The sequence below is a fragment of the Balearica regulorum genome, chromosome 12 (assembly GCF_011004875.1).
Source record: "Balearica regulorum gibbericeps isolate bBalReg1 chromosome 12, bBalReg1.pri, whole genome shotgun sequence".
NCBI classification, from domain to species: domain Eukaryota; kingdom Metazoa; phylum Chordata; class Aves; order Gruiformes; family Gruidae; genus Balearica; species Balearica regulorum.
Genome location: NC_046195.1, coordinates 6,133,236 through 6,409,793, shown reverse-complemented (window position 1 = coordinate 6,409,793; position 276,558 = coordinate 6,133,236). Strand labels below are relative to the sequence as shown.

Sequence of the window (276,558 nt, the reverse complement as noted above, 5' to 3'; positions counted from 1 at the left end):
CATTCCTGCTCCTTACCTCTTGCCTTTGCTCTGTTACATTTACTCTCAGTTCTTCATTCACCTTCTCCTCCTCCCAGAAGGCCCTTCACTGAACAGTAACCTGGCAAGTTGCACTCACACTGGCCTGTCTGCACTCAAACTGACTACAAAAGCCAAACCTACTGCTAGTGAAGCATGTCACAGATGACGAAAGCACAGCTCTTCATGATCAGGTGGCCCAAAATGCATTGCACAAAGCTGCTATACTAGTCTGACTGCCAGCCCCTCTCGACGTCTCATCCTCCTTTCTCTTCTCACTGCATATGCCGCTTGTCAGATACTGATAAAGATTACTTATTTTCACTTGTAGCAAGGGAAATAAAATGCATCACAACCTGTAGGTAAGAAGTTGCTCAGAGATAACTGTTCTTAGCTTTATTGTTTCTCTGAAGTCTATGAATCCTAGAAAGAATGTTTTCCTTTCGTTAGACAAATGGCTAGCTGCAAGCATTCCCCGTCTACAACTGCCTAGGCACTACCCAAACATTTGGGCAGAAATGGAGTCACCAGGTTGTAAGGAGGGACCACAGGAGGGATGTGTGAGCACAAATCCTGTCCTAAGGTGACAGGCTTCCTTCCCCCCTCCAGAAAGGGGTTAACATTTTTATCTCTCTATACTGAAGTTACAGAGACCCACACGATCAGCTGTCAGGTACAGTCAGCAGAGTAGGTCCTCAGTTTCCTCCAGGGCCCTAAAATATGACAGAATAACCACAGGTTCTAGATTTTAACCCTGCCATAAAATACAGACGTGCCCTTTCTATCACCTATAGCTGGGAACTGTCATGGGCAGGAAGGGAAAGAAGGGGGGAAAAAAAAAAAAAGAAAATTCTTCACCTCAAGTTGTTGGTTCGTGGAAATTTTGTAGGTAGTTTCATATATTACAGAAGAATACTTATTTGCATCTATAGCAATAGAAAACGACCCTTTACTGTTCACACAGAAGACCAAAACATACGAATATTTTCAGTATATGGACAGAACAGCGCCTTAGGAAAAAGAGCAAAGGTATTCTGCTATGCAGCACCATTGCCCTGGCATCTCCAGCAATACTGTACATAAATTCATTTACAAGAAGTTGCTCTTTTACCTTAAGTTTATGTGCAGCCTCAGGATCACCAATTGTGCCTATGCCCTTTTTGCTCTAAGGGAGAAAGTAAGTTTGCAAAAAAGTATCATTCCTTGTAACCCTCTATTAGTCTAGAATAGAAATAATTTGTGAAAATAACTGACAACTTGAGGGTTCAAGTTTGTGGAAAGTGCTAAAACACTTACACCTCAGTGGAAGTCCCAAGATCTTATGTCACTTCTGTAAAGGCAAAGTAAATATTTAAATTACTTGGATGTTTTTGAAACCTGTACCCTACATACAAAGAGAAAAAAGGCCCAATAATATAGGCCTTGTGCTTCCAGCCTTCCTAAAGGGCAAAGAATGCAGGCCCTGTAGAGACAAGCACAAAATAATTGGGAAGACCACACTTTTTAGCAAGGTGCATCAATTATGTAAGATGTGGATGTAAAGCGGCTGGCCAGTTTTCCAGCTACGCTGACTCATTTCAACATCACATTCCAAGGCTATTTCACTGTAGACACATTCTACACAATAACAGTGACCTCCTGAAGGGGCATTTCTTCACTCTAGGAAAAATATTCAGAACTATATACAAACTAAAGGAGCACAGTGGTCTTACCTCTACCTACTTGCCTCAGTAACAGTCATTTGTTTTAATCTGTACTTACTACGCCAGGTACTGTTACACATTTGACTAGGACCCCAGATTCTAAGGCTCTGCATTCACACATCTTACAGCAGGAACAAGGGCTCAACTGGTTGTCATTATTGAATTTTAATTTCTAGCAAACATATTCAAAACCAGCTCAAGACTACACAACAATTCACATGATTTAGTAAAGGGAAGCAGCAAGCTTCTACCTAAATATGGTAAGTTTTGCCGCTCACCACTCAGTTCTTAATTCATTTCAACATTTTAATGTTTGTTTCCTAAAATACTTTGGGGGGAGGTGTCATGGCAACAAGCACTCACAAAACGTGATTTCCCCTTCCCCTGCCCTGAGAAATGGCCATTTTCCCCTCACTGACAGAGCTACCAGCTAAATTAGTTGACAGGCAACTTCCAGAGGGTTGATAAAAATCAGACATTTGTTCAGCCTTTCTTAGCCCTTGACTCACCCCCACCTCTCACTGTAGATAAGCAAAGTACCACATGCTCTCCCTTCTCTCTTTGCCAAGAGCCCTGTTCTGAAAGCAGCAAACCTTCTTCCATTCCAACACTCACACAGCCAAACTACTTCACTTGCCTCAATGGAAAGCTAACTCCTTCTAGTACTACTACTACTTCCTGCTGCTGCTGCTCCTCCTCCTCACCCACCACAGTCACACACAGCTCTTTATGAAAGAAATGTTTTCCACTATGTTCTCTCCTGTCTGTGTCTCTGCCTTAGCACCTGCTGAACTGGGAAATGCCTGTCTCTCCTGCTCATTTTAATATCAAGATTTTTAGCAAGTGGGACTTTCCCCTAGACCACAAAAACTACCAGCATTGCACTGCTTCCAGCCTCAGAAGTCCCATACTTCCTGAGAGACAATAGATCTTGCAGAGCCAGACTCTTGAAGTGTCTGCAAAGAGCCTCCAATCAGTCCAAAAAAGCCCAGAATCTTATGAAGTAGAGCAATACTGTAAAGGGATAGCAATGAATTGGCTACTTCCATTAGGCACGAGTATGTTAACTAAACGCAGAAGAAAAATGAACCATCTCTTGAAAGAGACTATACTACCATATAACAGCATAACTTGAAATGAGCTCACAAAGACCTAAATGCAGGGGAAGCATTAACTCATGACAGTTGCAAAGACCCAGAGACACCAAGTCATATGGCATAGTAGAGAAAGGAGAGACACACAATTGTTAAATGGGTCCTTGATGGGACATAACTGAAATGTTTTCTCAACATCTTTATCAGAGAATTAAATAGGCAGTCTTAGTTGAGGAGTTATTTGTGGATATCCTATATAACAGATGCAACCAAATGATAAAACTGCACTGTGCTAAGTGTTCCTCTTCTGTCTCTGACCCACAGCCCTGGGTTTTGCACTAGCTTGCTGGAAAGATGGACTCCTGCAAACATTTATCAGACCTAAATTAAACAGAGTTATGGCAGATGGGAAAGGGGAGCGTTAAAAAATAGATTGGAGAATTAAGGAAAGATGACATGGTGAGCCTATCCTAGATGGCAGGAAATGACAGAGAAGAGACTCTTGTAACAGTTTTGCCTCTGAATGCAAAACTGTAGGACTTCCCTATTCTCAATACTGCATAAACTATACACAGGAAATATTCCTACAAGGTAAACTGCAGTATTTGCTTAAGCAAATTTACAGTCAAGCTTTCACAGCCCCCCCTCTCTTCAGCCTCAAAGCATTTTTATTTATAACACAGAACATGCTAGTTACCAGTGTGATGTTTTGTTGCTTAAACCCTCTCTAAGACATATTCCATAGGCTTTGTCTGTAACTGTGCCATTTACTTACTACAGTGCATTACATCTGTTGAAATATACATTAACAGTACGTGTGCAGAATACAATGGGCACTTTGTACACTGGAGCTTAATCCTTTGGGCTACGAGCATTGAGCTCAAGGTTTGGGAAAAGGCCCCCTTAGAACCCTGTATCCTTGCCCCATGGTTCACATACATTAAAAATGCTTATTGTGTTTTTAATTGTGTCATTCACTACTTGCAGAAAGTCCTTCTAGTAATCTCCATAAGAGATGGAGCAAAGTCCATAAAATATATGATGTATCCCCTGAAGACAGCTTTGGGAAATTCAGAGATCTGGGATAAAAGAGGGTTCTCCAAACTCAAGACAGTGCTTGGACTGACTATCTCAAAGTGACTCTTTGCTGCTACTATTTTTTTTTTTTTTTTTTTTTACATACTTAGCCTTCTCCTCTCCCTTTGTTTCCTTGTATTTTCTCCCTATTTGAATTTATTTGCCTCGGTTTTTCTTATTAAACATTTTTGTTCTCTGGATGTTGTCTGTGCATATATGAGGCTTACTATTTAAGCCGCACCTGTGCAATGCAGAGTCATGTCATTGACTCTACTCCCTGCTTGGGTGAAAGACTCCAAGGTACTAGTTCAGAAAAACACTGCTGATTTTGGTGGACCTTAAGGACACAATCATGGAGCCCTTACTGAATACAGCTGTCTTTCCAAACCAGGAAACACTGCTATGAGAACAGCTTCAAGGAACAAAGCCAGACACGAGGAGTAAAAAAAACCTCACCGATGGCAGGCAGAAGGGTTGGAAAGCAGGGCCTCATTTAAGACAAGCACCTAGTGGCAAAGGATAGACCAGAATGAAAAGAAGAAATCCAGTTGCTTGGGTTTTTTTTTTTCCTTACTTCCTTGGTAAAAACAGATGTAGGTTGTCTCTGCCAACTAGCAAAATTAGTTTCCCACTGAAAGAGAAATCAAGGATGCAGCTCGACTCTTTCCTTACTCTGAAGGCATCTATGTCCTGTTGTCTGATCAGAAGCTGTGAGATGCTGAACCTTGACTCCTTCCTGCACAGAGAAAACCACAGCTCACCTGCCCTTTCGCTAAGGGTCAACTGCTGTTATCCGCCTCTGCATCATCATGTTTGTTGCTTCCTGATCTGCAGGGTCTCTCAGCTGGGAAATGCCTTAGCCCAAAGAAAATCTGTTGTTCAAAGATGAGCTAGGGAGTCAACCCTCTCTTTATGCAGGTACTTTCAAATACAAAGGCATCTTCACTTTGTGGGTGCTGTGAGCTCCAGCTAGAGGATGTGTGCTCTGACTCATAAGACACACATTAACATTTTTCACCCAAACAATGGCATTGGGTGTCTTATCTTTTTGTCATATAATCACTAAAACATTTCCATGTGTAATTAAGTATCACCACATTCTAATCTGAATTGCCTGTATGGGATTATTTCTCAAAGGTAGTACAAGTTACAACATTCAAACCCACAGAATGAAAATAAAATCTTAGTTATTAAATACAGATTTCTAATTTACAAACAAATGCTGTCATGGCAGCATACTAGTTAGTGCAACAAGTAATTAAGCCTGGATCCTTATTTTGCCTGTACAAGATTTCTGTTGCAAGCATTAGCCTTTGTAATGCAACTGAAAAACCAGGCAGTTATGGGAGAAGGACAGAAACACATCATAAATGACCGAGTGCAATTATATAATGACATTATTTCTCTTATTCTGAGACACAGCATGGCAGTTCTGCACTATGGAATAAGTATACCGTTTCAGAAAGGCAGCACCCTTGCGGCTGGAAGCTGCAGAGTACAGCCCACTTAGTTCCCCCAAAAGCATCCCAGTCACTGAAGAGATTTATTATGATTTTCTTTTATCTAGGTTTCTTGGAAAATGCATTACATTATGTCATTCATTCACTGTGCTTCGTTCAGCACTTGTGCTATGCAAAATCATCAAAAACTGTTAAACAGCCAACACTACCCTGTGGTATTTTGCTGTCACCACAGTGGGACAAGCAGTCCCTTGTTCTGGGCCGTTGTTGACCACGGTTGTGGTTCAGATGAACCCTCATGTGCTCAGCTGGACAGAACACTGGCAGCTGTGAGACACACACATGCAATTAGCCAGCACCTGCCATGCAGAGCACTCGCAGGCCTCATTCATAACACTAAGCTATCCTCTGATAAATAAGAAGGCTACTAAAGAGAGAATAACCACACTGGAGAGAACATTTTAAATTAGACAAACAACTGTTGCAGTGTCTAGGTATTGTTAGTCAAGCACACTAAAACCCAGAAAATAAATGTAAACGCTACTAAGGGAAAAATCTCTCTTTCCTGACAGGTACAGACAGAACTAACTGAAGAGACACTGGGGGGTTCAACTGCAGGCGTTTTGCAGGGGAAGACAAGAGGAGGTTTGGAGAAGAGCTACTCACAGATTGTACCTAAAACCTAAGGTGCTTGCTATTATATAAACCATTAAACCTTTCACCCCTTCTGGCTCCAGCAGGGATCCTAATTTCATTGTCCGCTTGGCATTTACAGGTAAGGCTTTGTCCTGACTATCAGCATGTTACATATATACTCTGCTGAATGTCACTGAACTCGTCTTCTTACTGACCAAGGTTTTTCCTTTTTTTAACACACAAACGACCAAAAAGGAAACCAAGCTTCTCAGGCAGGCAATGAATATTCCCACTCTAGAATGTACTCAACCACTTAACTGCAGAGAACACAAGCTGATCGGCTAGCAGATCTAGCCAGACCACATTTCCCACTACATTTTTATTCTTGAAAACAGATGAATGCACACAAAAAAAAAAGGTCAGTTTCATTACCCGAGTAAATAATCTGAGCTAAGAGTAAATCAACTAATGCATTTAGAAAACTATCAGTATCTGTACTCTAAACACATTCCAGTTAGCGCTATTTGAGCCCTTTTATGTTTGGTTTCCTTGAATCTGAGTGAATGCATTTGATTCTAATGAACGATAAATCCTCTGAAGAGCTAATTTTAAGTCCACATTTATTTTTTTAACATTTGCTAAAAGTAAATTCTGGATTACACACTTACTCTGCAACAATGCAATTTGTGCATTGGAAATCCATGTTGCCAATGCTTTCCTACTGCGGCTACATTCAGGAAACGGAACTATGGCATGAACTCAGAAACTAACCAATAAAACAAACTGCAAATTTTCAGTCACCTGTCTGTAAGACATCTGCACACCAAGAATTCCCTAGTATAATGTGTGAATATCAGCAAACTATATTTTGTGATAAATCCACAGGCAGCCCAACAATAAGCAAATAGTTCCACAGGCAGACGAATTAAAGAAAAACAATTTTCTAGGGACATCAGTGTGGGGTCACTGATGCCCAAAAAGGGGAAAGTTTTGCTGCAGCTTCCCATCAGAGTGGACAGGGACCAGGCACTTACCTGTTTTCAAAAGATATCTATGAAATTACTTGGTTTTATTGCTAGAACTCACAGAACAAGCTGAAAATGGGCTCTCTATACATCCTTCCTTGAGCAAAATTTGTGTGGTGACTACACTGGTTCCTGTGTCTTCTAACGAGGTCCAGATTTTCTTTCCTTTTATTCAAAAACATGTCCTCAAATACCTGATGCAAACAGCATGGTAAACTAAGGATACTAAAGATTTACGAGAACTATAGCACAATCTCACTAATCATTTAAGGAAACAGAGGAAGAAGTTTTAGGGTTCACCTCTACTGTAAATTTCCATTTTTACCAAGCAGCTAATTGGTAAATCTTCTTCACAAAGAGATGGCACATGCTCCTCCTCAAAGGTGGGATGATCACCTTGAATGACAAATGCTGGAAACTCAGAGTAACTCCTAGGGGAAACCATTACTGTGAAAAGTCACTCCCTGATCCTGGCAAAGTTTATTTAAAGCCTGATCCAGTGAGATAACTGGATACGGTAAGCATTTCCTGAAGGATATTATGTGATTTCAGCTTTCCTTTCCTGAAGGATATTATGTGATTTAGGGACCAGTAAGTGTGCAAGGAAGTCATAGAATCATAGAATCATTTAGGTTGGAAAAGACTTTTAAGATCATAGAGTCCAACTGTAAACATAACACTGTCAAGTCCACCACTAAATCACGTCCCAAAATCACACTGACCCATTTTTTTAAATACCTCCAGGGATGGTGACTCTACTTCCCTGGGCAGCCTGTTCCAATGCTCAATAACCCTTTCAGTGAAGAAATTTTTTCCTAATATGCAATCTAAACCGCCCCTAGTGCAACTTGAAGCCATTTCCTCTTGTCCTGTCGCTTGTTACTTGGGAGAAGAGATGGACACCCACTTCGCTACAACCTCCTTTCAGGCAGTTGTAGAGAGCAATAAGGTCTCATCCTCTCTCAGTCAAAATAATCTGGGTTTTGAGCATCTGTAGGGCTGGTACTCAAGCTTCACCAGGGTTATTGTAAAGATGAAGAGAAGTCATAACACTGTCATGAAAGTAAGAGATGCCAGCACAGTAGCTGAGGAGCAGGAGACATGGACCAGATGCAGGTCTTGTACTGATAGTCTGGATATAGTGCAAACATGGGCAATAAACAATAAGGAAAGAAAAGCAGAACACAGCTTCATAAATGGTTTCTGTTCATAAGGAATCACACAAACACTGCATTTAAGAGAGTACGTGTGAAATACATGTACTCTCATGAGACAACGAATCACAGAGTTTACAGTAATATAAGGCAGAGAAGCAGCATACAATCAGAGATGAGAAAGAAAGATTGGCTTAGCTTCTCAGGCTCTGTTTCAGGCAGCAGACTTATCTGTTGGATAAATCTCCTTTGCAGAAGTGGCAATAAAGTTCTTGGCTGCAGAAGAACTGATAGTTGTGCCAAAGGGAAAAAAAAATAAAATAAAATCAAATCTCAAAGTCAGGCAAATCTCCCTCTGCTGCCAAGAAATCCACAACAGAGCAGGAGTCACCAAAAACCCTGGGCTGGACTAGCCAAAACAGAGCATCAGGACACTGCCCAGTGGAGACGGTGAGAAAAAGGGAACGGTTTTGGTTAACGCCAGTAGACAACTAAGTCCCACACAGACACTCTCTCACTCCCCTGCAGTGCGATGGGGGAGGCAACTGGAAGGGCAAAAGTGAGAAAACTTGTGGGTTGAGATAAAGACAGTTCAATAAGGAGGAGGGAAAACAAAACAAAACAAAGAAAAACAAGTGATACAACAGCAATCACTCAATAGCAGCTACACCAATACTGAGCCAGCCCCCAAGCAACAGCAACCCCTAGAAAACTCACCCCAGTCTTATTGCTGAACATGATGTAGTACAGTATAGAATATCACTTTGGTCTGCTGGGGTCAAGCTGCCCTGGCTGTGTCCCCTCCCAGCCTACTCACTGTGGGGCCAGACTGAGAAACAGAGAAAGCCTTGACACTGTGTCAGCACTGTTCAGGAATAGCCAAAACATCTACATGGTATCAACAGTTTTGTTCACAAATCCAAAGCAGAGCACTATACAGCTGCTCTGACGTAAATTAACCTCATCTCAGGCAGATCCAGTACAGGGACACACTTGCAGACCATTAAAGCCGACTGAACTCTGTCAACAGTCACTATCCCACAGCATGTTCAGCCCCCAGCTGCACTTGAGTAATGGTTTCCAGTGGAGGGAAATTCAGGCTTGGGTGCTTCATTCTGCTTTAATGAATCAGTAAGAGACAGGTTTACTTATTTTACACAAAACTCAGGGAGCTGACTTACATAGAAGGCTCTGTGAATGATGGATAGACCACGTACCTGGTATAGTGACCTTGATACGAATGCAGCCTAAGGATAAAAATCAGAGGAAGATTCACTGCACAAAGGCCATAAAGCTGAAATCTGTGCTAATGAACTTTTTAACACAGAGCACCTACTTAAACGCTCTGTGTTTCTGCCATAGCCCTGGGTAGCGCTCCCTCAGTTGGACACTTTGCAAACTCTGCTGGGTTTTGATTTTGCCACACTGGTACCACGTGCTCTTGACGGCTACAGGTGTCCAGGGCTCTCCTACCCTTGGGAAAAAACTTCGCACAGGTGAGATCTCACAACCCCATTACTTTCAGACTCTCAAAATGGGTCAAAGTTTCCCAGTAAGTGGACATTCTGGGTTAACAGTTTATTTCTTCAATGGCAGTCTTTAGAGAAAGCAAGTAAATATACAGGCCACATGAGACTGCTGAAAACCGATTAGTTTTACTTTCGATATCACAAGTTATAGGCGTATATAGACATGATTAACAACCACCCACGTGGATTTGGTCACTTTTTCAGCAACCTCACAACAGCTCTCTAACATCAGAGGTATCTGAGCAATCTAGCTCAGCATCATTCAGTCTCTCTCAATCTCTCTTTAGTTAACCTTTGAATCAAGCAGCAACAAAATGGATTTCTTTCTCTCCCGCCCCATCCTATCTTTCCTCTACCAGTAGTACACGCTGGAAAGAAAAAGGCTATTCAGAGATGCTTTTATGTATTAGAACTTGCAGTTACTTTGCTAAGCAATTCTCTGGTCAGTCTCATCATGTGATCACCTCTCTTACATCACCATTACACCCTCACCTTTCTGTCCAGGTTCACATTTTAAATAACAGATTGCCATGGAAAGCAGCCATTTTCTTACCCCTACATGCTCCACTGGGGTGCACAGCTACCAACATGTTACCATCTCATTATGCTATCTGAAATAATTTCTTTTGTTCCTTGCAGTTGCTCAAATCAGAGGCAGAAGAAAATCGATAAACCCCCCTTCTCCAAATTTAGTTTGCAGTCTAACACAAACTTACATACCAACTGCCCAATAGCAAGCATTATACATCAACTGTACCCAAATATCTCATCTTTTCATAACAATTTTATAAATAAAAAATACTAATTTTTGAGCATTGACCAGTTCAGTAGGCCCAACGTATTACTGATCTGACATTATAATATCTGCTTCAGATAGTACATTGCAAAAATATTCAGCTAAATATTTTGCAATGGTGTTCACACCTGCAATTCATTGCTGGCTTGCAAGCATGAACGTGAATAAATGCTACAAAACGTTTATTGAATAAGCTACTAGATCAATTCACTCATTGGAGAGCTTCCTGGTCAGGAATCATGTCAGGATTTTCTGTGCTTTTGAATGAAAAGAAGCATAGTAGAAGTGGCAACATGCAATATTCACACATTGTAAAAAGCACATATTAAGCGAAGAATTAGAAATTATAAGTGGGTAAATCATAGAAGACCAAAACTAGCACTAAAATGAGTTAACCAGAGCTCGAAATAATGATTCTGTGGATCAAATCCAATGGAAATGATTATTCTCAATGCATGGCTTCTAACTTCATCACTTTCTGCTTAATAGCTGGGAAAATCTGACAGAAGTCTCAGGCTCCTGTTACAGAGACCAAAAATAGAGAAATTAATTATTTTAGGTTTTACCTTCCCATGTTTGCTGTACCTTAACCTGAACACCCTCCTTTTCTCTGGTAAGCATTATTCAACTTGCTGTTGCATTTAAAAGAAATTACTTTCTTCTTTTTTTGACCCAATTCCTTGCAAATATGCACCAGACAGAGAACTGGATTTTATCATTTCAAGTTCTATGATTTTTTTTATGGCAGGCAAGTTCCACTTTCAAATATTCTTAAGTTTTTACATCAACAATTAAAAGGCCCTTTACTGGTGCAGCTGCCGACTTGTTACGTTTGGATGTCTCAGTACCACTGGCCACCAGATATTACTCCTTCACTTAGAAGTTTTTTCATAGCATGTTACAGACCACTGACCTACAGCTTTGCTATCATTGTATTGCTTTCCTGTAATGTATGATGAACAGCAACCTTATAAAAATTAGGAGACAGAAAGGTAAAAGGAAGATGAAAAAGGAAATTAAAAGCAAAAATCCCAAATGTTTACTTGTGGGACACCAGTTCAGAGGTCTGACCACAGCAAAAAGCCATGCCTGTACCTGGAAACACACCAAGATTCTCATGCCTCAACTGCAGAGGTCAGGCACACTATGGAACAGGCCTGCTTGGTGTATTCAGTGATGTTGATCACTGTGAAACCTTTTAGGATGCTCTGCAGATCATTATTGCAAGAAACAGCACTACCATCTTAAAAGCTTCTTTGCCTGCTTCACAGCTGAAAGAAACCAGATAAATAGCCCTATACAGCCTTAGGTATGACATTCCTTTGGTCACAGCTTTCTCAGAGATTGTGCATAAAAAAGAATGCCATGAGCACAACAACTGCAGATGTCTTCTGTGATTTGCCCAGTACCTGACGTCTGACAGCTGAAGCAGAAACTGAATTTCATGATTCACTTTGCTGCTCACAAAGAAGTGCTTTATTTCTGCCCCTGGGCTTTCCAGTATGAAAAGGGCAGCACCCAGAAGCCACAGAACCTTACAAGCATATAAGCCCTGCACAACTAGGAGGCGCCTGGATGCTGGCAGTGATGCCAGCCCCCATGTGCAGAGGTGAGGACAGCTGTGCTATGGAGAGAGAAGCTGGAGGAGTTCACATGCACCACTCTAGGTCTGTCCAGAAAAGTCAGAGGCAAGTGTAGCTTTGCTATACAACCAGTCCTATATGGAGCATCAAGAAAGGCTAATAAAGGGAAAAAGGAAAAAAAAATGTGGCAAAAAAAGCCCCTCACATTTCAAAACACACCTATCTGCTTACTAAACATTGTGCTAAGTGGTATCTGAGAAATAACAATTGAGAAAATTATTGAGGAAAAGAACCAGGGCTGGATTCCAAAATAAAAGCATTGGAATAAAACATTTCCCTGTACAAGCAGCAATGGTTTCACTGAGCCTTCCTCCCATCTTTCTCAAGAGAATGTAAAAATATATAAATAAATAAAATAAATCAAGCCCTTCTCCCCATCCCACAGCTCCCAAACAATCTTGCTGCTTAGAAATGCAAAGGCATTATCTGCACACACAGTGGCTACAACCGTTACGTGGATAGCCTCACTAAGAGTCCTCCCAAGAAATCCACTAAAATGGATGGTTTGCATACAATATCATTTATGCTCATTTCTAACATCTAAACTATTATTTCTTGCTGTTACAGAAAAGGACTAAGTATTGAACAACAACTGTGCTTCCTTTTGCTTCTCAGCTTTTATCATTTTCCACAAACACACAACAATACAATAAATAACACTTCACTCAGACCAGTGGGACGGAGTCCAGTTAAGACTCACCATTTCCCTATCCCTTACGTTACCATACTGGTCACCTCAGTCTCCTACTGTAGAAGTAAACAGATGAAAATAAAATAAGCATTTAAATCACTATGTTTAATGTAAGAACATTTTTACATCTATATTGCACTCTCTTTTCTATAGCACACATGACTGCACAAACTGCTATCTTACTGTATAGAGAACACAGTCTTTTTTGTGTCCTATGTTCTGGAAGTATCAAAATGCTTCTTAAGAGTGAGGGTTTTTCCCTTCAGAATTTATTTTCAAAATTATTCATTTATCTCTACCACACCTATAATGCCTTCTGCCATTTTGTGTGCAATCATTAATTACATTAACAGTTCTCTAATTTTAGCATGGAGGAAGAACAATGCTCAAGAATTCACTCTCTGTCCATCAACAGAAACCATCAAAATCACACTGAAAATAAAACGGGATAGTTTGCAAAAGCAATTTAATGACATTTCCAAAATGCCTGGATTCCACTGAGCTAGAAAGATGGCAAGACCATTGTTTGGGGCATTATTCTGGCATTTTTGATTCCTGCCACATCCAGTCCAGGAAGCTCAGTGACACAGCACACTGCTGTCACTATAGCTTACAGTGCTTTCTCAGCCCTCCAAAGCAGCTTGCAGTGTTTCTGAAATGTCAAAGTCTGCTGACTGCAGACTCCCAGACACAATATAGAAATAAATAATGTAGAAATAATGTATAAACAAATGTATTCTTTTAATAATCAAGTCTTACCTTCACCATTAGCAAAAGTACTGTCAAATTTAAGCCACTAAGAGCCTTTTTATTTTTTTCCTTTTTTTTCTTTTGTTTACAGTCCAAGACTTTAACCACTGGAAACTTACTGGTGATATTGATATGAATTCCAGCAATTACTTGTTATAACACAGTGATTTGTCTGAAGTAAAATGAGCTAAAGGGATTCTGAAAATGAAGGTGAACGTCTGATACTCACTCTTTTATTAAGTCACTGGGAGCTGTGGCGAAAAGAGCACTGTGCAAACATTCCAAGCAGAGCGTAGCTCATCTCTGGCAGAAATCTTTTCATTTCCTCTGTCTCTTCCTATCTTCTACCAGTTCTGCCTTATTATTACTTTGATATCAACAAAAAAAGACATAATTAGGCATGCTTATCTTTGAGAGCGCTACAGGCTTTACAATTCTGTCCCATTTATTCTCATGGCTATGAACTCAATCAATCACTATTACACAGCTCTTTCCAGAGCCCCCGTCAAACCATGGAACCACTAAGGAGCAACCACAGGAAAGCATCAGTAAAGACTAATATTCTATCAAAATATAGGATTGTGAATACAGGTACAACAACCACGCAGGCAGAGATATCTGCTGTTTTCCCTGTTTCCTTTTTTGCCCTTGTTTCTTCAGTTTTATTGGACAGGGAGCTATTTATACAGACAAAATAAAACAAAACTCAATCTTTTCATCTTATAGCTGCTGTGTTGGAACTAAATCACAGGGAGAGGGACTAAATGGTCTTTTACTTTTTCCGTTCTCAAAAGAGCTTCATGAGGTGATGTAAAATAATGTAACTTCACTGAAGTCCATAGAACTCTGGTGGTTTCACTTTTTGTGTGTCTCACTCACTGGATCTAAAGCAGAAGTACATGAAAATAGAAGAAATTATTGAGCAAACTCATGCAGGAAAAGTGCTGATGAAATGTCTGCTAATATAAAACTCCATGTTTAGATCTTATCATGTTCTTGGGAATAGTAAACTCATGCCATCCAGAAGGACCTTGACAGGCTGGAGAGGCGGGCCCGTGTGAACTGCACGAAGTTCAACAAGGCCAAGTGCAAGGTCCTGCACGTGGGTCGGCGCAATCCCAAGCACAGCTATAGGCTGGGCGAGGAATGGATTGAAAGCAGCCCCGAGGAGAAGGTCTTGGGGGTATGGATTGATGAGAAGCTCAACATGAGCCGGCAGTGCGCGCTTGCAGCCCAGAAAGCCAACCGTGTCCTGGGCTGCATCAAAAGAAGAGTGTGACCAGCAGGTCGAGGGAGGTGATCCTGCCCCTCTACTCTGCTCTTGTGAGACCCCACCTGGAGTACTGCGTCCAGCTCCGGGGGCCCCAGTACAGGAGAGACATGGAGCTGTTGGAGCGAGTCCAGAGGAGGGCCACGAAGCTGATCAGAGGGCTGGAGCACCTCTCCTACGAGGACAGGCTGAGAGAGTTGGGGTCGTTCAGCCTGGAGAAAAGGGGGCTCTGGGGAGATCTAATTGCGGCTTACCAGTACCTGAAGGGGGGCGACAGGAAAGATGGAGAGGGACTGTTTATCAGGGAGTGTAGGGACAGGACAAGGGGTAATGGGTTCAAGCTGAAGGAGGGTCGATTCAGATTAGATGTTAGAAAGAAATTCTTTACTGTGAGGGTGGTGAGGTACTGGAACAGGTTGCCCAGAGAGGTTGTGGAGGCCCCATGCCGGGAAGTTTTTAAGACCAGGCTGGATGAGGCTTTGGGCAACGTGGTCTAGTGGAGGGTGCCCCTGCCCGCAGCAGGGGGGTTGGAACTAGATGATCTTTAAGGTCCTTTCCAACCCAAACCATTCTATGATTTTTCTCAAATAATATTCCTCATATATCCCACTCATAAAATTTCCACTTCAGACTGTCCAATTTTGCATGTTGCAGACTTCCACTATCATTTGTTTCATAAGGACATGATACTAAAGCATACTGTTAACTGAAAGTGATTTTTACACCAGTTATGAAAAAATGTTGCTATAGCTCTTTTTTTTTTTTTCCCCTCTAATTTTGGCCATGCAAAACAAAACATCAGCTGATTTTGAAGCAAGTCTGGCATTTGTATAAGGACTTTGTTCTACTCAGCTTAAACTTGTTGTTAATAGAATTCATAAAACTATTTTCATTTCACAAAGCATTTCAGAGCTTCTTATTCCTGTAATTTAAAACATTGAGCTATTCTGGGAGGGACAGAACAGGGTGGATTCAATTTAAAATTATTCCACTGCTATGCATTTATAGCTAAACAAAACTCTAAATTATGTATTAAGAAAGCACTAAATATTAAAAAACCCTGCCAAAACCCAGGCTGTATTAGTTGAGTGCAGGGAAAAACAGTGCCATAACAGAGGGAAAAATTCTCACCTCAGTCTGTGGGATAAACACCTGCAAGTGAGACTGTCACCAAAATCCAGGAATAAAAGAAAACTCCTTAACACCAATTTAGCATTAAGAAGCAGGCATTTCCTTTTATTGCAGCGCTGGGTGGCAGGAGGATAGTTCCTCTAATCAGGCACACCTAATGCTGGTTCTCTTGTCATAATTATACACAAATATTACGAAGATTACAAAGAGGTGCACTCTTTGTTACAATAATTGGTTCATATTTCTTTGCCTAGTATGCAAACTAGAACGCATGCTCAGTTCCTTTCTCCTCCTCTATCTTTTGAGTAGGTCGTATAATTTGGGTAGGGGGCTTATGGGTCAGTGGTTGTGGGGACCCTGGCCCAAGTTACCTTTGCCCTAGTTTCTCAATACTTCAGTCCCACTAATTGTTCACTATATGCCTCAGGAAGATAAGGATGCTCCTGGAAGCAATTAGCGTCCTCCCTTTCTGAAAAGTACGTACATAAGGACCTTTAAGTGTCTTGTAGCTCCTCCTTTTCATGATGATGTATAACAGATGCTCATTCTAAGAATCATTAGCCTTCTACCTAAAGTAACAACAAATAGTTTCTTATCACCTACAAGTAGGCCTTCGTTACAGGCCTATCTTTTTGGCTACAAGATCACATCAACAACAGAATAAAATAAAGGAAATTAAATAGGGATGTAGGATCTATTTTTATTAAATGTTTTTGGTAATCTCAGCTTCAAAATTCAGCTCATTTGGTGAGAATAAGTCAACAGTTGCAGGATATTCAGCAGAGATGAATTCAAGATTTACTGTGTACTTACGGAAATTCACTTTTCCACTTGCTCAGAGAAAATAAATATGCAATCAATAGTAACAATTAACAAATAGGCAGGTAAATATATTATCATTACAAGAAAGAGCTGATAAATGGGCACAGTATTTTGGCTAGTGATTTTCCATAAAATCTTTTTGTACTACTGATCTAATGTAATGACTGAAATTTCTTACAAAGGAGACTCTTCACCTCTGCTGCTTGCAGGGAGGGTATTTGCTACTGTTAGTCCACACAGAAGCATTTAATATTTGCAATCCTGCACTAAAAGCCAAAGGTGGTTCCACTGGCCAGCTAGAATTTTCACGTCCAGATGACAAACACACTTACTACACCCTGCTCTTGTACATGCAATGAGATAGTGACTCTTTCATACTGATAGGGTGCAAGACAGGACAATTTTTTACTCCTAGTCAGCTATTAGAAAGTCAGACACGTTTTCATTCATAGTCATGATTTAAAAGACAGTAATACATTGGCTACATACACATCTGCCAAATATGATTAACTTCTCTTTCTCATTAAAAGCCTGTCACAAGTAACCTTCACAACATTGCTCTTTCCCAAATTAAAGTTACACGCAAAGGGGTTCATCCAACCAAAAAAGGAGTAAGTTCTCATCAAAAGAAATCGCCTCCTCTCTGCCCCCAGCAGCCTGCCCTTAACCACACAGAGCATAGCCAGTGTCACATTTCCAGGCTGATATCAAAATAAGCTCTCAAACACAAAATTGCAGAAGTAATAGACAGTTCATGAAGTTCACTGGGGACTTGGTTATGGTCATCAATTTTACATGAAAGGCACTCCTATATAACAGGAGCTGCTATCAGGACAAAGCTTTAACCTACCAGATCTATTGAAAAAGTTAGGACTTCTCCCTGCTATCAGCTATAGCCAACCATTACCTCCTCACAGTCAACCCGCTGCAAACAGGTCCAGCTGCGCACACAATGCAGTGCCTCTCTCCTCTGGCCAAAGACTCTAGCAACATGATGAGCTGTGCCCTGCCTGCTCATGCAATGAAGGCAAAACATAAACCACATTAGATTATCACCCAAATAACCCCCCTGAAAATACAGACACCTCCACACCAACACAACACTTGGAAAACCCTTCACTGAGGAAAACCTCACACACCACATCAGGTCCTTTCCTGATTGGCTGGCCTTCTCTGGAAGGTTCCAGAAGGGGGTAGAGCAGCCAATCACATTGCTTGGCTCCCCTGAGGGATGGATCTCTCCTCATGCCTGGCATATTGTGAGCCCTGCTGAGGTGGGGAACTTCTGAGGACTTGCCAAACTCACTGTCAGCCTCTGCCAGCATCTCTCCTCTGGCTGGCACCAGGCCATACCAGCCCTTCTGAGCCACAGGAAGCTCTGGAGAAGCTGCTGCTACACAGTGGGGCTGGCAGCATGGCCAGGACAGGCTATGGAGGAACACTGCAGGATGAGACAGCGGTAGGAGAAGGGCGTCGCAGTGCTGAGGGAGGGCTGTGTGGGGTGGGGGCACAGAGATATCAGGGTGCGTCTGGAACCCCCTTGTCAGTACTGGGGCAATGCCTGCTGGTGGTTGGCAACCAGGCTAGTCCAGATCTCCCCTTTTCCTCTCTGTTTACTGATAATGGTCCTTGATGTTGGGGTAGGGACTGGGAACTTGTGCCTAAGCTCTGCCCTTTCCTCACTTCCCTGAAAATGGCCCATGTGTCTCCTCAAACTGGGAGAGCTGCACGGAATCTACTATGAATTCTAAAGAACTGCCAGGTAGGTCTATTTAAGTAATCATCCTCCCTCAAGGAGGAGGTTGAGCTTGAACTCAACTAAAATTTCTTAAATGTTTTCCCCAGAATTCCTTTTTCATCTAGGAACAAATAGGTAAGTCCCAAACTCAGCCTTTTTATTTGGAAATGTGTAAATATTTCCTGTAGATATGGGCAGCAGAACAAATGGTATGATATGCTTGCATCAAAATGCTCTGGCTTCATTCAGCATTAAACCACATCCTCCTGTCCCTGGTCATGTGCCTTATTTCTCCCTTTGCTGCAGTGACTGAAGTCCCACACAGCACTATTAGGAGAGCAGACATGGAGCACTGTGGTAGACATAGGTTACCAATGAGGGGAAGTGTTGCATGAGAACCTAAAGCATGTTTTTCCATAAAGTGCAGCGGTAGCATAAGCAGATGTTGCTCCTGAATAAGACATTTTCATGTGTACAAAACCAACTTTTTACGCAACCTAACACCAAAACTATTTGGATTTCTGCAACAGATGTTCGCTTCCTCTCACACCCCCTCAAACTCCAAAACTTTCCATCCATAAAGAAAGGCTTCCAAAGAAGCCCTCCTGCTTTCTGACCATCTCAGTCTCAGAGGAAATGTCCTACTAAAAACAGTACTTTCACAGGAAGTAGTCTGGAGAAACATGTTCCAACCAAAGGTGAGAAGCACTACAGACAAACCACTTTCAGATCTGAATTCAGGTGCATTTCTTTACTTTTGCTTGGTAAGTTAGTCGTGCATGTAACCCTTTTGTTTGTTCAGATGTTAATCTCTATGAAACTGGCCAAGCTGTATCTTTTGCAATCTGAGAAGAATAATAAAGTTATTTTCATTTGTTCTTTTAAATAATTTAGAGGCAGTGGAGTGCTATAGCAAGGAGAGTTCTGACAGAAAAGGTGGCAATTTCAAGCGTATTCCCTGGCAGTTAGTTAAACCTGGCACAACCTATTACAATCCACACATGAATTCCATCTGTATAGCTGTAGACCAAACGGTGTAGTCTCGCTCTTTCCTGTCAGTTGTATCAGTTACCACTTTACAGCTTTTTTTTTAATCTCTCCCTTTTAACAGTTCAGCGCCGGTTAGACTGTCCCTAGCAGTACAGGCTCTGATGTGGCACGCCCCGAATCGTTAACATCCGTCAGAGGGAACGGCCTGGGAAAAGGGCCGGGAGCTTCACGCTAGCACGGCCGCCCCGACCGCTGCCGGGAGAGGCTACGTGTGCTTCTCCCCGGCGGAGGGGTCCGCGGCCGCTCTGCGCGCTGCGGTCCTGTGGCGCGGACCGGCTTTGGGACACGGCGGGGGCGGAGGGTGCGACACACTCCCGCGGCGGGCGATTTGGGCGCGCGGCGTTCCCCGCCCCCGGCAGCCAATTGGCCGCTTCCTTTCATTTGCAAACGGCCGCTCCGCGCGCAGACCGCACTGGCGGGCACAGCTCTGCGCGCGCTCCCAGCCTCGCGCGCCGCCAACCTGATCGGCGCAGGATGTGGCCTCGCGGTGACGTCAGGGCCAGATGTTTTCCCAGGCCACGCCCCCGCAGGGGTCCGGGCGACTCCGAGGAACGATAACGGGGAACGCTTATTCTACTGTCACAACGCAATGGAAGGGCTGGGGAAACCGCATCGTTATTTTATTGCGTTGTCGAAAAACCAGCATTAATTCATACTCCAAGCAACAAGCTGCCAGTGCCAGGATCTATCTGCTCTTCTTTTTCTCTTCCATTGGACTTCCAACGCTTTTTTGATTTAGGGACAAGCTGGGTGTGATCGTCACGAACAAAGTGTGTTTTTGATGGCTGCTAGATCAGCCTTTACTTCTACAAAGAGATCCTAAGAAATAAGAGAGGGAAAAGTCTGCTCACATAATCTTTTTAAAAAGGAAAAGAGCAGTGCTGTTGGGTTTTTTCCTCTTCTGTTTGGATTTCTTTTTAAACTTACGAAAAATGGCAACAGCAGCATATGTGGATCATTTTGCAGCAGAGTGCCTTGTTTCTATGTCCAGTCGTGCTATTATCCATAGTCCCAAAGGGGACCCTGATCCCCAACCTGATGCAGCAATACCTCCTTCATCAAATGGAGAAGATAAGCGAGAAGTCAGAGAAATCGGGAAAGACAATGGATCATCATTACTTGTGGTAGCTAGCATTTTAGCAGATCTGAACCAGCATGTCCCAAACTCACCCGCTCTAAGGATGGAAGAAACAGAGACCTTTGATATCACAGAACAAATACACATTTCTATTGCTCCTCAGGAGTTTGGGGAAGAAAGTGTGTCTTCGGCTGGTAAGCGTGGAGGAGGAAGAGCAGCCACACCTACTAGCCTGGCTGCAGTAACTGAGCCAAGCCCCAGACAAAAGAACAAACGCACGAGAAGCTGGACTGACCCTGGATCACCCCAGAAAAAGCACAAATGCCACTATGTGGGGTGTGAAAAAGTTTATGGCAAATCTTCCCATCTTAAAGCTCATCTAAGGACCCACACAGGTTAGTTACAATCCAGCCAGAGATTTATTTGTTACAGCTTGGTAATTAAAATGAATGTTGAAAAAACAAAACCAAACAAACTTATATTTGGCCACCATTATGGTTTCACCTCTCAGAACTCAAGCTTGGGAAAACCAAACAACAACAACAAAAAAACCCCTCTGGGAATAAACCCTTAGTGGGCATTGATTCAAAGCTAATGTTGCCCTTTTCTATTACTTAATGTCACAGGGAATGGTGTGTGGGTCATCTGTATGGGTTGTACCAGGCTGTAATTTTTAGCTGCTAGCCTTCTCATTTGGTGTGCCTTCTACTTCCCTTTCCAATGCCTCTTACCCTCCCCCATCTACTTTTTCCTACCCTATGCTCCTGTTACTACCTTTATACCAGCTTACCACGTTCCATGCAAGCAGCAGTACTTTTGATATTTTAAAATTAAATGTTCTAGAGGCACCTGAATAACTGTGTCTGTTTCTTTCTTTAGCAGACACTTGTGTGAAAGCTAGAGTAGGCAGGAAGGCAGTTGAGAGGCTGAACATGAGTCACAAGGAGACATTTATCGTAACTGTAGAGAGAGGGGGACATGGGTAGTCTCAAAAAATGCTTTTGGCAGCTAGGTAAAACGAATTTCAAAATACATTTGAATGGAAACACTAATTTGTTCTGATCATTGTTCAGTGTTTACTTGTTGGTGATGACTTATCTGATCACTTTTTTGTTGCTATTGTAATTAGAGACACATAGAAAAAGTGGAAGTCCTGCAAGCACTGTGAAAGTTATGCACTGAACGTTCTAAGAGGGCCATCTTGAAATAAGGCCCCATGACTTGCCAGACCTCGTGCCTCTGCCTGGTGCTGTGGAACGGGATGACTTCCAGTCAGACAGGGAGCACCACAAACTGAGGAGACGGATCTCTGCTGAAGGCAGTGATCGTAACACATATGAAGAGGCACCACACCGACTAGAGCAGGCTTGTGCAAGCTGTTCCACTGAGTAATTTCAGTCAACTAATTAGTTTACTAAGATCTACGGTCAGTTCACTCATAAAGAACATCAAGAAAAATAGCCTCAGAACTAAACGTGACTTAATGACTCTTGAACAGTTTTAGCTCAGAGGTGGCAGCCTCACCCACACCGGCCATACCTCTTCACTGTGCCTTCAGCTTTTCTTGCTGCCTTCCCGAGATAAAGCAGGAACCCTTCTAAATTCAGGGTATGCTTTGCTCACCGTGAGAAAGAAGAAAGCCCCATCGAGTATAGGGATGGACAATTCCCTGTGCCGTACAGCCAAAGGAACAGTGTGTTCCTGGCACCCCAGGCAGTCTGCCCTGCTTTGCGCTGTGTAACTAATTTTTGCCTCCTTGGGAGTTTTGCAGAAAAGGTGCTTCCACTTGGCTTGCTCCATTAATTTTCAGTTCTTTTGCTTCTTATTTCTGGCATTTGCCATTGTCCTAAAAGTGAAAGATAAGTTTAGCTATGTTTCTGGGCTCCCAAATCAACTAGAGACTAGGAAGGGGAACTCCTGTCCCCGATAAAGAGAGGAGGGCTGGGCCATGCCCGCCCTGCGGGGAGAGGAGGGAGGGGACAGCAGGGCCGGGGGGGGGGGGGAGTGTCGCTCCGCGCTGCCGGTTGAGCCGAGTCATTCGGGGACGCTGGCTTGCCTCCAAGTTCTCTGGTTTTTTTTTCCCTTGTCCCCCCCCCCCTTTTTTTTAACTCTTCATTTCCCGTATTTTTTCCAGGTCTGTAGGGCTTAATTGGTTATGGCTGTAGCTAGTGGCACTGAGAGAAGACAGCGTGTGCGTGTCTGTGAGAGCGAGAGGAAAAGCAGGGAAGGGACTGGTTTTGCCCTGGGAGTGGCCAGACCCTCGGGGACTACAGCTTCTTTGTTTTCTTGTGTCTCCAGTGTCTGTGTGGGAAGCTTTAAAGAAAGCTGCCAAGTTTCCCTCCTCACTGGCAACAGGTCTGTCTCTGTTTGGATTGAGTTTTAAACAGGCTTAAATGCCTCTTACTCCTCTTGCAGAATGTTTTCTAAGGTGTTTGAATTTTTTTTCTTTCTTTAAAAGAAGTTGCAACAGGATTGGAAAAACTTTATATGACACTAGGAGTTAAGCTAACAGGACAAGCGATGACTTCCAGAACTAGCAAATATCCAGTAATGGGTTTTAGTGAACCCACATAATAGGTTTTACTGGTGTAGAACAAGGGGGTTGGGTCTCCTCTGCTTTCCAGTGGTCCTGAACTAGTTAAGTACCATGCACACATCAGTCTGCCCCTCTGTCAAATGGATAGGGTGATGGCAGTCCACCTCACCAAGCAGTGGTGAAAGTACTCCTAGTACACATGTAAGGTGCTTAAAACAACTACCCCAGTAACTCCCAAACCTGTTTACTAAGAAAAAATCAAAAACTTCTTCCATGTGCTGTATGACTAGATGAGCTGGTATTTAGGGGTGAACAGAAAGCTAAGGACAGCACTGCAGGCTAGAAGATACTGATGATAGTGCTAGAGATTTGAATAGTGCAGTTTATGACTTTAGAAACTTACTTGTCCTTGTCTGCTACTGTGCTTAGAAACTAAAGGCTTTGCTTTTCAAGCTTGGAGGAAGGATAGACTACATCATTTGGCTTATGGTCTAGCAAAGAGATACAGAGCCTTCCAAGTACTATTGGGTCAAACCCAGCCCACATTGGTAGGGAATGAAAGCTGGTACTATTTTTCCAGCTGTTTGGTGCCCTGTGTGAAATCCTTCTGATAGTTACAGCCAGATTTCAGTGCTCAAATGTCCAAAGCAAAAACCATAGTGCAGAGGATGCTAATTATGCTATTTAAAGCAGAAGAAACAAGATGCAACAGCCAAGGAAGCAGCATCTGCCTTTTGTCCTTAGGCCCTTGCTCCTAGTACAGTGTTTTAGAATAACGTTCTCTATTAGACCATGATGTGCTAGAGCAATCCATAGTTTCTCATATTTGGTACACAAGCAGTTAAGCTATCTCAACCTTATGAATGTTTCATCTTTATTAAATCGACAAACCCTTGAACCACACAGAAAACATTAGTCACCAAAATCTTTGCTGTTCTCTCCACCAGCTTTCAAACCCTTCCCCTCCCCCTATGTTTCTTTTCATGTTTATGTTTTCCACCCTGCTCTCTCACTGGATGTTCTGGAGTTCAACATGATCATCAGCCACAAAGCTCTTGAAGTTTTAATGTTTACCAGAAGCTTATATTTAGTGTCAGTGGGTAGATGTCAAGTCCAAATTCTTTTCCACTGAGGTTCCTGTGGACCTCAGAAGCTGTGTTGTGATCCACAGATGCAGCACCATTTGTCTCAGGCTACACTGATCCCATTGATAGAAAAATTTCACTGGCATACCAGTTTTAAAAATCCTCTCCACTCCTGAGAAAATTCCTAAACACAAAGGACTTTCAGATATGTGACAAAGTTCTGCTTCCTCTAAGCAGGTTTTCAGCATGAGGTCACTAGGAAGGTTTGATTATTCTCTGGAGTCACTATAAACCAGTTTGTCTCTTTTGATACACCAATGGGAAAAGACAGTGCAGAGCGTAATAGCCATCTACAGGCTACAACCTCATAAAGCAGTCCAGGATTGCTATGTTCTGAGAGGGTGTAGGGAGCCCCAACTTACTGTATTCTACTACATGTTTATATGTAGAGAAAAACTGACTGGATTTTGGGCAGGGATCACAAGAATCTTACGTATCATGGCCCCCACCCCCTGCCCCAAATCACTGTGACCTCTCAAGCTTTTAGCCATCTTCATTAGCATGCCATCATGAGCACAGGGAAAGCACAAAATAAACCTTCATTTGATACCATTGAAATGTGCTTCTAAACTTACTAGTTCTACTCACTAAGCAGTACCTCATAGCACAGAAACAGCTCTTCAATCATCAGAACTAAATGTCTTTGCACAAATTCGCATAAGCTAAGGAGATGTGGGCACCAGTCTCAGTCTGGAGCCTTACTATAATACAGTCTCGCAGTGAAACAAACTTAGGGGCCAGCTGGCTTAACAGTAGCTCCTCTGTACTGTTGCTAAACTAACAAATTTGTATGTGGCTGTCAGGGCACAGGAAGAAGAGAAGGCCATCCTAACTACGTTGTCCTTACTCGTAGATGTCAGGTTAGGACTCTTCCAAGAGAAAGTAGTCAAGACTTCTGTTGGTCTCTAGCTAGCAGAGTGAGCTTGGGCAGCTACATATTCAGCCTGCTTAACCTTGCAGTTATGTAAGATATGTTATTTGGTACCTGTTGTTCTATTTAGTCTAACTCTTACTCATTAAATATTAGTTGAGCTGAAACAGGTAGAAAAGACTGACTCATTTCCATTCACCTGTAAAGAAATTTCAATTTCTTTACATTAAATCTCTCCAACCACATTTTTGATGACAACCCTAATGAACCCATATGAATAAAAGTTAAAAACATCAGTTTATAACTGGGGTATGTTAAGATGAAGATATTCATAATGTATTTGGTATTTGAAAGCAATCTGAGAAATAAAGCAATCAGACCTCACTGTGACAAGTATGAGAACAGCAAAGAATTAGGCTGGACAAGCTGGAGTAGTATTTGGCCTGAGTTTAGGTTGGTAAAGAGGCCTTTGTATAAAGTACAGCTAATATATTTTAAACAGTAGGTTGGTTTTCACTTTCATTTCTAGTACGATTTCCTCCAACTACATTAATTCAGAACGCAGCACTAAGCACAACTTCTTTGAGTTGGTCTGAATCAAGGCGCTGCCTGTGTGTGTGAAGAAATGGACTAACCAATGCAACCAGAAGCAAGTTCACATATCAGTGAAATAAAATTTATCTTCCATTTTAGCACCTGGCAATTACCAGAAACTTAGCCAGTTTGCTAGAAAGTGAGGACTAGACTTGGCTCAGGTTTCCTTTAGGTTGCCTGTAGGCACACAGTGACTCTAGAAGGGATATACACACGTATGTGTGGCAAGCGGGCAGTGTTTGGGAAGATGAAGACCCAAGCCTTTGCAGGAAAAGATGACAAGAGGAGAAACTTAATATAATGCCTCCTGTGTCACTCAAGAGAACAGAGGAAAACAAGGCTGCCAATTCCTCTTGTGTAGAGCAGGATGAAATGAGTTGGTGCTACTGGTTCAATCCTCTGAGCTTCCAGTTGGGCTACTCTGGATGCCAGGACCTAATGAGAGGCTGTGCTCCCTCTGAACAGGATGCCAGAGGAAATTGGAAAGGTCTTTCCCCAATGCTGATTTCCCACAGATGAGTACAGATAAAAGAGAATTTGACCCACTGCACATTGTTAAGCAGTTTCAGTTTTTGTGGCTGGGCCTCTTGTTTTTGACTTCTTGAGTTCAAAGTTAGAAACAGCTAGCTGGCTCTGCACGCCTCACTCACTATCATTAGCATACACCCAGATTATTGAAAAGCTCCAGGGTGCCTCTAGGCTGTTGTGTCCCATAATACTCTTCTACTGCCTTCCGCCTCCTCTCTTTGCTGAGTGCATCAAAATATTTTCTCTAAGATTTTTCTCTGAGACAGGCTAAATGGTAGCTTTAGGACAGCTTCAAATGCCAGCCTCATGAAACTGTTGTCTTTCCAGCCTGAGCCATGAGCATTCTTTATCAGTGTTAAATAGTTCAGAAAAATGCAGGAGCAGGCTGCTGAAAACTGATGGTTTAAGTGTCTTTTAATAAGGCTGTATTTTTAAAAACAATACAAAATTGCAAAGCATTGTTTCTGTTTGCCCTGAAAGAGCTCTGCAACTCCTTTCTTACTTCCTCTAAGAATGTCTCAACACATTAAAAAAAAATGAGTCAGTTGAAAACATAAACCAACTTCATTACAGCCCTGCCTAAGTCTTCACCCTAACATGCAATTCCAAAGAATAAAGTCATTAGTTAAATTATTTATCCTAAGCCTGTATCAAACAGTCTATATTCATTGAAGATTACAAATAAGCAGTATTTATGCTGTAAGTTTCTTAATGTTAAAATCTTTGAAATAAGCACAGGGCATAAACTTCATTAAAGAGTAAGCAAGTTTTAAAACTTACATTTCTCAAAAGGAGCTCAAGTCAGGAAGAAAGGCAGAACTACTCACTCCTTTTATCTGACTGGTTCAGGATTGAATAATAGGATTCAGTTAATTCAGCTGCAAAAGAGTTAGGGTTAAATTGGTTGCATGGAGAATCCAATTGGCTGATAACAGTATTTACCACACACTTGAGTAGTATTAGCTACAAGAGAGAACTAAATCTCCTGATTGTTACAGGTTTTTCTGTAAAAAGGCTTCCTTTCCCTCCTTTTTCTCCCCAGTCTTCATGGAGATATTAATCATGAGGAGGTCACAAAAATAAAGCTTCTGGTAACAGTTAACAGAGTTTAGGTATTATAGCTAAGAAGCCTTAAAGCAACACTACTTATCATCATAACTGTGATGGAGAGAGGGTCTGCTATGAAAAATACTCTGTCTTCTTTTTCTTTCTTCACCATTGTCTTTGAAACAGGTATAATCAACATATTTAAGTATTCTTTCTCCACGATTTCCCCCCACTTTTCCTCCATTTGCTTTTATGAGTGAGTAAGGAAGAGGAGGATGACAATCAGTTTAAAAGACAAATGAGTATTGCTTTCAATCTGAGACAACACACATGGTTGGATTGTGAGGCACTGCAACATCCTCGATAAACTAGGAAAAAAAATTTGTACAGAAAGAAAATGAATCAATTTGTGACTTCCACAATTCTTTGGAAATCACATTTTGCTGAGACCAAAACAGTTACTGAGACAAGTCTAGCTCAGGCAGTGAGTTGCTAGCTTGTGCAACCTGTGATCTTACTGTAGTCATGCAGAGGGTAATTAACAAAAAATATCCCAACTACAGCATAGCTGTTCCAGTCAACATCATTCACAGAATTCACTGTTCAGGGACTGCCTTTTCTACAGGGTGAAAACTTTGGGAATCTAGTGGACAATGAGAAACTTCACAGAACTCTCTTTCCACAAGCCATCTTCCTTTTAGCATGGAGGTGGTACTCTGGTCCAGTGTAATGAGACCTATTTCTATTGGAAATGGTGAGGATGGATCATCTTCCAGTTGTTTTCCTCATCCTAGACACCAGTAGTAGCACTTTCCTTCTCAGTAGCAAGACCTGAGTCTTACAGATAGCCTGGAGTAAACAGTCTCTTTAATGAATGGACAATTGCAATTGATAGCTGTGTTTGGTTTAGAAATTAATCACAGTCTTATGGAAAAAGTGTTCTGAATGATCTGTAGCAGATTTTTCTGCAGTAGTACATACTTCTCTGCAGGACACTAGAAAGTATTTGTATGTATGTGACATGAGTTGTGCATAAACAAATCTTTTGCTAAACTGGAGTTCTTTATGAAACAAACTCACAATTGGATTTCATCTGAAAAGAAGGCACCTTTAACAATTCAAAATACAACTGTTGCATTGTGTTATGTCTGGCTGAACATGGTTATGGCATGTGCAAGAGCAGAAACCTGGAACTTGTTTATATTGGACATGTGGTTTCTAGTTCTGTTTTATAAGTTAAACATGTTCCAACATCCCCCCTGCCCCCTTCCAATCTTGGATCAGCTGTTTGGAAGTCAGTGCTGGCAGAGCCAAAAAAATACTCTACTGTTCAAATGCAGGACAACCTTTGAAGGGTCCTTTCTGTAGAATTTCTATAGGTATACTTCTTTTCCTTTGTTAACCACTTGGCTTTTATTAGGTAGATTCGAATGGGCAGTGAGATCATTATCTTGCTGTGTTCAGTTTAATAATAGCTAGACAATGTGGGTTATTTAAGTGCAGGCACTGAAGTCAAACACATATCCTGTATTTTTCAGGTCTTGCAGATTCAGCAGATCTTACAAGGCCTCCACTCAATATAAAAGAAAAGTTTTTAAAAGTTCAGAGTGCCACCGTTGTAGTTACTGGTAGAAAAACGACCTCAGAAGCTTTTTTGCAGCCCTAACATAAAAAGCATTTACTAACCAGGAACTTGGCACAAGTCAAATGGTATTAAAGCAAGCATATCCTGAAATGACCTCTAGTGCAAGGAAAAGATTTTCTGTAATCAGTTACAGCACTTTTGTAGTGCTCTCAGGAATTATAGGCAAAATATTTGTGACTGGGTGTCTGTTGACATTGCAGTCAATGGATCAATAAGCTGTCTTAGATTTATTGCACACTATATTTCTACCAGACTGCTCTCTATTATTCAATTATAAGTTATATGAGTTTTTGGAATAGAGGCACCTGAAAAATTCACCTGAGAGCGCATTGCGTTGCTGCTATGTGTTTTGCAGCTTTCGGTCTGCTTTGGTCCTGTAGCCAGCTAGGGTATACCTGGACAGCAAATTCACAAACAGAATGGGTATGCTGGTTATGTAGCCTGTACTGTCTTCAACAGTAGCTTTTAAAACTGGTCAAGGAGAGAGGCAGAAATGCTAACCACTTAGTTCCAGAGTAAGACCAGTTGAGGTACAGCAGCCAAAAAAGGATGTATTGAGCTTTTTAAACTAAGCAGCTGTCAGTATTTCCACTAGAGGAACTTGCAACGGAGCTGGCTGTAAAGGGTTAGAACATGACAGCCTAGTCCATCTTTACGTTTCCTGCAAAATTTTGCTGAAATGGTGAGCTGTTTGTTAATAGATCAGAGAAATATTGTGTTGCAATTTGGGGGTAAATAAATGAAATTACATTGGTACAAATTTACATGCTAGACTGGGGCTTTATAGATTCTTGTAAAACCTCACAGTGCATATGGGGCTTTCCTGTGTTTTTAATCTGGTAGTTTAGGATTCTGCTATAACAAATATGAACAGGAATGTGCTAAAATCTCACTGAACCACAGATTAATTCTTCTTATATATTCTAGGGGCTTACTGAATTTAAATTTGCAATTTCTTTTACATGGCAGCAGCAGGACTGCAGACTAGCATTAATACGTGATTGTCTTGGCAGTTTTTGATTGTTCTGGTGATTGATACGTTTTCCAAGACCACTGTGAATTGTACGTAGCTTTCTTATGCCTGCATGTGAAACTCTTAACAGAGCGCTGAAAGCCCCTCCAAGTCAATAGAAATTTCCATTTGGTATATATATGTCCATACAAGCAGTACGAATAGAGTGTTGGCAGATGGCTAGTCTTATTGTATAATAAATCCAGGGTGTATTTGCAAAGTATGTTTTTGAAATTCTCAGAACATGGCCAAAACAAAACTGATTTTTTTTTTAGATACCGCAAAGGATTACATCTCTGCCAAGATTCTTATTGATAGATTTTTTTTTCCCCTTTCTGCAGAGATGTACAGTATTTGCACCTTCCATTTCGCCCAACTTTAATCATTCTTGGAAACAACTAAATTCTTCTCACGTTTTAGAAATAGTCTTTCTCAGATTGGCAATAGGTGCACTTTTAGCTTAAATAGAAATATATGAGCCAAATTCTGAGCAACCAGAAAAGCAAATGCTTTGGAATTTATAGATGCCCCTACGTAGTACTATTAACATAAATACACCTATAAGAAATGGATTAAAAAGCTCATTTTTTTCAACAAATGGCTGAAAGGATGTACAATTTGCTCATGGGACAAAGTAATTCTATACCAGAGGTTTAATAGATGCTATGGTGTGGATTTAATAGGATCAGTTTTACTTCAAGCTGTATGATATGAGAGGTGAGGCTAGTTAATCACCTACCCCTTGTCTCAAAAAAAAAACCCCAAACTGTCACTGTCCCTAATAAGGAAACTTTTTTTTTTTAAGCACAGAATTTTATGTTTCATTTGGAAATAAGCCACTTCGTCTCCCCACCACCTGCACATACAGTAAGCATTGCATTATAGTAAGCATATACATAGAAATGTTTTTGCACACAGTAAAGATCACTTATTGTGAACCCTACTCTGATTCTGTCCCTCCTTCATGTTCTGGTAAGGCTTTGAAGGGGGAACAGGGCTGTTGCAGCTAGGTAGATTAACTCAGCATTGCTCAAATAGTGGGACATGTTGCCTGGAGGGAGGATTCTTCTATCTCCCCACTATCTCCAGCTCTTACCTGCTCTGCAGAATAGCTGATACTGTTGAAAAGATAAGTTTTCAAATGGCAGACAGGTACGATAACTGCCAGAGTTTGTAGAGGGCCTGAAACAGTAACTTTAAGAGGAGAAATGTCTCAATTCATAACAGTGAGTTTTAACAGATGCTACTGAAGGTATTTTAGAGGTTTGGCATCTATCTATAGTATTCAGACCTGTTACTTACCAGCCAGCTTCATCTATGGTATAGATCCCACATAATCTGCAAACTCTTAAGCCCAGAGAACAACTTAAGAGAATTGTGATATTTACACCATAAAAATCTGCTTAAAACTGTTAAAGGAAACTGTACACGTGTGTTGCAAGTCCTCTGTAATCCTGATACAATGACTTATGAAAGACCTCTAGAAGCACGGATATACTGTTGGGAGTGTATAATCCCACTGAATGTGGTGGGAACACAATGCTATTCACGATTCATTCTACTATGGTTCTATTCCACAGTTTTCTTAACAGCTCATCTGCAAGAGAGTTCAGATGTGACGCAAGGTTGGGGTAATTATCCATGCTGAAAGATTCTTTCACCATTTTCCTATGTTTTCCTTCCAGCTTGAGTGAATTTCGTTGTGTTGGCATCTCCTCTCAGTCAGTGGGACAGTATCATTAATGGCACCACCTCATTGACCAAAGCAGATAGGATTTAAGCCAGCAGGTGTTGGAGCTTGGAGTTTAAATGTAGAAGTCTAGCTTCTGGGGAGCTACTTTAATTAAGAAGCTTTCAGAGGATGAGATGGTTGGGCAGGTTACAATGTCATCTTTGCTGTGCTCATTGAAGTAAGCAAATATTGTACAATAGCTAGCACAAATGCTTTACCATGAACCTTGTCCCAGACTTCTACAACTGGGAAAGGTACAGATGAAATGTGTTTAAGAACATGATTGTCAGATACCTTATACTGTCTAAGGTGATAGTTTATGAAGCTCTCATTATATAATGCAGAGACAAAGCTGTAATGAGAAACAGCTTTTAAACACTACTTGTCAAAGTACAGATAGATGTTCAGCACCAGCATCTTCTAAGCAAAGTCTCAAGCAGTCCCCAAAGGGGTGTTCTTTTTGCTGAAAACAAAAAGAAACAGAACATTTTGTCATTCTGTTTCTTACCCTAGCTTCAGTATATGGAATTGACAGATGGTTCTGGTGAGCAGTGTGGACTAAGCAAACATATCTTTCCTCTCCAAGTGTAAACTCTCACCTGACTCATGGTGACTGACTAGATGGTGAAGGGCTATTCATTTTTAGACTTTTTTACTAACATTGCTTACTGGTGAAAAGCCATGTAGACCTCACCTGTTTTCTCTGCATTTCTGCATGTGATTCTTTTGAGCAGTGTTGACTCTGGAGAAAACAATATCACCTTATCAAACCAAAATCATACACTATTTTAACCCTACATCTTTGACTTGATACTTACTTTTGTCTTCCCCTTGATTTAAAATGAGATTGTTTAATAGGCTGCTGTTAATTCCTTGAAGTTTTAGGACTCTGTAACATTAAAAAAGATAAGTCATAGTTCAGCTCTTTCGCTGTGCTTGATAGGATAACAATAAGGATTTGAGTACTTCCCCCTCCCGCCCCTCAGTCTAACACCAGATTTCTCAGTGAAAGAATCCTTCTCTTCTTTTATTCTTATCTGGACTAATTCTTGTAGACTGTTTACAGGAACATAATTAAATTTTTGTATGCAACGGACTATTCCCTTTTGAATGTACAAATCACTAGATTATTTTTTGTCACTAAGGCAAGAATTACTCAAATTTATTTTATGTCATTAAGAATCTAATAGGTTACCAAAAAGGTCTGAGATAACGATATCTGGCTGGTGCTTTGCTTTTGTAATAAATTCTTGTAAAGCAGCTATACCTTCTGAGGATGTATCATCAATACCCTGGTTTGTGCTGCAAAGGTTAGCACTTGTGGGTGAGTTACAGACTAATTATTTTGGAAAAGCATGACACCTGTGCTGAACTTGTGTGCATATGTTTGCTTAAAGCTTCTTTCCATGAGCCAACTCTGGTCTTGTGTAAAGTTGTACCCTTGGACACATCCAAGTTACACTTTACATTTCTGTATTATACATGTACACTGTAAACTGGATATGACCACTGTTGTTTGCAAGAGACTCAAAGCCATTCGGTATAAGCTACATTTTTCTGGTGTTAGCAAGAAAATTGCTTTCTCAGATGTTTAGATTAATTTCTTGCAGAAAGGCAAGGAACTGATGCGATTGATACACTTGATAGTTTTTCCTCTTTGAATGATTTGGAGGAACTGAGCTTCACTCCCATTTGCGAAGAAATCCAAGTTAGCATGTAACTTTTTTCAACTAAGTAGTTGTAAAGAGGCTGTAACATTCTCATGGGTGCTCTGCAAGTTCTGTGGTGTTCCATTTATGAAGAAGCGATCGTGCTAGCACACTTTTCATTTGAGTACATTCATTCTAGTTTCAAGGACAAACACAGTAAGAACAACAGTAACTTCCACTACACAACTGTTTTTCACTTGGAAATCAGAACAACTTCGGGGTTTTTAATATCTAATGTTTTTTAAAATTGATGAACAGTCCTAAGTTACGAAGTCAAGCTTGTGTTTAACTCTTCTGATTATAAAACACAGTTGCAGCTCCTTACCATCTGTACAGAACTCCACTGACAGAGTAGTGGTCAGTGAATAATCAACTCTAATCCTTCCAGCTTCTGTTATGTTCTGTGTGGACATTCCTTGTGTCCGCTTCCTCCTCCCATATATTAAGGCATGGGAACAGGCCTTAGCTGCCTCACCCAGAGTGCTGAATTTATTCTCTTAACAGCATTTACAGCCTTGAGTAATAGAACAAAGGGGTTATACTGAAAAGGTGATTTACAAATGTGCATCCATGAGCATGCAGACAGCATTGTGTACACAACTTTATAGTGCTGAGGTTATTTATCTTCTACAAAAATCGTAAACACATACCTGTTTGTGTGCAGTGTAACGATGTACCATTTTTCCTAAGACTAAGATTTTCTCTTATTTGTCTGTTATTCACAAAGAGTAACAATCCTAAACTTGAGTTGTAAAAACTTTTCTTTTCAAAAGAAAGTAGAAACCAGTATCAAAGAACTGGCTGAAATTCAAGGTCAAATTACTTTGTGCGTCACGTCTTTTGTGGAAATAATAAACCGTCCTGTTAAGCACTGTCAAGCTGCAACCACAATAGTCAGATCATCTCAATCTCCCAAAGCTAAGACAGAATACAAGCACAACTCATGAAGTTGCAATTCCTATTTTCTTTGGTTTTATTTACAGTCTGTTGTAACAGAACCTCCTCAAGTTTATGAACCTTGCACCTCTGCCATACTGCAATTCCTGAATCCCAGCCTGAGACCCCTCATGGCTGCCAGAGTTGTACTCAGCAGGAGCTAGGAATATGGATATGAAGTCAGATTCAAATAATTTTGTAGTTCCCAGATTTAGGACGAGATTGACCAAGAGTCCAAATGGAAGTAAGAACAGCTGGGAACTTCTATGATCTTTTTCAAAGTAAAAATTACATCCGCTGTATAGGGTTTTGGAGCTAGCTTGCAGACTTACATGGCAGGGATATCTTTTAGAATTTCACAGTAATAGTTTAAAATAATGTGCATTTCCTATTATATTTCACAGAACTTTTCCATCATAGGAAGCTTCTCCTGAAAAAATCTTCAGCCACAGTAAAATCCTGTATTTTGCAGAGTATTTCATTAGCCCCTCTGCTTTGGGCATGCAGATTGTGGTCAACTAATTTCCTGCATATGCAAGGAGCAGGTGTACCGTCTCAAAAAGCTAGAAAGGCCAGCAGGTTTCCTCTCCTCACCTAAAAGAGCAGGCCTATTAGAGAGTAAACCTGCTTACTTAAACAAAGTAGTGTAGCAGAGCATTAATAAATGTACCTGAGGCACAAGTAATTTATGTTTTGACAAGTAATATGGATCCTTCTACTACAACTTGTCTACCTTTACAGCAACTGCATTTTTACATGGTATGTATGACATGGTATGCAGAATTCCGAATCTCTGCTAAGGAATCACTCACACAGTAAAATGGTTTACATGTCAAGCAGCTTTTAAAGTGCTTAGAGAGAAAATGGTGGCTGCTAGGCAGCCCTTCTAGCATGATTCATATGTATAAACCACATTCTGTAGTGAGACATAACTGGTTTTAATGCTAGACTGTTCTGTAAAGGCAAGCAATGAAGACATGGGCGTGGCATGCAAGGGAAAACAGCTATAGTTGATAAAGAGGCCATGTTTGTATATATGTATAATTTGGTAAATTTCAAAATAGTGAAGATGTTCCTTTCAATACTACTTTGAAAAAGGAAAGTACTGAAAGTATTATTTCCTTTTGAAAAAAGGAGTCCAGTTGATTTCTGTATGTGGGTATGAGATAGTTGCTTCAAAAGTAGAGAGGTGTCTTCGAAGTTATATATACCAAGATGCCCCTGACAAAGCTGTCTTTGAAATATCTCTGTGTTCTACCTAAGATCTTAGCTTTTCAGTTATGTTTCACATCCAGAGCCGTACTCAGACAATTGGCTCCTGACTTGTACTCCTCCACCACATACTGCATTCATTCATTTCCAGCACTCACCATGCCCTCTCTCCTACGCCATGACCCCACACATCAGACACAGCTGGTGAGGCTGGTCTCCCTAGTGACCCTGCAACCAGCTGTCCTGCAAAATGATCATGAAACACAGAGAGATCACAGGAGCTGAGCCGCACCTAGGGTGTGTTATACTGTGGTTGTTAATCCTCAGCAAAATGGTGCTCTGGCAGTGGTGCTCCTCAACGACAGTCTAATAATAAACAGCCTCTCTTCTGTCACCTGATGTACCCCCCTCCATGTGACTTGATGCCTGAAGTCTTGCAGGCTTAGGGAGAAGTTGCTTGGCAGATCTAAGGAGTAATGCTAAGGGAATCTCATTGCAACATCTCATTAATAACCGTGTATGTCTGTTTTGTATAGAATGTTGAATTGCAAATAGTGTCTTTTCTAAAAAGTTGACCTGCTTTAAAAGTGAGCACATTAGAATGTAACTGTTATCATAGAATCTGATTCCTTCCTTAAAAACAAAAACGTGAATCCTGCTTTAAATAGGGAGTGTGGCTTTACAATCTGGGCAGAAGATTTTCTGAAGTCTGTGCAACGGGTTTATGCATGCCTTGAATGGTAGCTGCCTCGTGTCAAGCAACAGACTTACTGTTTGATTATCAGCCCATAAAACTACTTTCCAGAGCTGCCTGTTCCCTGAAGCTGGATGCTCCATATGGTCATTGGCTGACGCTGCTCATAAACTACTTCAGCACCACCTTGCTCTCTGGCACAGCAATCCATCCAGAATGAGAATAAAAATAAAAGGAAATTCCCACTCCCTCTCTCCTCCGTACAGTTGCAATAAACTCTCAGTATCAGATTTTTTCACTCAACTTTACAGCTTTAGCTGTACTTAAAAATGCTGAAGTCCCATGTTTCATGCATGCTGTGTTACTGTGAGGTTATTGATTAAACAGTTCAAAAGTTCACAAAGAGACATTTCACAGTTACAGCCAAAGGCAACTTTACTAACTTCTGTTTGTTTGGCTTCTAGCAAAATGAAATCTCATCCTGTCCCCAAATCCTGGGAGATGCTGTGCACCTAAAATGTCATAACTTACCCACAATGTCTATTCATGCCAAAATCTGTGGACTTCAGTTGGAGATAGATGATGTTCAACATCTTCCAGAATTCAGATAAATAAAGTACAGGTTTCAGTTTAAATGAATAATCCTTTAGTCTGTTATTTTGCATAGCAGGACAACCTCTCATTAATTTGGTAAGCTTTGCTTTTACAAGCACTTTTCTGTTTTTAGTAGAATAGAATAATAAAAAAAAATGGATATGTCAACAGAAAAAAGACTTATTTATGGGGTCATATGATTCATTCTTTGCGGTTATTCACGCAAGTGCTGGGTAAGCTCATGGAGCCCGTTTCACAATTTCAGCATGAATTCACCCACAATTCACACCAGATGAATATAATTTGTTATGACCTATTGCTCTCCCGCTTAAAACATTTTAATTGTCATACCAGAGAATCAGGAACGTTACCATGCAATTTTTTTATGGAAGCCACCACAGAAATTATTTGTGAGGTAGACTTTCACTGAAAGCAGTCTAAACCACTACTGAGGTAATTTCTGTGTTCATCAAACAGACAGCGCTGGCTTGTGATGTTTCAGTTTGATTTCAGACATTCTTGTAATACACGCACCTTCAGGTTCAAGTTTTTAGGTTTGATCTAAACTCAGATAAGGTAAAACTTAAGACCATCTAAGTAAGCTAACTAGAATTTTTGAACAGGGACTAGATAACAGCATTTTCAGGTAGAGAGAGAAGACCCTTGTGTTGTTAGAATAACAAGGAATAACCTGTGTCCCACACTGAAAGCTGAGGAAAGATAGGTCATCACATTGATCAAAAAAGGAGCATAGTTATCTGTGGAGACATGTTTGCCAGAGAATCTCCAAAGAAGCAGTTACGACATTTAGAAGTCACTACATTGCATTTTTGGTTCCTGCTATTTGACCCATGAGTCAATTAACCCACTGGTTAATTCTGCTACGTGTATGATTTCTCTTGGTAAAGACCACACCATTGAGAATGAATGGCTTGACAATTAGCCCGTCAGCTCTGTTGGGACATAATGCTAGGTTTCAAGAAGAGGTAGCACAGATAGGAAGAAGAGGGGAGGTGTCCTACAGTGAGCATGTGATCTTTTTTTCCCACTGTAAGAGTGGGCTGGAGAAAGACAGGATGCCAAAGAGTATAATACTCTTTAGTGCTCCCATGGAGCTGCTAACAGTCAGATGTCTGATCTGGAGCTGTTTTGAGTTTGCAGAGTGGGCTGAGTAACAGAGTGAGCAATTCTGAGGTAGCACAGGAGAGATCCAGACAGCAGTTTGTAATGGAAACCTTGTGTTTCTGTCAGTACCTTAACTACACATTCCCTGTAGATGCATTTGGTTCAGTTGTGTCAGCTATGGGTAAGATTTTTTTCCCTCCTGGAGGACAGAGAATCAAGTCTGGGGAGTTTTCTTTCTTGGCTTCAGTTGCTGTCTGCATAACATTTTCCTTAATCACTGTGTTTGCTCTAACAGAGTGTGAGTGCAGCTGAAATCATCAGCTTGTAGCAGACAACAAATTGGCATGCTAGAACAGAAGTAACTGCAAGTGTCTAAACAAGATCTCAGTCCAGCATATATATCCATCAAGGTCCATATTATTACTTTCAAGTTTTAACTGGACTCATTTGATAAAAACACTGTGTTTACTATTACATACATTTGGAGAGCCCTCCTCTAGTCCCTTATCGCTTTAAAAGGTTTGAATTGGCTCGTCGACATGACAGAAAAAGAACAAAGTCCCACATACCTTCATTGATGTTAGTCTCTGTTATGTTTTGGGAGGCCAAAACATGACCTGTACTGAAGACACAAGCTTTGTATGTAAGGAATGAAGAAAGCCCCTGAAACAACAAGTTTTGGGCTCCAGGCAAGAATTCTAGGCTGAAATTCCTTTGCTGGGGTGACGCAATAGGTCAGATTTGCTGATTAGCACTTACATTTTTTTGGTTTTGCAACCCCAGTGTTCTCTTGGAATATATTTATTAAAAAGTATAATTGACCAATGGAAAAGGGAAAAAATCCCTCATCTTTTAATTTTGTCATTCAGTAACACCAAGATCTGTTCAGAGGTTCTATTTACACTGTTTCTTTCATTTATTTTCTATTCACAAGAGAGGTTTTAATAATCATCCTCCTTTCTTACATTCGTACACCTGAGTAGAACAAATTAGAGAAATATAGTAATTAAAGGGCTACTGTACTAAGCCCCAGAATCCTCCTCTTTGCAAAGAGTCTGATACTTCACTGTGGTTTGGGAATGACACATGGCTAAGACACATCTTCCTCTCCCCAGAATTCGTCACTTCATCATTTCAGCATAACACAATTTAATTATCTTGCATCTAAGTGCAAAGTCAAAGGGTCAGTTATTGATCTCCATTCTTGAAACAAGCCACAGGAGAGACAAAATCAAGTGGAAGTTGCTGGTCTTTTAAGTTAGTGGCATTGCAGCCGTTTTACTGAGCCTTAATCTAGGATTTAATGCCTCAGAGATAAGACAACCCAGTAAGAGTTTTAGGTTTACTGAACAGAAATTACATACAGCAATTGCCGGTGCTTAACTTTGACAGAAACCCCAACATTTAGTTTGCATTATTTTAGAACATAAACTCTTCGACACTGAGGCTGTTGCCTTTTGTTTTTCAAGAGTTAAGCCTGTCATTGGTACTCAGTAAAAGAGCATTGTTTACTCATAGATTCCAGCAGCAGAGGGGAAAAAAAATGCTGCTTTTATAATAGGATGTGGGAAAAGTCCATGTAAACAAAGGCATTGCACTTAATGGAAGCCCAGTCGATAGAAGTTACTCCTGTGAAACAGACAGGGTCCATTCTGGTCTCCACACTCACCTAGACGTGGAAGTTGTCCCTGCTAGGTACGATAAGTTTCTGACCTCATGGGTATCTTAATGGCTCAGATGTTCCTTTTTTCTTAGATGGGAGGTCTCCATTTTGGTTGTGCATCCAAACTTTTGGGAAAGAGTGAGATGGTGAACATTAAGCTTTAGAATTAAGGCAGAATCAACAAAAGAGCAGCAATGTGTAGCTGATAAATCCATATAGAACTGTAAGGAGATTTATACCTTATCTTTGAAATTGCATGCATTGTAAATGCCATCTCATACAATCATGTAACATTACCATTTTTCTGGTTAAAGGATTCCTACCTTTGTAAGAGGTTGCTGAAGTTTTGATTACTCACAGTTTTACAGATGAAGAGATACCGCTGTACTCATAGTGCATTTAAAGTGTACATGCTGTCAGTGCAGTCACATAGCAAGACTACAGCAAATACAACAGAAAAGAGTCAAGAGAACTACTATGTATGTAAATTTTGAGGAGAGCATCTAGAAGATACAGCAGTAACACCGTTGCTACCACAAAGTTGTGCATTGTTTTTTCTAGCCATCAAAAGAAAACTTTACCTGTCTTCTGAGACATGGGGAACATCTTTCATGCTCATTATGCTTCTGTGAGGAGAAAACATACATATGCATCTCTTTCTTACCTGACATTGCTAACCTGAATGCCCAAGGTATAAATGAGCAAATTTACATCCAAAATTGATTGCTCTTACTGCATTTGTCTATGATCAGTAACTCCCCTAGAAACACTTTGCTAAGAACATCACAAAAAAGTGAAGAGGAAAATACCACACCCAATGTCCAGGCTTCATGAGGCATCTTGGCCTTCAAGTGTACAACATACAGCACTATGTAGGGTCAGGAAATGGAAGAGATGGAGGCCAGGTTCGTTCACTGACCTACGCTAGAGAGGACTCCTCCTTCCTTTCATCTCTCCAGTAAGAGCTGTGAAGCCAAGTGGTATTTACAACTACTAATCAATGCATACTAAAGACATGGTATAAATGGTACAAATGATACCGAGTTCCTAATTTAAACTTACAGTATTTGCTCTAGGAGCGTTTTCATTGCAACTGCTATGATTTATAGTTCTAGAAGTGGCCAGGGGCACGCTTTGCAACCTCATGGGCTGACTTTACTGTAAGGCCACAGAATTTCACCCACAAGCTCTTTCCTATTGTCTCTTTCACTCTTCTTTGTTACTCTCCTGTTCCTTTTAACTATGCCACATTTCAGACTAGTAAGAAAAAAAAAAGATTACTAGAATAATGACATTTGTCTGACACCATACTTTACGGCGATCCTCTCTAGTTTGCAACTAACCTTATCTACAACCTCAAACACAACACAGCTCTGACTAAAGAAAGCAATACATTAATAACTATTTTTTAAATGAGAGCATTCTCTACAAGCTTAGGCACAAAGCAAATGAAGATGTATGGGATTATACTGTCATTAGTTGCTTGGAGAACATAACCCACTATATGTGAAAGCAACAGTTTGGAGTTTTAGGCAAGAAAGACTGGCATGGAGCAGAGGTAGCCTTGCTGTGAAACCCCATCATGCAGAGTGCTGTGCTGAATAGGTCACGTAATAGGTGTTTTTCAAATAGGCAAACAATGCTGACATACAGCCTTGCTGTTTGACAGATAATTAGCATATTCAAAGGTATCACCTGTGTCTTACTGTTAGAAATAACTTACAAAGAAGAGAAAGGAGAGAATCGGGTATGATGTATTAAATATTTTCATGGAATCTCAGCAGTATACGTATAAAGACAATATTTAGAGCTGTTTTTCTAAATTTCAGTGCTTTAGATACCAACAAGAATATTGTTTCTCTACCTTCTTGTCATGGCTACTAGCAGGACAGCAAAGACAAGGATTGCCCCCATCTCCTTCACTAAATGAACTCCCTTCATTTTGCTAGTAGTTACAGATAGCCTGTGACCCTTGCTTAGAATAAGAATGAGGAATCTCTAAGCCATAGGAGTGTTTTACAAATTACATGTATCTCTGTTCCCTCACTTTCGCTTTCTCAGCCTTTAGTTTCAGAGTTGTCTTTCTGCTGGCTTTTCTGTTCCACTGGATTTTACTAATGCATCAAATTGAGTCGTCAGATGGACACATTCTTACTTAAGTGGTGAGTGTATGACTAGGTTAATTAATTATTCAGAAAGTTAGAAAAGTGCCTTTAGTTCAATGCTTTATTTAGCTCATTCAGTCTCTTTGCTAAAATAGCTTTAAATACTTCTGTTACTTCTAATAGAGAGGATGTATTTTAGAGATTTGCATCTATGTATCTAGTCCTATCATAAAAGGAAGGAGCCTTGAGGGCTAAACTCACCTTAGCGATTTTATATCTAATTGTGTTTCAAGAGAAAAACTCTAACATATTTAACACACAAATGTAACTAGGTTTACACAGTCCCAGTTTTGATGTAGACTCTGTAATTGACTGCAGAACTTCACAAGCCCCTGGCCTAGTGCAACTGATTTTTTGTAATTTCAAAAGAGGAAGGAACATACAAGACAGGGAGGGGTTGTGTAAAGAAGGGAGAAGAGATAAAGTGTGAACTGCTCAGAAACCAGGAAGTGACAAAGTGCAGAGGAGAAAGCCTAATAGTAGTGATGACTAGTGTTATGTATCTTAGTACAATAGTACAATAAAACAAGTAGCATCAGAGTCTCAGTGCTCAGGTCTACAGACACAGACGTGAATTTTGAACTATGGAATTGCTGAAGGGTTTTTTATGGTCTTCAATCAATGGGAAAGAATTTAATTTCTCAATTGCCCAGCAGGATTACCTAATTTTTGGAGTACTCGAGCAGAGAAAGAGAGAGAGACAACAACATAAACATAGCTAGAGAGAAGAAAATCAAATACAATTCACTATGTATCTGTGGAACTGTAACACTCTATTTCAGTCCAGGGAAGATCATAAAAATATATGTTTGGAAAATGTGCTTGGTCTTTCTGGCATGGACTTTGGGTTGGTTGCTTCTTTGCCATGCCAGTAGTGCATCTTTGTACTTTTTGAAGGGAGAACTCAAAACAGATACAGTGCTTTGAATGGCTGCATCACTTACCAACAGTTTGCAAAATGACTCAGGAGGGCAAATGTACAAGAAAACCAAAGCAACTTAGCATAACACTGGAAAATAAGTTTTTTGTACTTAAGATGCTGGAGGGAATCACCTAAGACTCCTTGGGCCACACTGCAATGCTAGAGGGCATATTCTCAGTCACATTCTCAGCATAGATCTAGATCTATTCCAGGATTTCTCTGTGAAGGGGAGGATAGACTTTGATGGTACTTACACTTGGCTGGTTAGCCTACCCTTGTTGACTGTCTTTGAAAACCCCTTGTGCTTATAAACACGGGGAGTACAGTGGAAGTTGAAAACACAAATGAAATTGTTCTCAGAAGATCAGAACTCCAGTTAGTCACCTAATAAAAATGTTAGGCATTTAATCTTCATGGAGGGAAAGCTGCCAAGAAATGTTAATGAAGAATATTAATAACTTTGCATTTCTTTATTAGCGAGAACTATAGAAACTGTATTTTTGGTGAACAGTTGTTCATTGACAAGTAGTCTTATGAAGAACAGAACTGTATGTCAGTTAAACTCAGCACATAGTTTAGGCTGATTTTTTTTATTTCAGAAAAGTTGTGATAGTGTGTTTCATTGAATCATTTCAGATTAACATCATCACTGTGTTGAAAATTGTCCCAAAAGCCAAAGGAATTAAAACAGTGTTACAAAAAAACACCCCAAAAGAACTAAAACATTTTAGTCAACCAAAAATAAAATTACTATGGGCTTCTTGGTTTGCTGAATTCTTCTGCAGTTTGAAGTTTTTTTTAATTTTTCAGTTGAGCAGAAAATAAGTTATCCACATAGCTCTAGCCTTTATTTCAGTCTTTCATTCAAAACCTCAGCAAAGGATGTAGTAATATTTCTCTTTATTAAATTTATGGCCATTTAATGTTAAAGCCAATTTGCTTTAAGATTTATTTTCCAGATCCTGGAACATAACTTTCACCTACTTACTGATTGTTTGTGTGAAGTGGTCTGGAACTCCGAGCTTTAGCTGGGAGTGGAACACAGAGCTTAATGTACTGAACACACAGTGATGCACTTCAGCAGAGATAAAGTGAGCCCTAAACAGGAGTCAAACAAGAGTTAGCATGGTAGGCAGAAAATGACTTGGTAAAGATAACAGGTTAAAATTTCAGATTCTTAATTCACTGTGCAAAAATGGGGGGGGGGGGGGGGCGGGGGGAGAAGCAGCCTGAAAAGGTTAGAATGATTCTATCTTGACAAAAAGAGAAGGAAATGTGGCTGATAAAAATACAGTAAAGTAGCTGAAATTATTATAAACTGAGATTTAAGATATAAAGACCTAGAATATAACTGATAGAACATAATCTGTTTAAAAAAAAAGAAAAAAAGATTGTTTTCATTTTGGTGAAAGCGAGTGGTAATATTTTTAAGGACCAGATAGCTACACAGAACATACCAAATCAGTTACTTTTTTGAGGGGCAGGCCTGACTGTGGTTAAGGCTAGGGGAAGAATTTTGCACTACTTCTCTGGTATTGTAGCCATTATCATTATAGTATCTGAACGTGTGTTCATCATTTGCTATTTGAGTTGCTCTAGTTAGCTGTGGTTATACAGATAAATCACATGGTGTAATCTGTGCTCCCAGATGGAGCAATACAATCACTTCCAGAGCAAACAGTAACGCACATTTACTTAAAATGTAAACTTGCTGCTTGGAAATTCCCCTTTCAAGAAATACTCATATGTGTCTAAATAACTCAATGAAAATGTTAAGGTACAGAAAATAAACCAAGGATTTAAGTAATGGATATTATGGTAGCTGTTGCAGCTCCTGCCCAGTTGTGGTTTCCTGTGCATACAGAAAACATAAGATCCAATAATTTATCAATGTAACGGCTGGATTTAAGATAAAAATAAAGATGCATACGCTTTAAACTGAGGCTGTACTTGATGCCTGGGTCCGTGCCTGCTGGAAATCTGAGAACTCCAGTTCCTAAAAAAAAGATCACATCATAGATAATGGAAATAGCAGGAACACGCATGCTTCTGTCAGTAGGTACTAATGCAACCTAGCTCCTTGTTGCTGTGTGTCCTTGGGGCTTGGGGGAGCGTCCAATAACGTGAACTCTGACTGAAGCTTTTCTTGGATTTGGGCATTCGTACCACACTCATATATTGGGTTTCTGGTTGCGTAGTGACAGTCAAATACACCCTATAACTTTTCTTTTCACTGAGAGCATTACTAAGTCTTCCTCTTTTGCCTGGAACGAGTCAAGCTTAATATTGCTGAATTCACTACCTCTATTAGATATGGTTGAAGGTAGCAGAGACATTCAAAAGCCATTGGACAGACAAAAGCAGATGCAAAAAACATGATTGCATTTAGCTTGTTTGGTTATGAAATGTCACCCACAAAATCATTTATTCAAAACTAACTGGTTTCAATTCATAGGAATTCCGAATTGTGAGGCTTTGTAATTTTTTGATTCGTTTTTAAATACTTGATAAAGAAACCACCATTCGTCTTTAACATCAAAGCTATGCATTATTCTCTCTCTTGCATTAAGAAGGTTAAGGGCTTGTTCTTTGGCTATACAAAAGGACTCATTTATAAACAAGAGAAAAATTAAAATATTCACAAATACGTATCAGTACTATTGAAGGATGACCTTTTCTCTCTCTCTCTCTTTTTTTTTTTTTTTTTTTTTTTTAATAACAGCCAGTCTCAAGCAACATAGTCTGCTTGGCTGAATGATTTTTTCCCAGGATAGCATTTCCTCTCTTGAAGGAAGGCTGCTTCAGTCACATCTGCATTTAACTGTCTCCTCCTCATCCTCCCCACCCAGCCTGCTGATACGTGTTTCCAAATATACCCTTAATTATGTATATGAAAATGTAGAAATATAAGAATAGTACATAGTGGCATATTCAGGTTTCTAATCTGTTTTCATAACAACATACAATGCTGTTCTGCGAAGCAGCAGAACAGATTAAAGATTACAGAAAATTGTTTCTGGCTTACCATTTCTGGTTTTGCAGGCACTCATGGAATTCCCAGGATACAAATTCCTTTGTTACTGCATGGCTTTGGCATATGCTTGAAGATACTAACACAACGTACAGAGCTACTACATGAGTTAAATTGAAAAAAATAGCCCCCAATACGTAGTTTGACTTAGTAATACTCTAATCTGTAGGGCAGTGTATATCATATTTCAAATTGTTCAGATATGATTACCTAATCTTCACAATGTAATTCTGAATATGATTGGTATCACAGGTGTCTCAACCTGGTTTTGGCATTTCAGTCATTAGTAGGTTTTTAAGCATGTTTAGGCCTACACAGTACTTAGTATAATTTTTAATTGCTATTCAAATGCTGGATATCATACAGATGAGTTGGTGAAACAGGAAGCAGATTACAGGAGGTTTGTACAGGAGTGTCACTATATAGGAAAGGATTCCTTAAAACTATATGTGGATTGGGGTAAAGTCAAGAGTGCACTAAAAGCATGGTACACATCAAGCTCAGCAGACATCAGATCTGGTTCCACCATCTCTGTAGTTTGTTTCCCATAATCCCTCAGTGCACCTGCAAATCTCATGTACTTTTATTCTGTGAACTCCGCAGGTTTCTTAATGCAGCTTTACACATTTATTTTTTTTTTCCTTTGGACTGGGTGGAGTTCAGGAAGAAGCCAAAAATGTTCTTGCTTGTGTAACTGTCAGTTAAGATCAGTTGAATTTAATTCTCAAATGTGATGTTTTTCCATCAGCTTGTGTAACTTTAAACACAAGTTATGTGATGTCATGTGCTCTGGCAGAGGAACTAGAAAAGTTACAGTTTAGTGGGATTTGGAACACAGAAATCCAAACCTATTTAAAATTGTAAAAAAAAAGAATAAATTACAATATTCCTTATCTTTTAAAGGCATCTCTTGCCTGCCTCTCTGAAGAGTAAAGAGACTGAGCTGCATTTTGATTCCTTTATTTTCAAGAATCTTTCTCTTTTGGAGACTTACCTCTCTGAGACCTGCTAGTAATGTTCATAATACACAAAAATACTGCCACTGCCAAGGCATAGTGTTAAGACTCTCGGTATACACATTCACATGCTTGACATGTTTCCTGCTGTATTTAACATATTTGATAACATTCCCACATTAACTTACAGAAACAAATTCTGCAGTCATTGTATAAAGGTAAAATTCTAACTTCAGCATTGCCTAAGATGGAGATCAAAATCTTCATTGTGTTGCATACAGCCACTGTAATGGTGAAAGCTGTTTGTTGAGTACAACATGTCCATGGTTACTGCTTATGCAAGAAAGTTGTACTGTGGCTGCATGTTCCCTAATGAGATTAGGCAATCAATTCATATAATCTCTCATTCTGTTGATTGCTTTACTGCTGGTAAAAGGACATTTATATAACTTACCTGCACGGAAAACCACATCCCTTCTGTTTGAGAGATGAGACTGATGACAGACTGAATTTCCACGTGTGGTTTTGGAGCAGCAGCTAGGTCTTGTCTTAATTAATACCCCGCAGCAACTTTGTTCCAGACTGTGTACTAATTTTTTATGAACAATAATGATGCTCGTATCTTCACACAAGGCATCCAGCATTTCCTCACAATACAGCTTTTCTTTGAGGAGGTATTGCTAAACCTCAAAGCTGGGAAGCACTCTAGAGAACTTACTACCACTACTAGAGTGATGCCAGCTGTCAGAGAGTGCATGGAGGGGAAAACCACTTGGCCAAGAAACTTAAGGGCAGCTACCAAGAAGATATCAAATCAAGACTAGAGAGGGCTGTGGGGAAAAAAAATAGTTCCTAGGAAGGAGAACAGGGGACAGTAGAGAAATAGTGGAAGAAAGGCCACATTTGCTTTGGCTTAGCACCCAAATCATCACCACTGTCATCAACATCATCAGTTCAGGCAGGTGAGTAGGAACCTGGACGTTCTCATCTAGATCTGATGTGCAGTGAGGAGAGGGGGAGATAATTTCATCACCTTCCTTTTAGTGCTGGATAATACTACAGATCTTACACAATCTGGCTCCAGAACCTCTTCTCTCATTAGGAACTGGACTGTCCTGCCTAATTCTGGCTACCAAATGCTAGACATAGAAAAGAGCAACTGATGCCATGCTAACTAATCAGCAGAAAGGTATAATTTTCTTTGTGCTGCATGGTGTTGTCAACAGCAGAAGCAAAACATTGCGTGCTAACTCTTGCCTTCCTTGTCTGAAAGCAGTAATTTCATGGAGCAGTCCTTCTAGTGAGGAACATTTGCTGGCACCATTTGTAATGAAAACAAACACAGAGAATATTAACTTGGGCAACAGAAACATCCAAAGGCCATTGCCTTACCAAAAAATGATGCCATAGCTCAGGGATGAGAAACTTTGATTCTGCAGGCCAGATCCAGCTGTCAGACCATATCTCATTGCTCTTCTTCCCAAGGGCCCCAAAGTCCTCCTAGAAGTACATCTGTTGTATGACTAAAACATACGGCGAAGACTAACGAATCTGGTCACCCAACAAGGATGACCGGCTTGCCCCACCATAGGCAGGAGCATATCTAACAACAGGTGACTGGACACATGACAAACACAGCCAAAATGTATTTGTCTCCCATTTGTTTCACATTTCTGTCAGCAGACTGACAGTTTGCAGGAGAATGCTGAGGAGGACATTGGATTTGCATGGAGTGTTCTAAGCTACAAAACTGTATCCATTAAACCAGTTGTTGTTGGTTTTACTCTTAAAAAAGTTTGTGAGGCCCTAAGTTTTTTAGGCTTTAGTTCAGGGGAAACCAACTGAAAGAAGTCCTGTTCATCTTAGCATATCACTTAGCAGGTGGTGGTGTTCGTGGTTCTCCATGTGAGAATCTCAGCTGTGTACAGATAGAACCATTGCATTATGCATTGTAGTTGTAGGTGTAATTAATGAAATCCACAAAACGTGCTTGAGAACAATTGGTCTAATGAGCCTTGGTCTTTTTCCTAAATCATCAAGGAAACATCAGGGACACTTGCTTTCTCCACGTTATTGAACCAAATTCTATTTAAAAAAAGAATTGCCTGTGTGTTCATTGAGACACTATTTGAGATTTGGCTGAAGTATATTGGAGGCTTCATAAACAGGGAAAAAGAACCTACAAATCTCTTTTTCTGAGCAGGAGCCTCCTAAGTAGACCCTGGAGAGAAATGTTATGGCCAAATCTGTGAATTTCAAACAGAATGTTGGCTGCTTAGATTGAAGGCTGGCTGAGGTCAATTTTGCTATCAGACAATTTTAATTAAGGTGTATTACATTTTGTCAGGAGGCAAATTTATTTATTTATTTATTTCCTATTTGGTGTAGTGCATGGAGAACTTCTATTTCTTAATTTGGCACAGAATTTTTATAGCTCTCTGGGCCTCTTGAACTGGCTATTCAGCATTACAAAGATTAAGATTAATGCAAATGGGAAGTTATAAAAATTACAACTACAAAAAATGCTAAGTCCATGTATCCACAAAAGAATAAGATGTTCTAGATTAATAACAAATAAAGAAAATGTGATGTTTAGACTCAGGAACAGTAAGAACCAAACCAATATACAGAAGTAGTAGACAGCTCATTTTATGATTTGGTGTTTTCATTTTTAACAAACAGAGAAACTAAGGATGGAAATAAATAGTACAAGTTGCCCAAAGCTGTGCAGCACATCAGTGATGAAGTTGGGAATATATTCCAGATACTCATCAACCCAACAACGCTACTTCTGCCTGCAGCCTGTGCTCGCCTCCAGTGCTCGAGCTTCTCAGGCTGCACATCTACCGCAGTGCCCAGGTGCAGACCTCCAGCACAGCTGGAGATATTTCTTATGTCTGAAATGGGAAGTTGAGAAGTGCAGCAGGTCACCGGACTGCTATTTCTCTGAGATCACTGCTCCTACCTTAAGCATAACAAGTCATGGGGTTTAGGTTAGCTGTTGACAGAAGGCTGCTACCTCCAACATTTACCTAGTTGAAATACTGTGCTCCCTGCACAGTAATATATAGTATATAATAAAATAAGACCTAAGGCAGTGAACAAGAGAAACCGTAGTACCTTGTAGCAAATGCAGAATACACAGGCACGGCTGTGGAGAATACATCCAGTGCCTCAAAATTGCCATTTTGCATTTTCACCATAATTGTTTTTTTAGTAGCCGAAGAGAGAGACTTCATCACACCTTCTGAACTTCAACATTGAGTCAGACAGACATAGGGATGGCTTGGAGGAATAAGTGAATATTTTGTAGAACTCAGTACAGATATTATCAAAGTCCAGAAGTAAAGTCCAGTGGACTACAAGAGATATGAAGCGTGAAATTCATGAAAAGATCAGGAGCCTAGCATCCCTGAAGATCCAGTTATCAAATAAGGTATCATTAGTTTGATTTACAGAACTTTTTAATGGGTTGGAATACTGCAGCGACCTCCTCTCGGCACAGAGGAACACTTTCCCCATCCAATTAGTGCCAAGTGACATCTGCCTTGCTCCCAACCTTTTTATTGTAACTTTTGCCTACAAAAAAACCCGCGGAAGACATTGCTATGCTTTCTAATCATGCCATGTACGCTTCCTGCAGGTGAACGGCCTTTTGAATGCAACTGGCAAGGATGTAACAAGAAGTTTGCTCGCTCTGATGAGCTGGCCCGCCATTACCGCACTCACACTGGAGAAAAGAAGTTCAGCTGTCCTCTCTGTGAGAAACGGTTCATGCGCAGCGACCATCTGACAAAGCATGCCCGTCGCCATGCCAATTTCCACCCAAGCATGCTCAAGAGGCGAAGTGGAAGCAGCTCAAGAACAGGATCTGTCAGTGACTACAGCCGCTCAGATGCCTCAAGTCCGACGATTAGCCCTGCTAGTTCCCCATAGACCTACCTGCACTGGATGTCAGCACTTTGCCTCTAATACCTAACGTGGAGTTTTGTTTGTGTTGCACACATTTAAAAAACTCTGTTGCTTCCCCTCCTCAGTTCCCCACCCTCCCTTTTTTATTTTTTTTTTTAAATCAGTAAATAGCTGCCTCCCACTGCAATTTCCAGTCAAATTTTCTTTACCCAACCACACAAGTGGCTATTCTAACCTCATGGACAGACTTACACGTTCCACTTAGTGACTCCTGCTGTCTCAATATTTCATACATTTTGCCACCATTTACAGATCCTCTTGATTATTCTTTATAAGAAAATGAGAAAATCTAAAGAAAAAACCCCTAGTTAATTCACCTCAGGTGTCAAAATAGTTTTGTAAGTCTGGATTGCACAACATGAGCATACATACACTTACAAATCAACTGTGTTGGATTGTGTCCCCCTTCTCCTTTCTCAGGGATGGATATTTATGTTACACGATAATTACAATGAAGACACACCCTAACTGCAGCCTTACTCTGTAAATATATTTGCACTCAGAAGCTTTTTGTTAGGTTCTTTTACACACTGGGGAAAAAAACACAAACAATACAAAACCCAAACCAGTACTGGAATGTAGTACCAGACTCTTCCATTGTTTGTTTTCCTGATTATATACCTACATTGGGGAGCGTCCACACAGGAGTCTTGTTTTTCTTCAAGCTGCCCTCTGCTTTTGGTAGCAAGCTGTCTTTCACTTCATGCTGAAGATGCTCCAAAACCAACTTCCTATTGCAAAAATCTCTGTGAGGTTGATAAACTTGATTGTTTCATGCTAGATAAAATTCTGAGAAAAAATTCTAAACAAGATGCCTTAAGTAAATAATCTAAATCACAAGGAAACATATTTACACTGGGTAATATTTTATTGCAAGGTGGCACAGAATCTCGGAGGCATTCTGTCGTCACTCTCTCCAAGTTGTTAAGCTCTCTGCACTGCCTGTTCAGTATGGGACCAACAGAATATTCAAACCAAACCACACTGACTTGAAGAATTTTCTTTATTCTTTTTTCCTTTTTTTTTTTTAATGAACTATGGAAATAGCATAGCTAAACCAATGCCTACCAAAACTTTTATTGAGGTACTTACCTACTGTATAGCTGTATCTTAGCAAGACAAATTGACTAAGACATAGTTTCTGTATCCTGTTGCATCACAATCGTGGTCGCTGATAAAAGGAAGTGAAAATTATAAGGTATCTTCTAACTGGAAAAATAAAATACGCATTTTTAAGTTTTGAAATAAAATGAAATTTTAGCTCAGCACTACGACAAGTTTCTCAAAAATACACATACCAGCATAAAGGTGCTTTCATTTCTGAATAACTGATAACAAAAAGGGAATCTTGGCTAGTTTTCAATAACTTTAAAATATTTGACACTAGACAGAGCACTAGGAGGTAGATTTTTATGATTATATGTTAGAAAATATAACAAAAGACCATGAGCATTGCGATGTACTGGAGACCTCATTGGCAGCAAATACATCTTCCTTGGTTTGGCTGTGTCTGATGGTGAATATTAGTGATTCTGGAAGTTTGGGGGGTTTCTTGTTTTTACTGTAGGGTATAAATGCTGTTAAGTGTAGCATAGTGAAAAGAAGGTCTCTACACCAAACTTGCCCTTTGATGTCAAGTGTATGCCTCCACATTCCAAATGAACCTGTATCTTACTTGCTGCTTTGCATTGATCCAATTTTGCAAGTCTTTATTGTACTGTATATTAACTGTGAGAGGCTAGTACAGATTTCCAAGCGGTTTCATAGGTACTTCCATAACATTTACATTATTCCTAATACTACGCACTCTATTAGTTGTATGGATAAATACTTAAAGACAGTTCAAAGTATTTTCAGTATTTTTTTTGATGTTCATTTGATTCAGATTTCACCTTTATAAAATCACAATTTTCCCCTTTTGAATTGGAAGTCATGCAAGGCACAGTTATGCTGTTTCATTTCACAGAAAATGAAAGACCATCATAAGGTTTTTTTTGCAAGATGACAAATATTGCTCACTTTGTATGATGAGTTGCCTAACCACTGTGAGTTAGGGGAAAGCCAGATCTGTTTGCCTCCATAGATTTCCTCTTTACTTTTTTTAAAAAGATCTCATCTACTGAGATACACACTTTTAACAACTTGATATAATTCAGGTAACGGCAATTCACATTCCAATCATTTCTACGACTGCTAAAAGTGCTCTTGTGCTGTGGTTAGTAAAGAGGCATTTAAGATACCTAGCTAAAGGAATTCTGCAGGTCAGCTGTGTCTTGTGCACATACTTCTAAACAAGTCATAAACACATTTCTCGTTATCGTTATACCTTAATAGAGGGATATGGGGGAACACCCTCTCCTCCCCAAAATCAAAAGGAGAACTAAGTATTAGGAAAAATCATAGGCTTCACGTTCTAAGTTCAGTTTGTTGTAAAATCATCTTTTCTAATGGGAGCATCATTTAATCTCTAGCAAAGGAAGAACCACTCCAGTCCATTTATTTAGGGCATAATAATTCAGCATGAATTGGTAGGTGCATTACAAACAAGCTGTTTTAATAGCCTGGAGAAAGAATATTTGCTCCAGGTTTTATTAATAGGGAGATTATGGGATATAAAGATTATGGGACAGCCTATTCTGAGTGCCATAAGAACTATGTAATCCTTAACTCAAACTGTAAACTAAGCATTTCATGTATATTCCTCATAGACATTATTAATAATTCTCCAAGGTTAAGCAGGAAAAAAAAAATGGTTCAAAGTTGAATTTCCAGTTCAGCCAGTTCATCTAATAAGAAGGCAATGAGACTGCTTATGGCCAACATATCTGTGCTTTCAGGAAATTATCTGAAATTTGTCATTGATTTTTTTTTTTTTTTAACATCTTAGCTGTAAATACCTCAGAGTGTTTTAGGCTGACAGTCAAATTACTGTGTTTTAAAATCCTAGCTGGAGTTTCAAGTATCTCCATTAAATGTTTAATACATGATAGCTTTAGGATAAAATTATGAATTCCAAACCACTTGTTTCCAAAACTGAATGTGAACAAAACTTAATATTTTGATACAGAAGGAGAGTGTTTGGGGTTTTCTAGCACCTAGCAGGTGTTATAAAAGAAGCAGAAGCACCAGCAAGATCATAAGACTGCATTCTCATGATTGTTCCTCCTGAGTTTTGCAGATATGAGAAGTCTCAACAGTTCAAATTATGTTTTGAAATCTGGGTCCTTATCCAAACTAACCTCAGATTTTTACCCTTTTGTTGTTTCACCCAGCAGTATAACCTAAAACAGTCTCTTGACATAGCAACAAACATCGCATGCTCAGGAAATACTGCTGTGGCAAGGTGCAGATTTCTTTACAGTCCTCCATTCGGAGGAGCGTGCGCTCTCCTTCTGCCTCCTCCTTTCCCCATGCAATCTATTGAGGTAAATTCCCACAGACTACAAAATTACCCTATTTGCAGACTATAGTAACAGGTTTATTATTATTAAGAAAGCCCTGAAAGTTTGCTTGTTTTTCTCCAGCCATGATTCTAGCTTCCTCTCTAAGAGTTGAGCTTAACTGCCTTGCTATAGGAAACGGGTGCAAGTTAAAATCATCACTTCACTACCACCACTCAACCGAAACTAAAGACGCTCTTAGAAACTCATTCACCCCTTTCATTAACCTCATCCTGTGCAGAGGCCTGAAGTGCATTATGAATTTGGTTTTCATCTGCTTCTTAGAAAGCAATTCTGGTAAACTCCTGGCAGCTAGATTTTATTGTGAGAATTGTTTATATCTGCAAATTGCTTGTTCCTTGCTTGTATAATATATGCATAGTATCTGTTTACATTACATAACTGCAAAGACATATATTTATAACAAGTCATCAGAAGCCTCTGTTTGATGGTAACACCCAATTCCTGTATGTATCCTACCCTCTTTACTGCATTAACCCTTGCAATAACTTGTAGCTATGAAAGCCTTTGTATACCTTTAAAACCTCATTACCTTCTCTCCAGATGTTCAGCGCTTTCCGTGTTTCATGCAGCCAGGCAGTAAAAGGCTGTGTGAGGAGCTTACCTGTTTCTAGCTATGCACATTCACAACTGGCTTTCTCCAGTTCTTTGCCATGAGTTCTAGAAGTTGTACTGAGTGAAGTGCATTGTTGTTTTGGGGAACATGGTTTGTGAAGAAAGAATAAGGAAAATGAACTCTGCATACTTAAAGCTTGCCTTTTCATTGCCATTTTATTTACTAATTTCATCAGGTGATGCCTACAAACCAACTTTCAGGTGCTCTTTTACTCCATCACACCATCTGTTTGTGCATTGGGTGCTAACATATAGTCTATGTCAGTGAATGGTATGATGAACATCTGTGTTTTTAACTCTTTTGGGGATAAAGCTATAGCCTTAAGAAAAAAGAAAATAACTGAGTTATACTTGTTTACCCCATAAGCCAGAATATAGAATGCAAAAGCCCATCCACTGGTATAGGTTTTTTAATGTATATATAAGTATTTATATATGAATTTATCTAAGCATATGCACATATATATAAATACGTATATATGTGTATATTGTACAGTACTTGTGTGTATACATAAATACACAGCAGTGTGTATATACTACACACTGAATAATGAAGGGATGTCTACAGAGCAAAAATAGGTATCCATTTCATTATAACTAGTGATGGGTCTGAACCAAAATCCTAGATCCAAATGCCACTGCATTTGGAAAGTTTAAACCTTTTTTTTTTTTTTTTTTTTGAGATTTGTGGTTGAGTTTCATCTCTGGTTACAGCTGCAGTTACTTGTGTATATATGCATTTTGGGGGACGTGTGTACGTGCACATGTGCTTTTTTTACAAGCGCATGCCTGTGTGGGTGACAGGGAATACGTGTGCCAGTAAGTGTGCACATGTTTACATATATACTTCCAGCTTCGGTGAACTGTAACGTTACCGGTGTCATCTTCACTTGTACAGTTTTGTCAGCAGCACATGAATGCTTCCATGGGTCACTTTTCAACTCTTTAAATCACTACATTGAAGTATTACAGTTGTACAGTTATATGTTCAGCTATTCTTGCTCTGCTGTAACTTTTTATGTATTTTGTACTGCATAGATTATATATTGTGATAATGTCCTATGCAACAACAATAAAAAAGGAAAAAGGAAGAAAATTAACAGCTGTAAAAATATCGTCTTAACTTGTATGCATGGTTAGTGACGTTTACATTTTCCAAAATAAAACTTATAACTATGAAATACTGGTTTTCTCTTAATTTCCTTCTCTATGTATCAGTTAAAAAGCATCAGTTGTTAATATTTCTGCTGTTCATTTGAGACTGGATATCTTGTTTGGTATCTTTGTTTAAATTTCACCCAGTGCTATTGTTTAAAATAGGATGCTTTTTTAAATCATTGACAGAAAGTTTCTGTGATGTTTGTTTTGTACTCTCCTCTGCTTGAACCAGTATTTTATAAGTGCGTAGTGAAATTTCTTTCTCAAAGCTGGTATATACTGTGGTTTTCTTTACAAGATGGTTATGGGATTAATATGCATGACTTAAGGTCAGAGAGTCAACCATCCTTTCTTTTAAAGCGCAGTTCTTTGCAAATTTCTGATAACATCTCCACAAGTGGCGATGTCCTATCAAAACAGTAGTAATTTAATCTCAGAGCACCCTTGAAATGTTCTTTCCTAATTTAAAGGTGACAAAATTGAAACACAAAAGATTTGAGGGACTTTCTCCAAGACACGAGGCAATGGCAGATGTATGACTTTATCCTCCTTTGAAAGTAACACCACACCCCCAGGAGAACAATTTTGTGCCCTATAATGAATATCTATCTATAGAACACTATAACTGATTGCAAAAATAACAGTAGACTACTGTTGAAAGATGAAAGCTAAAAGACTGTTACTAAGCTGGGGCAATTGTGGGGATTACTTTAAAATTAGCACATTTTCTTGTGCAAGGGTCATGAAAACTGTTCAGAGCAAATAACTTGGAGAGCCATTATCTTTAATAGCAGGTTTCACCATGTATTTATTATAGTGTTGTACTGTCAGTGCTATTCATTATCTCTGACCATGCGCCAGTTAGTTTGTACATCTGTGTCTATGATCAACTGCTATTTTATAACTTACACAGAAGAACTAGCTAAATCACATAAATGCTTAACTATGTTAATGCAGTATTTAAGGGCTTGTTATCTGAGAATAACATACTTTTGGGGCACGCAGTAGATAGACCTGACTCTTCATTAGTGAACCCTCACTGGAACAGAAGACAAAATGCTTCTGTCCAGCAGAAAACCACAGGTTTGTTTCATTCTCTTCTACTAACGTTAGCATGATGTGGTCTCTCACTGCTTATTCTCAATGTCTGTGTTACAACTGGGAAATCTCAGGCAGAGGACTCTCTGAAGCATTCAGGTTATGAGAATCCTCAGGCAGGTGTCCTGGTAAATTATCTAATACCTGAGTGCATTGAAATTCCCTTGTAGACCTTGTGTATCTGTCTATTTCATAGAATGGTTTGGGTTGGAAGGGACCTTAAAGATCATCTAGTTCCAACCCCCCTGCCATGGGCAGGGACACCCTCCACTAGACCACGTTGCCCACAGCCCCATCCAACCTGGTCTTAAACACTTCCAGGGATGGGGCCTCCACAACCTCTCTGGGCAACCTGTTCCAGTACCTCACCACCCTCACAGTAAAGAATTTCTTTCTAACATCTAATCTAAATCGACCCTCCTTCAGCTTGAACCCATTACCCCTTGTCCTGTCCCTACACTCCCTGACAAACAGTCCCTCTCCATCTTTCCTGTCGCCCCCCTTCAGGTACTGGTAAGCTGCAATTAGATCTCCCCGGAGCCCCCTTTTCTCCAGGCTGAACAACCCCAACTCTCTCAGCCTGTCCTCATAGGAACATTTGTTGAACTTTTTTCATTTCAGATCCACTGAAGTAACTAACATCACTCTACCTCTGGCAGTCTTTCCCTTAATGCTTCCTCAGATGTCCCATCACCCCATTCAGAATTCGTAGTTCAATTTTTGCCCTTGAACAGACAGGCTAGGCAGCTGCTTTAGAAGTCCAGTTCCTTTTTGCTAGTTTGTTCCTATGGAAAGGGTGTGACATGTCTTATCTCTGCTGCTACCCAGATTTTCGGCCACCCTCTCTATCTGAATTCACTGTTTGTACTAGGGGGGAAGGTGGTGAAGACTTTTTTCACTGATGCAGGAGAAGGTTGATACAGTCTCTTGCTCCTCTTTTCTGTGAAGGAATGAGTGTGAAGTTTCTTGAAAATACAGGTTACACAAAACTTCTAGGCACTGTTTGTGAAAATAGGCCCTGAAAAGTAGCATTTCTGAAGTCTTTCTATGTGAAGGATCTGCCTCATGTTTGATAACAGAAAAGCAGTCAAAGATTGCTTTCTAAACTTTTTAGAAGAATGAAAAGAGAAACAAATCCTTCTAAAAGGCTATGCCTTTTCAGTTTGCGTATGGAGTTGGAGCCTTGGTACTGTAATGTTACGTGCCTCCCATGCCCCACCCAGATACCCACACTGTGAAACGCGTGTTAACACATTCTCATCTGCAAAAGAAACTTCTCCTCTTGGGCTGCTAAATGTGTGGGGTTTCTGTCTTGGCCTGTGACTCAGGATTTGCCATTAAATGCTCGTAGACTTGGCAGTAGTCCATCAGTTCAGAAGAGAAGTGATAATACTGCTAGAATTAGGATGGGATTTTCCTATGTACGTGTACCTGTGTGTCATTTCTGGCTTCAAAGTAGTCCACCTTAAGGTTCATTGCCCCAGGTTCAAGGAACCACACCCATGGCATGCTTTGCTAGGTGACTGCAAGAGATTAAAGTGACATAAATTCACAGTCAATAGAGAGAAAAGTGAGAGAAGATGGAGATTGACATAAAAAGAAGTGAGGACAATGAGACAAGCCAAGTGTTTCTAGCAGCTGACCAGAAAGGCTCATACAGCACCAGAATACATGTGGGCTTCCTAAAGAATTTCAGAGCAAGCAAGCTAGGCAGCATCTCCAAATACCAGAGACCACATCATCTTTTCTAAGAGCAGTAGAGGAGGGAGCTAAGTCAAACTAATTCAAGCAGGCACGCACACACGTCTAGCTAGCTACAATGCATTGCTGGCACAGCTAAGAGTATAAAGAGAGAGGGAAGGATTATTTTAATAGATTTCTTAACCCACGCACCAGACAAGGGAGGGGAGTCTGGATGCCCAGGCATCTGAGCAGCAAGAGGGAAACATGAATGAACACTGGCTTTGGAAGCCAGATTCATGCTTTGGACAACTCAGAAAATGAGATGAAGGAAAAAAAAAAAAGTTAAGAAAAAAATAGGAGAAAACCTGAGTGGGGGTTTTAGGCAAGAACAGGTCCCCCAAAAACCTAAACACTGAGCTAAGTAGTAACTCTACCTCACCAAGAGAAAACAGCTCTAGAGTATAATTGCTGCCTCATCATACTTGTAAATAAAGGACCAACCTGTCCTGCCTGGTTGGCACTGGCAGGAGTTAGATTTAATCTTTGGCTCCCACTGGCTGGAACAAATGTTCCACAGGAAAAGAAGGGCTGGCATCAGGGGCTGGGCTAAGAGAGGCTCTGAGACGCTGTTGCCGGCAGGTCTCTGCGGAGCTGATGCGTCTTCTCTGCGTCACTGGTGTGCCTGCCTGAGCACGCCGCAGCAGGTCTGAGCCTGCTGCACTATACTTGTAAGGTACGCTCTGAAGGGTCGCAAAGGCTTACAATACCCAAGCTGGCTTGTTCAGAGCTAGCCCAAGTGTTCTGCCCAAGTCCTACCCAGCATGACGGGGACCCCTCCCAGAGGGAGGGTGCAATATGGCAAGGGGGTGGATGAGAGCGCACCATTGAGAAAAAAGGCCAAGTCGAAGGACAAGAGAGACGGTGCTGGTTAGAGAGAGTTTCAGGTGTATGGCAGCATAGTAAGAGGAATGAGACGAAAAAAATGTGGGAAACAGATGAACGATGCAATAAATGGGGAAGATAAGTATAGAAAAATGAGAAAGGAATATAGGACAGGGCAATTTTATGTCATTTTCTAGAGCGAAAAAGACAAGCCTAAGGTGCAAAATCCAAAAGGGGGTCTAAGAGGAAGGAGTAAGATAGCTTATGTGGTAGCATTTCCAACAGACTAGAAGTCAAGACATGTCAGTGTGTAATAAACGGGACTGTGCATCTTTAAGAGACCAATGTTTGTGTTTTCCCATGCTCTCCTATTGTGGAAATAACTTTCTGAGTCATTTCTCTGATCCTGGAGACAAACTGAACAGACACAAAACATAGCAAAACACAATAGCAACGGGAAGAGAGAAATTCCTCCCTCCCCCTTCCACCACACACACGTTTTACGTCAGCGATCTGAATGCGCTCAAAGCCTCTGAGTAGAAGAGAAACAAGGCGCAGACCGACAATGTTGTTTGGTACATACTTTTTGAATCAAGTTCACTTTCTCCACCACTGCATAAACAGTTAAAACATGAAAGCCACACTTCTCCAGTCTGTTACTTTTACATATTTTATCCAGTCTCTTTGGTTTAAAAGTCCAACCTTCCAGATTTTCCGCAGACAGTAAACTGCAAAAGGAATTTGCTAGGTTTTTTAAACTTCAAAGCTTTGCACTTCAAAGACCCTGCAATTTTTCCCTCTAGCCTCATGCCCCACCCTCTGCAAAAAAGATGTCAGTTTGGGACTCTCTCTCAAAATGCCACATTCAGCAGCTCACATACATCTAAAAATCAGCATCACAACTATAATCTTCCCAGAGGGGAGTAATGAGATGGGCACCCCCACAAGTGACTGCCCCAAACCCAGGCTTTATCAAGACTTCCTACACCAAAATGCAGAATCACCACTGATCAGACCGGAGATGAGTCCATTTTCTCCATTTCTTCCTTTATCCTCTATTACTTTGCTGAGAACTCTCTCAAACCCTTTGATATTACAGACAATAAAGTCCCATGAAGTTGCAAGGCCTTACAGGTCTGGTTTGACATGGAAACTTTTTGTCGATTTTGGAAGTCGTAAAACAAATCCCAAGCTTTCCCACTCTGAGGCTGCCGTACAAACTGCTGTTTGCAGCCTGCTGGGAGGAATGGGATGACTCGACAGGAAGAAGGCAGAAGAAAGTTTTGTTCAGGATTGCCAATCCCTCCCCTGCTGCTGCCGCGAGCCCTGCCCCCAGCTCGCCGGGCCGGGGCCGAAGGAGATGCCCGTGCTCCCGGGCAGCCGGCGTAGGCTGGCTGCAGAGGGCAGAGCGGGTTGACAGGTCCCTCAAAAGAAGTGACCTACATCCACCTTCCTCCCCACAGGAGAGGAGTCACTCTCAGGGGCTGAGGGTTTGAAAGCAGCCACAGCACTCCCCAGCTTTTGCAACTTTCCCTAAAGACTGGGTAAGGGATGGTTTCCCTTTAACGTGCCCTCGCAAGCAGCTCTACTGAATAACCTGGGTGAGCAAACAAGAGGCAAGCCCAGAGAAGGAACTTTGTGGAGGGTGGGACTGCACAAACAACAGGACTGGATGAATAAATCGGGCCTGGCTGTTGGCTTCCCTGTAACAAGCCTTCCATTAAGGCTCCACTAGATATTTCTGGACTCCACCTGTCTATTTTTAGGAGAGATAATTCATGCCAAAGGAAATAAGGAAAAAAATCAAGCTGTAAGTCCAAGAATGGAAAATTTGATATTCTCTGCAAAATCACTATGATTAAGGAGCACTAAAAAGGAAGGGTTATATTTCAGAAGTAAAAATATGCTACAAGTCACTGTAAAAATTGTATGTTACATGGTGTTTGCTAAGAGAGAGGAAACATTTCTAGAAGACAGCACTTCACCACTTAACTGTTATTAAATAGGAGTGAAGGCACAGCTGAATGCCCAGCTTTAAAATGCAGCTGTACTCTGGCTATGTTTTTGTATAGCACTCAGCTGTGCTGAGGCTCCCAGCTTCTCTGCATGTTGTGATCTGGCTTTGGGAGGGGCTGGCTGGGACCTGAAGAACAACTGTCACAGACTCTGCCCAGTTCTGTGCATGAAGTTATGCAGTAAGAGAAAAATCACAGCCAAGTTGCGTAGCATCCTCACCAGGTCCTTAAAATAATCTGCCTAAAGTACAGTGCTATTATAAGGTTAGAAAATCTGTTTCATGAACTAAGATGGGAGGTTCTCAGAAGAAAAATAATACCCTCTTGGATATGGGAGCTGAAACGTGATGGAATGATGTGTGCAATGCTTTCAAAACTCAGCTATTATTTTACTGATAGCAATGGTTTAGATTCACATCCCTCAGACTTACAACAGTCTTCTATCAGTGTTAATGTTGCCATTGCCTGTAAAAGAAAAAAGCCTTTCCTTAGTCATCTTCTGTTTCTGTGTTCCCATCCCATCTCTGAACAGCAACTGCTTCAGAGCATGGCCTCCTTGCTTACCTGCTCAGCATCTTCTGCACAGTACCTCACAATCAACACAGACATGAGCAGCATCTTCACCCTCCTCCAAGGAAAAACACTCTGCCTCCCTACCGTCCAACCACAATCCACATTCGCTGTTACACACATGAATTTTTATACTGTAAGGGTCGCCTCATCTTAGACCAAACCCAGCTTGTAAATTCCTGACACCACAGGGAACATTTGTGCGAAATATCTAACAGAAGTGGAACATATCGGGGGCAGCAGCCAATATCTAAACCAGTACCTCCCTTTTAGGTGCCTCTACAAAGAGTTGCCTCTCTACTTTGAGTAGTATTACACAAAAATAATCTTTTTAACTTAGAACTGCCGTTTCCTGTAAGCATCACTGTGGTCTGGGAATGGGTTTTGCTAGGAAAAACGCCAGGGAATTATTCAGTACAATTTCCTAATCATACCTTTCCTGCCTGATAAACACTTCCCTCCACGTCTCTAATTACACAACCTCTTTGCAATCCTGCTGGATGAGGATCCGTTTATTTCTAAGCTCAGGGAGGTAAATGTCATCTCCCATGAATGATAAAACAATTGGAAGAATAAGGACATGCTACAGAGTGTGTTTTCTAATGAATAGTATTTTTAATTTTAAAAAGGTTTGCAGATGTGGCAGGGTAATGAGCATTTGAAGTACTTGGTGCTAGCCACATTTTAATGACATGAAGCACTATACACTAAAAGTGATGCTGAAGCATTTTTATCTTGTATTTGCTTTCAATTACTTTTGATAATAAAATATTACAGCAGTATTGTCCACAAACCTTAGAAGCCCAGATTCATGAGATATTTACGCTATAGCTGATGAGCTCCTGGCTTCTCCAATAATTTCCTCAAAAAATATAAGTCATTGTATGAACAGCATTGGCTGCAGTACAGGTTTTATATTATTTTTTTAATACAAGTTTTTACAGGTTTGTAACTGCAGTACAGTTACAAAGATACATAACCCCCTCTTGACTGTCCAAATCTAAGCCAGAGGCACAGCGAATACCTCAAAGGCCATCAGACAGCAATAGACTTAATTGCCACATGGGAAATGAGCTCAACGAGTTCATCCATCCGTCCAGTGACAGGTACCTAACAACAGCTACTGCCATCGACATCTGTGGGTACCTCACAGAGACACGCGTGGAGCCGACATGAACACAGGATGGTCACTTTCCTCCTTAGCCAGATTCCGCTCTGGATAAAAGATCTGGACCTGGAGCAGAATTAGCGCCGTCTGCCTATAAGCACAGCCCTGCCTTCATGGGTGTGTCCCACTCTCTCAACCTTACAAATTCTTTAGTTGTGATGGCAAATTTATAACATGCTTGGTAACATATTAACCAGCCTTCTGCAAAGTGTTGGTTACTATATTAAATCCCAGTTAGAACCCAGAAATTCTGGAAAATTATCAACACAAGTGATGTGTCAGCTTTTTGAAAAGAAAGGGCTATGGAGCTGTTTAAACTTTGTTGAAAAAGTCAGGGAGTAGCTGGTTATTTTATGTAGTCACACATTCAGAATTTGAGTTCATGTCTGGAAACAACTTCCTTTTTTCTTTGTAATTTCTTAAGTTATAAAACTGTCTTTAAAGAAGAAAAGCAACATTTTTTTACACAAACCTGCTGCCAACAGTTAAAATCCCCTAGATGGTACATTTGCCAGTTTTATATTTTCCTGGTTTACTGCGCAGAAGACAACTCAATAACTGATACCAAATTAAATTCATTATTCTTTTCTGTTCACATAAATTAGGTCATTTGGAGAACGTTACCCATAAGCACTGCAGAGATAGAGGAAATTTCCCCTGCAGTTACATTCCCATCCCTTACTAATTCCAATGTTTTGTATTTACCTTCAAATCAAGTTCAGTTCTAGAGCAGAGAAATCGAAACTCCTCCTGATTGGGCAGAAAATTGGCCTTCAAGTCTAACGGGACTCTCTTGTACCATGTTTTACATCATTATGCCGAAACTACTGTGCTGGGGACACGTACAAGCCACAGAAAGTGTATATAAAATGGCAGTTGTGAAGATCAATCTTCCTGTGCTGTCAGCATTCGCTGTGGGGCAGGAGCACCTGGGGACCTTCTGGGACAGCTCACAACTGAAGAGCCAGCCGGGACAGAGCAGATGACAGATCCTGAGCCAACAGCAGCCTCTGCCTCTAGAGGAATGAGGTTTGATCTAAGGCAATCTCAAATGGCACGGACACTGACTTGTGGAAGTAAGGATCCTCTGTGAGGTTCAACAACAGATTCCATGGGGCCAGACTGTATGCTTGGTCTCTCTGTGACTGTGCCAGAGAGCTACTTGCTGCTCCTACTCATCTTACATAGGCAGGGGCTTATGTAGGCAGCTTTCTCTGGCCTACCTATGGTAAATATATTCACGTACTAATGAAAATGTATTAATAACTGAGTCCTACACTCGCCACTGCCATTTGCTTCACTCTCTTCTTACTCACTTCAATGATGAGGCTTTGGGCAACGTGGTCTAGTGGAGGGTGTCCTTGCCCGCAGCAGGGGGGTTGGAACTAGATGATCTTTTAAGGTCCCTTCCAACCCAAACCATTCTACGATTCTATGATCAGTGGTTGTTTTTTTTTTTTTTCATTATAATTGGCAGATGAAACCTAACGTGTGGTATTTTACATTTAAAAAAAACTTGAATATACCATGACTTACATGCTGTTGAATTTTGCATAAGAGGTATGGATGCTCGGGTCTGCCTTGCTTTCATTCCAGTGACTCCAACAGTTTTCAGCCTTTGTGGGCATCTTGAAGATAATTTGCTGTAGAATGAAGAAAGTAAATTCAGTATTATTCTGCACAGCACCAAGACATGCGTCTTTTCTATTCAGATGGTTCTGTGACCTTCTTGAGTGAACAGAGTGACTTCGCATTTTTCTGTGCAGAAAGACAGTATTTTCATCTTGCAAATGTAAAATGGGGCACAACAAAGGGAGGCCAGGAATCCTTTAGGAGTCTCTTCAGCCCCAGGAGCTCAGGTAACTGCCTTGGCCTTTATCAATCAGGTTTCTCTTAGTTCTTATGCTGCATGTAGCTAGACATTTGGGCAAACGCTACGGTCACGGTAATAATAATCATATTTTTGTTCTTTTTTTTTTCTTAGATTCACAACCCTTTGTGAGTTTAGATTAGCTGCTTAGCAGTCTTGTAAACTGTTATCAGCTCCCAGTGTAGCCACATAAAGTCTGCTTTCTCCTTAAAGTCTTCATTGTCCTTCCTAGGAGACCTGCAGCTGGCATTTCAGCCATAGTTTCTACTTTGGTTTTAGGATCCTTATGCATCTCTGAGTTCTCCACTCAGAGAGTGGAGAAGTGCCTCCGGCCTTGTCTTTTGTTTTTAGATTATTGACCCTGAGGGGCAACACCTGCAATGCACTCTCCTTTCAAAGTATGTTCCTGATCTGTGTAGAAGTTGTCAGTATTATCTTATAAAAAGATAGGCTCTTTCAAACCTTTTTTAGATTTTTTTTGAAAATATTAGAAGTTTAACTGATAAATAATTAATCACCAATCCAGTCTCAAGAGAAGGCCAGTCCTACACTAACTAATAGTTTTATCAATCACCAGGGGAAAGTGCTTAAAAGAATTACTAATAATATTAGGAGATAAATGATTGGATGCTAATATAGAGTAATTTGGATTGCTCTGTAAACTGGGTACAAACCAACCAAGTGTGTTTGATACAATCAAAATGAACCCAGACGTTTAGAAAAAAGCCCACCAACTTGGCTATACTCACCAGATGGAGGACTCTGGCTCAGGAAGCAAGGACTCTGAAAAATACTAGGTCAAAGAGCAGCTGAATGAGAGTTCCTTGTACATCTTCTGGCCAGAAAGACTAAAGACATTCTTTGTGAATAAATGTACAATAATTTCAGTTAGGAAATAAAGTTGTACTGAAATGTAGACACGATCAATTCTTATATAGAATCAGAGACTAACTGGGAAGACAGACTGTCTAAAACTGTCTGCAGCAGAGGCCACCTGAATTATTTGTTGGAGCTGGCGTGTATTTCACAAAAAGCTTTCTGTCTAATTCAGGTATCCACAGGCCAAGGGAGATGTTAAAAGGCTGGAGGAGACTCAAAGCACAGGCATGAGAAAGATTACATTCCAGGAACTGGAGATACGCCTTTGCAGCAGCCTTGGAAAGCACGATCTGCTTAGCCTGACATGGAGAAGGTTAAGGGATGGCCCCATCAGAAGGTACAAGCAATTCAAGGGCAACAGATAACTCCTCAATCAGACAGAAGTGAAATAAGACCCAAAGGCAGAAATTGGAGTTAGGCAAATTCAGGTTAGAAACAGAAGGTTTTTTAAAAAATTGATAGTTAACTGTTGGAACAACTTACCACATGCTAATATGACTTCTTCAGCACTTGGATCTCTCTAAAGAAACACTGTAGTTCAAAAATAGCTGTTTGACAAATATCCTGTCTGCTGCTGATTACACAGGCATAGATTTCCTGAGGATGGTAACAGCGACAGTCACAGCCCAACCTGTCCTACAACAGCGCAGCGGCACGGCAGCACTGCGCCTCCTTGCACGGAGGGGCCCTGTGCCTTGGGAGCCTACAGTGCTCTGTAAAAACGAAAGCTGAACAGGCCTGGCAGTGCTCGATTTCTGGCTTTTGCCTCAGATTGTCAGTTACCCAATTTATGCAAATTCATCTTGAAATCAAACTGAGTGAATTTATGGCAGCAGAAAGCAAGCTTGTGATGAGCCAATTAACCCCCTCTGTTTTGCAGCATGCCCCTTGCCCCTCGTTTCTTTTCTATGCTTCGGTGTTTCCCCAGCATAACGCTGAGGAGAGCATACAAAAAGCACAAACAAGAATTCAAGCAAATGGATACTTTAGAAATAAGTTAATTTTATTGAGTAGGCATTATAGCTTCTCTCAGTTTCAAGTAATGGAGAAGCCAATTCACACAGATTACAGAGCTATCAGTTACTTTGAGTAATCTTTCATAAAAGAAAGAAATTAAATACAGTTCTGCTATAAAAAGTGCGACAGTTATAACTGGAAGTTTTTCAAAACAAAAGCAAGTTGTACTACCTATTGCAAAAACTTGTTTAGTGCTTTAATACTTTACAAAGTAACAATCCAACTGCTAAAAACAGCTCTTACACATCATCTTTGTCAAAGTATGGATCAGATTAAAAATGACATTTCAATTGAATTTGAATGAAAACTGCATGTAGAAAAGGTTCTCAAGAACTCACACTTTTCACAACAAAAAATATTCATTATGCTTTAACATTAATTAATACTCCTGTTTCTTTTGAACAATGGATTTCAACATGATATGGCAGTCAGCTTAAAAACCATCAGCTGCTTTGTTTGCAGACAAAAGTGACTGCAACCAATTGCATCTTTAACTTATGAATAGGGAAGGGAATGGGAAAAGATAAATTCACTCCTTTCATATGGGATAAAAGTATGGCATGAAAATGGTCAAACACTGAGAAACCTGAAAAGTCACTTCAGCTTTAAATAAATTTCTGATATATCTATTATATTGGTTATTGAAATCCTAAATCAATCTTTGCTAAAATAGTATAAATTTATAGAAGACAACCAGAAAGTCAAACTCAGACTTTGAAAAATGAGAAGGATGGTATGACTATGAAGAAGTTGAATTCTTAGCCAACAAAAATCAGGGAGACTTGCTTTAGTCCTTATTAACATTTACTTAAGCACTGGTGGGAGCCAACTACTATCTTTCTTTGAAATACGAACTTCAAGTACAAATACATTTATTGTACATTTTTATGGTTTTAAAAATGCTGAGTTTGCTAGGTTATTAGAAAGAGTCACATTACCTGTCCTGATTTTTTACACTTTATATAATTAGCTTTGGTTATAATTGAACAGAGACTCTCAGTTAAATGGGTAAATGAACTTCGATAAACTAAGGGTGTGACATCTGTGTTATTTTGATTCTTGTTTGGGGAGACAAGCCACTCTATACACAAACTGAACTGAGAAAGTCAAATCTTTATTGGAAAATCTACCACAGGCTTTAAGGACAAAGAGCTTTAGAAGCTGTCTAAAGAAATTGAAGATGAAAGGAAAAATAAAAGAGATGTACAAACAATTTGGGGAGGCCATATTATACACAGTAATAGCAAAGTTATGATGAATTAGCTACATATGCCTTTTGTGTATAATAATTCAGACTGTCCTTCAAGATTTGCCTGTATCTGAGAGGCATTGGGGTTTAACAACAAAGAACTGCGTAACCAAAAAGATGAAGTCTATGAAATGGCAGAAATACATGTAAACAGCACTGGTATTTTCAATGTTTCATTCAGCTTTTTCCATACAAAAATGTTAGTCACAACAATCAATGAGGAAGAATGAGGCCTTCCAAGGAGAACAAAGCCTTTCAGCCACGCAAGTCAACTTTGAGGCATTATGAGTTTATAACAGTATTTTACGTCTTAAAATTGAATGCAAAATAAGGCTCTAGACAGATTCAAAAAAGAAAACGAGCTCTACACAGATTTGAAAAACTGCTTCATAGCTGAATCGTGATGAGACGGGCACATTACAAATGCAACAAGGCGTTTGCAGGGTAAGAACAATAGGCTTGGGAAAGACATAGAAGTAATTGCTCCTCCCCAGGAAAGAGCACAAACCTAATCTAGATCATTGGGATAGAGTTTGATACAAAACTGTCGAAGCTGGCCTGGAATACTGTGGTTGGGAACTCCTAGCTGCTTAGGTCTATGTGGCTAATTCCATTCGTTATCTAATCCTGGCTTAAATCCTGTTTGCTCTCCTTGGCTTATGGTGAAAGAACAGAGATTGATATGTGCATGCAAAGCTCTCTGAGTGGCTCAAGGGAAAATAATTTTTTGTATTGTACACAATGTGCATTATAGAAAGACTGTATTTACAGTACTCAGAATCTTGAGCAAATAAACAATAAAATCATTGCTTAATTTCTGTTAGTATTAAAACATAAGTGCATACAATTTGCAAAGTTTAGAGATGGGAGCGCTTCTATCACGCCCACATGGCTATGTTTCAATTCATACCTGATTGCAAGCCCATTATAAGGAGACATAGGGCATTCTCTCAGCCTGAGATGCCACGTTTTGCTGCTACATCTCCTGCATATTTTAACCAAAAGCATGGGGAAGCAGCTTTGTGTTACTTAAACCTGGAGGCAAACGACAACAAGGCAGTATTCCACTTCATCCTTACTGCAAAGACACTGTTCAGACACAATGGGCCAGAAGGAACTGTCGGTTCTAAAGGCAGGAATGACCAGACGTGCTCTGATTTGGCCAGGTTGGCCGTGGCCCTCAGGCTCCCGACACACTGTCGGGCTTTGTCAGGCAAAGTTTCTGTGCCAAAGGGTTCTAATTTTATTTCGTGGCAAAGCAGTTCATGGGATTTACCTAAAGGTGGCTTTTACCTCTCAGCTTGCCTGAGGGGAAAGTGCAACTCCAGTGTAACTCCATTTTCATGTGTATATTGATTTTGCACGTGAACAAAGGAAGAACTGGGTCACTGTCATACAAGCTTATTTTTTTAACTTCCCTCCTCCCCCTTTTAAAAAAAAAACCCTCAGCATTTGAAAGGGGCGAAATGAAAATGAAATACACAACTTATGCACAGGAGTTAGGCACTGTTTAGTTCTAACACTGGATTGTACTTTTGCAATCTCATATGATTCTGCCACTAGAGTAGAATTGGCTTTGTTTAAGAAGGGAAGAAAGCTTGCCATTTTTCTCTCCCTTCTTCCCCAAGAGCAAACCTCTGCAACAAAGTAAGAGACATTAGATGCAGAAGTGACTGGCAAAACAACATTTCTCTGTTTTCCCAGAATACAGGAAGACCTAAAAACATCCAGTCTTAACAGGAAATAGATACATCTTAACCATTTTCCCTCTTTGTAGTATTTTGGTGTCGTGGTTACTCCCCTAGCTGCCATTATCTCTCTATTTTTACCCCCCTCTCTTGACTGAGGTTTCCTGACACACTGACACTTATCAAGGAATTACAACTTTTTAAAGAAAAATTTCCTGTAAGATTACAGGTTATTCAGATGAATACAGTTACATAGACTAGAGCAGGCTAGAGTGTTTTACAGTCATGATTAAACGAGGAAGTGGGACAGAGGCTGCATCCAGTTAAGTGACTCTCAGTCCCCAGAGAGTCATAATTTTAAGGCTGTTTGGAACATGGTGGCTTTTACCCATATTGCGTGTTCCACAGTGCAAATGTGCATCAGCCATTTCAATTCTCTTGGTACAGTACATGCATTCAGGTAATGGGAGATAAAACAGCAATCAGACCAGCATAGTCACTCGAGAGGGAAAAAAACCCCAAACAAACAAACCAGAGTGAACATGACATCCAAGAAACAAAGGCCTTATATTCCCTCCCCAAAATCAGTGGAATACACTAGCCCCATAAAAAATGCAACAGTTAAATGGACAAATACATGGTGTTTTGGTACAAGGCAAGTCTCTCCACATTCAAGTAATCACTTTATGAATAAGCCCAATTATTTGTTCACACATGGAAAATCGCTAAAGAGAAAATGTAAGTTCCATTGACTGAAGCATAGATTAATAAAGAAAAGACTTGAATATGTGTTGGAGTAATGCTCACCTGATTTTCTGAAACCAAGAAAGAGCTTTTGCTCCCACTGAAATTGATGCTCCATACGTTTTAAAACCAGTCTATTTATTAGGAGAAACCTAGATGCAGAATCTTAATGTTAGGCATCCAGATTTGAAAATTTTGGTTGCAGTACATACCTTAATAGTAATTCTTAAACAAACCCCAACAAATCACAAAAGTTACTGAATTTTTAAAACTACACTGACTCCCAACTTAACTATGCAGTAGTTTGCGAAGACTTTTTTGCACAGTTCATCAGTAATTGATATGTACAGAACAAGGAACTATGAAGAAATAAAATCTGAACACTTTAATCTGCAAGAAGCTAATGCATATTTGATATATATTAAGATACAATGTATCTGTGAGGATAACACCATTATGCTCTAGAGTGATTTTCTTCCCACAGATGCTGAATGATTGCACTAGTTATTAATTCCTGATTTTCATTTTGAAAGAATAATAAATCTCCGTTTTTTTAAAAAAGCAAAGTAATCCTACTCCAATGGATTCAGAGTGCATTATGAATGTCCCAAGTCAATATCTGTGCAGAAATGTTTCATTTGCTAAGAAAACTTTCCAGATGAATGTTTATTCAGAAGCTGCTTATAAAAGTGGCTATTGGTACGGACTGGAAGGAAGAGTACAATTAAATAGGGAGGGATAGTGTTGTACCAAAATATATAAAGAAAAATTTAAAGCTTTTCAATTAAAAAAAATTTGTATATTCAACTCCCATTAGATATAGATGTGCACAAGAGACAGAGCAGTTAGAAAGAACAAGTACATTTACAAAGCTTTCTTTTCATGGTTAATTTCTACCAGCATTTCTGAAGGTAACCTACTAAAATGATGACCCTGTTTATAATAAAGGCGCAAAATATTGCTCTGTAGCATATTTTGAAAATAATATAAAAATAATTTCTATATTACAATTTAAACTTGGCTTGTAAAATTCCAACATAATACAGCCTTACGTCTACAAACAGAACATACTTAAAACACCTTTGTGTTGTTTTCCTCTCATTTTTAACAATATAGTATTTTAGTCATATACACTGGAAATTAATGTGCAAATTAAAATAGATGGTAGTGTCCGTTGCTGGAATAATTTAAATTCTATGCTAGATACAGTTTGGTGATCCTCTATGTAAGCTGCCATACCCTAGAACAAATACTCTTCAAGTAACACTGACAGACACTTAAAATACATTAAGCTGAAAAGCCATCTACTATCAGCATCAGTTATTTTGCTTCTCTGGACCTATGTTTATTTGAGATTATTTAGGTTTCTATTAACATAAGGGTTTTTACCTGTGCAAAACATTCCCACTGTTATGAAGACCTTACTCTCTTACTAGCTCATACTTTACTTTCACAGCTTGCAAGTATTGTGTGTGTCCATGAAGCACCTGATTTAAGGCCCCCACTACTAACAGGATTCTGTCCCGGGATTTCAGAGGACAGCAGGTTTAGCCCAAAGAGGCCTAAGACTTTCTTCTAACTCAGGCAACATTCGCATCAAGCCTCTCGCTGGGAGAGGCAGCCTGAGGGGAGCAAACACTGGCTAAAGGCTCAGGCCTTGATACCACAAACATTTATGCTTTTTCTTAACAGTTATGTTAAGTTTGTATAAATAAGCAGTCTCCTGGATGTCAGGGAGACTATTCATATCAGTGAAGGTGAGCACCAGTGTAACTGTTTGCAGAATTAGAGAGTTAGAGGGCAGTATTTTGTCAGATCTGTGCTGTGCATTTTTTGATATCTACACATTCATCACACGAGAAGTAGATTACCCTGAATATGCCTGTATGTACAAGGACTGATATTGCCTCAGCAGACTGCTTTGATCTGCAGTCAAATGGTGCGCGAATCCACATTATGCGTCTCTCCTCAATGCTTTAATACTGCTCACATCATGAGCTTTGCAATTTTAGAAAAGATGACTCTGAAGACTTCACCTGGCCTATTTAGACTTCTTAAGAAATAAGCAACAGAAAAACTTCCAAGCACAGCATTTTTCTTTCACTGATCCCTTTAACGTTACCTTTGAGTTAAGAAGAAGGAACTAATTGCTAAAGAAAGCTGGGTCACACGCTATATTTCCATTGCATTTATAAAGCTTAATGAACCATACCAACAAGAGGTTAATCAATTGTTTTAAAACCCAAAATATCTTAAGTTACTTTGGATAATCTACACCACCTTCTTCTGAATGAGCTGCTTGTTAGCCATATGCTACAACTGATACCCACATCCAAAAAAAAATCCTTGTGAAGTCTAGCAATAGCTTATTAACTCTTTATAAAGTGTTTTAAGTGGAACTTTAATATAAAGTGTGACTGAAACCCATTATGTATTACAGGCCTCCTCTGGTACGAACAGACCTTTGTATCGGAGTTTATGAACAAAGTAAAAAAATTGCCTAATAGGTTTAAGCCTTTTTTAAACTAGAAAAAAAATCACACATTAGAAAAGTCCCAGCTTTCTCCAACCTAAATATCTCTCAGTGATTTTGGATCTATTCTGGGAAGGTGTAGCCTACCCAGGATTTAGTCTGTACTTTTGAAACCTGGACAACAGTGGTAATTGCTGAATCACTATCAAGGAGAGAGGGAGGAAAAAGCACACACGAATGCAAAAATATGCATGTGTATTGCAGCCACTTGAGCTGACAGAAGAAATGAATAGGACATCCACACCCAAAACTGATTTCTGTACAGCTGGGACCAACTGGTAACTCTAACAAGCTCTGGAAGGTACAGAGAGGGCAGATCAGGCACAAAAGGCCTGTGGGCTATGTATGCTTTCAATGTAAGGGAAAAATAAACCAAAAGAGCAGTCAAAGGTTAGCCATTTAGCGCAACAGAAAAATACATTTGAAGAATATTCCCTCTCACACCTAGCAAAGGAATGACGCCGTTTCTTTCAGTGCTGGTGAACGCAACTCATGACAGTTGGGAATTCTTTCTGGAAAAAAATAGGTAGAAGATTTCCTCTCATAGCTAGACTCTGTTAATGGGACAATCACTTCTTTAGGGGGCGGCACTGTTTCTCCATGTTTGGACTGTTTAATACCAACTATGGTATCCCCTTTAGACAATTGCCAAAATAGTTCAGAAATAAAAAAAGGTGGGGGGGGATCACAGTATTACTTATTACAGAAAAAAAGGACAACTACTAGGAAAAGATGGGTAGATTTTAGCTGGCAAATTGCCTTGTAGGCATGCAACTTCTTTTCAGTATCAGATGTTAAGGGACAAGAAAATAGTGGGATATTTGAGGAGAGTTCTAAAAGAAAAATATTGGACAAATGATTCAAAGAGTTACGAAGAAAAGGATTATGAGGAAACAGGCACAACTAAAAAGTGTTCTGTCAGTATTTCATCTAACAGGTATTTTAAAATGAGCAATCCAGCAGTGGTAAATATTTATGGAAATATCTGAGTGTCTTGAGGACAACAGTGAACACTAAAGTCTGGTATCCTACACAGATGAGCCTATTATTATTCAGAAGACCAATTAATTTTTCAAAATAATCTAAAATACAGGTACAATCTTTTCAGTAATTTAGAAGAGTAATTTATCTAAACATTGACCAGCTGTAAACCTCTTTCTTTTGTGAGTAGTAGATCTTAAAAACATAGAAAGAACTCCTTTGAAAAATGGGAAACAGCAAATTCTCATGGTAATTGCTTATTTTTACATATGTGCTGTTACCTTTTTCCTCATTCAGAAAAGATACAACTGACTTAAATATATGGGCTGGTGTAGTTTGCTGCTAATGTAGTATTTCTTAAGCACAACTTTACACAGAAGCAATTCTCAGAGCATCAAATGCTACCACTACTCTAATGCTCTAAGAATTCTTAAAATTTTTCTTTTCCATGAAGTTTTATCCTGTCAGTTTTCTCAATCTCAGCAACAAATACAATCAAGTATGACATTTGATTTAACACGATCTGGCTTGTTTTAGCATAATCTGCAATCACAGATTTCTTTGGCAATGAGAACTTACATGTAATTACAACAGTTAACAAAAAAAAGGACACTGCTTACCAGTGTACACAACTGGAGACATGAGGTTTAGAACGTGCTTACCTGAAGGACAGAAGTCACATGGAGTTTTAACCTCTCATTACACATGCCAATATTTCCCTTTTAGGAAGGAAGGCAAATTCAGTAATGCTCGGTGTATGCTCAGTATACGGCAAGAAATACGAAGTACAGGTCTGGATTCATGGAACAGCTAACATGGCAAAGACCACGACTTTTTAGGAGTGGCTAATGGACTTATTTTGAAACTATTCTTTAAACCTCCCATTCAGCAGAAAACCTAAAGATGCGGTCAACTTTAAGTACCTACTCAGTTCCACAAATTTCAGTGGGACATTAGTAAAAGCTGATGTGCTTTGCCTGAAAGCCAGTACACATCAACATAAGTTTGTGTATCTTGTTTCGCAGACTACTTTAAGCTTGGTTTCAAGGCTAACTAGGATTAACTGTCTGCAAGTGAAATGGTGCCACCCACATCAAGAGTAAAAGTTGGGGTACAGCAGAAAAGAATCAGAAACACAGACTCTTTGGCAAAGAATCTTTCCTGTGCGTGCCAGACAAGTGCTATTCCATAATGAGTAAGGCAGAACTCATGTTCTGCACCTTTAGGTGGCACAGTAAGCAGTCTTTAGGGCAGTACTTCACCTACTTGTGAAAAATAATCTCTTTTAAAAAAAAACGTAGGTAGACAGTAAATGAGCCATTGCTTACAAGTGTAACAACACTAAAGATCTATTCTTATTACATTATGCTAGTTGATGGTGGAGGGGGACAAAACCAGCAAGTTCAAGAAAACTTCCTAATGTCATACATCTATTTTAGCAGTATTTGCAGTGTCTGCTTTATGGCAATGTTTCTATAAGCCAAGTTTTATTTTCAACAGTATTGCAAATACTACTGTAAATATTTGGATATCAGACTCTGTAAATCTGTGCTAGGAGGTGCCACTCATACATGGGACCTCCTGACTGGTACGTAACTCACTCTAGGAGAAGACTCAAAAATAGGTGGGGCCAACACTCTGCTAGAAAGGCTGAGAAGTAGTTACCTTTGCAATAAGTAGGAATAAGGAAGGAATATATAAATAATGATTAAATTGACGCAGTGACTAAGGGAATCAATTGATGCAATACATTTGTTTTGACAAGCAGTTCATTCAGCGCTAAAATGATCTTAAATTTCCTAGCTGGTCATCAAATTTCCCAAATGTAATAATTTTTTAATTTTTATTTAACTTTTCTCTCAATTTTAAAAGCAATGAAAATACTACTGAAATTCAGGTGCCCAAAACTATACTATGTGTGTGTGTGGGGGGGTTGTGATGTGAAGTCTTGCAAGTCATAATGCATCTTTTTATAAAACCTGTTTAAAAATTCAGTACAAATAAAAGTGGCTCAAATCTACTTTTTTTGTGGAAATGTAGAAATAACTGGTAAGAACTTAAAATTAGGAAGAGCTACAGCCCTCATGAATTCAGACCTTTCACTCCCATTTCCCCGGAATCATTCAATTTCATACTAAAGTATGAAGTACTGAGTACAAACATTAGTAGTAATGCAATATGCTGTCATGTTAAAAGTGTGCAGTATGCAAAATCACTACCCTCCTGAAAAAAAAGGCTATGAAAAATTTAGGTTTTACTGAGGAAAAAATACTCTCATAGTAGCTATAGAATTTCAAATGTCTGCAAGGCAGATACTACCCTACTACAACACCACATCTCCGGTATTATGACTTTCCCCTATCATTCTACTACCTGAGTGATGTCAGTGTAAATTCAGGCACCATTAGTAAATTTTTGACCAAACATATACACAGCACTGACAAAGGAGTAAACAACCCTTCAGCTTACCAGTATATGTAAAAAAGACACTGACAAAATGGAAAATAATATTTTTTTTTATGATAAATTAATCCTATTATTTCCTCATTACCCCGGAAAAGCGAAAAGCTAGACACTATTTAGTCATCAATCCTTTATTCTTTTTTTTAAGGATTCCTTTTACTGCAATTCAACACTGTTTACTTTGTAAGTAAGAAAATGGTAAAACTAAGTAGTCACGGAAGAATCCTCAATGCCTGTGTCCCTTGCTTTCTCTCTCCCTGCGCTTTAACTCTTCTTTGTAGCAGTATGAACAGTAACTTTCAGTCTCAGGACGACCATAAAAGGAACAGTTCTCCTTCTTACAGTGGTTCTGCTGGGTGGAGTATATTGGGCAAACTGTGCTTCTGCCTTGATTTTTATCATTGTTCAACCAGGTCTGAGGAGCATCCTCATCAGCATATTCTAAGCAGTCTCTAATATCACCAGTATTGAATCCATTTGTGTACGTCTGAGACTTGTGTTCAGTGGGCATGGCATAGCTCAGCGATTCCACTGTGTTCACTGTACGGATACCGGATATCCGGGCTGGGCTATAGCTTTGAGAAGACAGCGATCTGTTTTGTTGGGGATAGGTGGCACAGGATTTTAAGGTGCCAACCACTGGCTTGTAGGTATCGTCTTGGAAGCTCGATGGCTTGGGGTTGACATCATGCAAATGAATGACACTTTGCCTTTGAACAGGTGGCGTATGGCTATAGTGGGCAGATACCGGAATGGGTCCACTTTTCTTAGCACCATTACTAGGTGAAGAAAATGACCCAGGAGTGGGACTAGTGCGATCTTTAAATTTTAAAACCAGTTGAGTTGTATGGCTTTGAGGCAAGACGGGTGATGCCCTATCCTGAGGAGATGTTTCTAGTTTTTCTTTTGAATATGCTTCTGGCTCCAGTTTCCTACTAGATGACCCATTCAGTGCAGCCTTCTTCTCAGCATCCTTTCTTTTCTGTTCCTGCTCTGCATTGAAACGCTCCTGTGCACTGGTCAGGTAATAGCCTATCATCTCCTCGTGGAACTGATGCCTATGACTGGTCAAAAGAAGGCCAGCAAAAATAAACTTTCGTTCACCCTGCATGGCAGCTCTCAAAATATTGAGGCTGAGTTTCACATCAGTGCTGTACTTCCACGGGTCAGACTGCTTGTCAGAGAAGGATTTAGTGTTCATCTTTTCAACGGGTGAGTTGCTAGCTCTGTCAGTCGGAGATGGAGTGGTCTTTTCAGATGGAGAAGTGCTTGCAGACTGTCCAGATTCCTCTTTGCTTCCTTTTCGAGACTTGGACTTTTTCTCTTTGACCTTCTCTACTGCGTCACCGTTTTTGCCATTCCCTGAATTGGCTCTGCTCATTTTGCCGTGCACCAGGCCTCCAAGACCACCCATATTCTTTTTCAGTTTAATTCCCAGGGTTTTACTGAGGCTTCCTATTTTATTGGCGACTGAATCCGTCCTGGTTTTGTCTTTATCTTTCCTCTGTTTGTCCTTTTCTTTTTCTTTACTGTTTTTGCCATTATTGCCGTTGGAATTACTACAGATGGAATCTCGGTCCGAGTCCATTGAGTCAGCCAGAGACTGAACGTCTTCCCCGGCTGAAGCTGTAGGGGATTCTGGTTGAGCCAAAGGGGCCTGCTATGGAAAAGTAATTATAATTAGATACAGCAAAATCAGTTTCATACAGGGACATGGTGCAAAAAAACCCCAATATGGATTTTGACATTGATTTTAAATGCATTTTTTGATTTATGCACTGACATTTTAGATGGGTTTCTACAACAAATAAAGCTTATTTGGCTGTGCTGACTATTATCTTGCTTGTTTCTACAGTAGCTTTTGGCTCATTTCAAGCACATTTGCAGAAGAGAGGTCAGTCATTCAGAGGTTCTGTGAAAAATCAATGTCTGAATAATGGAGAGATGTGAGTTAGAGCTCCTATGGAGGGAAGGCTGCAGCACAAGCTCCCTGCTCATGTTGTCCAGCTGAGCAGCTGGCCAGCACAGTGCTCGGCCCTTCAGTAGGAAGCAGCTACAATACAGGCTGCCTCTCAGCCATGGGGGAGATAGAGAGCATGGAAAGGAATTGGTAATACTGTGATGGAAGGGAAATGAGGTTCTGCTGAAAGCTGTGAGGGGCATGCAGCACACAAACATGGATGTAGTAAGATTTCAAAAGTCAATATGTTCAAAACCCGCTTAAATAGATTTATTTTCTTCATTGTTCAGGTCTGGTGCATGAAAATCAAAGGTACGATGCACCAGAGCTAAACATCTTGCCTGAAATATTATACATTAAAGTTAAGCAAGTAGACTGAGTAATACAATGAGGTGTAGTCATTCTTATTAGAAATACAATGCAGATAAAACTGGTGTCAGAAGTCTGAGTTCCAATTTATATTTTAGGCACGGTAATAAAATGTCTTTCTTGACAAATGCAATAACAAGGATTCTAGGGTACTTTAAAATGTGTCTCTGTTCATTTACTCTTGCAAAACTCAGTCTTGCTTTCAGGCACCGTGAAGCTAAAATCTGCTAGAGAGAAATATGAAACATTTAACAAACCATAATGATTCAGAGAGAAAAAAGAAAAGCAGCTCTGATGATTTATATACTTCCAGTATAGAATTGCACACCTGCTTCTGAGCCTGGGTACTTAAATGTGTTCTCTCTCTCTCTGGAATCCTTGAGCATCCCACCACCCAGGTGGGAGCAGAGCTGTTGTCCCCACTTGGCAAAGGAGGAAATGAGTGCTAAAGTGACCTGACCATGCTCATGTGGCAAGTGTGAAGCAGGGAGAGGTAGCCTAGGTCCCACAAGTTTCAGGCTCACAGCTTACAACTATAGGACCATTTTGCCTCTCCTTTTTCTGATGTGGCAGCTACCACTGTAGAAACTTCAGAAAAATGGATTTTTCCCCTCCTGCAGCTTGTTAAACACTTTTTCCTTTTGTGTTCTGTTTCTCCTTTCAAATTCTGTCTGTGTAGGCTGCCCAAATCACCTCCGTCCTCTCCTAGCAACATTTTGCCTCCAGACTAACCCCACAATCTATTCAATGTAATTTGCAGAGAAATTTGCAGCTGACTAGGTGCCAGCTGAGCATGGTTCTAAAATAGCTTTCAGAAAAAGAACCAGGCTCCGGTTCAGCGCCAGTCTGTGGCCTTCTGTCAGCCACTCTAAACTGGGAGCTGTCCAGGGGTGCAACTGTATTCTCAGAAGGAGAAAGGACTTGGGATTGGTGACCTAACAGTGGCGTTACGAGAGCAAGCCAAAGTTCTGAGAAAACAATGGTGAGAAAAGGTCTATTTTAAGCTTTTTCTGAAATACACTGACTACTGAAATAAGTAACAGAATGATTATGCTAGAAAATACATTTCAGAAGAGAGTATGAGTTGCGAAAATATACAAGCAACTGCATTATTAAATAACTAGAAGAAAAAAAAATATCTATAAGCCTGATAGCAATGATAATGAGCCATGAGTGACTTGTCCTGCTGCAAGGACACTTAGGTCTTTCCAGTCAGCTGGCCAGTCCAGGCAGCCTACCCTGCACAACACCCTGCCATGCCTTGTATCTCTCATCTTGTTTAGACCAAGGGGGAAGTTTACCTTACCCGTGTCTCAGATGGTATGCGTATCCATGTTACATTCATATAGCTGTGTAGAAGATTAAGCTTTGCCTCAAGAGACAGAATCAAACTAAAGATGAAAAAAGAGAGGAACAAACAGTCAACACCAGCCTGAAAGAAAAAGCAGTACATCTTAATGGAGAGAGATGTAAGAGCAGCCTGAATTGTGGCGGGCATTTGGAGACCCACCCATGTCTTCTCCCATGTAACCAGCGAACACGAACAAAGCCCTCTCTGTTAGCAGTTCTCCCAATACTTCCATCAGGTACAGCTCAAGACATTTTACCGCTTAACACTAAAGTCACAGAAAGGTCTTACTTGGCCAGTCTGGTGTTATCATTGTCATCTTTTCCCCACTCCCAGTCTTTCCCAGGATCAACCGCAAAGTGCAAAGGCAGTAACTTGTGTTCAGAGTCAGTCAGGGGGATCACCGCTGAAGTAGAGAAGAAACAAGGATGGGTGGGGATGACAAAAGAAAAAAATATTTAGCTGTGAGGAAAAAAAATGATTCAGCTGTGAAAAGCAGCATAACTGGTTGAAGAAGAGCAGAATTTGAGTCTGCTGCAGCATTGTCTCATCGACAGCACCACAAATGATTTATACCAGGCTCCATTTCCCTATTTTGATATTTGTGCAATAGAAGAGGACAGGGAGAGGTTAAGAACCTGATTGCTCCTGGAGTGAAAGGAGGAGGGGAGACTTCTGGGAGAACAACACTGCCATTTTGTAATGCAGAATAAACATTTCCTGGATAACCATTAGAATAGCAGAAAGCAATAAAAAGTTGAAATACTCCTGCCTGTCTCTCACACAGATGCACATACTTGTTAATTATTGTCTTTTCAGTTTAGTACCTTTTTGTTTTCCACTGTCAAAGAAACAAAAACATATTGCTAACAGCATTTAGAAAGAAAGCAAAATGCAGTTACAGCGATTTTGAACTCAAAGAGTGGATCAACATAATTGAGAAGCATAGATCAACATATATATGGGCTAACAGGTCAGTGCGAGGTCTGCCTTGAGCATAGTGAAAAGACCATTACTGCTGTTCTATCCCAGCATTACTGTCTAGCTGGTTTGGCTCTTCTGTCCTTTCCCCTCTCTGCTAGGGCTCTGCCTTCTGACACATACCTTAGTGACTCTGCTTGGTACTCAGCATGCAGGGACCGCACTCTGATTTTACAGAGTGTCTATCATTCATCACCAGCAAGAAACTAAGAGAAAAACACTGTCAACTTTAATTAAAAGCTAGCAATTTTCTTCCATTTCATTAGAAAAAAAAGTTGAGGGACCGGGTGGGATCCTCAGCATGGTGCAGATCACTGCTGCTCCTCTGACAACCAATCAAGGAATTTAATTTTCTATACTAGAACCCTTCAGGACTTTGCCTAGGTATTCATTCCAGCAAGACCAAGGGGCAAAGAAATCTGGAGAAATCACCCAAACATCACGGCACTGAATTACTGAAAACTGATTACACTTACTGGTTATATGCTGTTTATAATCTGTTCTGCAGTTCAGAAAACATATGTTGTCAAAACAAAGGTACATCATTTTTGGTTAAATATTGTTCCTCACCTGGCAGAATGCAGGAAATTTAAGCTGCATTTTAGATTAACACAGTTCAGACAGTTTGACAACTGCAGAAAGTATATATATGTATTTTCAGCTTTGCAGACTGGAAATAAAAAGGTCAAACCTCTACAAATTTGATGGAAATGTTGCCCCCTACTGCTTATAGTAGGTAATTCTTGAAATATTTTCCCCATATTAACTGTAAGTATAGTATAGAACAGTTGGAAGATTAATCAACTTCAGTTGCAGATAGCGCTGTAAGATGCAAGCACAGAAAATAATATTGTAAGAGAATGTAGCTCTTTGAAGAAACTCAATGTGAGTAAGTGGCAGAGAACTCTGCAGTTCAAAATACACTGTAAAGTGAGCCCCTGTAGCACAAGAACGTTAGAAACGCACAGCAGAGGTGACAACTGCACAGACTTTTTAACACGCACTGGCGTAACATGAGGGCTTACCCTGCTGCATTCAATGAAATTATTGCAACAAAGAGGCTGGAATAACTGAGAACACAATTAACTGATTGTGTTTCCCAAGGAAAACACATACTTTGCCAGTTAACTGAAGTACTAGCAGGTACTGACTGGACTTAAAACTGACCTTACAATGCAATATACCAGTCATTTAAAGGAAGAAGGCAACTTAGAAAAGAGCAGCAATGTAAGTTCACAACACAACACTTCCACTTGCTGGTAGCTCCGGGCCTTACAGGTACAGCCTGGCAGAGAACTGGGAGTGTCATCCTGAGGGAGGTGATGTTGGGAAGCCTGGACCAAAGAACTGTCAGAGACATGAATCGGCCTCTTTGGGATGTAAACTCAAAGAGTAAATTCGAGTTTCTTTTCTAAGGACAGCTTGAAACTAACTAGTTTTCACATAGTTCAATAAAGAATCATTTTTATAAACAAATTTTAAAGCAATCCTTTTTAAAGCTGGCTGTTTCTAATGATACTGAAAATACAGCTATTAAAAATGGTTAGTGATACTCAATTTATTAAAATCTTAATATTTAAGTACAAAACAAAGTTTATAGCTGTCTACAGCATGTCACTGTTGTCTTAACTAACGTACACATTATGACACATTCTGTCTCCATCTTCACACAGAAATTTGTTAACTATTATTTTTCAAACTCTGAGCTGAACAGAAACTGTCTACTCATTCTAAAGGCTAGTCTGAGGCTGCTATGAAGCACTACCATCTTCATGCAAAAAGAGTCTGTTAAAGTAATGGAGTTTTAAAATTCTATATTCACTGCAACAGGTTTCTTCTCTCTCAGGGAGTTTTGTTTGATAGCTGGGGTTTCTTGTAGGAGGAGCTCCCCATGTTCCTGACAGAAAAGTATTTTAGTGTTAGGACTGCAAGCAGGACCCATCGCGTTCATTTCTAAAGCAAACCCAACAGATTGTAGCATCTTCCTGATGCCCAGCCACATCACAGAGTTTGCAACTTTGGTGCGGTAGTTTGGTTACACTTGGGTTGGGATGTTCTCTAGGTGAAACCCCATTGTTTGAAACGGTCCTAATGCCAAGAGATGGCATACATCAAAAGTAACAGCAATTATTTTGTCCATGGCAGTTTTAAGACACACTGAGGACTTTCATGCAGTTCCCCAGGTGGGTGTATTGCCTTCTGTGCTGTCAAGTCACAGTGTTTCTCAGCACTCATCTTCATGCCTCAAGTGTTATTACTAATCTCCTATAAAGAAGAACATGTTATTTCTGAAAATACTAGTAAAATACAATGCTGACACAGATACTGACATACTGCTGTTAAAAACCACTGTCAGACCTCTCACACTTGTTATTGCAAACTGATTGTGTGCAGGCATTTCACTGCTGGCTGGCTGGCCAAGCATGGGAGTGTGGGAAGCTCTCAGTTCAACGAAGCAGTCTTAGGGGCAGTTGAGAACTGGTCTTTATTTTCCATAAACAAAGATACAAAACACCTGCATAAACATAGCCTGCATGAATACAAAAGTATTTATAGGTTTTTAATGAGATGTTGTGGATTTTGAAACAGGAGGGCCTTTGGTGACCATCAGAATACTAGCTATGTGCTAGTAAAAAGACACCGTGTCAAAATGTGTTTTAATCCTCTCCAGAAAAGAGGATGTTAGCATGTTTTCTCTCTTTATTTACATTCACAGTAGTGCTCAAAATGATCTGATAAACAACTAGACGCCAACTTCAGGCATTCGCATCAGCAGTTATTTAACCACACATATTTCACAAATATAGGGCATACTTTCTCCTCCGCAAGACAGCTTCTCAGCAGCTTAAACATGCATGTATGTACATGCAGTAGTTCAGACAGCTTCAGGTGCTGCTCCTGACATCCGCTTACATAGTCAGAGTATAAATACTACGACTTTAAGTTAGGATCGGCCTGGCTATCAGAGATGCTCCTTTAAGAAGTTGTAGCTCTGAGCTGCATTCTGCTAGTTCAAAATCTGGCCACGCACCTGTGCCATTGTTTTCTGACTCTTAACAATTGCAGCTCTCCCTTCCTCTGTGCCACAGCTCCCAACATCCCTATGCTGACAAGGTACAAAACACCAGGCATTATTAGAGCATCCTTGTGCTAATCTATTTCCTGTTACAGCATTTGAAGAACAATACCAACGCTGTGTTAGCTGTTGGACTGCTGCAGTCTCTAACAGCAACCAGCTTGGCAGCTGAAAGCTAAAGCATTCCCTTCATCCCAGACAATGCCAAGTACTCTCTGCTGCTCCACAGAACTGAAGCCTGGGTATTCAAGGCCCTGCAGTAAAAATATAAAATCGGATCATATAAAACAAATACTATTTTGATTCAACAGCCCTTGTAATTAACCTGGATGAATTTATACATGAACAAAGCCAACATTTAACGTTACTGATGCTATGCTGGATATTTGGTAGCTTTTTCTCTCCCAGCACCTTTCCTGGGCAATTATAGGTGTAGGAAAATCCTACAGAAAGACAGTTTCTAACCACAAGAAGTATGTTTAACGTTATTGCTAGCACTTGTGGGAGAAATCAAATATGTGACCTTGTTATCAAACCCAAGGTCTTGCTGTATGTAATTAACAGGACTATATGGCTTGTAATACTAGGAATATTTCAGTAGGTGGCACCAAGGTGTATCACTGAATACTTTAAGACATACTGAGAAGTAGGGTCAGAGCAGCTGAGTAGTTTCCCTCACTACCTTTCGTCAATCCTGTCACTTAGAGGATGCCACAATAGCAAGAGGTTTGCTGGGTGGTGGTGATCTGCAAGGTTATTGCAGAGAGAGTTAAGTTCTATGTATTCAATCAAATTATTTATACACATAGGCTCCTGTAAGGCCTGTGATAATGAAGTACTGTATGAAGGCAGATAGATGTGCCTGAAATAAGTGAGGTTACTGTCAGTCTACTGATATTATTCCAATTCCAATTGTTAGAAAGAAGAAATGAACTCCACCTGCTCCAGAAATTTCGTCTTTCACCACCAACAGAACTCAGACCTAAAAATGATCAGGACCAAAGACAGGGAGGCATGTTCTACAAGGAGACAACTCCACAATTTCTAACACAGACATATATGCAGGAGCTGCTAACTTAATGGCATGTTGACACTACAGTCCTGGCTCCAGCATATCATCAGCAACCATCAACAGTGAAACAGTATCCTTAAAAAGGCTCTCCAAACTCTATCTTCATTTATATTACATTATTGCATTAAAATGGTATGAATTTGCTTTGCAGATTTTCATTTCTCACAAGGTGATTCGCATTGTACCTCAGTGTACTGCTTTGGAAATGGTTCCTATGTGAAAAGCATTTTCCTAAGGGCTGCTCTTCTACAGATTGAGGGCTGGAAGGCAGCTGCAATGTCCCAGTGCATAATGCAAAGGCCAGACGTACTGCCAAGTACCCACTTACAAATTCCTGAAATAGCTATGTGCCACTGAAGGCTGAAGAGTTGGACTGGATTGATTTTCACATTGAGTATCTGACATCTAGATCAACCTTTTCTCCATTAGTGTCTTATGATTCAGTCTCCTCTTCACCAACATCACATGCAACCCTTTGTAGAGTGTTTCCCATCTCACACAACCTTGCGTAAAAAAACTCCCCCCTCCTTCCAATAAGGATGACTTAGCTAGATGTGAAATTCTTGCATGAAGATGTCTACAACAAAATTTGCTGTTGTAGAGAACAAGAGTTTCTCTCCTCCTTTGCATCATTTTAATGAGTGTACTTTGCATGGCTGCAGCATGCTGACTGTCTCATAAGCATGGAAAATGCCTAATACATCCAAAATCAGATTAAATGCACATAGGGTTAGGGAATTAAATTAAGGATATTTAGTTGCCTTTAAACTACTTTCTAGGAAGGAGGACTAAATGAAATGCACTCAGGAGATTCTCAACAATCAGCACACATTCCATGTTTACTTTAGAGGTTTATGCATTTATAAGGGATTTAAAACCTCTGCAGTGTCATTAGGAAAAAAAAAACCAAAACAAACGACTCCTACCTAACAGGAAAACTCCACTGAGTTTTTCTAGAGCCTTGCCATGTTTTTGGCAAAACACTTTTCCCTTCCCCACGAAAGGGAGCAAAGACAGACAGGAGTTCATCTGACAGCTTTCTGTTATTAAGTAAACAGGTCTTCCAAATAAGGACAGTTATAGCTAGCTCCTATGCTGTTGATGCAGGAACAAATCCAGTCCTGAAGCTCTTGTCACTCCCAATCCCATATCCAGGAAGCTCAAACTTGACACAGAAATATCTGGTCAGACTTTGTTGTCACTGTTCCAAAGTAAAACAGAAGACAGCAAGATGATAAGATGGCAACTAAATGTTTTTAAATGAGAAAAGTGCATTTAGCACGCTAGAAGAGAGATGTTTCCATGACGGGAGCTTTCCGTAGTAATGACTCACAATCTTCTAAGCACTTTACTAATCCAAATTAACCAAGGCCTTCAAGAACCCAGAAGCACAGTAGGTAACTATGAATATACCTATTTACAGATATGGAACTGACAGAAAAGGTTTCAGTGCCTAAGACAGACAGTGACAGCACAAGGACCAGGACTGAAGAGTTCTTGGCTCCTAGTCTTGCAAACAGACCACTCAGACTCCTAAGAATGCAGAATAACATTTAGTGGATATTGTTTCCTTTCCGACAGACACACACACCTACAGGTAGAAGAAAGCACTTTGTGCGCTGTATTCACTATATACTCTTGGGTTGCTGTGGTTATAGCATACCTTGTTCTCTCTGTTGATCTTTTTGTTCCATGGAAACAAGAGCAGAGAAATGAGCCTGATCATAGGCTAGGACAAGAGGTGAGCAATGGCATCTGTTTGGTAAAACTTCAAGTGGCAAATAAATTCCTCCAAACGGTATAGGTGCAAATGCTGCAAAGAAAAATGAGATTTTAACTACGTCAAAGAACAGAGGTTCTACTGTATATAACAATTGTGCTACAACATTTTCAGAGCTTCAGGAGAGCAGCCTGAAGTGGAGTAATTGATGCAGAAAACAGTCATAATGACAGGTAAAATTTCATTATAAAACAGTCAAGAAATAGACTAAGAACAATAATGAAAACATTCTGCTCTTGTATGTATTTTCCTTACTCTAATTGTTTACTAGTAAAGATACTAAGCTCTTATAACAAAATCTTGATGACTGTAACACTCGTATGCAGATTTGTACCTTCCTGTAATACTTCTAGGTAGAAGGATATTTTCTAGTAATCAGCAATAAATACACTATCAGTTCTCTTGGTAACATACTCTGCTTATGCCTTGCATTAACAGATTTCTAAAGGAAACATTACGCACATGTTTATAGTCCACATGTCATCACACACATCATATATGTATATGTACGTATATATAATAACGATAAGGAAAGATTAAAAAAATTCTACAAGTAGAATTTGAATGGGATGCTGCATCTCTAAGGGCAAAGCTCTTTCCTTTGAAAGATTCTACACCTGTTTATATATAATCATGGGAAACAGCAAGTTTGGGCAGGAAAATTCTCTCATGGTGTTTGCTTCTGACCAATTATTTTTCCATCTGCTCTGAAAATATGAATCCTTATTGCTGAAATATTTCCAAAATGAGCATAAGGAAAAAGTAAACCCAAACAATGCACTGTTTTTATTAGAGACTTTTTCTTTGAAGAGGTCTGCCATGTCCAGACTTTGGGATGGAGAACAGTATTGGTTTTGAGGCATTAAACCTACATTTTGGTAAGTCTACCCAAATTTGACCAAGTTATTAGTCTTTTTGAAAACCTGTATTTTGTACATACAACAGTTAAACTTGATCATGCTGGTCCATGAGGCCAGCAGTAAGAAAAACATTGTGACAGAATCAGATTGGGTCAAGCAGAAGAAAATGCAGAGGGAGGACAATTTGGGATAGGAAAAGTTATGAGGAAGTGAAGCAATAATGATCGAGTCTGTCAGAGGAGATAGCGATCATACAACCATTACTTGTAGCTCACAATTTGAACAGAAACTGAAATTACCCAGCATTTTCCTGTGGAAGTAAATTTCTGTGAACTCCATCACATGTTTAACGTCCCCCTTTAATCAACCAAACACTCTCCTTTAGTTAAGCAACATGCTGTCATTAATTGGTATTCTATTAGTTTGTGGTAAAAAGTGAGAGTGATTAATTTAATCATTCAAGTCCTGCTCAGACAGCTGTCCCGCTGGCTCCACATATGGATCTAACATTTGTATGTTCACGTGTGCAAACTGAATAAAACGTTCAGGAAACTTTTGAATGAGAGGCTGCAAAGGAGTTAGTAAAAACAAAACCAAGATACATACATTCAAAATCCAATTTTTCAAAGTCAGATGAGATTGATTTATGCAAAGTTTTAAGAGGCACCAAAATAACACAGTAAAATTAGAACCTTGTTAACCTAGACCAGTAAGAAATGTATTGTTCTGTAATTTGGTCATTATTAAGTAAACAGTAAATAACTAGGATAAACAGATTTTCAGTGAGACTTACATAATTATCCTGTATTTTTTACTTGTACGTAACAGAAATGGATTGGGTATCATTCTGCTATTCCCTCCCCCCCCCCCCCCAAAAAAAAAGCAGCAGCTACCCCATAAACACTCTAGATATGTTACAGCTGGGTCTTTCTTTGTGATAGTTTATGATTGATTCAATTTACATAGGTGCATAAATTTCTAATTAAAAACCTCTTACCTTCTCCCCCCGAGTCTCGTAACATTGTGTCTGCTACTACAACAATAGGTCTTCTCAAAATATGGGCTAAGACAAAAACATGGAACTCTTCTAAGCTCTCATACACTGGATCTTCTGAGTTATCAACTCTGGAAAATATGTTTTTGGAAATAAAATAACAGCAACAGAGAAAATGTTTTCATTTGCAGACTGCACACTAGTTCAGTAGTCAGCAAAACTCATTATTTTCTGGTAGCCTAATGGGACTAAAAAAAGTAATTCTTAGCCAAGCTCCTGGTGTAAATCTGCTTTTGTCACAAAAATAATTTCATGTGACACCCTTGGCACATAGACTCTGCAATGAAAGGTAAGGGGGTTTCTAGTTTCTCCAAACAGAATACAGGTGATTTACTTGTATTTACTTTGGCAATATAAGAAACATTGATGTCAGCTGGAGTAGGATGAATTTAACTTACATATTGGTAATAATAAAAGAAAACAACTTTGTATTTTTTTTAAGATGAGGAGGGGGTACCTGTGTAAGGAACTAGAGATTCATTTTCCTATTAGATTCTCCAATAAGATTAATTTCACCTACTTTCAGACATCTAAAATCAGAAGTTTAAGCATGTCACCTTGACAGCCTCTATGGATAATAAAAAAACATAGGCACATCTGGAAGTAGGATCATCCATCTCTTCTTAAGCATCTTCCCAAAGATGAGATGAAAATTTTCATTTCTTTTTACAGAATACAGAAGGATTCTAGATCATGATATAGTCAGGTGAGAGAAGGCTAAGCATTTTTGCCAGTGGAGCTTTGTGTTTCAGAAAACACACAGAAAGAATCAACACAAGTGTCTTATATGGTAGGAGAGCAGAACATAACGTTCAAACAGTAAGACAACACTATGGAGAAACCCACATCTTTTCTTCACACTGGCCTTCCACAGGTCTGATCCAAATACCACAGGAACTAATGAAAGTCTGTCCGTTCTCTTCATCTAGCTGGAGCAGATACAGAGTACTTCAAAAAGTGGAGAGATAAATTTCATTTTTAGATTAAAATAAATGTGTTATTGAGGAGTATTCCATAGGTCTAAGCAGAGTTAATCCTCAACCAGCTTCACAATGAGCAGGTAATTTAAGATAAAGACAAAAAAGTGTTGTCCTTGGAAGGAATTAAAAAAAACCCAAACCCCAAACAAAAAAAACCTGCTGTAAAATATAACTGGAAGACAATTTGAGCACTTGAGTCTTCTGCACTCTGGAGAGTTGTTTCTTCCTTTCTAAATGTTGATACCATTATGGAATATATATCTTGGGAAAAAAAATAATTATTAAATTCATTATCCTTACTTGGTGAAAATGCCTTTCAACATCTCGTTCTCCAAAACACAGGTATTAAGTGGTAATATGCTGACAGTATGGTGTTTTGTGTCAAAATTGTGATAATTAATCCTAAATTTCAAAGGTGGCCAAAATGAATAAATTACATACCAGGTGACAAGTACACACAATATGTTTTAACAAAAAAATGAGGCTGGGATGGTTTGGGCAGTTTCTGTTCTATTCGCAATCTGATGTCTGAAAGGCATAAGCAATTACAGAAGACAAAGAAAAACTGAGTAACAGGATGTCTATTAGAAAAGATATCTGGTTGCTACAGGAATATCAGAGAAAGCTCGTGCTAGATTACATCATTATTACTACCTAGAAGAACATAGAGATAAGACATTTAGGAAAGCCAAAAACGTGTACAGCACAGATTCATGATTTTCTCATGTCAGTACTAAAATTTTATAAAAGCCTCCAGGGAATCAGTCCCTGTCAGATTCATCTACAGCCTATACATCTATTCTCAATAGCATCAAGTGTCAGAAATTCAAATTTAACAACACAAATCAATAGCGTCAAACCCCCACACAGAGGGACAAATCCTTAGAATATGATTTATGGACTAAAATCCTTAAATTCAGTAAAATATACCTGTGCTATCCTATTCACCTGAATACATTAGTCTTATTTTTCTGACCGATACCAATTTCAAACCCCCTTTTTCTTCATATATGAACGAACACAATTGCTAAGTATGTTTTAAATGTTCTCTTTTACTGAAAAGCTTACAAAACATGTAGTTACATGCTTCCTGGCTCAAAAATTTGACAGCAAGAAGAGAGAAATTTTATGTTAAAGAACATGTGCTACTAACTTCTAGGGACATGCTACTAATCACTAAATGCAATGGGGTACTTTTCCCCCAAAAAGGTAAGACTGAAAACCTGACTTAAAATTGAGTGACAATATTTAAAAAAAAAAAAAAAAAAAAAAAAAAAGTGTGTTTCCAACCAGCATCAGTATGATCAGGTATGATCAGTATGCTTTGGATTAGCTCCACAATCTTCCAGAAAAGGGAAACACCCAGCACCTTTGGAAAGCTAACCTATAAAGTCAATCATTTACGAAACAGATCTTTCTTTTATCTGGACTGCAAGAATAATTCTGTTAAATTCCCCATTTCTCTAGCTGAACATTTCCAAGCCCTTCTATGACTTCATAAGCATTTTATAAAATTTTTGGGTTCAGTTATCCTCTTTCCTATTTTTCTAGTTTAATGTCATTAATGCCGGTATCACATTTTAAAGCTTTGCCTCTGCCTAGAAGACAGAAATAAACACACTAGATGGAAGACAACTGAAAAATGGCACAGTTGTGGGAGGCAGACCAAAGTGAGGATGCTAATTCACAGCTGAGTGCCACTTAAAAATAGAATACAAAGCTTCCGTGAGACATGACAAGTAAAGGTGGACAATGTAACCTAGGCACACTCTCAAATGAAGGCAGCAATTCTCCTCTTATTGTTAGATGTGCACAGAACTTCCATAATTAACTGTCAATTTTCATTATATGTGAAAAATAGTAACTGAACATAACCATATGGGCACTGCTCTAGAATGTATGGGACAAATGCAGTAGCCTTCTCTGAGGTCTGATGGCATCCAGCCCATCCCTGGAACTTTACATTAAAATCTTTCATCCCAACCTGGGAGCACAGCAGGATGGAAATTCTTGATAGTAGGCTGATGCAGGATACAAATTCTCTGATCAAGCAGCGAGACACTTCTCCTTCCCTGGATCCCTCTTCCTGTTACCCAAACTGGTGAGGAAATTTTTCCCGATGTTCAAAGTAAATTCCCGGTTTTGTAATTTCCTCTCATATTCCTTACGTAATTCTTCTCCACTGCTGGCTGTGACAGCTTTTCAGCATTTGCAGTCCATTATGTCACCCTCAGAGTAATTTGTTAGCCAAAAGGAAGTTAGAAGAATCACGTTTTTGGCAAGACAATATGCTACAAAGATCTCCAGCTATTTTCTCACATTAGTATTTCCAGACTATCAGTCCTAAAGTTTTTCTTCAAATCCTCTAATTATTCGTCAAGTCCCAGTTAAGGAGGTTTCTAGAAGTGACAGGCATATTCCAGATGCAGCTATATCAGAACCTTTCTCTCTTTGGTCAGCTGATGTCAATCCTGGCCGCACAGAAGTTCAAAATTCCACTGGGCTTTTTTAGTTTTCAATATCACATCACCAAGTTGCTTGATTCACTATTTATGATCATACTGATGTATTTCAAATCCTTCTCTTCTGTTACACATCTGTTTTCCATTGCTCATTTTCACAAAATCACAGAGTGGTTGAGGTTGGCAGGAGCTCTGGAGGTCACCCTGTCCAAGCCGCCTAGAGCCAGCTGCCCAGGACCCTGTCTGGACAACTTTTGAAGCTCCTTCCAAGGAGGAAGACTTCACAGCCTCTCTGGGAAACCTTTTCAATGTTCAATTTTATTTCATCATTGCCAGTGATTCATGGGGGCCACCTTATATTATTTCAGTGCCACTGCTGAGGATTCAGTATGAATTTTCCAACAGATTAATGAGAATGAAAAATCATCATTAACGAGTATCCATAGCAACCTGCCACATCCTTTGATCCACTTTTCATTCCATTTTTTTCCTGGCTCTTTTATTTATTCTAACTACATGGACATGAAAATTTTGGACAAAATAATTTTGTCAGTATAACATGGAGGCAAAGGAAATTTAAAAAACTGAAATTAATTCCTTTGTTCAGGTAAAGTTAATTTTTAAATAATGAAATCTGCATACATAAGAGCATATAAATCTGTATTGCAGAATCCTGCTCAACCAGGGCACTCTGACTAAAAAATTTCTCATGATTGTAAGAACAAATTAACAAAAAAGGAAAAAAAACCCAAACCAAAACAAAACCAAAAAACAACCTCTCGGTCTGTCCTACAGGACCACTGATACCTCAAATCCAAACAGGGTGGACTCAGCACTCCAAAGAAATTCTCTCTCCTATGGAAAAATCCAATTTCTACTGCAGCTAGTAATGAAAAAAAACCTCAAAAAGCTGGAATGGGAAAGTCACCTACCCAGCTGTTCCACATGGCTGTCTGCTTGTAAACTCTGAGCAAGACCTGTTTTCACGTTCTTGGATTTCCTTCTGAACAGCTCCCTATGGTAACCTTGCTTTTCTTTCCCACTCATACGCTCCAGATTCTCAGTTGGTCTAACAGACTCGTAACAGCTATTCCAAGTTTAGATTAAGTTTCAGGATTCATGCAGAGCAAGAGACCAATGCCTGCAGACAGTTGAGATGTACTGAAACAACATGACAAGTATCAAGTTCTTCAACCTGGTGATTAGGTAGAAGCATGAGACCAGAATGAAATCTGAGTTCATGTCTCAATTTGCCACCACCCCTTTTCTGAAACCGCTTCTTCCCCTGCTTAAGAATCCCAAAATTCAAACCAGCATACACCACAGCCACACTTTACTAGCAAGTACAAATTTCTGCTGTAGGTAGGTGTAGGAACCTATCTGTTGATTTCCTTACACAGTATTTCAGCAATGAGCTTCAAGTCAGACAAAAAAATTGCACAGTAGCGAGACATTTTCCTTCTTCAGAGGGGAAAGAAAAAAGGTATACTGCATTGACTAAAGGAGATACAGAATGTGAATGTTTCGAGTTACAATTTTCATTTCTTAGTCTTTAAAAATATGAACACTTTTTTCTCAGGCAAACCAATATATAGGAAGCAGTTTTCAAGGCGTATAATAAAAGAGAAAACACAAATCAACTTTCCCTCAATTATTCTGGTTTGAATGCTATTTTGTATTTAATTGTGTGGGAATGCATGCTTTTGTGTAGAACATCATCTGTGGCATGTGAGATGCCACCATCTGTCAAATAGGAAATAGCTTGAATTCAACAAAAACTTGTTCAATAAGGTAAACCCCAATCACTATGTAGGTCCAAGTACTTAATTTTATCATGACATAATTCTGATCCCTCCTTTGCCTTGAATTTTATCTCTTTCTAGAGTCTGTAGGATAGCCACTGTTTTCAGATCCAGAAGGGCTGTCTGAACTAGTGTATTTGAATCACCACGGCAATTTGATTATTTCCAGGCTGCGTTTTGCTTAAGTACTACTTACATCAACTGAAAATAGGCCAGATGAAAAGATTTATTAGCCATCAGAAACTTCAGCTAATAAGGAAAAAATATACTGTTACAATGAACCTTTTTCTATCTGCACCCTATAATGGCTGCACGTACCGAACAGTTAAAAAGGAATAGCACTCCTATAATAGACAACCAGATCAAATAAAATAGTTTTAAAGCAACGTCTGTGTTAATTGATCTAAACTAAATTCTCCACAAGATGAGGGTCTTTGATGGACGCAGTGGTTTGTATCAAGAATTGTACGTTGATTTACTCTGAATAGCTAGCCAAGTCCAACACCTCAGAGATTACAGGCATTTGAGAGATACTTCCCGTTTGGATGTTCTGGTTTTCTGCCTTAAATAAAACTCTAATGACACATGGGAAGATTACAGCAATATTCCCCCTCTTCTTCCCCATTTAAAGTCACTTTAGCAATAGATAGTGCCAACAGCATATGAAACAGCTAGCGAGAAGGTGACAGTTAATACTAAATAAGAATACAATCCACGTTCAAAATCTGTATTGGGTCACACCACGACATCTAGCTTTCAGCTCTACTAGGTTTTCAAGAAGTGAAAAACAGCAGCGATATTCCATCTAGCACTAGAACAGGCTTTGAAATCTCTGACTGACAATAGTCTGCAAATGAAGGAATGGGCTGGAAGTTTCTCTTTAGCAGGACTGCAATAGTTAGGTTCTTAAAAACAGAGGGTACAAGTAATTTTCCTTTTTTCAAAGCAGTTGCTTCAATTCAGTACCTCGGTTTTGCTTGTAAATGTAGATAAATGAAACAGTTATATTAACCTGAAACTTATTTTTTTACATTTACAGAAAGATGTGCAAACCTGTTTCAAACCACAAATCTGCTTCATAGTTAATTAGTTTGCTCAGCTTTAGTGCTTGAAGGATTTTACATGTTGGAAACAAGAACTTAAGAACCAAGTTTTTATGTATTCCCTTTATTTTTTCTTTTTTCCTAACTTCCAAGCCTCAGAACAAGAGTGCTCTCAAAGAAGAAATCTTTGAAGATTTACCAACAATTGCTGATCTCCTTTCCATGTAGTTTACTCTGAAAAATAACTAAAAGGAACTTGCAGGTGAATGAGGCAGCATAATTCCAGACTTAGGCTTGTCACTGAATTCTTTTGAAGCAGATACAACTTCTGAGCTCTAGGTAATTCTGACACCAAAGGAGAATGGCTTCATCTACAATTCAAAGACTAATTTGCAAGCTTTCTTAAGGCAGTACCTAACTAGAGAACAGAATATACCGCATCTCAGAAATACTATTTTGATATTCCTTTTCCTTCTCAAGGGCTCTATTTTGAACATGGGTACATTAAACTGAGAAAATAATTCATTCTGTCACGTTCATGCTGTCTTTGAAATGATTGTAAAAAGAATTACATATTTAATAGGCTACATTTCTTGCCTGATTCCTCTTTCACTATTTTAAAGGAAAAACTAACTGTTGTCTATTTTGATTCGCAAAAAGATAAATGCAAACCATGATGCAATCATTAAAAACAATTTAGATTAATTCTTTATGTAATAGTGATAGTCCCTGTTTAAGTATCTGGGAACTAAAGCTAAAGATGGTTGGTTGAGTGGCAAATGCAAGATTTGAGGACATCTCTAACTGGTATATACTGAAACTACACAGTGCATGAAACGTACAGAATGAAACAGAATAAAAACAGAGAACATTGGTGGTGAATGGCCAAATGTAACAGAAATAGGACTTGAACTGCATTAGAAGACTAAAGCATATCAACAGGAAAATATCTACATAGGAAACAAAACTAGAGAGTAAAATGAAAACCAATCTGTATTTTTAGCCCCAAAATAAAAGAAAAAGGCTGACAATTTTCTAAACAATGTCCTCCTGCATTAGTAGAATTACCTGTCCTAGGCATCACAGGGTTAAAAGGAAAATATAATATTCTTTCAAAGCCCAGAGAATATATTCTAAAGATTTTATTACTCTCATTGTATTGTATGCCTTATTTTGTCAGTTTACTTATCACCACATGATTTTTTCTCGGGGAAACCGTAGCTAGAGAAAAACATGCACTGAGTAAACAAACACTAAATATTTTTAGTGATAAACATGAGATACCAAAACTAAAGCTTCTGCACTCTTAAGGCTGGACAAAAATCCTATACTTTGGGAACAATTGCACTGAAAGGGAGGGATGTTTTATCATACCAACTATTTAAAGCAGATACTGCATGTACATCGGGGTATTTAACTGTTGTAGATACTATTTCATCCCAAACTTTTTCACCAGTATGTTTCTATCCATTTTTTCCAGTAGGTTCTAAACATCTAAACTAAATGCATGCTGGCAGTAGACAGTACTAGGTTTTTCCCTGCAACCATCACATTTTCTGGTACTGTTTATAAGCTAATTGACTAAAATGCTACTAAATTGAGTATTAAACATGCATATTAAGCAGGTCTTCAAAGAAAACACTCTTTCCTTGTTTGCCTGTTAGTACTGGGTAGTAACCGGCAAACGTTGCAGCTTTGCACAGTGTAATCAAAGTACCTGCAGTCAGCCATAGTCTTATGGAATCAATCTAGATAAACAGAGATGAGATTAGGTAAGAAAAGAATCTGATGTGGTTCTTCAAAATACAGACATACCCTATGCAGAACATTCCAACATCAACAAACTTCACTAGGCTGATAGTGAATCAGTTTAATTCAGAAAACAAACAAACAAACAAACAAACCCCTACAATCTTTAAATCTTGTGTTTGAGTGCACTATTTATGTTAACTGGGTTTAATAAAAGCTTGAATAGTCAAAGAAAGGGCAACTGTTCCTATCAGTGCAGTATTAATTACGTAATTCTTAAAGTTTTTTATAATTGTTCAAAGATTGAAGTAGCATATTGATTTTCAGAAGGGTTTCATGAAACTACAAAGTATAACTTGATACTCTACTTTCTTTTTAAAAAGACACTGCATCCAAATACATAATCTTTAGCTTTAATACCAAAAATACTACTTTTTTCCCCTGTATGTTTAGGGTTAACAGCATTTGGAAAGTAGAAAATGTGAGAGTTACTTGGTGACTTGCCCTCAAAAAAGATCTCTCTGAAGATTTTCTGTTTGAACTACAAAGCAAAAAAGGGACTGAAATAAATGTATGACTATGAGAAGATGGCATTAAAGCTGTGCTAAAGCACAGAACAAGTAATATCTGGGCACAAACTACTTTCTTCTAGAATGCTATTAGAAGATGTAATATTATTCTGTCATTCCACGTTTTAGTGAAAATACCTGAGCAGTGGCTATCTTTCTGCTAAGTCTTCCTCAAACCAAAAGCTACATATCTTCAGCAAGACGAGGCACTTCATCTCCTTGAAGCTAAATGCTACTGCCAACATGCTTGTTCCAGAAACCAAGAAATTTGTATTTGTGACATCCAGACTCTCTTGGATGCAAAGTAACCTCAAGTTAGTGTGGTAACTGTACAAGGAAACTTAATCAAAGTGCTAAATATTATAATGGGATGTTTAGATAATTATATTCTACCATGGAAAAAAATCACAACCAGCTGAAAAGGCAGTTTGACGGTCCTGTAAACATCTTAATTCACTTGTACTGTATCGTTTTCCCCGTGAGAACAGAAACTAAAAGATTTTGTCGTACTCCAAACTTACCCACCACCAGTGCCTCCATTTTTGCTGAAATGTGTACGAGGCTCACTTGATGCCAGTTTAAGCAGTTCATTCCACTCCCGTTCCCATTCTTCTTCTGTATACACTAAACCTGACTATGGGAGAGAATGAAACACCTTTACAATTATGCTGGTATAAAAGGTAAAGAGAGTTCTGTAGTAGTATTTATGACTAACTTATTTTGAGCTTCATACATGATATGGTTTAACATCTTGGACCATTAACGTTTCCACATTTCTATTCAGGTGAAAGAATATCAACTTATTCAAAAAGACCTAAACCACTAACTGTACGCTGGATTACATGCCCAGATGTGGGGCTGCTGCTGCTAATGCAGTGCTCCAGTTATTCATACCCACGTGAACTCCTGGCAACCATGGTCAGCATGCTTTACTGCCCATTTCTGGAGGTCTTTCTTCCCCAATATATGGAACTACTACGAATGCCCTCCTGGGCAGACAGGTGATGCTTTCTCCCTCTGTTCAAAAGCAGAAAGGGTATATAAGTGCTTCTGTGCCCCTGTGCTTTCAGGTAGCCTGAAGTAGCTGAGTCAGTCACAGCTCAGCTGTATTCTCACTGACTGCTGCCAACAAAAGGCAGATTACAAGTAAGTCACAAACATTTAAGCATATTCACTTGACTGCATTCAGGATTACTCATGAAATTGGAGCTTTTAGGCACAGACATCTTCAGAAAATACTACATGCTGAAGTACAGTTTTTAATTAAGTCAAGCCAAATCTACAGTTGATTTTATAGTTAAGAAACATCAACTCAGTATTTGAGTTCTAAGAATTCTAGTTCACCATTCTGGGGAATCATTCCTAAATGGCGTTTTCTTTTTCCTTTTCTTTTCTCATTTTATAATGCTTGTGATAGCTACATTGTACATTTAATTTTGCAGTCCAAAATTTTCTACAGGTTCCAAACTCATCCTAGACCTCTGTAGGCACAAAACTGTGTGGGTTTATGCACACAAAACTACAAATGCATTTGCATTCTGATACAAAAATTCTAAATACAAGTATCTCTTTTCCCATGCAAAATGGAAGCACAAGAGATTTGATAGCAATTAAAACTTTCACACCAAACTTCAGAAGAATGCTTTTGACCCTAAATGATATCAACAAGACTGACTTTAGGCCATACAGACCTCCTTATTCTGCTGGGTCTGTTGCCATCTCCATCTTCTTTTCAGTGCTTCCTTTTCAGCTCCACTTCTCATCATAGTATAGAGTGCTTTACGTAAAACAAGGTCTCGGTCATGAAATCCCCACATCCCTAAAGTGGCACAAGATTCAGTTTTAAAGTAGCTACAGTGAAATAGAAACAGTAAGTACTAATACAATGAATACTGCTCTATTAACAAAAGAAGCATAGCTTTTACCGTATTTAAAATTCTCCTTGGCAAATAATTCACTCATTATTTTTAAGGTTTCCTAAAGAAACAATCAATATAGATAAGCTAATGACAAACAAGAGGGAATTCTAACAGAGTTTAAACTTTGATTAAGGGATGACTAAGGATATGAGTTGTTTCAGTGTTTTCTTCCAGGCAACTTCAACTTTGCTGCAAGCAATGGAATATTCAGTGCACAGGTTGGTTTTAGCTGTAGTTGCCAAGAGAGCTTGCAGACACAAGAATGCTATTGACAACTGCAGGCACTTTTGTGAATCACAGATGATACCGACACCCAAAGGCCTCCAACTCTCACACAACATGATGGCAAATTTCCTTTGGCTTCAACATCCAAATAAAGAGATGAGCATTCAAGATGACTGGAAGTCTAAAAATACAACCAGCCACAGGCTTTCAACCTCATTTTAAGATAATAAAACGTCTTCATGTAGTTGAGAATGGTAACCTAAATGAAAAGAGAGCAGAGCTCTCACCAAGACACATGCCCATAGACAGCCCTATTTCAATTACCATATTGTCAGCTGCTGGCATTAAATATGTTTATTTAAGACTTTGCAGGTCAAAATACTCTGAACATTTGCTGTAAATAATATACAATTCCTCCTAATTAAAAATGAAGTGGACAAAGATAAAAGGATCCTTAGAAACAGCAAAAGCTCTTTTCTTACTACTACTTTCAAAAAGAAAAGTCTCTTCAAAATACTAAAAATCCCAGTGTTTTTTTAAAAATCACCTTTTGGAGTGCCAGTGGTAGAAGATTTTAGCAACTGCAACCAAAAAAAAAAGTTTCCTCATAATAGGTTAGGACATAGAAGGTGTATCAAAGACTTTCAGTGTCACAGGTTTCTATTTATTTGATATGAAGAAAGGCTTCAAGGATCTTGTATTAACAATTACTAATAATTTGGAAACTATTTTAATTCACCCCAAACTCTGTTTCCCATATAGTTAAACTCTGCAAGGAACCAAGAGAGGTGACAGCCAGAGAACTATTTAACAAAAGCCAGGGAATGAATGCAATTCCTCACTCACAAGGAGTACAATCCTGCAGAAGTATCTGGAATGTGCCTGTTCCAGAGCTGTTAGATTGGGGTCTGTAAGGAAAATGCAAATCACTCCTGTTTATGATATATGGGTTTTGATATTGTTCCAACTATACTTCTTTTATAACCTGATAAAATTTTACCTTCATCCCTCAAGCACGCCTAAAGCAAACGATACTTAAGTGAAACTGGAAGCATATATTGCTCAGAACCAGGCTTTTCATGAAAGTCTTTGTATCCCATGGGTTTTTATGAGCTTTTGCTGGGGACAGAGAAAAGCGGTAAATATTTTTGGCAGGTTTCACGTACAGACTCTCCCTTACCTAAGGATGCAGCATGCAAGAGGCAGTTTCCATCACCTGTTGTAGCCAAAGGAAGAAGACGTTTACAGCTTGTACACACTGTGGACCACCAATTTAGTCGTCCTGAAAAGAAAGCATCTATTAAAATGGTGGAGTGGACACTACAATAGGATGTGTACTGTGCACAGGCACACAGCGATGATGTGTGATGTTGAAGGTTAATCATGAACATCCTTTCTGCCAAATAAACTTAAATGCAATGTCAGAAGTGAAAACTGAAAAGATTAGAAATAAGAGGCAGATAAACTTTAACTATTCTCTACATGTATTTGGAATAAGAAGAAAGCATCTTTAAATAATTTGCATCTTCCATTCTCATATGCTGCATTCAGGGATGGATTTCCAAAGAGTTCATTGCCTGAATACCATCATGAGTCTTGGTATCAGTTTCCAAACATAATTGACATTGGCCTCCCATGCACAGATGACAGATTATGTTACAGTAATAAAGTCTCAAAGGACAAAAGTAACATGTATGTGTTAATCAAAATACTTTATTGTTAGTGAAGTTTATTAAGTAAACTACTATTGTTTCAAACAGATGGATTGTTTCAACAGCTGATTCTCCTCTCATTTACCATAGTAAATCATGATTAGACCTACTAAAATCAACAGCTGCACTACCAAAGAACTGAAATGAGACCAGACACATAGCCCAAGGTCTAGGATAGCATGTGGCTTTTCTCTTTGAGAACATGTAAAGAACCACTTATCCATCATTGCTAGATGAAGCATGTTTTAGATTATAAAAAAACAGATGGATTATGAAAAAGGCAAGATGAGAGGACAGATATTTGATATATCTAGATGAAGCAAATAAACCCCCAAAAAGTATCCGTGGCAAAGCCAACACTGGAAGTTCATAATTCCTGGCATGCAGGGTGCTGTGTGGTAGCTTACTGCAGTGTTAAGTCTTGGTTAAACAGTCATGTGAACATTTCTAATATAAAGTAAGAGAATGTGACCAATTGTCTACCATCTTTGGGGATAAGGAAGAGCTGATGATTAACAATGATGAGTAGAGCTGGTATATTTCACAAGATTTCTGGAAAGTGTGTGGGTTAATGCACAATTAAATAATTGAGTGAATAATGCAACAGGCAGCCTGTAGTGACTCCATTTCTTTCTTTGTCCGCTTCTGCAGACTTTTTCTCCCCCGATTCCTTTACCTGCAAGCTAAGAGGAAATAGAATGTCTGTATTCGTACAGTCAGTCTTCCATTTAAGGTTAAATCCCCAAATCAGAAGTAAGTTCAAACAATGAAAAAAACCTTTTCTCCATTAATATGTTTTCATTACAAAATTATACTGAAGTTTATTTATAATGACAGGTAATACATATTGTGCAAAAAATTAGTATAAAGATATTTTAACACGTGACTCCAATTACTTGTGCCGGTACTAAGAATGACATAATTAAATTTCAATTAGTCAGTATAGGTTGAGAGTTACTATACTCTAAAGATGCATAGCAGATCAATAACTAAGTACATTTGGTAATCCTCACATGATTTTAGCAGCTAGTTTGCAAATGCCCAACATTAGAGTGTTCCAAATTAACTATGCATTAAAGAAGCTTAAATTAAAGTGCTATTGGACAGCCTTTGGGAAAGATAAATTTGAAATAACAAGTTGTTATTTTTAGCAACTCCTGTCTCTGCAGGCTGTGAAGTAACAACTTGCCACCTGTTTTTTGCAGAATGTTTTGGCAGTATTATATTCAGTAATAAGTTATAGCAAGGTGCTGCTTAAAGCACAGTTACAAGACCTAAAACAGACAGACCTTGGGACTTAAGGGAATAACGAATGGCATTGTTTTGCAGATTAACTAGCAGCTATTGGTAATAAATGTCAAAGTCTGGTGTTTATGAATCTTTTGAATAACAAGCAGTTTCTATAAAAGTGATCTGCTTTCAAGTAGATTATGCAAAAAATGTTTGTGGGCTTGGTTAACATCACAAAGCTTATGGCTGACTAAAAAAAAATAGCAGAAATGCATTGCATTATAACAAAAATAAAAAGCAGTGCATTTTCATTTTTCACATCTAGTAGTTGCAGTGGATCCCTTTAGGGAAACAACAGGAAAGTGGAGCTTAAATAAAAACTGGAAACAGTTCTACCTCAGGCTTATTTCTGTCTGCTTTGATAAGACAATATTTATGGGCAAACTAGACCCATTTCTCACTCTCCCTCCCTCTGTTGGTCTCCTACCTGATCTTGCTTCTTACTTACTTACAAAGTCTATTTAATCTTAAATAACACAATTTCAAGAAATTGATCTGTTGTTTTACAGCAAAAATACTCTGATAATGAATATAGCCATTTTCTAGTACTCTAAAATTTGACCTTAATTTTAGATGAAGATTAAAAGTCCTATCCAAGTCTATGATCTAGCAACGTACAATCAGAAGCCCACCATATTGCCGTTTCTTTGCATGATATTTAAGACTTCAGCTGTAAACTCAAAAGAAATGTTAACAGATTCTACCATCCTCTGTGGCTGAAGATTGCCAACTATTTCTGTATTCTGGTATTATCCTAGTCATTCACTACATAGTGTGCATCAGACTTACAATACAAAGCAGGTACTGGCTCCCCCTGCTCCCTTATTTGCAGGGCCTAACAAGAATCAATCATTCTGATACAGAACCAGATATAGATCTTGTATTCCCTGAAAAAATAGTGAACTGAATCTCAGAGAACATTTTGCAAATTTTAGAAAACAGACAATATTGCTACTTAAAAATCTAGTATCGGCTCCCAGGACAAGGTGCAAACATCAAAAGCTACCCTATTGTAAACCCACTACAACTGTTGGCATGAATACAAGCTGGCCTTATGCAACTGTTAGGTTGAAAGAGTCGGTATCTGAGGAAAAGGAAATAGGACATATTTTAAAGCATGGGTTTTACCCAACAATATTCATAATATTGGAGTATTACTAACAGACACTAGAAAAGTTTAAGTGTTATTTTCATAAGCATCCATACTGTATGACAAGCTACAGGTGTATTGTTTCTTGCCGCAGGATTTATGGGAGGAAATGATCAAAGAGGATTCTAGATTGTTATATGACCTGAATGGCTCAAAAAGAAGGCAGCAGAGACCAGAGAATGCATTTCAAACGTTAACAGGGGCCAGGCTTGGCTTTCCGTATCAGCCCCTGATGCCTTATGTACTGGTACTACAGAAGGTGAGAAAGCACGCAGCGTGATGTCCTCTATGCAAAACTCAATTAACAGTATAAACAAGAAGATAAAAATATGCAACAGCAATTATTGTAATTTATGACTATCCCATAAAGGTGCTCATACAGAGCTGCCTTCCAGTTTACTAAGGTCCATTATAAAGTATTCGCTGCCCAAACATGCACAAGGTTGGTGGTACACATACAAACCAACCAAATTCAAAACCAACATGAGGTTAAACAATACTGAAGAACCTGTGTTGAAACTCTGCATAAATCCTTTCCTTCCTCTTCATTTTCTCCAGTCTGTATTTTCTTTTTTCTGGTTTAAGCTACTAATAAACTAAATGGCTTGGGATTTTTCTGGTAGAATTAACCATCAGAAAGTTACAATGACTTTGTCAACAGCAACTTAATTCTAACTCTCTCTTGACAGGTGAAAGGAGATGCTACAAAGGATGTGTCCCCTCTCAAGCTCTATATCATTCAGTGTGGTTGCAGTTTCACTGCAAAGCTGGATTGCACATCACTACCTCCAAGGCACAGCTGGTTTCTTGCCTGCAACACCACTGTGCATTTATTGTACCAAAAATAAGTCAGAATTCTTACAGGAAAAAATGGAATAGACATTAAGAGAAAAACAAGGACGGTTATAGATGGGAAAAAGTGTGAAGTGTCGTGTGAGCTTCTACAATTTTACCTTAGATTGAGTGTGATTGTCTTGCAACACGTTTCACTGTGCTCTTAACAGTGCTCTTTCATACAGCTATGTAAATCAGTCGTAGGCCAACTCCTCAGAAACACTGACAGAGTAGACATCTCACTGAGGAAAACAAGTCCATCTGTGCACAGTGGGACTTAATGTCTGGCCTCCCGCGCTTGTTGTACGTGTGGCTAAAGGTGAGACTTCTGATGGCTTTTCTTTTATTTGTGGTTGGGCATTCTTGCCCATGTGGCTTCTGTAGCGTTTAATAAACAATATTCACATTGCAATTTTTTCTTCTATGGAAATACTAAAAATAAGCTAGTTGCTTATTTCCATGAAACTTGTAAAAGCTTACTCACAAATATGTTTGAAATGGGCAGAGTTAAATTTTACAAATACAATCTTAAGAGACAGCTTGCTGACACAATCTCAGTTTCCTTAAGAAATTAGGCTAAACCCAGCCTTTCATTCATTTCTCCAGCACATTGTGTTTCCACAAATCCACACCTGGATAACGTTTTCAACTTCCAAAGCAAGTCTAATTCTGGACACTCCATATATTCTCAAAAGCAATGGTTCACCCTAAACACTCACCAACTCCCCTCTGGAATCCAACAGTAGCAACTGCTCTGGGGTGTGCACAACTGACTGGCTAAGTCAACAGAGGATTACTCAGCCCACTCAGAATAGTCAGGCGATTAGCAATGGGTGTAGGAACCTCAAGTCCAGATTTCAGCAGAGCTATTTCCATGCTTTATGTGTTTCTTATATGACTGGCTAAGAGGATTTGTTTGTTTATTTTTACTTTTAGTCCTTCCATACAATAAATGTGTACTTGCAAGTATTGACGTGAAGAAAATTACAAGAACAGATTGTCTACATGGGCTTATATTAATCATTCACTGCTTACTCTTTAAAATAAGTGAATAAATAAAGCATTTACCAATACATTTTCTGTACCTCAAAAAAAGGACCTTCTCGTAGGAGCACTCTCTTTTAGTCTAGATGATGAAATCAGCTTCGCAGTAGCATCTGCAAGGCTATTCATATTTACTGATGCCCTTGAAATGGCATGTTGAGCTGTGCATGTAGAAATAAGTAAAACTGAGCAATCAAGTAAATGCTTCTCTTTTAGCTTGATGCATAAGCAACACAGACTCTGTCACAGAAGCTACTGACCAGAATGCAAATCAAAGATCATAAAATAAGACGGCACAGAAATATATAACTAGGCCTAACTGGCTGCAGATAACTGCAGACCCAGTAGTACTGGTTTTCTTCATTTGTTTCTTTCATAACCTGAGACAGACAGTTTTCTATGACATTATTGCATTTCATCCTACTCTGTGATACAACATTTGTCATTCATATAGAACTGAATTACACAACCATGCATTTCAAAGCTTGGAAATCAGGAAATTAACACAGTTCTCTTGTAATTACAATGGTTCCTATCCCAGCACCCTGCATATACTGTGTGAAAATCTATTAAAAATCCTGGGATAAGAATTGTACAACCTGAAATGGCATCATTTTTTCTTTAACGAAGCTTAGTTTTTAACAGTTTGAAATCAAACATTTCCAGAATTTTGGTGGATTTGCTTTTGGGGATGTGAAACCCAGGCTTAACAATGTTTACTGTTTATTCTGCCTGTAGCTGTATAATACGCTTCAAAGAAAACACCTGAGCACAGAAAGAAAAGTGTAGGAAAGCAATGTTCTTGAAGGTTCAGAGAGTTTAATTTTTGTACTGAATTATATTTCAGCACTACAACAGAAACTTTTTTCTTTTTGTTAAAACACTGTGTTAGACCAGCCATTCTTCTGCCTCTACTATGGGTTTTTTAACTCATCAGTACAGCGGAAGAAGTTTTCATAATATCTCTGTGTCAGCCTACACATTAACACCACACAGGGGAACACGTGTATATAATGAAAATCAACTTGCTGCAACAAAATATTTAAAATAATATTTAGAATAAAATTCCTTTCACACAGACTTCATTTCACATCATCACCATCTGAGCCATCCTCTGTTGAAGAACCACAGTGATTACTGCAAGAGCGCTCAGAGATCAGTTGGCACATTACTCACAAGCTGACCCTCCTTCCAAGTCAGGCAATAACAAACAGCTGAGTTTTAAGACGCACAAAACCCCAAAATGCTTTTATGAATGTAGTGAATTCTATCCTCTAAGAGAAACATTCAGAAAGCAGTCACACAAAGAATAGAGGACACACTGCAGCAGCAGAGAATGAGTAAATCATACTGCCTTCATCTGGGCCTTTCCTTTATTATCTCTCTCAGTATTTCTGAGTAAATCAGGAATTTTCCTCTGAGTTTCTGTACAGGTAGGATGTAACCTGAACATCCTTTCACACAGAGGTGAAATGGTAGCAAGCGCCTCAGCATATAAAAAGAGAATATAAAATCTTTACAGGCTTTTATAGACATCATATGGTCACTTCAGACAACACGTGACAGTTTGTTAATGGTAATTTTGCTCTCCCAATCTATGCTTTGTGAGTAGGAAGCTGCTCTATGTTCCTAATAAAGTTCCTCCTCCTTTTGCCTAATCAGCTTTTTTTTTCTCTTTCTCTTGCAAGTCATGCCTTCAAACTCAAGCACACACACCTCTCTTTTCCTTTAACAGTATCGCCAATGCCCGCTACAGAAGCTACTGTCCTTCATGGGGTTTGTTCTGAAATAGATTTTAGGCCCTTTGCAGGGAATGCACATTACCTGTTATTTTTTTTATGTCATTGACCAAACCATAGTCAAACTGGGCCCTGTTGGTAGGATACAATAAAATGTCTAATGCTAAGTCGCTTTCTTATTCTTTCTCTTCATATCAGACAACAATATGTCTAAAATAGGCAGGAAACAAAAGGAAACTGAATATATTTACATTTTAAATAGAGACAAAAGGTCACTTTACATGAAGTCATACATGATTTTCTTAAACATTCACTGTTTGATCTGTTTAACGTGAACTGAAGAAGTGTTTCCCAGGAAGTTCCAGTTTATCTAAATGAAATGCTCACATAAGTAAACTAAGTCTATGTGGACAACAAGAATACCTGCAGTCAAAACCACAAGCACTTCAAACGGTCAAAACACCCTTCTTTCCAGATGCAAGAGGCTCTGAGGAGGAAGGGACATTTCCAGTGTGAGTCAAGTTATTGCCCTAATTAAAGTAATGTGAAGAAAAGACTAAATGATTTAGTCTATTTTCAGAAAGATTTGAGAGAGGAATGCTAAGAGGCAGAAAACTTGGTAGTTTCTGCAGCCCTATCTCACATTCATAGCCAGCCAGCTCTGTATGAATTAGAAGATGTCAGCTCTAAATTCAGATAGTCCCTGATTTTAAGATCAGAAAACCACTGTGATTCTCTAGTTTGTACTCCTGTATTAACTGACTCTAAAGGCTGTAATTCCACTGAAGCAGACAGGTCAACAATGATACTGCAGCGAGGTCTTTTCTGATAGCCCTATGGAATTTGGAGCGTTTGGCAGAGCTACCAGAGGAAGAGCCATCTTGTTTTTTTCCTGTCCTTGTGTAAGCTGGCTCCTCGTGAAACTAGATATATTTTCTTGATAGGTGACTGACAGTTTTCATACTTCATAGTTGCCTGGTAGCATTCCGGCATTATTTTATACTGCTATTTTTCCCTGATCTTCTGAATACTGTTTGGATGTGGCTTGGTTGGTTTGTTTGTGTTTGGGGTTTTTTTTTTCCTTAAGTATTTACTGTTTGATGCTATTACCTATCTTGCTTTTCAAATACCAAAGCCAAAAAAAAGAGCATACAATGATACTTGATAAGTACTCAATGTGACACCAGATTAGCAGAGGTCCTGCCTAAATACTACGATGCAGTGCCCTGATCAATAGCAAGCAATAGTTTATCAGTTTCAACACACAGAGTATGACTATGCACTCTGTTTCGAGAATGAACTCTCAGATGAGTACGTAGTGTCACACAAGCTAGTCCAGCAATCAACAGAAAAAAGCAACTGTTATTTGATATTCCACAGGCAGCCATGAAATCTGATTTTATTACTCCTTTGTATCACCAGAGTTTGGCATTTCACTATATAGATGTGTTCATTTCATAGTTCATTAATACATTTGCTATATCATAAGGCACAGATACTAATTTTAAATACATTTCTCTACATCTTTCAAAACTGATTTAAAACTTTAAACTACTAATAAATCTGAATTCAAATAAATTTTAAAATTTCTTCAATTATTTTCCATGGCAATAATGAAGTATTAAATTATTAAGTTTCTTATTAGAAAAATAATAATCAATACATAAAATATATATTTAAAAACTATTTTCTCAAGCTGCAGCAGAACTTGCAGATGTTTCCTTTGTTAGTCATTGCAATGTAACTTCCTCACAAGAACTGGAAGTACCAATCCCCTCTGACCATCCAGACTCACGTCCTTCTCTACTGCATGACTTTCCCATCAGTCCTCCTTTCCTTCCTCCTCAATTTCTTTGCTTTATTAAGTATATTTGACAGCTTTTTCTATAATGTTTTAAAAGAAATAGAGAATCAGGGTACGTGTCATTTTGTAGAGAGCCACAAAAAGCCATTTCCTTTTTACTCTCTGGCATTTACTTCCCATGCAGGATGCGCAAACTCCAGAAATGAAGCGTGATTAGAAATGTCAACCAAAATGTCAGACTGCCCAGCTGCTGACATCTGCAGCATTTACCCACCTGCTTGCTCCAAAGCAACCATTGTTGCCTGCTCAATTAAGTCACGTTCAATGAAGCTTCTGAAATCTTCACTGTACACACTAAGGTCTGGTAGTTGGAATGTGTAGATGGGCATCTCCAAAGGAAACTGTTCATTGCTGCACTCATTTGCTACATGTGAACGAGCAAGGGAGACTATGGCTGAGCTGGCATGAGAAATACCTCTGGAAAGACGCTTTTCTGTAGAGAAACCAAAGAGATATTATAGCCTGTAAGACTGCATAAAAGACCAGTCAACACCAAGTTTGGCAAAAACCCGTTCATTTAACTTAGGAATTCATCCCACTCCTTGTTTGTTACCTTTTTTGGGTTATTTCCCTACCGTAAAAGATTGCTTAGTTCTTACCATGGATCCTATGGCAAGACACAAGAACTTCACTCTCCTTCTAGCGAAACAGATGAACAGCAAAAGTAATGAGATATGAAAGACAAGTATTTCTATCAATTTCTTTTTAGGTATATAAAGTTTCCAAAGATGCATCCAAAGAAACATTTACTGGCAGACAGATGATAATCAGTTCCTGTTTTGAACTTTTAAATTGACCTCTCAGGAATCAAACATTCTACAATCACTTCATATCAAACTTGTCATACTGTTTTAATCTCAGAACGATCTACCTGAAAGCAGTTTCAACAAACTCAGTTTTTATGCATATGTGTTTTCTAAAATACTGATCCAAGAAACAATACATACTTCAAAAAGAATAATGAAATTAACAAGCTTGGTACAAAAGAACGCATTATTTTATCAAAACAACTATGAGCTACTATCTTATAATTTATTGAATTTCTCCAAAGAAAAATGCTATATAAGGAACAGTGAAGGGTCACTAAAGCAAAATAAGCATTAGAATGTTAAAAAAGGGACAAAATATCACTTTTAAACAGAGGAACTGAAGTATAGGATAGCATTTCCATTTGACATCCCCTTGCTACCACTTCTTCACCCCTTTGCACCACAGTCCAGCCCTCACCTGTTGGCTGCATCCTCCACTCCAAGCACCTGGCCCATAACAAGAACCTCCTTTCCCTTCTCTGCTCCTCCCTGAACATCCTCCTCGCTCCAGTTTCACATTTCAGTCAGAGATGGCTCTCTGATCATGAAGAAGCCAGTTATGCATTGAATTGGTAGCAAACTTACTGTCAGTCCAGGCATTTAAAGCCAGACTTAGCCCACACTACCTAGTACACCCACTAAAATATCAAATGGCCATTTCAGGGTAAACTGGGCAGTTTAACAATATGGAATTTTAGAGTGAGCAATATCCTGAAGAGGATGAAGGGACACAGTTTTATCAACTACAGCATGCTAGTCTTCCTCCCTTTGTTTGTATTCATTGCTTTTAAGGAGTCATAAGAAGCACTACAGTTCCTTTTCTACCGACGGAAGTTATCAATTTTAAGAAAGCTTTACTATCACTCCTAAGTACTGATGCCATCTCCTGTTTAGTAAGAGGGAAGAGCCAGCAGGAGAAGGGAAGACTTTCTGTTCCTTCTAATGATTGCATAGAAAGCCATCACCAAGCTAGTGGTATTACCTCCCTACATGACAAGCTGTCAGACCTGTAGATATATTTTGGTGTAAAATAGAGTTCTTTGATAAATTAATTTAAAAACCAAAACAAACCAAACATTCCAACAGTCAGAGAGAGAGATCTGACATAAAACCTATAAAAGGTTTGCAAACAAAAAAGTAAATTCTAATGCTTGTCATCCTGTACTGGAAATCATCTGCTAGAGGTAGCTGACTCATTTTTCTTAAGGTTTCAGTTTCTATTTGGCAGGGGACAGGAGGTTGACCTTTCTTCTGTGGAACCATAAAAGAACAAAATTTTAAAGCTGAAAGTTATTCATAGATTTCATAGACCCTAATCACATACTGTGAGTAAGAATGCAAAGATTGAAACATGGAAATTTTTTTAACCTTTTTTGGTCTCAATAAATATAGAAAACTACATACAATAGTGGTCTGTGATGCTCTCTAATTCCTTTCATACGTACCACAGGACTGCTTGGGGACAACGTATTTTTGTATTTTAATCACACATTAAAAGAATAACTTGCAGAACGGAGGCAAAGCTCATGACAACTGAAACACGTGAAACACAGGGTCCAGCAGCAGCTCTGTGAATCCCATCACAATGACAGTTCACAGGCTGATGGCAAATGACTTCCAAGCCCTTGCAGAGAAGCACAACTCGCAAGCAGGCAAGCTGGAAAGCTTCTTGTCCACAAAAGCCCTGGAGAAGAGCTCTTACCTTGAGCAATGTCATCCTGCCTTTGCAGGCAGGGCCGCTCAGCCTTCGTCACCTGGGGAGGCTGCTCTGGCTCCTGCTGCTTGTAGTATTTGCCCTCATTGAACACCTGTGGCAGGTTGGCGGTGTGTACCTGCCGGAGCTGCTCATAGTCACTCAAAGCTGCTGTCAAGTCCCAATTTTTGCCTGCCAAACAGCAAAAGGACATTCTGCTCACATCTGCATGTGACCAGATTGATAACCTGAAAACCATCTTCATATGTACTTAAAATATAAACTTAAATAGAAAAATCATTCTTACTTAAAGCATCAGCAAGGCAGCAGAGGTTCTTTGGATAAAACATTTTACCACCACTCCTCCCTCAACAAAAATGCATGGTTGATGAACACCTTGAAAGTACACAGGAAATGGACAAAGATAGAAATATTTTTATTTTTTTTAAATTTATGTTTTAGTTTTCTTTGTATCATAACTGGAGAAGACCTCAGGAAAGGTCTTGTCCAACCTCCTGCTCAAAGCGGGGTTAGCTGTAAGATCAGACTAGACTGCTCAGGGCTTTATTCAATTTGGTCTTTAAAACACCAAGAATGGAGACTGCACAACCTCTCTGGGCAAACTGTTGCTGCATTTGACTGTCTTCATGGGACCTGTGTCCAGTCTGAACATCTCTTGTTTCAACTTAGACCCATTGCCCCTTCTCTTCCTGCCACACACCGCTGTGAAGTGCCCAGCTCCAATTCCTTGGTAAGCTCCTTACTGGCACTGGAAAGCTGCTTTTAGATCCCCTCAAAGCCTTCCCATTTTCAGTCTGAACAAGCCTCAGTCTCTCTTCACAGCACTTGTGCTCCAGCCCCCAACAATCTTTGCAGGCTGCCTCTGAACTCAATCCAATTTATAGCTGTCTTCTTTGGACTGGGGATAGGGGGAAAATTAGACATAGTATTACAGGTGTCTAAGGACTGCTGAGTAGAGAGGTATAAATCACTTCCCTCAAGCCACAGGCTATGGTCCCATTGATATAACTCAGCATATTGCTGGTTTTCCTAGCTGTCAGAGCACATGGCTGGTTCATGTGCAGCTTGCTGGCTACAAGACCTCCAGGTATTTTTCTGCCAAGCTGCCTCCCAGCCTGTACCATTGCAGGGGGTTCTTCCTTTCCAGGTGCAGAACTCGGTGTTCATCCTTGTTAAATTTTTTCAGGTTCCTGTTGGTCAATTCCCTTATTCTGTGTAGGTTCCCCTGAATGGCAGCTCTGCCCTTGAAGACATCAACCGGTCGCCCCAGTTGGTGTCATCGGCAAATGTGACGTTGCTTCACGGATAAAGGCTTTAAACAGGTATAGACCCCTGAGGTACAGCATTTGTTACCTGCTTCCAGCTACAAAGCTATTCATTAACCACTACCCTCTGAGCCTGACCATCAAAACAGTTATTGGCCCATTCAGTCGTCTACCCATCCAGACTGTAACATCCTAACTTGAATATAGCAATTCTGTGGGAATATCAAAAGCCTGAGGTAAAAGGTATCCACTGCTCTCCCCTCATCCACAGACCCAGACATTTTATCATAGAAGGCAATCAGTGTCAGGACTTCCCTTGCTCTGATTCCAATCAAATGGCTCCAGAAACTAGCCATTTAAGATGAACACTAAATCCCACAGAATTAACATGAAATAATGAGAGGCAGCAATAATTCACATCTGTACAGCTGTATTAATAATAAATAATAATTAGCAGCAACGATGGAAAGACATGACTGTTAGCGTTGTAGCACAGGAAAGTGAGAAACCTTATCTATTTGCAGAGCAGCTAGAATGCAAATGCAAAATATTTGAGGTCCCTTTATATGATTCATCGGAGAGAACTCATTCAGATTTTAAAAGTCTTTTAGAATGCAGATAATATAGGACAGTGTTTTCTAATAAAACATGCAATGAGACAATTCCATCAATATGGTTCCATGTCTGTGTGAGCTGCTCATGGAACCTGTCAACACAGAATCCTCTAAAAGATTTGCTTCCAAGCTCCACATCATCATATTGCTATGACCAGCAATAACAGAATGCAGGCTAATATCTGGAGATAAAGAAGTCTCTTTAGTACAGGGGGTGAAATGGTACTTGTTACTCTCAAAAAATAACGATGAAAAAAATATTGAGATGTTTGTATGTTATTTTCAAGACAATCCTGCTCAGTTAAAATACACAGATGTCCTAGCATTCTCCAAGTACTTGCTTTTAATTGGAAAACTACAAATCTTTAATAGCAAGAAAAAGACCTCACCAATTATATGAGACTTTCACAGCATTCCATAAGCACTTTTTCTGCGAATTCAAAAGTAACCTGATTCTGACTAATACAGGATTTATTACACCATAAAATGTTGTCACTTTCTGTACTTTGAGAAGCTACATTACTTGAGTAGCAGTTAAATATAACTTATTTGCTTACACAAAGGAGAATAAGCTAAAAATAGTACAAAGTAGCTCTATACAGATAAAAGAAAGTCTTTTAACAGTCATTTCTGTGAAGAACAAAAGCCTAATTGAAGTAGGAAAAAACCAGCACAAAACAGCTGTTACCTAAAGGGTTGAGCTAAACTATCTCAGGTTTTGAAGTACTAAACAATATTGTGAAAAGAGAATTAATATCACCAAGCAAAAATATTATATATATCCTGAGTAGTCCATAATATAAACCATCATGTCAGTGATAGGGAATCTTTATATATGTTATGCTGTAACCTTCTATTATAAAGCCTGTAGGACAAAACGTATATTCAGTGAAAATTGTCAGAGATATTAGAACAAGCCCTTGAGTTTTTGCTGCCATTATTTTTCCTAAAAATTCAATGGCTATAATCTAGTCAGGGCTCTGCTGTAACTATATATATCATCTGAATCAAGTTGCCCAACACAAACATTGAATAATCATGAGTGTGTTCCCAAGATTGATGTGATCACATATCACTGCTTGGGGTAGGGATTACTTTTCTTCCATCCTGTTTTTAGGAGGCACTTACAATGTTTTTTAAATCTTCTTCTCAACCATGAGGACAATAAAGTAAAACTTTTTTTAAAGAGTGAAAGTGACAATAAATGTAACTCTAGGAAACGTAGGTTTAAACAAAACAGTATTATCTAAGTATTGGCAATGCTACATGTCCAGTGCTATGTGACTCCCAGCAGCAACGTGGGTTTATTCAGTACAGATCATTCCGTAACAGATCTATATTAATGGAACACAGAGAGCATTTCTCTAGTGCCTGGGCATTCCTTACAGGTCACCTACTCAAGGTATTTTCATGTTTAAGTTCTGAAATCTAACAAAAATCACTGTGCACGTGCTGTAAGTGACTGTTGTGTGGATGGGGTTTTGATGTATGTAATAGGAAAGCAGAGAATCAGCAGACTAACAGAAACCCCATTGCCCTAGTTTTAAGCCAAATGCAATCATCTTGTATAAAAGCTCTATCATAAAAATTACAGTCAGCCTTCATAAACTAGGCTCACAGTGTGTTGCATTTAAATTCTAAATTGCATAGTGACCCTTGAGTTACCTTCCATGGTACAATGTAGCATCTGAACTTCTAATACAGACTTGAAACTATACATAAAATAAAATTTCTATATCTAAATGTATCTTACATAGAAATATCTTATTTTCAAACCTCCCCATCACCCTGGAGTTGTCCCCATCCCCTGAACAAAAGCACCAATCAGCATCAAACCCTTAAACTTCAGAGAACCAACACAGGAAATTATTATTGGACTCACTTTCCACTTTCCCCAAATTTGCTGGAGCCGCCAAGCATTGGAATGCACGAAAAAGATTCAACTGAATTAGAGAACATATTAAGCACCTTTCCATCTCCATGAAATAGTGTTTTTGAATATTAGCCACTCTGACTGACTCTTAGCTCTTTCAGCTACTCTCTGTACTGGAAACATGTAAGCTTGCCCCCTTTGACAAAGCTTCCTCTTCTTTTTGTTTATATTTTCACAAGTAAATACAAATGACAGACCTTTTGTTTTGCCCATTGCCCATAAAAAAAGAGAATTCATCAGTTTGGGAGGGTTAAAGAACAAAATTCATAAATCAAAGTAGAGGAAACTGGAGGCAGCAAAAAGAATTAGGGGGAAGGATGAGACAAAAAAAGCACAGAGGCATTTATGAAAGACACTGTGTGAAGAAATACAAGTAAATACAAAAATTTAATGCAGTGTAAAATAAAACAGAAAGTAAACAGATCTAAAAAAAAAGCGTGATGTGATTTGAACCACAGAAACAGACCATGGAAGCAATGCATAAGCTGGAAACAAATCAGAAAGGTTATTAAATTCAGAGATGTCCAGAGCAGATGATCTAAACAAGGATTTCTAGCATTGTGACATGTGAGAAAGTTTAAGCTGGAAGTTACTCAAGAAACTAGCGGGGTTTACAATTGTGGAGATGAATAGAGCAAACTCGGCCTAGCTCTCCTCCTTTAAACTTGGCATATCGAAAGCTTTTGAATTTCTAAAGCTGTATCTTATCACATTCCCAACTAAGTTTTGAAAGAAGAAAAAACCTGAGATCTGCTGGGTCAGAAAGGACAAAAATAAACTCATAGAACAGTGAAATCAAACATATTCCCCTGACACACACACACTGCCTCCTGGGGTAGGTCCCTCCTTCCAGTCTCGCTACTTGTCCAACAAATTTCAGCAGCATTCTGGTTTGGAGCAGACTGCATACAGTCCCTCTGGGTCCCCAGGAAAAGACTTTCTAAGTTCTGTTCGTATGTCTGTTCCCTGGCCTTTGCTGAAATCTCCTAGGCCCTGCTCCTCACACAAGACCCTGCTCTGTCAATTCTTCCTTATTTTCTTCAATTGTCATCTCCCACACGGGCCCTCAACAGAAAGGAACATTCTATCCTACAGAGGTTACACCTGACATAGGCACCGACGTGCCCTCCATCACAAGGCTCAAGGAGAAGCAACAGGTAATTCATCTATTTTGCATAGTTTCATCAACTAAATGAAGTCAAGTCAGACTTTTTTGTTGCAATGTGAAGGACAAAAAAACCCACAATATTTTTCGGATTGTCTAGTTTGGGGGTTTTTTTACTGGTACTTATCTGATGCACCCTACTGTTCACTGACTGCTGACTTCTTTGTTTATATGTCACATTATTGTATTTAAAAAGGTATTTCACAGGAATAACAACGTTATTTCAGTACACACAATCACATCAGGTGACCAGTCACTGGTAGCACCATATCAGTTAGCAGCAATTGAATTGCTCCAAAGCAGCACGGACACAGTGGCTTTACATGAAAGGCTTTTGAGTTTCTAACGATCAGAGAACATCAGTCAGAAAAAAGCTGGAGCTGCGCAAAGCTGGTTAGAAAACACATATAATGAATCATGATCAGGATGCTAGAATCAAATAAATTCATTAACTCAACAGAGAGAATACTCTTAACTGAACAATTATTTCCTGAACAGCTGCATGTGCTCTGAGAGTCAACAGGTACAAAATTTAACAGGACTGAAAATTAAACAGGACTTAAAAGCAAGCGTTTCTAGTGTGGAGGAAAAACAACAAAACAAAAAAAAGGTGCAGCTAAGTAAGGAATGGAAGATGCACTCTGACTGAGGGCTGGTACTGACGTTTTCACGTCAGAGACAGCAGGCACCTACATGAAAGGGAAATTAAAAAATAAACTCACTTACACTGTGAAGTTTGTCCTAAATAATACTTGCCAGAATAACAAGAGGAGGCATTATCAGCCTGAAGAAAAAACAAAGACTTAGATAAAACAATATAGAAATTAAGAAGCCACTTATCCATTTTTGTCTTACCACCTCTTACTGGATTATACAATCATAGAATGGTTTGGGTTGGAAGGGACCTTAAGATCATCTAGTTCCAACCCCCCTGCCATGGGCAGGGACACCCTCCACTAGACCACGTTGCCCAAAGCCCCATCCAGCCTGGTCTTAAACAGTTCCAGGGATGGGGCCTCCACAACCTCTCTGGGCAACCTGTTCCAGTACCTCACCACCCTCACAGTAAAGAATTTCTTTCTAACATCTAATCTAAATCGACCCTCCTTCAGCTTGAACCCATTACCCCTTGTCCTGTCCCTACACTCCCTGACAAACAGTCCCTCACCATCTTTCCTGTCGCCCCCCTTCAGGTACTGGTAAGCTGCAATTAGATCTCCCCAGAGCTGCCTTTTCTCCAGGCTGAACGACCCCAACTCTCTCAGCCTGTCCTCGTAGGAGAGGTGCTCCAGCCCTCTGATCAGCTTTGTGGCCCTCCTCTGGACTCTCTCCAACAGCTCCATGTCTCTCCTGTACTGGGGCCCCCAGAGCTGGACGCAGTACTCCAGGTGGGGTCTGACAAGAGCAGAGTAGAGGGGCAGGATCACCTCCCTCAACCTGCTGGTCACACTCTTCTTTTGATGCAGCCCAGAAAGCCAACCGTGTCCTGGGCTGCAAGCGCGCACTGATGGCTCATGTTGAGCTTCTCATCAATCAATACCCCCAAGACTTTCTCCTCGGGGCTGCTTTCAATCCATTCCTCGCCCAGCCTATAGCTGTGCTTGGGATTGCGCCGACCCACGTGCAGGACCTTGCACTTGGCCTTGTTGAACTTCATGCGGTTCATACGGGCCCGCCTCTCCAGCCTGTCATGGTCCCTCTGGATGGCATCCTTTCCCTCCAGTGTGTCGACAATACCACACAGCTTGGTGTCGTCGGCAAACTTGCTGAGGGTGCGCTCGACCCCACTGTCCATGTCACCGACAAAGATGTTAAACAGTACTGGTGCCAGTACCGACCTCTGAGGAATGCCACTTGTCATTAGTTGAGGGTTTAAAAAAAAAAAAAAAAAAAAAAAGATGCTAAAGAACAGCAAGAGTAGGACTCACCTCAGAAGCATTCCGGATAATTCATTTTTTTCCTGATCAGAGAGGACTGCTTCCCCCACCGCCACCTCTGCCCTATTTAGACAACTTGAAGGGTCCAAGAAGTGTTCAGAAGTGGGTTTCCCAGTGATCTGATCCTCTGAGACCAAGCTGACACACACAAAATTTTCCCAGGCCTTGGTACTGGATGAAAAAATCCTAGCTTTCCTTAGGGCGCCTCGACCAAGGATGACATAAAAGCAACGACAGTAGAAGAAAAGGGGCAAGGGATGAGAGCTGAGTGTCCAGTGCCAGGGAATTTCTGGCTAATTCCAGGCTAGAAAGAAATTGAAAAGGAGGCAGCAATTCTCTATGCAAGAGTACTACTGCAAGCTACACAGAGAGTGTGTCCTTACCTTGGCATACTGCTCTTCAGACACCACATCTTTAGTGAATGGGGGGGGAAAAGCTGTTTGATATTAAATCTAGCTTTTGAGGGAGGGAAAGATTGAGGTCACTTTATTAGGACTGACCACATTGTGATCAGAGAAGACATCTCATTCCTTCATCTTCCCCAGCCTTTCCACCTCACCTTCTTGTCCTTCTCAACCTGTGGACACCATCCTCTCCTTATACAACATTTCATAAAAGAAACCAAAGACCAAGATCTAAATTTTTATATTTAGTCTCGACTACTACCATTTTCCTTGTAAGGCACACCGACAAGAAAACCAGCTCAGGGACAAGACAGGGAATTAGATGGACAAACTACTGAGCCAATAAGTTAGTCCAAAATTTAGAATAAACCACTGTGACTTTCCTCACACTCTGCAGCAAGGAAATTGGGTGCATACCAGTGAAGAGGTCAAACCAAACCAGAGCAAACTTCACAGGACAAGAAATATTCCTGTAGCTGGTTTTTTGCATATCTAGTTCTGCCCCAAGCTGCATGTAGGCTGCAACATCCACCACACTGGATCCATGCACATGGTAGAGCACTATAACAAATGTAAAACATTTACATAATTACTTTTTCCTGAGTGGAACTAGAAATTTGTATTATCAGACAGCCAAGGGTTTGTTTGCCCAAGTATTATTTTAAAATACCACCACTTTGTTGAGTTTTAAATAAAATAATATATTGCAGGTTTTTTTAAAAAACCTCCCAAACAATACAACTATATAGTGCTCTCTATTGGAAGCTCTCTTGGAAAAGCTTCAGAGTGACCTCCTGACAAAGTCCTCATTCCCTTCTTTTAATAGATATATTTCCAATTCATCCCACATTTTAATAAGCTGATCTGCTTGAAAGCTGGAATCTGAAAGCAGTAGAGTACTAGGAACTTTGGACTTTTGCTTTAAACTGTTTGCTTCAAGACTATCACATACTGTAATTTTCTGGATGAGAAATAGACTCTGCCTTCATAAAGGTAGTATGGGTAGCACCATTCAGGTTTTACAATAGTTTTCACAGTGCTTAGAGAGCTGCGTTCATCCTTGTTTTTCTGGAGAATGAGGGCCCATCTTTTTTTTTAACCTAGTCTTTCTCTAGTGAAGTCTTCAACTTGATTGTGCTGTGAGGAGAAAGTGACTTCTTAATGCTCTGCAGCACATGAGTAATCCTTGCTTGCTCAATGTTAAGCACATGGTTTGTCAGATCACAACTCATACTTGCTAATAATAAAAATCAGGCACCCATTAAGCTGCCTACGCTAGTTGTACCGATACCAGATTTTATGTTTTTCAGGCAGATAATATTTAGGCAGCAAGACCCAAATGACATGCTATCATTTAGTCTTTGGGTTTTGTGGTTTTTATTGTTTTGGGGTTGTAACAGTTAATAAATCTATTATCTTTCACTTCTTAAACCAGATATATAAAACTAGAGGACATTTATCATTAATTAGTAGGAATAACAAGCATGCAACTATAAAGCACTCCCCCACCACCAACCTTTCAAATATCCACCTACTCCAATATGTTAGAAAGAACATTTGAAAGGTCACCAGCAATTCTAGATTTAACGATAAACAAAATGCTAGAAAGGATGCAATTTGAGATGGGGAACTAGGAAAGATCTAAATAATAAGGACCACAATGAAAGGCAACTTGCAGCAGCAACACATACACAGGACTTCAGCAAAGGAAATTTTAAAAGGGGTAGGAAATGCTGCCTAAAGCTAAACAGGACCAAAAACACGTAAGACAAACGATGCAGAAGGGGAAGGTGTTGGCTTCAAACCAAACTTACGGGTCCGTTTCATAGATGGTGTCTTGATATTCAATGCCTTCTCAGGTTGGTTATTCTCCTCTATCTGAAAGTTAGGTTATTGTCCTCTCTCTTTATGTTGTCTCATAATGGCCGTACTCCACTGGGTCAAATAGTGATTTGTGAGTCAAAATGTAACACTTGTACTAGATTTATGCTATGAAACATTGTGAGGAAGTTTATAGTTCTATACATTGTATAGTTCTATATGTAGTACAGTTCTGTGTGCTGGTGAAGTTACAATTAACTGTGCTGAACAAGAAGAGTTCTAACATTTTACCCTCACAATTTCCTAGGACTTTTTTTCCCCATAGAAATCTCTCCATATATTTAAAATTGTGATTACAGGCACGAGGCAGAATTATCAACTAACTAACTAGTAATTCCAGCTTCAACTGCAAAAGCTCTTTTGCTTCTTCAGTTATTGGTAGCATTGATAACTCTAGGAGATCTTTTGCTGGATACAAGCTATTTATTAAACCTAGGAGCATTAGGTGACTATGAATGAAAGGCTTTTGGAGAAATGACAAGCAGCTTCTGTCTTTCAAGATAACTGATTGAGTGTTAGTTTTCACCAACATAAAATGATCCTCATTTTGTGCCACTAGGCCAATGCACCATGATTAATTTATTTTTATATATATATATAAAAATTTAAATCCTCCAAACTCGACAACCTGTTAAGATACGAAGTCTACCATCAGCTTCTTTCCCACGTAAGGAAGCCTGCTCTTACAAACCAACTGCTAATAAAGCAACCCACAAGTTCAGTTTAACTGCAATCACTTCTTCCTATTTGGCATGATGTAGATTAACAAATATTAACAGGCATAAGATAAGAACAGGAACTCAAGACCAGCTTTATTACTTCTGAAAAACTTACATGCAAAACTAGGATAAAATTACACCATAGGTTTTAAAACAAGATTTAATTTTGGTCCATGTTCTCAAAGGAAAATAATGTAGCAAGGACACTTTTGCAACATTTGACTCATTTTATGCTAGAATGCAAAGTCACTCAAAGCTGAAAAGACAGCTGGAAATGAAATTTTGATCTCTGTGTAACAAGACATTGGTAGCAGCTCAGCTTCCTCTTCCCTTTGCCAAGCCTTCCACCAGAGAACTACAAAAGGAACTGTCTGAGGGAGAGGAGAATAAGAGACTATTTTGGGGGAGTTAGCTTTGTACACTCAATCACATGACAGTACTGTAAATTTCTCTCTGCCTCTCCATTAATTATATGCATTTCTTTGAATTCCACTTATATACACTATTCTTTGCGGAGATGCCTACCTACTGCATCTCTGTCATTTTCCATGGGGTCAGTCTCCTTTACCACATACATTTCATGACTGGAAAGCCAATCTCCTGATTTCTGAAGTAATGGTGAACCATGTATACCTCAATTAAGCAGTATATAAAGCTGGAAATAGACAGCAATTACTTTTACATAATGATAAAATACTACGCCATTTATATAAATAAATGAAAGGGCAGGTTTTCAGTTAAATATATTATTTTTGATGCAGTGTGGATTCTTTTTTATGTTTTTATTAAATTATTATTATTGCCAGTGAATTTCACAAATCCTCCAGTTCCTGATGGCTGTCTATACTTTTGGTATTTTGAAATATTTCATCCTATGCCTTCCCCCCTATTCAAGTGGTCAACGCCTGCACACCTGCTGCTTCCTGAAAACTAAGCTGTTTTCTAACTGATTTATTAGTAATCTCCAAGTTCATCCACACCTACAGCCCTGCCACTGTAAACCAAATTGAGCATAACCTGTTTTAAAGATTAAACTATTTTCTTGAACGGTTTTCTTTCTGCCTCAGGCCACGTTTTAAGTAGGCTATAGTTAACAAGTCAAGCATTACTGCTGTTCTATGCATGGGAGATTCAAGGTGCCAGCCTAGACTATCCAGAAGGAAAAAGGACATGCCCTCCTCATTCTTGGATATTGGGGAAGGTGGAGATCACACACAGCTGAAGAGAAATCAGTTCTCTACCATGCAGACCTCTCTCTTTATGCTTAAGTATTTTCCCAAAGCTTAGTGAGGCAAAGAAGTCTTTCCACAGACTTCAAGGTGCCTTAGGGTCTGGCTGCCATTAACAAGAATGCATATACAAAGATGACATCTGGAAAGTCTTGCAGCTGATTTCATGTTTTCCTGTGACACTAATCTAAAGTATATCCTACTTTAATCCTGTACAAAGCAGTGATACGCACATCTACCAGTATTTTCAAAGTATTTTGCCGAGATTGTTCTTTCTTTCACCTGGGTCACATTTATTGTCAAATTGGTCTGTCAATATTAACCACTTGAGTGTGGGCTTCAATTTTTAGCTTGGTTTTAAGTAAAAATAGGAAATTTTTTGGTGTTTGCTTGTTTTCTTCCCCCTGGTAGCCTTAAAATTAAGTGAGGGCTGAAATCCAAATCTCTGGGTAATTAAAGGAAATCTTGTAGTATCTAGGTGGCCCCAACTGAGCACATTTTCATTCCATCAAACTAAAACAAAGGCAAAAAGCAATACTAAACCTTCAATTCAGCTCTCCCTACCTTCTGCTATGTTCACCTAGTTTTCATGTCTGAAACATCTCCAGTTTTTCTATTACAGGTGGGGGAAAATGGGTTGGGATTGGATATATAACTCACAATGATAATACATTACACTTCAGTTCTTCTGCATAGCAATTGACAGGTTAGTTTTAAAGTGAAAAATTAAATTAGCTAAAAAAGTTTGGAAATGGGCTCATTTTAGACTCACTTCCTTTCAATGCTTCAAATTTGGAAATTTATGATCTGTCCCTTTTTTTGAGAATTGAGGCACTGACATCAGCAAATAAGAGAATAATGACAAATGCTTCCTAGAACAATCAGAACTAATCTCAGGAAAAGCATTTACTGAATGCATAGCATAAAATTGAAGTTACAAAAACCGTAAGTGGTATATGCAGCACTCGAGGTCAGGTCACAAACAGCAAATGAATTAACAGGTTCTCCAGCAGAACTGCAGAGGTTCATACTGTCTTTATTTCCAGAAGGGGAGTGATAAACAACTGTCCCAGCCAGTGATTTCTCAAGAATTTGCAATCACAGCCAAAACAATAGGTACCTACCTTCCTTAGACTTGACTATGTGGATGAGACTTCATTTGTGGAATGAAGAAGTACTGAGTTTTTATGAGCTTCTTTTGACATTTGATGATATATAATACACCAACTGAAAGAAGTCGGAACTGATTTAAAGAAAAACAGTAGTAAAGACCAGCAAAGGTCAAGAGATACAGATGTCACCTTTTTCAGTAAAGGAGCAGTTTAAAAAATATACTGGAAATAGTACCTTACACATAATCAGGGAAAATTATTAGGAAAAGTAAGTAAGCTTCAAAGAACACGTATTAGTGAACAGGAAAAAGGTCAACAGGGAATCTGAAAAGTTGGTTAGCAAATATGCAAAACTAAAATAATCTTAAAATGGAGACCCAGAGAAGTTTCACAAAATGTAATACCCAGTCTATATAACCTTACATACAGAACTATGCTTTCAGTTCTTGGGAGCACACAGACAAGGTAAAAATCTCAGAAAGTGGTGAACAATATCTCAAAGAGTTATGAAATGAAACAGATGAAAGACTCGGGAAGTAATCATTCAAAAATGAAAGTGAAGTTGGAAAATAACATTTCTAAGAAATAAATGGTTTAGCAAATGTGTACAATCCACTAATACATAATTGGCAAAGCTAATGATACATAGTTGAAATTTATAAATATTAATTTACAATTAATTTAAAATAGTTGTAAGCATCTTAATAAATATAGAAGTCCAATATTAGAGTTTTATACCACGTAGCCATGAAAATGTTTTAAGTTGCTTTTGTTTTCATAAAGGTAACAGTACAAGGCAAGAGCATGCTCTTGGCCTTTATTAGAAATAAAAAGATTTCAAATCACTGATTTCTATTCTTTTTAACTGGAGTCAAGGAGGAAAATTGAAAGCATGATAAAACTTTTCACATACTTTTTATTCTTACTATTTTTTCAATCCATTCATACATCCACATTAAATTGTCCCATAAATTATTCCTGTGCTGCACTAGACACATCAAGACAAAATGTTGGCTATTAATATCAATATCGAACACAATTATTTTCAAAGAACATAAGTGCCAGCACTTAAGCATTTTCACTAATATATATATATATATCAGTGTATGAGGAACATATCTATGAATGAGATTAAAGGCTGAGTATATATTTTCAGCGATCAAGAGATAAACAATTAATCACTGAAAAATAAAATGGATAGAAAAGAAAATGAGTATCAAAAGCTGAGAGACTGGAAACAGTGGTATTGGTGACCTGGACAATCTAACAGCATCAGAAGCAGATCTCCAAGGTAATGATTAAATAGAACAGATGATCTCATTCTGATGTGGAGCTTTGCTACAACCTTAAACATACAAGGGGACTCTAATAGAATATTCTGCTTTTCTGGAGTTCCTGTTTTCAAAAATGAGGCTAATCTAATGAACACACACAGAATGTGTGTGTTCCAATGGAAAAACTCCGTTACAATAATATGGAATGAACTGTGTCCCTCTATACCCCAAACTGTGTCCTTTTTTTTTTTTAAGTATCTGATTGTCTTTCAACCATCTAGTTTTCTATAGCTAATAAGTTAGAAAGACAGGATAATAATACCAACACCCGTAAGTTTAAAAATAGGGGATAATATATTTTGGAAGAATATACACAGGAAAAGAACTGGTGATAATCTTGTCCTGGCACACAAGATCCAATGTGAGATCTGAAAGCAATTTTTAAAAGTGTTTTTAAACTTAGGAAATGATATAGAGGTTCACACTGTGTTCTTGTATACTGCTACTTCAAAATGAAGCCTTTGCCTCAAGGAATTATGTGAAAGGTTGTTAGAGTAAGATTTAGAGTGATGGGAATGCTCTTGTTTTCAGGCAGGTTGACTGAATAAATCTGTTGTGAGTTTTTTTGGAAGAGACACAAACTTCTACAGCCTTCCCTACTCCTGAATGAAGGTGCACAGAGACAAGATCGCAGGTCTGCAGGTCTGTAGCAGACGTTTTTGATACAAAGTGATCTGCTTTAAGCATACCTGATTCCTGAACCATCACACTGCGTAATGTCAGATCCAGTTACCACATCCCCTGAGCCAAATGCTACTTGGAGAGCCAAGCAACTGTCACAGTCACTCTCTCCACTCTATAATCTGCTGACATATGTGGTGCTCATATATTCTCCCCAACCCATGATTTTATTGATTATCTGCTACAGTCAGCAACTAGCTTTTGGTGTACTTTTATTTGCATAGGGACATACTCATCATTCTTTGGTTGACTTGTAATTATTAACAGAAAACCATCAGCATTTACAATGTCTTGGAGATGCCATGAATTTGAGGACACTTATCTGTAGATGTGCTGGCTCTCACAAGGTAATTCCTGCTGGGTTTTTACTTTAAAGTCTCTGTAAATTAGAGATGAAGGTGTAAATAGGTATCACCCAAGTGTCCTCCCTGGAACCCTAAACAAGGATGAACACTGCAAAGTCTTGTAATCACAACCAAGCTGAAAGAACTGTGCTGCCCATTTTAATAATTCAGCTGTAATAGTAGCTCCTCATTTTACCAGGGCTGGTAGAAAGCTGTTCTTTCAACTGAAAAGAATGCTGGAAGTAGTCTGAGTGGTCCAGGACAGGATTCAGACAAAGAAAGCATGGAGTACTGAGTAGAGGAAGAAAAAGCCCTTCAGTGTAAAAAGTACAGAAAGGTACCAAGAAGAACAATCAACCAAAAACAAGCATGAAGTGTTCCATGCGTAAGACACTGCCAGTAACTATCAGAGCGGACAAAGAGTACTGCAGCTTCTGATGAAAGACAGATTCTCATATGGAGACAGATCATCTGGAGAATTCAGCCCAGAAATAGCTCACTCAGCTATTGCTCAGGCATGCAGGCACACTGTGGGCACAAGAAAAAATTTATACTAGTACAGAGAAGGGTAGATGAGAGCCTCCTGAACCGAGAGAGATAAGGTGTTGTTTGGGTTAGCTGTACATAATCCCCACAAAAGGATTTTTCTCATGATCTCAGCTACCTAGGGTTCTCATCCTAGAAGTGGGCATGCAGTTATTCAGATGCTCAACATTAAGAAAAAGAAGCTGGGGGTAGAAAGGGGAGAGAAGAGTATTCACACTTCAAAGCTATAAAGTCATTCTAAACTCTCATTAAACTGAGTTACTAAGCATCTATCAGAGAGTGGAATAAACTCTGATTACTCATATGATTGTATATCTTAAATAGATGCATATATGAGTAATAAGGTAAACGATCTTGTGCTATCAGAACCTCTGCTTGAAAACAATGCATAATCTATCCTTTACAATATGCCAGTTATATAGCTCTGCATGACTATAAATGTAACGTTCTTTGCTGTGCTTAATTATTAACACAAATGGTGTACATTTACAAAATACATCCAGTCGTAAATACTGCCACTGTTATATTGAACAGTTGGGAAAGGCCTTAGTTTTGAAATATTTATATACAGTTTAATGAAAAAAAACCAAACCACTGAATCAATCATAACAAACAGCTCTATGACGTATCAGATTGTAATCTCAACCTTCAAAAGTCTTCTGTAACAGCAGAAATGGGCTGTTTATAATATAATACCAAATTATCAGTATAAACTGTAATGGAAGGAAGGGTCTTTACAATCCTCAGGAAAACTCAAACAGTAAGGCAGATGACTTACTAAAGTGTATGTCTATGTGCAGTTAAGTGCTAAGTCCCTTCTGCCTCCAGATACCTTTCCTTGTACTTTCTCCAAGTCTGTACATGTAAGTTCCCATAGCTGTATCACATAATTAGCACATAGCAAGTAACCTACAACTGGCCTCTCAGACTCGATAAGTTCTATTTGAAAAGTAGGAATGAAACACGAATTATGCATTGGACAAACACAAACTAAGCAATTTTTAATGGAGTTTTATCCACCGATGAATGGCTGAGTAGACACATATAAGGCTTTTCTAAATGTTAGCAAAGCAATTTCATGAAATAAAACTAATTTCTAAGGCAGAACTAAGAAAAACAAACCCATTTTTAATTTTGATGCAGCTTTAAAAGTCTCCATTAACATCCATTTTCAGACACGCGTGACAAAAGTTTTCATACCGTTGAAATAATGCCTTTAAGATCTTAAGTCTGTGAAATCTGAACTCCTTAACAGTAAAGCAACTGCATAGAATTCTAGAATTGGTAACTCTAAGTTGTCAAACTGAGCATAGACTTGATCACAAGCTCCCTGTGCAATACTAAAGCAAACCTGGGTAAAGACACAAACAGCAGCACATATAATGTAACTGCAAAAAGGCAATCTTTGCACTAGAACTATATATATAAAAACAGCCATAACATTTATGTATACATTCTTTGGAATGAGAGAGAAAACACAGAGACAGAAAGTGAGACTTGGAGCTCAACATGCTTAGCTTAGATAGAAAAGCAATTGGTTTATAGTATTATTCAGGATACTAATATCTGGCAAAAAGTACCAGACACAAATAAATCAGAACCAATATAAGAGAGAGTGTGTGTGTGTATGTGTGTGTATATATGTATCTCATTTTAAAAAACCCCAAACTCTTTATATCTTCATTTCACATCAAGATTGTACACCTTCTGGAAGATACGCGTCAAGCACAAGTGGAATGTTTTAGTGAGACAAGTAGCTGTGCTCAATACAAAGGTCAACAGAAAAAAAAACTGTATAGATTTTACCAGCAGGACAGGCAGAGTATAGAAACATCAACAGAGCCAACATTTACGACAGCTTCTGGCAATTTTGAAAATCTATATGCGATCTATAAGCAATGTATAGACTTTTTAGCTATCTGTAAAACAGTCAGTGTGTATTTAACTTGCCCATTTGTTGCCAGGGAGAGTGCCACATATTGTGCACAATACTGTCCCGATGCATCCACAGGAAAAATCAAAACAATTAATATATTAAAATAATTGGATAAGGAAGCAGAAACCGGTTTCCTTGTTTGTCTATAGGATAGTGAAATTCAAGATATTTCTCCCAAAAGATGAACAAAGGAAACAGGATTAGAAATGGCTCTGGAAAAAGATGTGTACACTCCACAGAAACACGATATGAACATTAAGTCTGAGCAAGTTATAAAAATAGAATCTGTAAACAGATCAGAAAGAGAGAAGGGCTATAGGACCCTAGAAGAACTGACCAAAATTTGTGATTACATGGAAATGAGGGTCTATACAAGCAAGCTTTTTTGGTGCAAAGTTCTCTATGACAGTCATTTGGGGGCTAGAAACTACAACCAAATCTTGAAATTTCTCAGAAGTATTTGGTTTTCAAATTTTGAATTGAAAATATTATACAGACATCATAATTCCAAGACCAAGTGCAATACACTTGCTATAGCCTTGTGCACCATGGTGTGAGGGGTTACTCTTCTGAATTTTGTTTAAGAAGTTATTTCATGGGTTTCAGTGCTGCTCACAGAGCCCACAGCATCTACACACTGTGACAACTATGAAAGACAGTCATAAGTGCGTTAAGGGTGGCAGTCCCTTCTGTGTCTTTTTTAAACAAAAGGGAAACCACGGGATCACTTACTGTCCCCTAGCAGAAGATATGGCCAGTGTTAGAAGCTGTTGCACCAAATTGCAGCCACAATTACATGTGATGAAGTGTTCCTGTGAGCACATCTTGTCCACAACTAGTAACAATCCCTTTTACTTTCATAAATTCCTGGGTACGGCTAGATGTATATGTCTACTAGCCAGTTCAGAATAATTAAATTGCTTATTGCTTATTTCTTTGTTAATATGTATGGTATGAATTTATTCATCTACAGAAATGAGAAGTACAACACAGAAAAATACTATTCTATATTTATTCGGAAGTATTATCCTTTATAGCAAGGAAAAAGTATAGCAAGGAAAACAAGTAACTCTTCTGAGCCACCTCTGATACGCAGGAACACTTTCTCCAATTTTGCCAATACTTTATCAGCACAATAACTGACAATCAATCCTGATAGTGCTGAGAAAAACCTTCTCTCATTCTTTTTCAAAAAGCCCAACAGACCAAGACAGACTCTAGGCTAGAATGACAGGTTGATCAAATCAGTCAGACAAAACAGAGGTCTCTTAAATATAGCGAGCTAATGATGATATTCATAGCTAGGTATTCTAAGGTATTAAATATAACACAGATGACTTGGGAAATGCTGCAAAATCGTGTGCACGTCCGTGTTAATATCATTCCTTATTATTGAAAAACCCAGAGTAAAAATAAAGAACTTATAGGAAAATTTAAAACTTTCAGCATACATATGATAAAGTGAAATTGCTTTTGCAAAAAGGAGATGTATACCCTGATGTATACTTTTAAGTCTGTGGTGGCTGTTCAGTAGTTACTTTGATTTAACATACCATTTCTTAAAGCATATTAAGATTAAAAAGAAAAATCTTTCAGGGAAAAAGTCCAGTGTGCATGTATCAAGCCCACAGAACCACCCTGCAATTTACATAGATATCACCTACTCATTTTTAACTTCCCATCTTCACAATTGTTGTTAGCTCACATTAGAAGAAATGAAATCAACTATTACAAACTGCCTTCAAATATCAAAGGTGTCTTTCCACTTTTAAGTTTATAAACTTAAAACAACTACAATAAAATAAACAAACTCAGTTATTTTTCTCATATGGCTCCTCTAGATGTTTGTCAACCTAACCATTTGACTCCCACACCATGAAGTTCAGGTATGCACATTAATCACTGGGCCTCAAAAATCTCTCTGATTTCTCTATATACTTTACAGTAAGTCTATTTCAGACTAAACTTAGCTGCTTTGCACAGTGAGCCAAAACATTTACAACTACTTTTAGGCAGCTGAAAATGACAAAATTCAGCTAAAGCCCCCTCCCCTCTGTGCCTGGCACATATACTTTCAAGGCTTGACTGTTAATAACCTAAAATACAGCAATCTTACACTAAGAACTTTTTAAGGCTCCTGCTGAAAACACACCTACCTTGCATAATCTATTGTCAGCTTATTACAAGCGTTCACTTACTAGTCAAAATATTAAGAAATGTCTGTTTCCATAGACCAGAGTTCTTTTCATGACTGGTTCTTGCTTTAAGCAAGCAGTAAACACAGGAAATACTTGTGTCCTGAAAGCCTTACCTTCCAGTAAGTCTCTTGCCAGACCTGGTTCTGCCCCTGTGGACCGAACAAAGTCTGACAGGACTGCATCCATATCAAGAGTCATGTGATCATTCAGAGATGCTGCCAGATATGTAGCAGCAGTAGGACTCACTGGTTGGCTAGAAGGCATCCATCTGCCAAGGAGAAAAAGAAACAAGATTTTAGTATATACTCCAAAGTGATGTAAAACCACATTTTTCCCTCTCTTGCCCGAACAAGACTGTTAAAAATGCTAAAACATTCAAGTTACAGCATATTAAAATAAACAGCATTTGTCATCCATCTCTGCCTTAGCCTAGAAGCTGTTGATCACTCACACTGAAAGGTTTTCTTTTTCTTAACATTTCATATTTTTATTGATTTTTCTTATGTGCAGCTTGTAAATAATTCTGCAACTTGAAGACTCCAATCCAGCTAAACACAGGCACATTCAAATCACAATCATCATATCACTGTCACTGCTCATACACTGAAGTTTAGCAAGCATTTAAACGTTTGGCTAGCCTAGAGCTCTTTGTCCTTACTTACTAACACATACACAACAGAGCTTAGTATTTGTTCTTTTATTTGCCTTGTCAATACCACTTCTGTAATTTATAGCTGCTTCACTGCACTGGGTCTGGCTGGGATGAAAAAATTCTCTTCATTCATTTTCTAGAATTTTGGCTAAACCAGCATTGATACCACATCAATATTTTAGTCATTGCTAAGCAGTGCTTACACTGCCTCAAGGCCTTGTGTTTCCTACTTTGCCCTCCCCAGTGAGTAGGCTTGGGAGTGGACAAGAGGCAGGGAGGGGGAATAGACATGACAGCTGACCCCAGCTGACTGAAAGGACGTTCCAGACCATTTAATATCATACTCAGTAGTAAAAATGGAGTAGAATCTTTCCAAAGTATTCATTGCTCAGAGACTGGCTAGGCATCAGTCTGCTTGTGAGAGGTGGTGAATGATTGCGTCACTTGCTTTTTCCTCCTCTTTCCTTCCCTTTAATTAAACTCTCTTTATCTTAATCCACGAGATTTTTTTCTTGCTTTTGCTGTTCCGATTCTTTCCCATCCCACTGCAGGGGGGTGGGGGGTGGGTGAGGAGAGTGAATGAGCCACTAGTAGGTGCTTAGTTGCTGGCTGGGGTCAGCAAAGTCCAGGATATCTTAATGGCCACTTTCAGCTTTTGCTGTTTGCTGCGTTATCCCTTTGTTTTCTTTGCCTGTGAGAGCTATGATAAAAGCACCAGTCTTGAGTTTAATCTGGTGTTTGGCCCATGTATTGCTGCCATCCCAAAACTCTGGGAATCATCTCATGGATTCAATTAACAATTATGCCTTTCTCCTTGTCTCCTCCAGGAGCAACTTTGTAGGGAAGTTAAGAAGGGCACCTCCTCCTCTGGGGTAGGTATTTCCTGCCTTGTTGCAATGGTTCTTAAGTTTCTCAAACATCCCTGTGTAACTGGAATGCTCACATTATGCAGTGTGTTGGTTTTGCGTGGCAAGGTTTTGGTAGCGGGGGGGCTACAGGGGTGGCTTCTGTGAGAAGCTACTAGAAGCTACCCCTGTGTCTGATAGAGCCAATGCCAGCCGGCTCCAAGACGGACCCGCCGCTGGCCAAGGCCAAGCCAATCAGCGCCTCTGTGATAACATATTTAAGAAAGACAAAAACAGTTAGAGAGCGCTTTTTTGCAGCCAGAGAGAGGAGTGAGAAGATGTAAGAACATCTGCAGACACCAAGGTCAGTGAAGAAGGAGGGGGAGGAGGTGCTCCAGGCGCCGGAGCAAGATCCCCCTGCAGCCCGTGGTGAAGACCATGGTGAAGCAGGCTGTTCCCCTGCAGCCCATGGAGGGAGGATGAGGGGGTGTAGAGATTCCACCTGCAGCCCGTGGAGGACCCCACGCCAGAGCAGGTGGAGACACCTGAAGGAGGCTGTGACCCCGTGGGAAGCCCGCGCTGGAGCAAGCTCCTGGCAGGACCTGTGGAGCCGTGGAGAGAGGAGCCCACGCCAGAGCAGGTTTGCTGACAGGACTTGTGACCCCGTGGGGGACCCACGCTGGAGCAGTTTGCTCCTGAAGGTCTGCACCCCGTGGAGGAGACTCACGTTGGAGAAGGCCGTGAAGGACTGTCTCCCGTGAGAGGGACTCCATGCTGGAGCGGGGGAACGATGAGAGGAGTCCTCCCCCTGAGGATGAAGAAGCGGCAGAAACACCGCGTGAGGAACTGACCGTAACCCCCACTCCCCGTCCCCCTGTGCCGCTGGGGGGGGGCGGAGGTTGAAGCCGGGAGTGAAGTTGAGCCCGGGAAGATGGGAGGGGTGGGGGGAGGTGTTTTAAGATTTTGGTTTTATTTCTCATTCCTCTGCTCTGTTTTGCTTAGTAATAAATAAGATGAATTCCCTCTCTAAGTTCGGTCTGGTTTGCTCGTGATGATAATTAGAGAATGATCTCTCCCTGTCCTTATCTCGACCCGTAAGTTTTACCTTTTCTCCCCTGTCTAATGAAAGAGGGGAGTGATAGAGCGGCTCTGGTGGGCACCTGGCCCTCAGCCAGGGTCAACCCACCACATGCAGAAAGATTATAACTGTCAGCCAGGCAAGCAAATTATCACCTGGTTGCTCTGCCACTGCCCATAGTCACAGATTCGCAGATCGGATAGGCTGGGAAGTGACCTCTAGAGATCATCTAGTCTAACCCCCCTTCTAGAGCAGGATCACTTAGAGCATGTTGCACAGGATTGCATCCAGGTGGGTTTTGAACATCTCCAGAGAAGGAGAATCCACAACCTCTCTGGGCAGCCTGTTCCAGTGCTCTGTCACCCTCACAATAAAGAAGTTTTTTCTCATGTTCAGATGGAACTTCCTGTGTTCCAGTTTGTGCCCTTTGCCCCTTGTCCTGTCACTGGCCATCATTGAGAAGAGTCTGGCCCCTTCCTCTAGACATCCACCCTTTAGATATTTATGTGCATTGATAAGATCACCTCTCAGTCTTCTCCAGACTAAACCTAGCTCTCTTAGCCTTTCCTCATACGAGAGATGCTCCAGTCCCCTAATCATCACTGTAGCCCTCCGTAGCCTTCTGTAGTGAGAAATTATCAGAAAATATCAGAAATACCTGCAATAAATATACAGTATAAACACTTGGACAAACTGAGGCCCAGCTGGCTGAGGCAGAAAGGAAGGGTCTGGCAGGATTTCACCTCTGTTCTTCTGAGAGATGCAATTAGAGTACTTGTTAAAACAATCAGCATTTTTACTGTTTTGTGTATCTAATTCCCCATGACCCCCAAAAAACCCCACCCAACCCAGCCATCTATCCAGGGCTTTCTAGAGCAGTTATTACATAATACCAGCTTAACCATAAGAGAAAAGCACCAACATTTTTTTTTTGCACAAGTGGAGGATGTCAGGTTTCCTTCCAGGAAGGATTTGCCTGTCTGGAGGCAAAGTGACAGCAGCTTACTGTGAGAAAACCAGCATCCCACCAATATGCCATTGCGCTGGCAGTCAGTGGCCAAGTCCTGGCAGTGGGGGCTGCAGGGCGGCCTCTGTGAGGAGAGCTCGGGGCTGCTCCATGCTGGACTCAGCCGGTTCCAGCCGGCTCTGCCACACCCCACAGTGGCATGCAGCCAGCACCCGGCTGGTGGCACCTCGCTAGAAACAGTGCCACTTCACAAAGAATTCAAATGTTGATTTTAAAAAGGAGACAGAAGGAGCTGATATTACAGTAATTTTTAAGTTTTATTTGTTTTGTTTTGTTGTATGGTCATTTATTAATGAGCTGCTGTACCATATTTACTCTGGTTTTTTAACAGTCTGTGGGGGGCAATCTTACCAGGGTACTCTCTTGGGGGCACAATCACCTAGGGAAGGACCCATTAGGAAGCAGAGCATGTTCTGCATCAAGTGAAATGCGACACAATGTCTGGCATGGGAGTTGTTCTTGCCAAATCCATGGCAAACAAAAATACACCAGCCCTACTGCATTTTGTACCTATTTTTTGTTCCTGAAAAAGTGAAACCCATCCTTCTAGACAATTTTCTCTACAAATATCAAAGAAAAATGAATGCAGGCACTTCAAGAGTGCTAGGCAAGCTATTAAGACAGCTGGCATTCAAAACAAAATTATGCTAAAGGTATCTCCATACCTCTACCCTGCCTACACGGCTGCAGAAATAGTGCAAAACAAACAGGATGACGTTAAATGATACGCGACATAAGCAAAAGTGTATGTTTTACTTTCATGCTTGTTATTCACCATTGGTCAAAGTTAACCTTTGAACATGAATTAGATTTTTCCTGTTAATTCCTCCTCACAGGCTCAGTTGCAACTTTACCACATGCCAAGGGTAAGGACTAGCATGGAGATTTCCTACTGGTAGCAGATGATACTGGTTTGCTCTTGCTTGTACCACAGCTATAGAGAAATAAACTGTGAAAGAAATTGGAAACCAGTTGATTTCACTGTTCCCCAAATGAAACAGAGTCCTTTCCTACTCCATGTGCAATTACCTGGTTATATTTAACCTTAAAAAAAAAAAAAAAAAAGAATGCCTTTGCTTTCTTAGGAATTGCCTCTTTCTGCAAGAACACATCCCAGGTAGAATACAAACATCATTTACCTTCCGCCCCAGAAGAAGGGGGGTCCTTGTCAGCCTCATACATGAGGACTGCCTGGAAAAGCCAATGTACTCCAACAAATTGAAAGTGCGTGGGATATAGTTACACGATTACACACTTTTCAGTATCAAAGATTATTACGCTGTTACTAATCCTACCTACTTCAGTCTTCTGGCCCCTACACTGTACCACTGTATGTTTTATACCACTTCTACGTTTATGCTTTTATACTATTTATACAACTGTATCATCATGTTGAGGCTGTATTAGGATGGCAGGGGAGGTGATCCTTACCCCCTCTATTCAGCCCTGGTGAGACTCATGGGGAGCGTTATGTCCTTTTCTGGCTCCCCAACACAAAACAGACATGGACATACAGGAGCAAGTCCAGTGAAGGCCCACGAACTGTGTATCTGGATCACCACTGGACAAAGGAAACACTTCTAAAATGTAATACAACTAAGCTGTAGTAACAGAAGGAAGGCTGGAAATACTGAGGTGGCTAGTTAAAAAGGAATGCAGACGCTTCAGGAAGAGAACTACCTTAGTGGATTATGGCCAAATTTGGCATCTTTGTTTTTTAGTAACTGAATCCGTTTCAATGCAAGTGCAGGACAAAAATGCTACTTTTATTTAAAAAATAAAAATACTCACACAGAGATCCACTGTACTAAACAGCACTAACATCCATACAAAAAAAATTGCAAGAAATTGAATACAATTAATTTCTTTAGTGACTAGGAGAAAGAAGGAAATAAATCTTAACCAGCAGGATGAAAACATATGGATCAAGCTGAAAGAACCTGCCACAGGTGAATGATACAAAGCACAGTGAATTTCAGATAACAGTCAGAAGTGACTCAGTAGTATAGTCACTGCTAATCTAAAATGCACCATCTGGGCACTCAAGTACAGTTGCTATGTGTGGGGGCTAGACTGCTCATAAATTTGGAAAACTGAAGTGCATATCAGTCTGAAGAAGTCAATTCATAAGTTCTCCCAGTATCAGCATTATTTCAGTATTTTCAACAGTAGTATTGAAAAGATATCCTTTTAACAGCAGAAGACCAATCTCTTTCTGCATTTATGACATCACCCACCACCTCAAAACTGCCTCTTGATTACATGATCATCAGAACCCATACAGTAACCATGCCAACAGACACATTTAATTCGTAACTCATCCCAGCAAAGGTTATGTAAGCTGCCTATGAACATCTTTTCTACAAAAGAGGTTCTTTCTGGTAATGCAGAAAGTTCCCTGTCTATATATATATATATATATAAAACTGGTAATATCCGTGCTTGACAGCTGAAGAAAACACAGCTCGTGCAACAGAGCCAGAGATAAGGCTAGCCGTTGTTTTACTGAAAAACAATAATTTCAAATTAAATAATATCCAGGTTCCATTATATAATGATAAATAGCTGTACAGGTAGAAAACAGTTGCCTTGTGTTGGGTGCCAAGAAGCACACCCAAACAAGGTTTTCCAAATCCAGGACAGTGCGAGGAAAACGTTTTCTAGTTGAATGCTCTCTCTATACGAACGCACTATGCCATTTAATTCTCTAGGCTCTGGGCCCTGCAACACCTGCACAAAAATATCCATGCTATTTAATTCTTCCTGTTACTCATCAAACCTAAATTAAGAGCACAACATAGATTAATAGTGTTTATTTGGACAGATGCTTCTGAAAAGATGGAAGAATCAATGATGAAACATGTTGATGAACATTAAAAATGGATGAAAACAGAACTGATGACCTGAAGTAACACTGGTTCACTGTGCTGGATTACTTAAAAATGAAATAAGATCTACAGAGCTGTGCTGACTGGAGCTGGGCTCCTGCACAGTTTCCATGCAAACTCCAAATTTCAACAGTGCTGAATTAAGCACATCAAATACTATCAGAGACAGCTAAAATCTCTGCTACACAGGCCACTGAAGAGCAACCTGCTGTGGAAACTCATTCCTCATACACTGCTAAGGTCTCACAAAGTCCCTAAAACTTTATAAATTGAACGTGGTGCTACCAAATCCACAAATATTAACAGCTCTACTAAAAAACCCAACCAAACATAAAACCCCCAAAACCCTCTCCAAAACTCAAATACCAGGTCTCCTACTATAGCAGTATATTTACTAACTGTTAGTACTAACTACTAACCATGGTCTATTTTTCTTTTTTTCATGCAGCAAACATAACATCTACCCCATTTTGTAGTCATAATTATCACAGGTGGCAGGTGGTCTGGCAGTTACTTGTACTACCTCACCCTGAAGAAAAACCTTTACAAAAACCTGAACTATGCATGCTCGACACTCTGAAAGCAAGGCGCAGAGCTGGTAGAATCCTCCCTATATACATTTGAACTAGCTCTATTTTTATCCCTAGAGGGAGTTGTTTTCTCAGCTCTCTAGAATTTTTTTGGGGGGGAGGGGGGAATCCAACAAACCAAAACCTGACCAAAAAAACCCCAAAGTCTTTAAAGAAATAATATCTTTGCCAGAAAACTACTATTAGCTGTGAAAACCCACCCAGATGGAATAGTAAAAACTACTAAGCAAGAAAGGAAAATAAACTGTAAAGGAGGCAGCAGTGACTCTGAAGCCAGATGGCTACCAGACTTACTGTTCTCGCCAGATGAACATAGTCTCTCCTCACCTACAAAACCACCTTTGCTCCGCATGGCTAGTCAAAGCATTAACACAACTTACACTTTAAATATACACACTTGGAGGAGTTCTAACACAATTAGCCATATTATAACCATCTGTCAATAAACATCACTCCTCTTGTGGTTAACAGTATAGATACACATATATACTTGCAGTTTTCCTTTCAAATGTGTCACACAATGCACAAATGACACTTTGAACTGAATGTAAATGCAAACATCTTGACCATCAAAGCACAAAAAAGACCTTGGTATTCACTCACTTTCTAGCCAAATTTCTTCCTTAAATAATTTCTTATTTATATAACACAAATACAAGAGGCCGCAAAAGGGGATAATTTGTTGTATTTTGTAAGAAAAAACATTTTAAAAGTATTTAAAGAAGAGATACTGATTGCTTCTAAATGTTAAGAGGGGTTAATATAATCTGAAATCAATTTAATACCATCTCAGTTATATTTGATTTTTCTACTCCTTTAAGTACCTCTCTCTCAAAACTGAGCCATACTTGGAAGTAAACATTCTTCATCTGAATCCAAATTTGACTTGTTCACAAATAGCTTTACCCAGTTAAACAATATGAAGATATTTTTCTCCAAATTAGCAGAAAGAGATGCATAGGGCTAACTAATGAAGCAAAAGTAAGTATGTTAAAACAAATCCCATGCCTCCAGAATACAAACAGCTGATAAAACAGAAGTGAGGAACAGGAAGAAAACAGTGCACAAACACTGCACAATGGAAAAACCCTCAGGAAGATAAGGATTAAACTGTAACTTACATCTTTCATAATTCTCAAAGAAAGGATGAAATAAGCACCATCAATAACATGGCCAGTCTCAGTGCCTGAGGAAGCCAGTGGAAAGACATTCACTAATTGCATTAAACCAGTTTCCCCCTGACTTTTTTTAATTTCCCTGCAGTGTGACAAGGCTAAATGTCCATTAACATTACTGATTCCTCTCAGCTGGTTTGGCAACATACAGGCTCAGTGCAGTCCGCTGTTGTGTTGAATGTTCATGCTGCTTGCATTTTTGGTTGTGAAGGCAGAAAGATCCTGTTTGTGCACAGCTCCAGACTTTCAAAGTAATTCTGACATGTCATATTTGATGGAGAATGTCATAATTCTACAATCTATCATGAAATTGAACCAATGTACCAAATAAGACCATTTCTTCCTAGTGAAACATTTAAATTTTTTGAGCTCAGGCTGTGCCATTTCTCATTCTTTTCTGCATGCAAAATGTATTTACTTATGGCTTCACAGACTTTAATTTTTTAGTAAGCCAAAGAATTTTTATTTGATTATTACATTTCTGAAGTTGCTACACTCTTCATTAGATAACATTTTGCCAAGTGTTCATATACAACATAAAAACTGTAATTAAACAATCAAGTCTATTAGAGAAGATTTGTTTAGGAAGGGAACATCAGCTTTAAGGGAACTGGTAGTTAATATAGGCACTCAGCTTTTCAGATTGCCTGGTAGGAATACCATGTATATGTGAGAGTAGCTAATTGTTCAGAGCATTTGGTGCACAGGTAAAAGGTGATTATATATTAAGATACAGGACCAATCTGAAATACAGAAAGGAATTGCATTGAATTTCTAATGGTTTTGCACCAATGACGACACAAGCTGGGGCTTTTATCTCTATGTTTAGATACATCTACTTTTATTTCTGGACAGATATAGTCAAGTCTGTATCCAAGATATAGTTGGAAAAATCAGAAACAATTACTCATACAAACATGTTTGTTTTGCAGTATTTGAAGAGGAACTAGAAAGTAAAAACAAAAGATAGATGTTGGCAAAGCTGCTTCTGGAATACTGGGACCAAGTTCAACAACTTATGTTTCAGAGAGATTACCTCAGACTGAAACAGGTAAAATGAAAGGCTACAGATCATCAGAAGTTAAGTGTTTTATCTTAGGGCAAGTCACTAAAAGAGCCTGAATTGCAGAACCAATGAAACAAGGTTGAGAACTGGATTGAGACTGCTCTTCATAAATACACCACGTTACAAGTAAATATAGTCTGGAAATAAAGAGATGGCTCCCAGTGACAGAAGTACTGGGAGCAATCTTTACTTAGAAGCTGGGGAAAAAATACTGAATTCTTTTTTAAAAATAGACCTACCTAAGTACATGTAAAGTACATGATAACATCCTGCAGTGATAGGAAACCAGACTCAAAAAACTGGGCAGTTTTGTTGCAATCCTGTGGCCTGCTTTTTAACACTACCAAATAAGCTTAGACCCCCTTTCAGGGGTTATTCTCACTGGGCAATTGAATAAGATTGTCCTCATTGCAACATTAAAACAATTTCTATGTGAAAAAAAATCTATATCGAACCTTTTCCCTTTCTATAATTTCCACTTGAAAAATTTTATAAGCAATTTACACACATGGAGGAATTTGCTTACCTCTATAATAAGACATATACATATAGATGGAGTTTAGATACAGATGCAAAGAAAATATCAGAAGTTTAAAAATTAGATTGTTTCTAAAAATGAGTTTATAGAGTAATTTACATTGGTGAAAAACAACACCTTAAAATCACAGCAGTATTTTATAACCCCTTTTCAAAGGTCATAGTGATTATACACATGAAGAATTGGCATAAGAATAAATTGTCTCTTTGGAAAAAAGTATTTTCCTCCCTAGTTTCTGGTTTTCTAAACTTGCACTCTGTCGGTAAAACATGTAAGTACTAGCTATAGGAATTCACACATCTTTACTAAGCTGATGATAATTATACATCTGATAAATAGTTTTATTATTATTTAAAAAAAACAAAAAATACTAGTATATGACCATGTTGTTAAAAATGTAACCACATTTAGGGTTTTTTTGATGTGGACCAAGCATGGCAAACGTATACACGTTGAAGTGTTAACAGCTCATAAAGGTGATGTTATTTTCTACATCCACAATTTTCTACCTTTCAAAGGAGCTTAATGGCAAGTCAATGTTACTTTCCAGAACATACGTCGTTTTGTTCCCTGTCAACTAGATTGCTATTAATTTTTGGCAGGAAAGGAAAAATTAATACTTTTTACAGGGATAAGAATAACCGTTAAAATATTAGACTCCAAATTCTAACAGAAATACTGGTTCATGATACCAAACACTGAAGAAAAAAGGAAGAATTCCCGAAGAGCTAAGCAAAGTATGGGCAACGAGTACATTTCATTGATGTTCTACAAAATTTTAACAGTATGGTGTAAACTATAAGTGTCTATTGAGTAACATTCATCTAAAGCACTTCTATACAAATCATTGTAGCAGCAGTTCAAAAACCCACAGAACCATGTGCTTAGTTTTAAGCACATGCCGAAATCCTACCCAAATCAGAGATAAAAAGACTCTGCTGCTTTGGTGCCCCAGGCAGTGTGGTGGACCAATTGCTATTGATTTGAATCACCTGCCTTAGCATTTCTCCACAAATTTTACAAGTTCCAAATATCCTATCCGAAAATTAAAGATTTTTTCTTTTGTTTTTATTTCCCTCTAGTAATTAAATTAGATCTGTTCTGCCACAGCCTGCATCACTGCCATTCAGTCCATATTTCTACCTGGAACCTACAGTTGGGGCCCAGCTAAACTGCTGTTTGCAACTTGGGCTATAACACCAACTATTCAAAGACAGGTGTAGCCTTTTACTTGTAGGAGCAATACAGCTTTTGACATGATCATTTTTCCTTGGTTTCCCTTAGTACTTAGCACTCTCCTTGGTTTTTAGATCCTTTTCGACAATTTTGATTCACAAAACAAAAGCCCTCTTACATGACAGGGGGACAGCTGGGGGAAGAAGTGTTCTGCTGACCGACCACAGCATGGCCATTTAAGAAAGTGGAGATAGGGTATTTTTCACTAACTGTAAAATTTGCTCACTGGTCTGAAATGTACTTCTTCCTCTCGGATTCACAAGGAATAGTCTAAATCAATTCTTCTTTTCCATCTTAGACTATGCTCAGAGAATGACAGTTGAAGGTAAGAAGGATATTTTATTTTGATTAGTGAGGTGGCAGAAGGCAAGTCTACTAGTAATATCAATGCCCCATACATAAATGCAAATATAAACCAAACAACCCCCCAAAAGAACAGTCTGCAGTCTTAAATTAGCACCTCAATAAACTGCACAGGCACGTTCCAACACACTAATATCTGGCTTGTTATTTATTTCGCACTAGGATGAAATCTCGCTGGTACCATCCAACACAGTTGATTTTTTTGGTATGAATAATCAGAGCTGTTTTGTCACCTTATCTTCTTTTGAAGCATTAGAACATATTTAGGCTTGACAAACTTGCAAAATGATGTACACATACAAATCCTGGCCTTCCGCGTTTCACCTCTAACTGCTGATCCCAATCAGCCAGAAAATGCCACTTGGGATCATGCACTGGTGAAGGAGATGCAGAAGTATGGAAGATAACACTGCCTTAACACTGAAATTGTCTGCTGCAGATACCTCTCAACTTTTTAATATAGCACGTTTCAGCAAGACTACTATTCTCCTGCTACATCATCATGATGGTTCTCTATCACTGACAGTCTAGGTTTGGCTTTACATACCTACCTAGCTGCTAATGCCAGTAGCTGTGTCTGAACGTATATTTAAGTTGTGGGCATTTCAGACTGAACCCCTGCTTGTTACACAAGTCAACCCTTTGTTGGGTTGTGGTACTTTTTTAATTTTGATTTGTGTGTGTGTGTGAAAATTATACAGCTTGTAAGTTTAAATCATAAATGGACTAAAATGTTGCTTTTTAATACAGTTTGTTGGTTTACAGAAATAAAGGGCATTACAGATTACAAAGCACACAACCTCTCTGCATTTGCACAATGCAGATGCGGTTATGAAGTACATTCTTGTCCTATTTGTTTTCAATCTATAAACTTCTCCTCCAAAAGCCACAGGCAACTCCTTGCCCAAAGTTTGCATAATTATACGAACAATTACTAATGGATAGTTAAGAATAATTATAAAAGTATACTTCAAATTTTCAGAATGAAAAGGAAATAATTCTATTCAGGACACTGTTATGAGTTAAACAGAAGCTACCTGAATAATCTCTTTACTGAAATGCTCACTCTAATTTATTTGAAAATCTCCAAATGTTTCTGAAAATTTTAATTATTTTGAATTAGTCTCACATTTGACAATTGTTTCATTGTTCTTTGCTTGTTTCTGTAATCCTGAAGGTTTAAACTCTGGCAGCTTAACATCTATATTTGTTTAAATACCAATGCATGAACACATCTGTATGCCCCTTCATAAATTCATTTGCATACGATTTTCTTCTGGGTTTTTTTGTTTGTTTATTTGTTGGTTTTTAACAAGGATTAGTATGGCTATAGTACTTCATCCTGGAAGCATGATTTTATATTTTTTTTAAATCAACAAAAAAATAACCAGGAGGAAGAACTCAATTTCAGAGAAATTCCAAAGCAGAAGCTACACAGTATGAAGTCTTTTAAAAGTCCAGCCTGACTGATGACAGCTGCGTATGACATTGTGTAATGCTCAAAATTTAAAAGGAGAAATTATCTGGCAAATTGCTCAACAGCATCTCTAGCAATATGAAGAAAGGTATACAGATTTGTAATTCAGTTTTATTTATTTACCATGATCCAGTAATTGGAAGGAGGAAAACAAACACATGGGGTTCAGAGAAAAGTTAGGTCAAAAAGGAGAAAGCAGAGACTGCACAGTCTGATAAACCATGCAGAAATCAATTCAGGCACACAAAGGTATGTAGCTGGTGCTACTCTAGGTATCCCATAGTATCTTCTGGGTTTCAGCTGCTGCTCAGAAGTGTATGGGTCTGTGTCATATTTGCTACTCCCATGTAGCTATCCCAGATAATACAGAGCTTTCAAAATGGCAATACACGTCTTTGTGTAAGGAAGGTACCTGAATCACGTATTTCTACCTATAACACTTATCGGGTGCGTATTTAGGTACCTGAATCACACCTGAAATACTGAGAGATGCAGGACTTGGGGATTATTTCCTTATTTAAATGTTGACCTTAATTTGTCAAGACTGCACAAGACCATAAATACAAACAACTGGACAGAAATTCTGACATCAAGTATTTCCAGAAAATTAAGTTCTCAAGACAATTTTTTTTCCTAGACATGATGACTTTAGTTGGAAAGACGCAGTGTCTCAATAAACACATTCAAATAGAAGCTAGCTCTGCTTCCTAATAAAAGTAGCTCTCAGGTGATCAAGTGACAAACAACAAAAGTGGTTACAAAGAAATATTCTGCACCTTTTGTTCACTCAGGACCATCCTAGCTTCCCTCTGCAGTGATTTCACTGTTCCCAGAGATTCCAGGCCTTCAACTTCTAGAAAATCTCTCTAGTATTGCTCTAACTTGCATGGCGCTAATGCTGCCTACCAGCAGGATACCCCAGGCCACCAGAAATTCAAATTTGACCGTAAATCACTGGACACAAGGCAGCTTTTCACAGAATGCATAAAGCTGCTTAAACACTCTCAGAACAGATCTCTCAGATCATAGCAGACTTAATAATTGAAGAGCAGATATTTATGCTCCTGCAACACAGACTCCTGTAACACAGAATTTTAAAGGCCAATTAAAAGACAGCGTATCTCAAGTATTTTACTTTTACACTTTGTATTCATCTCATTCAAATCAGATTAGAGATTACTTCGCCTGCTTTGCACTTATCTTCAAATAGCTTCCAGTTTTAGCCGCCAAGAATATAAAGATGAAAGGCAGTTTTTAACATCATAGTCAGAAGAACATCTCACATAGAACTAAATGTATATTATACACTTTTATCACAGCTGAAGTAGACCTAAATTTTGCAATCTGTTTTGTATGACTAAGCCTGTACTGCTCACAGAACTCCAATGAAAGAAACAAAATATTATTCAGGAAACATATCTATACAAACTGTACTGGTTAAGCTATTATACACTTCACCAAAATGCTCTTTGAAGCCTCTGTACTGAGCTAGGAAGACCAGCTCCTAGGTCATACAAGCACCTTTAATCTGACTCCATTCAAATTACCTGCACTTGACTGAGGTCTACCACAGGAATGGCAAATCACTCCATTAAGAGGCACTGCATAACTACATTATAGAAGGGACGTGTGGTCACAACTTATTTTGAATAATAATCACCCAGTTCTGCAAAATCTGTAAAAAATGGTTTAAAAAGTTGCTGGATGGATAAGATCTTGACAACAGATCTAGTTACAGTGATGAATTAAAAGGCATTACTTGAAGCAGCCAAAATGACAGTAACTACCTAAATAAAAGGTAACATGCATTAGACCTGATGACAAAGTGGGGTATTTATAGGTTAACTATAAAACGTGGACTCTCGAAACACACAAGATAACAAGACAACATTTAGTGACTAGTATAACTGTGGACCCTCTACCTTCTCAAGTATAAAATATCAGAGTTATAGGAACAAAAGGTGAAGAACAGGAAAGAACTAAAAATAAAGGCTCCAATCAGGCATTATTACGAAGGTTTTGTCTACACAACAGAACTCAGAAAAAATAACCCAAATTAATTTAACTGGATTTGTCCATGTCCATTAAATTCCTTTGCAAACACTTTCATCTGGGAATAAAATGTGGCCTTAATTTGGTTTGGCTCATCTTGCCTTTGAACTGAATTAAACTAAATTCACTGGAGACCACTTTAATTATGAATGGGAGAGTGCACACAGAGACACGGTGGGATTTAAGCTGCCCTCTTTAAATTCCTGCATTTAGTTGACTCACATCAGTTTTCCTCAGTATCTTGTGTAGACAAGCCTTGAACTGATACGTTAGACACAGAAGTGAAAAAATAGAGAATGAGGGAAGTTGTGCTGAAGAATCCTCAGTTAACACACTAAGCCCCTGTGGGAACCATTGAAGAAGAGCTATTATTCAAGAGAAAAGAATTGGTCAACTATTTTAAGGTCAGTTCTAGGAAGAGTACTGCCAAAGTTCAGAGATCAACCGGGAAGTATTTTAAAAACAAGCCTACATTTCAGTTTTTGGAAATGCTATTTATTTAAAACATTTACTAGTTGCTTATTTATTTTAATTATTTGAAGCTAGAACTATTGATAAGGGACACCACTAAATCATCTTTTGAGGCGATTTATTTAAGAATTAGAGATTATAATTATTATTGGAGGCTAAGATAACAGAAAGTAGAAAAGAAAAATTGAAAAGATCATGCTGCATTTCAGAACTATGGTACACTCCCACTGAAAAAACATTATGGAAAGCTAGAGACATTCAGTACCTTGAAATACCTGAGTCCCCATAAAACGCTCTGAAACACCTACAGTCCCTGATAACACTGCTAACAACTGAGAGGTCCTGTGCTTGCACTCCACCACTGATGAAAGCCTAGCAAAAAGCACAGCACTTGTCCTACGTCAGATGCATATGCAGGAAGATTAATTCATCTGCTCAGATATTCTGCTAGAACATTTTTACAACAGTATTTTCATGGAGCTTCAGAGGGTTTTCATAACACTATCGTTCTTACTCAAGAATGATTACATTATCAGAGGGGAAAAAATGTTGTAGATAAACAAGAAGTGCACAGAAACAGGGGTCCAGAACTGAAATAAATCGACAAGCAGGAGACAGCCTTTCCAGGTGAGGATCCTCTACATCCTTTCCTCAGTATTTTCTCAGGATAAACAACAGATAAAGAGAATGAACGTAAGGCAATTACAGTGTTTCCCTTATTTTATTCACAAGGGCCCTTAGAGCGTGTTAATTGTATTCTGGCAGAGAGCAGCAGTGCAAGAGGTAAATGTAATGCCACTGATAAAAATGGAATTCCCCTAAGTCAAAGACGTTCATTTTAAATCAAATTCAAGTATCAGTTATTCTTTTAACTGCGAGAGTGATAAAAAAGTAGGTAGTATTCTACTGTACTGGAAATATAAAAATTAGAGTTTCAAATGTTAATCTGAGGCCTCTTATTAAAAGCACAGTTGCACTAAATAACATGCATCTCTTCCACTAGAATGTATTTCTAGAGAAGCAATATGAACAAGCTTGATATTTTTTCTCATTCAGAATTTTTTCCTTTCCCTCCCTCTTCATTTTCCTCATTTATAAATTTTTCCTGATGCTGCAAGGAGATATTGTTTCCAAATATTGAACATATTCCTCCAAACGTCACCCTTCTTTCAAATAAAGAAGGTATGCTGGCCAAAACTCTAACCTTAATACAATTTTCTCTCACAAAAACACTCTAACCTTAATACAATTTTCTCTCACAAAAACATGTATCATATACTCTGTATGCATAAAATTTACTGCAGTACATAAAAAGCAAGATGTCTGAATAACCATTACTGAATATACAAAACATGGAGTTTCATTAATTTTTTCAAGTTTGCTTTGCATTAAAAATGAAACACTTGGGCCTATAGGCACCATGAAACACATGCTGCTCAGCAACCAGCACAATGAAGACCAGCTTAACCACTTGCTGTTTCTTACCATTTGAGTTATTTAGCCCCCTATTTCTACAGTGTGAATTCCAAAATTAACTGTCATAGCAACAGGCGCCTCAGTCTTCATTTACAATGCAGATAATCTTTTCGATCATGTTATTTATGCATAACCTTATAGCTTCTGATTTGCACTGTACTGCAGTCAACTTTTAACGGGGGCGTGGGGAGAGGAAGAGAACACGCAGGTATGACACACTGGCCTGCAGTGGTCAGGAAGCAGCTCAACCTCAACCTCTGCTTTAGAGCAAGTCACTTCCTCCTATACTTTCATTTAAGAACAAACAGCTGCTGCTGAAAAGCCACACTGCTAAGATTAGTTCTCCTGTTAAGGCTGCTTATTCTTGGGCTGTAAATAGATACAAAACTGATTAAAGCTACCTTTAAGCAAGTTTTTAATTTGACTTACTTACAACAGACTTTAAATAAGAGTTCCTTGAGGCATGTGTCAGATGGGTGTTATGCTGCTGGTTTTTGGTGAGGAAAATAATCCATTTTTGCCACAGTAGAAGGTATGAATAAGCAAAATTTTGTCCCCTGAGAAATCTGGAAAAAAAGAAGTAGTGTATTAATCACTGTACTTATTCTATGCTATTTGAATACTAATAACTAGCAAAAAATCAACTTTACCTTTCACCTTAGGAGCCTAATGGATACTACTCTCAATGCAGATAAATTACCATATACAGTAATTTGCATTAAGAAGATTACATGAGCACAACCCAGACAATTACGAAGAAAAAAAATGAATTATGAATGTACAAAAATATCCTTATGGCTATCCTATGTGAAAATGGAAATTCACACTTAAAAATTCTTCTTTCTTAAGATTCATCAAATATACCTTTGGAAGTTTTTCTTCTCATAAGCTATCAAAATCGAAGGCAACGAACTAGCGAAGAATTATCCAGGAGGAGACACAATTAGGATAGACATTTTCTTTCATAAAAAAAGGGACAAGCTCATGAAGAAAGAACACTACTTTATGTCATGAGAATTATTTATTTTGAAAAGAAACAGCATTTCCCTTTGCATATAATCTATTCCTAAGTATAAGTCCTGCTGCTTGCAAATACATAACCCAATTACTATATACTTGACCTTATTATTTTAAAAGGCACTTAAACAATCAGTTTTACTGGTTCGGGCTTTTTAATCCATCCACAAAACTCATATGCTTGTAACTGAGCCCAGCCTTATCAAAATCAGGATTTATCAGATATCTGCCCAAACCCTTTTGTCATGGAAAACATTCCTTCTGATAATGCTTTGAGAGGCAAAAATATAACAAGGTCCATAATTTTTATGAATTTGTGAGAATTATGATATGAAAACAGAACATTATATTATTCCTCATTAATTCCTAGAATACATTCAGAAATAACCAAATCTCAGTAGATAACAGTCCTTATGCAAAAAAATCCCAGCTGTCTAACAAGTCAACTGTAACGTGAAGTGTTTGTGAGCTAATATATAGTACTTAATAAGATTCCTAGCTTTTTTTTTTTCCCTTCTCTCTGATATATTTTCATGCAAGAATCATACATCTGACCAAAGAATTATTTTCAATTCTTTGTTGGAACTTACTTATGAATGTATCACATCACAGATATCCTCTTACAGAAGTAGGTTATTTTAAAGTTCAGAATAACATAAAAAGAATAATTTCATACGTTGCGAAGGAAATATAAGCAGCAGTCAAACCACATTTGCCTATGACCCTCATCTTTATCACCCTCACAGAACTTAAAAAACCCCAACTGTAAAACCCTCATCAACTTGCAGAAGTAACTTTTAATAGCTCTAACACTTTCAAAGATACTTTAACTGCAAGGGATAGAAATAACCATCAACTGTGAAGAGGCATCAACATTTCCACCTATACCATGTTAACAAACTGAAATATCTACACTATGAAACTCCTGTTAGCTATGGGGAAATAACTAAACACTGTTATGCAGCCTTCAAAATCAAATGATGATGTTTCTTCTAAGGAGACGTAACTTTTATCACTGCACTGGAAATACTCAAGCAGTCAACATATATTCTTTTTTTCAGCAACATATTAACAAACAACAATTGAAACATTTTAATAGTTTTGTTCAATGCATCAGCTGCACAGAAAAAATAAACTCCATCCAACACTCGACCTACTTCTTCAGATGAAAGAGGATTTAATGTATGTGCTTCCAGTATGTACTTTTTTTCCTAAACAAATCACTATGTACCATTTAAACTACAGTAAATATTATTCCTTTTAGTTTGTTGTCATAAATAAGTGATCTAAAAGATTACCATGGATACTATGATTGTTAGGGCACAAGGAAATGCATGTAGTGCAGCCCTTTTTGGCATTTCTCACACACACATACTGCAGCTTCAAGAATTTATTTAGCTTTCTGGGTTTTGTGTGTGTGTGTGTTGGGTTTTTTTAGTTTAGTTTTTATCTGTTTCACTTAACACTATCTTTAACTTGCTAGTACAGTGTGCAAAAACTGAAGCAGCTTATGGATAACTTTGTGAGATTTATAGCAGTTATTGCTATCCCTGCAAATAGTTTCTTCAGTCATTCTGTGAAATACAAGTTCTTCCTTACAAATGGCCTTTCACCTGACTAGTGTATGGGAGATTATAATCATGATCTGGGTAGGAATTGTAAGGCTAACTTCACATCTTAATTTTGTTATTATGAATAGCTGTTCTGAAGGAGCCTTCCCCCTCCCTCTACCCACTGACTACAGAGTAAGCCTAGGCTACAGGTAGCTGCTGTAAATACCCAGTTTAAGATCAACCTTAAACACTGCTTACTCTGTCTATTGTATTCCCCTGTATAGTGGGCCAATAAACTGAAGAATGCTCCACCATATGACCACAACTTGATCCATGAGAAATTATAGAGAGATATAAATACACAGAATAAAATTATCATTAGCTATCAAAAGGTTCAGGGTGTAATCTCAGCTGCAATTCCTTTATAATTTTGGGGACAAATTTTTATTTTATCTTTTTACATTTATATGGTCCCTGCCATAACTTCTGTGTGCAGTTAGCAAAGAAAATGAGGAAACACAGATTAAAGATGCTACACATATATTTCAAAACAAAGAACTTTATCTCAAACAGGTCTTTTAAGGGTAAGAAGTCTTAGCAAAATCAACTAAGGCCAGATCATAGAATGGTTTTGGGTTGGAAGGGACCTTAAAGATCATCTAGTTCCAACCCCCTTGCTGTGGGCAGGGACACCTTCCACTAGACCACGTTGCCCACAGCCCCATCCAACTTGGCCTTGAACACTTCCAGGAAGGGGGAATCCACAGCTTCTCTGGGCAACCTGTGCCAGGGCCTCACCACCCTCACAGGGAAGAATTTCTTCCTAGTATCTAATCTAAATTTCCCTCTTTCAGTTTAAGGCCATTACCCCTTGTCCTATTACTCCATGCCCTTGTAAACAGTCCCTCTCCAGCTTTCTTGCAGGCCCCTTTAGGTGCTGGAAGGCTGCTATAAGGTCTCCCTGAAGCCTTCTTTTTCTTTTCTCCAGGCTGAACGACCCCAACTCTCTCAGCCTGTCCTCATAGGAGAGGTGCTCCAGCCCTCTGATCAGCTTCATGGCCTCCTCTGGACTAGCTCCTCTGGACTTCGATGATCTAACTTTTTAATGACCAGTTCTGTCTGAAGTGCTAGCACAAACAGATCTTCTTTTTGTACTGAACCTTCATCACTTGAAATCTCTTTGTAACCACTGCATGAGAAACATCTATTGCTTTATCTATTTTCTAAGTGTCTATAGTCTGTCACAAGTTACTGATGAAGGAAAAGATTTCTCCTCTAGCTAGAAAAATTCTAGCCTTACTAGATTTATAAGCAATAACTGCTATAAATCTAGCCTTAGTAGTAGTGGTTCCTCCATGTGAGAAATCAAACACATTTCTCTCCTCCTTGGCTTATGGTAGTTTGACTCAGAGATCGTGTGCAGTGGATTGAGCTGACAGGGATATGAAGGCAGAAGCTTAAAGGACATCAAAACTGTTAGCATTATGAGCTTTTTATTGATACAATTCTCCAAGCATCCTTTATCTTCTTGTACACAGAGATTAAAGAAAGACTCAAATGCCTAATTGTATGTCAAGCGCACAGTCAACACATTAACAGTTCAGTACAGTCTTTTAAAACGGAGTCTTCAGCATATCCATGCCTTGAGGTAGACAATTCAGCTCCTATTTTAAACACAGGGCTTGACTGTCTGTTACTTTTCACTTTGCATTGTTCCTCAAATCAAGGCAAAACACACAATGGTGATTTTTCCACGTTTCCCTTAAAATGCTCCCACAGGTTCAGTAACAGACTGATAGGAAAGTTCCCTCTCTTACAAGTACCCTAAAAATAACGGCAGAATTGAACTTCTGGGACTCAGATTACTTACAAAAAGCAAGTCCTTGGATGCACATAATGTAGAAAGAATAGCAACTTACTAGCTTGCCAGGCATTCATATAATGTGCTGGAATTCAACAGCAAGCGTATCAGGTCAGTTTATACAGCAGCTAACTAAGCTACAGCAGGAAAGAGCTCACACAGACCGAAACAACTTCCCTGTGCCTCCCCATCCTCATTTCTGTGAAATGTGAAGTTCCTCAGTTATTGCATTTAGTTTGGAAAACTAAGAAGAATAGAAGGCTTAATTCTCTTTCCTATGAAAAATTACACTTTAATGTAATCTCTAAGATTTTTCGAACAACTAGAGATACAAAGGAGAAAATAAAGATGTGAGACATGGAATCTGGAATGATTCATTTCACAGCATTTTGAAGATGCATAATTTAAGTATAGCAACTCTGTGTTTCATTTAAACTACATAAGTAATTGACAGTCTGTGAAGAACCCATTAGGAAAACTGAAAACCATGCAACAGACAAATCTGGAGAGAAAGCACTCCTCCTCCCATTTGAATAGTATGGAACAATGTATCACAGATGCAGTATTAACGGCCATTAAACAACTCAATAGCTACGTTGGTGACTGAGCAGTCACAGCTTGTCATGTAGCAGATCAGAACCTGAATCTTGAAGTCTTCCTCAGTTCAGAGTGTCAAGCTATAGGAAAGTCATGCAGTGAAGGTCGCGTATCACATTTAATACTGAGAAAGAACTGAAATATGACTATAATCAATTATAATGGCTACTAGCCTGGTTTAAGTACTCTGAAGACACTCATTCCTACAGTCACTACAACAGGATTAAAGCACAATTCTTATAAATCATGTTCAGTTGTTGGAATCTTTGCTTCTGTTCAAAATCTGCAAGTTAGTAGTATCAGGGTTAGGGGAAAACACCATCCTTTTTCCAATTATGGGTTATTTCTAAAACTTTCTGCTGGGGTAGGGGAGGACAGGAAGGTGTAAGCACATTATTTTCAATGCCAACTCAACAGATCGCTTTTCATGGTGGAAAGGGAAAAATGTGGCAAGTTTTCTTCAACTATCTAAGCAGAAAAGTGCCAACTCTGAATTAAGTCCTGAAGAAATTGCTGAGACACAACCTACTGGAGTGAAAAAGATCTCTCTTTTCAGTCCTACGGAAAGAAATAACAGATATCTGTACCAAGTGAAGAGCAATGTCAAAGGAACACCTTGCAATAGACTGAATGCCTCAGGTTTGGCCTACGTGAAAGACTTCTATTGATATACAAAATGTTTCTTAAAGAGGAGGAGGGATTTCTCTGTGACCAACAGTCACCAACAGCGGCTCCAGTTGCACTGGATAAAAAGTGTGCCTCATGGTATAAATTAATTTCTTTGGAGGACTACTGTAACTGACAAAAATCAGATCAGGGCTGACTTACAAATCAGTACCTAGAGAAGGTGGATTTGCAATGCTATCTCCGACAGCAAACTTCTAGTAGAGGCAAAGCTTCAGATGGTCTGATTCTGGCCATTTTTGTCAGCTAAAACTGCTGTTGAGGAACCAGTCTTGACAGGAGGAGGGACTGGAGTCCCCCACTGCCAGGCCATGTCATGCAGTACATCTGTGTTTACTTCCATGTCCCTGATTTGAATATGATTTGTTCTAAAACTGACAGAAACTTATCCGAGTGGTGCTTGGTAGCCTCTGCAGATGTTAGCAGTATTAGTCCAGGTCATATGAGAGGCACATATTAATTTATATGCTGCTGCGAAATATCAGTATAGAAATGCTTAGAAAAGACAAGACATATGCTAAATATATTTTTCAAAACTTGTCAGACACCTCTCACACTCCAATTAGAGATATCCTGGGGGGACAGCAGGAAGAGGTGAAAACAATTTTCTTCAGTGAAATAACAAAACAGCGAGCTTGGTCATTTGTGCCTTTGTCCTGGCTTATTAAAGATTTTTATTTTTTGGCCAAATGACAACACAAAACATGCAGATCTTTTTTAAAAATAAAGGCAAAAGTAGTACTGTACTACTATAATTCTCTGCAGTTTTCTTGGAATCTGTTTCTTTTTTGTGTTGCAGTCCTTTTCAGACTTACGCTTATACATCTTAGCAAACTATAAATTTCACTTAATTTTCAAGCAAAATGTCTAGTGTCTCGTTTGAAATGGGAAACATGCAGAAGAATTGTACACAGAAAAAGCATTAGCAACTAACAGATATTCAAAGTTTGATATTAAAATAGTGCAGCCTGATTTTTGAGAGCTTTTGAACAGTTCTGACCAACTTCAACAGGATTAATGGATATTCAACATCTCTAAGTAGACTATTAGTTCTAATTGCCACTGTCGTCATCATCTATTATTACATTCTATGAAAAGCAGGACACAGTTGGAGTTAAATATCAGTGTGTGAAACAGGAAATTTAGAAAGCCAGGGAAAAAAAATGGAAATTGCTATTGATTGCAAAATAAGCCTGGGGGTGGGGGAATAAAACCCTTCACCACACTGAATATTAATGTCTACAGGCACCAGCCAAAGTAATAACTGCCTGTTGTTTTGGTTTTTTTAAACTTATGTACCAAATTCACATATGAAAACAGCACCTGTAAACTAAATGAAGAACAACCTCTTCTGAAACAAACTGCTCATCACAGACTACTAGACAGAAAAAAGACAGGAAAATACAAAAGAATTTGTATTCTCCTTGAGCCTTAGACAACAAACATTATGACATCACTAAGGAATTAGAACATGTTTTGTAGAGCTTACAAAAGCTTCAGCACATAAATATCTTTCAGTTCCTTCTATTGCAGAAGGAATTATTTATATGTATTTTTAAATATCTCAAGACATAGATTTCAGATATATCTTTATTTTTCTCTGCTTTTTGTTACAAAAAAAGTCCTGGGAATTAGATAGATTCATAAAATAAGAGTTCCTTGAAGCTATCCAAAGTGTCATTTTTCTTTCACACATTTATTTTTTTGTCCTTATTTTAAAGACACATTGATAAAACTCTTCTGCTGTGCTGCTGATTTGAAGCTAAATGCATAGCAAAGCTGATTGGGAGTCGTTGCTGATTATTTTTAGAAATGATGTATCATCGCTTTAGACAATACACACTGTCAATTTATTAGAAATTTTTCAAAGCAGCATGGCAGAAAATTGCTCTTCCTGACTAGCAGGTCTGCTTATTAGCCAGAAAAGCAATGAAGAAAGAATACTGTTACTGCTTGATCAAAATAAATAGATATGGAGGTGGAGCAGGAATGATTTCAACAATGATCTATGATTTCGGTCAGGTGTTATATTAAAAACAAATGGCTGGGGGGAAAGGATGGAAAGAGAGAAAAATCTATTATTTGATGCAGGAGTTGGTCCAACAACAACAAATCAGCAGTGTTTGGTAAGACAGATGCTCAGACAGACAAGACTATAGACCACATAAAAGGGGAAAAAAAAATTAGAAAAACCCCAACCAACCAAACCATTTTGCTTGAAACCATTTTCTTCCATCACCTGCAAAAAAGCAACTAAATGAGCTGATCAAAATGGTGACTTAAGGAGTGACCAACCACAGTGCAAGAAGCAGAGAAACAGGGTTACTCTCATTTCCCTGTTTAGTTTTGCAGAAACCTATTTGAAAAATTATGGTTTTATTGTTTATGTCAGCCACTTTCCACTAAATCAGTCAGTTTGCCAGACAGTGAATACGTGCAATATTCACTGATCTGAGTCAGCTTTTCTCTTATTTACAAATGTTTTGGAAAAACCTCTTGCTTTTCAGTTTGCTGAACCAGTCAACTAACCAGCAGTATTCTTCATTTCATGACAGAATAAGCTGCAGTTCACAGACACTGAAAAGCAAACCATCTATGGGGAGTTCATAATATTTTAAAATGTAGAAAGATACAAGTTGAACTTTAGTTGATAATAATTTGTTTTTTCAAGCACTAGCATCAACGTAAAAGTGGTAGTGTGAGGAAAAGAAGGTAGTCACTAGCATCAACTAGTCAAATATTTAAACTTGGATCTGAACTAAGCTCGTGTCATCAGTATTTGTGTTTTAATTAATATAGAAATGGACCTGGTTATGTGCAACATAATACATGCAACTCAGAAACTACAAAGCAGCTACTTGTTTCTTATGTATAACCTCAATGTTTTTAATGATGATGATCTCCATAAGATTAGAGGCTTTAACTAAAAGACAGACAACCCACGACTTTCAGAAATAGATTTCATCCAAAAGAGATTTAGCTGCAAAAAATTTCTCAGGCAACTTCAAACAGTCCTGAATCTAACCTGTGATTTATTTTTTTTTTTTTTTTTTTTTTTTTTACACAGCTTATGTGACTGAATATCTAGTCCACATATACAAATCCACATCTGCTTGATTAAATCTCAGTCTCCTAAAGTAAAGCCATAACCAAAGGCCCAAAATTATGTAAACAACCTCCAGCAGGAGGTTCAAAATCTGGCTCTATTTTCTCTATAATTCAAATGATAGAATTAAAAACTCAGAGTAGTATGCCCTCAAACAGAAAGACATTCAGAGAATTTAAAATATAATTGCCATTGCTACTTACAGATAAGCAGTAAACTTTTCCATAATATTTTTACCTCTTGAAAGTCAGACACTGTATAGAATGTCACCCCCCAGATGGTGTCACTACTGAATACTGACTTTTGAAGTCTTTCTATCCTATTAGTCCTTCTCTAAACCAGTACAAAAATTTACTAAGTGACAGATTGCCTCACACTGTTCTCTGTTCTTTCCATGAACGAATCTCTCCATTAAACACTACTGAGATGAAGACACATACATCTGTGGAAGCACAGACTTCAGCGAGGGCCTTTTTTTCCATATGGAGACAAAAAGTTAAGGACTAGCATAGCTGAAGTGTATTAAGTTTCTTACTGGAGAAACCTGGCTGAGGAAAGGCCCTGAACTGCTAGAATTATATCACTTTGCCTTCCTGACATGGAAAAGAAGTAGTGAAGTAATGTTCGTAATGAAAGGATTGTGGATAGGTCAATTGACTCACCTTGCCTTGGCTGAAGGCAGGAAAAATACAGAGTATGTGTTGCTCTACAGAGTGCTAATGGGGGTAAGGAAGAGCGGGGAGGAACTGCAGGTATTTTTCTTCTCCTGCATCTGTATTCCAGTCTGAAAAAAATACTTAAATCTTTTTCAGCTACCTTGTTCGCTGTATGTAGAGGCATAAAGATGAAATTTGGGGCTTACTTTTTATAGCACATTTGCTCTCTCTTCTAGGCTTGACAACTTCCTCCTATACATGACTAAGCTGACTATATCATCAAACAGCAAGACATATACTATGTACTCTGAAGAGAAATACTTAAGTCATACATCATTTGCAATTTGTTGCACTACTTTAGTGAAGGAAAAATATCCAGTATTCTTGCACAAGGACACTAAGGCTTAAAAAAAGCAAAACAGCATTTTGATTGTGAAAGCTAGAAAGAAAGTTCATTATAAGAGCACATCAGAAGCTGCACTAACAAGCATAAGCATGACAAGCAACATACAACCCTGTGACCTTCTGGATTTACAAATGGCTCCAACATTTTTCAGAAACACAAGGCAGCTCTCAATGCTGCAGGTGCCAATCTCTTCAGTTTTGTTTGGACCCATCTGCTGTTATTAACTAAAGGTAGACACACAAATACCAGCATGCTTTGAGGCACAGTTAACATCCCTCAATTCACAGAATCAATAAATCAATTCTACATGTAGTAAACTTATTTGGAAAATCCTACTAGCTTTGCAGAAAATTGTTCTGTGAACAGCAGAAAGAAGGAAGCCTCATTTTCTTTGGATTTCTGTCCTTTAATACCCTGAACTTCTGCAGTCACCAGCACATCCCAGAGTTAGTCCAGAACTATGTATGCACTAGACTGCCCAGACAACTGCTGTCAAAAAGCGTAGAAAACAGTACGGTTCTAGTTCCAGTCTTTCTTCTGCTCCATCAGCCATAGCCTTTCACAAATTTTGTAAGAATTTTATTAACTTTGACAATTCTATTTTTCAAATTGTACAATGGTTTCAGGGGAACTGGGAAGAATGATACACAGATGGATGGGCATAAGTCTCATTAGAGAGACTGTTAGAAAAGCAGGCTAAAAATGCATTCCCCTTTTCATGACACTTGGTATCAGTTCAAGACTGCATGCCTGTGAGCTTCTTAGCATGATATTATCCAATGATGTCTGATTTCAGAATTTCATTTCCAGTTCAATATAACCTTGACTTGTAGATCCTAATGGCAGAGTTGAATTTAATTAGCCTTTCTTCTTACCAAGAGATGCAAAAACACAGTGCAAGAGTTTCAGAACCCCTCATCTGTAGCCAAACAAGTCAATCTGCAAATGAAGATCTGAAGTTCTCCCTCGACAGTTAACAGATGTAGACAGGGTCTACTAAGGTGCTCTAGTTGCACCTTGGAGTCTCCATTAACTATTTTGGGAGTTTAGGTTCTTAATTCCAGGAAGATGGTTAAAGTCACATCATGTAAATACTCTGTTATATATATTTTTAAAAGTTGCAATCAATTTTTCAACATGTTGGACAAATTCAGACATTACAAGAAATGGTTGTGTAGTATTTAAATATCTGTACCAGCAATTAAATACTAAATATACATATATTAGTGCTTCCTTATACTGCAGGACAGGGAGATATCTTTTTATCTTTTACCTGTGCAGCAGAAGTAATTTTATCACTTTTCTTTCTTTGAAGAAGCTGACTTTTATACCTATTTATCAGTAACTGCAAGAAAAATTGGAGATTTTGTCTCACTGGTCCACAAACATGGCTTGGAAATAAACAGGCATAGTGCATCTCAGTTTTCACTGTAACAGTGTTTACCAAACCAACTGAATCACTTACAATCCCTTTTTTTAATTGCTGGGCTTTTAGAAGCTGAACTTTTAGGAAGAAGAAAACTATTTTGCATACAGCTCTGCTTTAGCTCCAGCTTTCAAATAAAAGTCATCTGCATAAATACGAGAATATGTTATGCCCTTTTCTTAGTTCTTCCTAATGAATAAGACATACTTTTCTACTATTTTTAGAGACACACTGGGAATTCCTCCAGTGTTTGTCCTTCCTATACTGCAAAAGATTTGATACAACAGATCAAGTAACTGGACAGTCATCAACTTTGTTATTTTTACTGCTCTCGTGAGTCGTTCCAACCTGAGCAACTTCCACGGTACCCCTGTTTCACAGGTATTCTAGGTAAGTCAGATGGCATTCAAGAACACATAATCATCCCTTAGTATTTTTAAGGTCCTGTCATTTCCTCTGACAAAAGCTGTTCTTGATAACCAGGGATAGTGACCAGTATGGCTTCACCAAATAAGAGTTACAGAGAAGAGACAACTGGCTTCCTCTTGGGCAGCATCTCCCCTTGGTGATGCTTTAACCATCACAAGAATCAGAAGTGTATTTAACAAACTGTCTTGTTCCATCATAGTATCAAGCAATTCAGCCGATGCTTTCAGAATCAATGAAAAAAAATTATTGAAATTATTTCTTTGTATGTTTTTGAATGTTAACAAGAATCACTGAAAAAAGTGCACAACTTTCTTAATTTCTGAATAAAGAGAAACACCATTCCTTCACAAAATAAAATACCTCACCATAAAAATTTATCCAATTACTTATGCAACTTTTCAACCAAGACTTTTTAATAAAACATCCTTTTAATCCCTGCCTGTTTAATAAGATGTGTTAGTTTATTACATCACCAGTGTACAATTCATTTTTATGATACAGCAACAATAAATAAAGAACACAAATTAAATAGCCAAATCTCATAGCCTCCAGTGAAACAGTATATGGAACATAATTACATGCAGCACACATTTTGTAAAGGATGTTGACTCAGTTCCAAATTTAGCAAAACATGACCAGGAAATAAGTGTCTGGAACTTAACAACAGTGTGTGTTTGATGCTTTTCAGTCCTGAAACCTATTATTTGCCAAACATAATTTCAGTTTATAAGAGTGTTAAAGATCCTCTGGTCCTCTGTAAAGAATTAACTGCTCCACAAAGAGATATTTTTTTTAGAATCTTAATGTTCTAATTTACACTGAAACTTACTTTAGTTACTCAAAAGGATTTTATTCTCTCCAGATAAAGCTTTGAAAGATTTTCCAACAGTGTCAGCTTTTCATGCTTGAAATATATGGAGGTAGATCAAGAAGAAATGTGAGAGAAGATGATTTACTTGGAAAGGAGTTACTCCCTGTCTTCTTTATCAACAGATCAACTGGCTCCTTCTTTTAGCTACACAAACAATACCAACTTCTCCATCCATATACTCTCTGCCCTTATACACATTAATAAAACAGAGATCAGGTATAGAGTTTTTGTCTAACTTTACTGAAACTCCTTCGTCTTTGTAAGAGGGGTAATTCAAAACTACATTAATTTACTTATAAGTATGTGAATCTGAATGAACTTAGGTTGGTTCCGCAATGCTAAAAATCTATTATTACAGAGCCCATGAAGCATCTAGAACAGATGACATATTTATTTTGAACTGTCCTGATTTTAAAGGCTTAATACATTAGAAACTTCGAGTTTCTAATCATCTTTGCTAAAATAGTAATACCTTGAGAGAGACAAAGTTTTCATCACGTAGCCACTGTCTACTAGCTTAGTCTGTAGACACTAAGCTAATATGCACATCATACTATCAACAGTAAAAACAATGGAATAGAAATTCTCATGGACTTCATGCTAAATAACTATAAAAGGAGTGTTTAAGCACTATAAAAGTCTTTATACTGCATGAAACGTTTAAACTGTATCCTTCTACTGCTCTATATTCATCATTTTCATGTTAGAATATATTAAGGCATTTAAGATGCATTTCTTTAGAATGACAGACTCTCCCTCTAAACTGAACTAGTCAATATTTTTTTCTTAAAAATACAGCCTGATGGTTGGATTGTCGAGTGAGAACACCTACTATCTTTTTGAAGTATACATCTAATTCTTTTCCCAGGTCTAGAACCACCTACTTTGGAAAAACATGGCTTTAGTGCAAAAAAGGAATCTTCAAGACAAACAAAAATTTCCTGCAATTCCATGAGAACCTACCCTGGAAACAACTAAGACATGAATTTTTGTTTGGATACACTGGCCTGAAAAGCTGTGTGAAGTTACTGCCTTACAGACATGGCTTCTTTCAGTGGTGAAAAACATGATTCATACAGTTTGTACAAAAGAGGATGCATTTCATTTCTCACTATGGAATAGGGCTTAGAGGTGTTTTACTCTACTTCTGGTAATTAGCAAAAGTATTTTCATTTCATGAGAACTAAGTAAATTAGTCTAGTTCACACTGATAAAATAAGTAATTAAACCTGTAAGGGCATATACCAGAGGTAAAGAGCATGAACTAGAATGTTTGTTTTCTACATTTGAAAAAGCAAAGCTAAATGTTTGCAGTCACTGACAATATGTACCTCATACAATAACAATATTATTGTTGTTATGTAACAAAATTGTCTCATAATAGATAGCTATTAAAATAACCAATCCAACTAGCAATTAAATCTCAAAATGATGGAGCATTGCCTGTAATTAAAACACACTTCTACTTCCACCCACATTAGGCAGAGCAGCCTGAGTATCCTAATACAGCAGTTAGTCTTTATTAATTGTATCTTAATGAGGATTCCTAAGACAAATTCAATATTGACGTTCAAACAGACTACAATGAAATTGTATGTAGTCTTAAATTAGCCTAAAATTAAGAGTAACTGCCAAATGATGAATCCAAGAGTAAGTTGCCTATAGTGACAGGTAATGCATCCCATTTATTTGCAAAAAAACAAATGCCATTACTCTATAATAAGCCAACATACTTCTGTAAAAATACTACCACAGTGATAGCCAAGATGATACTTAAGTAAAATGGAATAACATTTCTGTCTTATTGCTCTGACTACAAATTGTATTCACTGCATCAGAAGATTGAAAGTGAGATTTGTTTTCTATTGGTAACTACCTCTGCATCACCGGAAAGTTCTGGAACATTGCTTACATCCCAAAGAAGGCAGTTTCCTAAAAAACTTGTAAGCAGTAGTTTGTTCTGCTTTGGGTGATATCATCATCAGCCCTGTGGGAGACAGCAGCCGTCTGATGCAGATGTGTAAAACAAACTAGGAGTTAACAGAATTCTTTGCAGAGGATGAGCCCAGAGCAGGCATTGGGCGGGGAGGGTGAGAGACACTTGGGCTTACTTACAACCCGGAAAACCCCCTTGTTCAAAGTAGACACTGAGTTTAGTAGGAACCAAAGGGTTTACATAGCACAAGCTACAGCTTCAAGACAGCAACACAACAGCATCTTTGACTTTAAGCTTCAGCCATCTAAGCCAGGGTTTTCTTTTCCAAGTCATCCATCAGAGAACACACAGAGAAATAAGTCCAGTAAAGTTGGTAAAAGGAACATCCAAGAAGGATATCTTTTTGCAACAAATTACTAAATGCTTAGAAGTGAATTTTGCCATCAAAAGATTCTTAGATTAGCAATGTAAGGTGGAATAATAGAACACTTCATTTCCTCCTTTTTCTTCAGATGTGGTCTATTCTAATTTCCTATTCTTCTAGTCCTTGAAAAGCAAAATCTAACAAAAGTATACTGTAGAATTAGATACTTCAGATGCATAGATGAGACACATCAGATAGATTTGGTTTAGATTAGATACATAACAGCTAAAAACATATAGAGTGGTAATTGGTATTACTTGAAATCAAGGTTGGAGAAGGTAAACCACATGAGCCATGCAATGTTATGACTCCTGAGAACGAAGTTTAGAATTTTTTTTGGTTAAATTAGGCACAAAATGTGGAAAGATTAGAGTCTAACTTGTCTTATGCAGGCACCGCTCATCTCTATTTGAACACTATCGCTAGCAAGAGACTGGAACTGGCTGTAGTCACTGCCCCAAATAAAATAATCACTTTTAAGAGATTAAAGAAGCCATTAACATGGATTGACTTTGCCCCAGCATAACAGAGCAATGCAATCTGTTCAGTGCTGGTGATCTGACGAGGACAAATAAAATTATTCTGACACCCGAGTTGCAAAATACAGACACTCACGGATGCAGAGTGCAGTATCCAAACTCACAAGAACTTTTGAAATGACAATGGCTCCAGAGGAAACATTCTGTATGCAACACTTGGATACAGCTTTTTCTCCATGATTGAACTGGATACTTATAAAATTCTCAGAAAGAATACCAAAGGTTTTACTAATATCATTCTTAATCCTCAACAGCTTAAATAAAAAACAGTTCCTACAGAGGATAGTGGAGTTCCAAAAAAAAAAATTTGTGTATCAGCTATAGAGACAACTGATGAGCTCAGCAATAACTCAGGAGCCTTAAGACAGTTGGGTACATCAAGTCCCACTTCTGAAAGGGAGAGACAGACAAAGAATCTATATTCAAGAAGAGACCTTTGGTAGTCAGAGACAAAAAAAACCCCAGGATGTGAACACAATTCAGGCTTGAAAGTAGGAAAGAAAGATTTGTGAATTCTAACTTTGCTTCTTTGCTTGACTTCATCCACAGACAATGTAGTCTGTTTACATGTATTTGGGATGAAGGTTTGCTTGTAAGCAAACATTTTTGTCATCTCTCTTTCTAGACTGTATGAAAATTGTATTACTTAGAATCTGTGTGGACAGAAAAAACACTCTTCAGTATGGAACTATTACCCAAGTCTATATTTATCTTCCTACTCCATCCCCTGAAATATTGAAGAAAATTGTCTTATGATACATTTTCACGTAATCCTGAATAATAAAAAATAAACATAGAAATAATCCAATAGAAAGGTTTATTTTTATGTATCACTGCAAGTGGTTAGGTTTGTATCTTTTTATTATCCAATAATGAAAAGGTCCTTCTGTAAAGCAAACTGCAAAACAGATACTATGAATTTAACCATGAGAAACACTGCTGAATTCCCTGACATCTATAAGGGCTGAAGTTTCAATACTGACTGATGTAGAACAAACAGTTATTAAAACTCTCAACAAGGTACAGTGTGAATCAAGACACCTAAAAGAAATTTAAGTACATGTACTTTAAAACTCAGTTTCCTAGTAAGAAAGTTCTCTCTGATCTTCCAAATCCTATCCGACACTGAAGTGAGCTAAAAACCTCCTCTCCTCATACTTGCACCTTCTACTAACAATCTATATCTGACAACACAAACTATTTATGCAAAAATCTGCATAGCACTTATTAAAGCCATTCTGAAGTGCATTACTACCCAGCCACACCACAATCACAGTCAGACAGACCATCACAAATCCATAGACTCTTGGAAGGAAGCTCTGCAGACTGGCCTTATAACCAGCTGGTCATCAGAGATACCAGGGTAACAAGCATTATTCCTCCGAGTGGCTTCATAACACTTGCCTCCTACCATGCTGTGGATTTTCACAAAAATTGAACTGCCTACCTTTTCGTATATTTGGCACTCCCCCTCTTCTGCTCAACCATGTGTTTCCTTGTTTTCAAAACTGCATCACAGTCCCATAATATTCCCAGCAGCTTTCTGGATTCTCAACGCAACTAATCAGTTTATGAATAAAAACATTTAGATATGTGTTAAAATTGTTTCTCCTTCTTACACTCCAGGCCCAATTCTAACTGTTTCTAAACCACCTCATGTATTTCATAACTTTGATCTAAGTGCTTACACTAGAGCAGGAGGCATGCTTGAGTCCACTTCGTATTAAATAAGGCTCTCCTCATTGCTCCAGCTCAATGAATACATGATTAAAAATATAGTCATTGTTTATATGAACACCTTTTGTGAAATTGATATAGCTTGCAAATACTGGATAGGTTTGGTTTTGCAACGGATCCAATACAATCTTACAACATGCTACAGGCTACTAGAGAGAAAGTTGACATGTTTCACGGAAGTTGGTCATGACAAAGTTATCAAATTTCACACTGATAAAAGTTAAGAAGGATTTCCCCTGCAGTTCCAGGAGTCATTCCTAGAATCTACAATAATAAAAGAAGGTATATTATTTGGTTTTGTTTAATTCCGAGTTAACTCAAAATTGCTGTATTTGTAGATGCACAAGCGCTCAGGCCTATCTCTGTGTGCAATACGCGGGAAGCCTCTGCCCAAAAGTTTGACATGCTGCATCCTTACAAGGCACTGAAAGGATACGTGTGACAACTGGGATAACTTAGAAGCAGGAGTCTAGGAAAACCTGAAGAAATGAAAGTAACAAAGAACGGAAGTCACGAGAGAGAGAGAATTATTGTCATGAGAAGTGGGGACACAAAGGCAATGCACCTATAGCAAACTATAAGCTTCATTAGTCCCCATTGCTGTAGAAAAAATTGTTTACAGTGAATGTCAAACCCAAGTTAAGCTTCAAAGTTAGAAACAAATTAAATCCATTAAATGAAGAGACATAAAGGCAGATACATTTTCCATGCTGCAGTGCTATGGACTGTTAGAAGTTCTGTTTGGGCTCCTTCACAGTGAACAGTAACAGGAAACATACATTGGCAGTAATGGACCTTTGATCTCTACTAGATATTTTGTTATCCTGACGTCGTTAAGCATTGAACTTTCATTTTATGATCAAAAAATTATTAGGATTCATAGCAGTGAAAAAACCCAAAGATCCAGCCTCCAACATTTGGGGGGAGGAGAGGAATCTCACAATAGTGTTACTGCTGCTCTTTATGAAAATGTTATAGAACACTTCAGGCATGTCAAAACAACAACACATAAAACCCAAAAAGTTAGATCCAAAGTCACAAACACGCACAGAAGTCTTCTGTATTAATATGAGGATATTATAACACATTGTTCATTTTAGCAAAAAAAGTAGACAGATTTCAAATTTGAACACTGCATGGCCTTGAGGCTATGGATCCCCCCAGTGGTATGCACAGCCAAAGGTGCTAGAAGAATATTCTGGCCATAACTCCCTGTAGGTCAAATTTAGTAAACGCAAGAACGCAGAGTTTTCATTCAGTTCTCTTGTGCGTAAGCTTTATAATAAAATCTTTCATTATATCCTCAGTCTGGTATTTTCATTCAAGATGAACATTTTGCAGAATTGAAAGGGCTCACTTAATCCGCATTTTTTTTCAAACGTTCAGTTGAACACGACCATGCAAGTGTGGCCCCAGGAATCTGACTTACTGTAACCTTTTGAACAGAGGTTCAGGATTTTTTTCTTTCCTTCTGATGATGCTCATCTGTTCAGTACGTACATGTCTCACAAAGCATTAATGAACTTAGTTAAGAATGTGCCTGTAAGGTGTGCAATTACCATACTATTTTAAAATTGGACCCAAGGAAGACAGATCAGTTTAAAAAGTATTATTAATTTTGAGTCCGTGCACTTTATTACAATTTTAGAGGGTATTTAGCAACTCAAAATTAAAAATCTAGTTCCCATGTACTTAATTTTCAGCATAACATTCAAGACAGACCCTACAGTGTCAAATCAAGAATACAGACCACATTTTCTCATAGTTTTCTCGTTGTACATGGCAGGAAGTACAACTCCTTCAAGCAGCTCTGTGGACCTAACATTGCAGGGGAGGAAAAAGCAGTAGGGAAGAACTTCTCAATCCAGAGCAGCTGCCAAGGAAGTGTTATGCATAACATACTTCCAGAGAAGGGGAAACATTTACGTGAAAAGTTTGGTTTAAACAATGTATTTAACATCACTGAGAAGTCCGGTAGCAGAAGCAGGGACAAAATCCAACTCACCATGGTAGGTTCTACTTTTAAAAATCTCCCTTCTCTCTTGCATGCCCTATCTCATTTTGGTGAAGCAAACGAGGCAGGCATCCACACCAGTAAACCCACTTTCTCTCTAGAAAAAGGACAGAGAAGTCAGCAAGTAAATAGTAATTTACAGCAGCTGATAATCAGCTAAACACCACTTATTTAGCAAATGTATTGTTCAGTTCACTGTCCTTACCAAGGTTATTACTATGGGGATCTTCCATTTAAGTCTCACTATGGGTTGCATCATGTTGTTACAGAATGAGCTGTTAAGAAATATAAAAGCAAAGAACTACGCCCAAAACAGAGCTTCTGCAGTGACAGATCAACTGCTGCAGCGGTTTAACATGGCAATGATATGTATGGTTTTACGAACTTGTTTAGCATTTAAGCTTTAGGAAGCACAGATAAAGATTCATTTAATGAGTAACACTGTATCATCCATCAGCTCTGTGTTGCCACAGGCAATAGGCATGCTGTTAGCTTGTTAATAATTTTAGTTGGTTTCTTTTGTTGGCTACACTTAATTGTTGTCAACTAGAAAACAAATTAAAATCTTGTTTTCTTTGCAAGGCCCTTACGCTCAGCATTTCAAAACAAGTAAGTGACAGATGTTTATTTGGGGGGTTTGTTTATAGCTACTTACAGGAATGAGGTAGGTAGGCCCCTGTTTCTGTTTCTAATATGTTTACCTATTTAGGAAGGCAGGAGGCAACTGTCCAGCTGATTTTACTTCTGATTTTGAAGCTCTGCAGTATCATGTGTCTGTGAGAATGGAGAGAAGACGAGAACATGTTTTACTGTTTTACTCCAAAAGTGACACTGTAAAGTACTGTTCTGCATCCATTTTTTATTCCCACTACACACCCTGACCCTGGAATTTTAATCTACAGCACTATTATGGAGAAAGAATTTCTTCCTTTCTTCCAGCTTTGAGCATTCCCAAGATTGTTACAAGCACTTTAGTACCTTTCTGCTGAGATCACAATAGCTTTTCCATCAAGAATTTCAGACAGAGCTCAATCCAATTCAGATTAAACAAAGAAACATTCATTATCAAACAGAGAAAGAGAAAGGAAGCTTTCTGGAGGGAAACACTGTCTGACCACTGGCACACATTAACCTAGACACAAGGATTCTAAAAGATAACTTGATAAACCCAAACGGCATGCCTCAAGATTGAGATTGCTTTGCCATTCCAGAGATATGTACACCAGGTAATCCCTTCTTAGGAATGCAGCCCCCCTACTGTTTGGTTCAGAGAAACAAAGGCAATATACCACAAAATCCAGTTTAGAGGGATGTTTTTCCACCAGTTTGTCTGTACATTCCATGTCAATGACAGAACTGAGCAAATTATTCCAGCTGATGCAGTAGATTTAGTCCCTTTCTACTCATGAAACATTCATCTGCAAATTGAGATGTACTGATTTTATTCGAAAAAGTCATATTTAAAAATAACAAAACCAACAACAAAACATTGCAGATTGATCTAAAAGAATCCTCAATATTAATTAATTAACCACGAAGCATAGGCCTGAGTGTTTTAAAGAGTTATATGATAATGTTTTGCTTCCTGACTGGATACGTGAGCATGCTGTAGTTTATCTAGCTTTTTTACCTGGTTTATCTGTTAAGAGAGCAAAAATGATCAGCACATACTCTTCTTTTAAAGCCTGTTTAGCAATACTCTGCCCAAATACCATTCTTTCTGACCCTGACTAAAGTCTGCTTCTCTATTAGTCTAAGTACCATTAATAGAGGTGTTAAAACGTTATATCTTGTAAAGTGTTTATCATTACCATTCTCACACTTGCTTTCTCCCAAATCTTTGAATTTTTTGTTCCTCCTAGTTACAACATATTACATTTTCCTCTCTGTATACAATTTGCTTTTTCTTAACAAATGCATACATATGTTTATATTTACTTGTATATTTATGTAAGCAAATCCACATATTTGTGAAATATATTTGTTTTATAAAACCACAGAATAACAAACACTCTTTTTCTATTTTCCTTTTCCACTCTCAGCTCTATTTTTCCTAGTATATGTTGTCACACATTTATTTTAATATAACAAACCTTCACTGGTCATTTTTAAAGCCATAAGACACTGCCTCCTTTTCAGGTTCAGCTGAATTTTTAGCTGGCTAACTTGTGTCAGCCACCTAGAACACTAAGTTCACTATTCTGTGAAACTCCATCAAAATGGGAAAACAGCTATGGTAACCTGACTGTTAAGAACTAAATATCCTCCATTTTCATACACAGGGTATCTGGAAGTGGTAGTGGCCAAAAATTAACATATTTAAGGTGTGGAAAACAAACATGCAATTCCATGCAGTTGGGAACTCACATGCACATTTTTACAAATGTCTACTGAAGTCCATAGGCAAAACTGTACTTAACACTTTTGACTAAAGCTATCACACCTTTGATTCCTAACATTGTAAGAAACAATCCAAAATGCCAAATTAAGACAGATTTTTAAGAGATTGTCCAGATACTTTTTTCACTCTTGCCAAGGTCTTTATTTCAGACTTCTAGATTGAAACATTACTCAAATTTCACTTTCACTGTAGTGTTTATATTGTAATGCGTAGATTGTACAAGTACACATAATTATGCTAAATTTCTCATAGCTGAAGAATGGTGCTCGAGATCTTTGAGTTCATCTGATTCCTTTCCACCAGCAACATTTCATTCACAACACACATTACAGTCACACACACAAATCATTCAGAACAAGTGGTGCGTCAGTAATGCTGTTGGTGGAAACAAAAAGAAAGCCCAAGCCTGTTGTGCTGTTCTGATGCCCTCATATCCTGCTGAACCGCTTGACGCTCACAAAACTTAATTAACACTTCTAGAAACAGCACACATGGAAGAACTACTCAGAGTATCGCTGTCCATCAAAGTGCCTATTTGTTTCTCTGAAGTGCCATTAAAACCAGCTGTTTTAATTGGAGAAGTACAAAAATAGCCAGAACGAAGCTTGCTCTAGGTACCAAAAATGTGAAGTAAAAAAAAGGGAGTACATAAGACACTGCAGAGACAAGTCTCTCCTGGCTACTTTGCCTCCTGCTAAAACCATCCCTGGACACTTGCATGCATCCATTGGATAATAAAAGAGAGGTTAGGAGAATGAGAGGAAGTATGTTGGTCTCAATGGTATGAAATTCAAGCAACAGGGCAAGCAATGGACAAGGAGACACAAAACTTGTCTTTCAATGCAGAGGCCACAGCAAAAGGCATAGTTATTCTATGATTGTGAACTACAGATTTAAATGAAATCGTAGTTGCCAATACAAGCAATTAATTTAAGAATCCAATTCTATATTCAGTTATTTGATGAATCTGTCAAAATGATTCATACATAACAAAAGAAAAATAAATGACACTAGATTCAAACTGAAACAATCACAAGAAAGTTTTTATGGAAAAACATTTCCAGTAAATTCCTATAAAGGTAATTAATGCTTTCAAAATTCAACCTGTGTCTTGTTTGTGCCATAACCAAAATATGACACTAATTATTCGTGAAGATGTTGTAGTAATACCTTGACATGATTACACTCTAATAAGTACTCTATGTTCTCACATTTGATTATGTGATACATATTATCAATGTATTTATTATATTACTGTTTAAGCTCAGATTTATATTTCTGTCTCTGAAAATAAAATACAGACACTTCCAGTCATGCAGGTGATAATTACATGTGTTTTTTCATTAGCCCAAAGAAACATACATACTGAAGACTTCCAACTTAAAAATGCCAACAAGCACCTTTGTGAACAATTTTATTCTGATCTGTTCCATCATGAAAGGCTGTAACAGGACAGTACAGGTATAGTGAAGTGCCCGTGTTTGAGGGTTATGGCAGATCTCAGGTTTCATCGTGATCAGGTACTCAAGTAGTTTTTGCAAAAGCTACTGTATTTGAACACTGACAGAAACGGCATCGCCAAGATCTTGGAAAGTTTTCTGTGCATTCCCTTTAGCTGTCAGTAGCATGTGTCACCTTGATGCAGCAGTCTTTTTGTCCACAGCTCTAATTTAAGACATGATGAACCTCCTGGTTATGTTTATCGTTGCTGACTTTTAGCATCTGAGTAATAGCATGAAGTCATGGAAAACACAGTAATTGTTTGACTGGTCAGAAGCTAAAGACACCTTTTTACAATGGAAAATTCTCTTTTTAGTTAAAGACCTTACATATAACACATACTTTATCACATAAAGCAGAGACACTTTTCCAGGCCCATGCTAGAAAGCTACCAAATCTAAACTCTCAAGTTTATCAATTATCTACATTCATCTTCTGAAATAAAATAGCTAAAATCTGATTTGAGCAAACAATCAATGTTATCCCCAATCTCCACATTATCTGCTTTATGCTACTTTCCCAGCAAAACTAGTCTGTACTGACTCAAAGATGATGCTAAAATGTAGTCGCTTTAAAAGGTGGATTCCTCTTCCTTCTCCACGGCACTGGTTTGGGCCACTTTGGTGCCATTTGCTCCTTTTCATTTGCCCTGATATTTGTCTAAGTGGTCTGTGGGCCACTTTCACTCAGCCAACAAAAAAAACCCTCTGCTACTTTTTTGGGGTTTTTTTGGGGGTTTTGTTTTTTGTTGTTTTTTTTTTTTTTTTTTTTTTGGTGTTTTGGTTTTTTTTGTCTGGAAGAAACACCATAGCCAACACAAAGTACACAACATGAAGCAAGTGGGGTAAAGAATCTCTTTTCTTTAGTGCCAGTGACCTTTCAGATTAGCTCTCCTCTTTTATAGATCCACAGCTGCAGTGCCGTGCCATTGAGCTAGTTACAGGTCAGCCCAATGTGATGGTACTGGGGCAGAACTGAAGTCTGCTCCACAGTGCTGGTGCCCTGCTGGCCCTGGGGAGCAGACAGGTACCTTCGAACATGCAGACAGCTGGAAAACCAGGCTTCACCTTCAATAGTAATAAAGTAAGCTGGGCTGGAGCTCAGGTCTGAGGGCTCTGGCTGCATGCCCTACACAGTTTGTGTATCAAAGACATTGCTAAGAAACATGCAGACGTGTATTTGGAAATCTCACAAATAAAAATATGTGGAAATAGCACCAATCCTACCTGACCTAGAAAACTGGGGCAACAGAAGTGGATTGGAACGTCCTCCTTTTCTTCAACAGCCAAGGAACATTTTACCAAGACTGAGAAAGACTAAATTATTTGACTGTCTAGCTACACATCATTAAATTAATCTGACTCTTCTGTGCTATCAGAAATGCAGCCAGCTACTCTCGTCAAGTCTCTGTAAGCAGGACTGAGAAATACAAGATCATAAAACTTGGTTTTATCTCCACAGTACTATGAACACCCACACTTCACTGTACATGTTCATTTTTTAAGACACTATCAAATAAGTAGCTCTTTTTTCCTAGCCATTGAAAGCTCAAAATTCTCAATTAAATGGGTTCTAGGAAGTTATACCTTTTACTAATCTAAAAGTATGTCTTTCATTCATTCCTAGGTGGTAGAAGATGCATGACTTTTATTTGAAATGTGTCATCTTAATTTCTGATAATTATAATTAACTTATCTGCAATAAATTTCTGAGAAAAAGCTATTTCTAAATTTTATACACATGCAAAACCCCCACAACAGTAACTGAACAAAGCTACATGATGAACTTTCTCCAAAAGCTATCAGCAAAGTAATTTACAGGCACACAGACACTTCAGTGGTGGACGACATTAGGAAAACCTGTTGCTAGAGCACTGTACAAACTTTAGCAAATAAATGGAGTACGTTGTAATTGCAAACTGAGCTACCCTCTTCTAAAAGAATACAAAATGCAAGCAATTCAAGTTACTGTTATGCACTCTACACCAACCACCCAGTTTGCTGACTTTGCAGGAAAAACAGCCACAGTTTTACTCTTCATGACTTCTATACAACACTTCCATCAACTTCACAAGGACAGCTTCACCTTTACAAACAATAAATGCCATTTCACTTTTAAAAGAATCACACTTTATTAGCTATAAAACATACCTCTAGATACAAAACCTGACAAACTCCAAAGCCCACTAATGAAGAGTCATACTATACCATATTTCAAAGTATCTGATCAGGTGTGATCGGATGTTTCCAGTCACTACTGGATGAGAAAACATAATGCAGATCTAGAGCATGCAGCACATACTCATGCCTAAACACTCACAGCATAAAGCACAGTCTCCTATTGCTTTTAGCTTCATCGCATGAGACCTATTTTCCTTTAAATCCTTGTTCACCAAATAAAGCCATTTTCCAGTTTCCAGTCTCTCAATAATAATAAAAAAAAAAATTGACTTGGAGGTTAGTGTGAGCTTCCTGTAAAAACTGGGAACCTGCTACTGCTTTATATAATCACGGAAGCATTGCTTCTCCTCAATCAACTTCTTCGAACTGAGGACTGAGAGAGAAGAAAGGCGGACTACGGCCTGCCTCATCAACACAGTAGGGCTGAGCCATGGTAATTTCAACGCACTGCATTCAGAGAGCTACTTGGTTTGCCGCCCATCTGTGCTTCTTACCGGCAGCTTCTCAAGGGTGAGGGGTGGGTGGGAAAAAGAATGGAGACCGTCAAAGACACCGAAACACGCAAAAGTCTGTGCTTTGCTAAGTGATTACTTCTGCATCGTGAAATGCCAACAGAGCAAATCTGACCTCTGTACAAGAGAAGAACATTAAGAAAAAAGAAAAATGACTATGGGAAATTCTCCATATGATTTAATGAGATGGGGGGAGGGAGAATATATTTGAACCATAGACAAACTCTTCTATCATTCAAAATATGTATCTACAGCTCAGATGTCAATGAAGGTTTTCCAAAAAATAATTACTCAAAATCTCTTGTTAGAAGACGACAAAAAAGAATTAAACCATCTTTCTTCTTTTTCAGAGATGCTGTAAGTGGAAAACATGATGATTATACGATGAGCTGTCGCTCAGCTACAACCCACTCATTTCTATTACTGCTCACTACAGCTGCTTTAACATTCAGTCAGCTCAGTTACCTTTTATATTCATTACATGTAGAAATTCTCAAGTGTCCCTTATCATACAGGGCAATCCTTGCCCTCAGAGTCCAAACTGATTTGATCTCTTCTTGCTTTATTGGAATTTAGGACTGAATTGTGAAAGAGAGCAGGAACCTTGTTTCCGTATCATTTGAATTCCTGCACCACACACATTTTTCTCTGCCCTTCCTTTTGCTCTCTAGAAGACTGAGGTTATACGGTACAGTGCACCATTTGTATATCAAAAGGAACAGCACTTTACACAAAAATGAAAAGCAGCCACTTTTCTGGTTTCAGTGTCTAAAAGCTCAAGTCATGAAAAGAATTTCCTTCCTCTGAATCTGTAACTCCAAATTCAGGTGTAACTCAGTTCATCATGACTGGTTCAGATAAGTATCTTAAAAATAAAGAAGCTGTCCCATTGCCACTGTTACCTGATACTTATTTGCCTAAGACAGAATTAATTTTCTTTCCAGACCCTTCCCTTCCAGAGACTTCACTGTTCCTGAAAGAACATAATTAAGAAAAACATGCAAAAAAGTTCAAAGGTCATAAAGAAACAATTCTTATTTATCTCAAGTTATATACAATTTGTCTGAATGACTGTGGTGGGTTGACCCTGGCTGGGGGCCAGGTGGCCACCAGAGCCGCTCTATCACTCCCCTCGTTCACCAAACAGGGGAGAAAAAGTATAACAAAAAGCTTATGGGTCGAGATAAGGACAGGGAGAGATCACTCACTAATTATCGTCACGAGCAAAACAGACTGAACTTAAAGAGGAAATTCATCTAATTTATTACTAAGCGAAACAGAGTAGAGGAATGAGAAATAAAATCAAATCTTAAAACACCTCCCCCCACCCCTCCCATCTTCCCGGGCTCAACTTCACTCCTGGCTTCAACGGTTACGGTCAGTTCACCACACGGTGTTTCTGCCGCTTCTTCATCCTCAGGGGGAGGACTCCTCTCATTGTTCCCCCGCTCCAGCGTGGGGTCCCTCTCACGGGAGACAGTCCTTCACAGCCTTCTCCAACGTGAGTCTCCTCCACGGGGTGCAGACCTTCAGGAGCAGACTGCTCCAGCGTGGGTCCCCCACGGGGTCACAAGTCCTGTCAGCAAACCTGCTCTGGCGTGGGCTCCTCTCTCCACGGATCCACAGGTCCTGCCAGGAGCTTGCTCCAGCGCGGGCTTCCCACGGGGTCACAGCCTCCTTCAGGTGTCTCCACCTGCTCCGGCGTGGGGTCCTCCACGTGCTGCAGGTGGAATCGCTACACCCCCTCATCCTCCCTCCATGGGCTGCAGGGGGACAGCCTGCTTCACCATGGCCTTCACAACGGGCTGCAGGGGAATCTCTGCTCCGGTGCCTGGAGCACCTCCTCCTCCTCCTCCTGCACTGACCTTGGTGTCTGCAGAGTTTCTTATATCTTCTCCCTCCTCTCTCCAGCTGCAAAAGCTCTCCCTAACTGGGTTTTTTTTCCTTCTTAAATATGTTATCACAGAGGCGCTGATTGTCTTGGCCTTGGCCAGTGGCAGGTCCGTCTAGGAGCCGGCTGGCATTGGCTCTATCAGACACAGGGGAAGCTTCTAGCAGCTTCTCACAGAAGCCACTCCTGTAGCCCCTCCCCCCCCCCGCCAAAACCTTGCCACACAAACCCAACACATTGACACTACCCCACTTTACTGGGGTATTTCAATGACTTTTTTCAGCTCGCCACCATGGCCTCAGATGTGTCGGATTTTGTTATTAAAATAAGCAGGATGACTCTCTGCTCTACCTTATACAATCTAAATTTCCACATGGAAGTGCCTTTTCTGAAGCAAAATGTCCAACACTGGTGTTAAGAATGTACACATAAGCTATTAGTTCAGAATAGCTAGCATACCATGAACTCTAAGCTAACTTGTGACCTTCATCAAGCTCCAGGAGACACAGCCTGCATGCTATATTATTGTACCCCATTTTTCTCAACAGGAGGCAGAAGTGATTCAAACACAAGCTATATTACCTGCTAAAGTTCAACGTGCCCCTAACTGTATCACACCTAACCTTTACACCCTCAATGTATCAGATCAACCTCCATTAACCTAAAACCAGCATCTCCCCTCCAGAAAACAGACAGGCAAATAAAAACAAAGATATTCATAGTTCTGCTTCTGGGAAAGACCCCTCCTGCACCTTAATATGGGTCTGTAGCCTAGTGCTTGGCATACCTACAGACAGCTGAGACTAAGGGTACAAGCTATTGTATATCCCTGTGAGGCACAATAACTGGCCATCTATACATTGTTCCCCTACCCTTTTGACTGATGGTCACATACATCAGGTAGATGAGTGCATAAAGGCATTAAAAGCGGTAAGAGAGGGATGCAACCATGTCCCCTCTCCTCCATAAGATGACTGTGATTTGTAACATCAACTTTAATGACTTCCCTGCCTAGAAACATACCTGGCCGCCCACACACCCTAGACACAATGATGAGGTGGGAACAGCAGAATGAATGACTCAGAGAAATACCAGCTGTTTACCGCAGTGTCTCACTACTCCCAATACCAACAGTAGTGGGTGGTGTTTGAGCTGTCCTTGACCCTGCCAAATTCCTCTTCAACTACTTCCCGCCATTAGAAATGTTGATGTGTTTCCGAGTCCTACCATGAATGCATTACTGATTTCATGAGGAAGATCTGGCTGCTTCAGATGCTTTAAAAGAAAAATAGCTAGCAGACAATTCTTGTGCTCCAGAGAACCATGCTACTACAAGTACACCGGATTACACATTCATTTGATTTGTACCAGCCAATCAAGCTAGTTTATCATTCAAGAGTCACCTAAACCCCTTCTTAAATCCTCAGAGATATCTGATCTATTTCCCTGTATGTCTTCAGTTACAGTCAGATCACTTAAAGAAATGGCACTGGATCAGAAACAAGAACCAGTATTTAAAAACCAGTCTCAGCAAACTTCCATTTTTCACCCATTTCTTACTTAATAAAGCACACAGTGCAATGGCATACTCATTGAACATTACAAATAAGTTTTTATGAGTACATTGCTATTTACATAGAAATCTTAATCCATTTTCATTTAAAAAAAAATTTATCAAATTCTCAAACACATTTCTACACTAATGCTCTGCTCACAATAAGCCAACAGTCATGCCACTACCATGTTTTTACAGAGAAGTAACAGGATAGCGGATTCAAAGACAACAGATCTCAAATGCAGAGTAACAATATTGCCACGATTCTCTGTAACCCTCACAAGATTACAACTCATCTGGAACACTAAATCCTTTTATTGCTCTTCAGATTATAAATGGGAGAACCTCCTAAAAGTGTTAGGTGGACTTAGCTGCTGAAGTCATACATCTTATGGTGAATAAATAATTGTCTCTAACGGTTGCAAAAGCAGACATTGAATTTCTTATTAAGTATTCAGAGAAAACAACATCCATCCTTCTAGAAGGACTTGTTTTGTTGGTTCTAGATCTGTGTTGATTCTTCCAATACACTGAAAAGCCTACATGCTATGCAAGTGGGGGGAAAAAAAAAAAAAAAATCAAGTGTTTGAGAACCTGGCTTCCCCATAGCCTGACTGGACTTGTTTGGTTAGAAACAAGCCTGAGAAAGTAGCCCTGCTTCAGTACATTTAGCTCTGCTCTCTGGCAGTCCACACCAAACTCAAATCAAGGAGCTGGATCTTTCTATAAAACTTAATAAACTGCTAAGAGATAAAAGGCACGTGGAACATAAATAGGTATTGACACCTGGCAAAAACCAATGTGATCTGAGGTAGCTTAGCTAACCACTGACAGGTTCACAGGAATAGTCAAATTCAAACCAAGGCTGACTGGCTATGCATGTGTTAGAAGCGAGCATTTTTCACAGCTCTGTTTCTCACGAAGCATAGAGAAGAAACTTAAAATTCCCAATTCAAACAGTATATACGAAACTCTTCAAAAAGACCACAAGTCAGCTGTCAAAACTATCTTTTATGTCCTACACCATCTTCAGTCCAATCCTGCCTTTCTGTCTGCCTGCCTGATGTATTCAGAGGTTGTTGCTGGAGTCACTTCCTCTTGTCCGTCCTATTTAACTAATGTAATTCAACAGAACAAAATAAACTATTTCTGCAATAGCAGGAAGGCACATAGTGAACTGTGGAATACCAAATATACCAATTCACTTTATTCAGTGGATACAAATTTTACCCAGAATACCTCACTGTAACTGACTGACACCAAAACAGAACAAATAATTCAGTAATCACACCTGCACCCGGAACAGTCTGTCTTGTTCAGGACTGAGGTCATCCAGAGAGGGGAGTCTGCAGTGCAGCTGCTGTACTTTACATAAACACAGAGCTCCCATGGAAATTTGAATGCTTGCTTCTTCCCCCCCTCCCCCCTCCATTTTATTTTTTTTTTTTTTTTTAAAGATAACTTTCCTATATACTTTGGCAAATTATAAATTTCTACCCCCCACTGCCTTTTGTGGGCAGCTGGGTTTTTTTCTAACTTGAAAATGAACTACATTCATTCCTATACAATTATTTCCTATTGCCAGACAGGACTGTCTGATGATTTTAGTATGATATTAACAGAAGGTTCGTAACTGTTTTTATAGCATAAGAAACAAAATTTTACACCACCTAACTCTACTGTTTCAAAAGCAGGCAAGACAGAGTTTTAAAGGAGCAATACCCAACAATTCAGGTCAGTGTGTCAAACTAATGCTTTACCCTTACATGGTTATAGCCTTTTGGTGGCAAAACGACGCAGCGTGCTCTCACTTCTTCACAATGCTAAGTTCCTCTCCAAGACTGACCCTCTTCCTCCACATTTGTCATTATACTAAACAAATAGCTTCCAGTAATGGAGAATAGTTATTGCCATTTCTCACATGCTGAATGTATATTCTCTTCACAACATCCTTAATGGTTCACTTACAATTACAAGCGTTACTCAGTGTACACCACCTCAGTACTTGCCAAAACCACATTCGAAACATTTCCAAACCTATGCTGGTAAAGTATGAAATTCAGGTATAATGTACAGGATAAATGGTAGCTGTCAATGTAAGATTGGTTAACAGAGACAGTCTAAAAATTTTGCAACACAAATAAATGTTTAGTAAATCCCAAGATAACTTAACTACTATATATATAGTCATCTATCATTAACCTACATCAAAACAGATTGAAGCTCTCATTTTGTAAACAGCTCTGCAAGAATGCCCCTATTTTCACTCATGTTCCTGAAACAAGTTGCAGAAGTTAAGTAGCAGGTGTTTCAGTATCAGCCAGTCTAGGTGTCCTAACTGAGCCAAAGCCCCTCACTGAAGCAAGCTGGGAATCCTGCTTCAATAAGCATTCTTAATAGGACCCATTCAAATTCTCATATACACTGACAGAATAAGCAGAAAGTTCAACAACAAAAAGGAAATATATTTGCACATTTCAATGCATTAAAATAACGCAGGACTTCCATTCTTCTCTATTCAAGTTCCTGTGTAAATGTAAAAGAGGATGAAGAAGTAAAATTTTCCATTTCAACTACGGATTGTGCTAGAAGCAGCATCAAAAAGATGGAAATGTGTCTCTGCCAGTCCAGCTGAATGTCATCTAGTCAACAGTTATTAAAGGTCCTTACTCAAATGAGTGGCAAAATCACCGTTGCCTTCAATAACAAAGAATCCTCTCTGAAGTTAAAAAAATACAACATGATTGTTTTGCACTTAGTTACTAAGTGTGTTTGCATTACATCAGCTTTTGCATCAAAGCTGGTAGTGCAAAGAGGACAGCAAAGCCAATTTTATGAACTGCTGTAATCAAGCCTAGCATCTCTGTGGGGTTTTTTTGTTCCTATGGTCACAATGACATCAGACTAGTCTGCCTATTTAGTAGTGGAGGGCAATGCCAGTTCTTCACCTCTACTCACACACTTCTCTATTCTTTTCCTCCTGCTCATACATCCTGACACATTAGGAGTCAGCTTGCATTTCAGTGGGACACGAAACAACACTTTCCTCAACTCTCTCCCTCTCTCCATCCCCCCCTCCTCTCTCTCTCAATGTTTCCAGCTATCGCAGGCAAAGTCAAAATTTTACTTAAGAAAGTGGGAAGAGGGGGGAAGGAGAAATCTCGAGGCACAAGGCACATCTAAACACTGTAAAGTGAGTCATGAATTTACAGACTGAAACACACTGTTCAAATAACAGCTGTATTTTAAGTGTAGCAGATTTTTATTTATCCATACACAGAGCTGACCTGGAAAGATTACGAAGCTGTTTGCCTGACGGCATGGGGAGATGCTTAATCGGTACTCCAGCCCCATAGACACCCACACTGCAGTTAAATTAATAGGCTTGGTACTCTTAGCTTTCTAGTTTGCAAGCGTCCATATATGTGTTTCAAAAGGCTCCTACAAACTTATATAAGTAACTTCACTTTTATATATCAGTTTCTATACCTGTAGAATGGGAATAATTATACTAAACTCAAAAAGAACTTAACACATCAAATGAAGAGAAGTTGATTCACTTTCTGTTCACATAATCCAGCACCGGACTTCCCAATCTAATGAATTTTCACGATCTAGACCAGATACATCTACACTCTGCTCTGAAATTAGCTATAGCTATCTTAGAATCTAAACCACATAAACATATTGTAATAACCCTAAAAAGCATATTTTGCAATTCTCATTTGGACTGTAGAGCATTTGTGAGCAACTTTCATATTCTACTGTTAGGGGAAAAACATCTTTTCTACAAAGTGAGTTCTTGCATAGCCTTATCATCTAGAAACCACCATGCTGCTAGAAAGCTATGACCTAGTTGCCACTACAGAATTTTAGTGGGACGAATCCCATGACTGGAGTGCAGCTACTGATGGCTGCAGGCTGTTGAGAAGGCACAGATGAGGAAGGAGGAGTGGAGGGGTTACCATCTACATCAAGAAGTGTAGATTAGAGTATGAAAAGCTGTCTCCGAAGAATAGCCACAAGCAGGTTGAAAGCTTATTTGTAAGAATTAGAGACCAAGGCAACAAAGGGAACCTTGCAGTTGGTGTCTACTACTGGCCACCTGATCAAAGGGAGCCTACTGATGGAGCCTTCTTACTCCAGCTGCAAAAGGCATCGTGCTCACAGGCTCTCGTCCTGCTGGGGGACTTCACCCACCCCAACATCAAACTATTCTAGGATTCTATGAAACAAACTTCAACAAATATATTAAAGAAAAAATATTTACACATGGAAAATACCATAAAACTTACTGACAAATGTAATCTGTTATTGAAACCTACCAGTATACACACACTATATTTTGTAAGTTTTCCTACTAAGAGATTTCTTCAATCTGGTCTGCTGTATAGCACACAAACATATAATCTACACAGTAGCTGGTATCAAAACTCATCTAAAAAAAAAAAATCCATCGTCAAACCAACCAACCTATCCACCAACCAACCCCCCCATCCCCACCTCTTCCTCCATGTCTTAAATTATTGGGAGAAATTAATAAAGAGAAAATAGCAGTATGTTAGATACTCCAATTTCTTTTTTTTTTTTTTTTTTTTCATCTTCACTGAATTAGATCTTTTGCAAGGTTTAAGGTAGGCAACAGTATGAAACACCAAAACTACAATAAAAATAACCTTACCATATACTGGAAAAAAAAAAAGTCATGCTAGATAGTTATGTACATAAGATTATCATATATTTCTTTTGTTATCATCTCATATATTCTTCAGCTAAAGTCAGTATAAGTATTTTCCATAGATATAATTTCTTACAAAATGTAGACAAGAAAAATACGATTCTCTACAGCTGAATTGCCTACTTCAGCCCCTAAAACTGATTATTTTTATTTGCCAGCTGTTCTTCCCATTAATAAAAAAGAGCACAATCCTCCCACATCTGCTATTATTTTTGAGCAGCTTACCAAGTAACATGTAAAGAAATGAGCAAACATTTTAATAACTAGAAGTCAAATGCATTATAAAAGAGGTATTATAAATAGAAAAAATGCAAGTATGTGTATTATAAATAGAAAAATACAAGTATGTGTTTCTATGGACAGAAAGAAAATGTAACATAAGTATATTATATCTATAATGTATCTGTTATCTATATGTCTTTATATTATTGATATATTTATATAGATATAAATATACATACTTTCATCTATAGATACCTAACGTCACTACCATTTTTCCCCCTCATTTGAATAAGTTGTCAATTCAAAATACAGAACTTGATAGGCATCAGTCATTAACCCTACTGTAAGCCATGCAGTTAGAACCTAGAGGATTTATTTAATATTCTTCTTACAAGCACTTGAGAGACATCTGACAATGCAGAAATGTAACATTTCATTTAACTTATCCATAGGCTTATTCCACTGAGCCACAGATGTTTTAGCAAAAGAGAGAGAAGTTCCACAATTTTAGGGTGGGGGATGGGAAACCTATTTGTAACAAATAGCCCTTGCTCTATTAATTTCTACCAAAAATTAATTTTAAAAAACAAATTAAAAAAATCCTAAGTAGGAAACTATTCTTGGTTCCTTAGCTTGCTTCCCTTGCTTTTTTTTTTTTTTTAATGTGTGTGTTAAGGTACCATGTGTTGCAGAAACCAGCAAAATTTTTTCTATAGGATATTCCATATTATCCATCAAGCCTTTTCCCCCCTAAACTTATCAACTTATCAATTCTCTTCTTTCTCTGGCAGAAAGAAGTCAAATTACAACAGAAGACATATATGTCTCTCTAGTTTTATGTCACGTGCATTAAGCAGTATATAATAAAATGAAACTAGAAAAAAATTATAATAATGCATAAAAATATATAAGGTAATTATGTTCGATTTCATTTCAAAAGCCTTCCAGCACCATTGATTTCATGCCTTTACTTACCCTGCAAGATCTTGAGAAATTATTAATAATTTTATATATTTTTAAAGACAAAGCATACTGTGACAGAGATGGAGGTGACAAAAAGCAAGAGTTTCTAACAAAGTCACACCTTCCCCAACTCCTCACAGTGGTTCAGATGAATCTGTCCCATGTCCCATTGGCAGTGAGGAGAAAGATAATGCTCTGCCAGGTATCTTCAACTTGATGCCAGCCAGGTTTGCTCCTTTGCCAGCTGCACTCAAAATGTGCGTAATTACCACCAGGTGAACCAGTCTTTTACAGAAGCACTTTTGAAGTGCCAGAGATTGTACCAATGAAGTCTTTCAAATAACCAAATACAACATTTCAAAATGTTGTCTATTGCTACAGCTGGTGACTAAGTAATGAGCTACTAACTGCTGGTAAAAAGGTTCAAATTAGAGAACAAAAGACTTGTGAAAACTGGTAGAAGTACAGATCAAAGTGATTCAAAAACATTGAGAAGATATAATTAACATGGACTTTAAGCAAACTCAGCTTTTCAACGTAACTTGGCCAATAGCAGAAGTCTATCAGAAACTAAATTGAGCGTGATGGCATGTATTAACTTTAAAGATAAGTACTGAAGCTTTTTGCATTTCAGTTTGCTAAAGATTTAATTTTGTTCCTCCTTTCTGTCTGAGACGCATAGCGTAAGAAGACAGTTGGAGAGTGATGAGTTATGGGCTGTTTAGAAAGAACAGACAGTGTGATAGAAAACCACTATTACCTGATAACATAGACACTTTCATAAGCTATGGGGGGGGTGGGGGGGTGGAATCTTTACCCTGACTGTAAGTGATCGATTTCTGCTCAAGGACAAAATATTCCCAAAGTTTACCTAGCAAAGTGTCATCAACTCTACCTTTTAATTGAAAGAAAACTAATCTTGTACATGAGTTAGAAGACTAACCTTTTATGTAGTCTAACGAAGAATCACACATACAGCAACTTATGTATCATTTGTAAACGTCAGCAAAATATATCATCCTTCCGAAAAAGACAAAGGTGTTCCATAACGATACTGGCAGAGCACCTTTACATATGAATAAAATGAAAATGGATCCAGAGCACACACAGCCTAACATTCAACAGGAAGAGTGTCACCCTGCAGAAGTAAAAATCTGTTCGAGTCAATAATAGAGTCTCTGCCTAAAAGCCCCAACTGAGCAACTGTGTTACTGAATACAAGGACATTGAGCAGCACAGGAAAAAACAGACCCAATTTTAGCAGTCAGAAAATATTATGGGGCTTGCAACTAGAAATGAATTAAGCTATAGGCTGGAGTCAAAACAGTGCAATTGACCATAAACAGAGTTTCAAGTATTACAGACTTACAGTATTATTATACCAAATAGTACAAAAGAGCCTGCAAACCTGTTTTTTTTAAAAAAAAACCCCAAACACCTTCCCATATAACAAAACAGTAACAGTGCCTGGCAAAATGAGCCCTGATCTTCAACTAGGTACATCTATGACCTAAGGTAACTATTTCCTGCTGGCACACAAACCAAAACAGAAAAGCCTATCATAAGAAAATGAGATGTCTAACACAGAAGATGAGGAAAAAAAAAAAAAAAAATCTAGTTGTTGTCTTTCACACTCTCTTTTCAGAAGTTCATCCATCAAAGGTGTCAAACAGATAATATGCCAACATAGGGCAACGACATAGCAGAAAAAGGATACCACATCCTAACCTCCTGTTTTCTAACTCTGCTTTACATGTGGGACATCCTAAGGATTGAATTACAGTTCAGGGACGTATGGATGGCCACCAGTAATCATGTAACTCTGCAAGCAGATCCAGCTTCATTGCTTCCTTGCACATCCAGACAGCTACCTGATCACCTCCTTAACGTTTGCTGTCCTATACCAACTGGCATCAAGCAGAAGACTGACTTGGTCCATATGCTGACTACTGCAATATGGTCCCTTCCTCATCCCGATTATTTTTAGTTAGGTTCTCTAGAAGCTGCTGCACTGGAAATTACATATAGGAAGAAACCTTTAATACTGTCTAAAATTGCTATTTAGGATCGTCCTGATACAAAAACAAACCTAGTATTTAGGTCAGATGGGATGCAAAGCTCTCCGTCTCATGCAAGCTAGATTTATCAGCCATGTGCAAATCACTCCTACTGCACATACACAGTATATCTGATCTGAACCTATGCTGTCAAAACATCTAGGACTTCTGTGCATCCTTAGCTTCAGAGAAACCATGACTCCAGCTGAGTGTCCCATGGCCTGATCAGAGCCACTACAGGAATTCACAGGCAATTATCCAAAGGCCTCACAAAGCACCCAGAAAAGAACCAAACTCACCCGACTGCCAGACACACAACCCCAGAGTATCCCAGAGAACAAACCCAGAGACTGAAACAGGACAGAAAGCCCTTTTTAGGTAGAGGCTGAACTTTATGAGATTTGGTAATTCTGACATTGGCTTCAGGAGGGAAGAATTGTCTCTGTAGGGACTTCAAAGTCTTCAGAATACAGATGGCAAAATTTGATATGTTATAATGCGGCTTTTATTGGGTTTTAATTTACCTAAAACTTTAATGCCTCTGTGTGTGTTTACCAATAAGCAGAAAATAAAATCAGTCTTCCTGCATAGCTTCATCCTTAAAAATAAAGGATGAAATGCAGTCAATATTCTCCTGATCCTTTGGAAATTCTTACAAATGTTTTGTATTGCTGAAGCAGATATTAACCAATATATTCCAAGAAAGAGTGAGCTCCCTGTTCAGATTATCTCCATCTCCCTTATAAGAACATTTCTTAACCACAGTAAGGCACTTCTTGTTGGAGGAGGAGAAAAAAAAAAAATCTCTACCATTTTCACAAGGAATTTCTTGTATAGATTAGCTTTAGGGTTTTGGGTACATCTGTGTACCAGAGACTTTACAAATACTGTTGATGTCACAGTAAAAAGAAAACTCTGCTTCCATAATTCCATCTGAGACATCAAAAAGAAAACACGATTCCAATTCTATGACCTGTTTATAGCAAAAAACCAAACAGTATGAATCATACTAGACAAGCAAAGATACCAAACCACCGACTCCCACTGTTGTAACCTGAACAGAGAATGTTTGTATCTTATGAACAAACATTGAAGAGATGTCTGGGGAGAAAGTTAACTAACTGTAATCAGTTCTTCCCTAGAATATATGAGTGTCTTTAGATGACTAGAAAGAAACTTTAAAAATCTAACCTGAAACAAGATTTTTGCTGAACTTTTGTGTGAATTCTTACAGTCTTCCACTAGAGAAGCTGTCTCAGCAAGGCTTTTACAATCCAGCCTAGCACGTGTACCTTCATCATTTCATGTACATTTAAGCAGCTCAGTTTGCTTTCCTAACAAGGAAACGTTTTAAAATTATTTCCAAACATGAAATAGCATAGAACTGTCTGGCAGCTCAGTGAAGACGTTTGCCTCGAATAGAGACAGCAAATATTGATAACATAGATATTTGTACTCAGAGAAGGTCAGGATTTACTCCATTGGTAAGCCTGTCCCCCATCGACTATTCCAAATGCACAGACAATCGGAGCCAAATAGAACAGCTTGCAGACTCAGAATCTATCTGAGCAATGCTTCTCTTGACCTTGCAGGCACTTATCAGACCCAGTTGAGAGCTGTAAGCAATCATATCCAAAAATACTGCAGTGCTACCTGACTTGGACAGGTCATCTACAGCAAGTTACTGAAAACTGCTGATCGATCACTATGTAGTTAAGCTACAGCCACTATTAAAGAAATTTATATCCTGCAACAAGGAAAACAAGTCATCCTGAACAACTAAGTAGAAAGGCATGGAAACAAAAAAATTGGAATACAATTTCCCTCAACTCTCCGTTTCCTTCCTTCTGTTGGCTTAGCGTACCACATGAAAACATAACAAAAAAGGATGGAGCTTTTAGCTAAATGGATAGTGAAGTTCCTCAGTCAGATAATGCAAAGTTGAGCTGTCTGCTTGTAAGCACATAAGATTTCCTATGGAAGAGTCCTGCTGGAGTAAGGTTTTCAGCAATAATCTCAGCTGAACCCTTGAACTATTTTTTAAAAGCCAGATAATTAGCATAATAGACATAGGTTATATATAGCTATACATAACCCAATATATTCTCTATAGTTTTACATTAATTTCTCAAATTTTCTTTCTAGATTCACTAGAATCTCTAGATTTCTTAAATTCAGTTTAAAACAATGTTTAGTTATTGCAACAGAGTTGAACTAATACATTATCAAACGAAAAAAAGGTCAAAAGATCTTTAGCAAGTCTAGGAGCACCTGATGCTGTTCTGTGGATCAGAAAACCACCATCATCTACTGTATGCTGTTCACAGTTTACTGGAATTTTCCCCGTTATTAAATATATATGCAGTGTGCCAGCGGACAGATGGTAGCAAGGTGCAAAATACGTAAGGGACATAGATGGGCTGCATGATAGGGAACTTGGATATTTTTCCATTGTATCCAGATTTATGTCAAGAATTTCAGAACAGTCGCTCACATTATCCTAGAACCACGAGCTCTTAGGAAAAGCAAATATATTTACAAGCATGTATATATAAAGCAAATATGTATTAGTATTCCCATATACTTTTGTAATTTAATTTTTTTAAATGGACGGGAGGGGAAGGGATTTGTCTTCTTTCTTTGGTCATCTTCAATTACAGCCATAATTGGCCATATTGAAAAAAGACACACAAATGGTGAAATACATTTATACCATGCCATGCAAAAATGAAAAAAAGAAAGGGGGTCAACAATTACCAGAGATGGTAATACACAAAAGCCTGTAATATGTCCTGTAATAGACTTACATTGGTCATGGGTTTTTATTCAGACGGACTGCCTTGAAGGACAATACCTTATGATTTACAACATGTACAAATTCCTACTATAAATGACTTCCTCTGAAAATAAAGTCCACAAATTTCCTTATTCATTCAATTAGTCACCTGAATGATGTGAATACTGAGAAAGCTTTTGTTCTTAACTAGTTTTATGCTTTCATTAAATGCCATGACCGCAGGAATATTGAGATTCTATAAAGCACCAAAACTGGTTTTTCAGTTGTCAAGATCTGTAATGCTAAAAATCATAACTAGGGAGTTGCACTGAATCCATACTGAGAACTTCGTGAAATCATTGCTTTTTTAACCTGAACTGACAATGAATTGTTATTTTGAAATTTTGCTGAACGTAAACCAGAACAATTAAACTTCCAGTTGAACTCAGATCAAAAATAAACTGAAATATTTACTGTTTCTTCAGCTCACTGGAATGTTAAAAAAAAAAAAAAAAAGTAACAGAAAGGTGTTTGGGCTTGGGATCTTTTTTCCTCCTCTTTCACTGCATTTTTCTTACAACAACTGTTTCTATTATTTTTTGGACAAGCAAAAATAAAATTTTTCATTCTATTTAAATTCCTTCAGAAAATACCAAATTTTAGACAATTATCAATAAAAGATTCTGAAAAGATTCTGCCACTGAAAATTTGGGGCACTTGCCTCTAGTCTGCTTTATCTAGCTCCAGTTTCCAAGTCATGGATCTCATTATATGATCCCTGTGCTAGACTTAAAGATATATTCCTACTATCAGAAGTTGTTTGATCTGGTAATTTTAGACAATAATTAAATCTCCTTCTATCCTTCTTTTGCATAAAGTAAATAGTTCATTTTGAATTTTGGGAAACTTGTCTTGTAAGAGCGGATTATAGAAACTCATTGTTTCGGCCCTTATCTCACATATATGCAGACCACTGCTCTTACAGCACTGAAAACCTGCTCTCAAAAAATAAACAATAAAAGATTTACCTTTAGGTTTTAAAAATGCACTTTTACAGCCTGCTACAGTCATACCTTGGTGCTGCAAGCAGCCAGCAGGATTATGCATGGCAGTTTGCACACTGACAGCTGAGAACACCACTGAATGGATTTACACGTTCACCTTGCCTGTCTTAACCTGTGGACTGTCAGGCATGGTAATAGATTTTTATTTTAAGACATTCTCTTTGTCGGGAAGTAGTTAGTGCATCTCATAAGAAGGGACAATTTCTTTTTCTTTCATAAAGGGCAGCCTGAGGCTGATGCAAAAACATTTCAGTTATAAATACGGACCTGTCCAAACTGCAGAATATTGTCTCCCACACTTGCATGGCTCTTAGTAAGGGTGGGATGTGAGCCTTCACAGATTTCAGATCTCACACATACCTTTCCAAAACAAATCTCACAGTTTTGTGAAGGGGCTTCCTATTTAAGCCAGTACAACAGGCCAAACTGTCAAATACTATCTGCAAAACAGAAACAAAACACATCTACTGAAGTAGAAGGGGAACTGATAAACAGAAAGTCAATTAATCTTAAAAAACAGAAATAGAAAAATCTTTTGGGGACACTCTTTTCAGAGATGTCAGAAATGTTCAAGTTATAACCTTGAAATTGGGACCTAATAAGTGACTTTTATTACAAAAGGCTGCATTGTAATAAGTATGCACAAGGCATTGAGCTATGAAACTACAGATAAACTTTCTTTTATCACTTCCTAACTTCTCAGTCCTTGGATTTCCAATTACAATCTTCCGCTAACATAGCTCTTGAACTATGGATTTTTGTACTGTTTGCTTATTGTAAAAACACATAAATTGCAGCCTTTCATCTATATATTACAGAACAGTCTTTACTGTGTTGTGTGGATAAAAGGGAATGCCTTTTTGAGTCAAACTGCTGGAAAGGTGAGATGAATTTTCCTTATAAAGTATGTTCTGAAACTACATAAACTAGTGTTCATTGTGTTATTGAAATAAAACCCAATAAAACTGCATGAAAAATCCATATCTTGACATTTAGATCTCAAAAAAGATTCTACCAAGCCCCCAGAAAGTTGGTCTTATTTAGAATGACGTATATAGAAACTATTGATAATAGCAGGTGACCCAATAGTGGGGTACAGTTAATAGGTTTCAAATCCAAAAAGGATTAATATCTTCATTGGCATGGCATCCAGCAAACAATGAAATGGATCTTAGTACAATTTTCTCTCTCTCTGAAGTCAAAATGGCAACAACAAAACCCTGATGTATTCTAATTGTTGTCATAGCAGACATACATCCTCCCACCTCACAAAATCAACCTAGATATTTTGTCCACCATTTTCTGCAAAGAAGAGAACAGCTGATTCACTCAACAGAATCTAGTATCTCCTGGCCACTTCTCTGAAGAATTTGAGAGCTCATTAGAAGAGATACTTCAATGTCAGAGGCAAAGTTCTGTAATACTGATCTTGCAAAGAAAGACTTTGGCACCCAGAAGGCATAAGTAAGATACCACGGCTCTGCAAGTTACTTGGCTTTCAAATATTAACAAATGACAAGAACAGAGGGAGAATTTCACTCACTGAAGACGCTGAATATACATCTAATAGTGAGTCCCTATCACAGCCAGTCTGACTTCACTCCGAAGCACTAGGCTGCAGCTATCAGCATCATCCTCCTGAAAAAAGTAACTAGCGAAAGCACTTATCTCAACTTCAGCTAGAAACACTAGAAAACTATCTGTCCCACTGATTTTCAAGATCTTTCTGGCTGAAAACAATAAGCTCAAGACTGCTAGCAAACAAAACAAAACAAAACCAAACCAGACAAGACCAGAGATACAGGCTATGGATGAAAGAAAACCATAGCACTCTGGGTATCAACAAAACAAAAGGCATAGCAGCTTATGCCTCTTTTGCAGAGGTCTTTCTTATTGAATGATTTTTGGTGGGGCAAATAGCCACTACTCTAAGTGATGCTACAGACACTGTAGAAGCAATGAGATTTTTTTGTAGGTACGCAACCTTTTAATAAACTGAGCACTTGAATTCAACAGGATTTTGCCAGTGTCTAAATAGTATCAAAATATTTAGTGTATCATACTGTATCTGACAGAATCAGTTGTTTCCCTAACAGTGGACAAGACTGTCTGGGAAAGCTGCAAAGTCAACTGTTACTAAGCCTGGAGCGAAACTTGTGTTTTAGTATTCCAAATTAAGTTCACCGATCATAGCTCATAGAAAGGATTAGTTAAATTCTTTGCCTTTAAATGATAACTGGACCATATGATAAATATTCCACAAATATGAAGATGTTAATGATTGCAAGGAAAACCAGCTCTGATAAAACTTGCAAAAATAATAGGGTCCCTCTCCCCAGTAAAGAACAAGTGGACTGTACCCTGCGAAGGCTAAGTACAGGTGCACATAGGGCGGCGGGAAAGGAATTAACAAGGAGTCTTTTAGCTAGCCAAATACCTAATTTTATCCTTTGTTCAAATATACAGTATTAGTTATTTCACCCCTCAACAGAAGCCTTTTTTCCTCTCAACTTCAGGAAGCAAACATGTCAAAAGCTGTTTGGACTTTGACATTCCACAAAATAACCGTGCTACAGCAATGTTCTTTGCCATGTTCTAATTTTTCCAGCTTTTTCATTTAGTGAGATACTAGCTGCCAAAATATGTTTCAAGCTTGAATATAGGAAAACACCTTCTAAAATTAACACTAAAATAGCTAAAGAAACAAATACAGTCGCTGCTTTCATGAACCAGTAATTCATACAGAATCAGTCATAGAATATAGTGCCAGAGGTGTAAATACTACTGGAAGATAAGCTGCCAAACCAAGTTACCAACATACAGTCCCAAAAGCCTCTTGGCCTTTGTTGAATCAAATTATCAAGAAGATAGATAATCCTTCTGAGATACAGAAAACAAAAGAACAGGGAAGGGGAGAAGAAAATGTCAAATTACATGAAAGTTATCAGAAATAAAATTATTATTTATAGGAAATCCTCCATCCAATTCCTGGAAAGAGAAACAAATAGAAAAACTTCTTGAAACACCACAGTTACTAAATCAATTTAATAAAATAAATTAATAGCTAATGCAATAACATAAATATTTCATTAAGTAGTAAGTTGCTAAATTCCTTTCCCTGCTAAAAGATCACATTTTAAAGTCTCCAAAGCTCAGTATTTTTGCTTTTGTATTAGGTACATCTTTCACTGGCCACAGCTGTAGCTCAGCTTTTGGAGAGAGACAATTACAAGTGCAGATCCAGCAGTGGAAAGCTGTACGTGTTTTTTCAACAACTCCTGAGCAAAAGCAAACCCTAGGGTCAGAGAGCAGGAGCATACTGTAGGAGCAAAACCTCTCTCTGCCTCTCTCTTCAGGTACAGCAATATCTAGAGTGTTACATCAAGTTATTTCCTTCAGTACCTGAAAAAAAAGCTTAGCTCATCAATCAAAAACACATTCTCAGACACCCACAGCAAAACCATCCCCAAACACTGTAGGCAAAATGTATATGTGTACCAAGAAAAAAACCAAAACAATAATTTCTGGCAGATGAGCAATAAGTCTGTTATTTAATTATCAGATTTGTACACCATCTTTAACTACCCAGTTGCATAGATTGCTGAGTAGACACTAAATAGAATTTACTGGACTTTCAGTCTCAAACTCCCAGCCTAAACTGTCACAGTACAATATGATTCTTGTTTGAATAATAAAATTAATTTTAAAAGGAACTGGATGACATACCAAGAAAGAACTTATTTTCAAAACCTATGAAAGGTTTTGAAACCTATACAAAAGGATATGGTAAAGCAGTCAATCGTACATTTACACGTCTAGATTTGAAGTATCTGTTTCCCATTGTTACAAATACATTTTACTATGTATTTTTGTATGCCATCCTTTCAGAAAGCTACAGTACAAAATGTCATAGTTGGGTTTGCATTTTGGGTTCACTTTGATTTAGAGATTTTTCTCATTTAGATATCTGTTGGATTCAATACTCGCTTTAGCCCACAGCACTTTAAACTCTGAGCCTTAACTATTAGATTTCATTCTCCATTACTTGGGATCTCCTTCCTATATCAAAGTTGATTGTTTTTCAGAAAGACATCTCATCAAACCCAACAGCGCTTCCTAAAGTAAAAACACACCTACCAATTCAAAACCCTCATGTTCTCAGTATTTGAAATTCTTTCAGATTATACAATCTGGCCTATTGAAAAAGATAAAGAATAAACTATTCAAACCTAGTCTTAATGTATCCACCCAAAATATGGAATATAAAAGCAATGTACACCATGAACTTCTGTTTATCTTGTCCTAAACAATTTTCTACATAATCTACTTATTCCATTGTCTGGACTACAACCCAAATTGGCTATTCCATCTGCCACCTAATAGCTCTAGCCATTCATTGTATTTCTGATCAGACAGAAGTACATATTCCACAGATAAACAGTTATATCCAATCATGACAGAAAAGCTCCTTTGGACTTTCTAAAAGGTAAAAAAGTGAAATATTTTTGCCAAAAAGAAAATATTCATCAAAACTATGATACAACAAAAATGGTGTAAGAGACAGCAAGCTGGAACTTTCAATGACTCTACTTCTCATACTCAGAAGAAATGAACATTATACCAGTGATTTAAAAAAAAAAAAAAACCAAAAAAAACCCAAACAACAAAACAAGCTTTTATTCCTCATGAACTGTGAGCATGTTTTTTTACTGTCTTACTTCTCTAAGAATTTGGGAAATTCATAGTGACTGTGTTCATCAGAATATGCCTACAGGCCTGTAGTGATATGCTTGCTTACACTTTCATTTTTCTGATACAAGACTGCTGCCTCATTTTGGGGGCGTTGACCAAGAGAAGGCTTGTGAAACGTCACATACTTTTATCTCTGCATTTCATGCCCTAATGACCATGCAGAGTTGTTGTACAGCCTTTGATATGTCCAATTAAGAAAAAGACTGTATTAGTAACAGAAATTTCTGAGAGAAATGGGAGTCCTAAGCTTCTTTATGGCTTCGGGGAGGTGGGGGAGGACAGATTTTGCTGACATTTGCTCTTCAACAGCATTGAAATGTGAAACAGAAATGGTTCATGAAACATGTATTACTTTCTCCACAACACTGGAAAATAACGCTACCCTCTTCCCAAATTACACATAAAAATACAAGAACACTTCATGATAGCTGCTTTCCACAAAGCTCATATAAATGGTTTCTAGCTGTCACTGTCTGGCTCAAAGCTTAATTCCACTGAGCTGCTGAGAATAAAGGATAGTGATTAAAGGAATACAGTGCCACTTCAAATGCTATTTTTGTGGTATACTAGGAACAATATCATAGATTAGCATCCCTAATGTATTTTGGAATTCCAGTATGTGGCTGCAGTATACCCAAACCCAGGAATGTGGCTGGTAGACTGTACCTACATTTGTCTATATAGTTGAAGACTACTGGTTTCATATAAAGCTGCATTTTAATCTGATTTTAATACCTTCCAGCAGAATGTGCTGGATCTGACTTCCAATGCTGAATTGCAGTAACAGGTTGAATATGCAATTGTGCTGAGCTATCAGGTAAAATTGAGTATATCAAAGACTATTTTCCCTTCCAAAACACAAGTATCTCTGTCTGCCAGTCTCTCCTCTGGATAGATGTAGTAACTCCCTCTTCTAGCTGATGTTTTCTTGATTATGAAATCCAAAAGATTCCCTACATATTGTAACTTTTAGTTTACAATCCAGGCAATAACAGGAACACACAAGTTAACTCCAAAGCAAACCTAATGAGCAACCTTTCTTTGCATAATTTCAAAATTTTTGAGAATATCAGCAATAATGCATGTAATATTATATTTTTAATTTTTTTAAATAATGTTCTTTTTGATACAAAAATCGTCACATCTTGCTTCTATCAGACATTGTTCAGGCTTTTACCTCAAATTCCCTTCAGTAACATCCAACTTGACAGATACCTCATAAACTGCCCCATCTAAAGAGATTTATCCATTCAATTTTACAGCTTGGTTAACTTTTGAAGACATTAATGGCTTTTATGCAGTGTGCCCTCAGACCCAGTTGCAGCACTTTGACCAATTTCCTTCCAAGACTGGGGAATCACATGATAAATCTGTTAGTCATGACTTACATTTCATAAAAAAGTTCCAAAAAACATTTCACTTGAGAGAGCAACTTTTCAAATTAAAATAATCAAAGCAAATAAATTGTTTTAGTTTGCCTGAACAAAAAGGAAGCATTCTAATGGATTTTCAGTTATACTCAAAATGTCTCATTCATGTTTTCCCTTTCCCATTTCCTCCACAAGCTGTATCTATTAATCTGTTTTATGATAGAAAATTTTGGCACAGCTAAATAAAGAGACCCATAGTAAGCTTCACCTACAGCAGCCAGGTGGAAATTTCTGATTATAAGAGAAGAAACTCTCTGCATTCCACATCTGATTCAGATTTTGCTTTTAGTAACAGAATTGCAACATACATACTTTCTGAAGGAAAATGAGTGAAAAACGAATGAAGCAGTTCTTGAGTTATCTCAAGAGAGAAGTGCTATTAATTTCAGTGGGAGGGAGTGGCTCAGAGAACTGACAGTAATGTAAGTAGGGACAGTGTGAAGCTCCTGGGTTCCAGTCCAAATCTTTCAAACTCAATGCTCTAAATGAGAGTCCAAAGCCTAAACTTAGGTGTCTAAAATTAAAATGGCCTAAGGGGTCAACCATCTGTATCTTCCAGTTAATTTAAGCAACAGTATAGTTAGTCAGTTGTGTGGGAAAACAAATCACTAAGCTTTTACATATTGAACTCATGTCTTAAGTTTAAGGGCATAGGTTTAATATATAATTATTTTCTGGACTCCATGCATCAGTTTTCCCCAAAGTTAAAAATTTTGCCTCAGACACAGGGGTCTGCTTGCTCATTGTATTCTCAATATCAAAAACCTTCTTCCAGAAATAACATGGCATGCTTATTCAGGCTAATCAAGCTAGATTCTTCATTTACCATGGACAGTAATACAACCGATTAACACACATATTAAGCAGATGTTCCCTTCCAGTTTTTTTAAGTTTGGCAATTATCCCCTATACACTCCCTTACTCCCCAGCTAAGTAACCTATCAAGGGAAGAATAAGGTACAATTCAGAATCTGAGTGTTAATCCTCCAAATATTCAGTAAACTACAGTTGAGAATGATTGGAAGTTGTAGAACTGCTGGTGCTGGAAGATGCAAAGAGAGGTTAATAGGATATGGACATTTACAGAACATCCAGTTCCAAAGGGTTGAAAAGCATTCGATTTTAAGGAAGCTTTTTTTTTTTACCCTCCTCTCTTCTCAGTCATTTGAGAAATTTTTAATAGAAACACAAAATAAAAAGCATTTCCTTGCCTTTCCTGAGCAAGAAAGAAACAGCCTCAGAGACAAATTAGAAAGATGACATCTATGATTAGGTGAGAAATCTGCTGGGGACTTCATTTCTATCCTGTTTCTGCTACACACATCAAAACACAATCCACTGGCTCACTGTGTGTTTTACCTGCTTTTAGAAGATGTGGAGTTCATATCCTGGCTACAGCACCTGACTCTTTAGCTCAAGCTGAGATGTGCTGTTAGTATTCCATGTCTGCACTTCAGCACCTGATGTATCAGTCAAGATGGTGATTATCCTAACATCATTTTACAAATATTCTTTACAAGGCAGGAAACATTTTAATAATAAGAGATCTTGGATGATAAGCCAATAACCACATAGCCACTCAGCAGGAACCTAATTCCCCTTCCAGTGCCAGGTTTGCTACAAGAAACGTCACACAGTTTTGTATATGCCATTCACTGTCCTGTAGAAACAGAGACTGCCTGCGACAGTTCAATCATATCTTGCAACTGTGAGGTTATTTTCATCCCAGGTCAAATATATGAACAAAATAATGAGGTGGGTTTTTTGGTCAATTAAATTGCCAATCCTTGCTGCTAATGATCTTTATATTAAACAGCATACTTCCCTATTCAACAGAATGCAAAATTCACCTTTCTAAGAATACAGGTTCTGTAACTTCAACAGCTTTCTTGCTTCTCAAGAAATTTCTTTCCCCTACAGGAAAAAAAAAAACTACCTCAAGGGGGAAAAGAAAAAACCAAAAGCTAACTCGAGTGTACTGTGCTTCTATTACACAAAGGCCCTTCCTCATCATCTTATGAAAAAGCAAGTAGTTTTACAAGGGACATAGTTAAATGTAGGTTAGTTTCTTTGTCTTTCCAGGATGACAGAAAGAAGCTTTTCTTGAAAATTCTTGAAAATTATGGGGCTTGATTTCATCAAGCATTTTGTTTAATGCACTAAATTATGCAAGACATCTAGAAAGCATTCAACTCACCATCAGTAAGTAGTTACTGTAAATACATTCTCTCATTTTAACTGAAGAAGTAGTCTAGACAAGTTACTGTTATATCCCACAATTTCCAGATTTCCTGTGATTGAACAACAAATCAATAAAACGTTTTGGTACAGCTGTAACTTTCAACAGATGCTGGCTATTTCTTTATTTCTAAGATTGTACATGAATCCTAAGCAAAAAGTCATTGGCATCAAAACATTTTAAAAACCCTAGCATTTAGATGCTTTACCACAACCAAGATAAACTATGTACAATAGCTGCTAAAAGTGCATTTTGCTAACAGTAATGAGACTGTTTATTTGAAACAATAAATAGCCCATATGTTGCCTGGCTGTCTGGCAATCCACACTGAAAATCTCTCACATGAAAAACGGCTTGAGATTTTTGAGGAGAAACTGGAAGAGGGCTATAGCACTCATACCAGAACACTGCAGTGGTTCTACAAGTATATAATGCTTTTGTGGAGGGGGAAAAAAAAAAAAACCCAAACCTGAACCCCCCCAAAAAAACATCACCTCACACAAAAGTGAAACACCCAAGGTGCAACATTAGAACAAACGCAAACAAATTCAAAGAAAACCCACGATAAAGAGCATAAAAGAGCCCTGCATCATTCACTCCTTAAAAATCTCATTGCCTCCCAAATCTTCTCCCTTGGGAAGTCACCAGGGCCAGAACTTCACTTTATGCTACATTCCCACTGCATTCCTTGCTGCGAGCTTAGGATAGACAGCTGAAAGAGAAAGGAAGGGCCTACGGAAAAAGCTTATGCTGCACACCAGGAACGGCAAGCTATCCTGTTCTATATGTACCTGCACAGACACAGGTGTGTACATGTCCATATAAATACATTCATATACACACATATGTATATATATTTATCCTAACAGTGTATAAACCCCTGTGTAGCAAACATCCTTCTCTGCCACAAATACAGAGAAGGCTTACTGTCTAGAATGTGTTGTACCTTTGCATAAAGGGTCATATTTTACTTCTCCAACTGCTCCTGACCTCTTTTCTCTAATTGATTAAATTTTTTAAAAAAATAATATTAGGACATCTCTTTTGGTTTTGCCACAGAAGTAGAGCATATTGCCTGAGAAGTACTTTGTGAATTTCCTTCCAAATCAAACAGCAGAGGTGCTTTTGATCAGCACTGTGGTAAGCATACATTTTGCAACTATTCCTTTGGTTTCAGTCAGCAGCACAGTTCTTGGAGCTGGCTGAAACATTCTCAATAAAATTTGATAGCAGCAGAAAGGATGCTAAACCAACAGAAGAAACAATCAGACTCCATATTGTTTTCTCTTGGGAACACTGGAGGTGGAGATAAACCACTGATTCAAATAAACCAGAACCAAAAGCTCCAGAAACAGCAAGACATGGATATCTGCTCCTTGAAGGGCCTATGGCATGAGAAAATGAAGATGTTTCCTCATCTCTGAAGCTGTTCTTCATATTCCAAATGTTTTCCTCTCTACATATCCTGAAAAGCAGAAATAATAACCAGAGAAAGTACTGTGTTGCTTCTACAATGCAATCTGAGAAAGTCCATTAGCATTTATTTCAAATATACAAGCGTTTTAATCATAGAAAAAAGTTTTGGAAAGCTAACAGTGAGATGCACAAGCAATCCTTTTGGACCTTGAACCCCCCCAAAATACTTTCTGCTTCTGAGGTCAATTACCTCTATACACGACATAACAGCCAGCTAGACTGCTGACTCTGAAAAGCAAGGGGGAACTTGACCCTTGCCCAATCCAGCAAAGGGACCCCCTCATATTAACCACCAGGAAGCACCAGAGAGAAGACCATCAACAAAAAGTTAGATGAAAAGTTAAAAAGAAATTCACAACAAGAACAAAAACATTTTCTTGCTGCTATTAGGACACTTCCGGGTTTTTTAATTTTACCTGTATGTTTCTACATATATAGTCAATAGGGGAGTCTTTTGCATGATTAAAGGACTGTAAAGCTACCTGAAATTTGTCACGTGAAGTACTGCAGCATATGAAAGTTCTCACATTGTAAGACCTCCAAATAGAGTAAACCCTGAAATTGTCAGACGAGATGTAAACTGACAGTCATATGCTGTCCCTCCTGTTTCAGCACCAATCCATCTTTGGATTCCTTCCCTATCAAGTAATCTTAGAAATTCAGTTCCTGTAAGAAAGATGCAAAAGCTAGATATTCATGTTAGTCAAGATCAGAGACTATGACAAGGTGAACAAAGGTTTTCCTAATGCCATCAAACATAGCTTTTGGCATAAGTGCATTAGTTGGTGTCATTGTGAAAAGAATAGCTTCAATTGCAAATGCTAACAAGCAGCAGATAATTGGGCATATGTGTGCGTCTGTGGGCGAATGTCTGAAACCAAATTTTGAACTCTCAAGCAGAAAACTGATACCTGCTTGCTGCAATCTGTACAGGCTGCTTGTAAACTGTGGTAACACCTGGACTAAACAGAAGGGTCACATTCTGAATCCTCCAATTAACACAGAGGCAGAACATGCAATTAAAAGGCTGCTTACACATTGTGTTTCTGCACACTGACTATTTAGATTAGGGAAAAATAGGAGTTTGGGTGCCAAAAATAAGGGTTCCCAGAAAGAAGCAGTAGTCTTGGGAAGATGAAGGTGCCAGCAAATAAGGCAGCAAAGATCATGACTAGAGAAAAGACTCTTAGAAGCGAGGAAAAATCCTAGAGATCAGAGATGCATGGAAATAAATGAATGCCAGGGGATGTCCAGGGACCATGGCCAGTGATGTCCAAGACTGGGAACTACAAGGAGATGCACAGCACAAACCAACACAACTTTCTATCCAACCTTCCCGAACTAACAGTGATCTCCCTGCTGGGAAGGGAAGTCACGACCTAGTGAATGTAGCGGTGGCAGTAAAGCAGTTGAGAGAGTATGCAAAATGAATCATGTGTGGTAAGAGCTTAAAACTTGTTGGTTCTTAAAAAAAAACCCAACCAACCAAAACAGTATGTAGTTCCACTACACACTGACTGGTTTTAGCCCTGTCTCACCTTTGAGAGCTGTAATACTGAGTTTCCTGTTAGTTCTCCTCAGCATGCTTCGGCCTACTTTATGAAGACTACTACCTATTTAGAGAAGTTTAAGCACGTTTTATTCAACATTTACAAAACAAAAACATAAAAAGAAAAGAAGAAATCAAACTCCCCCAAAATAGAAAACATTCACACAATTCATCTTTATAACTGCAGATCTTAAATTGAAGTTTTGCATTGCAATCACAAAAGGATTTTAGTAGAAAATGGAAAACACGTTCTTTCAAAAGAAAACCAAATTTCATACTGCTAGTTGCTGCTATGTCATGGAAAAATGCAGCCTACCAAATTAAAAAATGAAACACTAATCTAAAATTGAAGTTCACAATTAATAATAAAAAAGTGATGAATTCATGGAAGGGCATCAAAGAATTACATTTTATGTCATGATTTCCATTTCATGTATCATGAAAGGAAGCAGGCAGAAGTATAAAATCTTGGGGAAAAAAAAAAAAAGGAGCATCATAGTCTCTTCGGAGTTTATTTTATGCTGTAACTGGTGAAAAGCCTCTCTTAAAAGGTTATAAATGCCATATTAATTTCATAAGGAAAGTTTCCATGGAATACTAATTTAGTTTCTGGCACTATCATTGCATCTTTTCAGATACACAAAATCTTAGGAGGTAATTTGATTAACAATAAAGATCTGAGAAAGACAACTATTTTAAACAGATTGGTGACAATTCAGCTTGGAAGCATGCATGTTTATTAATATACTATCATTCTCTTCCAATTAACAACACACTGACAGACAAGCGCTAGCAGGCTCTGCTCTCGAAATTATGTTATCCTCAAGGCCTCTGTATTTGCAAAGATTGTGTGAACAGCTCTCAAAAGATTAATGACCTACTCCTTTATTTAAGGCAGATACTCATCTTCAGTGATTGCATATAAACTCTGAAGCTTAGCATTAAATTTAACAGCTGTCTTAGCATACGATGCTAAGAAAGAAGACTCTTCCCCCCCAAACACTTGCAACAATGGACACTGTAGGTAATTCTGGACATATAAAATACTTTAAGCACCAGTTTGTACATCCACATTAGCAACTTCTCCATCCTGGTCTTGATTCTGTAATCTGACTTACACATGCAGGCCTCCAAAGCTGTCTATGGTGTCATTAGTTAGTAGAAGTCAACAGAAGCTTTTTATCATAGGAGACATTTATAAAACAAATAGATAGAAAGCAAATTCTATCAAAATAAGTATGTGGGTACTTATAAATCTCACAGTCTATGATCATTTTTACAAATATAGTATGTTCATTTTGTATGTTTCAGGTCATGATAATTCTAAAATCTGCATGCAGTCACTGGTTAATTGAGACATCCTGAGCTCAGCTATCATATAAAAGCAAATTCTTTTATCTTAGTCATGTTTTAAACCCAGATTGTTCATTCAACTTCACTCTTAGTCATGAGAAAGGGAATACAAACCAACTTCTTTAAACCACAAAGGTACGACCTGTGTGACCAAAGCTGCTACTTTTTATGAATTCATGGTATTCATCTAATGAATTAAGAGTCTATAAATCAAGGGTGAGTGTCTTTCTGAAAGAGAATGTTATACTTCAACCAGACCTGTAGTTTTTTAAGCAGAAAGTCTACCACCAAGTTCTATAGCTTGAGTGATATCAGGAGATCAGACCATAAAACCTCATAAATGTCCCACCGGACTCAGAAATCTAATGAGTCACATCCTAGGCATTTCTTCATCAAAACACTAAATCCCCACTGCGGTCAACAACAGATGCAAAGTCTCTGAAGAATTTACCCATTAGCACATAGAAACTACATTCTGGAATAAAAAAAGATAACTTTTAAGCCCTGCTCTCCTGAACTCTAAAGCAAATTTTATTATTCTTGGTATATTTGCCCATTCTTTGGGCAGTTTAGTTTGAAATTTTTCTTGACAGGTACTGAAAATAATTTTTTTAGAAAATTTGTTTCATGACTGATCATTATGCATAAATCAGCGTAAACCCCATGACTGGCAAGCAAGGGATTCATAAGACAACATATATTTAGAGCAGTTCTACAATATGTTTAGATCTACAGCTGTAAGAATAAAGTGTAACTGACTGCCAATCAAGTACTTTTGTTATTTTCAAGAAAATAATCAATCTGAAATTAAATTCCTTTAATCTAGAATCGAAACTGGAAACTAACTTAATGAACAAGATAGGTGTTACTAAACTGAAACACTTTTAAACCTAAGAGGGTGGGAACATACAGAAGAGAAAGGCACTCTATTTCTCAGTATACTAGATTCTTAGACTGTGGATGGAAACATGGCACAAATGGTAGTTTCCTTTCAATAGATATCCTTCTGCACGAAATTAAGAGCAGGGATGCCACGCTATTACATATGACCAACTAGCTCCCTCAGACTAGGAACCCGTCCAACTGACTAGTACTCACAGACTTTGATTATTCTTACTAAAGCGTAATAATTATTGAATCACATGGTGCTTATGTTAAATTACACATTCAGTTTGTCATGGCCATGTTTCATCCTATTCCTGCCCTCCAAAGTTCTTGCAATATCTGCATTCTTGTTTTCACAGATAAAGAACACAGGTATTCTCATCCAAGTCAGTAATGAAAATACAAACTAATGCCAGATTCAGGACGTTTTTGGAGTTCTGCAGAACCCCAATTATTCTTTCAAAGCTAGTAAAGACATACAGAATCATACCTAGGAAAAAAAAAAAGCAGAAAGAGCATAATATAAGCTCTCAGTCTAAAAAAAAAAAAAAGCTTGCTTTTTTAGGCTACCATCTGAGCTGACGTGAAATACTATCTTCCAACTTAAGAATTCTCTCCAAAAATATTGTATTTATGAACAGAAATGTTTGCTTGAATGCCCCAAAAATCAACGAGTATTTTCTCACATATTCAATTCCTATTGTTACAGCAAAAAAAGCAACAGAAGGAATGCCTAGCAGAGACATGACACTACGAAATGTATTTGCCATAGCTTAGGAAAGGCTATACAACTGCAGGTTCAGTTATAAATAAACATGTATAAGGGCTAGGAAATTGTTTTTTTTACAAATTACCGAAGAACAGAGAAAACACAAGGGTTTGGGGCTGATACGCAGCTCCACTTTTTCAGGTGTAGAATCAATGTTTTGAATTGGGGTTTTACAGCTTGATTATTAATGAAGTTACAAGTTTATCTGGCAGTTTAATCACCAGGACAAGAATAAACTTTCAAAAAATACTTCATATGACATAGAAGCCTATAAATCTCATTGTAAGAAGTTATGCTATGTCTTAGGACCTGTAGTGAGATTTTCAAGTGAGTCAAGGAGCTTTGGAAACTTTTAAAACAATTCTCTCTGCATAGGCTACTGATACAAAATAATTCACTTTGGTCTCTCTGTGTCTCTAAAAGAAGCAGAATTATCTCAACCATTAACACACAAAACTTAAATGTTCTGTTGCAAAACACTAATCGAAGATCTACCAAGCCACTGAACCTCAGAGCTACAGACTGCTTTCTGTTACATTTGGTCAACTTTATCGAGTCCTGTGACATTTACATACATAGGAAGACATATTCCAAAAGAACACATTACTTTGTGTGAACTACTAGTAATGTATTTAAAGGAACTGTGCTTATTCTTAACTGCAGTATATGCTTCCTGTAATACTATGAATTCCTGCTACTAACTGCTTCTGCAAATACAACAAACTCTCTTGTCTTATTTAACATGCATTATATGCAGTGACCCAATTTAACAGTGCAAGGCTTGAAGAAGAGATGAGCTGTTAAATCCACAAACATATAACATCACTACATTCCAACCAAACAAGCAGTCAGAACGGGCAGAAGAAACACAGTAGGAACACTGCATATTATTAGCAGCTGTCCCCATCCACATATTTTATCAAATGGGTGATATAGCTTTTGTCTTATCTGGCTGCTGAGGAATTTATAAAAATTTAAAATAAATAAATAAAGCAACTTTTCTGGCAAATTACTGTAGGATTAGCTATTTTCCTACTTCAAAATAACTGTACAATGTTTAAAGATTTCTACAGTTTTTTTAATAATTTGTATATCTGTCAATAACTCATTCTTCTAGTATCTGTGCCTGTAAGTGTTCAGCTACATTTTCAACAACGTTTTCCTTTTCTTTCAAACAGCTACTGCATTTAATTTGCTTTGTAACTTAAGATGGAAGATCAAATAAAGGTCACGTTTTGCATAAACATCTGCACAGAAAGTGAAGTTCTGCTTTGGCATTTTTACCTTCACAACACTAGCAAATCACATTCTTACTGTCACATTTAAAGAAAAAAATGAAACTGATTGTGTGTAGTGCTCATATCTCAAATTATACAATTATAAGTAACACTACATTAGATTTTTCATGCTATGGTGATAAAAACAAATAAGATAACCACAAGCTACCATAATTAGAGTTTCACTTATTACAGATTTTTTTCATCTAGATCTCATCTATAAAATTAACTCCTCTTAAGACCGTGAAATATACTGTATAATACTGTGACAGTACAGGTTTCCTGGAAATCTATTCTTGTTTTCTTCCTCTCTCTAAACATAATGTATTTTCCATATCATAGCCAAGAAAGATACAGCCTGTGGATAAAACATCACCAAGAAATCACACCTATATGGCAAGCTATTGTGTACAGTTACATTTTGCCCCACTTTAAAAGTGAATATACTGACATGGCATCATTTCAAGCAGCACAAAATATTTTTTTTTCCATAGATATCACTCATGAGAAGTGTATTAAAACATCCGGGACTTAATCTGAAGTTCTCCAACAGCAAAAGATTTTGTTTTCCAGGTGTGAACAGAGGAACGGTAGTAATAGTGAGCTAAACACACTTGTTGGCCGTTCACTGTTTTAGCATTTCAGCTTAAAATGTATTTTACTGCCGCAACTATTCCCTCTGAGGTCATCTTCTGCCAAAGAGATTCAGAACTCCACAACTCAAAGGCTATTTTCTGGCATTATTTTACTAGGAAAGAAGGTCCATTTCAGCAATTTGGGGGAGGTCAGTTGTTTGGGTTTGTATTTTTAAAGTTCCAGACCTCTTTTCTCCAGTTCCCAAGGACCATGGCAGCATGACTCTCAGTGAATTTATTACAGACAGAATAATTTTCTTCTCCATTGATAAGTCTCAGATTTGTAGAAGAAAAACGGTTTACAGAAAACCTATGTATACATATATTATTTTAACTTCTGTAATATAGTAATCGGGGTAAAACCAGTCATAGGGTTTCTACCCACAATAACATATAGCATGCAGAGTAAAATTATGTGCTCTTCCAATCTTTTCCTCACAAAACTAAAGGGTCTGTTTTACAGAGACAAACTTTATTATGAAATCCAAAGAAGGTTTTTTTTTTTTTTGATAGCTGTAAATACACATTTAATGACAACCAGCTTCAGAGCTACTTCCTGAGTGCATATCCTTCTATTTATACTGGATAGGAAAATATTTTATATTAAATATAAGAGGCATGTGGAATGAAAACTAACAACTGAATAGCTCTTGAAGGAACCAGTTCTCCCATTTTCAAGTAAAGGATATTTTAGGAGACAAAACTGGAGGTAGGAAAATGATAATGGCTCTGTTTCTCAAATTCTACCTCAAAGAAAGTCAAGAGATTATCAGCTAGATGCAAGCATCTCATCAACTCCAGATACTTACAACTGAACTGCTCAGGCATGAATATTCATCTCCTGTGTTAGCGAAAGGCAATGATTTATATTTCCATGTTAATTGAGGTCTACACTTCACTAGTGCAACATTTTGTGCTCATAAGAGCTTATCTCAAGCACCCGATCTGCATTAGCACTGAGGGAGAGCCGCCAAGCTAGCAATACCTCAACTGGATGCACATTCATCAGGTTTTCCAGTATGACTGCATATTGCTTATCTGCTGAAATGAGCATATCATCTTTTTGTGGTCAGAGGGCTACCAGGCCTGCAGATAAGCAATATCTCATATCAGTAAGGTGCACGTGCCAGTAAATCAGTGCCTTCAGGCTTGCTTTAAAGAAGATTCCCCCCATGTGTAGTAAGTAATGAATAGTTTGTAGCATGTGTTTATAATCACAAAGAAAGCCAGTTCAAACAGACTTGGACCCCATTGCAAAATTGTTGTTAATTCTCTCAGTTGCAAGTCCTGAGATTTGATTTCCAACCTACTAGCCTCTGTTTGACCCATCCTCCTTTGCCAATTACAGGGATTCTCCCTTTGAAGTGTAAAGGAACTGAGAAAAGTATTTGGAATGGATTAAGTGATAGAAAACGGGTGTCTCCTGTCACAAAGCTGATGTAGCCCAGAGAGAGACAACTTAATGATTATTGCTACAAACAACACAGCTCTAGACATTATGGTGCTACTCTTTCTTCTGCACATGCTTTTATCTACCAATGTCAGAAGAAACTTGGAACAATGCAGAATGAAAAAAAATGTAAACTGTGTTGCCCAGGAAACATTACAGATCTCCTCACAGGGCTTCTTCAAGAGAACCTCCTTTATTGAAGGAGGAGGAAAAACTGTGTAACTTTCATAGAAAATGTTTTTTCACAGCCTGTAGTTTCCTCCTATTCTTCCCAAGAATAGGCACCCTTTTATTAATCCTGATTAAATTCTGCTTTGAGCATTTACAGTCTGTCTATACACTAATGAATTTCTATCTTTGTATTTCCTGCCTAAAACTGTTACACAGGCCTGATCTATTAAGTATCCTCAGTTTGGAATGTTTGAGCAGAGAGATACAAGTATGATTATAGGCAGAGAAGAATAAGAGAGAAAAAGAAAATTAGTAAAGCACTTCTGGGTGCCTCCCAGAAGAGCAGGATTATTTCTATGAGTGCAAACAACTTTTCCTAGCTCATTTGAAACTCTGCCTCCAAGTACGTAGCAATGAACAGAACAGAGGAACTCTACCGTAACACAAATATGCAAGAAAACTTCAATTATAAACAGATAGATGTGAGTTCTGTATATCTGAGCTCCTAAAATATTACATTCACATAAAGAAGCCTGAAGGAACAAACTGTCTATTGCTACAGCATCTACAGGACCTGTTACTCCAAGTGTTCCTCAGCCATTAAAAATCATCCCCAACCACATGGCTCAAAAATTCACTCATTCACACAGGTCTTTGAACACAGAAGAGACATTGTATGAAGCCCAATATTAGAATATCTGATTCCCCTTCTGCCCCCTGAGATATCAAAACAATACATGATAAGAACTTGTGAGAATAACTCATAGGACTTCAAATCCTTGTGGCAAACTGTCATTCATACCTGGAGCTTCCCTTAAATGACTTGGCATTGACATGCCCTCCCCATGGTTTTGCTTCAAGTCTTGCTTTTATGATTATTGAAAAACCAGACAGGAAACACTTACTGAGAAAAATCAAAATTGATATAAAGCATCTCAGCTGTTATGATTTTTGTTTTAAATTCCAAATTTTCAAGTTAACGTAATAATCTCTGAAGTTAACCCTCAGCTTGTAAATGCTCAGGCATCCCAGTACTCATGGTTACTGAAACTGCTTCTTAATGGCAATTTCTTAACAGCAAGCAGCCTCAACTTATCAAACTGCAGACACTATCAACCCAACTTTATTTAATATTATTGTCATGGCCTTCTCTGGGACACTACTACATTATATGTTACTTCTGTTAATTTGTACTGAAGGGAAGTTTCTCTCCAGCTCTTACTCAGCCACACTTGTAGAACTGATGAACACATGATCCTTCCTGATCTTTCCCACATGTGAACTTTATCTACAGGTTGTATATTCTGTCATTACTTCTGCTGGAATTACATAAACCTGCCTTCCCTTTATACTCTACCTTTCCTTTAATTCACCTATACTCTTCCTGAGACAAAGATGGAAAGAGTTATTTAGAGAGACGTGAGAAGTGATTTCATTGTTTCATGCTTAATTATAGTTTGCTAAATCAATGCTTTCTTTACATTGAAATAATTTTTTCCCATTACCACAATATTATTTAATACACCTTTATGCCCTCCTTTTCTCTGGAATTGACAACGTAACAGCTCTAACACTTAAAATGGAAGCTACTGGGATATTAAATATTCTCAGGTGAGAGGTGGGCAGGTTTCTGTAAGGGATGGTAGATCTGAGACTAAGTGTTCCTGACACACCTATCTGCAACACTTTGGGTTCTGTTGTCACATAAGTATGTTACTCTGATTAGAGTGAGTGTGCCATCATACCTGTATATGTGTAGAGTTTGATAGCCTGTGTTTACTGCTTGCTGCTTAGTACAGACTCAATCTAATAAACTCAAGTTTACCACCATCAAGAATCTCTCCTCTACACTGATCTCACTGCTAACAGGGAAAACTACTTAACACAGGATAAAAGCTCCTTTGCAGTATTTCAGAAACTTTGAAGGGAATATAAGTGTTTGCACAGAAATTTAATGAATATATACCTAGACAGATATATCTGGGAATCACTCCCTCCATGTCCTGGCTTAGCAATTTCCAATAGGGTGTAAGTAGCTGATAGAGTCACTTACCAGTAATAGAGAAATGACTCACTCCAACCAACAGACAGAGCAATCCAAGTCAGGGACTGTCTCTTGCACTTTGTTTCTTGTTGCAAAAGATCTCAAGATAGAAAAAGCTAATCAAGTAAACATATTATTTGCTATATGATCTTATTTGGCATTCTTGTGTTCATGATTTGCAAAGTATGAGACAGACAAAACCCTTTACAATGTCAGGCTCCGAAATTAAGTTCTGTCATTACTGTGCTTTGAGTGTCTATGCAGACACTGCCTATGGGACACAGTCATAACCCTTCTTTGCTGGAAGAGTGCTTTTGAAGAAAGTTATACTTACTGCACTATTTAGAAAGTAATTACAGCAGAAGAGAGTAAAGTGACTTAACAACAAAGATGAACGTTGTAAGATAGGCCTCTACTCCAATGCCCTTATTCTTGAGACTAGAAGTACTCTGTGGAATGACTGAATGGTCAGTCAGTCACTCATTTGATGTTTCAACAGTACCAGTACAATAACCTTAGCCTGGTCTGCTGCATAACACAAACAAATTTGAATTTGTTCAATAATTTTTTCAATCAGGAATATATCAGCAGCGAAGTTTCATTCCTGTTAAGGTGCTGAAACATAAAAGACAGAAAAATAGAGAAGAATTTTTTCATTCAGATTTCCTAATAGGCAATGATTATTTTACCAGTTTCTAAGGTACTATCACCATGGCAGCTAGCCATTTTAATCACAGGCATTAGAACACGTTTCTGATAACATCATAGCAAGAGCTTAGAAATATATTACATCTCCTGGTCATATGCAGCAGTAACAACTTTGTAAATTTCCATATGACAGAAGTCACTAATGGCATCAGCAGGTGTCAGGATTAGAAATGTGATATTTCAAGCATCTAATTAAAGAACAAGTTCTCAGTGTTCCTTACTCTAATTCTGAAAACTAAAGTGGAAATATAACCATTGTGACAAAAATGAGAATCTAAATTCTTTCACAGCTTGCTCAATTTCTACACAAGTTTTACCCCTTCTTTGATTAACTAGTCAATGCATATGGTTACTCAGCAGATCCTAAGAGAATGTGCACATAAAAAAAAAATCACTGTAGAGCACTGAGTATCTGCAAAACACTGACAGCTAAAACCAGCTACTTTACCCTTGCATTAAAAAAAAAATGTACTTTGTTCTCTGTACAGGTTAAATGGTATTGAAGCATCCCATACAAGATTGAAATCACGATCAGAGAGCATAATTCAATGTTCCGACTAATGAAATTTTCAACATACAATGTGAAACATACTAATTTTACTAAATGTTTCATGAAGTATTTCCAGATATGCTCATTCTGGGAAAAAAAAAAAAAAAAAAAAAAAAGAGAAAAAGGAAGTATTCAAAAATGCTTTTAGCAATACCAATCCTCCATTTCTTCTATAAATTACATAAGAAATTACATTTTCAAACTATCTTAGAGCAAATTCATATGCTTGTCCTGGGATATCTGGATTTTTTTTTTCAAATTAAAGTGTATTTCAAAAGGCTGACTCAAAAATATTAAATTAATTTATAAACTCTTTTAACAAAAGCTAATAAGCAAGTTCAACAATTTCTTTATGTCTAGGCTGAAGCTTTGCCAAGGGTCCATCCAAGAGATATTAAATAAGTACAGATAATATCAATAATATTCTGCAGTAAAACACTACAGCAAAGCACTATGACTAAAAATCACTGGTATCATCGTATCCTAAAATAGACAGCAATGACCTCAAATAGAGGAAGAATAAAAATCTGAAGTAAACGAAGAGACTTGAAATACATCACAATTAGTTTTGTCTCTTTAAACTGCTTAAAATCAGAAATACACATCACAGAAGCAGTTATGCTAGGAGAACAACATAAAAACAGAACTGTAAGTCAAGTCTTTCATATCTCCAGTATCTCTATGCTTGTTAGATTTAGAGTTTTAACTCCCTTGGGTCAGTGCTTGGGGAAGGACAGCCAAACAAGAAGACTAGAAAATATCTGATGGTGAAATAGTTGTATTGTTACAGTTACATGCATATGCTCATTAATCCGCCTTTAAAATAAAACCAATGAGTTACTATCAAGGATTTGAGGATAGTTCTGCCATCTTATCTGGGGACACTCAACTTCCTCAGTTTTATGTCATGCTTTGTCTTAGGAAACCAACAATAAATAAATACAGAAAGATGCTGTGTGACACCTGCACAACGTTTACATCACACTTGAAGTGGTAAATTTCTACTCTTGTATAAGACAACACTGCTGAATTTTCAGACCATCTAAGCAGCCAGGTTAATCTCCCAGTTTTTTTTTCATTAGGGCAAGACTGATTAATTTGTTCAGAAGGTTCCCATACAATTTAGCTCTATGCTTTGGTCTAAATATCTATGAATTCATTTGCATGGCTATGCAGTGCGTATCAATTGCAAATGAACCAGTAGACTACAAAATCTTCAACAACAACAACCACAAAAAAAAGCGCCTTTTCTACTTCTTTCAGTCCTCAATTTAATAATAGCTGCACTTGATATTTTAAGGCCTTGCCATTTCCTTAATTAAAAGTTTATGTTTAATTTTTGCTTAATATGAGTCCCAAGATATTTTAAGAAATTCAAGTCAAGAGAAGATTCAGATTTCATGATGGTTTTGGGAATGCAGAATATATTAAACAGAAGGAGAGTTCATTAAACACTGTACAATCTGAGGTCTAGACTATTTGGTGACAAATATTCCACTCGTTCCCTTAGTCCTTTCCCTCTTTCAACTCCAGCTTTCCAGCAATACATAACTACAAGGGAATGCCTTGCCCGTCTTGTTCTCCTGCTAAGACTATTGGAGTTACTGTGTCTAAAGGCGATAATGAGCTTAATAACAATATGTGACAACAAAATGATATACACATTTTCAAAGTTCTTATGTGTCTATGTAGTAAATAAAAATTTAATAAAATACCAGTTTTTCCCCAAATAACAGAGATATAATACCAATGAACTCATAGAAGACTCTAAATGACATGAAAACATCATAGTGATTAAATTTGAAACGTATAGTTTTAAATTAAAATTAATGTTCTACATATAGTACTTTTGCTAATTAAAACATAGATTCCCTAATTTTTTAGTAAGTAACACGAAGGGCAACTATGGCAATGATTAGCACAATGGTTGCATTGGTAAGATCTCAGTCAGTATTCATATGCCTGCATTTATACTTCTCTACAAAATTCCTGACCTGGAGTCCCATTCACTGAAAGCCTCTCAGTCCCTGGCCGTTTTGCTGAATCTGCCACCATGACTATAAGGGAGATGTGCCAGGAACAATGAAAGATGCAGAGGTAAGCTTACTACCAAAGGACTAAGCACCTCCCACCTGCTCATTCCATGCTTACTTGGAGTTTGTAATATCCAGCAATTATCACCACTATTTGAATTTGTATTGATAAACCACAACCAAAATCTTTGACACCTCATTTGCAAAAACCTACTTTTTCAAAAATAGACATATTATGATTAAGAAAATAATCAGTTATTTTTGCCCTATACATATAACAAATTATTAGTCTATTACACCTGACCTCGACCCAGCCTCATACTCCTAACAGTTACTATATTATACATGAATTAAGCTGTCCTGAAGATTACTGAGCTTCTCGTAAACTACAAACGTAAAAATGTAATATCACAAAAGAGCAAAATTCACAAAAAAGTAATTTCCACTCCATGTCATACCATCATTTCTGCTGTGTGGGCATACAAAGCCCACATTGGTTCTATACTCCACACCACAATGTTTGTTACAGCCTTATCAAAAGCATACAGGCTTGTAATGGAAAGTATCCCAGAGGAAGGTAGGCATCAATATTCAGCTATATTCCAGATTCAAATGACGAAACTCTAGCTTGCCCCTGTGTGAGCGACACACGTACATCTGGGCAAAATCTGGCCTTCATCCATAGAAGGGAGACCATTTGGTCCATTCACACCAACAGCAGAAAACAGCTATCACGCTCATATTTTAATAACAGATTTTAAATAATAAAACACCACTTTTCCTACCAACAGCACTTTCAATTCCAGAAGCTTAATATGCTTCGCTTTAAATCTGTGCCATAGCAACCTTTTTTAAAGTCAATGTCATCTGTAAGGACTGAGGTAAAATAAAATATGGGCCAAATTTATCAGATATTACTTTCCTTTGGATATAGAGCTCAGAACACTGACTGTGTGTCATCCTAGATGTGATTTGAGTTGTATATGTTGCATCCAGCAACATATTTTAAACCAGTCCATTGCAAAAAAACGGCCCTGATCATCAGTTTCAAGTATTTGTCTGAGATGCTGAAGGTCAAATGAAAAGTGTGAAAGGTTTCTTTCTGTTTACATTAAATTTATACCTGTATGCTAGAAATTGTAGCACTATTCAGGCCTAGGGAGAGAAGCCTCAAGAGTTCATTAAAATATGACAGCGTTATAGTTGGTCAATTTAAAGGCGCATCTAAAGGACAACAGTGCAGTGTGGAGCTATGTATGCCCACATAGTCGCGAGCATCACCGTGTGAGTGTGATGCTGACCAGTGATGAGGAACTTACTGTGACAGAACTACAGCAAAAGTAGCCAACAATTTATTCTTTTATTTTCAGCACTAGCTCACGAGGGGCTCTGCATCTTTATGTCAGATAGATACTTAACAAGCCTCCAGAAAGAGCTTAGAACAGACATATTCCTACAATCTCCAGGGTAAGCGTAGGGGTAGTGAGGTTTTTAAATTTATGTAAGATTATATAATGTCGTGTGCCTCATTGCATTATGTTTTATATACATGTTATATTTCACTGCACTATATTGCACCCCATGAACTTCAAACGATCGTTATTCACACAAATCCTGACAGATTCCCTTTTGTAGCTCTCTCTCTTCAGCGAGAGAGAGCAAATATCATATGTACATCTAATGTTTATCGGAACGAGGTCAATCCCCCAAATGTCCTGACAGGGTCCAGGAACCACAGAAGGACATACCACCTGCCCAAATCAGCCTCTTGCCCGAGCAGCACCGGACCACCCGGCCAGGGAAGCAGGCTCCTTTTATCAGATAAAGCCGCGAATGCAGGAGCGAAGCTAGGGCGAGAGTCTGCAATGCAGAAGCCCTTCCCGGAGCTCGTCAATGAGCTGGGGGAGACGGGGCGGGGGCAAAGCCGGCAGACCTGCCCGCATCCCCACCACAAAAACCCGAGGCACGCGGCAGGAGGGGTGCTTCTAAACGCCCAGCTTTGCCCTTACCGGCTACGGCCGAGGGCTTTGCCCTCCGGCTGTCCGCCGCTCCGCACAGCGGGAACTTCTGCAGCCGGGGCGGAGCGAGCAGCCCGCAGGCAAGGACACCGCTGCGGGCCGGGCCCACCTGTGCCACCTGCCGCTGAATGGCACCGGCCCCTCCGCCGCACTGACCTGCCCCTGCCATGCTCCCAGCCAGGGGAGAGGAGGAGGAGGGAGAAGCAGCTCTTACCTGCTCCCGCTGCTCCTCCCGCAAGCCCTTACTAACCGAGCTCCATCTTCCTCCGGCCGGGGAGGGAGGGGGGAAGGGGAGGGGAGAGGGAGTCAACCCAGCCGCTGCCGTCCCCCCCAGCTGCCGCTTTCCGTCACCGCTGTCCCCCCCGCCCGCGCTGCCCGGCGGAGCGGCCGCCTCTCGCCCGCCCTGCAGACGGCACCGGGAGACGGAAAGCGAGACCCACCTCCCGCCGCCGCCTCCTTCCCATGAAGTCACCGGCCGCAGGGCCCTCCCCTCGGCTGCCCGCAGCGGCCCGGAGAGCCGCGCTCCGCCGCGCTCCGCCCCGCCCCGCGCCCGCCCCCGCAGCAGCGGGCCCCGCCGCGCCGAGCCGAGCCCGCCGGCACAGCCGCGGCCCGGAGCCGCCCCGCACGGCCGGCGCCTTCCTCCCTCGCCTGCCCTTTTTGCCAGCTCGGCCTCGATGTCCCCGGCCGGAGAAAGCGAGGGGAGAAGGCGGCGGCAGAGCGCGGCCCGGGAAGAGGGGCCGCAGCTGCCCCTGCAACACGAGCGCTCCTCTGCCCCAGGATGGTCCCACGGGAGTGGGAGATGGAAGGAGTTGCTTCCTTTCTCTATCCATCCTAGCTCTGGAAACGACCGTGCCTAGTTTCACCCTCTGCAAAGAGGATATGTTATTCTAAGTTACTGCTTTTCAGGTGCCTTCTATTTCGATACTCCGTGTTATTTGCTCAAGGGATGACAGCAAAGTTTACTTCAGCCTACAGCAACTTCTCACATAACCTGGTTCCAGCTACTTCATTCAGTAGGCACACAGGTGTATTCTATCCTACTTAGTTAAAACCACCTCCCCCACACCGAAGCAGCCTTTCACTTCCACTCTTCCAGTAACACCGGAGTTGAAAAAGGAAACCTCTAGAACTGAGCATTTCTTTCTTTTCACTTACTATGACAAAAATAGAAACGTGCAAGACCAAGAACTAGGCAAAATATGTAAGAAAGGAGGAAAAAAACCCCACAGGTACAGGAGTAGCTATTCAAGAAAAGCCTCCCTATGTAGAAATACTGAGAATTCTCACCTGAAATCTGCCTACTACAGATGGACATGCGATCAGTGACAGATAAAACAACACTAAATCTTAAAGGAAACACCTGATGTAAACAAATGTTGTAACACATTTTGCACCAACACAGCACATCTGGAGAAGTGACATGTGAAGACAGTTTTGCAGATATGCATTTTCATATTGTAAGCAAGTGAGGTTTGATGGTTAGGGAGGAAAAACAGATCAGTTAGTTACATTCTAGTTCTCTGCTAGAACCCCAACATCAGTTTAGAATATTGTTGAAACCCTGAAAGAATCTCACCTTACCTTTGAAACATATTTCCTTTTGCAGCTAACAAGGAGGACAAATGAAAACATTTGAAAAAGTTCCCAACTGTTCTATACATAAGCTTTTGCTGCAAATGCAATGAGCTACTAGCTTTTGGCATACAAACCACAACAGGCAAAAAACACAACAGTTTTGTCCAATACTGTTTTATACCTTCATAAAATCAGCTCCTCATTTGTCCCTCCCCCTTCGTTATGTTTGTGATTGATGATTTCTTAGGCAAGCAGAGTTCTTTGCTGTGCTCTCAAGTTTCTCCCAAAACCAAGAGAGTATTTCTTAGTTTCTTCACCAAAGTGCAGTGTTCTTTAAGTGTGGCAAAGAAAAATAAATTATGACATGTATGGATAACACACTCAAGAAGAACTATAATTACAGAAAGAGATACTTTTTTTTTTTCCCTCAATGCAACTGTATGGATTGTCCTACAGGGGATTCCCAGATAGTGCGAGTTCTCTAAAAGACACAACAGTTTCGCAGAGTTTTGCCAAAAGAGCTCTAGTCTATTTGCCTTGCAAAGGAAATCCATTTGTGAATATGTGAAGAGACACTCAGGTGGCTACTCCAGACTTCTCAGGACTGAAGATACTCTAGAAGTAGTCACAGAAGCTATACAGGCCCAGAGATCAAACCACGGTTTGATCAGAAGGCTCTAAGTTGGCCAGCTGGTGATGCAGAATCAGAGACTCATTTAGATGGCTGCTGCAAAAATTGCCCGGTTCACTTTCTTTCAGGCAAAGCCAGACACAACCTCAGCAAAAGTCTGAAGAGCTTAGCAAAGGAAAGGGTGCCTAGGCCCATGCAGGGAGAGGCTCTCCTGTTGAGGTTTGAAGTTTCCTCGTTCTTCATCTTTTCTGGGCACTAGCAAAACTTCCTTTTATGCCACCATTATGGGAAAACAAACAAATTTCTAACAAAGTCCTAGATGAAGTGTGAAAATGAAGAGATCTAGGTGAAGTGTTCACATACTTTGGGGAAATTACATTCTGCCTCCACAGAAGTGGTAGTATCTCCACTAACAGCAGTCTTAGATTCAAGAACCAAAATTTTGTAGTCCAAAGAGATGCAACAAATACTGCAATCTCTCATCTGAACATCTTCCCCCTCTTTAAATTAGAAAGCAGGTATGCAGTAGTCCAGAAAGATCAGGAACCCAGACATCACAAAGTCATTCAGAGATCTTAAATTTTCAGGCTTTTAGAGAAGGGAAGCATGCATATGACTGACATTCCCTGCAAAATCTATTCTATCTTTTCTGTGACCATACATGGCCACAGAGGGAAGAAAAGAAAAGAAGTATCTTCACAACCGATGTTCTACACTGTTCATTAATCCTGGCAGCTGAGTGGCTGTCAGCATAACATGACTCCATAAGTAGACAGGCTCCTGTCATGGTGAAAATGATCCCGTTTCTCCCTGTCTATTCACATAAAGCATTGCCACTGTGTTGTTTCTCATCACCTGTCTTGCATTGCTCCAGGTCAGATGCAGAACTGATCACAAACTGAGCAAATTGCTTTAAGCTCAAAAATATTCCAGTAAGATCAAACTCTTTTCTTGACTACCACCAAACCAAAACATTGCCTTAGGTGTTCTCACCCTCCAAGGACAGAGGCAGGTATCCTCTTGTCTTTATAGGTAGGTAATGACAGAAGCAGAACATCTCTGCAAGTGTGGTGGCAATTCTTTTTCTGCTTACTTAATACTAACAAAATGTCACAGAGGAGCATCACCAGTATGAACACTTCTAGGTATTTGCTTGGAAAAAGATGGCTTCGGCCTTCAGCTCCCAGCAAAGTATGCAAGTGCTGTACTGATCTACCCAGCCTTTAAATTACTTACAATGCTATCACAATCTCATGTGATGTGACCAAGTATAGTTTTGGACACTTTAGAAATGTCTCCAAAAACCCTGGTCTTTGGGGATGGCATGAAAGAGGGTGTTTGTTTAATTATCCTGAGGCCCAGTTAAATGAAAGTATAAAAAGAATATAAGAGCTGTTGCCCATAATCTGATAAAGAACAGAACACTAAATAAGCTTGTTGCATCAGCTTGATTCCTTAAGAAGATAGCTGTTATCAGAAGGCAGATGGTAAAGGCTTTTGTTGCAATTGACAACTCTAATGAAAAAATTCATACTGGAAACATCATAACCCTACTAAGCATTCTAGGCATGCCCTGTGAACTGGATGTGTGGAGGTACCCATACAGAGGGTTGAAAGGTACAAAGCAGTCTCACAGATCTAAGGCAAATTTGTGGAAACTGGATTTCACACTCTCACCTTGCACATACATTAAAAGCTATGCTGAAAGCTACTGCAAGTAAGAATTTACAACAAAAACCCTCTCAGGGTAAAGAGGCAGCGATGAAGCAACAAGCAGCTTTCTGTGGTTAATAAATAAAAGGAGGAAAGCAAAAAGGAAGGCTAGCTCCTCCCTTCCCTTTTCTGTTCTATGTAGGGAGGAAAGACGAAACTGTAGGCCAAGGGTCTTATCTCCCATGAAATATTTATACATATCAAAGAGAGTTTGTAAACTTATTAAATTCAAAGACAACAAAGAAACATTTTGCTTTCCAAATGGCCGGAGTAACCTGTGCTCTTCAAGCAAAAAAATGGTATTGCTAATAAATAGATTTTGATCGAAATTCTGTTAAAAGAAAGCATCTGCAATAGTAATGGAATGAGCATTCGACAGCACAGTTTGAATTCCAGTAGTTGAAGCTGTTACAGTTGCGGGGTGGGGGAGAAAACTCAAATACAGCTCTACAAAATATGGGTTATTAAAATATATATAAAGCTGATTTGAGTCCCCATGACCTTAGAAAAAGCACTGAACTTTGCAGGTATACACTAAAATGTAACACTTGGCTAAACAGAGACAGAGAGAAGAGCAAGAGCACTGTGATTTGGTTAGTTGAATCTAAGCATTAAACAAATTCTGTGGGTACTGAACTTTGTAATCCAAAAATAAATGGTGAGGTATGATTGGCCTCCAGCTGGAGCAGTCTGTTCCTGAAGGACTGCAGCCTGTGGGAAGGACCCACGTTGGAGCAGTTCATGGAGGACTGTCTCCCATAGGAGGGACCCCCACGCTCGAGCAGGGGAAGAGTGTGAGGAGTCCTCCCCCTGAGAAGGAAGAAGCAGCAGAGACAACACATGATGAAATGACTGCAGCACCCATTCCCCATCCCTCTGCACAGCTGGAGGGGAGGAGGTAGAGAAAATCAGGAGTGAAGATGAGCTCAGGAAGAAGGGAGGGGTGGAGGGAAGGTGTTTTAAGATTTGGTTTTATTTCTCATTACTTCACTCTGATTTGATTGGTGATAAATTAAAGTTTTCCCCAGTTGAGTCTGTTTTGCCTGTGACAGTAATTGGTGAGTGATCTCTCCCTGTCCTTATCTCGACCCACAAGCCTTTTGTTATATTTTCTCTCCCCTGTCCAGCTGAGGAGGGGAGTGATAGAGTGGCTTTGGTGGGCACCTGGTGTCCAGTCAGGGTCAACCCACCACACAACAGTAGAACAGCAATATCCATACACTGTTACTTAAACGCTGCGCTACACTTCTGAGGACCCTGGACTTTGAAGAGCTAGTATATAGAATTACAGTTTCTTCTCAAGACATGTATGGAGTTCACACAGATAGGCCATTTTGGTATATCTTCTAAAGCACATAAACCACACATCCAGTTTCCATTAATGTCAAGGCAGTAGAAGTCTATTTTCTTCCATGGAAACAGTATTGGGGTTGCACATTTAGTTTACTTTTCAGTTTCACTGTTGCTGACATTATGGCATAATAAAACAAGTTTACAGTTCAAAAATGGCATGTATTTACCACTGATCAAAATTACTGCTAAAGAGATTTTTGTTAATCATTAAAGTGATATAAGAAATTATATTTCTAATAGGCACACACTATAATAATAGCAGTGCAGTAACTGAAGGAGAAATAGTTTAAAAGGAACAGCCTCTATAAATTAGCAAATTTTAACTACACAAGTGTGTTGACATTAATCATTGCAAACCACTTGAGAGCATTTTATATATTCCAATTCATAAACTTAGATTAAGAAGTATATTGCAGTCTGTCGTGGTTTAACCCAGCAGGCAGCTAAAACAACCACACAGCCATGCGCTCACTCCCCTCCGCCACAGTGGGATGGGGGAGAGAACTGAAAAGAAAAATAAAGGTAAAACTCATGAGCTGAGATAAAGACAGTTTAATAGGACAGAAAAGGAAGATGATGATGATGATAATAGTAATAATAATAGAAAATACAAAACAAGTGATGCACAGCACAATTGCTTACCACCTGAAGTCGATGCTCAGCTAGTTCCTGAGCTGTGCCACCTCCTGGCCAACCCCCAGTTATATACTTAACATGACGTCATATGGTATGGAATATCCCTTTGGCCAGTTGGGGTCAGCTGTCCTGGTGGTGTTCTCTCCCAGCTTCTTGGGCACCCCTCACCTTCTCGTTGGCAAGCCAGTATGAGAAGCTGAAAAGTCCTTGACTGCTTGGCAACAACTGAAATACTAGTGTGTTATCAACATTATTCTCATCCTAAATCCAAAACCACAGCAGTATACCAGCTGCTAGGAAGAAAATTAATTTGTCCCAGCCGAAACCAGGACATGACAGAGTTATAAAATAAATAGTTGATGATTTATGAACCCTCTATTTGTCACTTTTTCTAAATTTGCCTTATTTCTTTTTATTTTATATATATATTATAAAAAGAAAAATATATATATTCTTATCTTAAATATTATACATACATGGTAATGGCACCCAAAAAAAAAAAACCAACAGAAAGTTTGGGGGCAAATAAATCAATAATTACTCAGGAATTATGTATATGCTTAAAGAGAAGAAAATCTGAGGGACATTTAAATTGGAAATAGGGCTAAAATCACCAATGTTCAGGTATAAAGAAAGTTCATTTTACTACATTTAGTTTAGTTCCAGATTCTCTTGCCTTGCACAGTTGTTTTGTTTTGGCTACGTATCTTCGGCTCTCAAGATGCAGAGTTTCATAGAGAGGGAAAGATGCTTGTTTCCCCTTGTAGGATGCCCCTGAACAAGCCTCCAGGTTGCTTTTTCTCAGCAGGGCTTCTTTACAGTGCAGCATTTTGCTTTCCCACAGTACTGCAACAGTAACAGCAACCATATGCATGCAAACTCTATCCCACAGAGCCCTGTAATTCCCATTTTATAAATGCAGCAATTACACAGAGGTTAAATAATTTGAACAATAGAAGATTCATTACCAGTCTGCGTAAAGAATACACAGAATCCAAGTGCAGGCCTACACATGATTCTTAAGAAATTTTTTGGACAAAATCTTGAAAACATAAGCATTAAAGTGTAAATATGTAAATATCATTATCTACCATAAGAATTTCACAACCTCTAAAATATTCTGCTGTTATCGACAGGTCTCTGTTACAGTTAGTGTGATCTGTCTAAACTTAAAAAAAACCCAAAAAACCAAAAAGGTCAGTCAGTAAGGTATTAACTAAATCACTTCAGTCACTTACTACCTTATAGCCATTACAGACGTTAGCTACATAAATCCATCAAGTCTCCTTGTCCAGATCCCCAGCCTCTTTGGGGGTTTCTTATCAGCCTCACAGCCCCACTCAAGTCCTCCTTTCCTTTTCTCATACCATCTCTCAAGCTTCTGCCTTCCCGTGGCACAATGCTATAAAGAGAAACCAACACATATTGTAGCCATCTACAATGCATATCCTCTCTAACTTCATTTCTACTGCTCCCATCCATTCTGAGCCTGCAAGAGTTACAGAGATTCCAGAAGGGACATTAGGTGAGTTCTGGATGGAAAGCATATAGAAAGTGAAGGAGAGCTTGCAATTATATTCCCCAAAAGATAAGAACATTGGGTTTTATCCTTCTGGACCTTTTTTAAAAGTTCTGGGTAAACAACTTTGGCAGATGAAACTCTAATTAAATTTCTCTCTCCTATATAGCAAATAAGCAGAAAATTCCCTTCTATGAGACTTCATAGAAGAGTGTCAGACTATAGTGAGGTTGTTTTGTTTGGTTGGAGTTTTATTTTGGTTGGGGGTGGTGATGGTGTTGGGGTTTGGGGTTTTTTAAGGCTTTGATGAAAAGATTCATAGAAGTATAATGTGACATCTATGACTTTGTAGAGATATCTAAAGTTTCCAAACTTCAGTTTGGTCCTCAAAATTCTGTAAGAGAAAGCTTGTAGGAGACAACTACATTTAAACAACAAATAAATTCTACAAGACAATCTGCAGTCCAAGTCATCCCTCAGAAGTTCCTGAAGGGTGCAAGAACTTGATGCAGTTAATTAGCAGTTAAAGAAATGATGTACCAAAGTCTAACAAACTCCCAAATCTATCATTTTCATTCTAATTGTATGAAGAGCTAGTGATAGATTACTGAATAAAAGAAGGCTTTAGGTTAAATTTCCTAATGAACCCTCAACCAAACACACACGATCAATTTGTTCTGATTCTCTATTATCTCTTTGTGGGTGCTATGTGCAGAATAATGTACAGTTCTGTCTCATGTCTGGTCACACAAATCTGGCCCAAATAACATCCAAATTTTGATGGAAGAGAGCTATTTTGTAGAGAATGATCAAAACAGAATTCATAGAATTTAGCGGACAAAATGAGCTTAAATGAAAATCTGCTGAATCCTTAACTTTGGGAATGAATAGTATCCTGTGCAACATTTGCTGTTCAATTCTCATTGAATAATTTATGTTTTCTTCACCTGTCATACTTTAGCCTATCCACATTTCTACATCTCACTGATTGCAGGAAGTTCCTTAGAGGACCACAGATATCCTGAAGCTAACAAGAATATATGCATATATACATACACACACATATATATAGGTGACAAAACAAATTGTGGAACAAGGTATCTAATCAGGCTTCATTGGTCTATATTAGATATATCACCTTTATAAAACAACTTCTGTTCCATGTTTTTTGTCTTTAATATAATGAAGCATCCACTTTAAGCTCGCACTTCAGAAAACATGGAAACTGCAGAAAAGCTGTTAAAGACAAGTTATATACCTTAACTTAAATGACATACAACAGAAATGCAAATTGGATTCCTTCTAATAAATATCAGTAAAAAAATTATATTATGACTGATCTTAATATAAATGATAAGCACAACTTTCAGTGTTCTTATTACTGCTAATATCAGTCTACAAGATCATTAGAGACTAAATATGAATGGACAGACAACACAGAGTTGCATCTAGCATACAAATGTGACATTTATGCTTATAGATCAATAAAAAGTTTTTCAGAAACTCTATCTTTGTCTAGTAAACTAAGTGAAGACACAGTCAATTATCCCTAAGAAGAAGAACTCCTCTAGTCATCTTTTAAGATTGCTACATGAGCAATAGCCCTTAATAATACTTTGATGGTAGCTCTATAGCACCTGGAAGAGTTTCTAATAAAAAACCTCTTTTTATTATTGTATTTGGACAAAGTAATTTAACATACAGTATCCACAGAAAAAGATTTCCTCAAAGGCCTAGGAAAATCTTCTGTAACTCTAGATGTAAATGAAAGCTTAAAATAAATAAAACAAAAAAGGGAAAACATGGGTCCCCTCCGGAATGAAACGGGCAACCTGGTCACCCAGGATATGGAGAAGGCTGAGGTACTCAATGACTTCTTTGCCTCAGTCTTCACTGGCAAGTGCTTGAGCCACACTGGCCAGGTCACAGAAGGCAAAGGCAGGGACCGCCCATTGTAGGAGAAGATCAGGTTCGAGAATATCTAAGGAACCTGCAGGTGCACAGGTCCATGGGACCTGATGAGTTGCATCCGCGGGTCTTGAGGGAACTGGTGGATGAAGTGGCCAGGCCACTCTCCATCATATTTGAGACGTCCTGGCAGCCTGGCGAAGTTCCCACCGACTGGAAAAGGGGGAACATAACCCCCATTTTTAAGAAGATGTATTGGGTCTGGCTAAGATGGAGTTAATTTTCCCCACAGCAGCCCTCATGGTGCTGTGCTGTGTATTGGTAGCTAGCAAACTGTTGATAACACACCAGTGTTTTGGCTACTACTGAGCAGTGCCAGCCCACATCAAGGCTGTCTTTCCAACATTTGGAAGGGGACACAGCTAGGACAGCTGACCCAAACTGACCAAAGGGATATTCCATACCATATGATGTCTGCTCAGCAATAAGAAACTGAGAATAGGTTGAGGAACAGGGCAGGGGCATTCGTTGGTTTTTGGTGGGGGTTTTTTGGGTTTTGTTTTTGGTTTTTTTTGTTTTTTATAATGTTTGTCTTTCGGAGTAAGGGGTACGCATACTGAAGCCCTACTTCCCAGGAAGTGGCTGGACACTGCCTGCTGATGGGAAGTAGAGAATAATCTTTTGCTTTTTGCTTTGCTTCCGCGCATGGCTTTTTGCTTTAGCTACATTAAACTGGCTTTATCTCGATCCACAAGTTTGGGGTTGTTTTTCCATCTTCCTTTCTCCCCTCCCTGCCTTACTGAAGAGAGGAGTGACAGAGCGGCTCTGGTGGGCACCTGGCCCCCAGCCAGGGTCAACCCACCACAGAAGGGAAAAAAAGAAGAACCAAGGAACTACAGGCCAGTCAGTCTCACCTCCATGCCTGGCAAGATCATGGAGCAGACCCTCCTGGAGACTATGCTCAGGCACATGGAAAATAAGGAGCTGATTGGTGACAGCCAACATGGCTTCACTAAGGGCAAACCATGCCCGACAAACTTGGTGGCCTTCTATGATGGGGTTACAGCGTCGGTGGACAAGGGAAGGGCAACTGACATCATCTACCTGGACTTGTGCAAGGCACTTGACGCTGTCCTGCACGACATCCTTGTCTCTAAATTGGAGAGACATGGATTCGATGGATGGACCACTCAGTGGATAAGGAATTGGCTGGATGGTCACACTCAAAGAGTTGTGGTCAATGGCTCAATGTCCAAGTGGAGAACGGTGACGAGTGGTGTTCCTCAGGGGTCGGTACTGGGACCGGCACTGTTCAACATCTTTGTCGGCGACATGGACAGTGGGATTGAGCGCACCTTCAGCAAGTTTGCCGATGACACCAAGCTGTGTGGTATTGTCGACACACTGGAGGGAAGGGATGCCATCCAGAGGGACCTTGACAGGCTGGAGAGGTGGGCCCATGTGAACCGCATGAAGTTCAACAAGGCCAAGTGCAAGGTCCTGCACGTGGGTCGGCGCAATCCCAAGCACAGCTATAGGCTGGGCGAGGAATGGATTGAAAGCAGCCCCGAGGAGAAGGTCTTGGGGGTATGGATTGATGAGGGGCTCAACATGAGCCGGCAGTGCGCGCTTGCAGCCCAGAAAGCCAACCGTGTCCTGGGCTGCATCAAAAGAAGAGTGTGACCAGCAGGTCGAGGGAGGTGATCCTGCCCCTCTACTCTGCTCTTGTGAGACCCCACCTGGAGTACTGCATCCAGCTCCGGGGGCCCCAGTACAGGAGAGACATGGAGCTGTTGGAGCGAGTCCAGAGGAGGGCCACGAAGCTGATCAGAGGGCTGGAGCACCTCTCCTATGAGGACAGGCTGAGAGAGTTGAGATTGTTCAGCCTGGAGAAAAGGGGGCTCTGGGGAGATCTAATTGCAGCTTACCAGTACCTGAAGGGGAGCGACAGGAAAGATAGTGAGGGACTGTTTGTCAGGGAGTGTAGGGACAGCACAAGGGGTAATGGGTTCAAGCTGAAGGAGGGTCGATTCAGATTAGATGTTAGAAAGAAATTCTTTACTGTGAGGGTGGTGAGGTACTGGAACAGGTTGCCCAGAGAGGTTGTGGAGGCCCCATCCCTGGAAGTGTTTAAGACCAGGTTGGATGGGGCTTTGGGCAACGTGGTCTAGTGGAGGGTGTCCCTGCCCGCAGCAAGGGGGTTGGAACTAGATGATCTTTGAGTTCCCTTCCAACCCAAACCATTCTATGATTCTATGAAAACCACACACACACAGAGGCCAGGTAAAAAGGTAAGAAGGATATACTTGAGTAATGAATACCTCAGAAGATTTAATTTCAACTAGAAATGAGGGGAAATAACTTTAACTGTTTTTGAGTAATTGTAGCTAGCAATACTTAAAGGTAGGGTTCCTGTGAGTTGTTGCTTCCCCCTTTTTGTATATACAGATCTAATTCAGCATTTTCACTGCTGAATCCTACACTGTTTGAAGCATATATACTGCAGGCCAGGCCAGAACAGGGGAAGAAATCACACTGGTTACCTCCTCCTCCTCCTCCTGACCTGTGAGACTGGGACCCAGAAGAGGTTAGCTGTTTCCTAATTAATTTGATTTTTAAAGTTGTTCTTATTGTTAAATTTCAATGAAATTAGCAGCATTTCTTGCCAGCCAATTGCTTTTATTACTACTAAACTCTGGAAATAGCTACTCAAAAAGAACACATTTTTCTATCAATTAGCTAGGAAGTTTATTTCTCCTGTCATTACATCAGATTATTTTTTTACAGTTACTGACAGATTGTTATCAGCCTTCAGAGGCTTTAAACATAATACAATATGGTTCCTAGCACTCCCAAGCAGACTGAGAAATGCCACCCACACAATTAGCAACACATTTTTTACACAGCAAGCAAGAAGATTTGTTCTACAGACGTTTTGGAGTTAATTCTGCAGTAAAATCTCGCACAGAACAGAATCACTAATGCACTAAAGCATGACACTTCTGTACTGAAACTTACATCAAATCTGCAATGCCTTTGCCGTTTACTGGTGAGAAATACGATCACTTCAAATATCCCTCAGGATACTGACTTAAGACACTTCACTAGTACACGCCTACAGCTGTACTTCACTAACAAAATGCTCTTAGTATTAACAAGGTTAGGCATTACAGATTATTACAAAGGAGCCTTTTAAATAGGAAACAAAACATTGTCTTTCAAAGGTAGTGGTGATGCCAAATATTTTACTACTGAAAGGTAAGCCTTCTTCTGGACTATTGTGTTCAGCCTGAGAATGCTGTCTAAGAGGAGAAGCTTGAAGAGACTCTGAAACATGTAAAGACTTTTAGGTGTGGAGACACTACAAGATATGTAGTTAGTAAGAAAACAGTTGTGGGCTTCTATTATTATGCTCACAGTGGAAATCCAAAGGAACATGCCATTAAAATGAACCCCAATGACTGAAATTACAATACTTCCCCCTCCCTTTCAATGCATTAACTGCCACTGAAACTCAAATTCACAACACATCTGAGACCAAGAGATTAAAACAAAGACTGGATAGCCAGACAGCTCTGGAATTCTCAAGAGTTGCTTAATAACATTAGGCGCCCAATTCTCACTGAAGTGTCCACAGAAAGAAAATTATTAAGGAATATTTCCATCTATTGGCTCATAAGAGAAGTTATTTTACTCATCCGTAAAAGAGAAACACTATGAACTGTTAAAAGACTAGTTATGGTTATTCCTGTCAAGAAAAAGTTTCCTACTCCCATCTCACCAGCACACCAAAGTTAAGTGTCTAATAAAAAGTGCTGCCTTCTCTGATACAACTTTGAACAAAGACCTACGTTTCCATCGCTAAGAATTCTTTAAAGATCTCCATCAGCCTTTAGCCATAAAAGCTCAAAATTTTCATCAATCTTTAGTTGTTTTAGTTAAAATTAACATACTCAGTTCGCATATTCAATTGTAGCAAATGGAACATGAATCTGAACAGTTTAAGAATTTAAAAAATTAGGATGGTAGTAATAATCAACTAAATACAATCCTGCTAAAAATCCTACATCATTATTTGATTTGCCACAAAGCAATTCCTGAACATGGCTGTAAGACTAACTTAATGATCCAAAGACTGCTTCAGGCTTGAAGCAGAAATTATACTTTGGTCACACTGAATTAGCAGTTGTCATAGGGATGTTGGAGACCATTATTCCCTGTGTGCCCATGTAACTCCTACTAACATTAATGGGGTTACCAAACTCATTGAGAGGAAAGCTGGCCCCATTATGTGAACATTGTTGAAAAAGATTAACCGATTTCTCATGCTAGATGGATGGAACGAAAGTTTTCAACACTGATTTGGTGAAGAATATAAGAGCACACACTGCTATTAAATGAATGCCCAGCACAGCAAAGGATTGAAAGCCTGCCTTTGGAAACAAGGGCCTAAAAAGATCAATACCCTACCCTAGGAATCCTCTCCTTCAGAGTTTGGAGAAACTACAGGTCTGGGAATGACGCTACATGGACTTCATCCAGGTTTCTGCCATGGATGCATCCGTGATTAACCACACACACAACTTAATCTCCTCAGGGAACTTTAGTGCCATCTAATACAGGAGCCACCTAATACAGGTGTCCAAATTAGAAGCCTGCACTCCTCATATAGTCAACAGAGCCTTCAGAGGGCTCACAAACCTAACTCTACCACTCTCCAATGAATATTAAAGAAGCCCAGACTGCTGCTGCAGATGCTTAAATATAAATGGTTACATTTCCACTAGTGGTAAAATACAGACTATTTTTTCAAGTCTACAGAAGGAAAAAAATGCTGAGGAAGTGTCAAATGAAAAACCATAGAATACCTCTCATTTGAGTAATGGCACAACAGCACAGTACAGACATCAAGGCAACCGATGGTCACCCGTCCTGATGAATAAAAGTGAAAATGAAAGAACAGCTCCCTGAAAAATTATTACCTGCAGGGATATCTCACCACCAGATTTTGTAGCAAAGAGTTAAAGCAAGGTCGTAAGAGTGAGAAGTCTGAAGGACTGAATGCCAGAAGACACACTCTCCCTTCCTGGAGCATCTGCCATACAGCTCATCAACAGCCATGGGCACATTTAAGAGGCAGAATGTGACTATTTAGAAGCATTGCAGCCACATGGTAGGGCAGAACAACCTCAGTAGTACAGTACACTGTGTGATACAAGTAGGTCACTGGAGTATGGGAGAGGATGATATTTCTGAAAGAGCCTTCTATGGGACAGCTGAGCAACAGCATAGAAAACCTGTCCTATGCAGGTTTGTGACAACTCTAGTGACTGAGAATTTCTAACTTGTGTGCATTCAACAGCAATGAAATATCGCAGTCCCATGTCATTTGAACAGTAGTGACTTTTACAGTAACTATAAAAATGAGAGGATAGAAAAAACACCCCATATTTGAAATACAATTTTCCCCATTAAACAATTTTGGCTTATCTTGTCACAAGGGAGAAAGAGAGAAAAACAACAAAACCAAAAAACCCACCCTGGTCAAGGTCCTTTGTGAGCTTTAACTTTTTTGACACCTCGTCTTCCTTTCCCTCTAGCTAAGACTAGAAAAGTGATACCACCTCTTATTTTTCTTTGACAATTGCTTGGTTACCCTTCTGGATCGCCTACTAATAGCGTAGAAATTTTGCTAACGAATGATAAGAGATATGACATTGACTAGATAAGATTTAAATTTTCACTGTCAGTCATAACAGCTCTTTTTCCCATCCAAATAGGCAATCTTATCTGGATCATCAAATGCTTGAACTGTCTCTGTTCATCTTAAGAAACACTCCATTACTCAACATCATGAATGAGCAGACATTGAAAAGACAGGCAAAAAAGCATGGACCATCATTGTGTTAAGCTCCTTTTAAGGCAGTCAATTTCACCATGCATGATACGTTTTGCATATGTATTAATTTAATAGAACATTTTGATCCACATTTTAATCCACATTTTGATACAGCATTTAGATATCTGGAAAGGAGCAATAATAGTACTACTTTTTTTCCTGGATTCATGATATTACTATAAAATAAAGATTGGGGTGTGTTTCAAAATGTGCATAACAGAAGGGAAGTGCTCTAATAACAAAATTGTTTTCTTTGGTTAAGAGCTTTTTCATATAAATGCACATAATGAAAAGTAACAGCACATAAATGGCTGATAAGAGGCAAAAAAAGTCTATGTAAAGATACAGGATTTTTGACTCACATGAAGAACTTCTATCCATATGAACTCAGAGAGAGAAAATCCCTGAGTTTAATTATGCAATATTTTTCAGGGGATTTCTATTTTCCCATTGCTTCCCAAAAGAAACTCTAAGCCACTGGCACCAGGGAAAAATTTTCTATATCCAGAGGGATAAACAAGTTCTTTACCTAGCATTCTGATCAGAAATTCATCTCCTACTGCAATAGTAGACTTGTTCTTCTTCCCGTCAGTTAGAGAAGAAACAATGATAACCTAAGAAGTGCAAAATTAGGTGTACATAGAACTAGTTTTGCAACTCATACCTCAAGGGCCAGGAACATTGCATAGCACTACACATTTCAAGACCAGTTGATAAAGGTAGTATGTTTCTTCCTTTACATCCCCCCTCTCCACCAAAAGGCAATTAAAGGTAGCAACTCAAAACGACAAAAAAAGAATATTTCTCTAATTCATATATTTTCCTGATTCTGTCTTTATTTTTTATTCAGGGCAAGCTGCAAATCCAAGAACCAGAGAAAGCTTTATCATTGAATCTAGTTATAAACTATGCAGCGTTGTTGAAGGGTTAAATTTTGTCCAGTAGGTTGACTAAGCATCCAGTAATTTGTGACCAAGAAATTACTAATGTCAAAGTTGTCCTTGGGAAAAAAAAAAACACAACCACCAAAATATCCCCTAATTGTCAAAGCAGCCAAAAGGAACAAATAGCTACTACTGTTTTTAGCCAAGCATTAATGCTTTAAGTTTAGTGACAGTTAAGTATTTCTTTTCAAGTTTAGCTTTCTTTGGATATGGCCAAATTTGGTTAAATTGTGCATAGATAATGAGAAAACATTTTCAAAGCGAGAGCACTGTACCTGTTCTTCATCTAACCTGCTGTCCTGTACCACATCCAGCTGCTGTCTGTAACAGGAATACTCGTACCTTTGGCAAGATATGGAACTACAGAACAGTGGGACTTTTTTTTCTGGTTCCCTCCATCTTTTTCCTCTTCGCAGTTTGACAGAAAACAATGGATCAACTTAATTTATTTCCTAAGTTAGAAATAAAGTGTGTCTCTGGTCACCTGTTTTGCTTCTTTGTTCCCTTTTATCATCACATTGAGCTGAAATACACTGACAACCAAAAATTATCACTAAAAAGAACCTGGAGAAGTTTATTATCTCCCTGCTGCCCAGAGAGGCAGTGGCATGAGAACTACCATTTGCAATGCACAACCTGATGTTTTGGGTGCTTTAGCTTGACTTTTTGTCCAGTCATAGACTACTGGAAGGATCACTGTCCCAACCCAAATTCCTGCTCAATTCTCTCCCCAGAATTGCTGCTCTCAGGCATTTAAAAAAAAAAACAAAAAAACCCAAAAAACCAACAACAAAAAAACATACAAAGAACTTGCTTTGTATGAACAGGCAGTTAATACACCAGTATTTAGTTCCTGACAGCTCCTTGATTCTATGCTTTACCAAACACCTTCCCCTTTGACTCAGCACAGGACTATTACTTGTCCCTGGATAGGAAAGGAAGAATTTAAGGACAGAAACAGCAAGCATGAAGTTATTTATATCAAAGGAGGCAAAACTGTCTTTCAAAAAACACTGACATGCATCTTGAAACACAAAAGGGCAGGATGCTTTCTAATGCCAGTCTTTAGGGTTTACTCAAATCTGAAAAATTAACTACTCATCTATCCAGTTCTCTGCCTGAGTTCAGAAACTGGTCAGTAAGTGGGAAAATCCTTAGTCTTTATTGCTTTTCTTACATTTCTCAGTTCTTAATCCCTTTTCCTCAAGCAGGAACAGGCTATATGTTAACTAAAAGCAACCCCAGAGTACATCTGAACTAAATATTCTACAGGAGTGACTGCATCCTCTATGTCAGGCTGGTTTCTTACACTGTCCAATACAGCCAAATCCAGCAGAACTCAGTCCCCATGTATAGACTATGAAAAGAGGGCAGCTTTTGCCAACAGAATTTACTGGAAGTGTTACCTAGACAAAAATCTCAGAAAAAAATTCCAGCTTTGGCTGACATTACAGAAGACCTAATTAAATAGTTGAATTTTTTATTTTTTTTTTTTCTCTCCAGGCAAACAGCTGAGTTAGGTCCCATCAGAGGTTTGCTGATAGAATATTTAATGAGAACACCATAGAACTCCTCTAGTTTGCTTATATCCATAATGCAGACATTCTTAACTAAGAACACTAGAGGGTCTGTGAATCTGAGATCAGAGGCTTTAGAGGATAAAATCTTAAGAAATAATTTTTCAACAGCTACCCATTTATGCAGCTGATTTTGGGTTGTTTTGGGGTTTGCTTTTTTTTTTTTAATTTGAGGGGAGCACAGGGTACCCTGTAGGACTTGAATTTACCCCAGGAAACTTACTATGACTCATCATAGTAATTTTGCTACGCTGTTACTTCTGAGCAAACAAGCACTCCCTGGGCAGATGAGTAGAGCCACACGTCAGTCCAGGATGTAATAACAGGAGGAAAAGCTCACATGCAGTAGTTTTAAGTGTTTGCAGTATATGGGACTTTGCCAAGCACATATTCAGTAGGCTAGATGCTTCTTGGAGACACTGTTCTCAAAGCCATCGGCCTTACTTGCACATGCACACTTGACAAATACGATACTCCTAGCTGCGGCACAGCCCAAGCTCCAATCAGGCTGCTCCAGCAGACTGAAAATCTGGATAAATGTACCAAGTCTTCCTATTTCACTACTCAAATTTCTGGGAGAAACACAGGATGTATTCAGAGCGTCTGAGACTCAGAGAGACAAAAGGAAAGGTAGAGAGACAGCAACATATCTAAGTTTCTCTCCTCCTGCAGCAGCTCAGCTTAAGCTCAAACACTACATCTGATCTTTCCGCAGCAGCCACTGAAAACTTTCCTATGCCAAAACAACAACAACAAAAAAAAATCAATATTCATCTCTGCTGATGGTGGAACAGAAAAGTGAATAACCCATGGAGGGAAAGCAAATAAAAAGAGACAGAATACAAAAGTAATTTTATAAAACATCACATTCAAGATGGATTGCCCTTAGGCATAGGGTAGGACCTTAAAGACACGAACAGCAATTATATGTGTGACTATGTGCAGAGACAATGACACATGGATAGGTCTGATCCTGACTGTGAAGAAGTCAATGGAAAAAGCCTCCTTTGACTTCTATGACACAGGATTAAGCTCTCAAATTAATGGGCTTCTTGTACATATCAATTTAGACATCTTTAATTACTACACAAAACCACACATCGTCTCTCTACAGGTTTTCATGAATATGCTTCTGGCATCACTCAAGAGGTTTTTTTGCATGAGACCTCTCCAGACTTACATTGCTCAAATAGATGACACTTCCATGAAAAGTAATTGGGCATGCATTCTTTTTGGTGATTTCAGTCTGTCAACATCTGTTTAGATTGACTTCATTTAAAATAAATGTTTCTTTGGCAAATATATTTTTGCTATCAGCTAGAGTCCTTTCATATAATTGCAGCCAAAATTTGGACTTGCGAGCCTGAAAATTGTATAGGTAAACCAAAATATGTACACACACGCACAGAATAGACAGTGACAGCATACCCTGTTTTGTGTTTGTTTGTGGGTTTCCCCCCCTCCATTATCACACAAGGATGTTACTTTCTCACGTACGTATGCAGCAATGCACAGCTGTGATCATCAGCTCTGCCCCTGGACATGCATTCTGGACAACAGTTGTGAGAAATGAAAGGTTGCCAGTGGCAAGAAGGAAAAGAGAGCACCAGAGCTCTACACTGATTTGTTAGAAAATTGCTTCACCATAATGGTGGATTCTGCAGTTGAATATCCTCAAAATGAGTTTGGGTAGCACCAGTCTTCTTTTTTTCCCCTCATATTAAATTCTACAACCCAAAACAAAACAAGACTAAGCCAACTTGCTCTGTCAACATCTATGGTGGACAGAGTCCCCAGTGCTCTATTTCATGAAGCATGATTGCTTGCATCACCTCCAGACTATCCCAGAAGTAAGCCAAAAGTAGTTTTTGTTGCTCACTCCATTATTTTCTTTAGTACACAATAAAATATGAAGATGAGACTCATTTTCACCAAATTTCACCATTTTAAATACAGAGGAATTATCAGCAAATACTAAACATTTCACATTACAAGTATGTTGGTTTGCCCCTGTTTTCTCACATGTGCCAACACTTTTACCTACCGTTAGAACAGCCTGCTGGATATCCTGCTAATTCAATGCAAAGCACACTACAAACTTGAGCTCTGCCACGAGGAATGGCATTTAGTTCATGGTCAGTGTCTGAGGTGGCTGCAGTTCTGAGCCCATTACAGGATAGCTGGACAAAGGTTATGCCTCTCAGTTTTATCAGAGCGAGACTGCAGCTTCCACATGCGCACATCCAGGTTTCTAGAGTGATTCCATGAAAGAATTTTTAAATTAAATGCATAAAAGCTTTCACGCTGGACCCTAAAATTCTCTTGCCTTACAGATACTATCACACAAATCCTGTAACACATATGGCACAACACTAACACAGTACCACAATGTAACCAGCCGCAATGTATCACTGCCAATGTATCACTGGCAGGTACCCAGATCTGGAGATGTAGGTCATAGCTGTCCACAGGGACACAATTATTTTCCAAGATCATTATTCTGCTACAGTTAGCATACAAAAGAATAGAATGAAATCAACTTGCTGTATAGTTTGCCTTTCCTGAACTTAGCTTTTCTGGTTCTCTAATCGCTGTCATTGCTCCTCCAAGAATTACTAGCACATTGCTCATAGCCTGAAGAGCAGTAAACACATGGCACAGCAGAAATGACCGAACACACTTTACACGTTATTCTAGTAGACAGGCCAGAGGCACTCTCACCTTGCTTTTAAATAAAGGAAAATAAAACAATGGGGCTTACAACTAGTTTTTAATCACAATGTACCTTTCATATCAAGTGGGAACCCTGCAGGAAGACTGACATCAGCCCATGAGATGTAGTCAATACACGCTGCCACCTTCAACAAGAGTTTTATTTCTGAACCAGCATCCTTTCTTCCCCCACACTCAGCAAAAAGATTACAAACAAGACTTTAAGGCTTTCTTGCAAGAAAACTAAAAATAACCTATAAAATTATAATGTTCTCCAATTCTCACAGAAATCTACAGGAAGTGTTCCACTAGCCTTAGGGACTGAGAAATTTGACCCACAATAACAGGTTCTTTTCTCACTTTGTTCCACAGTGCTTTAAATGGCCTAATTAAATATGCAGTAAGTGTCATAAGGTCTCTCCCTCTAACTGTTGCACCTCCGAGGGGGGAAAAAAAAAAAAGCATGAACATCAAGTTCTACACAGGGCATGCAAGCAGTCTGCTCCATAGAGCTGATGCACTGGACAGAAACATTCTATATTTCATTGCTTTGATGCTGACAATTTTAAGTGCAAATTGCTTCTCACTAAAACAGAAATCTCTTAGGCTACTAAGGTTAAGACGACCAGAATATTAAAAAAATAATAAGAATAATAATTCTGATCCATTTTGCCTATATTTTGATGTTCATAGCAGTAGCAATGAAAATACCATTCATGTATATTTAACAGGTTTAGCATAGCTATTTCTCTGAATAAGAGAGTTATTTGGCTTGGGTGAACCATCTCTGTTAAAATGACAGCCCTTAACTCTTCCAACTCAAACATTCCTTAGAGTTGACTCGTACTGATTCTCCATCCTCCTCGTGCCTCTAAAAAAGCATTCAAAAAAAAAAAAAAATCACACTAATTTACCTCTAAACTTATAAATGCTGTAATATCAAAGGTGAATGTGCACTTTCCTCCTGTTTGTTTTTTTTTTTAATAGGTTTTGAGCTGTGTGCTAGTAACAGGCAAAACATCTATATTTGACAATGCTACTTTTAGCCTGTGGTAAGGTACAGAAGATGCTTCTAGGCACCTCTCAGCCTCCACTGTGGAGTAACAGCCATTCAGTAACGCAAAAACTGATGGCAGAGTAAAATCTCCCTTCAATATTTTAACGTGAGTTCTTGATTCAAGTTTCCTTAAGAACAGGAGGCATATCTCACCAGAAATGGCCCACAGCTTCAGGTAAGCATTGGCCCTTCTAACAGCAGTTTCACAAAAACCATCTTTGCCAAAAACTATGTTCCTCTGTGACACTAAAATTAAAACCTAACTGGACATAAATACAGATAACTGCTTCTATCATCCTTAGTCCATTTTACACATGCCAACTCACAGATAATGTTCCAGAAATCACAGAAAAATTTTGGTTAGAAGGAAGGTCGCTAGTCCAGCTACTTATGCCTACGCTTTTCATTTCTTGCACCAAACCATGAAGTGAGATGTTTTCATTGGTAGTAATTCCTATGGAAGTTTATAAGGTAACTTCAAGAGTGGGGAAAGGGCTTATATACTTCTCCCTTCTCTCCCAATCCAAAACATTCCCTGAGGATAGCTGTGGATTCCGACTTGAAGCCATCTCAGCCTCCAGTCAATACTAAGAGTTGAAATTATGCTCATGGATGCATCATTGGCTTAGGGCATTTTAGCTTTGGTTGTGTCAGTTGATACATCTTGGTTTTCCCGGCTGAAAATGCTAGAAACCAGTCTAGTTGATAAAAAGCCCTAAAAGCTTGATTTTACCTTTACCCTTGGCCTCCTGGCAAAATGTTGCCAAGTAGTAAATTAATGGAATAGAAAATTGCTAAAAAGTCCTCAAGCTGTTTCTTTGAAACCAGTTGGCAATGAGACTCTCACAAATGAAATTATATTCGCTTTCAGGAATGTCGTGATCAAGACAGAATCAAAACTAGGTGTTATTTACATAAGGAGTAGTTTATGATAGGCATCCAAGGGAATGCCCTCTCAAGGAACAGAGGCTTAAAGAGTACATTCTTTGGGAGGTGAAATACAGCTACAAGCTTTTCCTATCCTGATGATAAATGCAGTATTAAAACATTGAAAGTTTTTCCAAAACTAGATTTAAAATTTATTTAGCAGGCAAAGCTTCACTGACCAGACACAGTTCTCTGCAATTTAATGATACTGAGAAGAACAGAAAATTAGAAAGGCTGTAAACCACCAGATGACAATAAACGTCAAAACAGTACATTTCACTATCAGTTTGCATGGGTATTATGTAACTCATCTGAAATCCTACTCTCAAAGCAAAAAGACTACAACGGTCTTACATAAAGCGTTGTTCCTCCTCCTCTCCAACAGTTACTAGAAGAGCAAGGGAGAAATCAGAATTGCACAGAATTAATTCTGACTCATTAAATGAAGTTTTTTAAGACTCAATGAAACAGGATTCACCTATTACAGATCATCATCTCAAAAGATGCAACCTCCCAGGTATGGCAGCTGCAGTGTTTCTCAAAAAACCTCCCTCACAGAGCACTCACAGAGATCATGACTGCTAACTCCACCTCACGCATTTTACAAGCTTTCATTCAAAGCAAAACATTAGGAAGCAATAATATTTAATAGAAACCTGCTCCTACTATCCACATTATATTTTTCTATGTGATATGAATTTAACTGTCCGAATGAGAAAGACTGAAGTTTTCATTAGTCAAATAACCTACCTCACTTACAATGATCAAGCAAAATAGAATCATCAATTAGTTTTGTATCACAGATGTACTTGGGAAGAGAAAACAGATGCACTAATTATCTCTAGCAGATCCCCTGCGAGCTTTCTGTAGGATACTTCCATTCTCTGTGCATCTCATGCCCATAAACCAGAAACAGTGCGATATCCCTACAGGGAGTTTGGTCTCTGCAGTTAATCATGAAGAAGGAAAATATAGATAATAGCTCTATTCCAACATGAAATAGATCCTAAGAATGAATTTATTGCAGCGATTTATAGTATTTTCACATTTTTAGACACAACTTCCTAGCGAGATATTCAAATTGTGGTAAGACAAACATTTACTTCAGCAGGCCTAGTGAGGTTTGAGTTTTAAAGCAGATAACTAGACCTATATATATGATCATTAGAAAGATAGAATTCTGCCAATACCAGGCAATTGAGATCACATTTCAAAGCAACTACTTCAGGGTAAATCTTGTTATAAATATTGCCAAGAGGAAAGATATACAATAGCCTGAAAACCTTTGTAAACATTCTAGAAGAACTGCATGTTCAGGTGAAGCCAAATTAATTTAACTGCCTGGAACTCATTTTAAAAGCATCAGACTTTTTCCCCATCTTCCATTCCTTTCTTTTTTTTATTTTGTTTCCTAGTTGCAAATTTCAAAAAAAAGGATAGCCTTCAGATGCATACTGGCAGCTCTGCTTTGGACAAGTAGCACTTTATTGGCTCTTCAGCCTCTTTACTAAGATATTAATACAAACAAATGGCAAATCTTCAGATAGTAATCTTTTATTTCCACTGACCTCATCAGCAACAACATAGCTCCCTACTCGTCCTAGAACATACAGTTTTCTGCTGTTTATGTTTTTCTTTTTGCCCCTGGAGAGGGGGGGACACCCAGATCTCTTGACCAGAACAGCCCTGAGCTTTGCTGGTTGGGTCTTTGCAAAAGACATGCATTTGGTTTTGTCTTTCCCTGAACCTCCGTCACTACAACTCCAGACCTGCAGATTATCAGTCTCAACCTTGCATTTCATAGGCTTCCAGCAGATTTACGAGAAATACCATGCATTACATGAAGCAATGATGTTGATGAACAATAGTTCGCTTTTTAATATCGGGAAAAAAAAGCCACCCCTGTTCCCATGATTTTGGTGTGTTTGAGAAAAGGGACAATCTTTCACCTCAATCTCATTCTTGGTCAAAGCACAGATACATGCTGAGTTGTTTTGTTTGCCTCAATAAAAAAAAAAAATCCAAGTGGGTGAGCAGCCTCACAGGCATGCTGGAGCACAGGCTGGGCAAGGCTGCATGCTGCTGGCAGACCTACCACTGCCAGAAGAGCTACTGCAGGGAAGAGCCGTCCAGGCCCTGAAGCAGCACTAAGGGCAATGTGAATGGTGAGCAGAGCAAGATAATGTTTACAGTTACGTACTCATTAAGAAGACGCACATACTCCAAAAAGCAAACTGTCCAAAACAACATCAGCTGTCACCCACTGAATAATTACAGAATTTGTTAAGTCTTCAATTCTGCAATTAAGTAATACTGCCTCTGCAGGCCTTCCTTAAGGCCTCTAATGGCTAGACTCGAAGAAGTAATCTTCATGCTATTTTTTTTCTGAAATTTTCCAGGAATGCACTGTGAGGCACCTCACAAAAATGGAACGTTTCAGCTCAACTTGTGTCAACGTCATAAGGAAACGGGGAGCTGTGACAACCTGTCGTGATTTAGCCCCTGCCAGCGGCTAAGCATTTTGTAGAATCAAAAGATTACAGCCAGTGTTGGCATGAACTGACTGAGGATCCTGACAGATGCTAAGTGTGCTACATTTGAGGCCCCAATATCCTTCCCAGACAAAAGTTTTTCTTCAGGCCTCCACGTTTGTGGATATTTCAGTAGACCTGCTCTGCTTCACGTGCACAGGACTACATGAAGTAAAATAAAGACTCGATCTGCCTTCCTTGGATATAGAGGAATCTCTGTTACCCAGATATTTTTATTTTTTTTTAAAGCATAAAATAATTGTATTTTATCCTAAAGAAAAAATCTTTAAGGAATTTACAATTTCGACCTTTATTGGTTACTATGCTAGCTTCTTAAGCACGTTTTGCAAAATAACAACAAACAACTGGCTAGAACAACTGCACTGGAAGAAAAGAAGATGGAAGAGAGATCTTTACCCAAAGGAAGTTTCTAAAATGATATTTTCTTTATTTCATGTGAAAAGCTTGTGTTACGACTTGCAAGGACAGGCTAAAGTGCTATCTGAACTTTAACTCAATCTGACACAATCCATGAGAGACCTTTCTTAATTTTTTTCTTTTTTTTTTTTTTTTTTAAGTAGCCCACAACAGCAAAAATTGAGTAAAAGTTTTAGAATCAACTATTTCAACATTTTGGGGAAAAAAAAATGAAAATGGCATTTCTCAATTAAAAAGAAAGTTTAGGTATTTTTTCCAGTCTTACTTCCCATACATATGCACACACACAATTCTAGTTACAATATTTTCTAATAGAGGCATAAATGAATGGACAGGGTTTTTTTATTTAAAGGCATGATCAGAGTCCATCTCATCATGACTACATGAATCTCAACTATAGCACTTAATCTTCTTGTATAAATATCAGTCATATTTCTCTCATAAGATCTTTTTCTTAAGCACTTAGAATTGTATTATACTTTATAAATCAGAGGCATAAAAATGTGATACAAAATATAAAACCGTATTAGGAAGTGGCTGAAGAACAGTTGCTTTGCTCTGTATCTTGTATCTCCAAAATGGAAATCTGAAGCAGAGAGAGATTGATTCTTACAATAGCAGTTAATGAATATATAAGTAAGCTGCAATTAATTAAGCAGACATGTTGCTTTTTTTAAACTTCCCTTCTGTATTATAGTCTTCCTTTTTATCCCATTTTGCTCAGTCCAACTCTTCTGACATCTATTGACAGCAATAGCTAAAAATACCACAAATTTTCCTACAAAAAAGTCTACCAATACTGACTGCTAAATCCAGCGGTGCACGTCAATTTAATGACTTAGATATCTTATTTCATTTTAATCTCCTTTCATGTTGAGGACCTGAAGTTTTACAGTTTCATTAGTCTGCTCCTTTGTCATCTCTCAGATATCTAAGACCAAGTAGGACAAATGGGAAAAGCCTACACTGGCTGTCACTAACAGTATTCGTGCTGTTGTGATATCAGGCTTTAACAATTTACAATTTCTCTAGAGCTTAAAGGAAAGGAACAGAGACAGGAACAGTTCTCAGTAATGCCACTCTGCTTGCCACAGAGTAGTAAGGTTTAAGAAGGAAGTATCCTGTTTCCTCTTTCCTCTTGCTTCCTTCCCTACAATGCTGAAGTCTGCAGAAATCAGAGGAATAGCCTCATTCCCATTATAAGATGTGCATTAAACAGAACCAAAATAGACATTCAAATCTAAGACTTGAGTGTTTGATATTGCATTTTTAGTTTCCTGCTCAAAACAGAATGATTACACTTACTTGTGGTCATGATTAAGGCTGCTCTGTCATTTCTGTTATTTAAGCTCACCATACCATTTTATTTTTCATTAGTCATTTAAAGGTCAGAGCAGCTTATCTTGTCATGTATTTTGGTAGAGACTAGAACTCAACTTGGATAGATAAAAGATATTTCTGTTATATGTTTCCATTAAACATCTGCAGCTTCCCTTGACTTAGATTGCGTTTGGATACTTAAACACAGGCATATGAACTCCAGCATGCAGGCAGGCCTCCAAGACATCTAGTCTAGAAAGAAAGAAAGTTCCTAGAAGTTATGATACTTCTTTCAGGACTAGTGGCGCTAAATCAACTACTATACACAGTTACAGTTTAAGAAATGATGGGATCTAAAAATTCACCCTCATGCTGGTTGATAGTCTTTGACATTTGTGGACTTACACCTACAAACGTGCAAGTCTACAGTTGTAACATGAATCCAGTTCTCATTCATCCAAACATGAGAGGGGAAAGCTGAGTACATGATATACTAGCATATGGTACGTGTTTTCCAAAAGCAAACCAAACCTAGTTGCTGTAGGCACTTTGACATTTATGAATATAGTATACTTCCTACTCTAAGTTCTTAACTCAATGATCTGTAATCATACAGCCACCTACAGTAACCAGGTCATCAGTGAATTTGAGAGATAAGAGCAGCATTTCTTCACAGAAAATTAGGATTTTTGGTTTTGCAAAAGATTATTTACAATATAATTACCCTCTGGCAGTCAAATTAATTCCAATTTTGTTTTTTTACTATGTTGCAATGAAAAACAACTTAAACTCTGAAAATGTCAGGTAACTCAAGCTATATTTAACTACCACATTTCACTTATAAGGAAACATAATTTGAATAAACAGATGGTGTTGCTATGGGGTTGCCATCATTAGTAGAAGCACACATTTGACTCTGAAAATGGCAGATATAAAGGACAAGAAAACTATATGTAAAACTGGGCATTTCCAAAAGTCAAACAATGGTTACACTAAATCTGAGTTTATTTAACTCCTCGACTCAATAACATAGTTTTACTGTCAGAGTTGCTTGAATTGTTGAGAACTCAGTAAGAACTGAATCTTGGTAACATATTCTCAATTAATTTCAGGTGTATTCGCATTCCTAGCTCCTTTGGTCCCCTGTCTGAAATCCCTGGGAAAATGAATGTACAGTTTTGGTTGCTTTATCAAATCATTTACGTAGCTGGGAGCCTATTGAAAATAGACTGTCATGCTATTTCAGGAACATGAATGCCACTAGCCAGCTAACATATTTAGTCAATGTTATTTAAATATGTTATTTAAACAGCTAGTATGGAATAAAAAAAACCCTAGGAAAATAAAGAAATAGATAGAATATTCCAGTTCATCCTAAAAAATGCAAATACAAGGACTGTAAAGATGTTTACAATACATACCATTTACTTGTATTACGAGTTGAACTTTACTAAAAATGGACATCACAGTAGGAGGAAGGCACACTCTTATTTTCAAAAATTGCTTTTAAACTGCAACAGCTAGGAATTTTCCAAATTACAACAGAATTTTCATCTGCTTAAGCAAACAAACAAATAACATTTCAAATTCCAAATTCATTCCAAGAGGGAATGAACAGGTAATCATGGACAATATTTCATTAGCTGGTTATATAACTTAATCATAATTCAAGAATGCTGAATATAATTTTGACACTGTACTTGTGGATGACACAGATTTAAAAAGTGATTGGTTAGATTTCATTTTGACTTTGCTTATATTTCATTCATGTACATGAAGAAAAACAACAACCATAACCAAGCAGTTCAGCAACACTGAAAAGAGCGTTTCCACAAAACTAATTCTGATAGGCAGAAAGGACTGTGATTATTACTTACTTCAGAATTTCTCGGTGTACTAACACAAGGATGGACCTGCAGGAAAAGTCTTAAGCTCCCTTGAAAAACCTTATCACTAACATGCTGCTGCACTACAAAGTCTACCAAAGTCAGATCAGTTCCTCAGAAAGATTAAAATTTGGCAAACAGGAAAATTCCATTACTTACATCATGACCTCATCATAGTTCAGTGTCAGAATCTTAGTGAACTTTAAGACAAATGACAGCATTTTATGTACAATTGTCACCAAAGCAATGGAAGTATGGAAGTACTGAGCAAAATGAAGGCACAAAAGAAAAACTGCAACAAGTTAAACTGAATAAAACACGCACCATAAAAATATCGATGGGAAACATCTTCCACGTATCATACAGTAAAATAAGAATGTGAAAGGTCATGTATCACATTGGACAGAGGTAAATATGCTTTCTTTGCTACCGGCAAACATGTACAGTAAGGAAACTTACCTACCTTCCTATAGACACCACACAAACCACTATTCAAAAACTTAAATTCTGAGATTTTTTTTTTTTTTTTTTTTGCTGTTGTGACAAGCCTGGTTTTGATCTGGAGCAGAACTTTCTATGCATTACAACCAGAAGAGTTTCTTTCTGTGATTACTAAACATCTGGCACTAATGGCAAAGCAGATTAGATGGTTTTGTATCAGTACCCAGTATCATAACCTTTAAAACACCCATTTCCAGTTTCAAGGGTATTTCCTTTATAAGGTACAACTCTTAGTGTCACATGCACTACCTGTTAACCTGAGGTAGAAGGTGTCGTAACAAAACATTCCAATTCACAAGTAAAAAGGACTTGGCTCAGTCCTCAGCCTTACACATCTAAGGTCCCCACATGGAACAAATCCCCAAACCAAGCTGCTGGCCAAATTTGTTTCTCTATCTTCTTTCATGTTGTTTTGTAGAAGTATAAGCCCTCCTTCCTTTAAAGTGAGATGTAACTGCATTTCATTTGCATTACACCTGGCAGTGATCATAAAGCTTTCATACTTTAACAATAACGAAAAAGTGCAAGCACAGATAGCTGCACATAAGTAGAACCTTCTTGCCAGATACAAAGCCAGTATTATCTATGCAGAAGTACTATATAGCATCTTTTTTTAAGCCATAGGTATTACAATGGAGACCAAATAGTACAATCGTTAATTTCAAGGATATCATTGTGCCTAGCATGCAGACATCTTTCCAATAAGTTCCAGATCACTGCCACTAACCAGAGATTAGCACCCACGATACTTTATCCAAAAAAATTAAGCACGCAAACAGCTTCAGTCTACCTGAAAAAAACAAAGCCATCCAGGAAATTATTTATAATCTGAATTACATGTTAGGTCTGTAATAATGAATTGTAAATAGCAAGTTATTGTAATTGTTATAAACCACCTCAGAGGATTCAGCCAGGAGTTGGTTTTGAGAACAGTTTTTATAATTCTTTCAGCAATGAAAGAAGCAGCACGCTAGAAAAAGAAGCTTAACTTCAGAAGCCAAGTTAATGAATGCATACAAATTGAGATTCCTCCCCACTCCTCTCAGAGGCAACACTTCCTGCTCTCTCAGTTTTATCATGACTCTCACTATTTTTAGTGCTTTTCTTAGAGTCTCTGCTGCTGGAATCACGCCTGAGAGTCTTTGCATTAAAATACAAGATTTCCACTCCCCTACATCCTGAGAAAAGCTTGAAAGTGTGAAACTAGTGCAGCCTACAGGCTAAAAAACTAGAAAGAATACAAGAAATTCAGGGTGGGTTTTGTATTGAAAGAAAGTCATGATTTCTAAGCTGATTCCTTGAGTGGCAGGCGCTAGATAATGCATCAACTCCTCATAGCTGACAGTCTACTATAATCTCTCCAGAGCAGATATAAGACACTTCAGCAGTGTTACATGGAAAAATATTCAATGCCTCTTTCACTGCTTTTTGTAGGTAGTGGATATTCAGAATGCTAATCCAGCTTCTCTTAAAAGTCATACTTTTAAAGAGAACATTTGACCTTTTGAACTAAGAATGAATATTATTTTGTGCACAAACTATTTCTGGTTTACAACAAGATAATTCTCTTTTTCTTCTCTGAAAAGCTAACTCTTCTGCAAATAAAAGCATCTTGTGTGAGAAGATAAAACTAAGAGTTATGCTACCTGCAAGAAAGGTGTAAGCACATGTTAAGAAGGAATATAACATCAGGCTTCCTTAGGGGAAAGATGATGCTTTTACAGTCACATTACCATAGCTACTTGCTTTTAATTATACATGCAGTTGGAATTTGAAAGAGAAAATTAAGTAGATTATCTACTTCTATCTTATTATATGATTGAGCAGCTTTTTTAAAAAACTACCACTAGATGGTGTAACAGCTTAAATAATTCATAAATGTACAGCACTTCCCCGACCTCAATAAAGTGCACTCGACAACAGCAGAGGACAACACACAACTGGGAAGCAAACTTAGCTTCTATAATTTGTATTTGTCAAAATAGCCGTCAAAACTAGCTTTCCCCTATACATAATAATTCACTCCCTCTGGCATTTCTTTTAAACAGGAGGGAACAACAGTTGCTCATCTGAGGGAAAGCTAAACGGTAATGAAATTGCAATGACTCCCCTATGGCTCTCTAAGAGCTACAGGCAGAGGGAAGTGACTGACCACTGCAGATCAGGGTATCCAGAATGCTGTTCTTAGACTTTAAAAACACAAATTCAGCTCCCTCTTCTGTTGGACAGTCTAACTCAGCAAACCCAAAAGCAAGCCTCTTAACCTCCACTGTGCCTTAGGCCTCATCTGGAAGTAAAAATTAAGGAGCTGTTTTTGTTACTACTTACAACCTCAGATAGATACTGAAAGGACAAATACATTTAAAAATTATGCCAGATTCCAGAACAGTGAAGTATTTTAGTATATGTGTGAGATGCACATAACAGCTTTGGAATTCACTTTCTCTTGGCCTACAGTACTCTAAACAGATGAATTTTGATTAGTTTTAAGATGAGTTATGATGACTTTCAGAATTCTCTTACTTCCTACTGCAGGGGATCAGATCCAGTTACTCAGCATATGCTGCTAATGTGCCCTTACCTCTTCTTTTAGGGCCAACTATTTCATCTCCTGAAGCTCTGGATTTTGAAGAAAGCCTTGTGGGTCAAATGTATTACTATGCAGCTAAAATGGTCAGTTATGCCTATCCTGGTGGTCAAGTATGGCCGGATTTTTACTTTAGTAATTTTGTTTAAACATTTATCAAGAGTACCAGGAACCATTTAGTACAAATTAAGTTAAACTGATACATAAAATGTCTTCTCCAGTTCTAGATGCACAGCGCAGGAAGTTCTGAGCTTACTTGGTTCACACCTAAACTAGAAGCCTACAGTTTGTATTATTCCAAAACACATTTTTTTAATGACCATCAGTAAACAGATTATAACCAAAGTTATAGGCTTAAACGCACATTACTCATAAGAAAAAGGAAAGTGTTGGGTAGGTAATGTTAGGACTAAGTCATGTAGACAAGGTACATTTTCTATCAGTTAGTAGACGTCAAACAGACTATTTAATTAATCATGTATGTGAGATAACACACAGAAAGCACACACTTTAATTTCACAGGGAAGAAACCTCCACCCAGCCATAGCTACCCTCCACATCAGCAATAGAGAAAGAAAAAAAAAAAAATGCTGAGTAATACATACAACTATGAAATAGACCAGGAACTGCTACAGGAACTACAAGAAATCCCCTACAGCACATGCAACTGGGAGGAAGCAGACTAGGTTAGAAAACAGGTTTGAAAAAGGGAGACTGTGCCTAACACATTAAGAACTAATACCTGGAAACCAAGATAAGAGAGGACTTCTCTCTCTGGATGCATCACAGGATAAAATTCTCCCAGGAGATGACAGCACCTCCCCTAAGCTAAGCTAAAACTTCAGTGGAAGTATCATCCATGTGGGATGGAAGAGATTCAAGCTTGTAGATGTCACCACAGGAAAGAACATTTCTTGGATATACATGATACATGTAGCTGTTAAACCTTTTACTGCTCTCAACACATTTCCTCTGCTTTAAAACAAACAAACAAATAAACAACAAAAAAACCAGCCAAAAACCCAAACCATCAAGTCTGTAACTCTTTGCCAGGTTGTCAAAGGGAAATGGAACTGGCAACCTCAGAAAGGCACCACAAGATTTATCAGTAATTAAACTGCCCTAAAGGGATAGCAAGTGTGCCCTTTTCCCTCTGTGCTGCACTAAATGGAAGTGTGTAATAAGTACGTCAACAACATAAACAACAGACATGAATAAAGTTGCAAAGAGATACAATGAAAGTCCAACAATAATCCAGTAGCTTGATTATTCATGGGGGAAAATGTACAATAATAATAATAATTCAGTTGCAGTCAATTTCTTTTTCATATATGATATAAATTATTTATACAATGGAGTAATGCAGCTATATAATTACTAAATAACTTCACTGTATAAAATTCAGAAATAGTGATGTAGCCTCTTTTAGTTGGTACTATTCCTATATGAAGAAGAAGAGAATCTCCTTTTCATTTAAGGATGACGAGAAAACAATACAAATACTGAGGGCACAACTACACTACAAGGCCTTTACAAGCATAGCAAGGGATCTATGTCACTACTATTATATAAAGAACGGCTTGTATCACTACATCAGAATAGCTGTTGGCCAACCCCTGTACTGAGAGGCAGTTTACCTGAAATGATTACGCCACCTCCTTAAGTACCATAAGGAGAGCTGATCTAATCACATACTTCTAGGCTGGCAAAATTATGTTTACACTGGAGGGTTTGCTAAGATGGGGATTTTGCCAGGCCAAGCCTAAACTTAAGTTCACACAAATGCAACTACTCATGATAGTTAATGAACTGCCACCTCCAATATCTTCATCCCAAAATACTGCTAGGGCACCTCCCTAGCTTAGTACACTTCACTTCTGAGATGGAAGATGAGGGCATTTAAGCAAGATCTTTCCTTTGTAAGATGGTAGATACTCTTAACACCTAAACTGGATGAGAATCCTATTCTACTTACTCTCTCTTCCTTTCCTAACAAAGCTCCTGCCACTTGTGTGAATTTGGCCTCCATCCTCTGCGTTCTAATGCTGCTGCACGCATGGCAATATATTCGTCCTACAGACAGGGCCACCACACAGAGTAGGGAACCAGTTGAAGACAAACAAGGAACAGAGGACTCCAAACCACTCTGAATCCCAGCCTCAGCTAACACATCTGCTGTGTGAAAGTCATCTTTGTTGCCCCATGAGCATGACTGCTGGCAGTTCTCTCTTGAGGACAGGCTGCTGCTTTCAAGATCAGCCTCCAATTGACAAATTTTAGCTTAATTGCCCCACCACAGGCAAGATGACACTTATGGCCATTCTGGACAGCAGCAGGGATCCAGGTGTGACCCAGTCTTGCAACCTAAGAGAAGGTGTATCAGAAAAACATTTCATGACCCGCACCCCAGGTCAACCCACAAGGAATTACATACAGCACATCAGAACAAATAGAGGTCAGAGACTGTGGCACTTGTACTTTTGCTGGACACATACACCCCACCCCACCCTTGCAGCAGACACAGGATAGCAGGGAAAATAGCTGTCACCTTCATTTCATATAAGCCACTCTTGAGAAATCTGGCTGATAAGCAGCTGTCACAAAAGCAAACAAGGAAACTCCAGATGAGAGATGCAACTTCCATGAGAGTCTGTGCTTTGCATAAGACTGAAAAGAATGAAGAGGGGTCATAATAGAGACTACAAGAGATTCTGAACAAGACAGAGAATTTGAAAGCCTGTACTGTATATCTAGTGTTCTGATTAAGTTCATAGGTCCTAGTCAGGAAAGATACTACTGCATATTTTTTAGCAGATCTCTTACATTTGCAGACCGGATCTCTCTGGGTGCCCAAGAATATTCATGAGCCAAAATGCCAATCTAGAGGAGGAAGATTATCTTTACGATTAAGCCTTAAGACTCACATGACACCTCATACTGTAAAAGAGATTACATAGTGAAAATATTTAACTTCAGAAAAGCCCTTTGAGACACAGAAGATCAGTTCCACAAAAGGAGTATAAAAATGAAGTATCAAAAAATTAAATGACATTGCTTTTCACCATGGCAAAGTCTGTCACTAAACATGAAATTGAATCTTACTCTCCAAAGTCCCAGGCTAGCACTCTGAACATCCTTGTCTTCTCTGAGGCAGAAACAATCTCTTTTCTTTTTGCTTACTTTATCTCTTTATTATTAGAGAGAGTAATAGCACTGGAAGAATACCAAAGCATATGTGCAGATTGTACCCAAGCTGCACCTTTTCTCAAAATACTAACTTCCAGATTAGTGTTCTGTGAAATCTGTAGGATACCTAATTGAAGGATGGCATGACCAAGGTTTATGTCAGTCATTAATCAGGACAGAGCAAGGTGAGACAATATAGCTATAAAGAAATCTGAAAACCATTTTCTCTATTAAGTGAAAAATATACAGCTTTTAAACTGTTAGAAGTTCAGACTTCAGCCCTGTATATATACACACTGGTGTTTTACTGGTTATAAATGCGGACTTGTAACTGCTATCTAAATAGACATCAGAAGAGGCAACTAAAAGGCTTCCCTTTTCTCTCTCATGCACACACACTTTTTTTTTTCTTTTTAATCCAAAAGTTTTCTATTTTCTAATAAAAAGCACCACAAAGTAAAAGAAAAGATGGAAAGAACTGAAGGAAAGTGTAATCTGTCTGAAAAATAACTTCATTTTAGTTATTCTTATAGCTTTAAAAGAGATTTTCTAAGTATGCATAGGCATGAACTGATGAGCTCATATGAAAGAAAGTATTTCCAGTGTACTCCTTTCTGGAGGTCAGTTAAATACTTGTGAGAGAAAGCATGTGGAATGCAGAGAAAAAACAGTTTGTCATCCCTGTGCCTTCCCCCCAAAGAAGGTGTACGTAACTCTGACTTCTAGGTCACTGAAATAATCTGATACAGGTAAGTGAATATATGAAGAATATAGTCTGCAGCTGCTAACTGGCCTCTTCATCAAGTTGAAATCTTGACTCCTTTTCTGGTATCACCACCATCACTACAGTCATCCTTTCCACTGATAGCACAGACAAGAGAACACAGAACAAGCAGATCTACCCTTACTTTAACCAACAGGTGAATGGGCTTACTTCACCCAGGTAAGTGGTATGCTAAAAGCCATGGCGTTCTTTAGAAAAAAAAGAAAGAGACATTAAGTTTTTCTTGCATTACTAAGCAGGCACTTGCCCAAGAACATTGTATTCACATATTTTAAAAACACAAAACTTGTTCTGTAGTAATTTATGATTCTACAAAAACTAATTAACTTTGTCTACTCGTTTCATAGAATGAATTGGAAATCTGCAAGAGCAAATACACCTGGTTTTGCCTGAACCAAATGTATACAGCCAACAATAGTTTTTAACCTAAAAAAAAAATAAACTTAGGTTACTTCATGATTTGATTCAAAAACAGTGCTGCACAAAGCAAATAAATCCACCCAGAACCTGTAATGTTTGAGAAGAGTTTTGACACAATGTTGTTCTTCATTTCTAACCAGCAGTCGGATGTTATTTATTTTTTACCCTTGAAGAAAACAACTTCCTTTTCATTTTGTTTCCAGTAGAACTAACTCAAACTCAGAAACTACCCCACACTAAAAGGAAGCTAGAATCCTGTGTCTCAGTAGGATAAAGATTTGGACAGATAGGAGTGCGTGTATACAGAAAACAAAGTCAACCTAGGTGAGGGAGAATATTCAAGGATATACAATGAGAAGACAAAAGTTATCAGGCAATGTGTTATATATAACTTCAGTGCTAGAGGGAGCATCTAGTTCAAATATTCATTGAGACACAGAACAGGATTTGTTGACTATGGATGAAAGTTCTCTCTCATAATACTTTTGTACTAATGCTACTCAACAGCACATTGGAAAACCCTTACAGGCTACAAAGGAACACAGGGAACAACTAGACTACTTTTAAATTAACTAATCAGACACACAGCTTTTTCACCAGAAAAGTGTAATAAATCTGACACTGCTGAGAAGAGGCATATTATCTTTACGTTAAGTATATTTATATGTACACAATATAAAAATTATTTAATTGAAGTTCAGAATTAGCAACTGGCAGAACATCTCTCACTCATTATTTGAATCACCTGCTGGAAACAATAGAAGAATTTCAACTATAGTTGAACTCTTCACCTGCAATTGAAGAACAGGGCTTGTCAAGGGAACATAGCCAGCTCCCTGAGCTGTAAATTAACTTCAGTTTAGCTACAAATACAAGTTGACAGTAGAACAGTATTAGAGGCAGATCCTGCAATATATACTGGATGTGCCAGATCCCCTAACTCAGCTGGCAGACAGAAGCTCTTGATGATACAGCTAGTACACTGGAAATGCTACATCAACTTCAAATGGGTCTTTCTCTAATTTAGTCCCACTATTTAGCCCATTCACTGGGTGTTGAGGGTTGCAGAGATCTCCACCAGCATTGGAACTCTGCCAATTTTTCACGGATCCTGAGGTTGAAAGGAAAAGCAAAGAATGCTAAGGAAAACTCACAAATACACAGAAATTGCTTGTTAATAAACTATGACATGCTTCAAGCATACTTTCTTGGGGGATTTGATAACTTTTTTTTTTAAAAAAAGATTATATTCTCCCCTCAACTTTATTTACTTTGCACTAAAAATGCTACAGAAACAGTTGTAAGATGGGACACATGCACTTTGCAGGTATTACTTGTATCCACATTTGTAAGTTGGCACTCCATCTAAAAGTCTTTTCACCACATCTACAGTTTTAAACACATGCAAAAAAAGGTAGCAAAAAGAAAACTGATGGCATACAGAGAATCCCAAATTAGTCATTAATGGAAGCTTGAAACATAACTGGAAGCCAGAATTGGACAATTAATTTACATCAATCCCCTTATGAAGGAAAGAAAAACGGACTTCTGCTGTCAGCCTTGAAGAGAAAATATCTTGCTCAGTCTTACCAAGAAAACTATAGTTTCCTGAGTATTTAGTATTTGTTGTGGGTTTAGTACTTTGTTTCGAAAAAAATCCCATTTTTCAAACCCAGCACTGCAGCTCTCCACACCTGTTATGGAGGTAACAGACAACTAATATCTGCTCATCTCTCCACATGCAGCACTGTTGCCTTCCCCTCATGTCTCTTCTCTAATTTATGCCTCTCCGTATCTTAATTTCTGAATGTACATAACAAGAATTTTGAAGCTTACAATTCTGACTATATCTGAAATAGTGCTCAGGCCCAGAGAGTTTGAGGAGAATCACTGCATTTAGGTACTAAGTCCAACAAGACTACCCACCCAAAATCAGTGTTTAGATTCTCACTGGCAGAGAACATGCATAGCTGTGGGTTGTACAGCCCTACTCTACCTCACCTACATACCCATCGAATCAAAGGACTCATTGAATATTAAAAACACATTTCTCTTGCCAGTAGGAAATCCAGGGCAACTCTGTAATTGGTGATTTTTCAGTAGCTACGGGGTCCTCTTGCCTCAATGTCTAAGGAGGCACCACCACCCCCTCAAAAAAAACAAAACCAAACCAACACACACCAGGAAAAAAAAAAACCACCAAACCAAACAAAAAAAATCAGGTAGGAAAATATGCTGTAGTCCCTCAATTCCAGTGCTGTATTCTTGATATTCTATATTTACCTGTTCCTCCATAAGACAAGAGTCACTAATATCTAATGAAAAACTTCATGCCTGAGGCTGTTACTGACAGACTAGAAGTTAAAGAGAGCGTGCAGGCCTGTTGATCTTTTCTCTTGCAGGTGAAAGGCACACACTCAGTTGTTTAAAAAAAAAAAAAAAATCACCAAATCATTCTCCATCAGTTAGCCATGAGCCTGAATGAGATCACACAGATTTTTGGAAAGCTGTACTTGGACATTTTTACCATTTGGTTTCTGACATGGTATCTTCTATTCCTGTGCTAGTATAAAAGTCTGATGGAACTCAAATATTCAAAGACACTGGTCACAATTCAGATTCGACATATCTGCTTCTTTTCTTGCTCTCCATCAGCTATTTAATTTCTCTAAGACAATGACACTTATAACATTATTTTTACCCTGCTTCTTAAATCAACAGTCACAACAGATGACAAACATCAAGAACATTACATATTTTGGTGGCTGCATTGATTAAAAATTGAATCAATGCAACAGACTCAAATAGCGTTTCTCACAGAAACGCTATCTGAGAATCAGCCAAACACTTAACTTTTCTTTTTCCTGCTACTTTGCATAGTCGCCATATTTTTATCCTTCGCTTCTTCAACTGCACCCCTCTTGTATATAAAGTATACATGAAGGCATATACATACAAGCTAGTTCAGGGCTTTTCTGTGATTCATTCCTTCATTCATGACAAAAGCTTTTTCAATGAATAAATGTTTGTCACTTAAACTTCCCATTTCATAGAGAAGTGGCTTTGCTTGATTAAGGAAGTTAGTGCTGGTCCTAAAGCAAAAAAATTAGAGAATGGCAGACTTTTCTCTAGTCTAGCATGCACGTGAAAACTCTGTTATCAAGTCCAGTGGTAAATTATTAATGCTGAAGTTTAAGTTAGAAGAGGGGTGGGGGAAGCACACATAACACGTCAGAAAAAAATACCTGTCTGACAGCAAGTTCCTTATTCCTTTAAAACTCTTTTCAGAGAGATGACACTGTGATTGTATTGCAATTGCAAAGACCGTGCATGTGTTTAAAGAAAAAAAAAAAAAAGCAGGACTTGCTTCCTCTCTCTGACGTACATGTAGTTGTATACTGCAAGCAAACACCGATGAAGTCTGTATTATCCACAGAAACCATGTGAAGGTGAAGCTGAGCTGGACAAGACTACGGAACTGGAAGAGTACTGCAAACTCACTTTGAGTCAAGGAGTATTCCCTTCTCCAAAGGTCAACTGTTTGTTGCATATTGCCCATACTCTTTTAGTGGTTTTTTTGCAGTCACTAATGCAAGTTTTCCTGATTACTGGTAGTCTAGAGATTGAGCATTGTCTCCCCTGTCAAAGGCCACCAGGGTCTCAAGTGTCATTAGCAGGTGACAGATTCATAACTAAGAAAATACAACATCCCATAACACACTCAGCTGTGGAACTTTGCACACAAGCCCAGCCACCTTCTGTGGTCCATTCTCTTGCACATAACTCAGTATTCACAACTCTAAAAACAGTATAAACACGGCAATCACAAAGGAGAAAGTGCATCACCATCACACCTATTGTTCTCTACTGATCTGAGGTGAGAACACACATATCAAAAACATGTAATTCCTCAAGCCGTAGAGGCATGCACCATCATTTTCTAGATAAAACCTTTTCATTCAGGCACACAAAAACTTTTCCAAACCCTGTGTGTGGTTTTGCTGCATTTTTATCTCAGACGTTGGCAACCATTTGCTTTAACATTACATTTGGTCACTTTAGTACTTCAAAAAACAGTAGAGTCAGCTCTTACTGACTGATAAAAACTGTGTCATTTTAGTTCCTGTTAGAGTCAACTGTATTTTCAACATGCTCCAGGCAGATGATGAAGTAATGGCAAAACTACCCAGATACAAAGACCATTGTTCATACCCTCCTTTGTGTGAAAGACAGTTTTTCCTCTTCTTTGGTGAAGAGAGCTTAGTCTGTGACGTGTATTTTTTATTCAAATGAACACAACCACAAACACCACATTTACTGATCCAATTTTCTGGTATGTGCTAAATATTCACACTAGTAAGTACAAATACGCCTGTCAAGTCTCAGCAGTTAAACCAGGACAGTATCGCTCGTCAGACTTATGGTTTCAATTACATTAACACTCTTAGAAGAAACAATATAAAGGTGTATTTAAAAAAACCAAAACAAAACAAACTACCAAACTACTGTCCACAGATACCCTCCGTTTCCTCTGGTCCTTTAGCTTTCGCAATAATGGCGGTGTCAGCAGCAGATGAACAATGCTATCAGTATTTTAGCAATTCTGTCCTGCAGTGGCATGGCAGAAGGCATCATGCCATAGCATCAGACAGTATCTATACATCAGTGCTAGGATCTCACAATTTTAAATGCAGAACACCGTAGCCCTTTTTGCTGTATTATTTTCAAGTAGTTTCTAGAAGATTACGAACCATAACCTTCCTGAAATAAAGGAACATTAGTACTCTTTAAAGAACACATTGTTTCAGTATGTTAGGTATTGTTTGTTAAAACATACCCTTGCAAAGTGTGGTGGGGGTTTTTTGGTTTTGTTTTTTCTAAGTCTAACTGGGGAAGCAGGGGGAAGGAAGAGTTCAAACTTACCACCTTGGTTGGACCCAGCCTTTATTGCCCAAGAATTGCTCTACAATTAGTCAAACACACATTTTTCCAAACACTCTTATCTTTTATGTGCTTAAATACAGCAAAATCTTTCTATCCTAAACTTTTTTACATATATACCTCAGGAATCTTGACAGAGGAAGGAGAGGGGTATGGTTTTAGTGATGATTCCAGCAGCTCTTCTCTAAAACAACCTGCAAAATTTCACCTCATTTGTGAGTAGAAATGGCCTTATAAGCTAGCTCAGTTAACTCATGTGAATTAATTTTTAACCAAAAATATATTTTATATTACCATCTCACTCTTCTGCAAGCTGCCTAATAACTAGAGATGCAAATATCTATTGGCATATATATTTTTATTGCATAACCCTAAAGATTTTGGGTCTATGACTTTCAGTTGCCATGACACAGCTCAGAGATAAAATGATTAATTGCTCCATGACACCACCACAATTGTTTTAAATAGGTGGGTGAAATGACCCGGAAATACTGTTCATTGCTGGCATTAGACGATATTAAAGTCATCTAAAGCCAGCAGAAATGGCTAATCACTGAAACACTCTCTCATTCAGGTATATGGACTATTCCAACAAGAGGAGTTAAGACACTACACATTTTTTAGCTAACTAATGACTGAGCAAGCTAGAACTGAGAGGTTCAGGTATAAATTACTGAAATTGTCCCTGTTTGAAGTAAAACACAAACAACTTCTCTGTTCTTCCTCTCCTCTCTGCGCCTGTCTTCAATGAAAAAGAGTTCTTAGATTCACATACCTCAGTTCAGATTTATTGTCACTGCTTTACATATCAGACTCTAACACCACTGCTGCTGAACACAGAAGCAGCAAAGACGTCATTCAAGTTTAGAACTGAAAATAACATAAATAACTGGGGCATGCCAGTGTTCTATCTTTTAAAGAATGAACTACTACTCTGCTCCCCACCCTTGAATTTGCAATTAAGATGTTTCCCATAGGCCTACAGTTTGGTACTCCTGCAGGGCTAACCGTTGACCTAAATCAAGTGCCAAAAATCATAAAGAAGGGCATTTTCTTATAAGCAGAAAAAAAATGTTAGAAGTTGTTGTGTGGTGGGTTTTTTTTTTTAATAAGCTTACTAAGTAAAAATACATATGCTATTCTTCAATTGATGAGTCAGGAAATACTGATATCTAGCACTATCACAAACTTCGATCAGATAAAGATATGTTCAGGCATGCTCACATGCAAGCACTGACAAACACAACCCTTGGTCAGCAGCCATCAGCATTTCAGTCTTTCAACGGTAAGTGCTCCTCAAAAAACAGTTTCACCTTGAGCCCCTTCTGTAGGGGCAGGACACACTAGCACAGAATAGATGCCAGAAGAAAGATGAAATTGCTGTCTGTCTCATTAGCACTACTTGTACAGAACCGTTCCACAATCCAGATCCATGTATTCAGGCACTTATTATTTTCAAGTGGGTAGTTCAAATACCTTAGTGGCTCTATACCTCAGTCGCTTACAGAAAGTTTTATCTTATGCTATTGCTATCTTTTTCCCTGGAGTTAGTACACAGCAGCGTGGAACAATGTCCACAGACAGAGAAATACTATGGAGACATGTTATGAACACGGAAGGAATGAAATAATAACCAGTAAAAAACCTTAAGGATTTTCCCTGACATGAAATAAGCGCAGATAATATTTCTTCTAGCTTTCCATGAGAGGAAGCAAAAACATCAAGTGTATAGGAGATTTTTAAAGGGTGAAAAATAGGAAGTAAATAGATCATCTGAAATAAGGAAAAAGTAGTACAACGCTCCCCCACAACTGCTTCCCCACCCCCAAGCAATTTCATAGTTGACCATTGCTGTGTAGCAGCATGTATGGCAGAGAATGCAGGGGCACTCAGATTACTATGAAATACTTGGATTTCTTTGCAGAATAGCAGTCAAAACAAGGACAGCATACTGCAGGAACCTCAGATGGAACTGAACAGCTCACAACAACAGTTCTAGAGTAACAATCACCTTTCACCTGCTGATGCCTCTTGTGGCTTTGCTTATATTGCATTTCATGAGTGTGAAGGTAGGAAGTGTTCTGCATGAACCCTACAAGCATTGAAGGAAAATTTAGTGGACTCAACTAAGCCCAGGACACACCTATTCAGCAACTGGATAAACTCCCTGCCCAAAGTACTCTTATCCATCTATGGGATATTTAAAGGCAATCAGATTAACTGTAGCTCTAAACATATTCAGATGCGTTTCTGGGCACTCACAGAGACATGAAAGAAGCACATTACATTACACAGCACCTTTAGACACAATCCAGATGTTAGCCTTCACTCTGCACATAGATATCATGATAGCAGACTCTTCATGACCAAAACAAACTGCACAGGACATTGACAAATTAATATAGTCCTACCACAGAAGATAAACATCTAAAGTTCAGAATATTATTTAGACAGCTACCAACAAGGCAAGAAACAAAGCTAACATGATTTTAAGGTTATTTTTTGTTCAGATAAAAACTCTCCCAGTAACACTTCTATTTCAGGAAGTCCTTTATCTGTTAAGAAATAATCTCTTCAATAGGTTAGTTATCATGGGTTGTCCATTGTGAGAAACATTCTTTTTGGGTTTTTATTCCTATTGCCCTGAACTCCTCTATCATCTATCTGAAAGAGTTTTGTTTGCTGCTTTGTTTATATTCCCCATGCTGTATGAAACAATCCTTTTCTAGAAACAATGAGGCATGAGCTAATGTATTTATTATCCTCAGTATCACTGTGTTTTCTTTGTTACACCCTTCAAGAAAAATCAGGTTATTTTCTTCCCCCAGGACACAGTCCAGTTCTAGTGTTGGGCACCACAGTCAGAAAACAGTGCCAGTTTTAAGAGTGGTTTAAGGGAATTTTTTTTAACACCTTTACCAGCATCGTCCCACTTGCTTGCCTGTCTCTTCAGCAATCTGCTTAAGGTGAGTAAAGCCTTATTCCCCTATTTTGCTGCATTATACAAAATGTGATTTAGGAAACTCTCATTATACCTTATATGCAGAATTCAGCTTTTGTGTAAAACATCAGGTAATAGTCACATTTGACATATGGTTAACAGGATGTTATTTATCTGCTTAAGCTTTCTTCAAAGCCATACTCACTGTCACTTCCTATGGTCCAGCTATTTTGCCTTGGATAAAAGCAGAAATCCTTCTCCCCTCCAGTAAAATTTCCACAGAGGTCCAGAAACAGCAGAGCAATGAGCCTGCAACTGTAAGGGGATAAGCATCAAGCAGTGCTCAGTTACAAAATAGGGACTAGTATGCATGCTACGAAAATGACTGTGTTTTTATTTTTTTACTTACTGCATGCTGCCTTTTCATGTTCTTTCTGTAGTGGCAGATGCACAGGTATTGCATATAGTGCTTTCAAACCATTTGTCACAAACAGCCAATGAAGTAGAACTCTACAAAGAAAATTAACATCCAACAGTTTCCTCAAAGATTGACTTAATCTCTAATTAGTCATCAAAACAACCAAAGATGATGCTAGTGTGGATGCAGTATTAGTAGCTTGTAAAGATACATGTCAACCTGTCATAGAGTACAGGACTGACACACATAATTCAGTTGAAATTAAATGGAACCAAAATTAAACCTGGAGCTAAAGTCTGTAATCAGTTTTCACCTTCAAAAAGCAAAACCTGCGCAAGACTATGTTCATTGTGTTAAAGTTTTACAGATAAAGTGTACACATATAATGCATACAGATTTGCATAAGGTTTATTATATTTATTTTGAAACGTCAAGACTACCTTGTTCATTTTTCCCTCCCACTCACAGGAAAGCAAGATGTGCCAAAGACTCCATTCAAAAAGAACACTGAACTTTTGGTCTCTGAAGATTTATAATGGGAAGGTTATCATAATATTTTCCAAATGTTTGTCAATAATTTTAAAACTGTAAACCTTAAAATTATAAGCCAAATACTTATCTATGAAATCATAGAATTGTATCACAATACCAGCACAGTCAGTAACAACCAAGAAGGTCTGAACAGCCAAGAAGATAGAAATCTAATTTCTTGTCAGCATAGTTCAAAGGAAGTATTGATTTAAAAAAAAACGGTTCTTTTGGAAAATATCCATTTCTATTTGACACAAATAAGAAGATTCCTTATGTGAACATACATGAAATAAGTGGAATGCAGCTCTTCACAACAGAATACTGTATTTAACACAAGGTGTGTACTTAAGAGCAAATTACGTATAGAGTATATTTAGGAACAATTTTGCTTAAGCAGCAGTCAGTGAGAGTATCACTAATCTTGTTTAATGATACTTTATTACATAATCAAAAACTACAGGAAGATCAGAGCCAGCCCTAAGTATTTTTAGGTGCAGGCCTGCAAAATAATTTTACAGGCCTCATGCTGCAGGCATTTCTCACATAACTAATGCACATAACTTTGGAGAGTACCAGCAAGCTGATTCTCCATGGCTTTAGGTTACCTGTTATCTGTAAACCTGGATAATCATCTACATGTCTTTAATATGTTAACTATATCACAAATCATGTTATAGCTGTAAAATATACTAGTGGACACCAAGAAGACTAGAGCCATCAGCCTCTGTACGCAAATATTTAGCCAGCTGAGGGTGGTAGAGGGAATAAGGGAAAAGACAAACGCAAGAAAAAAAGCTATATACAACCTTTTCATTATTAAGTCACACCCTTATCACTCACCTCTGCACACTTCCTCCCTGCCATTAGTATAAGACGATCAATTTACAAATCTATTGGGTTAACTTGGCAATGATTTGGTAAGGAGGCAGAGGGGGCCTCTGTGATAAGAGACCAGAAGGTGCCCCATGCCAGACATAAAAATCTGAGCCAGTGAAGCCAGTAGCACCTCTGTGAAAAACACATTTCAGAAAGGGTTTAACGGGGCAGGGGTGGAAGAAAGAAAAAAAAATGCTGTTCAGCAGTTGGTGGTGTGGAGAAAGTGTGAGAAACAATCTTGCAGACATAGAGGCCAGTGAAGAGGGCAGGGGGGTATGCCCTGAAGGGAGCTGCAGCCAGCAGGGAGAAGCCCACACAGGAGCAGGTTTCCTGACATAAACTGCTGCCTGTGGGGGACCTGCATTGGAGCAGGTTTATTCTGAAGGACTGTGGCCTACGCTGGAACAGTATGTGAAGGAAAGTGCATTGCTTTCTGATTGTCTCATGCACGTACTTCCTTCTATTTAACTGTTCACTATCTAGACGACACGTAAAAGCCAAACAGCTATCAGACACAAAGGTTAAATGAGAGTCATTGTGCCGTGAACATAAAACTCCTCCTGTTGACACGAACATCCTGGAGAACACAGAAGTTAGCCGTGAGCTAGTAATGCCTACAAAGCAGTTAGCCAACACAGGAGAAACCACATCACAATGCACTCTATGGCTCCAAATGAATGATCAGGAAATTGGGCTCTCTTCTGAAAACTGAGAGGATGTAAAATACAAAACTAGTGGAATGATAAAGACAACAATGTCCTGATATCTTAAAACTGGTATTATAGCTTAGAGGTGGAGTCCTTCAAAATCTCTGCAGGCTAGTCTGTAACAGACTGCATAGATTCTAATTTAAATAAATAAATAAATAAATAAAAGAACACTATCAAACCAAGAATCTGAAAAAAAACAAAATTCTCAGCCCACACAAGCAATGGCATATAACACACAAGATTTTTTTTTTTTTTTTTTTTGGTAGCATGTACAAGCCTGGTCTCAGATGTCTATATGATTAGGTTAACAAAACTTACTACTTCTATGTATTACTTAAAAGTCATGCTAAAGAAGCTGACAGCATATTTATACATATAAAAATAATTTCCTTACACATTTTAGTAACCACCACTTCAGGCTGACTCCTCCAAGTGAGTTCTGTTTGTCCCTCTTTATTAATGCTGCTTTCCCAGGGAAAATGCTATTCCTTCTACAAGCTAACTGTGTACAGGTGAACCCACTGAGACTATGAACCTTGCCATCACAATCTAAGTTTATACCAGGTGCTTCACCAGGTGTGGCACAATCAGCAAATAGCATAGTACTTTTTTTTTTCCCCTTGGAGAAGCAAGTAGAATACATGTTTCTTCTCCACTCTCCAATGCATTTATCTGAACCGCAACCTAAAAATTGTGCAATTAGGCAAGTAGGTAACAGGTCACCTTGTGATGCTTCTTTTTATTCCTTAACAGGAAAGCTAAAAGAAAGCAGGAACTTCTGAGTTGATATGGCTTATTAAAATGGAAGCAGGTACAAAAAGGCACTAGAGAGATGTGGCACCTAGACTTACCAAAATTGTTTTAACTGAGTCTTCACACTGATGAAGAACCCTTCATTCTTTGGTATCGACAGAGGAATTCTGCAAATGAATAGAAATACCAGTCTGTCTTACGACAGCACAGTGATCTTTAAGCCATGGCCATCACTGCCAAACACCTGAACTCCTCCCTGTGCCATTCCTTCACCACCTCAAATATAAACAAATTCAGAGGATTGCAGCTCAAAAAGCATACCACAAGAATCTTGCCATTATGTAATTTCTCACAGATAGTGTTCTGCAAGATTATTATCTAAATATGATTAAATCATCCTCCTCTTACATTGTAATCTACTGTCATATCTCTTTATGTAAGTAATCAAGTGGCTGCTGGTCACCCTGTAGACAGTGCTTGTGCTACAGTATCCTTACCGTACAACAGTTGTTTTACATTCATTTTTAAACACAGTCACTTTTGTATTCACTGAGACATGTATCATCATTAAACAAAGTCAAAGCCAATTATTTGAGCCCACAGTTTAAAGTGAAGTATTTTGGAAGTTACAGTTACACATAAGAATATCAATATTAACAGGTTTATATACCTATTTAGTATGAAAACAAGTTCTCAAGTCTTGGACTTTACCAACAAAATATTATTTTGTGTTGACTAACATTTATCTCATGGAAAAAAGAATCTTTGCAGAAAGCATGCTGTTAATTATGTTTTATTTAATTTCATTTTCACGTATCTTTAAGGATTAAGTTATTTCATCATGAACGTGCAACAGAAAAACAACTTTCTGTATGGTGAGATGTTACCGTCTGTATTCTATTACATGACTGAAATATCACCTATTTATCTAAACTGTCACTAAGAACATAAATTCATTTTCATGAAGTTTTTTAGACGTATATATCTTGTCTGTAATACATACTATTCATATCAGACAAGTTAGATACCAAGCTTCACAGAAATTGTAAAGTTTGCAATCATAACCACAGCTCATCTGCTCATCTGCTGTGATTATGCAGCAGACCTGCTTAGCAGAGAATAAAGCAAATGTTTACCTGTGTTGAGCAGGTGGATTACCCCTTACTCTTAAGAGAATGCATGAAGAATAATACCAAAGCACAGGAAAAATTGGCATACCAAATAATAAAAAAGTCATTCAGAGAGGGTTGGTCAGTATATATAGTGTGATCAATTTAATGATCAACTGATAACTATTATGCAGGTTTTTCAGATTTTCAGCTAAGTGTTTAGCTGGACATTTACATTTCTTACTTTCCAAAGGAGATGGTTTTAAAAATTCACCCTGAAAGTAGGCAAGGAAGATATTTTAGTCAGTAGAGGCATAAGCACTTCGGACTACTTGGGTTTGCTGCGCATTTTTTAACTTCAGATAAGAGCCTATATATGAAGAGCTATGTACCACAGAGTAGATGATGTGTGGTCCTATGGCCAACCATTGAAATCTCCAAAAGTTTCAAGATTCTTGCACTGAACAAGTTCAAGATGTTAATGCTAACTGACAAACTTCTTCCAAAGAAGTTTCATATTCATGAACCTTTGACTAAATTTACAGAATGTTGACAAATTAATCCAAAATAATTTCTTTCCTTACTCAGTATTGGGCTTTCCTTGAAAAAAACATTTACTGTCAGATAAAGTTATCCACAAACATAACTTTTCTAAAAAATACTTTTCCATGTGGCCGATAGTCATCGATGTATACGACAGCATTTTCAAGCAGCGTATTACTTCTACAACCTACTGTCATGTGACTTTAGCAATTGGCCAGCATCAAATGAAATACAGCAGCAATTTGCTGTCATTTCACACACTGCTTTGGGGTGTGAGGGGTTTTTTTCAGCTTTGGCACTGTTCAGAGACCAAATACTCTGTTGACTTTAAGAGTATAGCTGAGAACACCAAAAACGCATTTTTCAAGTCTCAGACTTAGCAATTGTTGACTGTTAACGAAGAATTATGGATGGTAAAAATGTGATTAAAGAGTTACAGTTTCTTTTCAAATTCCTGAAAAACATCTTTGGGAAAAAAAGTACCATTGCATTTCCTGAATCACATCACCATAATTTCTGAAAAATTACTCAAAAAATGCACATAACTGGAAATAACTATAGCCCATTTAAGAGCTCTCATGGGGAGTCACCATGTTTTCCGCATTTCCTGTGGGATTAAGAATTTGAGGATTTCTTCCACCACACCATTACAAGGTACAACAGATATAGAGCAGCTAGAACCTCAAAGCAGAAATTATTGTTTACAATGCTATACAATATGCAAAATAGGCTCTTGTTTTCCTAATCCATGAGCAGAGGCTGTATGAAAGAGGATATCTGCATACGGAAACCACAGTAGGATCAACATAAAGCCATTGCTTTAGAAAAAGAAAATTGCAAGACTACAAGAACTTGCCATCCCTCCACACAATACTGCAAGGATGCAGTCTAGTAGAGGTGACCTGGAGGGGAAGAGTTGCTTGGAAGCGCAGAAGATGCACAGAGAGGATTATTATTGTCCTATTCCAAGAGTTTCTTGGAAAGTACCTTTCCTCAGATGCGCTGAAATTGTCCAGGTGAACAAGCTCTCTAGTGCAAGGTGAACGTAGCTTAGAAACAAATTTCAGGACCAAAGTACACATATAAAGGGGACAAATGTCTTCATTGTACTGAGAAAGTAGCTGGCCCATCTAGCGTCTTGTTTACATTCCCCAAGCCTTTCTTCCCTATGTTTCTCCCAAGTACATTCACTTTGGTACTTAGCACAGGCAAACTGACAACTGTGCATATGGGAAATACTATATGTATCACATCATTGCCTTTCATAATGACTATTAGAATTTCTGGACCACAGATGTCTAAGATAATTGGTTACAGAATTGGGTAAAGCTAATAATTCAACACATAATCTGTTTTGAAATCGGGGAAGTAACTGCTGCTGCTTCCTGGAACCTGTGCAGAACTACACTTACTGTCCTCAGTCCAGCTGCTGGTTCTGTGAGTTTGGTTCCTTGATACATCTGGAGAAACAAACAAACAAACAAAATTAAAATAAATACACCTTTCTTTGTATCTTAGAAAACCCAACTCAGACATTTTGATTCATCATGGAAACTGTTCAAACTGGCCCTTTTTTACAAACATGGTACCAAACACCATGTTTGCTTCAAACCACAAAGTGGTTCAGGATGACTGCAAAACCTAGGGGACATTATTTTGTTCATCACAGCACAAGGCATATTTTAATCACTCGCAGTTATCCTTTTTTTTCTATTAAGTGATACTTAGCTAGGATGTGCATGTAGGTGCATACAGGAGGTCCTGACAACCTCCAATAGTCTCTCACTCCTTCCTTAAAGCGGACACTTTGTGGCAAAGTATTTATAAACCATAGCCTTTGTCTTTACCCTCTGCTTCCACTGTAGAAGCAGAGATTCTACTTTGCCCAGTTATCCATCATCTTTTGCAATAATCCTTCGCTAAAGCTCAAAATACTCCCAGCCAGCAGAAAGCTTGCTGCAGCTGGGCTTCTAGACTACAGTGCTATTGCCGTCACTCCTTTGACCTGTAAGTTGGAATGATCTGAATGCTGGAAAAGCACGTTAGATCCCAAAGATACCTGGTAAAGTCTTTTTTTAAAGTGTGTTACACGAGAGGAATTTTCCTTGCGTTACACACTGGACAGGAGTAAGATAAAATATCTTCTTTTAAACAGACATACAAGATACACAACCACCTCCACTGTTGATAAAACCAAACACAGCCACGCCACGGGGAGGGAGGAGACTTCCTTTTATTCACCTATTATTCACCTGCGGTTACGCTGAGATCGCCCTGCCACTATTTGACCACCACCCAGGAAGCAAGCGCCCAAGCTGTCCGGTTACTCTTTGCCAGCACCAGCTCCGGCGCCCTCAGTAAAGCCCCCCTCAGAGGCCGGACCAGACCCGTCGAGGAGAAGCGGCCGCGGCCGCTGACGGGGGGGGGGGTCGGGCAGCGCTTCGCCCCCGAGCGGCGGGGAGGGCAGGCCGCACGTGGCGGAGCGGCGCGCGAGGGAGCCCGCCGTGCCCGCCGCCGCGGGGGCATGCGGCTGTGTGACAGGAACCCCCTGCAGGCGCGGCGGCGCGGCGCGGCGCTGCTCGGCTCCCTGCTGGTGGCCGCCGCCGTGGTGCTGCGCAGCGCCACCCGGCCCTGCCCCGACGCCCACCCGGACGCCGCCGCCCTCCCCCGCTGCCGTCAGCGCCTCTACCGGGCGCTGGAGCTCTCCCCCGGCAGGAGGATCAACTGCTCGGGGATCGTCCGCGGGGACGAGAAAGCCATCCAGGAGGCCCTGCTCAGCAACCTGGAGATCGCGAACAAAAGGGGTTCCCTGACGGCCGGCGAGTACCTGAACATGACGAAGGACTGCAGCAATTTCAAGAAGACCCGGCGGTTCATTGAGTTCCCGCTGAGCCAGGAGGAGGCAGAGTTCCCTATCGCCTACTCCATGGTCATCCACAACAAAATCGAGATGTTCGAGCGGCTCCTGCGGTCCCTGTACGCCCCTCAGAACGTCTACTGCGTCCACATTGACAGCAAGTCCCCGGCCGCCTTCCAGGAGGCCGTGCGGGCCATTGTAGCTTGCTTCCCCAATGTCTTTGTGGCTAGCCGCCTGGAAAAGGTGGTCTATGCCTCCTGGTCCCGGCTGCAGGCCGACCTCAACTGCATGCAGGACCTGTTGCAGAGCCCTGTGCCATGGCGCTACGTCCTCAACACCTGCGGCACCGATTTCCCCATCAAAACCAACGCCGAGATCGTCCGTGTCCTGAAGGTGCTGCAGGGGCGGAACAGCATGGAGTCAGAGAAGCCCTCGGCCTTCAAGCGGGAGCGCTGGCAGTACCACCATAAAGTGGGGGAGTTCATCTTCCGGACAGCCACAGAGAAACTGCCACCACCCCACAACTCTCCCATGTTCACAGGCAACGCGTACATCCTGGTCACGCGGGCCTTCGTGCAGCACATCTTTGAGAACCCCACGGCGCAGCAGTTCCTCGAGTGGGCCAAGGACACCTACAGCCCTGACGAGCACGTCTGGGCCACCCTCAACCGCATGCCCGGCGTGCCAGGCGCCATGCCCCAGAACGACAAGTTCCAGCTCTCGGACATGAACGCCTTGCCCCGCCTGGTGAAGTGGCAGTACCTGGAGGGCGACACCAGCAAGGGCGCGCCCTACCCACCCTGCACCGGCCAGCACCAGCGCGCCGTCTGCATCTACGGGGTGGGCGACGTGCCCTGGATGCTGCAGCAGCACCACCTCTTGGCCAACAAGTTCGACCCCCTGGTGGACGATGCCGCCATCCAGTGTCTCGAGGAGCACCTCCGTCACAGGGCCCTCTACGGCCGGGGACTCTGAGGGGAAGCCGCGCAGACCCTCGCCAGCACCTGCCTCCTTCCGTAGGCGAGTCCAGCCGGCGGCGCCTCAGGGACAACGGGAGGGGCTAGAGACCCGCGTCGTGAGGCGAGACGGACGCCTTCGCATTACCGGCGCTGGCGGAGGGTTCCTTCCGCGGGGTGGGCGGGCGCGTGCGGGCCTCGGCGGACCCTTCAGGAGAGGCAGCCGCGCGCGCAGAGTCGGCGGGCGCGCGAGGTAACGAACGTTCGAAACGGCTGCGCGGGCCGCTGGGGCGGGGGCACCCCGAGGAGAGCTGCGGGCGCGGCGCCCCATGGGCCGCCACGGCGGGAACGCCCGGAGTTGAAGGGCGGGAGGGCTCGGCCGCCCCGAGTGTGCCCCCTCCCCTCCACTGCCCCCCCCCGACGCGCGGGCTTCTCCTCAGACACACCCAGCGGGCCGCGGTCCCCCGCCCGGCACCCCAGGCAGCTTCCTGACACACCGTCTTAAAGAAGCGGGGGTAGTGTATTTTTCCATTCTCCGTCTACAGTCTGTTCGCAAAAGTAACCCCCAGGGCTTCTTGTCATAGGGCCAGGTCACAGACCACGGTGACTCCATGTCCTGCTACAAAAGCAGAGCTGAAACTATAATAAATTTGCTTTTCTACAAAGCACCTGGCAGGCCACCCCCTCCTGGCACCTGCTACACTGCTCAGCTTAACATCAGGCTGCTGCTTTTGCATCACCTTAATGGCTAATGGCTATTGACAGAAATTAAAAAAGAATCCTTCAATAAAATCAAATATATGAAAACGGATGGCTATTTGGTGTTCTGTATCCTGTAGTCCTCTGAGGAGAGCTGGTTGTGCTTCTAAGCAGAGTCATTAAACCAATTAACCACTCTGCACCCCACTTCTCCATCGGTGACACAGGGAGAGTGATGCTGGTGTAGTTAATGGTGTGTAAACCTACATTTTCTAACATCTTCCTCTCTCTTTCCCTCCCCATAGAAAAGAGATTCCTGTGAGGAGTGCTCTTGGTAGTACAATTGCCGTATCCAGTAGTGTATCTCGCCTTTTGGATGAACAAAACAATCACATCCAACATGTCATTGTGTTCTTAAGTTTCTAGAAGCTGAAAGAAAGATGTGTGAACTTACGTATTTCACCAGCGTGTATTTTTCCCACCTTCTCACATTAAAGCCAGCCACTTTCCATAGATCCAACAGCTTTTCATTACCTATAATGCTGAGGGATTAAGTCAGTTGTCCTTGTACTACCAAAAAAAATCTTCAAGTATTTTTTTGGTCAGTAAACACTCTCACCTTTGTAAATTTGAGGTCTCTGGTGGAGAATTAGCATTGTACAAAGAACATCTGAAGCAATTCCATAGCACCAGGCTACATTTATTGCAGTTACAACTGCAATCACACAGATCTTTAAAACATTGATTTAAATAGGATGAGAAGACAAAATAACTGACTTGAAAAGGTGTGTCATTGCAATTGTTAGACATTTTTAAATGAACTTGGTTGTAAAATTCTGATTTTTAAAATGCCATGGTGATTTCACAGCACACATTATAGGTTAAAACCCCAGCTACTGGCAAAAAAAAAGGCCTCAAATAGCAATACCCAAAATATCATTGGGCATTTGTTTATTCAAAAAGAACAAATAAAGTAATGGGATTGCTGTTCCCAGTGGAAAACTCTTTCCAACTTATGTAAACAAGCATTTGCTACAACAGAGACTAAAGCTTTATGCTAACCTGATAGTAACATAGAAAACTTAAAAATTGTTTCAGCAGCAAATTCAACATTAAACAGCAAGTATCTCCATGTCTAGTACATTCTTTTAGAACAAACAAACCTTCTCTGCTGACTCAGGGTAAGAACTCAAGTCTCCCAGCATAGAAGACCGCATCTAACCACTGCTGCCTAATCTGATTTTGCTTGTTGGAGCTCTTTCATTTACTTTAAATTAATGCATATTAGCCAAAAATGGTAAACCACTGCCAGTGGTTCATCAGGGGACTGGGATACATTCAAGTTTCTGGACTAAATCAGGCAGAGCGGGGTCAGTGTGTTTCTGCCTGTGGCAAAGTGTTGTCTTTTACTCTTGGAAAATGGAGAAAAAAGGTGCATATTCACAGGGAGGAAAAAAACCAAGCATACTTCTCTATTCTAAGGAATCACATCAAAACCAAACTCATTCATGAGATAGATGTCTGTAAGAAGATCTAAAGAATTTATCTTTCAATGTTCTGAGCACCTAGAAAAAGCAAAAAAGTGTTTGGGGGGTGGGTACAAGAAACTCTAGCCTGAAGTAGTGAAAGATTGTTGAAAGAGGGACTTCTCTATTATTTTGCAAATGTAATCTGTAATTTACAGGTTACTTACAGATTTGTTAACAGTAATTTTTATCCCCTTCACTCTGTAAATGTTTAACTTATTCAGCAGTTTCTTCTCTCAGAAATATGAAGTATTGCATGTACACACTATTTAAATAACAGTGTTTCATTTATTATTGATAGACACAGCCCTGATGGAAGATGTTACAGATGGAGAGAGAGACACCACTACTTAGATCTGGGGGGGAAACAAAGCGCCACTTCAAATGTATTCCATGGTAAGTCTTTCAGCAAAGTCAAAATAATTTTTCTTTTAATGTTACTTCTTGCAATTCACGCCCTTCCTGATTAGACCTGGAGACACAGAACCTAAGCATTTATCCGCATTTGAAAGAGCTTGCCCATAGAATATGAAGGCCTCAAGTGAAACCAGCATACCAAAAACCAGCTTGGGTGACACACTGAGAGAGACAGGAGGAACCTAACAACATAGCCTACAACACAGCCTTCGCCATTCAAAGAGATCACTGATTTGTATGAAAACAGATGTTCTGGCATTATTATCTGGAGATGTAAACAATGTGTAAACTTCCGCATCCAATTCTCTTGATTCAAAGAAAATTTTCAGTTTCTGTTGGTGTTATTACTCACAATTTATCTTGGATGATTTGGTTCCAAAAACAAAGGTGTACCAAATTTATTTTGAACTCACCCTCTCCTTTCAGTAGTGACTTAATTTCTTCTGAAAGAACAAGACTACTCCCAAATTCAGAAGGCCAACTAAGACAAAAAGATTCTTATAAAGGAATGTGCACAGCATTTCCTCTTCCAAAGACATTAGAAATGTGCACAGCATTTCCTCTTCCAAAGACATTAGAAATGTCAGATTTATGAGTGCAGTTACATGTCAAAACAGTGATACTGAAAAGAAAAAAGAAAAAAAAAGATTTCTGTCTCCTTACCATTACAAATGACAATAAATATCACTCAACTGTAATACAGAACTTTGTATTCCATAGATAGAATATTCCATATTCAAAGTATCTTAGCAGTAAGACAGCTAGCATCTTAGAAATATGGCAACAGGGCACAAAGAAAGGATGTAACTTGCCAAGGTTAGTTGCAGAACTGAAAAAAGAATAAACTTCAAATAGAGTAGGACAAGCTCTAGCCCAAAGTAGCAGTGTCATATCAGAATATAGGATCAACCCCAAAAAACAGGTTAAGCCCCATATGAACTTCATCAGTAAAATCTTGGGCTATCCAAATTGGAAATACAGTCATATCAGAAATATTAGTGTTAACTAATGTAGATTAGTGAGGGGATGAAAATCTACTTCTGACACTTCTGTCTAGAATCAATTGTTAACTAACAACATTAACTTTAAATAAACCACCAGTTGTTTAAGGAGGAAATATGTTGCAAATTGCCATTTACCTTTTGAGATATGCTCAGGAAGAAGGTGAAACTATAATTCTGAAATCTAATAACAGATTTTTTTTTTTTTTAAACTCACCTGGCTTTAACTTATATATTATTTCCAAGTGGTTTTCACTTTATTTTTTACAAGAACAACCTAATGTGAGCTGAAACTGGCATAATACATATTTACACAGCAGGTCCATGAACAGCTCTCAACTCTAGTTAGGAGGGTGTATTTCCTTCTTGCTTTGCATTTCTGTCATACTCTATATGATCGTCTCTGAAATGTCCTATAACAGATGGGTCAATTGAAATAAATTCAGAGGAAACCAGGTAATAAATTCTGAACAAACTAGAAGTAGAAATGGCCTATAGGAATAAAACATCAGTAAAGTATTTGCAGTCATGAGTAAAATTGACTCAGGGTGCAGGGTTAGGGTGTCCTTCTGACTGCAACAGCAGTGACCATGAAACATTAACTAGACTCGCCGTGAACTATTTTCTACTTCCTTGGAAGGTGCAGGCTCTTTTAGCACAAGGTGCAACCAAAATATGTATCTGTGACTTAATACCTCATAAGCCAGAATGGCTAATTTATACTGTATCTTTGAGCAAAGCTATTTTCCTAACAAAGATCACCCTTTTAAGTTACAGTGAGGGAAAAGTCCACATCTCCTAGTACAGTCTTATTAAAGTTAATTTTTTTCCATGCTGCTTTTTTTTTCTTTGTACTTCTAGAGTACAGAAAAGTAAAACCAAGTCATTAGTACCTTAACTGAAATACTACCTCCTAAGCTGCTGAGATCCTTAATAGCAAATCTCTGTGTTTTGAGTAACTCTCATCTGTCTCATTGTACCTAATCATTGTGTCAAAGTACATAATGATCCTGCGTAAACGTGTCTACTGGGAATTCATCATAAATTCTTCCTGCTCTGCACTTTCCTGTAATTTGTGTGTGTCTGATAACATGTAAAGTCAGGTATTATCATCCCTGACTGAGCAAACAGCTTAGATAACATCCTGGTTTGTGCATTTATGGAATTCACAAAATCCTTTTTCTCAGAACCCATGTTTAAACACAGGCAGTCACCCACAGCCACTTTGGTATTGGGTGTTTATTCTTTCCTCTTCATCACTTTCTTTTATTTAATTTACTTCCTAAACAGAAACATCTATTCAAGGTCAAGGTGCAAAGGTATCTTTTATTACTGACAGGTGGAAACAACTGTGATCTTTTACTAGTGACAGGTGGAAACAACTGTGATCTTTCTGAAGAAAATTAAAAAAAACACCCCCAAATAAAATAATCAGTCCATAATACTACAGGCAAGGAAGAACCAAACAGGCAGCAGCAAGTATGCTGATGCTGTAAGCAAGTGAGATAGTTTGTCTTCCCTTGGATATTAAAATAGCTTAGTATACCAAAAGTGCAGCTAACACTTTTAGGTGTAAGTTCAACAAATCTTCCAAGACCACAAAGCACATTAGTCATATGAACATGGAGGGATCAGCTGAAACACAAAAAACAGCAAGTGGCAGGAGAGTTATGAAGAGTAAAGCAGTAAAAAGCAGGAAGAATATTGGCACTAGATCCCCTAACCTTCTCTTTGCTCCGTTCTCCTTCAGTGAACTGAAACAGCCTCCACAGAAGTAGCAGATTCAGGGCCCGGACAAACACCCTCCCCAGAAACATGGTTAGAGCCAAGAAGAATGTGTGCTGCCAAGCCAGTGTCAGAACTTGTGTTGACAACTGTGATGTTTGCAGGAATTAATTCCTCTGGAAGCATCAGCAGGCTTCTCTTCTTCAGTGAGCAGCCAGCAGTCTTCATCCCACAGGCAGATACTCCCTGAGGCATCACTGGAGCAATTCTAGACACCCAAAAGATTATTCCCAAGAATTATTTACACCTCAGTATTCCTCAAGAGCTGTTTTCTAAAGAGATGGCAGAGTTAACAGGGTAAATACCTTATGCTGAATGGGGAGTTTAAGAAATAAAGGATAGTTTAGAAACAAAACAAAAAAAAAAAAGAAAAAAAAAGAGAAACTAGAGGTAAGCTAGGAACAGTGAGTACTTCCAAATAAAATACAGAGAAAAGCCAGATAAGGTTGGAACACCAGACCTGTGTGAGGTTTACTGTAGAAGTTTTAGAAACCATAAAGCAACCCTTATTTGTTTCCTCACATACACAAAACCAACACTACCTCCTGCAGTTTTCAACAGTATATTCACTGAACAAATAAACACTAAAGAAGTGGTACCTGGAGCTTCTGCACCATAACATAACTGTGCAAGACAGATGGCTGCCAAATGCTTCTCTGTTGCATATGCACAGATTGCCTTTTGGCTCTCAGGAACAACAGACCACAAGAGCAAAGAACAGCATTGATCACAGAAGTTCAAGTATTCTTTCTGTATGTAGGTAATCTCAGTAGTCTGTATGCATCCAGATTTGAATCCCATGTCCTAGAAACATCCCACAGATACAAAAATATCAGATACTTAACATTGCCTAACACTGCAGTGTCATGAAGGAGAGAGAAGATGCATACGTAAGCTAATTTTAGGAACAGTAAGTAGTCAAACTTGTAACGAAATATTTGTTTTGTAAATTAAATACAGAGTACTCTGAAAACAAGAAGGATTCTGCCATAAGAGAGGAAAACAAGCGGTTTGCAGAGCGACAGCTTGATGCATTTGCCATAACCGAACAGAGCGAGCCTATGTTACCAGAAAATTTTAAACACTGGTATTAAAACATTAACTAGATGTGAAATAAAGCTTCTAATACCAATAATTATCCAGGCAGAAGCAATACAAAAGGTTCAGGGTACATGTTTGCCTGCCTTTCCTTCAGTTTTTATTTTTGTTTGGTAACTTCTCGTTTTGTATGAAAAGCCTTCTCAGACTCTCGGCTTGATACAGGAAAACAATGTCTAGATTACAGAAGCATACGTTATGACCGCCCAATTGTCCCTACTCATTTGTTTGCCGTTTCACCTAAAGCATTCCCTTACTGCTCAATTTGGGCATGCTTTCTAGGCTTTCAGACTGACTGAATTACACAGATTCCCTCAGGACACAGTCCCTTCATTTTCACTGTGCTGAGGAACTGATTGCTTCCTGTCCCCAACCATTCCAGTTGCTTCAAAAATCTTGAAAGTTGTGCATTTCTTTTAAGGCTACATTATAATGAGCAAAAGAAAAACGTTAGAACAGTTCAGAAGCATCTGTAACATTTAATAGATTTTTTTCATCTATGTCACTTTTTGCCACTCATTTAACTCAGGCTAAACAAGCAGCTAATCAAAAACATCAGTGTCACTTAAGCATTTGCACATTTTTTCAGTACAGGAAGACTCAGGTACAGACCATGTAACTTCATTTTAGAACATCCATCTCCTTTTCAAGTGCTTCCTTACAAGGCGAGGCAATATTCAAATCTCAGTTTTCACACTGAATAGGAACCACCAGCTAAGTAGGGTATACAATTCAAAGTATTATTGTTATGCATCAGCACAGGGAGTATCCCATCACATTCTCCTTCCAAAGGACCAAGTCTAGAGCTTCAATGGGTTTATTACTTTTTTTAAACAAGTCAGTAAAGTTGTCCTGAATTATGAACATAATCATTTCTAGTTCCTGCTTACATTGATTTGAATTTCACCGATTAGTAAGTAGCACACATCTTTGTCAACAAAATTATTTCTCCTTACATGTGTACCTTTTCTTAGTATATATATTCATTACATTATTTTCTTTTTCAGTTAAATATTTAGTTTCCTTTAACACCTGAGGTAGCACTAAGCCTGCGAGGGCTAAAGTAGTAGTATACAACTGTTGAAAACACAAGAGAAGTCTTATAGAGGAGTATCAATGAAATGTAAACATAAATCCATTCCACACAATAACCTCACATCATCAGTATAATTGTGCTTGTCTATTTAATTTGGTTTTAATGGAAAAATGCTATAGTGAATAGCTAATGCACACTTAATTGGAAGAAAATCAGATCTATAATTATTTGCATTAGGAGAGATTCCAAAGGCTACAGAGAACTGGAGATTGAGACGTTTCTGTCCAGAGACAGGAAGAGACTGCAGAGTTGGAGGCAGGAATAGCAAACTTTTATACTTCTAAGGGCTGAAATTCAGTTTACCACAATTCTTAGAGAACAAAAAATATTTAAACCTGGAAGATGGAGTCTGATGTAGACAAAAGAGAAAACCACAGTACAGATACATATTTGTGTCCTTTAAAATAATGACCTCAAGAGATACTTACTGTGCTGTTCAAATGAGAGCAATAGTCTGTTGTTCCGTTTTCAAAAATGGTTACTTACCAATCTGCAGTTTGCAGCAAAGGACATTTAACATAGATACAAGAAAAAAAAATTGGTGGTAAACATCATACTGGGAACAGTCTAGCAAACAAGTTTGTGAACTTTCTCACTGAAAGCAGAAGGTAACCAAACCACAAATATATAATCTTTGATGTCCAAAGGTACGATTTAGAGAATGGTTAATATATCAGTCTGAAAAGGTATTAGAAGGGATACTAAAGCTTTATTACTTTAATTAATAGACTAGGCCACTGACATGTACAGAAAGGTTTCAACATGTAAATTATGCTCCAGTTTCTGCACAAACTAAAGATTTAGACTGATCTGAAAACATTTACCCACTGACCTCTGTAGTTTCCAGTTTTTAGTAGTCTGTAAATAGTCAAAAATAAATGAATTTGACACTGCTGTGGCAGCAAGCATTTCTATGACCACACTGGAACAGTCACTGCTGTTAAGTCAGACAAATGAGCTGTCAGTATATTATGTTGATACTTCTAGTGAAGAACCTACTTTAAGGGTTTCATGATTTATTTAGTGGAATGTGTAAGTCTAAAAAGAAGAAAGTTATCCATTTGATATCTCAAAATTCATAGCTCAACTCTTTCACTGCAATCCTGTTGGCCAGGTGTCCAATTAAATGTATTCCACATAAATAAAAAAAAACAATTAGAAAAACACTAAAACAAGCAGCACTAACATTTGTTGAGAATGTGGTGCAATCTTATGAGACTCAGTTTCATTATTTCAATTTGATTAGCTATGCAATAACTTTAATACTTGGGCAAGTGT

General features: G+C 38.8%; 3 protein-coding genes across 9 annotated transcripts; 2 read left to right on the top strand and 1 right to left on the bottom strand.

Annotated features, from left to right (window-relative positions):
* Positions 1-20,021: 20,021 nt before the first annotated feature.
* On the top strand, positions 20,022-55,167 carry KLF13 (KLF transcription factor 13). Its single transcript, XM_010301226.2, has 2 exons — positions 20,022-21,060; positions 50,426-55,167. Exons 1-2 carry the CDS (start codon positions 20,520-20,522, stop codon positions 50,716-50,718), a joined length of 834 nt encoding a protein of 277 aa, XP_010299528.1. The 5' UTR covers positions 20,022-20,519; the 3' UTR covers positions 50,719-55,167.
* Positions 55,168-76,943: 21,776 nt separating this feature from the next.
* On the bottom strand, positions 76,944-215,343 carry OTUD7A (OTU deubiquitinase 7A). Of its 7 annotated transcripts, none has more exons than XM_075764397.1 (15): positions 215,134-215,343; positions 168,423-168,495; positions 167,713-167,818; positions 148,895-149,031; positions 131,645-131,799; positions 112,222-112,404; positions 109,925-110,143; positions 101,258-101,359; positions 99,625-99,752; positions 98,455-98,567; positions 89,272-89,399; positions 87,298-87,447; positions 80,797-80,911; positions 80,464-80,548; positions 76,944-78,485 (listed from the first exon to the last, which is right to left on the bottom strand). In XM_075764397.1, exons 5-15 carry the CDS (start codon positions 131,793-131,795, stop codon positions 77,055-77,057), a joined length of 2,805 nt encoding a protein of 934 aa, XP_075620512.1. In that variant the 5' UTR covers positions 131,796-131,799; positions 148,895-149,031; positions 167,713-167,818; positions 168,423-168,495; positions 215,134-215,343; the 3' UTR covers positions 76,944-77,054. The 7 variants fall into 7 exon arrangements, with proteins under 7 accessions (XP_075620512.1, XP_075620511.1, XP_075620508.1 ...); XM_075764396.1 differs by having other exon boundaries at positions 76,944-78,488; positions 99,625-99,757; positions 101,263-101,359; positions 168,377-168,495; positions 215,134-215,325; XM_075764393.1 differs by having other exon boundaries at positions 76,944-78,488; positions 215,134-215,325.
* A 51,022-nt stretch (positions 215,344-266,365) lies between these two features.
* Positions 266,366-267,797, top strand: GCNT3 (glucosaminyl (N-acetyl) transferase 3, mucin type). Its single transcript, XM_010313434.2, has one exon. The coding sequence runs from the start codon at positions 266,370-266,372 to the stop codon at positions 267,675-267,677; it is 1,308 nt and encodes a 435-aa protein (XP_010311736.2). The 5' UTR covers positions 266,366-266,369; the 3' UTR covers positions 267,678-267,797.
* Positions 267,798-276,558: the final 8,761 nt, after the last annotated feature.

What these genes read in the sequence shown, in the direction of transcription:
- KLF13 (XM_010301226.2), top strand. Translation starts at nt 20,520, where the DNA reads ATGGCAACAGCAGCATATGTGGATCATTTTGCAGCAGAGTGCCTTGTT. An exon ending in TCATCTAAGGACCCACACAG is followed by an intron (nt 21,061 to 50,425) that starts GTTAGTTACAAT and finishes CGCTTCCTGCAG; the next exon opens with GTGAACGGCCTTTTGAATGC.
- OTUD7A (XM_075764396.1), bottom strand. Translation starts at nt 131,795, where the DNA reads ATGCCTTCTAGCCAACCAGTGAGTCCTACTGCTGCTACATATCTGGCA. An exon ending in GGCAAGAGACTTACTGGAAG is followed by an intron (nt 112,405 to 131,644) that starts GTAAGGCTTTCA and finishes GCTGTTTGGCAG; the next exon opens with GCAAAAATTGGGACTTGACA. An exon ending in GATAACACCAGACTGGCCAA is followed by an intron (nt 80,549 to 80,796) that starts GTAAGACCTTTC and finishes TTTCATCTTTAG; the next exon opens with TTTGATTCTGTCTCTTGAGG.
- GCNT3 (XM_010313434.2), top strand. Translation starts at nt 266,370, where the DNA reads ATGCGGCTGTGTGACAGGAACCCCCTGCAGGCGCGGCGGCGCGGCGCG.